The following is a 251,525-nucleotide window of genomic DNA, read 5'->3' as shown; positions in this document are numbered from 1 at the left end:
TTAATATGAATGAGAGTGTGAGGCTCAGAGAGCTCAAGTAAGCCGTCCAAGTTCAAAGCCTGTCTGTGGAAGAGCTGTGATTCCAACGAGGCAGTTCAGCCCGAGCAGGGCGACAGAGGGAGGAGCTGAAAGGAGCAGAAAAACCGCAGAAGTGTGAAGGGGCAGGGCTGGGGTTTGGGTGCAACCACAGTGCAGGGGAGAGGCAGAGGAAATGAGAGCGGGACCCATGTGTGGTTGTGGTCTGAGAGCGGAAGGGTAGACTTTTATAATCCGGTGCAGCTGGCTGAGGTGAGGTAGAGGTGAAAGTCCCTGCAGAACTGGGAGATTTGGGGAGGTGGAGGGTCATCCACGGGACACTGAAGTGTCCCAAAGTGACACGGACATGGAGGGAGAGGACACCTGGAGACAGGACTCTGATAAATACGGAGACTGCTTCCTGCAGCAGAGTGGGTAGGCAGGGAAGAGCCTGGGCAGAGGGCCACTGGGGCCTCAGGTGGCAGAAGCCATCAGGAAATCGGGGTTGTCACTGCCTCGTGTGGAAGGCAACAGGGTAGCACCGGAGGTCTTCTCTAAGGCAGGAGCACTCCAAGGAGTTATTTTAAAATTACAAAATTAAGTTTGCCGCGTATTTTCTTGGCGATTCTTTGTACTCCAAAAAATCACTTCCCGCAGAACGGTTGGAAAATATATTGCCACCAGGTGGTGCAATGGCAGCGGCGCCCCTCTGAGAGCTTCGCAGGCCTGAATTGCCACCCGGTGGTGAGAAGAGGAAATGCAGGGAGGCTTTGCGACCGACACACCAAATCAGCTGCCATCTTCCCACGCCCTCACGAGTTGCGCAAAGTACAGAGAGTATGAGTTTGTGGACTTGGACCTCCCCTCTCATGCCTTCATTTCCTCATCCACCCACACTGCTTTTATACAACAAACGCTTGTTGGGCCCCTAGTGGGTGTGAAGCACTGAGCTAGATACCAGGGACCCAGAGGGGAATGTGACATGTCCCAGCCCTCGGGACTCACAATTCTAGTGGGTGATGCCAAACGGTCACTGGGTGATCACAGGACAACGTGGGCAGTGCTGCAACAGAGCGCACCCAGGTGCTATGGAGGCTCCAGAAGGGGCTCTAACCCAGTCTTTCTAGATGAGGCGGTAACAGGACCAACACCTGCAGGGTGGGATTAACTGAGCCACGGAAGGTGGCGGTGAGAGTTCTAGGCAGAAAAATTTAAATGCCAAAGCCTAGCAGCGAGCGATCAAATGGAACATTCCAGCATAAAGATGAATGTATTATGGCTGGAGCCTACAGAGACTGTTGCCTGCAGGAGAGTGGGGAGGCACGGAAGAGTCTGGGCAGAGGGCCACTGGGGCATAAGATGGCATCTGAAAGTTGAGAGGACATAAGTAAGCAGGAGATTTGAGTATACATTGAGAAGTTTGGACTTTATCTTGAGAGCAAAGATGTACCATTGAAAAGTCCGGGGTTTACCCTCAGAGAGATCTGTCTAGAAATAGTGTGTGGAGTGGACTGGAGAGACCCCAGGCTGGGGGCTGGGGGCTGGGGCCAGTGAGGAGGCTGGGGCAGTAACCCAGGCAAGATTCAGTAGGGCCTGAACCTAGGCAGCACTTGTTGTGTTGGGGAACCGTGGACAGATTGAAAAGGTTTCCATATGCTCCTTACATATGAGGTTCCTGGGGTTCCATTGGGCTTGCTCATTCTTCATGAAATATTGCTTTTGAGATCCCTCCAGGTTGTTGTATATATCTATGGCTATTCCTTTTTATTGCAGAGGAGTATTCCATTGTATGGATATACCACAGTTTATCCATTTGCCTGTTGAAGGACATTTGGATTGTTCCCAGGTTTGGTTTATTACAAATAAAGCTTCTCTGAACATTCACATACAGGTTTTTGTGTGAATGCAAATTTTTATTTTTCTAGGATAAACACCCAGTAGTGCAATTGCTGGGTTGTATGGTTAGTATGTGTTTAATTTTATGAGAAACTGCCAAGCTGTTTTCCAGAAGTTCCAGAAGTAAACGTACCATTTTATTTTCTTTTTTAAATTTTTTTAATGTTTATTTATTTTTGAGACAGAGAGAGACAGAGCATGGGCGGCAGAGGGGTAGAGAGAGAGAGGGAAACACAGAATCTGAAGCAGGCTCCAGGCTCTGAGCGGTCAGCACAGAGCCTGACGCGGGGCTCGAACTCATGAGCTGTGAGATCATGACCTGAGCTGAAGTTGGATGCCCAACCGACTGAGCCACTCCGGGCGTCCCATAAACATACCATTTTAACTTGACCTCTGGCAATGTATGATGGCTCCCGCTGCCCCACATTCTTCTCAGTACTTGGTATTATCACTGTTTATGTTTTTTTTTTTAATTTTTGTCTTTCTGGCATGGGTACAGAGGTGTTTCCTTTTTGCTTTAGTTTGCATTTGCTTAATATGTAGTTATATTTAACATCTTTTCATGTGCTTATTTGCTATTTGTGTATCTTTGGTGAAGTGTCTGTTCAAAGAGCTGGTTCACTTTTATTTTACAATGTGCCAAGTCATTCACATCTCTATCTCTACCTTCTCTCCTGAACTTCAGATTGAGATGCAAATGTCTCCTGCCATCTTCATGGAAGTGCCCCACCGCCACAATCTCACGCGGAAAGTCAAAACTGCCATCCCGCAGGAGTCCTGGGCCTCCCCAGTGGAAGAGCTAACACTTAGAGGGTTTACTATGTGCTAAGCACTGTTCTGAGTGCTTTACATGTTTTAACTAACTTAATACAATTACCCTTATAGGTAGTACTGTTTTTACCTTCATTTTCACACATGGGAAACGAGGCACAGAAAGGCTGAGTAACTCACCCAAGCTTGCACAGCTGGCAAGTGGCTATGTCCATCCAGCTCCCAGAGTCGCTCTTGATTCTTCTTTCTCACCTCCCATGTCTGTTCAATCACTGAGACCTGTATATTTTTACCTTCTGAATATTTTACTTCCATTGCCTTTCTTATAACCCTTATAACTACTGCTCTGTTGCAGCCATCTTTTCTCTTGCCTAGACCATTGAAAGTACCTTTTTTTTTTTTTTTTTTAAGGTAATCTCTACACCCAACGTAGGGCTCAAACTCACAACTCCAAGATCAAGAGTCACATGCTCCCCACACTGAGCCAGCCAGGTGCCCCGTAAGTACTTTTTAAAAAACATAGCTTTTTATGGGGCACCTGGGCAGCTCAGTTGGTTAAGCATTGGACTTCAGCTCTGGTTATGATCTCATGGTTCATGAACACAAACCCCATTTCAGGTGCTCCCCGCTTTTCTCTCTCTCCTTCTCTGCCCCTCACTCGCACCCTCTCTCTCTCAAATAAAATAAAATAAAATAAACTTTTATTATAGAAAATTTCAGCAATATGAAAATCTAGAGAATAGTACAGTGAATATGTTCATTGCCACAACCAATATAAACTCATGACCATTTGCTTTATCTATACATCCACTCTCTGCTACCGCTTAACTGCATTATTTGGAAGCAAATCTCAGGCGGCATGTTAATGCATCTATAAATATTTCAGTATGCATCTCTAAAACAACTTTCAAATAACATTCTTCGCATTACGCATTCATAATATTTCTTTGTATCATTATCTAATCAGTATTTATATTAGTTATCTGTTGCTGTGTAACTTAGAGGTTTAAAACAATAATAAACATTTATTGTTGCTCAGTTTGTTGGAAATCCGGGAGCAGATGAACGAAGTGGTTCTGGATCAGCGTCTCATGAGATGGCAGTCACCTGGAAGTCTGACAGGTACTGGAGAATCTGCTTTCCATGTGGCTCATCTACACAGGCTGGCAGGTCAGTGCTGGCTTTTGGCAGGGGCACAGGTCCTCACCACAAGGGCTCTCTACGGGCAGCTTGAATGGCCTCAGAACCTTGTCCGGTTTCCCCCAGAGCAAGGATCCAAGGAGGAAGCTACAAAACCTTTCCTGACCCAGCTTTGTAAGTCACACACATGTCTCCACTATTCCGTTGGTCACATGGGCCAACCTGCTTCGTTGTGAGAGGGTGTGAATACCGGGAGGCCAGGATCTTAGGGGACCATCCTGGAGAACGGTAACCACAAGTTCAAACTGGCCCACTTGCCTGTCTCATTTACAACTGGCTTATTTAAATCAGGATCCATCCTTGCATTTTGTCGATATGGCTCATAAGTCTCTGGGTTCCTTTTCCTCTTGTTTTTTCATTCTGTTCTTGTTTCTTTGCCTTTTTAAGTTTATTTTGAGAGAGAGCACAAGTGGGGGAGGGGCAGAGAGAAAGGGAGAGAGAATCCCAAGCAGGACCCATGCTGTCAGCGCAGAGTCGGAGGGGCTGGAACTCACAGACCATGAGTGACCTAAGCCAAAATCAAGAGTCTGCCGCTTAACCGACTAAGCCACCCAGGTGCTCCGCCTTTTTTTTTTTTTAAAGAAGCCATGTTGTTTGTCCTTAGAGTTTTACATTTACTGGATTTTTCCTGCTTGCATCCCCATGATGTCATTTAACATGATGTCATTTAACATAGTCCTCTGATTCATGTTTTTCCTGTAAACTTGTACTTAGATCCAGAAAAATTTTATTTGGTTTTTTTTTTTTTTATTTGGATTTTTTTTTTTTTTTTTTTTTTTTTTTTGCTTTTGCAAGAAAGCTTCAGCGGTAGTGCCGTCGACTTCCAGCAGGAGGCATATAATGTCAGGTTGTTTTTTGTTTTTTTTTTTTAATGTTTATTTTTGAGAGAGAGAGCACACATGTGGGAGAGGCAGAGAGAGAGGGAGACACAGAATCCAAAGCAGGCTCCAGACTCCAAGCTGTCAGCACAGAACCTGACATGGGGTTCGAACCCATGAACCGTGAGATCACGAGCTTCCGAAGTTGGACGCTTAACCAACAGAGCCACCCAGGTGCCCCTGGTTGTCTCTCTTCATATGATGTTGAAGCTGTCGATTATTGCCTAGCTTAATTATTTCATTAGAGGTTTACAAAATAGTGATAAATTAACTCTATAATTCCATTATCTATTAGCTGGAATATCTCTATAGAGAGAAATTTTCACTTTTTGATTACCCTGAAGTACAGTTAATACAGAAAAGATAAATGCTTCTTTCCCTTTATTAACAAGTATTCAGAAGTCACTTATTTCTAACATCCTTCAAAGGTGACCAATATTTTATTTTTAAAAATTTTTTCCCACTATTTTAAAAATATCATCATGAACTTAGAGATTTAAAAAATTTGATTTCAATCCATTGCACTTGTAATTCAATACATTGCACTTGCACTGATGCTCAGATGATCCTATCGTTAGCCGGGAGGAACCTCTTCGGGTTAGCCCCTGCATCCTTGTCAATTATACCAGCCATCTTTTATAGCTTCTTTACTTCCTGCCATAGCATTATGTTCCGGGTGCATCTTGCACATCTACACAGACGTCTCAGCACCACTTGCCCCAGAAGCTCTGGTTCTTTTTAGTGGGAAATGAGAAAGACCACAATCTGGGTGTTAGAGTGTCTTTGCCTTTCAGCTGCACCCAACCCCGTCCTCCAATCACCAGAGCTGTAAAAATGCAAATCTGACCACTCCCTTGCTCAAAGTCCTTCCTGTTGCCCTCAGGACCAAGCCAGTTCTAAGCACATCAGGTCCTCAGTCACTGTTTCCCTGTTTGCCCCTCCCTCCCACTTCCTAGCAGTCTCTTTAAACTTCAAAACCCAGCAGAGGGGTGCCTGGGTGGCTCAGTCACTTAAGCGTCAGACTTTGGCCTAGGTCATGATCTCCTGGTTCATAGTTCAAGCCTGCTATTGGGCTCTCAGCTGTCAGCACAGCCAATTTGGGATCATCTGCCCCGCCCCCCGCCCACCCCTTACCCTGCACGTGCTCGAGCTCCCTCTCCTCTCTCAAACAAAAATTAACCAAAACACAGCAGAACCTAACACGTTGCTGGTCCAGCACCTCCCCAGGCTTAGTCACACTCCTGGGCCTGTTCTCATACTAACCCTTCCACTTGGAAACATCTAGTCCTCCTTTGCCTGTCTTAACCTCACCAACTGTCTCATATTAAATCAATCTTGGAGCTTCGGCTTTAGCTCAGGTGTCATCTCCAAAACACTTACCTGAACAGCCAGGCAGGGAGGTCTCCCACTATTGTCTCATGGTCACTGTGCTTACACCCGTGTAAGCACGTAACTAACGTCTCCGTGTAACTCTCCTGCGCTGCTCGGCCATGAAGGACTAAAAAGCAGTTACTGCCCTATCCATCTTTACCTCTGGTCAAGGGGGACCAGTACATGGCCTGCTGCCTAGCGGGTGCCCTCATCCAATCACCTGCAGGCAGGGCAGATGTTCTCTTGCCAGGGCACACATGCTTCCACTTCTGCCCTCCACCAGTGCCTTCTTCACTGTAGGTCAGGCCTGCAGTTCCACTAGGCATGGACTGAGCTATGCATTCATCTCTCCTGTCTGATCTGTATTTGGCGGGCTTGCTGGGGGGGGGGGGGGGAGACTAAAAGGGAGCTCACGCTCCTACTCTGGTGACGATTGGGGATGGGGATCCCCTTCTCCACCCCAAACAGCTGGAGCCCTAGCCAGGACGAAGGTCAGGATGGGAAGGATAACATCAGCCAGGAGGCACTAACACGGTGTAGCGTTGCCTATACAGAGCACCAATGAAGAGCCAGGGGCTCTGGAGACAGCCTGCTGTCATGACCTTGGAAGTTATTGATCATATGTGGTAAATATACCACCTTCTTAGGCTATTGGGAGTAGTGAACAAAACACGCAAAGCATTTTGCAGTGCTTGATTTATCATTAAGCACTACGCTGTGCCTTGTAGATAAAGGCAACACCCCCCAAATAGTAATGCTTTAAAAAGTATTTGACACTGGAGTTTTTCAGAGTCTGCAAGACAGAAACGGTTGAGAACTTAAGGCATACTTTCCAAGTCAGGGAAAGTGGCTAACCTTGGCTGGGATGGGGGTATGGGGAATCCAAGAGGTCAACTGCGCATAACTTGAACCAGTCAGGGTTAACAGATCCTAAGAGGAAGCTTCTGTGTCTACAAAGTACACAGTAACCAGAGAGCAAGCATGCCAAAATGGCATAACCTGATTGTAATGCAAACAGGTTTATAATCTCATAAACTCTGAGGACAAGGATTTTTATATTTTTCACTGATGAAAATTTTCCTAGCACCTACAATAGAGCCTGGCCAGAGCAGGTGACCAAAGACGTGCAGAATGAGTAGATCATGATGCCTTTCCCATTTATGCATCACCAAATTCCAAAGGTTGGCATTCACTAGAGCCATGTAGCTGCTACCACAAAGCACCTAAAGGCTGGGGAGGGGGAGGACTGGAAAAGGGCCCGGGCTATATATTGGACAGGAAATTCCCAACATTTGTAGCAAGCTGGAGCTACAGAATGGGAGGCCTAACGGGGGTCCCTGTTTCTTTCTATTTACCAGTCTGCTAAGTCTAGAGCAGCAACTTGAAATCTGTTCCACTCCCAGGCCCCACTCAGCAAGTCAGACAGTACCCAAGCCCATGTTCAGCTGTGGCCTTGAACGTAACACACGGTTACACCAGGAAAGGTTAAGGAATTTTCTTTATTTTTTTTACAAATTAAGACTATGTTGATTTCATATATTTCTGAATCAAAAACACCTTTGTCTTCACAGTATGAGTTAGAGAATGCAGCCTGAGCTGAAAACCAAGGAACTAGAAAAGAAAGTGATAATTACAGTGATTACTGTATTAAAAACCTGTTAGACATTTTCTTTAAAAGTAGTTTTTTATATCTTGTCATTCTTGGCACTGTTTCTAAAGAAAAACTCCTTTATCCCAAGCAAAAAAGCATAAGAGGTGGAGTTTGGCTTCAAGAGATGTAACTCAGATTCTCAGGCCTAGCAGAGAATCAACAAATTTATGGAGAGTGCTACTGGGGCCGGGGAGGGGGGGGGGCGGGCGGGGGGGTAATGGGAAGGAAGTCCCTTTAGTAAGTTCTCAAGCCAGAGGCTGGAGGCGGCAGCTAAATCAGAGGGCAGCATCCTCTGCAGAAGCAAGCCATTCTGGGCAGCATGGCACTCTAGGAATACCAACACCCCGGGAACAAATCTTTTCACAGGGTGGCCCGGGGATGCGGTGCCCTGCGAACCAGCAGCCACCGGGTCAAACTGTGTGCTGGTTGTGAACAGGGAGAGCCAAAAGTGGTATCATCCTGGCAGTGGACTCCTGATGGCTCAGTCCCCCTTACACTGAGGCCCTGTGAGTAGCCAGAGTCACAACCGCTCTCGAGGCTGCCTGCCCTTCTGTGCCCGCTGACTGTGGCAGCTCCCTGGGAAAGAGCTGGTGATCCCCATTGGTATCACCCTCCCTCACTCACAACCACAAAGCTGAAGGGAATTAGAGGTGTTACAGGTTTGATCACCTAGTCCCCACCCGGAAGGCTACAGATTTCTGGGAACAGGTGAACAGCCCAAAAACTAAAGTGCATCTGTAAAATGAATGTTTATCTACTGCCCCAAATCTCTGGCCTGACATTATTGGCGTCCAGGCGGAAGACAGAAATGCACTGGACTGTCATGAATGCTGCCTAAGTCATCACCACCCAGTTCTGCTGATCTGAACAAAGAACCATTCAGTTAGCAGCGATTTTCTCCCCCACTGCCCCAAACAGGTCCTAATCTAGGTCTGCCTGGCAGAATTAGTTTACAATTACCCCCAGGCTCAACCATGCCCCTTCCCTATCCTTCCTCTCCTGGGATCTTCAATCAAAGTCACTGTGGTGGAAGCCACTCAACAACTAAGGTGATGACCAAAATAAAGATGGGAAGTTAGGGAATTCTATGCTCTATCTTGCCATACATAACCAGCCTTTTCATAAATGTCTGACAAGAATCAGTCTTTCCTTTGTATTGAAATCCTCCCTCCTCACGGATAGAAACAGGCAGATTCCCCAACGGTCAGACAAGGGATGGGGAATAGGAACACATAAATCCACACTCCTTTTAGGATAGCAAGGCAGAGAGATGTGTTTGTCAGACCAGCAACCGCTTGGGCAGCTCAGAGGAAGCAAAGCATCCACCAGGAGAGGCTCTTCATTTTCTTTGTAGGTGTTGACAGAAGCTCAGATACAGTGAGCCTGGGTAAAAAAAACGGGACCACCAAACTCCTTTCCAATGGGAAACACACTGCCTAGTCCCACAGGAACTGTGCACAAACCAAACGATGCTGAGCAAAGGGCTGAGGCGCCTCTACCAGTTCAGGTGCACCTGGCGAAGTTCGGCTGGAAAGTGGACTCCTGGAGTTTGCTCTCCTGTGGGTCCCACTCCTCGTCATGGTGACCGGCTGCCTGAGCAGAGGAAGAGGCTAGGACGGGGCTGGGCAGAAAAGGGAGTGGGGAAGAACCCCAGGAATACGAAGCCAAACTCCAAACTATATTCTGCTAATCAGTTTTTTGATCAAAAAATTCAAAGTAGAGAAAACCACAAAGTACAAAAGCTTTTCTGATGCTTTTCATTATCACAGAACACACCACCTGTAATGTGTGCGAAGAGGAAATGAGGGGTGGAGGGACAGGAGGTCAAACTGGACAAGGCTGGAAGGTCATTTCACTTCTTCTCTTTCTTCTTGTCCTAGAAATGGAGAAAAATCGCCCAATTAATTTTCGGCATCTGGCATTCAAGCTAAAACTCTTGAGGGAGCCAATACCTGGCTACCTTCGGTTAGAGACTGGAAGGGAACAAGACCATAAAAAGAGAGGAGAAATGCTTCCTCCGTGAGGGAGGAACTGGATCTTAACCATCTTCCACTGGTGGTCCCTCAAGTTGCTGACAGACCTGACAGGAGTAAAAGTTAAGCAGCTGTCCCCGCTTCCACTCTAAGAGCACCCAGCTGGGCCACCTGACCACTCCTGGCTTACTCATAACTACCACAGCTCGGATCTCATCCAGTGAAAGCTGCAGACTGGCAGTCCACCCCAAAATAACTCCAACAAGAGGCCAAGACCAACTTTCCATTAAGCCAGAGAAGCATAAATCCTGGGCACAAACCAACGCCCAGAAATGATCTAGTCCAGTGAACATGTCATTCAATCCTCGGTGGAAGCCCAGTGTATTAAACAAATGAAAGTTGAGTTGCTTTGCCTAAAACCTGCTTGGAGCTCAGTCTAGTCGCCACACAAATAAGACAGAGCCACCAATCCCACCTACTCATCTGTTTCCACCAGCATCACACTGTCTCCTGTTTCCTAGTAAGATCTGTAAAAAAAAAAAAAACACCTCATGATTTCATTTGTTCCCCTACTGCCGGAGGAGACTATGTATGGCACTCACTAACCATATACAGAATGCTTCTCTGGAAACAAGACTAACAAGCGGATAAAACTGGTCTACTTCTGACACACATTTATAAAAGCTGATTGCCAAGATTAAACAAATTCCCTAGAATATCTTTCCTGAGTCATAACCATCTTCACAGCCTTTAAATTCTTTATATAGTAGACTGTTTCTTGGTGCCACTGAAGCCCTTTTCTCATTTGATACTAATCTCAGAGATCTGGTTTTTTGTTTAAGTTTTGTTACTTTTAAGTAATCACTACACCCAATGTGAGGCTCAAATTTACAACCCTGAGGTCAAGAGTCCCACACTAGGGATCCTCCACCCCCACCCTCCCCTTTTTTAAGGGAGTTGTTTTACTTGTTCCTTTTTCTCCTTTGGCTAAAGACTTCTGGTGGCCTTACAGTTAACCTGGACCTACACACTTCGTTAAGTTTTCAAATTTGAAGTATACATAGATGTTGAGTTCAGGAGCCATTCTCTCATCTCTAGGTGGTAGGCTGACTAACCTTCTCATTCATAGCCAGGATCATCATAAGTTTTCTGAAGAGAGTAATGAAATCTAAGAAGAGGTCAACGCAGTGCCTGAAACAGAAGAACCAGATTATAAGTTGGCATTTCCTACCTTCCTTTATCCACAGTCCACAGAGGTGCAGGACATAAAAACCCCGTGTCTACCCCACAAGTGAGCTTCACCGAACCACCAACTAAGTAAAACTCTGGTGTCTGAGATCCTTTACAACTCAACAAAGCCATGCAGCACAGGGAAAAGAAAAACTCAGCTTTAGACTCTGCAGGGGCCTATATCTGAACCCTGAACTACCGTTAACTAGTTAAGAAACTCTGAGAGGATTACTACGTTAAAAAAAATGTATATATTAAGAATGTGTTTCTTCTTCTCATGGTTAAAGGTTTAAAAAATACAAAAATAGGGGTGCCTGGGTGGCTCAGTCGGTTAAGCGTCCGACTTTGGCTCAGGTCATATCTCCCAGTTCGTGGGTTCAAGCCCTGCATTGGGACTCTGTGTTGACAGTTCTGAGCCTGGAGCCTGTTTCAGATTTTGTGTCTCCTCTCTCTCTGCCCCTCCCCTGCTTGCTCTCGCTCTCTCAAAAATAAACAAACGTTAAAAAAAATACAAAAATATAGAGCAAAAGGTGAAGAAAGATGCCTTTCCCTGTCCTATGCCTTAAAAGTAAGGATAATTAAATGTGTATTATTAATTCAATTTTTGAAAGATCTGAGGTCTTTCAGGAATTGAGGGAGACTATGCTATTTGGTATACAGTTCCAAAAGCATGGGTATCCTCCCATATACACTCCCGGAGGCTGGCCACTTAAATTCGGATAGGGCCACCTAGTCCACTTTTAACCCTACTCACAGGGACAGAAAGGGAGGCGTTAAAGACCAGTTTTCACTCACCAGATATAATCCTTATCTCCATTTTCAGCTTTTTCAATAATGAGTTGAGTATCAAAAAGGACGAAGCCACACATGACCACCAGCCCCACATACAGGTTTGCCTAACACAAGAAGAATGAGATGGGTGACTATGTGGTAGATGCCACAGAGGAAAAAACCAGCTGTACCTCTTTCTGGCTCTTGGCTCTTGGCAATTTGAAAGTACAACAAATGCTAAGCCTAATGAATGACATTAACATTCATGGGAACAGAAGTCTATGGTGGAAACCACATGGCTTCCCTAGGCACAATTCTTCACTGCCCAATGAAAGTGAGCTTTCTGGAAGATTCTAAGTCCACCTTGCTTTAGGGTGAAGCAAGAAAAAGATGCGCAAGGCAAATGGCTGCTGGAAGTTATATGTAAAGTCTCACCTGGAAAAGCCAAATGGATCCAAAGAAAAGATTCCCCAGGGAAGACAAGAGCATCAGGCTCATGGCTGACATCAAGACACCTACAAGAGAGGACAAAATGCCGTCCTGGGAAAAGCCAAAGCAAAGTAAGGCAACCTCATTAAAGCTATTCCTTACGTTTCCCCCCAAATTAAGACTTTCAATTTCAACCCAACAGTCACAAGAAGTTGGAGGGTAGGCAAAGAGTCCCAGTGAGAATTCCGGCTAAAGCGGAGACCCTCTCTCTGTTTTTCAGTCTGCACTTACCTCCCAGAAAGAGATAGCTGCGGCGCCTGGCATAGAGTGCACTCAGGGTGAAGCAGGTGAAGATCATTGCTGTGCCCATGAAGGCGGTGGGAAGAATGCTGTTAGAGGAAAAGACCATTAGACTGAGGGCTACAGGTCTGCAAACCTATTTAGAAAGCGTATCTGCAATGATAAAAAGACATAAGATGCTACTAAAATAGTTACCTGGGATTGATGGCAATGCACAACTCCAGAGCAGGGCCCAGGCCAACTCCTAGAAAACAAAAAGCCCCAGAACACAGTATTACCATCAACTCCTGAAGAGGACCCTTGTACAAAAGTTGACCATCAAAAGTGCAGATATGCCCTGCTCTTAAAAAACAAACATGTGTACTAAAGTAATTAAATCTCTCTCTTCTCCATCTTCCTTGTTTTCCAGAGAACATATACTTGACTGAGTTATTTATAGACACAGCTACAAAACTGTCCTCTTAGCTGAAAATCTTGGATGACCCAGGATGAATACGGATTAGGAAAAATGAAGCAAGCATATCAAACATTTTTGAGCTAGGGGCACCTGGGTGGCTGAGTCAGCTGAGCAACTGACTCTTGATTTCGGCTCAGGTCATGATCTCAGTTTGTGGGTTCGAGCCCCCCATCAGGCTCTGGGCTGATTCTCAGTCCCCCCCCCCCCCGCCTCAAAATAAATGAATAAATATTAAACAAAAAATAAGTTAAAAAAAAAATTTTTTTTTTTTTTTTTTGAGTTAAACTGTAAGCCTGCAATACTCTGAAGAGGAGTGATGTGAGACTAGAATGTAGGCCAGATCAGGAATCAGAAGAGAAGGATCAAGAGCAAACCAGTGCCTTGTGGCCAGCAACCTGTAGTCTTTCAGGGCTGACTCCTTTTATAGAAAAGGCCAGACCAGTTCTGCGGGTGGACACTGGCCAAGAGGAGGGTGCAGTGGCAACCTGTTCCAGCCCCAACGTTTCCTGTACTCTTGCTACTCTCTCTCCTTCTGATAATTCCCCCCCTTAATGCCTTCACAAACTAGCTTTCCCTATTTAAAAAAATCCTAATCTCTAAATCCCTTCCCTTCTACTTCAACACTATACAGACACGCTCAAAATGAGTTGTACTGAGTCAAATGCTGCTTCGCAAATATTTTTACTATGTAGCTTGAGTCCTGTTTCCTTTAATAATAATTGCAGAAGAGCTGTGCTTTTAACTGTTTTCTTGAGAATTAGCAATGTGCTCTGTAGGATGGCTCTCAATGTACGGCTTTAATGAACTGTCAGCAAAGTTCAGAATTGATGGTCACAGGAGGGACGAGTTGCCAGTGTTGAGTCCACTGTCAGGCTTAGTTATGCTACCTAAGCTCTTGAATCTCATTCATTCACACACATAAATGCTTATTTTGGGATACAAAAGTGTGTGTAAGTCACAGTCAGTAGTCACAAAGAGCTTATCCTCTGGATGGGAAAGCAAGATGTACCTCTTTGAATTAAGAAAGCAATACAAGACAAAATACACTCAAATACAAGACTGAGTAGTACAGAGTGCCAGTTGAGGTCAACGAGAATACACACAAATCTTGGGCCTTAGTCTAAAGAGATACTAGATACAGTACCCACTCCCACCCCAAATTAGCCCAGTCCTTACCATACCTGTAAGGAAAGCAAATCCAGCAAGAAGTCCCAGTCTTTTTTGCTCAGTTTCACGGCTATGAGGTGTTGCCATCAGCCAAATCATCAACCCCAGAGAGCCCAAGGCAGAGAGCAGGCCAGCCTGTCAGATCCAGAGTCAATAATTAAATACTTGAAAATATCAAATGTATTCTGGAGGAGACCTTATTGGGATCAAATATTCATCTGAACTTCCTAATACTGGCTTCTAACCTGGAGGAAGTGGAAAAGGCAGAGAGGGATAAGGAGAAACCAGAAGGCTTACAAGACAGGATTAGGTGTGTTATGGTGGGTGTTAGAGGCTCTTCTGACCTGGGTAGTCTATCAGCCACAACTACCTAAGGCAAACTGTGATTCTTGCCCAAGAAAAAGATCATGTGACAAGTGCTTGAAGCACATTCAAATCTGTAGGACAAGTAGAAATGACCTCTTTTTGATCACTTTAAAACACACACACAGGGGCACCTGGGTGGCTCAGTCAGTTGAGCATCTGACTTCAGTTCAGGTCATGATCTCACAGCTTGTGGGTTCGAGCCCCACATCAGGCTCTGTGCCGTCAGCTTCAGAGCCTGCTTCTGAGTCTGTGTCTCCCTCTCTTCCTACCCCTCCCCCGCTCATACTCTGTCTCAGAAATAAACATTAAAAAATTAAAACAACAACAACACACACACACACACAGGGGTGCCTGGGTGGCTCAGCTGGTTAAGCATCTGACTTTGGCTCATGTCATGATCTCTCAGTTCCTGAGTTCAAGCCCCACATGAAACTGTCTGCTCTCAGCACAGAGCCCACTTTGGATTCTCTGTCTCTCCCTCTCTCTGCTCCTCCCCAGCTTGTTCTTTCTCTTTCTCTCTCTCAATATGAATAAACTTTAAAACACATACACACAAACATATATACCTATACAGAGAAAAAAGACTGAGAGGGTGCTACAAACTGGATTTTTATGTCTCCCCAAAATTCATGTTTAACTTTTAACCCCCAATGTGCTGGTATTTTGAGAGGTGGGGGTCTTTGGAAGGTGATTAGGTCATGAGGGTGGAGACTTCATTAGTGCCCTTGTAACAGAGATCCCAGAGAGCTCCTTGCCTCTTCCGCTGTGTGGAGACACAGCAACAAGACGGTTATTTACACAGGAAGCAGGTCCTCACCACATAACATATCTGCTGGTGCCATAATCTTGGACTTCCAGCCTCCCAAACTGTGAAAAATGTTTGCTGTTTAAGCTACTCAGTCTATGGTATTCTGTTAGAGCAGTCTGAATGGAGTGAGACCGAGGTTAAGAACTAAAATGTCAACAGTTATTTCTGGGTGATAGGATTAAGGAGTTTTTATTTCTTTTTCACCACTAGTCTGTTTTCCAAATTCTCTACAATGAACATGCATTAATTTTGTAAGAAGATAAAAAATTCTTTAAAAAATCCAAGTGGGAAAAGCCAGGCACTAGAAAAAGAGGAAAATAATTAAGGAGGTATGTGCAGACTAAAGTTCCTTTCTTCCTTTAAAGGTATATCTGATCCTCATTTTTCTCATAGTTACGCTCTATAAAGTTACTGTGAACAACGAATTAATGAATACTGAACAAATGCTCCTGAGAAAAATAAAGGGTTAGATTCTCACGTACCTCTGGTTATGTTTTCTTCAACTGAACAATACATGTTTTACATGTGTTTATGTTTAAGGACACTTTATTTGATATATACTGTTGATTCATTAACCTTGAATTCATGGCCAACAGCACTACAACTCGTGCCTCAACAAGCTTATTTAACACACATATTTTCTCCATAGTCTTATGGACACACTTCACTAAGACACATCACAGTCTTAGTGAACTTTTTTTTGCAGTTAGGAACATCTTTTGCACTTAGGAACACTAGACAGCACTCTAGCACTATGCTTGGGGTCCACTTTAAACACTGACATCACCATCAAAATTACAAAAATGCAAAAAACGTGGCACTACACAGACCAACAAAAAGGATCCTTGTTTATAGTACAAGAGCTTGAAACAGGGCAGTGTGTTGCCTCATTCAACCTCAGCTGGAACACGTGAGATACGCAACTCAAATTTTTTGCGGTTCTGCTTATGACTGCAAATGTCTGTAAAAGCACTGTGAGTACTAATTTTAGGCTTACAAACACATTTTACCAAGTAGGTAAATTCATAAATACGGAATACATGAATAATGAGGATAACTGCATTTTACTACATTACTTAAAAAAACAAACCAAAAAACCCAACACACAAACAGAAGCCAAAATGGCTACTCTTGCCTAGAAGGTGGAGTATGTTTTAGTCTAAACTCCAGGGACCAAAGTCTTATCCTTTGAGTATCTAGAGTAATTTTTCACACAACCTCTGCCAGGAGATGCCTGAGCATAGGGACAGTTCTCAGTAGTGGCAAATGCCAACACAGACCACACCCCTGTACTTACACTAAAAAGGACACTTGGAAAGGACAAGTCTTGGTTAGTGAGAACTTCAAACTTTTTGGTTATTCCTCAACTGTCCCTTTTATTCCAACTGGCCAAACCCCAGGTCTCTTTCAACACAGGAAAGTGAGCTGTTGCAGGTTTTTACTCAACCATGCAGACATAAGAGCATCAGAGAATAAAATAGGTCAAATCCTCGAAGGTCTCAACCCTGCCTCTCCTGATAAGCATACAATCAGTGTGTTGCATCTAAGAACTCCAGTTACAGGCAAAAAAGAGGAAGAACGAAGGAAAAGATAAAAAGGCTACCATGCAAACCCCAGCAGTCATGTCATGTCACTACTTATAGTGTCAGGGTCTTACACGTCAGCTGCCCATCATTCAGTGTCCAGGTTATGACATCCTGTTCTCAGTTTCTAGAGAGGGCACAGCTGCCAAAAAATTTAAATGGCTCTGCATGTCCTTATTTACCAGCTAGCTCTGGCTGATTCAGATAACAAACTACAGAAAAGGATTAAGGAGGGATACAGGCTTGCACCATCCTGCTGAGCTGGTTTCAACCTAATGCAATTTGTGCCACAGCAACTGGGAGAGACACTGCTCTTACCTGAAGGAAATGAGTGACCACATGGACATAGGCCCCTGCAGCCGCCACAAACATACAGAGGGCAAAACTGGCATAGACCTTCTTCAGGTGCTGCTGTGTCGAGGGGGTTCTAGGAAAGAATGTTAAACAGCCATCATTCTAGGACCAATCTCATTTCTAAGCTAATAATCATTTCTCTCTCTTCTTCCCAGGGCATATGTATAAGTTATAATAAAGAAAGAATGATTTGAAAATTGGTTAACTGAGAATCTTAAATGCTGGGGAGGAGCCAAAGGCCCCAAATTATGAACAATCAGTATCCAAACTAGAATAACTAAATGGTATTTCAATGACCACACAACAGCCCTTAGAATTGGGGTTCTTTTACTGATGAATGGATAAAGAAATTGTGGTTTATATACACAACGGAATACTACGTGGCAATGAGAAAGAATGAAATATGGCCCTTTGTAGCAACGTGGATGGAACTGGAGAGTGTTATGCTAAGTGAAACAAGCCATACAGAGAAAGACAGATACCATATGTTTTCACTCTTATGCAGATCCCGAGAAACTTAACAGAAACCCATGGGGGAGGGGAAGAAAAAAAAAAAAAAGAGGTTAGAGTGGGAGAAAGAGCCAAAGCATAAGACACTCTTAAAAACTGAGGGTTGATTGGGGGGGGGGGGGGGGGGGGGGGGGTGGGGGGGGTAGGTGATGGGCACTGAAGAGGGCATCTTTTGGGATGAGCACTGGGTGTTGTATGGAAACTAATTTGACAATAAATTTCATATATTAAAAAAAATCAATAAAAAAAGAAAAAAAATTTTAAAAAAACTTTATTTGTGGAAACAAACAAAAAAAAGAATTGGGGTGCTTTTATCAGTGTCTGGATTCTAGCAAAGCTAACATGTTAGTTTATACATACAAAAGTTAATAAAGTAGGAAAAGAAACAAGATATGAAAGGAAATGCAATAATAAACTACAGTCAAGATCAAAACACTTACATGTGGGAAAATTTTAAGAGCGCATCAAAGTTGATCTTCCGATCAAATATGTTCATGATGCCAGAGTCTGTGGGACACAGCCTCCACTCTGTAGAATCAAGGATAAGAAGAAAGGTTACTTTAAAGATACAAGATGTACAAAGTAACATACACAACTTTCTCATGGAAAAATAGTACAAGTTTCAGAAAATGAAAGTATCTAAAACCCCACTGTCTTAACACAGCCATTTTCATTTTTATGTATTTGCTTCCACGATACGTTTGCAATCCTACTCAACCATTTTAAAGGGGACAGAGGAAATAAAGCCATCTCCTCCCCAAACTATTTTGTTACTAGCATTTGCTTTCTATTCTTACAGAAGGTAATTTGTCCCTTTAATAGTTTCTTTCTTTGAGAAATTACCAGTAGCAATCTAGTTAAAGGGACCCAGTCACTGGAACATAAAGCAATCTTATGTCACTGTTTCAAGATGCTAGAGAATTCTCTCAGCAAAGGTGCACAGAACCTCAAAGATGAAGGGAGTAAGGGAGGGAGGGAGGAAGGGAGCTAGGCCAGGCAATAAGTCTTGAACTTTAAATATATACATGTAGAAACTTTCCATCTAGTGCATGTTAGAACTGAACTGAAAGGGATTTACAATTTTATTTTTTTTTTAATTTTTTTTAACGTTTTATTTATTTTTGAGACAGGGAGAGACAGAGCATGAACAGGGGAGGGTCAGAGAGAGGGAGACACAGAATCTGAAACAGGCTCCAGGTTCTGAGCTGTCAGCACAGAGCCCGACGCAGGGCTTGAACTCATGGACCATGAGATCATGACCTGAGCCGAAGTCGGCCACTTAACCGACTGAGCCACCCAGGCACCCCACTGGATTTACAATTTTAAAAAGAGAAAAGTGCAGAAAGGATTTTTTAAAACACAATTTCAGAATGTTTCCTATAGAAGAGTTGGAATAGTACAAAGAATTCCTATATACCCTACACCCAAATTTCCTAAATGTTAATATTTCGCCATATTTGCTGTATGCCCTGCCCTCTATATATAACACAATGTCCATTTACCCCTAAACACTTCAGCGTGTACATCCTGAAAACTGACCAAAACCAGGAAATTAACACTGACACAATTCTATCTGATCTAGAGACCTTAATCAGATTTTGTCAATTGTCCCAATATGTCACAGAAAGGACATTTTTAATTGAACCGTACCCAGGTTACATTCCATCAACACCATAAAGTTAGGCTCTTAAATTTTGCTCCCTCCTCTATCTCACATGCAATTCTAAATAAATATATTCAATCTACAGAGCTAAAAATCTAATCAAGAATTTTCATCTTCCCTAAATATCCATGATCCACAATCATCCAGATTCTTAATAGACCCATAATGTCTATTCATTTCAAATTGACCAAACGGGGTGTGTGGGGGGGGGGGGTACTAAAACACAAAAGGTAAGTAATTCGAAAGATAGGCAAGATAGGCCAACTACTCCCACATATTCTAATCAGCACCTAGCCCAATACTCAGCAAAATTAATCTGAGCAAGAAAAGTTACAATCCCAAACTGACTTCTGAGAAATCCTGCGCCAGTGGAAAGATTCCATTCTTCTAGTTCTCACGGATCACTACCATTTGTTTACTGAGGCTCGCTCTCGCACACATGAAACAATTACAATGGCTAGCTGGCTTTCTCTTGATTTGCTCTTTCCTTTCTCACCAACATGCCTACTCACCTCAATTTTTTTGTTAGTTCTGTTCTTAAGGATGGATACAGTAAGAAGCTGCAGAGCCCACTAAAGCTGCTGCTCGCAAATCGAAGTCACAGGGCTCTGGGCCCTCTTGATCTAGATGGTGCAACTATTGCAGGCTGTTGCACGGCCAACCACAGCCTTCCAGAATCATGATGAACACATCCTCCAGAGAGCATACTTACAGGCTGGCAGAATCCAGCACCTGGAAAGTGTCTTTGTTTAAGGCTTCCATTAACATCCCTAATGACATCCCTAGACAGAACTTGCAACAGTTCTGAAACAACCTTCAGAGCCAAGTTTCTCAGGATTCACAACAACACTCAAGTACCTCTTGCTTCCAATTTCAAGAGTTAAAAAAAGGTGGTGAATGGGCCCTGCAGTGTAAATCCTCAAATACTCAGAGGACTGTTAGAAAGGGGCAACACCCTGTAATCAGACCCCACCGAGTGAAAACAGTGGGAGGGGATAATGACAGAAACTCCTCTTTCCCAGTTTGCTCTTTGATATTTCCCAGGGGGTACTGACTGCCTCTTACAACTGCTGATGGAAAAACCAAACTATCAAAAGGTTATGAGGACAGGGAGTATCAAATAGGAATTCTTCCATGATTTAGTAGTGCCTCGTGGTTTAAAATCATTAAAAAATCAATTAAACAAAACCAGTTTCCCAGCATCACCACTGATTCTAAAATTAAGTGAAATATGTAATTACCAACTTTTCTAGATGCAAAGGCACATAGCAATTGTAATAATAGGGTTACAGGGAAAAACACAGTAAGGTATACATTTAATAAATGACATGATGTATATATGACATAATTTATTTCAGAACTGTTAAAACATGAGAGGGGGGAAGTTAGGTCTTAGAATCAAGGAAATATGACAGTTTGCTCTAGGTCTGTTTCAAATAGACAAGAACTAATGTACAGATAAGTAACAAGTTAAAAACGGTTCTTAGAAGTTTTGCAAGATGGATTACACTAACCAAGTCTCTATCTTAGCCTCAACTACTGTGCTCAAAAGTTGCAGAGAAAGCATATCTACATTGCAATGGTCAATATGCAAACTCAGCTGAACAAGATTCAACTGCACCCATAACTCAAAAATAGCAGCTCCCATACCAAAAGTATTTTCAGTCCCAGGAAACAGCACCTAACAGGGCTTCAGGTATTCAAAACCATTAACCAAGTAACTCAGCTAACATTTCAAAGGGGCCCCACAATTAAATGAAAATCTTTGTTTTTAAAAAAAGGATGTTAAAATGTATCATACGCTTTGCGTGTATATTTTACAATAAAGGAAAAAAGTGTATTACAAGTTGCTCAAAAATTATTCAATACAATAGTTCCCCTAATACATATCAGCCCATTACGAAACCCATACCAGCACTGGTCTTACTCTGGATGCCAACTCATACAAAAATTTAAAAATTGTATGCGCTCTCCCGTTCCCCAGTTCTACACTCAAATTTAAACAAAGAGGTGGGATTATTTATTTATTTATTTATAATGTATACAGTGCCTCATAGACTCATGAGAAATTTGTCTGTATTGCATTTGAGAAGTAAATGTTCAGATGTTAATTATAATCAAACACCTTTAACTTGGTTCAGAGCTTCATTTAATTCTGTCAACCTTAGGAGAGCAGGAATATCTAATTTCTCAGAATTTGCCAACATCTGTCGTGCATATACTGCTAAAGCTTTGTTAGAAGCGTCACCATTCTGTGGTTCCTCTGGCCAGCCTCCTCTGCCAGAGGCACCCAAAAACAACAAAACTTACTGCACAGCTTTAGCAAGAAAGAAAAAATTAATACATTGTTTTGAGTTAGTATTCCTGAGGTCTGGAAGGAGGGAGGGGCAGGCAGAAGACAGACACTCTTCATCAACTAACATCCATGTCTTATGTCCCACTAAATCTCTTGTTTTGTTCTAGGTATCTTCCTTACCCTTGTCCTAAAATGAAAAATTATCATCAAGTGCCAAGCCCTAAAAACAAAACAAAACAAAATTCTCTACAATCTTATTTCAGTATCTATTAAGTACAGACCACATGAAACATGGCCAACTGGCCAAAAGCTATGCAAACAGGAACAATCATGAATTAAAAAAAAAAAAAAAAATCCTTGCCTTTTAAAGAGAAGAGCCTGCTGACTGCCGGGCAGAAGGCTGTCTTGATGTATACAATTTAACAACATTAAACCAGCAAGTCACAGAAACATTGTTCATACATTTAATTAAAAATTTAGTTTGTGGAGGGGCGCCTGAGTGGCTCAGTCGGTTAAGCATCAGACTTCAGCTCAGGTCATGATCTCACGGTTTGTGAGTTCGAGCCCTGAGTTGGGCTCTGGGCTGACAGCTCAGAGCCTGGAGCCTGCTTCAGATTCTGTCTCCCTCCGTCTGCCCCTCCACTGCTTGCACTCTGTCTCTCACATTGTCTCATAAAAAAAAAAAAAAAAAATTAGTTTGTGGAGCGCCTAGATGGCTCAGTCTGCTGAGCTTCTGCCTTCGACTCAAGCCATGATCTAATGGTTTCTGAGTTCCAGCCCCACGTTGGGATCTGAGCTGACAGCTCAGAGCCTAGAGCCTGCCTCATATTCTGTGTGTCTTTCTCTCTGCCCCTCCCTGCTCGTGCTCTCTCTCTCTCTCAAAAATAAACATTTAAAAAACCATTTAGTTTGTGAATTGTATGGTTCTTCATTTGTTCTAATTCCACCATTTTGAGTCCTCTTCCTACACATCTAGAAGGGACCAACTGATACTTAAGAGAGAAGAAAAATCCCATGTGATTAAAAAGGTAGGGGGGGCAGAGCCTGGGTGGCTCAGTGGGTTAAGCATCCAACTTTGGCTCAGGTCATAATCTCGAGAAGTCTATGAGTTTGAGCCCTGCATTGGCTCTGTGCTGACAGCTCAGGGCCTGGAGCCTGCTTCAGATTCTGTCTCCCTCTCTCTCTGCTCCTCCCCTGTTCACACTCTGTCTCTCTCTCTCAAAAATAAACATTAAAACAATTTTTTTTAAATAATAATAATAAAAAAAAGGCAGGGCAGGGAGGGGGCAGAATTGCCTTTTTTCAGTTCTTCCTATTGAATAGCTTTCAGTCTCTGCATAACTACGTACCTAGAATAGTGGTTAAGAGCATGGCTATACGCATTTGAACCCTAGTTGATATTTCCTTAGCTGTGTGACATGAGGCAAGTTTCTGGCACTTGAACCTCACTGTGCTTTAGTTTCCTAATTTGTATATAGTAATATATAATATTCTCCACTTCATAGGGTTGAGGATTATATGAGATAATACAAATAAAGTGCTTAGAATAGTGCTTCATGAATAAGACTGGCTCCATAAGTTAACCATTGTTTTATTAGTGTAAATACTCATTACTCTCATGTCCTCAGTGCATTAATTTCCCCTAGTTTTAGAAAACATTAACTGTAGGGGGGCAAAACACGAGAAACTCTTTAAAAATATAGAGAACAATCTGAGGGTAGATGGAGGGATTGTGTGTATGGGGGAATGGGCTAAATGGGCAAGGGGCATTAAGGAAGACAGCTGTTGGGATGAGCACTGGGTGTTATAAGTAGGGATGAATCACTGGATTCTACTCCTGAAATAATTATTGCACTATATGCTAACTAACTTGGATGTAAATTTAAAAAAATAAATAAATAAATAAATAAATAAAACATTAATTGTAAATCTAATTTACACATGCCTTTTAAAAATATTATTCAACCATTAACTCACAGCTAACTATATCCTGAAGACTTAATGATTTTACTCAAAAGAGTAAAATTAAATGGGGAAGATGGGGAGAAATCTAAGAAAATTATAAACTGGAATTTAAAGGAATTTGATAAATTTTATTATTGGATAACATTACTTTTGTTTAAATGGCATGCCTCTCCTCGGGCATATTTACACGGTACCTCCTGCCCCACAGGGCCACAAGGTGTTTTGAGACAGCCTAATAACCACTAAGTGATAATCCGAAGTGGTTGAGAACTTGAAGTAAATGGTCATTATCTTGATGCTTTCCTTGGCATCCCTAAGAGGTAGGTCTGTTTGGTTTCAGGAAATCTGAAGAACTGTTTCGACATGGCTGGGCTCTGATGGTCCTAGATTTGAACCCTAGATGTCCCAGACCTTCCCTTAACTTGGACCAAGATTCCTGACTAGCTAGATTAGCTAGCTAACACTGAATCCTGTCTCACTAGGGTGCTGCCTCAGAACCAAGCCAGTTAACTAGACATGGAATGCCTCCTGCCTTCAATAAATTATTTTTTGCATCTAACTTTGACATTACTGAATCCCTTTCTCCATAACCACGTCTGACAGACTGAATCATAAGGAGGCACCAATGTCCTAAATACGACGTCATCTCCCAGTGTAAACCAGTAAATAAGCCTTCTCCAATAACAACATATTTAGCCCAAATGAGAGCAAGCATAGATTAGGAAAAACAGCACACCCATTCAATTCGTATCCTTGAAGCTCTTTTTAAGTGTTTTGGACTCTAGTTAATTGTGCCGGAACCTCTCTCACATATTTGGCTGTAAGCACCCTGAGACCAGAGCTTGCATCTAATTCAGCTCTCTTGCATCTGATTCTAACAAAGCTTGTGTGATTAAGCACAACCAGGAGTCCCCAGAGCAAATGTAGACCCCATTATCTAATCAAGAGTGCTGTATCTAATCAAGAGCTGACATTCCCGAACTGGCTCAAAAGGGAACCTACCATGAGGGGTAACGTGATGGCCCTAAAAGCCAATGTCTACAGTCTTTGGAAAACAAAAACGGGTTTGTTAAAAAAGCTACTCTGTGGGGGCGCCTGGGTGGCGCAGTCGGTTAAGCGTCCGACTTCAGCCAGGTCACGATCTCGCGGTCCCTGAGTTCGAGCCCCGCGTCAGGCTCTGGGCTGATGGCTCAGAGCCTGGAGCCTGTTTCCGATTCTGTGTCTCCCTCTCTCTCTGCCCCTCCCCTGTTCATGCTCTGTCTCTCTCTGTCCCAAAAATAAATAAACGTTGAAAAAAAAAAAATTTAAAAAAAAAAAAAAAGCTACTCTGTGAAATTTGGTTAGAAACTCGGGGGGGCGGGGAACTGGAGCGCCTGTGCGGCTCAGTCGGTTAAGCTTCCGACTTCAGCTCAGGTCACGATCTCACAACTCGTGTGTTCGAGCCCCATGTCGGAATCTGCTGACAGCTCGGAGCCTGGAGCCTGCTTTGGAATCTGTGTCTCCCTCTCTCTCTGCCCCTCCCCGGCTTACACTTGGTCTCTCTCTCTCTCTCAAAAGTAAATAAACATCAAAAAAAATTTTTTAAAGAAAACAATTACATCTCCATAAAAAAAAAAAAACAAAAAACACCTCTGGGGGAACAAAACAGGGTGAAGTGGAAGACACTTCTAACAGATTCTATGGCCAAGTCAAAATAGCAAAGGAAAATTTAGCAGCTAGAACATCAAGAGAATATTCAGTATTTTCCCAGAGGAGACTAATACCCACGGGTAGTTTATGAAATAAAGTGAAACTTCAGGCCAGTAGTCGTATCTTTTATAATATCACTAACTATATTTATATAAAATGTCACAACTTTTAAAGTGCTTTTATATACGTTATCTCCTTTGATGTTCACACCAAAAATGATTAGTCTCCCTTTAAAAAGAAAGTTCAAAAAGGCAGTATAATAATGACACGAGCACTGGCTTTGGAGTCAGAAATCCTGCCATTTTCTACCTCATAATTTTGGGGAAATCATTTTACCTAAGATCATCTAGGCTTCCTTATCTGTAAGATAAGGATGATTATCCCTGCTCTACCTGCTCTACCAAGCTTACTGAATGCTGGTAAGAAAATCCGTGTGACGTAAATAAAAAGTACAGCACAGGGGAACAAAGTCGGTGAGACTGTAATAGTGTTTGTATGGTGAGATGGTAGCTACACTTGCAGGGAGCACAGCATAAGGAGCACAGCATTACGTATAGACTTGTTGAATCACTATGCGGTACACCCGAAAAGTGGTGTAAGGCGGTGTCAACTATACCGCCAAAAAAAAAAAAAAAAAAAAAAGAAGAAAAGAAAATCTGCGTGAAATCATTGTAAAGTACGAAAGGGACAAACGGACATTAGTATTGACCAACACCGCAAAGTTAAGTAATAGAACCCAAACCAGATTAGGGGCCTTCTGACCTCTAATGTCTGGTGCTCTCTCTACTATCACACTCTATCTACAGCAGAAAAACAGGTTTTCGTTAAGGCAGTTCCAGCCATTGGCAAAGAGAAATCTTAAAAATATTAACACACGCTGATTCCTGTCACACTGTTCTAGATTTTTCAGCACTTTGCAATAAACATGAGCTATATGAATAACGAGGGGGAAAAAAACAAATGCTGACTAAATATTTGGATTAATTTTACCTTTCCTATTCTTAGGACAGTAAGACTTCAGTCACATCAATAGCAGGGAAGGGAGAGACAAGAAGAAAGGGGGTTCACTAAGCCATGTTTCCACAGTTAAATAATGGAAGAAGGAAACGGAATTCAAATTACAGGGTGTTTCTCAAGGATTCAACCATTCTGTCTCTAGTGGGAGGAAAATGGCAGAGAATCTAAGCACCAGCATATTCTTGAAGTCAGAACAAAAAAAACATTAGACAAAGATAAACTGCCAAAGAGAGTAAACCTAATAATTACAGAAATAGGTGTATTTGTAGAAACCATAAGAATTTAGTTATGCAACTTGAATAATCTTCCTTCAACTGAATTCTTACCCCAAAGATAAACTAAAACTGAGTATCAATAAATAACTAGAAAAGCCTATTCGCAATTAACTTTTAACCTTAAAATCTTTGTTTCAGGCACAGTCAGCTCTTCCACAGGGTTACACATTCACAAGTTAACTATTGCTAAAACAGTCAAGTTCAGAGCGGTTTTTGTTATTGTTTGGTCAAAGAAAGGCGGATGGGGTAGGCAATGCATTTCTGGGCTGGCACTAGGTAACAATTTCACACTTAAATATACAAAATTACCAAAGCCTACTTACTACCACAGATCCAGCAAATAGGTCCAAGAAAAAAAACAACCGCCCAACGACGCCTTTCCTGAACGGGACTTTGAGAAAGACGCCCACAAGGCTCAGGACCAAGCAAAGCCAAGGCCACCTCACCTGTCCAAAGGTAATCAATCAGACCAGAATGGGGCTGTTCTGTGGGGCTGGAAAGCCAGGAAGGGTCTTCCCACCTCCTGCCTCTGCCTTCGGCTTCCAAGTAACTAAGGAGCCTCGCGTGTCACAGAGGAGTGTGACATCACCTGACTGGCGTGACAGGGCAGGCTGCCTGACCAGGCCCTTCCTCGAGTCCTGGCCTTCGCCGCTCACCCAGAGGGGGGTCGGCCAGAGGGCCAGCAGCAGAGCAGCGATCAGTCGGGTGGAGCAAGGGTGACCACAAACCCATGAAGTTTCGCTTTCATTAGCCTCGGAAGAAAGGGGCGGGGGACGTGACCTGAATTCAAGTAGTGGAGGCTGGGCCAAAAGGGCCCCTGCGCCTACTCTTGGCGGGGGGAGAAAAGAGAAAAACCGCAGAGTGGGAGGGAGGAAGGAAGGAAAAGGGACTAACAAGGACCCTTCGCTAGCACTCGCGGGCAGAACCGGAGCCTCGAGGGCCCCCAAAACCTGCCGGACTCGCCCCCGCCCCTCCCCCGCTCCGGTACGGTTGCGCATGCGCAGTACTAGTTCCCGAGCTTCTCCCCTCCCCGCCCAGCTTTCCAGAGTTCCGTCGCGGAGCAGGGCCCCATTCCCCAAAGGTGCAGTCTGTCCGAAAACCGAGACTATTCCCACTCTTGCTCAGTCGATAACTGCTAATCCCCTTTCCATTTCTCACTCCCGGCTTGCGCAGTCCCAGTTTTAGACGTTTGTTCTTACCGGCCTCTTAGAAGCCCACACAGCTCTTCTAACACCGGATGTGCTTCTGACACTCCCAGGGTCCGCTCCAGACTCTTCACTCCTCTTTTGCCAGTCGAAGGAAGCTCCGCCCCTGCGTTCCGCTTAAAGCCAGTCCTCATTGGCCGCTGGCCGCACCTCTACCTTCCCATTGGCTGTACGTGCGTAAACAACGGCTGCTTACTTCAGAGCCATTCGCTAGTGCCCTTGTCAATCAAGACTCTGGCCGCCAACCGATGTCGTAGGAAAAGGTCTCCGCCTCTTCCCCATAGTTGGGAAAGACCGCGGTCTAAAGCCGCCCCTAGTGGAGGAAGTGAAGAGGGGCAGGCCGCACCCAAGGTACCTGACTAGTCACGGAGCCCCCACAACGCTAGGTGGTATAGCGCGGCAAAGTCCCGGGATTCTGGTTTTAAGCTTCTCATGGAATGTTAAAACGGGAAAAAAATTCAGATAACACGTAAAAAAGCGGTCTCACAGGAGCCAGTCTACCTTTAACCTTGCCGAGCTTAGGCTTTAGAGCACTCTTGTAGGCTCAGCGAATTGTCCAGGAATGCGAGGAAAATACAGCAGCCCCCGTCCTGCATCGGAAGCACCGACACCCTCTAGCCCAGGTGGTGGTCCTGGGGCCGCGGGCGGGACTGAAGGGCTTCCAGGATCACCTTGCCTGCTTGGGGGAAGTGGGCGACAACTTCACAATCACTTCGGCCTGTGGAGTAGGGTGGATGGGAGAGGGAACTAGGGCGGCGATCTGGCAAAGCTGCCCAGGCAACTGGGAGAAGCTAAACCAAGAGAGATCAAAGGGCTGGAGCTCCCCAAGGGCGTGTCCCGGGCCAGAAGCACCACTTGTGCAAGAACTTATAGTAAAGGGTTGTGAAGCTGGTTTAAAAAAAAAAAAAAAAAGTTTCAACACTATCACCTTTTTAAACTCGTTTTTTACTAGTTTATCTAATATCTCTATAAAAATAGTACAAAATTGACATATGAAGAGGCAAAAGTATGCAGCCAAAAATGTAGAAAAAGAGCTTATAGTGGTTGCCAGGTAGTTTAAAATGTTCTTTTTTTTTTTTTTTCCTGGATTGTGTGATGTTGTTTTGTCAGCATTTTAAAATAGGCAATGATTTTTTTTCTTATTCTAAATAAATATTGACTTATTATATAACTTTGTATTCTGTTTCTTAAATACAGCCCCAGAATTGCATGTTTTAGGCTGCACAGTATATAGATTCACCCCTGCCTCTCATTTTATTTTTTTTAGTGTATTTTTTAAGGCTTGCTTATTTATTTATTTATTTATTTATTTATTTATTTATTTATTTAGAGGAGGTTGGGGGAGCATGCCTGTGGAGGAGCAGAGAGAGATGGAGAGAGAATCCCAAGCAGGTTCCTTGCTGTCAGTGCAGAGCACCCTCCCCTCTTTGGGGCACAAACTCACCAACCCTGAGGTCATGACCTGCATCAAAATCAAGAGTCAATGATACTGAACCAACTGAGCCACCTAAGCACCCCCTGCCTCTCATTTTGTAGATGAGGAAACAGGTCCCTGGACAGAAAAGGTTCTGGCAAAATAAGGCAAGAAATTTAGATTAAGCATTGGATCAGTAGAGATAAGATCAGAATTCAGGATTTAGGAAATAACTTTCTAGAAGGATAAAACAGTTATCTTTTTTGTAAAGAATACAAATGTGCAGGGTATGATTCTCAGTACCCAACTCAGGTATGCAATAAATACAATTTTACTTTCTATAGTACAACCCAATATTTATCCTGAACCTCATTCCATCAGAGTGGGTGAAAATGTACTATTAGACTTCCTTGGGGTTTCTCTCCCTACCCGACCCTAATTTCTGCTGCATTTCTTGGGTAAAGTGCTTGGGAACGGAGCCTATCTGGTTCCTGGTCATCAACCCACACAGGTTGCTACAGAGGTTTTTACCTTTGTACTAGTGCAGCAGCTCTATATTTCATGCCATAGTTAAGGCACAAGAAAACTTTTGTCAGGCTAATGCTGAACTCTCTGCCTAGAAGAATAAGTTGCTAAGGATTTGGTCTGCATGGTATTGACGAACATAGGTTATTCATTCCCTTTCTGGCTCAGAGTCTCTCATAAGGTTGCAGTCAAATGTCAGCAGGAGTTGCAGTCATCCAAAGACTTGACTGGCGCTGGAGGAATTCCAAGGTGGCTCACTCATAAAGCTGACAATTAGGTGCTAGCTGTTAGCTTGGAGGCCTGAGTTCCTCTGCATGTGGGGTCCTCCTTAAGGCTGCTTGAATGTCCTCACAGTATGAGAGCTGGCTTCTTTTCTTCTTTTTCTCTTTCAGAGTGAGAAATCACAGTGACAAGGAGAGCTAGATGGAAACTGTCTTTACAACTTACCCCCTAAGTCACATAGCAATCACTTCCTTTAATGACAGCCTATTCCAAGGCTCCTGCTTTGGGTTGTGTGCCTCAGAGGGCCTCATACTTTGGAGGGCCTTCCTGAAAATTTTCTAGGTATCCCTTATGTGCCTGGAACCAGCCAGGGCCAGCAGTGCTATCAAAGCTGAGCCCAAACCAGGCCCTGAATGAGCTCTTGTCCCAGTTTCTCTCCTTCATGGAATTCCCCAATCCCAGGTTGCCTGAGGAACTCTGGAACTCATGTCTATAGGGTTATTCCAAGGCCCTGAGACCAGGTCTCAATTTTAAGAGAGCATCTTGATGAGCCAACTACTCTTACTGGCCAGTACAGTATTCCTTTTGGAGAATCAAGTGAGATTGAGTCTCCAGGTTGGCACTGACAAGCCTATTTGTGGTCACATAGAAGATAAGTTCAGGCCTCTGGACTACAAACAGAACTTCACCAGCTCTTGGACTTGAGTCATGTGTGTGGGTCCCTGTGTTGATCCTCGCTTCTCAGTGTCTGACTGTGGAACTACCTATGGCCCACCAGAGGATAGTAGAGTGGCAGCAGGCTACTTTTCTCCTGTACATCACCATATACCACCAGTCCCACTGCCTACCCCCCCCCCCAACACTGGCACCCAGGGAAGGAACTCCATTCCCTCCAAGGACCCTAGGACATAAATCAGGCAGTCATCTGAAAGTAGCCCCACCCTTCTCCTCCAATATCATTTCGAGGTGCTTTTGAGACTGTCACTTCAAAGTACCAACAGGCCCTTCCCAACTGATGTCTTCTTTTGCTTCTGAATGATGTCGTGATAAAATGCCCTCCCCGTGTCAGTCTTAAGTCATGCCATATGAAATATGCACAAATGGCATCATTCCTCTTGGTGCACCCATGGATCCCTAACATATATTCCCTGTTGGTGGTATGTGGAAGACAGCAATGAGGTCAACATTGAAAGAGATCACAGTCTGGGAATGCTGTGATTATAGTTTACAGAATACAAGAGAAGACATGGTTGGAAGAGGTATTGTTCCATGTTTACGGTATTAAATTCTGGACGAAAATTTAACATGACCATACAAAAAACTATTGTTCAAAATTTCCTGCATACTGTGGGTAAGACTTCCATTTCTGGTCATTATCAAGAGAGTACAGTAATAATCTTTGAGAGTCATGGGCAACATGATGAATGATAAGGTGTCATGAGTAATGATATAACCAGGAGTAAAATAAATAGTATAGAAGAACTACATCTTTATTGTTTCAATATAAAAAGTTTCCAAGGAGCCATGGTATTGTGTTAATAGTGTTACTACATTTTCTCCTGGTAGGAGATATGAAATTAGCCAGGAAAGCATACTTGACAATAAAGAACATGAAGAAAACATGGAGGGGGAAGTAGGAAATAGGTGAAAGGGATTAAGAGGTACAAGCCCATAATCCTATTCATTAAGCTGTACTGCCTCTCATTGTAAAATTGACATATATTGTTAATGTAATTTTGTAAAAGTGTGTGTGTGTGTGTGTGTGTGTGTGTGTGTGTGTGTGTCTTAATTTAATAAAATCTTTGAAAGAAAAGGACAGTTGTTCCTGACTTTAAGCGCTAGGGACGTGTAAAATGGTGGGGAAGAAGGTGAGTAGATAGCAATAGATTATGCATTCCAGAAATTGGGAAGTAGGATGTGGCAGAGTTAAAGAGGAGATAGAAAGCAGGCTGAATTCCTCAGCCGAGGGCAAGGGAGAAGAGAACAAAGGAGAGAGCAAGCTGGGAATGACCTGGGGCCCTTGGTCTAAATTCAACCTTAGGAGAGTCACTGTTTTCCTAACAAACAGAGATAAACATGGCTTTCCTGAAGTCATTTTTTCTGTATCTCACACCTTTCCTTGTCTACTTTTACAACCTCAATACCTCATTCTGGTCTCAAATGCACTGACCTTGTTCGGCCCAGTGGTTATGAGAACATGCAGGTCACAGGAATGAAACACATTAAAATCCATACCATCACTTAGAAGTGTGTGTATTTAATACCCCATTTAAGATTCAAGAGGAGCCTTTCAACTTCCCAGATCTTATTTGCATATCCATTGACACCTGAAGGACAGGAATAAAGAAAATTGAGTTTTCTTTTTCCAATCTCAGTATTATGGGCTATTATTACCGTCAACTGGCAAGAGAAAAAAAAAAAACTAAAAAATACAGCTTGCAGTATTTTTTAATATCAATTCAGCCCCTTCTAACTTTGGAAAGCATTGATAACAATAACAAGAGTATTAGAACCCTTATTATTTTCAAATTAAATTTCACTTTGCATAATAACTCAGTAAGATGGTAATGCAGACCTTATCAGTCTCATTTTACAGATAAGAAAACTGAAACCCAGATTAACTTAGTTTCCTCAAAGAACTATCATAGATGCTTCATTCTTGGAAGTAATTAGCTCTTTCCATATCACTGTGGACCTTCAGTCTGAGTTTCAGATCAATTACTTCAGTATTTCCCAGCATTCTAATGTCCACATTCTTCTATTCTCTTACCATTTCCAAGTCCCAAACACTTGGCCGGCCTCTTCATCTACTTTACCTGGTCCTGCTTCTGTCCTGTAGCATAGGTAGAAAATGTATCACACTTGTATAACAGTTGCTTATTTACTACATTGACTCCTGTATGGCTGTTCACAACTGATGATCCAAATCTTTTCTTCATCCTTAAGGCATTGATATAACTTTTTTCCTTGCCTTATGGTGATGGTTTTCAAATAGGTCAACACATTCTTTGAGACTTCTTCCTTCAAGAGGTGGAGTCTAATTCTCCTCCCCTTCAGTGTGGGCTGGACTTAATGACTTGCTCCTAATAAATACAGTAAAGTGGAAATGATGAAGACCAGGGAGACTTTATCATAAAAAGCACTGTGGCATCCTCTCTGCTCTCTCTCAGATCACTCATGACCAGCTGTCATGTCAGGAGGACACTCAAGCAGCTCTGTGGAAAGGCCCAGGTGGTGAGAAACTAAGGCCTTTTGCCAACAACTAGCAAGGAATTGAGGCATCCTGCCAATAGCCATCTAAGTGAGGCTTCTTAAAAGCAGTCAAGATTTCTGGTGACTGGAGCCCCAGGCAGTAGATTTACTGCAACCTCTTGAGAGACCCTAAACCAGAAGAATCCAGCTAAGCCTGTCCCAGATTCCTGACTCTTAGAAACTGTAAGATGATAAAGTTTTTGTTTGTTTGTTTCAAGCCTCAGAGTTTTGGGTAATTTGTTAGGCAGAAATATATAACTAATACTCTTACTCAATCCTTTCCTGATTGCAGCTGACAATGTGACAAAATTTGAGGGTTTCACAGCTTGGGCACATGAGGGCATTAACCCTTAGTGTAAAGAGGGAGCTAAACGGTGAGGAGATCCCATGGAAGGACTAGGCACATGACACTATTAGTGTTTTAAAACACTCATTCTAGCTGATTAGTGGCAAATGGATTGTAAGGGAACAAGAATGACATCCAAGAAGGGAGTCAGGCTATCAGAACAGAACAAAGGGCTTGGATGGGAGTGGCAACTTGTGAAGATGGAGTGAAGCACGTGGATACTTTCACTGAATGAAGAAGTTTGTGTTTTGTGTATGTAGAGGACTGGGGCGGGGAAAACAATCTGGCTTCTGTCTGAAATCACTTTCTTCAGGGCACCAATGCCTTATAACTGCTAAATCTAAAAATCAAATGGCTTTCTTCTAATCTTTCTCCTTGAAACTACTACTTACTTTGGCTACGCTCCAGCACTACTTGGCTGTCCTTCACCTTCTCCTTCACTGCTCCATTTCCGCCTTTCTTCTTGATTCCTCCATAGCTGTCAGCAATAACGCATCCTCTCTTTTACTCAGGTTAAAACTTGGAGTTATTCTCAACCCTTCTCTCTCTCTTCTTTCTTCAACAACTATGTGTCAAGTCCTTAGTAGGCACCAGATTCTATGTTAAACATTAGAGATGTGCTTGTGCAAATCGGTATCGCCCCAGTCTCTATGGAGTTGTCACTCTAGTGGGAAAGACAGACATCAAACAATCAATCACATAAGTGAATATACACAGGGAGTATAGGGGTTTCTTTCCAGTCCAACTGTCTCTACTTTAAATTTTTAATAGCTTTGTTTAGGTATAACTGACGTATAATAAACTACATGTATTTAAAGTTTACAATTTCATGAGTTTGGACATGAAATCATCATCATAATCAGGATAATGGACCTATCTATTATCCTCCCCCTAAACTTCCTCATGCTCCTTCATAATCTTTCCTGCCTTTACCCTCCCTTATCCCTAGGCAACCACTGATCTGCTTTCTATCATTGTAATTAGTTTGAAATTTCTAGACTTTTATATAAGTGTATTCATACTGTATGGCCATATTGTTTGGTCTCTTTTAATCAGCATAATTATTTGAGATTTACCCATCATTATAGTATCATAGTTTTTTCTGTTCGTTTTATTATCCCATTGTATGGATTACCATAATTTATTTATCCACTTACCTGGTGATGGGCATTGAGATCTCTTGCAGTCTTTTGCTATTCCAAAGTGCTAAGAACATTTGTGTGCCAGTCTTTGTGTGCTCACGTGTTTCTTTTTCTTCGGAGTAAAGATCTAGAATTAGAATGACTGCATCACATGGTAGGTGTATGTTTAACTTTTTAAGAAACTGCTAAACTGTTTTCCAAAGTGGTTGTGCCATTTTACACTCCCAACAGCAATATATGAGAGGTCCAGTTTCTTTCTTTTTTTTTTTTTTAATGTTTATTTATTTTTGACAGAGAGAGAGAGACAGAGCATGAGCAGGGGAGGGGCAGAGAGAGGGGGAGACACAGAATCTGAAGCAGGCTTCAGGCTCCCAGCTGTCAGCACAGAGCCTGACACAGGGCTTGAACTCATGGACTGTGAGATCATGACCTCAGCCGAAGTCGGACGCTTAACTGACTGAGCCACCCAGGCGCCCCTATCATCCATGTATCTTGTTTAGTGAGTGATCTGTTCAAATTTTTTGCCCATTTTTTAAAAAAATGGGCTGTTGTTTTCTAATCATTGATTTTTTAGAGTTATTTCTATTTTCTGGATACAAGTCCTTTGTCAGATATGTGATTTGCAATATTTTCTCCTGGTTTGTGGCTTGTTTTTACTTCTCCTAACAATGCCTTTTGGGGCACCTGTCTGGCTCAGTCAGTGGAGTATGCAGCTCTTGGTCTTGGGGTTGTGAGTTTGAGCCTCATGTTCAGTGTAGAGATTACTTAAAAATAACAAAATCTTAAAAACAAGCAAACAAATAAACAAACAATGCCTTTCAAAGAGCATTAGTTCTTAACTTTGATGAAGCTAAATATGTCAATTCATTCTTTTACAGATCGTGTTTTTGGAATCATAGCTAATAAATTTTTCCTCACCCAGGTCACAGAAAAGGGCAAACAATAGCCTGAAGGAGCATACTAACAGCACCAAGACCAAAGACTAAACCAGCCACTGGGGCAGGCATTGGGAACAGTGAGTGGGAAGGAGGAAAAGGCCCAGTTGCAGATGATAAGACTTTGGGTGGATTTCAGGCTAGCAGAGTGGTGGGTATGATTAGTTAGCATTCAGCATATATTCCTATCTCCTTCTGATATGCAGAAGCTGAAAAGCTAAGGATTATGTTTGTCAGACTGCCTCCTAGCCAGTCAGATGTATTTGGATGAGGTTTAGAAGGCAGAAGTGAGACAAAGGCCATTGTACTACTGCTTTGACTATTTCTCCTGGTCATGGAGATGTGATATATTTGTATAGCAGTGATTCAGTGACGTCTCTAGTTTTGTAAATATTGAGAGGTGGTTGCATCAGAGTGTAGCAGCAGCAATGTCCCGATCATAGCTTCCAGATCCCTGGATCACACTTGTAGGTGTTCTTAAACCTAGTCATCAGTGGAGACCTCCAGATACACCACTCTCCTGACTGGGGCAGAGATAGCAACTTTCTTGGCAGAGTTTCAGCCTCCAGTGGGCTCCTCTAGACTTTCCAGTTGATTTTGTAAGCACCTATCTCCTAGTATCCTTACAATACTTGGAGGGATTTTTGTTCTCTTCGTTGAACCCTGAGTGATACAAGCAGACAGATTGTATCTGGGAGGAGTGATAAAGAATAAAGGGACTGCCATTGTGTGGGAAGATTGTGACAATATATGAAGTCATTAATTTGTTCAGTGAGCATGTAACAGACATGAAGTTGGTGGTATTGCTAGGTACTAGGAATATCTACTTGCCCTGAAGGAGCTTACACAGTTTGATGATTTCATGATATGATGATGGAGATATGTTGAGACACTATGTGCTCACAGACATGTTCTCAATTAAACGTGGAAGTCATAAAAGAGGTGACCTGTAAGCTTTAATGGATGAGTAGGAATTAGCAAGCAAAGAGGGAGGGAAAGAGCATTCTGTCTGTAAAAGGGTAAATTATTAAGAAATACTTTTAAATATCTGTGTTCACACCCCACCCCTTCCCAGGAAAGGGAAGAAGGGAAATGTGTATTTCTCAAGACTTTAGAGAAGGAGGCTAGGGGTAATGTGGGAACTTCTTCAGTGGAAAGGGCACAGGTGGAGGCATGAGTTTGAAAACATTTTGACTAAGGAGGTAGAAGCGGTTGACCTAAGAGAGATTCTGGGCTTCCCTAGAGATTAAGGGTAAGGCATCCTCAAGCTGGCCTCAACTTTCCAATCTTCTTTACTCCCTTACCTCTCATAAGAGAACCAGAATGGCATGGGATTTCAAAGCCAAGGCCAGGTTCAGTGCCAGGGTCACCACTTACTAGCACATAGCTTTGAACATATTACTTAACTTCATTTAGTCTGTTTATTCATCTATGTAATGAGGATAATGATAATATCCCCCTCCTACAGTGTTGTAAAGATAAAATCAGATAATGGATGTGAAAAAAGTATTGTAAATTATAAAGCACTGTAAAAATATTAGACACTATTATCTAATAGGTATAACTAAGTCTTCTTGATTCTGTCTCAAGTATATCTCTGTTATAGAATGAATTTTGTCCTCTCCAAATTCATATGTTGAAGCCTAACCCCCAACGTGACTGTATTTGGTGATAGGGCCTTTAAGGAGGCAGTCAAGGTTAAAGGAGGTCATTAGGGTGGAGCCTAATCCAATAGGACTGGTGTCCTACTAAGAAAAGGAAGAAAAACTACAACCCTCTTTCTCCGTGTGTGAAGAGAGGGGAGACCATATGAGCACATAGTGAGAAGGTGGCCATCAGCAAGTCAGGAAGGGAAGTCTCACCAGAAACCAACCCTGATGGTACTTTGATCTTGGACTTCTAGCTTTCAAGACTGTGAGAAAATAAATTTCTGTTGTTTATGGCACCCAATCTGTAGTATTTCGTTATGGCAACACAAGCAGGCTAATGTAATCTTTCCCTGCAACTTTATTTCTCTTCATTACCCCTGCCCTGATTTGGTCCAGGCCCTTCTGTTTTCCACATCAGCTCTGCAGACCTTTCTATATTCTCAAATACTGATAAAGGAATCTTTTCAAAGATCATACTTAAAAACTGTCTAGGATACAGAACCATCTACAGCATAGGACAAACTTCTGAGCTGAGCACAAGGCTCCTCTTGAACTTGATTTCACGTGCATGACTAGTGTTGTCTCCTGTCCTCCTGCTACACACACGTCCTATGCTTCAGCCTCACTGAAATTCTTATCATTGCTTAGACATCCGTGCCCCTTTTGGCCTGTACTTTTCCTCCTTCCTGAACCGCCTCTTTCCCTCCTGATCACCTTTTCATCCCACTGTCTTACCTTTCCATCTGGCACATCTATTCATCTTTCAGCCCTGGCTCAAGTGTCACCTTCTCCCTGAAGCCCCCCCTTTACAGCTCCATCCTCAGTTCTCTTGGGAACATTTTGTACACCCATCTGTTTCAACATGGATCACACTGTTTTGTAAATATTTTGAGACTCTTTCCTACTAGATTGTGAGCATCTGAAAGAAAGAGACCTAGTCATCATTGAATCTTCCTTCACACTTATGAAACAAAGGAGGTACTGGATACATATGTTTTAAGTAAACAAAAAATCCCACGGTCCAGACAAGACACAGACACAAATTAAACAATAGAAAGCAGTAGAGGAACCACGAGTTACGAATCCGAGTATCCTGCATGGCCCCTAGCACAGTGTCTTGCATGTAGCAGACTCTCAGTAAATGTTGTTGAATTAAGTTCTAAGTGAAAAGTAGAGATAATAAGAGTTATGATCATTTAAATCTGGGAGAACTCCAGGATGGGACTTAAAACCTGGTATCCACCAATGTAACACCAACGACTCCATCTGATGCCTTCAAACTCAGTCCATATTCCTTCTCTCTACCTTGCCTCTCCTGCCTGTGAGCTCTTATTCATCTTTGTGTCTTGCATTCTTTCTCTATGTACTGGTATCTAGCCAGATGCTTTGCACATGATAGGCATCCAATAGGTATTTGTTGCATTTGGTTAAAAACAAAAGATTGTGCTGACTCTGGGTGGGATTTGAATAGGCTGCATAGAAGAAAGCAGAAATCTAAATCAGGGACACAGTTAATTCTCTGTTACTACTGTAACAATTTACTGCAAATTTAGTGGCTTGAAACAACACAGATTTATCATCTTACAGTTCTAGAGGTTAGAAGTCTGAAAACAGGTTTTATAGGGCTAAAATTAAAGTGTTAATAGGGCTGTGTTCCTTCCAGAGGCTTTAGGGAGAAATCTATTTCCTTGCCCTTTCCAGTTTCTAAAGGCTGCTGCACTCCTTGGCTTGTGGCCCTGCATCACTCCGACTTCTGCTTCTGTTGTCATGTCTCCTCCTGTTATTCTGACCCTTCTGCCTCCCTCTTAGAAGAACCCTTGTGATTGCCTTGAGCTACTCTGATAACCCACAATAATTTTCCCAAGACCTGTAACTTGATCACATCTGCAAAGTCCCTTTTGCCATGTAAAATAACATATTCACATGTTCTAGAGATCAGGACATGGGCATGTGGGGGAGCCATTATTATGCTTAGCACAAAGAGCAAAGCTGAAGATATACAAATGTACAACTAATGTCTAGAGATGGACCTTTCCAGCTGAAACAAAGGGTTCATAAAATATTAGAGCCAGGTAAGATAGGAAAAGTAGATTGAAGGGACATTGGGTTTTAGAGATGATATAGACCTATAGATCTGAATACCAGATTAAGTTTTGGCTTCATCTTATATAAAGTTAGAAAGCTTTGAAGGGGGTGAGCAGAGAGTTAACGATGAAAGCAGTAATATAGCAGACTCCAGAAGTCCCTAGAGTATGTAAATCTGGTGGTCAAGCAAAACTAAAACTACAAGACTGGGGACCAAAAGACCACACCAGGGTAAATACACTGCTGTTTACCATCTTATCAAGTCTCTTCTTTCTGCTGGATATTGCTTGGATCACTGTTAAAAATGATTGATGAATTATTTCCCCTTTTGAATTCTTAGTTTTTTTATCTACTAGAAGTCTTCAGTCATAACTCTTCTGTTCTAGAAGAGTCTGCTACAGCAGTTGGGGAATTATGTGTTTGGGGTGGAGGGGGAGGAAAAGAGAGGATGAGATATGAGTTGATTGATTTGTCCAACCGTTTGGAAGAGGTTGGGCTTCACAGGAGAGTTTCAGTGGTCTGAAAAGACAGGGATTCCTCCACTTTTTGGTTGTTACTGACAGAAACTTAATGTAGGGGCACCTGGCTGGCTCAGTTGGTAGAACATGAAACTCTTGATCTCAGGGTTGCGAAGTCAAGCCCCAAGTTGAGTGTAGGAATTACTTAAAAATAAAATCTTAAAAAAAATAAACTTAATGCAGACTAATTTGCAAAAGATAATTTACCATCTTTAAATAGCATCTATATGCTGATGACTTCCAAAATGATGCTGCCAACCTGGATCTCCAGACTCATTTATATCCAATTGCCAAGTGGCTACCTCTACTTGGATGTCCAGTCAGCAAATCAAACTCATCGTGGCCAATGCCTTGTTCCTAACCTTCCCTTTCTGGCTCTCCCTCAACAAACCTACTCCTTTCTCCATTTCAGTTAATGAGGACTCCACCATCCCAGTTGCTCAGGTCAAATACTTTGGAATTTTTGGTGAATTTGGGTGAATTCTTTTATTCACTCTCCACAAACTGCCAAACAATTCTATTGGCTCTACTTTCAAATCCATCAAGAATCTGACTATTTCTGGGGTACCTGGCTGGCTCAGTCAGTAAGGCATGCGACTCTTGATTTCAGGGTTGTGAGTTCAAGTCTCATGTTGGGCACGGAGCTTAAGTAATAAATAAATAAATAAATAAATAAATAAATAAATAAATAAAGCTAGAGATAACTATACTTGTATCTATAGACAAAATGTGGCAAGAAAAAAAAGTTTTTTTTTTGAAAGAATCTGATCATTCCTCTCCATCTGCACAGCTACCCTGGTTCAAACCACTAACATCTCTCACCTGTACTATTGTATTAGCCTCTTAACTGGTCTCCCTGTCCATGCCTCTATTCAGTTTATTTTCTTTTTTTTTTTTTTTAATGTTTACTTATTTTTGAGAGAGAGAGAGTGAACAGGAGAGGGGCAGAGAGAGGGAGGACAGAGGACCTGAAGCAGGCTCTATGTTGACAGCAGTGAGCCTGATGTGGGGCTTGAACCCACAAATCACAAGATCATGACCCGAGCCGAAGTCAGACACTCAACTGACTGAGCCACCCAGGCACCCCATTCGGTTTTTTTTCAATGCAACAGCTATTATAATCCTGTTAAAACATAAGCTAGGGGGTGCCTGGGTGGCTCAGTCAGTTAAGTGTCCAACTCTTGATCTTGGCTAAGGTCATGATCTCACAGTTTATGAGATCCAGCCCTGTGTGAGTCTCTGAGCTGACAAGTGTGGATCCTGCTTGGGATTCTCTCTCTCCCTCTCTCTCTGCCCCTCCCCTGCTCATGCACACACACACTCTCTCTCTCTTTCAAAATAAATAAATATTTAAAAAACCCACATAAGTTAGATAATATTATTCCTTTGCTCAAAGTCCTCCAATAGCTATCTATCCTACTTTGAGAAAAAACAAAGTCATTATGGTAGCCTACAATGGCCTGCACAGTATGATTTCTGGTTACTTTCTGACCTCATCTTTTACTCCTCTTTCTTCTGCTCATTGCACTCCAGCCACACTGGACTCCTTGCTGTTCTTCTAACACATGAGGCATAGTAGGCATTTACCATCCTCTCTGTCTGGATCATTCTCCCAGATATCTTCATGGCTTACTCCCTTACTTTCTTCAGATATTTCTCCAAATCCAAATGTCATCTTATTAATGAGGCCTTCTCTGACCATCCTATTTAAAATTTTAACCTTTCTTCCACCTCTATCCCTTTTTTTTTTTAATTTTTTTTCAACTTTTTTTTATTTATTTTTGGGACAGAGAGAGACAGAGCATGAACGGGGGAGGGGCAGAGAGAGAGGGAGACACAGAATCAGAAACAGGCTCCAGGCTCCGAGCCATCAGCCCAGAGCCCGACGCGGGGCTCGAACTCACGGACCGCGAGATCGTGACCCGGCTGAAGTCGGACGCTTAACTGACTGCGCCACCCAGGCGCCCACCCCTATCCCTTTTTAGTTTTATTTTTATTAACACTGATCCCTAACACCTGTACATTTTACTTCTTTAGTTGTAAATTTCAAAAGGGCCAGATATATGTTCTTTTTGTTCACAGATATATCTTCAATGTATAAAACAGTATCTAATATATAATAAGCCTTTCAATCAAAATTTGTTGAATAAATAAATGAAAAGTCAAGGTGATAACTTCAGGCATGGTTGGATTCAGGTTTTCAGCATGTTACTAGAACTATGTCTCTGTCTCTTAGCTTTGCTTTCCCCAGCAGGCGTGCGGTGTGATGGGTGATGGCATGATGGCCACGAGCAGCTCCAGATTTACATTCTAACAATCCAGTAGCCCTAATGGAGAGTATCTTTTTCCTGACTGTTCCAGTGAAAGCCTTGGAAATGAGCCTTATATTCTGGGTTTGGGTCAAGTCTATAACAGTCTCTGACGATAGGGCAAGAAAATACTGTGGTAAGGCCTGGGTCATAGGGCCCCTTGGAAAGGGGGTGAAGTTCAGCTCTATTTGGACTGAGAACAGGGGACTGAGCGTTCCCTAAGAATAAAGGGGGTGCTTATTACTTGAAGAGGAGGGATGGAAGCTAGGCTAGCAGAAACAACAAATGTCCATCACATCATCAGTGATGACCGATCAGCAGACCTGGCCCAGAATAGCATTCTTCTGCACCTCCCTTTTCATGTCCAGTCAGATCAACCTCTGAACTTTTGTAAGACTCTCTCCTCCTAAATGCCTTTTCACCTGTCTCTGTCAGTTAAGGTCTTCCTCATCCCTCAGTGCCCAGTTCAAATAAGAGTCCCTGGAGATAACTCTTAACAGATGTGGTCTCTCCGTGTCCTGAGCATTCTAATTGTTTTAGCATCCTACTTCTCTTGTAGTTAGCTTTACACACTATGCCCTGTATTTTACTTATTTGTATACTTTACGAGCTCCTTGCGGGAAAGGGCCGGGTGCATTTCCCGGATGTCCAAGCAGGCGCCTCACACCTTCAGCAGCCACGGTGATTCGATTCGTACCGGGGCCGCCAGGGCGCGCTAGGCGCCAGGCGCGAGGCCGCCGGGGGGCGGGAGGCGCTGCGATTGGCAGGTACGGCCGTCAATCAGGCGCGGGCGGGGCGGGGCGGGACGCCCGGGAGGCCTGTGGGCGGGAGGCGGGCCCTGCATGAATGGGGCGCGCGGCGCGCGGGCTGCAGTCAGCGCACGGGGGGGAAGCCGGAGTCTCGGCCGGGAGTGGGTGGGAGGAAGCGAGGGGGGGGGTGCAGGGAAGGGAAAGAGCGCGAGGGGGCGGGGAGGGGCAGCGGCAGGAGCGGCGCGCTGAGAGCGGCGAGGCGGCGGGTGTGAGCGAGAGCGGTGGCCGCCGTACGGGTCGCTTCGGTGCCGCTGTCCGCTGCGCTGCCTCCGCCCTCGCCGCGCGCCACCGCCTGCGGGACCCTGTGGAGCTCCCAGCGCCCCTCACGGGGCAGAGGAGTCGAGACTAGGGGAGCCGGCGCAGAGGGAGGAGCCGGGTCGGAGCTGCCGAGCCCAAGGCCCCCGGGCGTGGAGGTGGGGGGCTGAGGCCCCCGAGGGGGCCCCGCCGCGATGGGCAACCTGGAGAGCGCCGAGGGGGGCCCGGGCGAGCCGCCTTCAGTCTCGCTGCTGCCGCCGCCCGGCAAGATGCCGATGCCTGAGCCCTGTGAACTGGAAGAGAGGTTCGCCCTGGTGCTGGTGAGAACTGAGCCCAGTCCCTTCCCCCTCTTACCGTCTCCGAGGTCCCAGCGCCCAGGGTAGGACTTTGCCCGGGTTCCCCCATCCGGCCCACCCCTTAAGGGGGGCGCTTCCGACAGACTCAGTGCCTTCTTGGCAACCTCTGAGCAGCCGCTGGCCGCCCGACAGCCCTGTCGGGGACCTCTCGACCGCGGCCTCAACCGCTGGACACTTCGGAGGAGGGGTCCTCAGCCTGGGACCTCCCCAGGATCCACGCTTCTCCCTCCTCCCAGTCCCCTTCTCTGCAACCCTCTCACTTCTCCCCACTTCCCCGACAGCCTTCCCGGGTCCCTGGAATTCTCACTTCTAAGTCTCTGGCTGGTGCGGGGGAATTCAGAAACTTGGGGCCGGCCCCTTCCTCAGCTTAAGTCAGGGTTCTCGGACTGGGGAGACTGCCTCTCGTTAACATGGAGGCTTCCCAGGGAGTGGGTCCCACTTCTAGCCTAGACCAGATGTTTGGGGAGAGCGGTGGGGGGGACGGAGAGGGGGCTGGGAGCTCTTGAAGGGGGTGGAATAAAGAGTGATGCCATTCTACTTATTTTCAGAATGGCCTGCAGGCATCCTGCAAAGTTATAGTGGATTTGCCTAAAAGGCTGAACATGTGGATAAGCCATTTCACCAGTGTATTTTTCCAATTGAAACAATACACAAACTATCCCGCCTCCCTTTTTTTCTCCTTCTTTTTATGTTAAGCCCTGGTGGCTGGTTTGTGTTCTTTGCCTGTGCTTCTTTTTAGGCTTTATGTAGGTTCCCCAAAGACCTGTGTAGATGAATTTTAAGCTGACTTTGGGAATCTCCTTTGGTGTGGGAATTGGACATTGATGTCAATGGCCCTGTGGATAGAGAGAATCTGAGCTGGTATCACTGAGATGGAGCCAGAAAATATGTTGGAGGTAAAAATGAAGTTTTGGAGAAAGAAAGTGAACTAGGTGACAGAACATTTGCTAGGAGAGGTAAACCTTTGAGAAACTTGGGGAAATAGTTCCCAGTTCCTCAAAGAACTCTCTAAAGGGGTTAATGCTGCTGTTATTGTTGGTATGGCCTGAAGGGCCGACTTTGCCTTTGCCCATGCGGAGGGAATAGTTGTGGACTTAGCAGCCTTATTGGATTACATCTGCCTTGGAATAGAGAGATTAGATCTGTTGGCATCAGTGGGACTGTCTAGAGATCCTGGCCTCTCCGATGGTGGAGAGCCTGACATTAGCCCACTGGCACCACAGCCAGCTTAGAGGCATTCCAAGGGGAAGTGGTGTTACTGGCACCTCTCGGCCCATCAGGTCTGCAGAGGGCCAGAGGGATCTGGGCCACACATCCTGTGGCCCTCTGCATTTCCCCCAGCTTCCTCAAGGGGTTGGGTGAGTCAGTGATTACTAATATGCTGTGGCCAACTCAGAGGCTGAGGAGGAGAGATTGAGATTTGGTGCCCTTGAGAACAAGAGCTCAACTGTTGGGAGAACGAGTGGGAGGGAATCTGTACTCCAGTGGGGGTGTGAAACCCCCCCAGTGAGCTGACAGGAGGTAGTTACAGAAGTTGGAGAGAAAGGGATGGTTTGAGGTGGACTGGGTGGGGAGCTGCCTTAGATAGGGGCTGCCAGGCTACCTGCCAGGTTGTAAGAGCTCAGAACCAGAGTCAGTCATGTCCTCACTGGAGCTTGGTTGACAAGTTTGTTTAGTTAGTTGGCAAATTGATGGCTTAATATCTACAAAATGCACATGGTGTCTTGATTACTAACCAGAGCACCCAAAGAGCACAGGTCAAGCCAGAGACAGGACCACCCACTTGCAAGTTATACTATCTGTATAAAGTTTTGATTTGTTTCGTCTTGGCTTTTGTTTTGGTCTTGTTTCTGTGTGCCTGAGCTGCTGCTGTTGGGGGGTTGGGACAGGGCAGGCCAGGGCTAGTTAGCTGTCTTATGGGAGGAGGGGATTTTACCTCACTTTTCCAACACAGGAAAATCATGCTTTCTTGGGAATTTGAGTTCTTCTCTGGGGGCACTTAGAGAACTCTCTTTCCTCTGCTTCTGAAACATGCCCTTTTTTAGTATCCTTCTTTCTACTATCCTACTGTTTGGGAACAGTACTGGCTGTTGGATACTTGAACCTAGAGCAAGCTCAGGTGTATTTCTTGAATAGTCAGGAGAAGCATATTGTAGTAGAAAAAGCAAGGGCTGTCTTAGTAACTGTCTTCACCTCTCTGAGCCTCATTTGTAAATTTTATAGATTTCCTTATCTAGAAAATGGGGTAATAATCTCTGTCCTGGTAGGTTTATGAGAATTAGATGAACCATGTATATAAGGCCCTTGGTACCCAGTAGGTACTCAATATAGATTAGCTTTTTTTTCTCGATTGTGAGTCAGACAAGTTGCTGCTTTCTTACTTTTTTCTTTCCCAGATTGTTAGCATCACTATGATTGATTTGGTTTATGAAAAAGCTATTTGGGAGTTTGTTGAAGTGTCTTGGTTAAGCGTATGGATGGATTTTCAAATCAAAGTAGGCTGAAATACTGGCCTCTCCACAGTCTCTAGTTAGAAAAGTGTTTGGACTTAAGCAAGTTGCTTAATATCTTTGAGTCCCAGTTTCTTATAAATGGAGATAGTAAGAGTAATTGCCACATGAAGTTGCTTTGTGCATATAATGAAACGGGAAGTCAAGTACTTAGATAGCAGAGTCTGGCATCTACTATATGCTCAGTAAGTGGTAGCTTTTAAATTTGTAGCTCCCAGCAGTGACTCAGATCTGAGATCACTGGTATTCCCAAAAAGGATTTTAAGTTTAGAAATCTGATGAAACCAATTACCCTGTTCTGTGTAGCTAGACTCAGGATATGCCTTCTGCTGTCAGATGGAGGGCTTCCCCCAATTCCACTGTATCTGTGGAAACGTATCTGTGGAAACTCCCCCCTGAAAAGAACACTGGCTGGGAAAGTTGTATCATTGTGAGTCAAGACCACAGGCTCCCAGCTTTCTGGTGTAGACACATGATCTGACCCACAGCCTGTCAGCCGAGGTTGGAGAGCTCAAGGTCTGAGGCCATGAGGTGATTTGTTCAGGACATTGATGGCAAGAGTCCTAACCCAGCCCAGTGCCCTAATGCAAGGCTTCCCTACTGCTACGCTGGGATACTAATTCCCTTATCCCTGGGGGCAGCTGAGGTCCCTGATTGGTCACCTCTGATTGGGATTAGTTCTACCATTTATCCCATGTGCTGTACAAATAGTATTATTTTCTAGGTGTGCCCTAATATGAAAAATTGTTGTGAGTCTGCGTTATGCTGTTTCTTTGGGTTCCTTCCTTACCCACCCTGTCTGAGCAGCAGCTCCTATTGAGTACTGACAAGTTTAGGGATGCTGCAGCTATTGGAGCTTCTCTATTAATACCAGAATGAGAACCTATCTCTGGTCTGATAAAGCCATAGTCTGTGTTTTGGTCCCAACTAGATTACTACCCAAGCTCAGTTTCGCACAAATTAGTATTCTGGCCAGTACTGGCCTTTGCTTAGATAGAGACGGGAGGCAAGGGGCTTTAAGAGCTTTGGAAGGATAGCCGTCTGCCCTTGTGTTTGTACCCTCATTTTTCTCTTTGCTGATTTATTACAAACTTGAAACAGAGTCCGAAGGTTCTGACGCCAGAAAAAACCCTGGATATCTCTTAGGAGGAGGCTCTCAGGGCCTAAGGGTGGGGTTGTATGACAGAGCCTGTCCCTACCATGGGTCCTCCTCTCACATTTCCCTGGTGATGACTGATGGCTTGGGGTTTTGCTGTAAGTGTAGCATTGATGTGGGAGCTAAGCTAAGCTGGGTGCTAGTTGACTAAGAGGCTTTGAGGGCCTCCTTTGACACAGAAAGGGGCTGGGAAAAACTTGGACTAAATATCAAGTTCCAAATGGCCATGGTGGAAATTTTTTTCCCAGCCCTGGGGATTGTGGTGAATTAGTTCGGGCTGGAATAGGACATGGGGGAGGGAAAGGACCCTTGACAGCAGCTGGTCAGAGGAACCCCTTGCTCAGAGACCCCACTGAGAAGACCTTAGGAGCCTCATTCCCTTGACCTTCCCATATGACCCTGCCTTAGACTGGGAGAAGTGTGTGGGGTGGGGGCATAGGACTGATGGAGTGGACTTCTTGTCATTTGGGAATGTTTTCTTTGCTCAGAGGGAGTTTCAGCTTTTTTTCTTTTTTCTCTTAAAGTAGTACTCATTCCCTGAGAAAGGTATGGGTGATTTAGAAAGGAGAAAAGATTAGAGATTTATATTGAAGAAAAACATCCACATTTTCTCTAGTTCCTTTACCAAATGGAGCCAATGCATTTTAAAACTTTTCATATTTTTCTCTACAGTGTTGTAATATTGCTATGTATATATTTTTAATCCAGTCTGGGGTGGTGTTTTGTTTGTTTGTTTTGGGGGGGGGTTGGCTTTGTTATTTCACTAGTTTTCCCAAGCTAGTCATTGTAAACATTTTTAAATGCTTGTACAGTGGTGCCTCAAGTGAATGTACCATTGTGTACTTAACTGTTCTATTGTTGGACATTTAAGTTGTTTGCTTCTGTTTGCCATCATAAACAATGCTGTGATGAACATCTTGGTGTACAAAACCTTTTCAATATTTAGAGTTTTCCTTAGGATAGAAATCCAAAATTGAACTCACTAGGTGGTAGGATATAAAATTTTTCAGGTCCTAAATACATATTGCCAAATGTTTTTTAGAAAGGGAGTAATGCATGTGAGTATCCTCAAAGGGAGGGAGGAAGATTGAGAAAAGCTTCTTTTCTCCTGATTATGACAATAAGACATGTTTGTTAAGCAAATTTAGAAGTTAAAAACATAACAAGTATAAACTGTGTAGAAAAGAATAAAGAAAAGAATTAAGGGGCACCTGAGTGGCTCAGTCGGTTAAGCGTCCAACTTCGGCTCAGGTCATCATCTCACAGTCTGTGAGTTCGGGCCCTGCGACAGGCTCTGTGCTGACAGCTCAGAACCTGGAGCCTGTTTCAGATTCTGTGTCTCCCTCTCTCTCTGCCCCTCCCCCACTCACACTCTGTCTCTGTCTCTCAAAAAATGAATAAATGTTAAAAAAAATTTTTTTTAATAAAAAAAATTAAAATCACCTGTAATCTCACTGTCTACTATTAACATTGTGATGTACTTATATATATTTTAACAATTGGGATTATACTATGAAAATTGTTTTGTAAACTGATTTTTATTTTACTATCTTAGGCATTTTCTCCTTTGTTTAAACATTCTTTAGTATTAATAATTTCATGGCTGGATAGTGTTCCATAGTACAGTACTTTCTTACTGCTTTATCTTATATTTCGCTTTTTTGCTACTATAAATAACACCGTGAAGACTATCCTGTGCATAAATATTTGTGTGCATCTCTGATTATTTAGGATAAATTGCTAGAAGTGTAATTATTGGGTCAAAGGGAATATGCTTTTTAAGGTCCTTTGAGAAATACGCTTCTAAAAAAGTTGTACTAGTTAGCTTTTTCACTGATAACGTGCATCTCTCCCTTTCTTTGTAAGCTAAACATTACTGGATGTTTAATATTTTTAAAACTTTGCCAATTTCATTCATGAGAAATGGTGTCTTGTTTTACTTTGCATTTTTCTTCCAACGTTTCGTCATAAGTGTTTTGGCCATCTTTTTGTGACCTTTGCTCTCTGTTGGGGATTTATTACATATACATATTTCTATGTAATAAATGTATACATTTCCACATTTTTATTATATAACTTTTTCACATACGAAAGAGCATATTATGTAAGATTAAAATAATAAAAAAAATGGACACTGGTGTATCTACTGTGGAGTTCTTGGAATTGCTTCCTGTCCCTTAATTTCTTCTCCCTGCTATTTTATCTGGGACGAAGAAACCCTTAGCTCGGGACTTGTTGGGTCTGGTACAAGTCTGCAGCTGGGACGGTCCAGGTGGCAGGCACACCAGTGTTTCAGAGCTCTGTCTGTGGGGAAACAGCCGCTACAGCTGGTGAGAACAGGAACTGGTCATGGTGGAAATAGCTAATCTTCAGTGAAGTGAAAAAAGAAGCCAAGGTGGAAAGGAAATGAGACCACAGATCCTCCCCTGCCCCTGAGGTCGCCTGGGAAGGCTGGTTGGAGCCAGGGCCCTGGTTCTGTGGTCAAGACCAGAGTTCCGCCCCAGAACTGACTGCGGCGGGCCCCGGGGACAGCAGCACTGGCTGCCTGAAGTCTGTGTGTTAACTGGTCGGCCAGGCTGGTCACCTCTTTTCTGGGGAAGCATTTTTCCCAAGTCTGAGCTGAGCTGAAGCAGTGCCAGGGAAAGGCCGGGGGTTCATTCCAGTTCGGAAATGCACTTCAGAGAAGAGGAAGGACCTTTTCCTTTGAAGATAAGAGAGGGTGCTGTCTCCACACAGCCCTCCCACCCCCAGCTCTTTGCTGGGTACTTTAGGGCTCCCCCTTTGGATAGCACCAGTTGGGAATTTAAGGGGTTTTTGTCATCCATGAAGAAGTGTGTTGCAGAATAGAGATGAGATGAACAGCTAGAATTCCTGGGTTCCCAGTTCCAGTCTCTCTTTTGCCTCCCTCAGCAAAGCCACATCTTTGTATGTTGTTTTCCTTCCACAAGGGAGAATGAATCACCCAAGAAAGATGTGGAGCTGTCAAGCTGCCTCTCTGTCCTTGAGATACTCTGGTTTTCTTTCCCTCCCACCCTGCTCTTTACTCTTTTTATCTTTCAGAATCCTCCTCTTTCCAGATTCTCTCACCTTTTCTGTCTTTCATCCCCTCGCAACAAAGTTGTGGGTTGGGAGTTTCTGTGTGGGGTAGGAGAGGAACTGGATAGGGGTTTTTGGAAGTACCTTTCCCCTCACCCCCAGATTTACTAATTTGCATATTTCTCTCAGTTTATGAAGTACTCTGAGATCCTTAATGTGTTGCAAATAATGTTCAGCACCACAAAGGGCTGGCAGAATTATTTACATGATGAATTTTGCCAGTAGAGGAAGGGTTTAGGCTGTTTACAATGTGATGGCTCAGTTCTTGTCCTTATCTCTTCCTCCTATCCCCTCCTCATCTCTTAACACCTTCCCAACCCCATCCAGAGTTGGGCTGGTAGCCTTGCCTCTGGTTCCCTAGAAGCATTAACAGAGCTGGTATACTCTTTTTTCCCTACTTGCTCATCGACCCAAGTCTAGACTAGAGAATGCCATACCCTCCTCCAGTCGCCCAGTGCTTCTTGAAGTAGGAGCTAGGGATGAGCCTTGTGTTTGGTACTTCAGGAGATGGTTATCTTGTTTTAAGAACTGCTTACCTGAAGCTTAGAGTAGAGTTAGTTTCTGCTCAGTTTTTACAGGCTTCCTAGCAGGGAGCTGGGAAGCCAATCCCTAGATCTTCCCAAGTGTTTCTCATGAAACTTTTTAAAAAGCATCTATTCTGGGTGGAAGTAGCTGGTTTGAGACTTTTGCTGGCTCTTGCTGATTATTGGAAAGGAAGAGCATCAGTTTTGGAATCAGAAAACTTTTTGTTTTTCAAGTTTTTATTTAAATTCCAGTCACTTAACATACGGTGTGGAGTCAGAAGACATAGGTTCTGATCCCACTTTATTTATTTTTTAAATGTTTATTTATTTTGAGAGAGAGGGAGTGCACTTGCATGCATGCAGAGTGGGGGAGAGCAGAGAGAGAGAGACAGAGAGAATCCCAGGCAGTCAGCACTGTCAGCCTGACTCTGGGCTTGATCCCATGAACTGTGAGATCATGACCTGAGCCAAGATCAAGAGTTGGACGCTTAGCCAACTGAGTCACCCAGGCACCCCTCTGATCCTACTTTATAGCTTTTTTCCCTCAGCTGAATGACCTGAAGCTGAAAGCCTATAACATTTCTGAGCAAATTTCATTCTTTATGAAATGGGTAATGATAATACCTACCTTACAGGGTTTGATGGATATTTACAGTAGAAAACATAGTAAAAATACTCTGTAACCTATAACGGTTCTACCAGGAAATGTTTGTGTCATATACATTGCCCACTACACCAACTTCTGTTCCCAATAAATAAAAGTGGTTGTCAAGTGTGGGAGGTGTGATCCCAGAAGGGAGTTTTTGGAAACAAGTGGGGATATTTTGGTTATCACACTAACTGGGTGGTGCTATTGGCACTTAGTGCCTGAGGGTCAGGGATGGTAACTATCCTACAGTGTTTGGGTCAGTCAAGCACAGTAAAGAATGATCCTGTCCACATGCTGATAGCACCCCCACTGAGAATCCTCATCTACTAATCTGTACCTCCATTGCCTTGTGTCTCAGTTGGGGATGAAGCTTCAGGTGCAGCGAAAGTGAAGGCACAACCATAGTTTTTGGTACTTTCTTGATTTTCCCTGTTATGCCCTCAGGCAAGAAGTGGACTTCTTTTGTGACTTCTGTCTTTAGGTTTAAGGCCTGATTCCCTGATGCCCTCTGTGCTTTGGGCCCTACCCTAAAACTTACCAAGGAGCCATGTGGGGTATGCATACTCCACTGCTGACCTTTACCCACCCCAGATAGCTCCTTAAGCCAGGGTAAAAATTCTTTTAGGTTGGGAATATGTATGAGAGATCTTTCAGCAACGCTTCTGAATCTTTTGGGTAACAGGCCCTGTTTCGAATCTGATTAGACGTGTGACCCCTGGTTCTCCCTGCCCTAATGCATATGTGCACACACAATATTTTGGGGGGGTTAAAGCTTATTCTTGGATCTGCTTAGGAATCTCTGGCTTTGAGCCTAGAGTAATGGGAAGGTAGAGCCGAGTGAGTACAAGATACAAGTACTCTTGATGTTTTGTAAGGAGAAGCCCTGGTTATCAGGTCAGATGAAATGACGTCTCTTGGTGGTGGTTCCAAACAAGAGAGCTTGATCAAACTTGGCTGACTCCCATTCAGAGGGAGATATTCTGGCCCCTGGACATTTTGACTTAATTTTGATTAAGGACACTGTGTGGTGGGGTCTGCCCTTTTGAGCTACACCCTCAACCTCCAGGAACATCTAGGTAGGGATGACAGGATGCACTTTGATAAACCAGGGGAACCAGTGGCATCCTTGCAGGGAGACCCAAAGGTTAGCTCATATCCTGTGTTTGGAGGTAGTGCCATCTAGGCCTAAATTCTCTGGGAATATCCAGGCAGTCGGCTTCCCAGGGTGTGCCTGAGAGGGAACTGTGAACAACCAGTCTCTAGCAGTTAAATCCTCTTGCTTTCTACCTTACAACAGCTATTGCTACTGCTACTACTAAAAGACTTTTAAATGACCTGTATGTTTTTTGGCTGCTTGGAATATTTCATAGTAAAATCTCTGAAGAAAAATTCAGATCTTTTAGGGGCCTTATTATGAAAAAAAGTTTTTTTTTTAAGACAGCATTAAAAACATTTTCTTCTGGGTAGAGTCTCCCATCTCATCCTTATAGGAATAGATCAGTTTCTGGTTTCCACCAAATGCCTCAATTTAACTTGCATAGGTTAAGGAAAGAGAATTAACATTTGTTGGGTATATGCCACATGTTTTACATGCGTTATGTCAGTTAACTTGTCAACAACTCTGTGGGGCATTTATTTCACTTCTATTTTACAGGTGATGAAACCAAGGCTCAGAGCGGTTAACTAACCTGGAGAAGGTCTCTACTTAAATGTCATTTACTTAGAGAGGCCTTCAGCAAAAATTTTTAGTTAGTTTTTTTTTTTGTTGTTGTTCATGTTGAAAGGACTGCTAGAAATACAACTTTTAAAAAATGCTTAATCTTTGATTGTATACATAGATTTGTTTAATGCATAGAAACATGTCTGGAAGGATACAAATAGAGCTAAGAAGAGTGGTTATCTCTGGGATGGAAGGGGGAACCATATTGGAAGGAACAGGAAAGTCAAAGGGAATTTAATTTACCTTTATCTACAGTGTTTACATTTTTTACAAGGAGAATGTACTTATGTGTTACTTATGTAATTAAAAGTTCAAGGAAAGAGGGGCGCCTGGGTGGCGCAGTCGGTTAAGCGTCCGACTTCAGCCAGGTCACGATCTCGCGGTCCGTGAGTTCGAGCCCCGCGTCGGGCTCTGGGCTGATGGCTCAGAGCCTGGAGCCTGTTTCCGATTCTGTGTCTCCGTCTCTCTCTGCCCCTCCCCCGTTCATGCTCTGTCTCTCTCTGTCCCAAAAATAAATAAATGTTGAAAGAAAAAAAAATTAAAAAAAAAAAAAAGTTCAAGGAAAGGAAAAAAAAATCTTAATCTCACTAGAAGTCAAGAAAATGAACATTTAAAATATACACTTTTTATAGTAATCATCTAGCGAAATTTTAGAGATTGATAATATCTGTGGTTGTCTTTAATAGTACAATAATACACTATTAATGGTAGGGTAACTTAGTAGAGGCATTTTAGAGGGCATTTTATAGTGTCTATCAATTTCAAATGTGCATACCCTTTAACCAGGCCATCTTCTAGGAAACCATCCTACAGAACTGTTTACACATGTACATGAAGGTACATGTAAAGAATCCTCAGGGCTGCATTGTTTAACAGTAAAAAACTGGGAACAACCCAATGGTCTATTTTGTGGTCAAATCTGTTTCTCTTCCATTCACCTAGTTACTTAAGGCAAATGCTGGGAGTCATCCTTAATTTTTTCCTTCTCCCTTTCCCATACCCTATCAGCAAGCCCTGCTGATTCCATTTCTAAAAATATGGCTCAGATCTACCCATTCTCTCTATCTCTACTGCCACTGCCTCAGTCCAAGCAATATCAGCTCTTACTTGTATCATATCCAACCAACTGGCCTCCCAACTTCCCCTATTGCCCCTTTCTCCATCCCCCTATTCATTCTTCATAAAGCAGCCAAATTTAAAGTCTAAATCACATAGCATCTTTCCCCTGCTTAAAACCTTTAATGGCTTCCTTTTGTACAATAGAAAAAAAGCAAACTTCTGGCATTGGCCCTTAAGATTTGTACATTGTTTGGTCCTGCTGACCTCTTTGACCTCACTCACCCTCCTGTTTACCAAGCTCCATGTTAGCCTTCTTTCATTTCAGTACAAGCGCCTTTCTGTCTCAGGGCCTTTGCACAAGCTGTTTCCTCTTCTGGACTGCCTCTGGATCTCCAAATGACTTGATCCAGCGTATACTTCAGGTCTCAGTTAAAAAACAAAAATACCGCCTATTAAAAAAAAAAGCCACCTCTCAGAGAGGCTTCCTTCACTTATTATTCTCTATCTTAGCACCTTACTAATTTTTTGTATTGTTTTTTTATTTTTAAATTATTTGTTGATTACTTTTTATTATCTATCTCCTGAGCCTGTTGACTCCATGAGGGTGGAGACTTTATGTATGCTTATCACTGTACAGCCAAATAACTGGCCCTGGGTAGGCACTCAGTAAATGGCTGTGGCTGATGGGAATCTCCAAGCTGTGTGTGTTTGTGTGTAAATATAATCATCTAAAAGAGCAATTAAAGAAGACTGTGTATAATGCTTTATAAGTCGCATATGTTTATATGTAAACATATAGAAAAAAGGCCTGGAAGAGTCAACACCAAACTGTCAATTGTGGTGACCCTTGGAGGGGAATGGATAGAGTTGGAGGCTGAACAGTGACTTATTTTTTATTCTGTAAGCTTTTGATTTGATTGAAAAAAAATTTTTTTTTAATAATATGTACTTGTGCATTTATTCCTCCTCTGAGGCAAAAGGGGGAAAAATAGGGGAGGAGTACTCAACTTTTATTGCAAAGTAGAAAGCTCCTCCTTCTTATTCTCTGCACTAAGGCAAAAGAAGAGCGTAAGAGAAAGGACACCCGTGGGGTCAGCAACTGGCCGCACCCCATTCCCTGCCCTGTGCTGAGCTGGCACTAGTTTTTAGAGTAGAAAGAATCCAGGAGATGCTCTTCTGCCCTGAGGCTGTATTTTAAATTCTTTAATGCCATCATGATCTTGGTCCCTAGATGTAGCCAGCTTGTGTATTTTTAGCCTCTTTTATTTCTAGGACAGTGAAAGCTGCAGCTCCAGCCTTAGCAGAGCTGTAGCAGGTGAAATCAGCAAAGAGAATAAATGTGAGCCCTGGACTTCACTGCAGCTAAGTTTCTCAAAGTCAAGTCAGTTTAGCAGCCCTGACCCCCAGGGAAGCCACATTCTCTAGATTCTTGTCTCCCAGGAATACAGATAGCTAATCATTTTCATAGCTAACATTTCCTGAGTGCTGATGGGGTGCCAGGCACGGTGCAAAGCTCTCCACACATCATCTCATTTAGTCATCACAATTGTATGAAATAGTTATTATTATCTCCATTTTATAGATGAGGAAGCTGAGGACCAGGGAGGCTCACTTAGGATCACACAGTTAGTAAGTGATAAAGTCAGGATTTGAATCCAAGCAGTCTGACTCCAAGCCCATGTTCTAAACTATGGTTTTCTTCTCTTTCCAGAGTCAGCCCCTTGTCCTCAGTGCTGCTTTGGAGGGGATTGTGTAGATTAAGGCAGAATATAAGGGAAATTCCAGAACAAGTTTTCCTCTGCTAAAAGGTGTGGTGGGAAGATTTGGACTTGGGAATCAGCTAGACTTATCCCACCAGGACATGGGCTATTCAAGTGTTTGGTTTTGGTTTTCGTTTTTGGGGGGATTTTTGCTTTGTTTTTTACTCACTATGTGCCAGAGATATCATTGGGTATACACTGGTGGTGAAAAAACAAGTATCACCTCTGCCTTCGTGGAATTTAGAGGGAAAGACAGATATTAAGCAAATAAATACTTAATTGCAAATTATGATAATGTGCTTAGAGGCAAAGAACAAGTCGTTAGGAGAGTGCATAACAAAGACTCCCCCTAAATGAAGGCCAAAAATGACGTTGGAAGTTTAGGAGAGATTTTCTGCTTTCATTTCATTTTTCTGCCTTTCTTGACTTATTAAGAAAATGTGTCTTGGGTGCCTGCTATAAACATAGCACTTTCCTGAGTACTTCAGAGAATTCCAAAGAAATAGAAGACAATGATCACTATCCAAGTTGGAGAGACAAAATATATACTTAGAACTGTACTTTGAATAAGTGTGTGTCATCAGATTGTCTACAAGACTCTTTGTGTACCTCAGTTGTCTTATCCATAACATGTGCATCTGGTCACATGCATTTGTGAAGGCCAAATGAGATCGTGAGGTGATGGGGTCACACAGTTACAAGTACAGAAGGATTGGAGAGTTAGGGAAGGATCGGTGTGGCAGAGGATTGCTAACCAGGCAGTACTCTAAGAAGGACAGGGACTTCCAGTCAGGTCAAAAGGTGACAGGTGTGGATCAGGAGTTAGGAGGCTGTTCTAGGCCAGAGCAGATGGGAGGAGATTAAAGAGATTAAAGAGGAAGAACGAGGCAGCCAGGTGAGGGGCAGCCAGGAGCTCTGCTGCTGGGACAGAGGAGCCTAGTTACAGACAGAGGCTGAGCTTGGATCAGGATGGATGATGGGCAGTTCACAGAGTTTTGTCAGAAGAGTCCCTGATTGGTGGAAAAGGCTGTGGAGGCCTTCTTGCCTAGGCTTTCAGTGGGGAGTAGAGATTAGTTGGTAAGTTGTTCATAGCCATTCATGGGTTTGCTCTTTAAACTGAACAATTGAAATATAGGAGAAATGAATGGTGACTCAGTCCTTATAGGTTACAAAATCAGAATAATTTCATGTAACTATCACTGGATAGAGGATGATCCATATGTTACCCCTGAACTGCAGAAGTCCAAAAATTTAGAAGATTCCATTTCTAGTCACCAGGTTTTGGGCATTCTTTCCTTTGCCAAATCTCTCTTACCTTCTTTTAGTATGAAATCTTATCTTGCACTAAATAATTTATATTATTAACAATGTCTTGTTCACAGTAAGTGCTCAATAAATGTAGCTCATTGTATAGTAACAGTATCTAGTGTTTGTGAGCCGCTTTCTACCTCCTAGTGTTTTCTTGCACACTATTGGGGTGGAAAGTAGAAGGATGGTACCATACCCTCTTCCAGCTAGTCATCCAGGCCAGATGCCTGGGAGTCACTCTAGGCTACTGTTCCTCTCACCTTCTCTCCATATGTACTGCCAGGCCATAGTTGGTCCTCATCAGTTACCTGGTCTGTTGTAACAGATTCCTTAGTGGTCTCTCAACCCCAGTCTTGCAGACCTACCTGCCCTGACCCCTCACATAGCCATATGTAAAGACCCCGGGGAAGGGTTTTCTAGGAAGAGAGAACAATCTGTGCAAAACCAGAGAGTGGGAAACAGTTCTGCACAGTTGAGGACCTGCAGGAACATCAGATTGGTTTACAAGAATGCTGGAGAGAGGTGAGCAGGGCCTAGGTCACGGGGGACCTTGTCAGCCTTGGTAAGGAGTCTGGATATCAGTTGTAGAGGGAGTGACCTGATCTGCTTTATAATGTTAAGAGTTCACTATGGCTGTTGTGTGGAGAGTCCCGGAACCTGGCTCCCCTCTGGGCAGCGTGGTGGCCTGAGTGATACCAGGCTCCTCACTCGACTTTGCCCAGCAGAGTGATCATGCCCTCTGTCCTTTCAGGTTTGACTGGTGCCCAGTCCTCACTCCTATACCCGCCCTCAGGCCAGAAAGGGCAGTGCCTGTGCTAAGCTGGCCTCAGTGTTTGGCGTGCCTGCCAGTGGCCTGAGCCTATAATTTGGCGGGTTGGCTGGTTACAAAAATAAAAAGTGCGACCTATAACTAAAGCTGAGTGGATTCAGTAAAGAGGGAGCTTTTAATTTGCAGAGGTCCTGGGCTGTATTTAAGTGGAGGAGAAATGTGTCTCCTCCCTAGGAGCTGCTCCATTTTCTCCCTTTAGTACCTGCTCTGGGGAGGGTTGGGGTTTGGGGGCCTGGGGGGTGAGCTGTGCAAAACTTTAGGGGGATATTTGGAAGGGATGTAAGTGTCCAACAACAGGTTTGATGGGGCTTCCTGCAAAGTCAATATTATTCAGTCTTCTTATGTAGCCCACTGGGATAGAAGTAGAGTTTTTAAATGCTTTATTTGTTTATTCATTCATTCATTCATTCAGTCAGTCAGTCAGTCATTCAACAAAGTTTATTGAGTGCTCTGTATCTTAGACACTAGGGATACCATAGTAAATGAGAGAGACAAACTTGCCTGGCAGAGTTCATGCTGTTGGGGTGAACAATAAACAAATGTATAGGTATGCAGTGTAATGTTAGGTAGCAGTAAGTGCCATGGAGAAAAAGAAGGTAAGAAGAGTTATAGGGGCAATATTTTAGATAAGGTGGCAAGACACTTTTGGGGGATGAGGTATAAGAGAAAGTGAAGGACTACTTTCTGTAGACTCTGGATCCCAGCTCCTGAGGGAGTGTGTCTCAAGAAGGGGGCTCCCTCTGGCAGCACAGCGAGTCTGGACAAGGGTCAGATTAGCATTCATCTGGAGGCACAGCTGGTTCCTAGCCCCAGGTGGGTCCCTGTCAGAGCCTGTGGTCGTCTCTTTCCCCAATCCACTTGTCAGAGCGGTTCGCAGGGCTGGGCAGGGTCTTCACTGATTGTAAATAGTTACTTGTCTTTCAAGGGCTCCTCAGGCCTGATTCTCAAGATTTCCTCAAGTCATTCTGTGTGTTCTTAGCCAATGGAAGAATAAGAAATCTGACCTAGGAAACTGCAGGGAGTTCAGGAGTTCCTTTTGCCTACTCAGCCAGGCCTTTTGCAAGAGCTTTTGGGCTCCATGAATCTGGATTTGAACCCTGGTTCTGCCAGTTATTATCTCTGTGACCTTGGGCCAGGGCCTTAACTTCCTTGAGCCTTAGTTTCTTTATATAATCAGGATAATAATACTTAACTTCTAGGGATTTTGTGAGGATTAAATAACATATGTAAAGGATCCAGGGCAGTGTCTGGGATACTGGGTGCTTAATAAATTTTAAGTAGAAATATGCTAAGACCACTAACCTCATAAAGTAAGGGATTTAGTATTAAGGAACCCAATAAGAATATTCAAGAAGTATGAATTATTGTTGATGGGTAGGGATTGGTTTTATGTACCTCAAGTGGTAAAATCACTGAACTGCCCACCACACGGTAGCCACCTTGCTTTACCACTTGACGATGTTGGCCTTGTCATGACCTATCCAAAGGCCTTAGGATCTCTAGGAACTGGCATGGCCCTTGACCTGCCCTTTAGCACATTTCATTTCTTATACAGCCATGGAAGGATCAGACTTTAAGAGCCTTCTGGACTGGGGCATTTAGCAAGGCCAGAACAGTTAGCATAAGCCTGCCCAGGTCCAGACGTGTGCTCCTGGGACAGTACTGAACCCTGGGGTGGTAGGGGCCACTCTTATGTGGGTTCATTTGTAGATTGGAGATCACATACTCCCCTCCCCTCAGTGGCAGCCTTAGAGTGAGGCCCATACAATGTTCTAGAATGGATGGATGAGAGCTAACTGGGGAAGAGTGTCTTTGTTTAAACCTTCTGTGTCCAGAATATGCTTGAGCCCCTTACTTTGGACAGGCTTCTCATTTGTGGTTGTGGTTATTTTGTTTTTACTCACTGCTCAGCGGAATCAGCATCACACAAGCACTCATTATCCTCAGGCCCTGGCAGTCAGGGCACTTGGTGAATCCCTTGTAAAGTGCTCACGTCTGCAGATTATTTTCCAATGCATCTGGCATGAGTTCCAGAATGATGGTCCAATAGCAGCTATTACTCGCTCCCTTTGGGTTGGCTAATTACTGCTGGCATCATGGGTGACTAAGGAAGTAAGAATCTGTGCTTTTATGGAACAACTGGTCCTGGTGAGCTCCCAAGGCATTTACTTGTCATTTCCCCAGAATATTCTTGTTAAAAGTTTTGAGCATAAGCTCAGGAGGTGTGAGGGGTAGCCAGCTAGACAGTGTCTAGTGGCATTTGGCTTCTCCATTGATTCTTTCCAAGAATTGTAAAGGAATCATCTAGGACCTGTTGCTGCAGATGCCCAGGGAAATATCAAGATGGTGTCATAACATTATAAAAATACTACCAGCTGCTTCTGATTGTCTTGGAGGCAAGAGGGCAGGCAGCTTAGTCCATCCTTATTCTGTGGCAAGGCAGGCAAAGATTCCCATCAGTGCTCTGGAGGGCCTCTGAGGCTGTGAACTGAGAATGGTTAAGGTGTCATCATCCCTGCCCGGAGAGGGGAGAAGGACACAATGCTAGCCCTCAGAGATTTGCTGAGTGCAGCCTAGCCTTCATTCACTCAGTAAGCATTTATTGAGCACTTAAAATTATGTTAAGTGTTAAGAAAAGTAAAGATGACTAAGACCATGTCTGCCCCCAGGAGTTCAGTCTAGAGGGGGAGACAAACACACTAAACATATAATTGCAGTATACGGCTTGGGAAGTGCAATGGTATAGATAATGCAGGAGCATCTGGGGAGCACAGAGGAGAGGTGGGGCTCAGGGAATGCTGCCTGTGGGAGGAAATCTATGCTGGCTAAAGGGATAATTAGGAGTTGGAGAGAAGTGTAGGAGAGAAAGCATTCTAGGTAGAGGAGACAGCATGAACAGAGGCAGCGTAGTGAGGCAGAGCAGATAGGTTGAGAATCCTCATGCAGCCACTTGAAGTCATTGAATTGTAAGGTGTCGGGCAGAGTGGTGGGAAAGAAGACAAGAGTCGTAAGGAGGTTTTGAATGCCGTGCGGAAGGGACTATACTTCCTACTTTTTGTACAGAGTGGCATGGTCAGATTTTGAGTTGTGGGTAGGTCAGTCTGGCAGCCATGGGTGGGAATCAGAATTGGAGGTGGGCCGCCGAGTGGGAGGCCTTGGTAGTGGAGTGATGGCTGTGGGTCTGAACCAGGGCTGGTATGTGTGATGGAGACCGTGGGACAGACTCGATAGATAGTTACCAAAATTAAATTTGGGGGACTTGGGGTGCCTGGGTGGCTCAGTTGGTTGAGTGTCTGACTCTTGATTTTGGCCCAGGTCATGATCTTAGGATTGTGGGATCAAGCCCCAGGTCAGGCTCTGTGTTGGGCATGGTGCCTGCTTGAGATTCTCTCCCTCCCTCTCTCCCTACCCACCCCCCTGCAAATTGAGGGGACTTGACAATTGATTAGATTTGACATTGGGAAGATGGAGATGAGGGACAAGGGAGGAATTCAGGATGACACCGGGTTTCTAGCTTGCTAGGTTAGCTAGGTGGAGGTTCCACTGGTTAAGAACATAGGAGAGAAAATAACATAGAAGGAAAAGTGATAAGGCCAGTGTGAGACACATGAAGTTGAAGAGCCTGTGGAAGTCCAGGTGGAATGTCTAATGGACTGTTGGATATTTAAAGCTGAAACTCAAAGGAGAAGTCTAGGATGGAAATAAGTATTTGACAGTCATCTGTGTCTACTGGTCAAGTAAAATTGGGCCTGAAACATTTTCATGCCTTTCTCTGTATCCCCACAGACAGCACAGCCCTTTAAGTGACTGGGAGGGACAACAACTAGGACGTGTTCACTATCACAAGGAGAGGACAGACTCGCTAGGAAGAGTGGTTAGTTGAAGGGGCCAAAAATAGAGATTTGTGGTAGAAATAAGACCTCAGGTTTGCACACTACAGGTTTAACCTGAGGAAGTCAGGAGACAATGGGGAAGTGATTTGAGATAAGGTGGAACACTAAAGTCAGCTTAGCAAAATCTCCAGAAAGTTAGAGGAATTGTTCCAGATCACTCAGCAGGGTGCCTTAGTCAGTGACGCATTTGTGTCTCCCTGAATTCTGGTCCCAGCTTTCCTGTGAATCCCCTGGGTGACCGATGGTGTCTCGGTCTTATCTTTCAAAGGGGAGTGTGTGCAACTGCTTTAACCTAGAGAATTAAGAAACGTATAAATAGATATATTAACCTATACTGTTCCACTCTATATAGTCTCACTTTTATGTATTTAAAAAAATTGTTTTAAATTTATTTTTTAATGTTTATTAATTTTTGAGAGATAGAGAGATGGACAGAACACAAGCAGGGGAGGGGCAGAGAGAGAGAGAGAGACACAGAATCTGAAGCAGGCTCCAGGCTCCAAGCTGTCAGCACAGAGCCCGATGCGGGTCTCGAACCCACAAGCCATGAGATCATGACCTGAGCCGAAATTGGATACTCAACTGACTGAGCACCCCGGTGCCCCCCACTTTTATGTATTATAAAGCTATGAAATTGTATTTTGAATGAGTGCTTAGAAGTTAACTCCTGGAGCTGCTCATCCCAGTTACTGTTTACAGAGCTCTTCTCCCGTGCCAGGCACCATGCAAAATCCTTTTCATTTATTCATTCATCCCTTCATTTAATTCTTATAAGAAGTAGATACTATAATCTACATTTTATAGGTGAAGAAACTTAGGTTCAAAGAAATTTAATAACTTTTCCACTGTCTCATAAAAAGTACCAGGATTCCATCTAGGTCATCCCCGATTTCAAAGCCCACGCTGTTATCTGTAGCACTCTGAGTGTTTATTTATTTTTTAAATGTTCATGTATATATTTAGAGAGGGGGAAAGGGGCAGAGAGAGAGAGGGAGAGAGATCCCAAGCAGGCTCTGTGCTGTCAGGGTAGATAGAGCCCGATGCGGAGCTTGATCCCACGCACGAACCGTGAGGTCGTGATCTGAGCTGAAATCAAGAGTCGGATGCTTAACTGACCGAGCCACCCAGGTGCTCCAATAGCACTCTGAATGTTTTAAATGCCATTCATATATGAGGGAACTGTCACCACGTGGTATCCAAGAAGGCAGTTCCCTTGTCTCTTTGCGCTGTGTGGTCTCCTTCTTACTCTGAGACAGAAGTCTTGAACTTTAGGCGTCTGGCACACGTACCTTGTTTAGCTGGTTTTACCCCAGTCACGCTGGCCAGGGAAGCAGTGTTTAATAATCAACCAAAGCCAGTCAGACAAATCCAGGTGGACCTTCCCAAGTTAGAATGGAGATTTATATTTATTCATTTTTTTGGTAAAGAGATGGCAAGACATGGTAGAAAAAGCCATCCTGGCAAAAGTTATGTTGGAGGCCACATATCTGGATTGGAATCTGAGTTTTGCCATGTTCTGTGTGATCTTCAGCCAGTTGGTTTCAGCTTCTTAATTCTCTCACCAATTAAACAGGCATAACATTTACCTCCAGTGGTTATTGAAGGCGGTAAGGGAGATTATGTGAGAAAAGTGCCTGGCATGCAAGAGGTGCTCAGTAACATTCTCCTCCCCATCTGTGGCCCTGAGTGAATATGGCAGTTAGGATGCCAGACATCGCAAGAAGCAGAGAAGATTCAGGATCTCTTTGGGTCATGGGGTGGGAACTCTCAGAAGGCTTCTGAGAGATGTTGTGTTTTGTTTTTGTGTGTGTGTGTGTGTGTGTGTGTGTGTGTGTGTGTGTGTGTGTTTTTCCTAGCTGGACAGTCAAATGAGATGTAAAAAATCTGGGGCACTCAAAGGTGCAATTGGGGTGTGGGCACCTATGGCACCTCTGTCAAGCTCTGGCCTTAAAGGCATTAGGGGGACAATGTTGGGAAGACAGCTTCGATCAAGAGCATACCGGAGTCATTATTGTTTCTCCCCCCCGAAGCACTGAGGACAGACTCCCATTTGAGAGCAATTGAGAAAGCAAGGAGAGACAGAAGACTTGTAGTGCCTCTCCCCAGCTCATAGGACTTGTGACAGATGTGTGCCCTTGTTGGGCCTCAGTTTATCCTTCCATAAAGCAGGAGTCATGCCCCTCCCACATACAGTCTGGAAGTAGGAAGGGATTCATTAAGTTTTATGGTTTGGTAATAAGCTCCTGGATTTATAATGAGACTCCTGGAAAGCCGGAGCCGGGTCCGTCGCCAGTGTACTGGGTGAGATGGAGTGCTGCCCCCAGCTGGCCTCCGCTGTCCACGTGGGTGGCCCACCGTACCTATTAAACTTGTTCTGGGTGCCACACATTTTTGTTTAGGAAAAGCGTGTTCAAAGCAAAGTCCATGCCCTCATGGAGCTTACAATGTAGTTTGGGAAATAACACAGAATGTGAAAGGTGAATAACAATATGAGAGAGAAGTGGTTTTTCCATGACATCTTGTAGTTGAAGGATCTAGTACAGTACCTGGCCTAGGGTAGATGTTTATCAATTGCAATTTCCCCTTTCTTTGTAAATATGTAGGAGTTATCACAAAGGAACACATGTCTTCCAGTTGGCACAGTGTGTGATAACATAGAGGACACTAGAGCTGTTGAAGGTGTGACTGAATATGATTGTCAATAGGAGGTGAAGAGCAAAAAACCTCAAGGAAGTTCAGACGAAGGAGTGTGAAATCTGGGTGGTTTGGGGGAGGTTCTATGAGGAAGGTTGATTGTATTGATCCTGAAGGATGCGTACAATTTGAAAAGGCACAGAGAAGGGCTAATGTAATTCATTGTCTCATTGTGTGAGGTTACAAACTCAGGCTTTGGAGTCAGACCTGGGTCCAGATCCCAGCCCCACCACATACTTGCTCTGTGAACTGGGGCAAGTTCCACAGCCCTTCCAAGCCTTTGCTAACTCGCCTATAAAATGGGAATAATGCAGGGTGCCTGGGTGGCTCATTTGGTTGAGGGTTGACTCTTGGTTTTGGCTCAGGTCATGATTTCATGTTTCGTGAGCCTGCATCGGGCTCCGTGCTGACAGTGTGGAGCCTGCTTGGGATTCTCTCTCTCTCTCTCTCTCTCTCTCTCTCTCTCTCTCTCTCACTTGCTCTCTGCCCCTCCCCTGCTCGCTCTCCTCTCAATATATATATATATATATATATATATATATATATATATATATTTTAATGGGAAAAATGCTAGTCCCAACTTCATAGAGTTGTTGTGAGACTTAAGTGAGATAATTCATATATAGTTCTTACCACAGTTCTGTGAATCAATGTTAGCTTATTATTAGCTTATTATTACTGTTTTCATTTTAATAGTAGTATCATTATTATCCTATTCATAGCCACCTACTTACCTTAGCTCCTAAGACCCTTTATGTTCTGGCTGTTCCCTGCCTACTGTAATTTCTTCCTATACACCATCATTTCATTATGGCAAATCACTTAGGGACTTCTGGACTTTTTATGATGTTTTGTGCTTCCAGGTCATGGAGATGCTGTTTCCTTGCCTAGAATATCACCATCTTCCCCTCTTTCATTGCCTTTTCCTGAGTCCTTCCTGCTTGATGTTTAAGACTAAATCCTATAGGATCTCTTCCAGGAAACCTTCCTTGGTCACCCTCTCCAGTTAGGTGTTGCCTCCCTGGGCTCCTACAGCCCATGTGCAGCTTTTCACAGTAGTGCTGCCTACACTCACCCTCGTTTGCTTATCTACCTTGCCCTTTGGATGTAAACTTCCTGAATATAGGGATCCTGCCCTATTTATTTTTATATTCCCAGCTCCTAGCTTAGTGCTTGGCATATAGTTGTTTTCCAGCTAAATGTTGAATAAAAAACCCAAACAGACAAACCAACCAACAAACAAAAAACGTAACTAGCATTATATGTAACATTTACTATCTAGGTTCTGATTTAAATGCTTTACATATGTTAACTTATTTAATCATCATAGCAACCCTATGAAGTAGATACTATTTTTACCTCCATTTTATAGATGAGGAATCTGCATCTCATAGAGATTAAATAATTCTCTCAAGGCCACATAACTGGTAAGTGGTAGAACCAGGATTCATGCCAGGACAGTGTGGCTCATCATTCACTGCTTTAACCACGCTCTGAGGTTGTGATAGGATATTTATTGGATGTCCAAGAAAGGGTGAGGAGACATTAGCCATAAATCACAGCTCTATGAATACATTTTTAAAGGCATTAGTAAATGTGTGGAGACACTGTTGGGGTGGTGGTGGGTAACCTTCCCACTTTCACTTATGAAAGATTTGCTAGAAAAGATGGGATTTCGCCTGTTCTTAATAGAAGAAGAGGCTTGGCTGACAGTTTGGAATGATCTCTCTAGGGTGTCATGGAGCAGAACACTTAAATCTAGGAAGAAGAGGAGTATATGTATGGGGAAATTGAAGTTGCCCAGTCTTTATAGAGCACCTACTACAGTGGTAAACAACCTGGTAGTGATCCCTCTGGTGGTGATCCCTGTGCTCAGGAGCCTGTGGTCTAGCAGGCTGTAAGAAGATGAGTCTAATTATAGAGAAAGGCAGGGAAATGACTCAGATTTATGACATGAACTGAAAGACAGAGTTTAAACTCAGCATGAGGAGTGGGAGCTTGCTGAGAGAGCTGCAGCATCTAAAGAAAGTGATTTGTGTTACAGTAGATAAGGCGGATTATAGGAGAGAGAACCTGGAAGTAGAAAGGGCAGTAGTGAGAAGTTGGATAATCCCCTCCCAAAATTACCAAGGGCCAAAAAAGAAGTTGGTGGTAGAGAGGTAGTAGCAGGATCAGTTACTTATTAAGCACCTGCACATGATTCAAAAAAGGAAAAGGCAGGGTGCCTGGGTGGCTCAGTTGGTTAAGCATCGGACTCTTGATCTCGGCTCAGGTCGTGATCTCATGGTCATGGGATGGGGCGCTGCACTGGGCTTTGCACTGAATGTGGAACCTGCTTGGAATTCTCTCTCTGGCTCTCCCTTGCTCATGCTCTCTCTCTCTCTCAAAATAAATAAATAAACATTTAAAAAAAAAACAGAAAAGGAAAAGGCATAATGCCTACCCTCAAGAAATTCATGTTCTAGTTGTGAGTAGAGGAAACACACACATGAAAGACACTATATGGAACACATTTAATTTGTGCTGAGGTCCATGATATCAGTGACCAGGTATTTTCTTTCTTGTTGCTTCACCCATCTGGACTTCATTTCCAAGGTCACGTCATGGTCCAGAGTAGTTGTTGAAGTTCTAACCATTACCTCTGCATTTCAACCAGCTGGAAGCAGAAAGGAGAAAAGAAGAGTATGCTCCCTCCTTTTAATGACAGCTCTCAGAAATCATACACACTACTTCTGTTTATGTCCCACAGGTCACATAGCTACACCTAAATGCAAAGGAAGATGAGAAATATATCAATGCTGGGCTGCCAACTGCTCAACTGAAATTTGGAGATTCATTACTAAGGAACATGAGGAGAAGAAGTTGGGGCATAGCAAGCAGGTCTCTGCCATATCGTTTTTCACATATGATTATGCTTTGGAGCTCAGAAGAGGGGCTGATTATTTTAGGCTGGGTGGTCACGGAGCTGATGGATTTTGAGTCAGTAAGAGGTAGGGATTCAGGAGATTGGGGAAGCATCAGTTACAAGCAACTCCAACTATAAGCAAGAGTGGCTGTTCCAGAAGAGGACAAGGCTGGTCAGAGATGCCAGAGCCAACCCAGGCAGAATCCCACCTCTGAATCTCTTTCTTATTTTAAGATGTTAAGAGAAGCATGCCAAAGTTCAGGTTTTCTTCTGTGAATGATAAGAAGTGAGAGAAGATATCTTGTTTGAGAAGAGACATGGTTTATCTTATGTTGCTGAGAAGTTGAGAAATTTCATCCATGTGCAGGTTGGAGGAGAAGGAGGGCTGAAAGTAGGGATGCTAGCTGGAAGGTTATCCCAGAGGGTCAGGAGTAAACAATAAGGGCCTATCTGATGGTGATAGTGGGAATGGAAGGGAAGGTATGGATGAGAGGCCCTGGGAGGGATGTGCGTTGAGTCTCGGTAAGTAACAGGCTGTGGTCTGGGGAGAGAGAGGAAAATGCCCTTTGTGGGATGTAAGTATTGTGTCCTCTGAGAGGTAGCGCTGCCTATCAGGGCTCCCCAGGCAGGAGGGCAGAATATCATGAGGAGAAGGGGGCACCTTGGCTGTCCACAGGAAGAATGTGAGGCTCTCTGTCTCAAGCCTCCTTAGCTTTGGAAATCTAGCTGCCCCCAGCAGAATAGTTTCCATTCTGCGTAACTGGGGAGTGTGTGGGTCTGGCTAACCGCGAGGAGGGGCTGAGGAGCCAGCAGACAGATCAGGTTGCTGTGGCGGTAGCTTTTTAGCTAGGGCCTGGGGGCTCTGTTGGGAAGAGCTAACATGAGTTCCCCTATGTGAGCTTGTGTGCTCCTTGACCGAATAGGCCATAAGGGATGTCCTCAGCTGGCGTCTGGAGGCCAGGTTACCTGACATCAGGTGTGAGGCCAACAGTGTGGCAGAGGTGGAATTGGGGATTTGCTGGCATTCGGGATGTGGCCAACTTCCTTTGCCTTCCAGGGTCGAATCTAAAGGTCCTCCAGGGTTAGGAAGAGGCCTTGGGGGTACGGTTATATTTGGAAAAAGCTACCTCTTTGATTGATGCTGGCCTTTTAGGGCCTCTCCTTCCTCTGACTTCCCTGGTGTGAGTTGCAGAGCTCAGCCTGAGACATCTGGTGAACCCATCTCTTTTTCCTCCAGGCTGCCCAGGGACTTGGCCCATAACTGCTCAGCAAGTCATTTCTGGTTATAGAGTCATCAGTGACCACAGAAGCACGTTCTCCAGTCAGGGCTCCAAGCCTGTGAAAGCTGGCCTTCCCCTGGCAGCTCATCTCCAGAGCGATAGCTCCAAGGAAACAAAACCAGAAAGCTACCCAGTACAAACATTTAGTACCTACCCAGTACAAACATTTAGTCGAGGAGCACCTACTTTTCTGATGTCCTCTGTCGTGAGGTGCCCCAGCAAATTTCCCCTAAGTGTGATAGGGCAGCTGGGGCCTAGAGGAAGCCGTGTGTGGCTAGAGATGTGTTGCATGTCTGCAGCCTGAGCTCCCTGCAGGAGCTTGCAGCCCGAGGGCAATGAGGAACAGAGGCGAACTGCACTCCTGAGGCAGCACCAGGGCTGGAGGCCTAGAATGCACCTCTTCTTATCCTCGAATTCTCCCATGTGCAGGGGGCTGAGTGAAGCGTTCACCCCCACCTCTCCCTGCAGCCAAGTGTCCTGAATCCATCTTGTGATTGCTTTTCTGCCACAGGACACGGTTCTTCTCCCAGAACCCTTTACAGTTGACTCCATTTCATTCCAGGCTGTCTCAAGTGTTATCTCCATACCTGAGTTCTGGAAAGAGGATGGGAGGGAGGCAAGGAGAGCAGTCTCCCACTTGACAGCAAAACCAGGCTCAAGTTTGTTTGGTCCGTAAGGGCTGCAGTGAGACCTGGCCTCCTATCCGTTTGTTTCCTCCCCTGCACTACTCCCACCAGTTACGGGACTGGGGAAAAGTGAGGGGATGTAGAGGGGCTGCTCCGGACCTTCTTCCCTTTAGCTCTTGGATCTTTGATCAAACTCTGAGTTTTAGTTTGACTTTTTATTTCTTTTTGACAGGATTGTAGTTTGGGGGTGGGGAGTTTAGGAGGAGCTGTCCTGAAAGAAGATAAACAGTGACGCAGAGGCGGCAGCAGCAGCAGCGTAGGCAGTGGGCTGGGCCACCGGCCTGCCTGCCTGCCTGCCTGCCGTCTGGGCGGGCTGGGTGGAGGGCTCCCGCCCTGCACACTGGCCAGCTGGCTTGTGTTAAAGCGCTGGCTGAAAATAACTCTCATTGTCTGGGAGCTGCTACTGCGGCAGGGCTGGCTGTGGCCGCCAAGGGGGCTGAGGCGGCAGAGCTGGTACCTCCCACCTCCTTGGGCTCTTGCCCTTTGGGATCGATGCCCAGCTGGCCACAGCTGTGGCTGCTGCCCACCAGTAGAGATACGTGGAGGGCAGGCTGGGCCACTCCTAGTGCTCTGTCCTTTTGGCAGCTGGGGTTGGGCCTTTGTGCCTGGTGTTGCTTGCTTTGCTGTTGGCTTGGGCAGAGTTGTTGGTTTGTGAGAGAATGCAGGGCGGGAACACAGGGCGGGAACGCAGTGCTCCAGCTCCTCCTACAGCAGTCTCCTGGGCTCCCAAACCTCATGCCTCCTTACCATATTCTATCTCTGCCCATCTGTACAATGGGCTGATCTGTGGGTGCCTAAGAGGACTTGTTGGCAGCTGTGGCCAGGGGCTCAGCAGCATGTGGTGCCCAGGATAGTGCTTCACTTAATCTCTGGGGAAGTTCTAGATTCAGCTTCTCAGACTCCCCACCCTCCATGGGCTGAGCACGGGGACTGGGGCTACCATACTTGGGAGAAGTGTCAGCCATAAGGCACTTGGTGGGAGGTGGTTCTGAGAGGGAAAACACTGAGAAAACCAGCCCACATTCTATATTTGCTCAGAATAAACAGTCCCTACCTGCCTTCCCTAAAGACTCCAGAATCCCCTTCACAGGAAAATTTCAGACATCCCTCTTCATGCCTCTCAGAGGAGCTGGGCCAGCGTTCGTCTCTGTTCCTAAGATTTATCATGATTGACTGGGACCAACAGAAACAGGAGTTTTTGGTCCTTCCTATTTCTGTTTGTTGGGTTTTCCCCAGACCCGGCCCAAGGAGACTGACAGAGTCAGGGGTGAGTCCCAGAGCAAGACCCACACCTTCAAAGGAAACTCCAACCCCACCGGCATTTCCCTTCCCCAGCTATGGGAAGGAAATGAGGAGGGGCTAACTGGCTAGGGGTACAGAGCAGGAAAGGGAAAGGAACCTCTGTGACCAGAGCCCCCTCATTCCTCCTTGGCTTCACTGGGGCTGACAGGGGGTGGGTGGGGAGTCAGGAAGCCTTGCTGGAGGGACTGAGCCCTTGCTCTCACAGAACCCAGGAGGGGGTTAGGCACTGATCAGGGCTCTGTGCCTGACCTCAAACTGGCAGTCAACCAGACCAGCCCTGCCGGAGAAGCATCAGACCCACCCCTTTCTGCTGCTTCCCGTTATAGGTTTTTATTATTAGATTTCTGGCTGGTTGCTCTGATTTAGGAATTAGTCTCAGAGTTGCTTTCGGTGTGAGTTCATCTTCCCCTTCTCCTTCCATCTCTCTGGGGTCTCCCCCTCCCTCCTCAAGGATGTTGGTATATAATTGTCTCCTAGTCTTAGGGATGGGAGGGCTGAGAGGGTGGGGGTAGGTATAAAGGATTACTCTGTCCCAAGCGTTGAGAAGCAGTGCTGAAGGAGGGACAGAGGCAGAGACAGAGACGACCGAGAAGCCAAGAGGGGTCCTTGGGATGTTAGAACATTACACCGGATTCTCAAGAGGAAGGGGAACAAAACTGTTGAACACCCACAGTGTTCCAGACACATATGGACATAAAATATTTATCATTTAATCCTCAGAAAATCCTGTGAAGTAGTGAGATTATCTCTGTTTTATGGATGAGCTTTGAAGAGCCCAAAGTTGATCTTGGGCTCTCTGACTCCACAATTGGTGCCTCTGTTCCAAGACAGCTGCACCCCCTTTCTGTTCAGCAAGGGTTTCAGTGAGGAGTTAGCAAGAATTCAGCCTAGCTGCTGCCTTAAGAGAGCCCGCAGTCTCTGTGGAACCACTGAACAAAAATGTCAAGGAAACACACCTTTGAGACCGGAACATGTCAGGTTTGTTCCCTGGCTATCCCCGGAACTCAGGAAGTTGTCCTTCCTCAAGACGTCAGAAGCCTGCTGGACTCACACACGTTATCGATTAGAGTCAGAAGCCCTAATGCCTTTGTCTGGCAAGGAGAGAAACCCATGGTGGGTGGCTCCCACCCCACAGCCAGGGACTGATTTCTTGTGGGAGTGCTGGAGGCTGAGGGAATTCCCCCACCCACTTCCTTCCCCATCACACTTGGGCCCCACAGAAGCAGAGAAGCAGAGACAGCATCACTGTCTAGAAAGTGCCACACAAAGCTCTAGACTGGAGGCTGTGGGCCTGTGGTCACAGCTGATTCATGCTTTTGCCACCAGTGTCCATACTCCGGAAGGCCATCTCTCCTGGGCATCTAAAGTTTTACCAGGTCCCTGAGGTGCCTCTTCCAGGCTCTTAGGCTAGGGTTCCCAAAGGGGGTGACTTTGTTCCGTCTCCGAAGCCCTGGGGGCACCAGACATTTCCTCCCCAGTTCACCTGGGGAGGTGGGGATGTGCGAGGCCACAGCAGCTGATAGTGGGTGGCTGAGGAAGTTGGTGTAGACAGGATGTGATGTCTGCCACAGTAGCGGCAACCCCACCCCGCACCGCCTTCTCCGCCAGTCACTTTCTTCCAGGGGAGACAACTATTTTCTATTTCCATGGCATAGACTTAGGAGAAACAGGCAGAAGACAATGAAGTGCTCAAGATGTGCACAGAACCAGAACCAGGCCTGAGGTCTGTTTCTGCTCTGGTCTCACTTAGGCTTAGCTAGCAGCAGCCTGGCTATGGTTAAGAGGGAGACATTGGTCTGAGCTCACCTTCAACCTTTGGGTCTCTGTTCTGTTGTGGCCTCTTGCCCCTGTCCTCTTCTCCACACAGACATGCTGATATTGGCCCTTAGCCTAGGAGTTGCAGAGAGAACATTCGGGATTGTATTTGCCCAGCCAGCCATCCCTACTGCATCAGCAGTAGGGGGATTTGATTAGCCCCTCTTTCCTGCAGGAGTTCAGGCAGACTAGCAGGGCAGCAGAAACCATGAGGAGGGGTATGATGGGTGATCCCTTCCCCTTCTTTCTTCTCTCCCCTGCCCCATTTTGATATTCCTAAACACTGAGCAAAAATCCCAACCATACTCCTTTTTTGAAGTGTAGTGGAGCTGGGCCCATTACTCAGAACCAGGATGTCTTAACCTTAGGTTTACCATCCACTTACTCTCCACTAGGTGCCTATCATGGTATTAGACATTATCAGGGGTTGGAGACCATATGAATAGACACAGTCCTTTAGGGGTTAAGAGAGTGTATAACTAGTTTAATAGTATGTGTGTAGATAAATACATAATAGATAAATCTAACAGAAATAAATGATATTTAAGGTTTTTCTTTCAGTTTCTTAGAATATGGAGGGCTGACTCCCAGGATACTCCCACTCTTCTGGAATAATGCAGGGCCTATGTGACTCCCGAGGATCGTGGGTGCACACATTTTGTGTCCCCGGGGATGAGGATGTCAAGGAGTGGGCAGATGTAACCCAGTGGTCACGCTTGGGTGACCAGGGAGTTAGAGCTGAACTTGGAGCAGTAAGTAAGGGAGAGAAAGATGAGAGGAAGGCCTTTCAGGTGGCCTGCAGCGTGCTGAGGGAAGAAGTCAGATTTGTGGGAAGTCCTGTGGGTTATCAAACAGCCATGGTACTTCAGGTAAGAGATCATATTTGATTCAGGAATATGGGGTGGGGGGCAGGTGCAATGATCTGCCTTTAGAGGCAAGGGCTATGACCTGCAACAAAGGCAGCCACGCTGGTTAGAAGAGAAGCTTGACTGGATGGGGGTAAAGGAGGGGAAGGTAGGACTGTTAGCCTGTGTGGGGATAGATCATGGGTGCCTTGGGCTTCCCTCACTCTTTATTCTTTCTTTATTCATTTAGCAAACAGTAGTGAGCAAAAGAAAATGACTCCTGGTCCCTTCCATAGTCTAGGTTAGAGTGTCTTTCAGTAAGGGGGTGGGACATTTTATTGTGTCTTAATTAATTGGAAGGTATGTCACAAGTAATTTGCTATTAATGATTAAAGTACTGAAATTTTGTAAATTATTTCCTTAGAAAAATGAGCAGTTATCTTCACGCTAAGGTCCTTCTCATGCATTTGTATCCCAGTATGGGGAAAAGGGGTAGACTCGTAGCATCTACACGGGCTGTGGCTGGTCCAGGATTCACCCTCAGTTATGCACCATGCAGGAAGGCCACCCATCCCTCAGGCTGAGGGGGAAAAGCAGATTGAAAGTTGCTGCCTTAGGGGCGCCTGAGTGGCTCAGTCAGTTGAGCATCTGATTCTTGATTTTGGCTCCGGTCATGATTTCACAGTTCGTGAGTTTGAGCCCCATGCTGTGCCCTGTGCTGACAGTGTGGAGCCTACTTGGGATTCTCTCTCTCCCTCTCTTTCTGTGCTTCCACCACTTGTGTTCTCTCTCTCAAAATAAATACATAAACATTAAAAAAAAAAAAAAAGAAATGTGTTGCTTTAGACAGGTGGCTTTCAAACTTTTTTGCCTTGTCCCATGTTAAGAAACACATGTTATGGCCTGACTTCTATGTGTGCATATGTATATGAAATTACTTAAGACATAAAAGAAACAAAAGTTTCATGAAACATTGCAGTTAATTCTGGTATCTTCTAGCCTATTCTATTTTAATCTGTTTTCATTTTAAAATAAAGTTAATCTCGGCTCACTAAATTGGAAAACATTGCTCAACCAAACTGAATTAAATATGAAGGGGAGGCAGATGGACTGCCCTGCCTCTCTGAGCCTTCCTTATCAGCCACAGAGTGTGAGGGTGAAGCTGGGGGGTCCAGGAGGGAAAAGGCATGCATGCTCCAGCCTTTCTCTTCTCTGGGTGCAGGGAGCTTTCAGCCCATTGACTCAGGTTCTCTCCTCAGAGCTCCATGAACCTGCCTCCTGACAAGGCCCGGCTCCTGCGGCAGTATGACAATGAGAAGAAGTGGGATCTGATCTGTGACCAGGTACGAGGTTTGGGGCAGGTCCAGAAGCAGGGGTTGTGTCTTGGGCTGGACAGGGAAGCAGGGCCAAAGGCACTGACCATAGCCCTGGGGTCCCTCGAGAAACTCTGGCCTGGGCTTCACCTCGGTTCATGCTCGCTTTCTGTTCCAAGAGGATGCTCCCAACAGAGACCGGGCTGGTAGGCCAAGTTCCTCTCTAACTCCTACAAAGAGCTGTCTTGATTTCTTCCTGATGGGCAGGAGCCTGAGGAAGTTTGTGTAAGTCTGGCTGTCTGTCTGTCTGCAGAGGAGTGGAGTAGTTTTCCCCACAGACCCTGTTTCTGCCTCTCCTCAGGATGAGGGCTCTGCCTGGCAGGGTAGACCGAAGGACCATTTCTTTCTCACTCTGCCCTAGACCTGCCTTTTCTAATTATTTACAGGCCTCTAGGAATGAGAAGACTCAGCCCCCTAGTCTTCTGTTCCCAAATCTCAGAACGTGAGGATGGAAAGCTCCCCAACACGAATGGTGTTTCAAGCTGGAAGAGAACATAGAGATTATCAGAACCAAGAACCAACACCCATGGCCTGGTTCTTTCCCTTGCACACATTTGGAGACCACAGGCCATGAGGTTCTGAACTCAGATGGGCCTGTCTGCACAGCCAGGAGAGTCCGCTTTTACTTCCTTACCTCCTGGGGTATGAAAGCACCTGGTGCAGGATGTAGGCCACGTGCTTGCCCAGCACTTTGTCTTCAGCTTTGTCACAAATTTATTATTTCTTTTCAAGCACTGAGCAGAGTCATAATAGCTAACATTTATTAAGTACTTCTTGTGGACCGAGGACTTTACATATACTGAAGTATCTCGTTTAGTCCTCACAAAAACCCTCAAGGAAGGCACTGTTATGTTTTACGGATGAAGAACCCCAAGGCTCAGTACCTTGCCTGTCACTTGGAGCCAACTCCATCTGTGCTATTATTATGCTCCACTGTCTCCCAAATCATTGACCTCTGGTAGAATTATGCTTCAGAGAGCCTAGCCCAAGTCCCCTCCTCTCCAGGGAAGGCCCATTTCCATGTGTTCGGCATTAAGCGGAGCTGGTGAGCACGGTCAGCTTGGGGATTGCAGAACAGTAGCCAGTTGGTACTGAGTTTCTTTAATTGATAATGTCTCCAGTCTTTTTTAGGTCACATAATTTCAGCATTTCTCAAACCTTTCTTTTTTCTTTCATTTTGTGTTTAGTTTCTATTTCCTAACATTATGTTGTTCTCCTGGACCCTCTGCAGCTCCTCCCCCCTCCCACCCCCCACTAACTCTTCAGATATCTCAGTTGTGAAGGCCCTAACAGGACCAGAATGCTTAAGAGTTTTCCCTGAGTTTTCTCTTGGGTCAGATGCGGGGGTTGGGCCAAAATGGGGAGGGTATGGTCCTGTGCCCTGTGTGGAAGGGGATCGGGGGATGACCTCACCAAAAGCAGGCTTCAGCATTTGAGGTTGCCTGAATTGTCAGGGCCTGGGACCTGGGCAAGGAGCAGAAAGTGTGTTTGCAGCCCTGAATGTGTCAGTACTGTGACGCCAGTCTGGTCCCAAGTCTGGGTTTCAGGGCTGAGGAAGCTGCATTCTACAAGGCCTAGCTCCTCTCTCCGTGGCCCTCCTAATCCCAGCCCATCAGTTAGCTAGGCAGTGGGCACCGTTTCTCAATTGTATCTTTATTTTGGGTGCTATTCTCAGCTCTGTAATCCCCACATCTTATCAAGCAGCAGGCTCTTAAAATAATTTTCAGCATAGAAAAATATTTTAGGCTCAGAGATCACTAATTGGAGAAGGGGAAGATGGCAATAGATGGGAAGCACCTGAAAATAAGGAAGAGAACCTATGGTTTAGGTGATATTAAGGGCCAGGTGACGACTTTAGGAGGCTGGTCCCCTCACACTGGACACCATGAGTGTTCGACTTCCTCAGCGCTCTCCTCAGAACTCTGGGTGTCTGTGCACACACGTGTGTTTCCCTCACAGGAGCGGTTCCAGGTGAAGAATCCTCCCCACACTTACATCCAGAAACTCCAGAGCTTCTTGGACCCCAGCGTAACTCGGAAGGTGAAGTGTGAGGCAGGGAGGCCCCCCCTTGCTGTCCCTTACAGTCCTATGGGGTTTTGGGTGCAAACATTTTGACTCGGGGTGGGACATTTGCTTCTGAGCAATGGGACTTTGGTTGCTGGGTTTCGAGGCCATGGGTCCAGAGTGGCTGGCTAATAACAGAGGGAAGGCTTATAACCGCTCTCTTGTATCCCTTCCTTTTCCTTTTCTACCCCTTTTGTTTGTACTGCAAAGTTGGATTGGGGGCCTCCAATAGTGACAGGAAATTCCATGTTTACAGAAGTTCAGGAGGAGAGTTCAGGAGTCAACCAAAGTACTGAGGGAGCTGGAGATCTCACTTCGTACCAACCACATTGGGTGAGTCCGAATCGGCCATCAGGATCTGGTGTCTTCTGAGGATGGTTTGCCTGTTTACTTCCCTGCCATCAGGCACAGTTGCCCCTTGAATGGCTTTGGTTCCCCAGAGCTTCAGACTGTTCTTTTTCTGGCTTTTCTCCTTTTCAGCTCTGCCAGCTGCTGACTGATGCTGCTGGCAAGCTTGGGGCCTCTCCTGGGGTCTTCAGCCTGTGACTTTGAGTAGAAGACATTCCCATAGCAGCTGAGACTAGAGTCTGCCTGTGGCCTGGGGCTGGGCCAAGGGAGGCCCAGAGAATGCTAGGAATGGGGGAGCATATTACATCGGGTAGCTGAGACCTGGTTCCTGGACTGTTTGGTGCCCAGAAGATTATTTTCTTGATTACGAGACAATCTTAGTTCATAAGCAGAAGAAGCTTCCTAGTGCACCAAGGAAGAAGATCTAAGGCAGTGGGGGCGAGGAGTTGAACGTTTTCTGTATCTATAGACCCTGGTACTGCCAACCTATTGATGGGGCCCCTGGGAACTGCGTGAGTCTTGTTTTCTAGTTTCTGAGTGGGGAACCAGAACTTGCTAAACAGGCAGAAGGCTAATGCCTGAGGGACAATGAAAGGTGGCAGTGGTCTCAGTTGTATAAAACCATAACCAATCAGAGTATATGTAGTGAAAGTGAGAGAGAGAGAGAGAGAGTGAGAGAAAGGTGTGTGTGTGTGTGTGTGTGTGTGTGTGTGTGTGCGCACAAAGGATAGTGAGGGATACCTGATGTTGGACTGCAGGCAGGGCTACAATCCTGATCGAAGGGCCTGGCACAAATGTTGAGAGTTTGCATGAGTGAGAAGTTGAGCCTGGGGTGGGGGTGGGGTGGCTGGGCAGGTGCCATCTCCAGGGTCCTGGGCTTCCTGAGAGCAGAGGTAGAATGAGCCAGATGACATCATCTGCATTTCCCCCTCTGTCCGCAACAGCCGCCCACTTGTTCACCCCAGGCTGAGTCTGCCTGGGGCTCTTATAGAGGCTACCTGTTTGTAGCCAGCTGCTGCAGCCATCACAGGGGAAATGGCACAGGAGAGAACAGGAAAGGGATAGTTCCTGGCCTCGGAGCTGTGCCTGGTGGCCAGAATTGGCTCCTACACCTCATCCACGAACCAGAATGAAAGCTGACATGCTAGGAAACTAAACCTCCGGCTTTATTTGGTAAATCCTCGCACAGGGAAAGAGTGACAAGGCCTCGTCAGCTACCCTGTGTGTGAAGGCAAGAGTGAAACAGATGGCAGCTCCCAATCCCACCTACCACCCTGCACCCTACCACAGGGCCTTCTCCTCCTCTCCCCTCCCCTCCCTCTCAGGCCCTCCTTTCTTTCATAGTAAGTCTAGCTGCATGAGGATGGGGGCCCGTTCTTCTCGGGACAGGGCCACAGAGCAGTGTGCGACACTCCCTTCTGCTCACCCCTTCTACCTGGTGCCTGCCTCTCTGGCCCCTGGCCAGGGGCCGGGGCCAGAGCAGCACGGTTCCCAGGCCTGGGGCCTCTTGGCAGTTGGCACACAAGTCAGAGGTCTGGACCTGGCCCTTGGTTCCCAGGGAAGAGCATAGTGTCTGGCATTTTAGGAGCTCCTGTTGTCTGTGGGGACGGGCCAGGCTGTGGTAATCATGTGGGGAGGGCCAGGCTCCTTCCTGGATTTCTGGGCAGGAAGAGTTTGTCAGGCTGTCAGGCTGGGGTGTGAGTGCTCCAGGGCAGTGGGAGCCCAGGGCAAGGTGGGGAGAGGAGGATCCTGCTTCTGTCATAGCCTGATCAGCCCGAGGGCCTGCCGAAGCTGGGTGTGCAGGGGCAGCCCAATGGGAACTCAGGCCCTGGAGCGGGGCAGGCTGGGAAGTGGGATTCCAGAGCCTCACCAGCTCCTCCTCTCTCTGGTTTGTATTGGTTTCTCTCCCTTGCCGAAGTGCCCTTTAACCTCTCCTCAAAGTGTCAAGATCCCGAAAATAGCAGTGTAGACTCAGACAGGAAATGAGAAGGGGGTGGGGAGCTGGAGAGCAGACAGACAGGAAACGGGAGGCCTGTCGGCCCCCAGAGAGGAAGCTAACTTCAGGCAGCTCCGGTGTCAGTCAGCCTCAGCTGAGCCTGGTGCTCTGGCCCAGCCTCTCACTGTAACCCAGGGTGTGGCCAGCAAACATGGCGCTGGTGTTCCAGCTGTGGGGGAGACGCGGCCTTGCAGGGCTGTGGGGTACAGCTGGCCAGTAAAGAGCCCCAGACATCGAAGGGAACAGAACGCTCAGGAGAGTCAGGGTTTTGTCCTGAGAGTTTTATATCTCTCTGTGCTGTGGAATGAACCTGTCCTGTAACAGTGTTCCTGGGATCGGCTCTTGAATTTCCTTCCAGGGGTATCTTAGGCCAAGAGGCCTGAAGGCAGAAAGATGGAAATGCCTGGTCCATTGTCTTTAGGATCTTTGTTGTCCTCATTCCGGCCTCTCTGGCTGAAGGGGCCCGAGTCCTCAGTCTGGCTCTGAGTGGTCATAGCCATTCTAGAGTTACTTGAGTCCCTGACTATTCCCCCATCCTTTTCCTATTCTGCCAAACTCACCCTAACTAAACACAGAATCCCCACATATCTCTCTTTGCTCACTATGGTCCCAAATATCTTTCCTTGAACTTGGTGGAAGGCCCCTTTGGCCCACCATGTCTCTGTTCCAGATTTCTCTTTGACCCCTCCTGCCTGTCTTTTGACTGAGACTTCAGTCAAACTGGGGACCTGCGAGATGTTATTAGGCATAGCTCTGCACAGCGGCCTGTGGTAAATGCTCTTGATAAACCTCCCCACCTCCCCATAATTCTGCCAATAAACATCAAACAGGGACAGTGCACCCAGTGTTGTGCTAGACCTCAAGGACACAGAAAATGATTGAGCCAGGTCCCTGGCCATTTAGGAGAGGATTCCTGAAAGCTTGTTTGGCTGACATGGTATTGGAAGGCCTTGTACCTTTCCCCATTCCTGGCTCCCCAACCTAGCAGAGGTCTAGGCCAGTGATGTGACCGTAGATGAGTCTGCCGTGGGTTTTGAACTTCAGCATTTTCCCAGCCTGGTGCTAAGTTCCAGAGGATTCAGGAGCGGGTGTTGGGTCAGAGGCCCCTCCTCACCCTCGACTCACTTTAGCAGACCCCTCCACTATGTTTCCTTTATCTGCAGGTGGGTGCGAGAGTTTCTGAATGATGAGAACAAAGGCCTGGATGTGCTGGTGGATTACCTGTCCTTTGCCCAATGTTCTGTCATGTGAGTACCACCCTGGGGCCAGGGCTCAGGACCAACAAGGGAGGACACAGTCCCATTCTGATTTGCTTAGGAGGGGTGAGGTTGCAGTAGTGAAGATGGGAATGGAGATCCCAGGCCAAGACGAAGAGCCCAGGCAATGGTGTGGGAATGGACAGGCAGCCAAGGGGATGTCTGGGATCTGCAAAGAATGCCAGGTGGGGAACAGAAGGAGAGTGATACGGAAAGGGCACTCGGGATCAGAACTCAAAGGATCCAGACTCCAGGCTGAGAGCAGTCAAAGGAAACGTCCTGGATTCTGGGAGAGATGCCTGGTGGGATTCATTCCTTTGGAAAATTGTCTTTAAGATTCTCCTAGGGTCTCCAAATGTGAGATGCGAGAGGGTTACTCCAGGTCATTGCTGAAGGGCCCTAGGAGCAGTGGACATGACCTTTGACCCAAACTAAAAATGAAGTATTCAGGAGGCTTTTTCAAGCAGGTTGGGGGTTGGAGGTAGCCCTAAGGGAATTGGTACAGATGAGAAGGCAGCATGAGGTGGTGAAGAAAACGAGGGTTTTCAACTATGACAACCACAAAGTTGGTTGTGGGTCTCGGTTGTGTCCTTTACTATCCATGTGACCTCAAGCATATTTACGTCCTCTTCTATAAAAGGAGATCCATGTTCCAGGGTTGTTGTAAGGTTTAGACGATAATGTGTGTAAAGCAGTTAGTGGTGTTTGGAACGTAGTAAGTCCATATTGCCCTGGCCACTTTAGTGTTAATTATGATTATTTAAGGCGGTGTAACCTACCATAATTACCTGAATATATGGAAAGAGGGATTATAGTGATCATTCATGTGATGACCAATAAATACTTGAGACTTCTACCCAAGACTTAAGTCAGCCCTTGGCTGACTAATCATCGCAGTTTGCCCAGGGCTTTTCCCAGTGTTAGCACCAAAAGTCCCGAGTCCTGGGAAACTCCTCAGTTCTGAGACTCGGTCCTAGCCTAGACTTTCACTTTTGTTGTTACTGTCCTTGCCCATGGCCATTCTCCTTTGTCTAGCAGATCTTCAGTCTTCTCTCTTTAGGGGTTTGAACTAATGCCTCTCCTAGGTTTGGCCTGTCACTTTTTCCAGGTCACCCCCTGTTAAAATCAAGAGTGGCCTAGTCCTCATTCCCATTCCTGCAGAACTCATGCCTCATGATCCTCCTATCCCTTTAAAAACCACTCTTTTTATAGAAAGAAATGAAAAACATTTGCTGAAGTGATTTTTTTTTTAATTCAGAGCTTTTATAGTAAAAAGATGTAGATCATTTTTCCAAATAAGCCTATCTCATTTGAAAAGCAATCAAATCCCAGCTGCTCAAAACCAAAATACACTGGATCCTCAGTATAGTAGTGTCCACAGCAGTGCCTTTGACTCTGTTTTTGAAAGAAAGATTCAGGGCAGAGGGAAGAGGGTAGAGGGGAAAGAAAGTGTGTTTTGAGAAGGGTTGAAAGGAAAAGGGTGAAGCCGGATAGAGTTTGGGTGAAGGCATTTATTTGTAAACTGCATGTACCAGTGCTAGGGAATACTATTATTGATTGAGGGAAGCCACTGCCAAGCCACTGGCAAATTTCCCTGTCAGGGAGACTCCTCTGATGTTTACTTGAGAGCCCATCGAACATCTGATCGTCAAGACTCTGCAGCCTGCTCTGGCCCCTTTGGAATATTCAGATATCTGCAGATATCATTTCTCATTACAGAAAGCCTTGGCCTCTGTGCCTTTGACCCTGGGGCTATGCATGTCTGAGCAGAAGGTTCCTTGGGGGAAGAGCCTGTAGGAGATGCTTGTTCAGTCCTTAATGACCTGCTTGGGGGAGGAGGACAGGAAAGAAGAGTGGGGCTTGTTTCTCAGACGTGGCGATTTGTAAAAGACAGTGCCCCATGGGTTTGTGACCTCAAGCTGCCCTCCTTGCCCTGGTCACACTCCCAAACTGCTGATGGTGATCACAGAAGTAGAAAGTGACAGAGAAACTGTCCCAACTCCTGTAGGCACTAAGGACCCCAGTCCACACCCTCGACCTGTGATTTCTGCCCCCAGGGAAGCTGAAGCCCAAGGAGCCTCTATACCAGAAAACCTAGAAGTCTCAAGTAGAACCACAGAAAACCCAGTCACTAAAAACCAGTGCGGGGATGGGACCATGGTACTCTTGAACATAGAGGACTGTCCCACTCTAGGTTGGCTGGGACCCCCATTCCCTTCCATTCAGACCTGCCCTCGTGAACCCAATTCAGAACCAACTGGGCCACTGCAGGGCACCCCTTTGGCCGCTGCCGCTTGCCAGCCAGCAAGACCTGCAGTTGACCTGTTCCCCACCACCCTTCCACAGGGCAGCTTCTCCACGGGGAGCCACAGCTTCTCTGGGATGCCCTGTCTAAGGCCAGGAGTGCAGAAAGACTGCCAGCTCCCTGGGTCCCTTTGGGCCCAGGAAGAGGTCACTCCTGGAGTTGCCCGGCCAGCGGGGAGCAGCAGCTCACCTGCGTCAGCCTTCCCATGTCCTCCGGCCCTCCTCCTGGTTGCTGCCTGTGCCTGCACTGCCCTTGTCCTGTGTTGGTGGCTCTCCTGACCAGAGTTGGGTCTCTGCTGCCCAACTCTGCTTGCTCTTCTTGCCCTGTTTGCTTTTCATTGCCCTAGAGGTCTAAGGGGGGGGAGGTGGGCTTGCCAGGGGGCTTAGCACTGAATTTCTCCTGTACGTGCGCTTGTGTGTCCTTTCCTGCTCCAGGTTTGACTTTGAGGGTCTGGAGAGTGGTGACGATGGCGCATTTGACAAGCTCCGGTCCTGGAGCAGGTCTATCGAGGACCTGCAGCCACCCAGCGCCCTGTCAGCCCCCTTCACCAACAGCCTCGCTCGCTCTGCGCGCCAGTCTGTGCTCCGGTATGTGTGCTCTCGCTCTGCCCGCCTGCCTCCCATCCTAGCCCCCAGTCCAGGTCGTGGGTGACAGCGGTGAGTGCTCATTGCTCCTCCCTCCACTCTTGCTTCCAGGCTCAGCTCTCTTGCCCTCTGCCTGCCAGTCTGTCTCTGGTCTGTCCTCTCTGTCTCCTTGATTCTGCCCAGCAATCTGTCCTGGGTAAGTACATCACCCTCGGCTGTGCCCACCCCATCTGGGGTTCCAGCTCTCCCCTCTCCGCACTCCCCTCCTAGGGGCCCCCTCCATTCCTCTTTTTCACTCTGCCCTTCCTCCCAGCCTCTTGGGCAAGACTGTCCCTCACCCAGCTCCCTGGTCTTCACTGGGTGATCAGTTCCTGCCCTCATGTCTGTTTCCTTCTGGCTCTGCTTTCTGCCCCATCAGCTGCTCCGAGACCAGCTCCCAACCAACCTACCTGCTGCTCACCTTCCCTTCACTTCTTCCTTTAGGACTTTTCTCTCCAAGGCTGCCTTGTGTTCATTTTTTTTGCAGTATTTTAACAGACTTCCTGCCCAGAGGCAGGTGGATAGACCGGATGACTTTTCAGAGCCCCTCCTACACAGGGAGGCTTTCCTTTGGGCCCTGCGGCCCTTTCTGTGGTCTCTGTCCCTCTCGTGGCCATGCTTTTCTCCTGGTCTCCTTTGGGTTTTGTCCTTCTGACTCTGCTCATCATTCTAGTCCTGCGTGAGCAGCCACCATTTGTGCTTCCTCTTTCTTTCATGAAACATCATTGGGGCAAAGCCAGATGTAGCCCCCAGCCCTCCTATTGCCTTTGGGGTCTGCTCTGCCCTTTCCGGGACGTAGAAGTGGGATGGGAGCCAAGATGCTCCTGCCCCAGGGAATTTGTGGAAGATGCAGTGACTGGAAGGAGGAGGAGGGAAGGCAGGGATAAACGTCTCCCTGGATCCATCTGGAGGACTAGGAAAGCCTGCACATCTACTGTTGTACTTTGGAGGGCCCCTGGGCTCAGGATGGTTTGGGCACTGATTATAAAGCTGGGATCCTGGATATTTACTCACAAAGGCCTATTGCAGAGAGATGAAAACAGCTGAACACCCTGTCCCCTTCCTCCGTCCCCCACTCTCTAGGCTGTTGGGTCAAGGTCTCCTGTCCCCCTTTTGTGCTGCTGCTGTCGGGGTGATGGTGAGCGCTCCTAGACCCTTCACTAGCAGCCCCCTCTTCCCCAGGTATAGCACTCTCCCTGGGCGCAGGGCCCTGAAGAACTCCCGCCTGGTGAGCCAGAAGGATGACGTCCACGTCTGTATCCTCTGTCTCAGAGCCATCATGAACTATCAGGTAAAGGGGCAGCACTAGCCTTGGATGCCCCGCCTGTTCTGCCTCATCTGCCAAACTAGAAGAGCTAGGAGGGCACCAGCTTGTAAAAGATGATTTTGAAAAAAAGAAAGAAAAAAAAGACACATTTGCTGGCAGGCCTATAGTCCAGGAGATCCAGCCGGGATATACCTTCCTCAGCATCAAGGTTTTCCTTCCTCTGTCCTTTCCCCTTGTTATAGTACGGATTCAACCTGGTCATGTCCCACCCCCATGCTGTCAATGAGATTGCACTCAGTCTCAACAACAAGAATCCAAGGTGAGTTCCTTCACTCCCCTTTCCTCCCACTGTGCCCAGGGCTCTGGAGATTTGGGCTCCGCTTATCCCTTGTAAGTCCTGCCTGGCTTTGGAGTCCTGTGGCCCTGGTCAGTGCCTTGGTTTGGCTCCCTCACTTCAGCTTAAGGAGGAGTGTCCCTGGCTTCCCTCTGGTCTGCACAGCTTAGTGAGGGGCAAACTTCCTTCCTCTGCTTCCTTTCCAAAACCCACTCCCCTCACTTCTGAGGCTGTCTCCACTCTCTGAAGGGACTCACCTAGTTGTAGAAGTGAACTGTATGGTGGCTAGGGTGGGGAGCTAGGGTGTTAATTGTTTTTCTTCATCCCTTAGGACCAAAGCCCTTGTCTTGGAGCTCTTGGCAGCCGTGTGTTTGGTGCGGGGAGGTCATGAAATCATTCTTGCTGCCTTTGACAATTTCAAAGAGGTCAGTCTCCTGCATCTGTGTGTGTGTGTGTGTGTGTGTGTGTGTGTGTGTGTGTGTGTTTGGTGAGGAGGTGGGGAGCCAGGTAGGTAAGCACCCTTTCCTGTGATCTCACACATCCCAGTGATTCTAACATCTTGTGCTTAGCTAAGTAGCCAGTCCCACTGCTTCTTTCTTTTCTTTTCTTTTCCTTTTCTTTCCTTTTTTCTTTTCTCTTTTTTTTTTTAAATTTTTTTTTTTTTCAACGTTTATTTATTTTTGGGACAGAGAGAGACAGAGCATGAACGGGGGAGGGGCAGAGAGAGAAGGAGACACAGAATCGGAAACAGGCTCCAGGCTCTGAGCCATCAGCCCAGAGCCTGATGCGGGGCTCGAACTCACAGACCGCGAGATCGTGACCTGGCTGAAGTCGGACGCTTAACCGACTGCGCCACCCAGGTGCCCCTCTTTTCTCTTTTTGATTCCTTCTCTTTTCTTTTCCTGTTCTTTTTTCTTTTCTTTTTTTTTCTTTTCTTTTCCTTGTCTTTCCTTCTTTTCTTTTCTTTTTACCAAAAACAGAACTTCAGTCTTAGCAGATCTTAGGGCAGGACAGCTCCTGAATGGCCAGCTAAAGATGCCCTCATTTGAGGGCTGTAGTCCAGCGGCCCTAACCTGGCCATGCATCAGGATACCTGAAGAGCTTGTTAAACTTACAGACCCCTGGGAGGCCTGAGTACCTGTGCTTTAACAGGCTTCTCAGGTGGCTTTGAGGTGGTGAACCCACCGGTAGAACCCAAGGCAGATGTGTTTGTGGTGGGAGGAGAAGACAAGCAAGGATCTTCCTGAGTTATTGGCTGTTATTGGTGAGGGGAGAGGAAGCTCCTACTTGGAATTTCCCCCGCCTCTGGCCCTGGCTGTGAAACTCTCATCTGCTTGAACGTAGGATTCCTCGACATCCAGTTGCAGCTGCTGGCCCCACCCCTTCCTCCTCTCTGGACCTTTTCCCTAGCATCCATTGTTCAAGCCAGGAAATAGCTCTTCCTCCTAGAAGCCAGAGGCTCAGAGGAGTCTCTGGACCCCTCTTAGCACAGGGCTTTCCTGCACCCTGCTTCTCCTGTGTCCCTACTCAGACTTCAGCCTTCTGCCTCAGCCATGGCCTCCAACCTTCCTCCTGCCTCCCTCCTTCCTTCAATAACTGACCAACAGTGTTTCTTCTTGGCCTACCCCAGAGGCACCTAAAGTCCTGATTAATGGCACAGGCTTTACTGGGTTCCCTCAGCAAGTTGATGTGGGGCTCAGGGACCCCGGGCAGATGCCAGGTCCTGGGCTTTCTTCTGCCTGACGAGTTTGTTAAACTTATGGGCTTTCTTCTAAGTGTCCCAATGGCCCCTTGCATAGAAAGAGTTGTAGTTCAGCTTAGTCTGACTGACTAACCAGTCAGTCCCTCTGCCATGATGTTCCTGGGAGCCAGGGCTCAAGGGCTTAAGTTCTGCGTGGGATAGATCTTTTCACTGAGAAAGTTTGTTTGTTCAGGTATGCAAGGAGCTGCACCGCTTTGAGAAGCTGATGGAGTATTTCCGGAATGAGGATAGCAACATCGACTTCATGGTGAGGAACTGGGCCTGGGTCAGGCACATGCCCAGCAGGTCCCATGCTCCTGGAGAACGAGGCCAGGCCAACAGCATCTCTTGATATTCTGTGTTGAACCTAGAAGGATTCTCTCGACTCAGTAAATGCTCCTTGTCCACTCACCTATCCTAGAGAGCTTTTAGAAACGTCAGGGCAATGTCATTTTTGTGTCTTGGGTCTACCTCCTTTGCCCCCTTTTGTGGCCTTACCGTCTCTAATTTGGATCCATTCAGAGCAGCTTTGCTTTACCGGAGCTTTTCCTTTGGCTTTTCTTCCCTTCAGCCTGGGGTCTTTAGTCAAGTAGTGTTGTCTCAAGAAATACCTGCTGATGTACAAAGGAAACAAGTTGCATCTTCATTTCCATCTATTTCTTGTGTAATTTACTTGTCTTCATAAACTGAATATTAAGTTTGATATTTTTTTTTCAACGTTTTTTTTTTTATTTTTTATTTTTGGGACAGAGAGAGACAGAGCGTGAACGGGGGAGGGGCAGAGAGAGAGGGAGACACAGAATCGGAAACAGGCTCCAGGCTCCGAGCCATCAGCCCAGAGCCTGATGCGGGGCTCGAACTCACGGACCGTGAGATCGTGACCTGGCTGAAGTCGGACGTTTAACCGACTGCGCCACCCAGGCGCCCCAAGTTTGATATTTTTAAGTTAAAATACTCATTATTCCCAGAAAGACTCAATTTTTTTATTCATTCCTTTTTTTTTAAGTTCGTTTACTTATTTTACGAGAGAGAGAGTGTGCATGAGTGGGGGAGGGGCAGAAAGAGAGGGAGAGAGAGAATCCCAATGTGGGGCTCAATCTCACGAACTGTGAGATCACGACCTGAGCCAAAACCAAGAGTTGGGAGCTTAACTGACTGAGCCACGCAGGTGCCCCTATTCACTCCTTTTGATTATCCACCAGATGATACTGATTCTAACACCCTGGCTCTTCCGTCTCTCCTTTCCCTTCCTGCCTCTGACCCTCTGGGCTGCTTCTCCAGGTGGCATGCATGCAGTTTATCAACATCGTGGTGCACTCAGTAGAGGATATGAACTTCCGGGTCCACCTGCAGTATGAGTTTACCAAGCTGGGGCTGGAGGAGTTCCTGCAGGTGAGCTGGGCCAGAGTCCTCACAGGTGAGGAGCTGGGGGGGCAGAGGACCAGCTTAGTCACATCACAAAGGGTTTTTTCTTTTACAAGAGCCTAGTCACGGATGCTCCTGGAACCCTGCCTGTCTTCTGAGGCCTGGGTCTCAGGCCCTCCTGCACAGGGCTCTCCAATTAGGCAGCTCCACTGGGTGAGAATGTGACATGGGTGCAGAGGAACTCCTTGGGTCTTATGCTCTAGAAAGTGGTCATAGAGGGTGGTAAGGACTGAGTCTCTCTCAGGAGGCTCCCCCAACTACTACTCTCTCTGCTTTTTCCAGAAGTCAAGACACACAGAGAGTGAGAAGCTGCAGGTGCAGATCCAGGCATACCTGGACAATGTGTTTGATGTGGGAGGTTTGTTGGAGGATGCTGAGACCAAGAACGTGGCCCTGGAGAAGGTGGAGGAGCTGGAAGAACATGTTTCCCATGTAAGTAGTCTTTTTTTGTTGCCAGGACCACTGTTGAGGGAGGGGAGAGGAAGGGGACATCTCAGTTCCAGGAATCTTGACCTGACCCGCTTGCCTCCAGATTGAGTCCCAGGGAAGCCTTGGAACCCAGCATGCTCTGACTCAGGCCCTGGATCATCCACAGATTCGAACACACACTGACCTCCAGGACTGGGCGTGGGGTGGCCTCAGTCTTGAGAGAGTCAGATGTGGTCTATTTCAGGTGGTCTCAGACCCTGGGCCCATGGGAGTGATGTAGGGAAGCCACTGGGCCACGCTGCCTTAGGAGTAGAGGGGTACAGGGGTCGAGCCCAGGTCCTGAGATAAAAAAGTACCCAGGCTTTAGGGTCAGCGCCAAATCTACCCTTCCCATCCTGTAGCTCACGGAGAAGCTTCTGGACCTAGAGAACGAGAACATGATGCGTGTGGCAGAGCTAGAGAAGCAGCTGCTGCAGCGGGAAAAGGAACTAGAGAGCATCAAGGTACCAAGTAATCTGGAGAAGGGAGTCTCTGACGGGTACTGGGTGCCAGGGCCTGGGGATCTGGCTTTTCTTTCTCTCTCCTTCTCCCTTCCTTCCTTCCTTTCTTTTTTCTTTCTTTTTGATATTTTTCCTATCAATTTATTTTTTATCTCTTTGCTCTTTCATATAGCTAGCTGCATCCTATTATATGAAGTGCATCTGACAATTGTAATTTTTTTTAAATTATTTTTTTGATGTTTATTTATTTTTGAGATCGAAAGACAGAGTGCCAGCAGGGTGGGGCAGAGAGAGAGGGAGACACAGAATCTGAAGGAGGCTCCAGGCTCTGAGCTGTCAGCACAGAACCTGATGCGGGGCTTGAACTCACAAACTGTGAGATCATGACCTGAGCCGAAGTCGGACGCTCAACTGACTGAGCCACCCAGGCACCCCTGAGAATTGTGGTTTTTTTATTTGGCTTTTCTTTCTTGAGATTTTCATGTCTTTGAAAATCCAGATCTTGATTCACACTTGAGGCATTCACATGAGGGTGGGCTAATGATTTCACCCTAATTTTTAGTTGGAGAGGGAAACTGAATCCAAAGTGGTCAGGACACACACAGAGGAGGGTGGGAGCAGGTGGGGCCCTGCGTGATGAGAGGGCCGAGTAGCCCATGTGCTATCCACCAGGTATCCTAAGTCAGGAGACCAGAGGCTTTGCATATTTAAGCGCTTCTCTGCCCCTCACTTCACCTGTTGTTATAAAGTCATGCCCCAACCTACCTTTTCTTCCAGAGGGATACAATTATATTGGTTCTACTGAGCTTGGTCAACATCTGCCAAGCCCCTGCTAAGAGTCCAAAGTGCCGTCCTGGGGAATGCAGAGGATACAGAGATGGCTAGGGCAGGCTGTTGTCCACAGGGGGCTGCCACCTGAGTGGTTCTACAAGGCCAAGTACAATGAGAGCAGTATCGAGGAACAGAGCACTGAGGGCAGTGTGGCAGGAGGCTAGTGGTGGGCCTGGGAGGTTTACATAGGAGCAGCTTCTGACCCAGGCCTTGAGGAACCAGCAAGATTAAGGCTGGGTCCGGGAGGAAGCGCACTGGAAGGTGCCAGCTGGGCCAACGGCTCTTCTGCTCATCTCTTGTTCTGTGGAACAGCCTCCCCAGCCCCCACCTGGGTTTCCGCTGCTCTCTGCCTCTGGGCACCCTCCCAGAGACCCTAGCTGAGAGACCTGGGTAGGGGCAATGAATGACTGCTGCGTGTGCCTTCCACTTACGCTTTCCTTAATGGTGCTGTCTCCCGATAGGAGACTTACGAGAACACGAGCCACCAGGTACACACCCTGAGGCGGCTCATTAAAGAGAAGGAGGAGGCCTTCCAGCGCAGATGCCACTTAGAGCCCGGGGCCCGGGGCCTGGAGTCAGTGGGCAGTGAGGCCCTGGCCCGGGTAGGCCCTGCAGAGCTGAGTGAGGGCATGCTGCCCTCCGACCTGGACCTCCTGGCTCCAGCCCCACCACCCGAGGAGTCCCTGCCTCTGCCTCCACCGCCAGCTCCTCCCCTGCCCCCTCCACCACCCCCATTACCAGGTGAGGAGAACCCTAGGAGTCCTGAAGGGCAGCCTCATCTTGGGGCCAGACCAAAACCTGGGCCCACAGTGCCTCCCTTAGGGAGAAGCCGGGGATGTGGGTAGAAGGACGTGAAGTCAAGTGGGGGAGGGTTGAGGGAGGGCAAGAATCTGAGGGAGGCTCAAGTTACTGGGCAGGGGGTGTCCAAGGGTGGACGTGGGTCTGTTTTAAGGATTATGAAGGTGCTGCTCCTGATTCCTCTGTGGAAAGCCGAAGAGAGGGCTTAGACCAGAGCAGAAGACAGGGAGCCAGAGGCTAGTGAGACCTGCCCTACCAGAGTTAGGACCCCTGGGAGCCGAAGGGGCAGGGAGTTCACGCATCCTCTTTCTCCAAGAGGCTTTGAAGACGGGTTGGGGAGCACTGGGGAGGGCGTCTCTAAAGAGGCTTTTGGACCATGGGTCACTGTGGCATTTGTTTTCCCCCAGACAAGTGTCCCCCAGCCCCACCTCTCCCTGGTGCTGCTCCCTCTGTGGTATTGACAGTAGGCCTGTCAGGTGAGTGTCCCCAGGACTCTGGGCAGGGCTAGTGGGATGGAGAGAGAGTGTCCTTGGCCCCAGCCTCACTGAACCTCCTTCCAAATTAGCCATTCGTATCAAGAAACCTATCAAGACCAAGTTCCGGCTGCCTGTCTTCAACTGGACAGCACTGAAACCCAACCAGATCAGCGGCACTGTCTTCAGTGAACTTGATGACGAGAAGATCTTGGAGGTAGCAGGGCCTGGAGCCCTCAGGGGTGGGGTTGAGGGCTGGGGACTAGATCGTGCTGTTAGCCAGATCTCCTGGCCTTGGAAACCCCCTTAGAATCAGGCCTCCGTGAGCCAGAGCTGAATGGACACTGGGCGTGCTGCCAGGGGCCCTTTAGTAGAATGAGGTGACCGCATTGTCCCTTCTTGTCCACTCCTGCCAGGATCTGGACCTGGACAAATTTGAAGAACTGTTCAAGACGAAAGCCCAGGGCCCTGCCCTTGATCTCATCTGCTCTAAGAACAAGACAGCGCAAAAGGCCGCCAGCAAGGTGACCCTGTTGGAAGCCAATCGTGCCAAGAACCTAGCCATCACCCTACGCAAGGCTGGCCGCTCGGCCGAGGAGATCTGCAGGGCCATCCACACGTGAGGCTCCCACTGACCTCGTCCTGGTCCCCAGCCAGTTGGCAATCCAGTTCTCCACCTACTATCCTGGCTTTCCCTGGATTCTAGGGCTTCGACAGATGTGTCTCCCATCCTTCAGTCATTCACTGGCTTGGCCAGAACTTAGTGTATTTGTGCTGTGTGCCAGGCACCATGTGAGGTGCTGGGCATTCAGCGCAAACCTTCACTCAAGTTGCTGCCAGTCTAGGCAGAACAGTTCAGTAGCGTGGGTGATAACCACCTAGGTGGCAGAGGTACAGGCAGCTTTGGGGGAACAGGGCAGGCCAGGTAGCTGAGCTTGGTGATTCAGAAAGGCTTCCCAGAGGAGGTGAGGAAGTATATGAAGTCCATTTCAGTGCCTGGAGGGAGAAGCTTGGTGCCCTAGGTACTGAAAATTGACCATGACTTCAGCATAGGAGGGGAGTTGAAGAGACAGGGTAGAGACAGGTGGGCAGAAGTCTTGCAGGCTGAGCCTCATAAGCCACACTCAGGTATTAAGATTTCTCCCTAAGGGTAGAGGGAGGGCGCTGAGGGGTTTTAAACCAGGCCATGGACTATTCACCTAGGATGTTACTCACGCTCTGATAGATGAGGCAATAGGCCCTCTAGGCCTCTGGCTGCATCCTGCTCACCGACCCCACCGGCAGTCCCTGTAGGAGCTGGAGAAAAAAGGGATGATGGGTAATGGGCAAATGCAAGACCTAAACTAAACTCCTTCCTCCTGCACAGGTTTGACCTACAGACCCTACCAGTGGACTTTGTGGAGTGCCTGATGCGCTTCCTGCCCACAGAGGCTGAGGTGAAGCTTCTGAGGCAATACGAGCGGGAGCGGCAGCCCCTGGAGGAGCTGGCGGCCGAGGACCGCTTCATGCTGCTCTTCAGCAAGGTGGAGCGGCTAACCCAGAGGATGGCTGGCATGGCCTTCCTGGGCAACTTCCAAGACAACCTGCAGATGCTCACGCCGGTATATCCTCTGGCCCAGTCGGGGTCATCTGCGGCTACCCCTCCACCTGCCAGTCCCCTCCCGTGCCCTGTCAGTCCGTCCCTGCCAGCCCCTCTCAGACTTTGCCTACCCCCCCCCCCCGACCCCCCGGCCTAGGCTCACGCAGCTCTTCATCTTCCTTCCAGCAACTCAATGCCATCATTGCAGCCTCTGCCTCTGTCAAGTCCTCACAGAAGCTGAAGCAGATGTTGGAGGTGAGGAGAGGTTATGGATGCAGGCACCGGTGGGCCTGGGGCCTGGGTGGAGGAAGGAGCCCGCAGGCCATGGCCTGACTTCCTCTCATGCATCTTTTGGATAGATCATACTTGCACTAGGGAACTACATGAACAGCAGCAAGCGAGGAGCTGTGTACGGCTTCAAGCTCCAGAGCTTGGATCTGGTAAGATGGTGGGGACAACCCAGGGCCAGGAAGCCTGAGGAGCCATGGTGCTCAGCCCTCTCTCACCACCCCCTGCCCCCCTCTCTCAGCTGCTGGATACCAAGTCCACTGACAGGAAGATGACACTGCTGCATTTCATCGCATTGACGGTGAAGGAGAAGTACCCAGACCTGGCCAACTTCTGGCATGAGCTACACTTTGTGGAGAAGGCTGCAGCAGGTAAGGGGAGCTTGGCCCAGCGAGCCTGCTCTCGTGTCTAGGCCAGGACAATCCCAGGAAGCTTAGGAGAGGGAACGCTTGGGTCCTTCGTTTCTGGCCTTTGTTATCTCCCTTCTGGCCACTTCAAAGCTTTCCGCTGGGGCCATGGGTAGGGGCCACCCCCGAGGGAGCCTTCCTGCAGGCACCCGCCTAGCCCAGCCTTTCCCATTTGGGTGCCATGGGAGTAGGCAGAGGAAGGCAGAGGTGGCTCTTTATTCCCAGCTCCCTCGTGCTGGCCCTGGAGACTGCATTTTCTCCATTTATAGAAAAACTATAAAGCCCCACAGACATAAGGCAGCTGTCATTTCTGCCCCACTCATGAAAACTGAGGTGGGCTTGAGGCAGCTCCATCTTGGAGACCAGCAGTCTCTCTGGCTTGCTTTCCTGTGCTGCCTTGCTCTTTGGGGTCATGAGCTCATAGCCCATTCCTTTTCCTTGCCTGTGAGAGCCCTGGTAGCTGGGTGTGCCCTTCTAACCTGGAAGCAGAGGCAGGAGAACCTGCTTGCTGCAGGGCGTAGGGTGGGGGTCGGGGGGTTGCGTGGACAGAGTTCTGTGTAGCCCTGGGCTGGGAGATGGGCATGTTGGCCCCTGGGTAGGCCTCAGCCCAGGCTCTGGTGACCACAGTGTCCCTGGAGAATGTGCTGCTAGATGTGAAGGAGCTGGGCCGTGGCATGGAGCTGATTCGGCGGGAGTGCAGCATACATGACAACAGTGTCCTTCGGAACTTCCTCAGCACCAACGAAGGCAAACTGGACAAGCTCCAGCGTGATGCCAAGACGGCTGAGGTGGGCAAAAGGTGGAGGCGGGTGGGAGCGGCCAGGGCCGAGGCACTGTGTCCCTCCAGGTGAACTTTGTTCTGGTTCTTGAACCAAAGAACTTTTACCACACAGTTGGGTGTCTGTATGTGGTGGAGAAGAGGCATGGCAGAGGCCGGGGTGCGGGGGCAGACAGCTGCCCCCGGGGACATATTCTAAGGAGCCTTGGGAGCCCTGAGTTCTCTTACATCCCACAGGGCTGGGGGATGCTGGTTTTCCTCCTTTGGCCCTGAGCACTGCTTTCTGTGAGCCTCCTGTCCCCAGCGGGGAGCCGGGCTTCTCCTCTGCCAGGCTGATCCCTGCTGTCCACCCCTTCCCCAGGAGGCCTACAATGCAGTTGTGCGCTACTTCGGTGAGAGTCCCAAGACCACACCCCCTTCTGTATTCTTCCCGGTATTTGTCCGATTCATTCGTTCTTACAAGGTGAGCGGAAGAAAGGCTTTTAAAAAGGAGTTTGGCTGCAAGAAAACTGGTAGGGGGAGGGAAGGCTGGGATCCAAGTCCTCGCAGTCCTGGGAGGGAGCGATGGAAGCTGGCCACAGGCCTCTCAGCTGTGAACGGGTGGGCAGGGTGGGGGCCCAGGCCCTTCCTGTCATTGTTCAGGGCAGGAAGTGCCCCTCCAGAGGGTGGCCACCTGGGGTTGCTGGCCCCACTGCCACCCATTCTCCACCCTCAGTGTCAGCCCCTCCCCTCACAGCCTGTGTGAGCCTCACCACCACCCCCCAACCCCCCATGGTTCTTAGGAAGCAGAACAAGAGAACGAAGCTAGAAAGAAGCAGGAGGAGGTAATGCGGGAGAAGCAGCTGGCTCAGGAAGCCAAGAAACTGGATGCCAAGGTGGGTGGGACCAAGAGCTGGGGCCTGGAGAGCAGAGCAAAGGATTAGGAGGGGGTGGGGAGAGAGCTTGAGAGGTGGAAAACTGGAGCCCAGAGACCACCCAGAGGGTGTGAGGCTGGAGTCCGAAGGAATGGGGAGAGGGGCTTTGGGAGGGATTCCTAGGCAATGATGAGGAGTGGGCTGCTGTACACAAATCAAGGGCATCTTCAGGCTGCATCTAGGGGCAGGAACCAGCCCCATGGTAGGTTAGTGATGACTCCCTTCCCCTTCAAATGCTTGGCCCTAGACCCCCTCCCAGCGGAACAAGTGGCAACAGCAGGAGCTAATTGCAGAGTTGAGGAGGCGCCAGGCCAAGGAGCATCGGCCTGTTTACGAAGGGAAGGACGGTACCATTGAAGACATCATTACAGGTGGGGCCCTTGTCCTTCCCTCGGGTCTGGCCACTACGCCCAGCTCCCAGACTCCAACCCTACCCTTTTGGGCCCTCCTCCCATCCCATCCCCATGAGGCCTGACCACTGTGTCTCTTTCCTGGGCCGCAGTGCTGAAGAGTGTCCCTTTCACGGCCCGTACTGCCAAGCGGGGCTCACGCTTCTTCTGCGATGCAGCCCACCATGATGAGTCAAACTGTTAACCCCCAAGGCTGGGGCCCTTGACAGGTACTGGGCACCGCAGCTGTCCCCTCTGCATGCCCACCTCCCAGGACTCCTGCTGGGCCCACAGGCACCTCCTCCCCTGCATGACTTGGAACCATCCTCTGGCAGCCTCGTGGTGATGGGGGCACATACTTCTCTACTTGCATGCCCCATGCTCTGAGAACCATGGCTTATCCCTTGCATGTGCCCTCAGGGAAGTATTCTCTCCCCGACTAATGCTGTCCTGGCTTCTACTAAGACCCAAGGGGCAGGGAGTTTCCAGAGCAGGCAGGACCAGGCCACCACCTCTCATTGCTGAGGCTCCATTCCTGGGCCCTGGTATCCTTTGTGACCTGTGCCTCTCCATCCCCATCATAAAAGCTCTGGCAGTAGCTTCTGCCCAGGGCATATCAGATGTCCCTTGATCTGTTCCCCGATATTTGGTCTACCTGGGGTCTCTCCCCAGCTTCTGGCTATTGTTGAGTCTACTTTGTTTCTACCACTGCCCAGTGGCCTCTAGTCACCCCCACCTGGTCCTCTGAAAATGCAGAGCCCCAGCAGTGTCTCTGACCATCCTCTCTACCTTCCTTTAAGCTTCTCCCTCATCGGCCTCATGGCTGGCTCTTCTTTGGCCCTGCCTGTGGGGCTGCTCCTGAAGGGACTGTTCCTACAGACGGCGGGCCTGGCCCAGCCTCCCTGCCTGTTCACAGGCCTTCCTTTTCCCCACAGGCCTCCACCGCCAGCCCATTGTCGTTCGCCACCAAGCCAGGAGTGCCGCACCACCCAACGGCCCCCCTCGGGCTCCAGGCCCCCACTAAGGCCCTCTTGGTGGCAGAAGCACTTCAACTCCCAGAGTCCTGCAAGTCCAACCCGTGGACCTGGAGCCCTGGAATTGGCTGAGGGTGCAGCAGAGAGCTATGCTGCTTTCAACCCAGCGTCTACCCCAGCGCTCAGAGCTGCGCGTGCCTGATGTCAGGGGCACTGGGCCTGACACTCCCCTGGTGCCTCTAGTACTGCACTTTGCCCCCAGGGTCTTCTTTTCCTAAAAGGTCACCAATGGTCAGCGCAGGGCTGGGAAAAATCATTTCCAGCCTTAGCCGATACAGGGGCCCCTAGGCCCTCTATCACTAGGCCAGAAGGACAAAAGGAGAAAGCGACTATTCCTTCTGTTTTTCCCCTTCCATTTTGCAGCTCTGTGGTCAGCTGTGGTCTGGAAGTATCCACACTTAGGGAGCTCCAGTACCCTTCCAGTCACAGATCATATTTTACCAGGAGCAAGGCCCACCTAAGCCTGGGCCCCACCCAGCTGTGCCCCGGTGATAAGGGTAGAGGAGAGATGCCATGCCACGCTTACTGCCCTTGGCCCTTTCCACTCTAGGCTGACTCTGTTCTTGTCGAGGTGGGCAGAAGGGTAGAGGTTTTCCCAGCCCCAACCCCAGGATAGCTAGAGAAAGGGTGTGATATCAGCATCCTCACTTCCTTTCCACAGCAAGGGTTTTTTTTTGTTTTTTGGGTTGTTTTTTTTTTTTTTTTTTGTTTTTTTTTTTTTTGGCAGGGGACAGGGGGCATGGTGGTCTTAGCTATTTTCTCAGTCTCCTGCCAGTTTCTTCTCAGCCCCTGGAGGGGAATACAGGGAGCCACTTCTTTTTGTACATGTACCACCTCCCTTCTCCCGTGTACATAAATCCCAGACCTTCTTTCTCAACAAAGGCTTGAAGCACCAGGCCTGACTCTGTCTCCTTTTTCTGAGTGTGGGGGACTAGGGTGGCCATTTGGCCTGACCTGAACCATGGAGACAGAAAGGAGGCTGCATGGAGATGCCCCCTGCTTGGGGGAGGTGAGGGCAAAAGCTTGGGGCAGGGGAACCAGGCTGGGTGGGCTCCAACCACACAAAGGGAGGCTGGCCTGTCATGAGACACTAGTGCTCTCTGCTGGCCACACGTGCACCTGCCCAGTACCCAGCCTACCCAGCAATATATGGAAAAGATAAAAGAACCACTGTCCATGTTATAAATATTATTTAAAAAACAAAAACAAAACAAAACAAAACACACATACACTGGGTCCCGGGGCTGAAGGAAGGAGTGGTAGAGCCCAAGGGCCCGGGCAGGCAGGAGCAGGTACTGGTGCTAGAGGGTAAGGACCCCACCTGTCACCAACCTGTCATTCTTCCCTAGAGGCCCCTTCTCACATTTCTCTACTGGCACCACCCACCCCACACGGCATACCAATCTCTGGTCTGGGGCTGAGGGCAAGGACTGCACTAGTTGCCCGGGAAGTGGAGGACCCTTAAACACCACAAGCAACCTCGGGAGGTGCCAACAATGGTGTGTTGGGGGTGGGGTTACTTGAGGAAGAGTGGGCACAGACCAGACTAAGAAAGGAGTCTAGTGCAGATGGTGAGGGTGACCTAGGATCCACAGCCTCACACAGACCCGAGGCCGAGCAGCTCGTCGGGTCACTGGTGGTCATCCAGCTGCTGCAGGAGTGTCCGCCGCCGTCTTTCCAGCTCACCCTCGCTCAGCTCACTTTCCGACGTGTCCCAGCCCGTCTGGTGGAGCAAAGGCACAGCTCACCCACAGCCTCCCCCGAGGGCCACGGAGGTCTGGAGAGAGTGCTGACTGGGTTGGGGTCAGGTGCCTGCCTCTCACCTTCTCCTTCTTGATTCCAAAACCTGGGGAGCGGTTGGGGAGTTCTGCCCGCCGGAGCTCCCTGTCCTTGTCCTGTTCTGGTTCTTTCTCATCACTCTCCTTGCCAGCTTTCTCCTCAGGGTCTGTCTCGCTCTCAGGACTGTTCTGTAAGAGCCCAGAGCCCGCCTGCTCAGTTCCTGTGAAGGACAGCCCGGGAGGCGGCTGAAGAGCTCTCTCAACATGGCAGGGCCCTGGGTTGAAGTCCCTTCTCTACGCACCGACTTGTGTCTTCTCTTCTTAGTTTTCTTTTTTGGTTTCTTGGCTTTCCGAAGGCCATGATCTGGAGATAGAAAATGCCCAGTAAGTCTCACAGGAGGAGGGAGGGCTCATCCCTTTCTCTGCCATAGACCTCATTCTTTAGACAGGGAGCTATCTGAGGAAGTCTCTCAGTCCAGTTTTCCTTCCTTCTCCCAGTTCCTGCCTGGGCAGGGATGGGACATTCTTCCTACTCGGTCCACTCCACCTCCAACCTCAGAGCACTGGCTGGGCTCCCCAGGGGCCTTCTCTCATCTGAGTCAACTCTCCAGCTCTCAACTGCTTACCTGATCCAAGGAGAAGGCGAGAAGATGGGGAACCCCGTCCTCCAAGGGCAGCACCCCCACTTTCAACCGAATCAAGTGAGGAAGAGGGCTCAGAGCCTGACTCCGAGGGGTTCCGCCTTCTCCGTTTGGGGGGTCGGAGAGACGGCGGGGGCAACTCCTCCTCTTCCGACTCAGAACCCTGGGCAGATCAGCAGATACATGTCAGGGCACAGGTTCTCTGGCCTCCAGAAGCCCTCAAGTCTAGGAACTGGGGACACAGAGGTGGATCCAGGGCCAAAGGAATTTTCAAATCTCACTCGAGGGGGAGGTGATGTAGGGAAAAAACAAGAAACGTGGTTCCTATTTCCCTAAGACAGTCTAGCCTCCCTCCACGTCCCTTCGGCCCACCAACTCACTGATGGCGAATGGGAACGCTTTCGATGGTGCTTCTTGCCCTTTCTGCCATGTTTTCGGCCTTTGGTGTGGAGGTGCTGGCATTCAGTCTGGTAGAGGCAGAAGGAGCGGTGAAGGCGGTACCAGGGTTAGCCCCAGGAAGGACCCTGCACCCTAAAATCTGATTTTGTCTCCTCCTCTCAGGCTAGGGCCTCAGGCTTCTCCAGGACACTGTCAGACCTCCCCTGGTTGTTCAGGGAAAGGAAAGCCCCAGGGGAAGGAGGAGGCCACTGGAGTCTCTGTTGAGCTGGACTGGGTGTTCATAATAAGCCTTGGACAGGGGCAGGGGGCCAGAAGCTCTGCCTCACCTCCAGTACCTGCAGGAACTCCCGGAAGAGCCGGATCCGCTCCGACTCCAGGGTGATCTGCTCAAAGGCTGAGTCGCACACAAAGCGCTCACGGACCTTGAACGGGAGAGCACTGCTGATCAGACCGGCCCCGGCACGGCACGGACACCGCCATGAGCACAGGGCAGGGCTGGGGCAGAGGAAGGAAGGGAGCCGAAGCTGGCCGCGAGCTGTGCTATGACTGGGGTGGGCCCCCAGTGGTGGAGAAGCACCGCTGCCCTCAGGACTGAGGGGGTGGTGTTTGGTGCCAGGCTACGGCCCTGACCTCTTCCCAGGCAGTGCCCAGCTCCAGAGCAGGCACGGCCTGCCTCAGCATGCTTCGGAAGGCAGCTTCCCTGCGCCGCATCCTTCGCGCCTCCTCCTTCTCCCGCTCTCTCTCCCGTGCCTCTGCTTTCTCCAGCAGCTGAGGGCAGAAAGGACGTAGAACTGGGTCACCCAGGAGGGTGGGTGCCCAGGCCCCACTCAAGCACACCATAGGTCGAGGGAAGCTGGGGTCTGAGCTCCTGTAGCCATCCCCTGAACAGGGGGTACGGTCACACGGGGGCAGTGAATGAGAAGGAATGGAACGAGACAAAGGGATGAGTTTGAGAATGGAGCCCTGGCTACAGCCCCGCCCTGCCCGGCCCCTCACACTATTGAAGGTCAGCTTGATGTTGCCTGCGTCCAGCGCAGCAGCCCTCTTGTCAAAGCTTATGACGTGGGCGAAGTCCTCAAAGGCTGTGTTCACCTCCACGCAGAAGCCCCGGTCCTGTGGGCACAGTGGCACATGAAGCAGGGGCCAGCACGGGCCTGAAGCCTGAAGCTGGCCTCCAGGGCTGGCAGAGGGTCAGACTACAGAATGCTCTAGAAGTCCCCCAGCCTCCAGAAGAGACCCGCAGGACTCAGATGCACTTCTGAAACCAAACTGTCCATGTCCTCACCATCTGATGATTAAGCCTCCCATGCCTACCCTTGGTTTGGATGTCCCAGGGAGCTGGACAGGGGCGGGGGGAGGGGGGGGCGTTGGGTCACACGGGAGGAGGAACAGGGTGTTTGTGTGCCATGTCTGCTGACTGATGCCTGGGTTTCTCACAATTAATTCTTTGTTCCTTGGGCCTAAGGCCAGGCCCCAGGGGGGCCCTCCGGCCGCTCAGTAACTTCCTTGCACTCTCAGTCAACACCTGCTGGCCCCATCCTCTGGCTCAGTTCTGGAGTGCTTACTATGTGCCAGGTACCATTCACTTCGCATACGTTATCACTTTTAATCCTCAGTATCGAAATTTAAGCATAGGTCCTGGCCTCCTAATTTTATGTGGAAGGAGAAACCAAGGTTTAGAGAAACTAGAGCGCTTGTCCACGGTCTCACAGCTAGTATGTGGCTGACAGAGAACTCCACCCCAAGTCCTTCTGACACCAAAGCCCACAGATTAAAGCACCACACCCACACAGACCCCTCAGTCCACGGGGGAAAGAGAGGCCATCGGGTGTGCATCTCCAGAACACTACTAAAAATACCTTCCCTTCTTGAAGCACCCTGGGCCAGGCTCAGGGCTTCACATCTCTGCCTCCCAACACCTTAATAAAGCAGAAGCTTAGGAAAGTTATCTCACTTGGCCCATGTCAACCTGGTGAAAAGCGGAGCCACTGGAGTTGGAGTCGGCTGGGGCACCAGCCCAGTTCCCTCCCCTTCCTTCCACACCGCACTCACTTGCTCTGGCTTTCGTGTCCATGCACAGCACGCTTTTCTTTTCTCTAAGTTCTTATTTGAATTCCAGTTAGTTCACATGCAGTGTTGTATTCGTTTTCAGGTGTACAGTATAGAGAGCATGCTCTTGTTTATTCCGAGGGCACTTCCTCAACCCATGCTCCAGCCCTTCTTAAACACACCAGTCTCTCTCTCAGGGAAATGAAAGCTCTGATCTCACCTCTCCACTGGCTCCTTCCATCAAGCTCATACCTCGCTTAACCGGGAACATCCTGTCCACCCTGCTCTGCCCTTCCTCAAGCTAACGACCTCTGCTTCTTTCCCTTTGACTCAAAATCTTTAAACGCAGCACGAAAGGAAATGAATACACATTTACTGGGCCTACTATAAGCAAGACACTTACAAATACTACCACTTCTCACAACTGTGCACAGAAATTATCTCTATTCTGCCGATGAAGAAACTGAGGCTCAGACATTCTATAACTTGCAGAGATCTCAACCAGTAAACAGGCAGGAGTCACCTGACCCTAAGGTCTGTGCCGTACCTACTACTCTACCCTCTTCACAGACACTACTTTCCTAAATGTGCTCATGTCCTCCTCATAGCCAACTCCAAGGGCCCCTTCTCAGTCCTCATTTGACTGATCAGTCCTTGCACCTCTGCTGCTCACTTCAACATTGTCTTCCTGTCTCTGACCTCTTTTAGTGCCTCTCTTGCATGTGGTGTTCCCCTGAGAATAGCATTTAGTCTTTTCAATCTACACCGTCTCTAGCAATCTCAACCCCTACCTCCCTCCTGATTTCAGACCCGTAATTGACCGGATATTTTATAGAAACTTCAAATTAAGCAGATCCCAAGAGGGTTCATTTCCTGTGAGCTATCCCCCCTCCCCACCCCTACTCTCATGGATGTCCCAGGCCCAGATCTTCTGGCTTCCAGCTGTTCCAAGTCCAAGGCTCTTTGCATTATCCTATTGGGTGAGAGGTGCCCTCCCAGTCTGCAGGGCTGGTGGATGGCCATAGAGACTCCTGGGCTCCTCAGCCTTCCATAGGCAGGAGCTCAAAAAGGGGCAACAGAAAGGGGAACTATCTAAAGCAGCTTCTTTCTCAGGAGACGTGGCCAGACAGGACTCAGCGAGGACCGGATTCCTACAGGCCTGTCAGCAAAGACCAGCCACTCCGTGGCTAAAATGTAAGCATCCAATAAAATTTAGCTCTCCCGAGATTAAATATTTATACTTTACATGATTATCCTATTTAAAATACAGTATTTGCTTTATTCCTCCCTGCCCCAGGTTACTTTTGAGACTAATTCCCCAAATGGAATTTCTATTTTCTCCAGCCTCTCTCTGTCCATCCTACTTCTGAGTGACTTTAACCTACTGATTTTAAACTTCCTTTTTTTTCAACAGCAGAAACATTTTTTTCAACAAAAATCTTACATAGAACCTCAATATATAAAAGAGAAGCTGCTGTACTTAGAAACAGTAGAAGGAGCATAAAGTCCCTCCCCTCACTCAGCTCCCCTTCCCTGTCCCAAGGTGCCCCCAAGGAAACTCAGGGGGTCTCAGAAACACAGCTGGAGCACTACAGCTCTCCCTCATCTGTTTTCCCTGTGGAGCTCTAGCTTGTCTCCCACCTAGATTACCTCCGGACTAGTCTCCCTGCCACCTCCTGCACCTCTAACCCCGCCTCCAGAGTCCCATGCTGCTCTAACCTTTCTACCAAAGGGCTCCAACAGCAGGGGAGAGAAGGCTGGGGTGAGTCAGAAGAGGATGGCTCGAGCTCAAGATGTGTTTAAACCACTTGCCACTAGGACTTTCAGTGTCCCAAAGCTTCAAATACTGTCTTATCACCATCAATCCCTAAGGACACAAGCACTGAGTCTGAGAGGTACTACTCTACACTCACCCGGTGGCTCTTCCGGGACATCATCTGACCCTGGCTCCCTGTAACTTATAAGATAAAAATCCAACTTTCTTATTTTAGCGTTCAAGGCATTTTATACATAGGGCTCTACTTCCAAACTGGGGTGTGTGGTTCCAGAGAAACAGAGGAAGCCACAAGACCATATGGTATGTCTTACCTAATGGTAAGTAACTTTAAAACATTAAGTTTATATTAAAGAGAGAAATAATGTGGCATTAAGATGCAACACCTGAATCTGTAAAGCAAAACACCGGATTTCAAAGAAATGTGTGTGCAGTGGGACATTCCTAGCTTTGGTCTCAGACCCTTTTCACCCCAGGTACCAAGTTATTCCCCTCGGTAATTAGGTGTATGTTGGTGGAAAACTCCCCCATTTTTTAGATGAGGAAACTGAGGCTGAGAAAGGTTAAAGAGCCTGCTGCAGGTCACACAACTAACAAGTGTCAGTTAAGCTAGACTTGTGCCCCAAGTAGTCTGCCTCCACGGTGCTGCTCCTAACTGCCGGGCATACTGCCTCCCCAGTGCATTTGCATGTTCTTGACTTCCACAAAGAAATATGCTTTCCTTAGGTTTTCTCCTTCTGAAACAAAAGGCTCTCTTGTAGTGTCTCTATCACTTCTCTACCTTTGATGGACACAGACATTGAGAACCCTCTCTCCAGTGTCAGACAAGCAATGTGCATGCAGAGCAGTAAATGGCAGCTGAACTCGCTGCCACGCCAGGGAGGTGACAAGGAGTGACAACGATAAGGATGACATGCATGGCGTCTCAGCCTGGGTCCACTGAATGCCTTGCAAAACCAGCCAGTGCTGCCAGATAATCCACATTTTGTTTTTTTGAGAGAGAGCGCGTGAGCTGGGGGCTGAGGGGCAGAGGGAGAGAGAATCTTAAGCAGGCTCCACACTCAGTGCACAGCCGATGCAGGGCTCAATCCCACAACCCTAGGATCGTGACCTCGGCCGAAATCAAGAGTCGGGTGCTTAACTGAGACCCCCAGGTGCCCCAATAATCCATATTTTTAGAAGAACTGAAGACTCAGATTTTTATGTGCAACCTCCTGGTTTTAAAATATTAGCAACAAATTTGAAAGTTTTCTAAAATACCGTACAGGCCAGAAGGAACACATCTGTGAGCTACCAGTTTATGATCAGCTGTGCCATGGCCTAACGTGCCGTGGCCTCTCCACTCCCTTGCCTCTGCTCCTGTAATATCCTATGCCCAGGACCTCCATCCTTCTCCACCTACTTGTTCTTAAACGTATAGTTCAAATGTCAATTCTTTGGGTTCCTGTCTCTGTAATAGCGCTTGCCCCTCTGTGTAATAGGTGTCATGTCTATCTTCTATGAGATAGGAAGGCCATGAGCTCCTTCTAGATAGAAATTGTACCTTACTTATTTCTGTGTCCCCAACGCACAGTAAGGGATCATAGTAGATATCTGCTGAACTGAGCTGCAATGCTCCTACAAAACAGGACTTATCAGGAAGTCCTGTCCAGAGAGTGTGCCCTGCACCCAGCTTGCATCCACCCACAACCCCAGGCCTCCCTCACCTTAAGAATGTCCTTAATGATCTTCTTCTCATCATGGAATCGTGCCTTCAACTCCTCCACATAGAACTTGAACAAGTCCAGAGGGGTGGAGCCTGCGGGGGAGGGAGGGAGGGGGGCCTGGCGGGCGGCAGCTTCCCAAGGCCTGGGGGTGGGGTCGAGGACAGGACGAGGGAGTGGGGGTGCAGACAGGCTGGCAGGGCAGGAAGCCAGGCTAGAGAAGGGGGAGCCTGGCTGCCTTACCCGGCTGGCCCAGCATGTTGGCAAAGCGGACATCAGTGCTGACCGCTGGGTACAGCTCCATCCAGGTGGACATGGAGTGCAGCTGCCCTGTCTCATGCAGCTCATCCAGGAAGGTCTGAGCAGAGAGAGGCCAGTTACAGGGAGAGTGAGACAGGGAGAGAGGCAGAACCAAAGACACGAGGAAGAGAGGAGATGGTAGGGAGAGGTAGGAACAATCCAGATTGAGGAAATGCAGGCAAAGGAGGCAGAGATGAGGAGATACAGATGGAGAGGCAGACAGCAATGCAAATGCAGAGAATGTAAATACAGACAGGAATGAACTAAAACTTGAGCAGAAGCTGGGCTAGAAGGCAGAGAAATAGAAACTTGTCTGGAGCATGTTCTTCCTGTAGTTTTTGCTTTCAGCTTCCCAAAGTGATACATCTCAGTAACCCGCCACCACCACCACCACCTCCAAGCTGGGGGACAAGCTAGCTATGCCTATCTGGCTCCCTACCAAAAGGAAATGAACTTGGCTAAGCTGCCAAGCTATGCCTTTAGGGTGCTCTCTGCTGGCAGTTTCTGGGTGGTGCATACATCTAGTCTCCCTAGAGGAGCAAGGCCCAGAGTTGAGGGGACACAGCAGGAGCAGAACTGCAGACACAGAGAGGCCACGTGGAGGTGGGGCAGGACGAGACACAGATGAAACAGTGGGCCTAGCTGAGAGGAGGCAGGGCATGGGCAAAGAGGTTATGGTCCAGAGCAGAGCAGAGTTCCAATCTAGTGGGCAACAAAGATACCTGGAAGGCCTCCCGGTTCTTGCGTTGCTGACGCCGCTCCCGAAGGCGGGCCCGCTCCCGCTCCTCCTCCTCCTCCCTCTCCAAAGCTCGGATGTGCTCCTCAAAGCAGATCAGTGCATCTTCCTTGTCCATGTCTAAGTGCGGTGGGGGGGGAGGCTCAGCCTGTACCGCACTAGTGGGACACCCTCACAGACCCCAGCACCCCCAGTGTTCAAGGATGCTGCCTTGGTAGATGCCAGGGTCACCCAGAGTGGTGGGCAAGAGGGCCAGAGGGCTATGTGGGAGAGCTGCTGGAATGGTGGTTCTGGGGGAGGGTTCATTCATGTAGAAGAAAAAAATTAGCATGTATTCAGCTCTTGTGAATTCAGTTACTGGAAGTAATCATATGAAACCAGTAATCTCAGGATCTGAGGTTTTCTAGAACTGGGAATCAGTCAGACTCTGATGCAAGTTCAGAAGATAAATTTCTGATACTACCAGTGATTACAGGCCAACAACAGCTCACTGTAACACACGTGACCAGTTAAGGCCCACAGTGCCATGACAATTCAAGACCGTATTCACATGAGTTATAAAAATCATCTCCTGGTCTTCTGACACTTATCCTAGAGCTCTTCCTCCAAGGACATACAATGTCTAGGTCAACAGTGGACACCAGAGGGGAGGAGGGAGTGACCCAGCATTCTCCATCTCCAGTCTGGAGAGTGGGGTCCCAGGTCTGTGAGGAAAGGGGAAGGGACAGGCAGGAACGGAGACCCGGGCTTACTCTGCAGCTGGTGGTCCTGAGCAAAGCTGGGGTTATCCATGAGGTACTGCTGGGCCTGGGACCATGTGGTTTGGAAGTTGACACTACTCATCCCATCCAGGATGCTCTTCAGGGCCTGGATGTTGCGGCGCCGGAGCTGCTTGGCCTGTTCCTGGGGAGCCACAGGGTCAGGGTCAGGGTAAGGTAGGATAGGTCGGAGCTACTCAAGTGGGCCTGGACAGAGGAGCATTCAGGGAAGGCAGGTAGCTAGGGAACCTAGGAGGGCCAGACTCCAGACTTTCATGCTCCCAGAAAGGGGAAGGGGCACAGGTTACAGACCAACCCCTCATAGATGCTTTCTTGCCCTCCCGTACCCAGGCTATAGGCCCAGACCAGAAACAGGGAGATGTGCAAGTGCCATACCAGCTTCTGAGTAAGGAGCTGGGACCCTGGGACAGTGGAGAAATGAATGGCCAGGGTCCATAAGGATGCAAAGACATGAACAATCTAAAGTGAGACAGGCTAATGGATCCAGCCAGTGACTGTTACCTTCTCCTTCTTGGCCAGGAAGAAGAGGACATCATCATAAACCTCTTTTCGATCCCTCTCAGGGACCACAGCCCATACCTCCAGCTCCCCAAAGGTCTGTTCTGCCCGCCTGTGGAGTATATGGCCCATGGGTAGGTAAGCAGGGAACAGAGACCCAGGGCCCGCATGTTCTCAGGGTTCCCAGGCCCCACCCCAGCCAGGCCCCCTGACCGGTAGCGGGTGGTAGAGGTCATGCGTTCGTGCTGCTCCAGGAAATGCTGCAAGGTCTGCTTGGCCTCCTTGGCCCTTAGCCGGGCCTCTTCCTTCTCCTCCTTCTCCCGCTGCGCCTTGTAGGCATTGAATGCCTGCTTTTTCTCACTCAGTTTGGGCAAGGCACTGGGGTGGAAGAGGGTGGGAGCGGGATGGGGACAGGGGAGTCAGCCTGAACCACCCTGCACAGCCACCAAGCAGGGTCATGGCAGACAGATCTGAGTGAGGGGTCCATGCATGGGCACAGCAGGCTGCAAGGAGGCAAAATGGGTCTCTGGGATGAGGGGAGGGGTGGGAGGCAGTCAGGGGAAGACTGGGCTCCAAGACACCGCTAACACTGGGCCCTTTTGCTCAAGGTGCAGTCAGGCCTCCACCCTTTCCAGCCCCCTCACCCCAATTAATTCAGTTCCAATCAATTCAATTCAACAAGCATTTATTGAATATCTCATATCAGATACCTTTCCCCTCCTCCTCCAGGAGGCCCTCCAGCTTCTTTTCCCTACACCCTTGCCCTTCTATCGCTCTCCTGACTCAGGCCCCCTCGGGGCCTGAGTATTGAGCTGGGCTTCTCAGGGAGGCCCTAGCCCAGCTGCTCTCACAAACATGGTCTGGAGGGCCTGGCTCCCTCTGCCCAGGCCTACCTGTAACGGGGGTCGGTGACCACCATCTTCATGGCCTGTTCCCACGAGGCGTTGGAGGGGACAGCCTAGAATGGAGCAGGCAGGGGTCACGGGGCCTGCCCACCTCCAGCCCCCTCCAGGCCTACCCTGGGAGCCCCACCCCCGCACCTTGTCCCTCAGCAGCTCCTTGAAGGCCTGCTTTGCTTTCTCCCGGTTGCTCCAACTGAGGCCAGACCTCTCTGGTTCTGGCTTTGATTCCTCTTCCTCCTGCTGCGGTGGCTGATGCTGTCCAGCAGCACTGGGGGGCAAAGGGGACTCAGCCACAGCCATCTCCCAGTCCCCACAGTTTCAGTGCCCTATGCGATCAGCAGCATACCACCCTCTCCTGGCTCCCCAGAGCAGCCCTTTTCTGCCCTTCAGAGGCCAAGCCCAGATCTTCACACCCTTCCCAAGAGGCCTGGCAGAATTCAAGGGTTGAACTAGGTTGGGAGCTCGAGGCCAGTATCTGGAATGTCTCAGGGGGCAGCCCTCACCTGCTGGGGCCCTCCTCCGGCTGCTGCAGAAACCCCTGCTCCACAGGCTGGGCAGCCTCTGACATATCGCAATCTTCACTGCCACCTGGCTCAGGCTCTAGAAGGCCCAGAGGCATAGGGGTGGGGCCGGGCGGCACAGGTGGGGGCTCAGGCTGGGGCTGAGGTGGCTGCGGCTGCTGCTTCCTACAGATGAGCCAGAAGGGCAGTGTCCACAAGTAGAGCAGAGACAGGGAGAGTCGGACCAGCTGGTCTCTATCCTGCGAAGGACTGGGGCCAGAGCAGACCACTCCACAAGGAGACTGACAGCTGGCTCTTCCACGGAGCAGGGACCATGGAGAGAGGGTTCACTCCCACCCCTCGGGTGGCCCCCAAATTTGGACGGATAGGTGGGCAAGTCACTCACCCTGCAGCCTCTTGTTTGACTAGAGCTGCAATGGGAAAAGATAACGTGGTCACAGGGTGGCAAGTGCCACCCCCCAGAACCACAGCCCAGGCCCACCCCCTCCTCACCCTCCAGGTCATCCAGGTCCTTGGGCCGGGTCCAGCGAGACTCCTTACTCTGGTTGTTATAGTAGTAAGGTTTGCCCGTGTCTGACTTGTACTCTTTCCAGGGACACTGAGACAGCAGCAACTGCAAGAGGATGGGCAGAGGACATCAGTGGACTGGGCATGCCCTCTAGCCACAATTGGGGGAGCTAAGGGGATCCAGTGAATAGAGGACGTAGGAGTTTTTAGTTACCACCTGGCCTGGCACAACACGGGGGAAGGTAGATTTCCTGAGATCCTAGGGAGGTTGGGGGGTGGTTAGGGATCTTGGGATCAGAGGAACCATGTGTATGGTTAAAGACTCAGGGGAAGCCAAGAACTTGGAGGGGTCAGGGCAGCTGAAAGGAAGGGCCAGAAAGCCCCGCTCAGGACCTCTGCCTTGGACTTGAGCACGCTGGGCTTCTCCCACACGGACTGCTTGTCGTCAGCATTGTAGTAGTAGATGCGCCCATCAGGGGCCACATGCTCACTCCACAGGGCCCTCTGGGGAGGGGGGGGGGCACAGAATGGTGGTCAAGGCTCCTTTCCCAGAGCTTCCTCCTCACCCCAAAGATTTAACCATCAGCCCCCCAACTTTCAGCCTTTCAACCCAGAGACCCCTGAGCTGGAAGAACTCACCGGAGGGCCTGTCCCAGCCACAGCAGCTAGAAAAGAAGCCAAAGGAAACATTAAGTCCTTGCTCCAATCCCCATCTTATCCCACCTATTCCTCCCTTACTCCAACCCCAATAAATATCCCCTGGTCCCATCAACATCCCAGGCCCCCTGGCATCCCAACAGGCATGATCCAGGGTGGGCTCTAGTCCATGTTCCCCTCTCCCCTGTACCCCCCAACCTCCGAGCCTGGGGTGAGCAGACCCCCAGAAGACTCACAGCTGGCTGTGTCCGCACCCGGAGCCGTCTGCCGAAGAAAGAGGAGGGGGAAGGGTTGGGGCCAAGCCCAGTGGCCCCCAGGACCCAGGCCATGGGGGATGAAGAAGCAGGCCAGGCCAGGATCCATGTGTCCTGCTCCCAGGGACCTCTGCTCCCTAATAGGCATCCCCCACCCTCTGGGGCCGTGGCTCTAGGACCCTAAGGGGAACTGCATAGCAGCTCTGTTGTCTTCCTCAGGTGACAGTATTTTGTTGAGTCCACCTCTGAGACCCCTCTTCCATAGTGGATGCCAAATGCCACATCCTACCCAGACTCTACTATACTGAGCAATGGCACAAGAAGGTACGATGAGATCCCCAGGTGCCGTTTCTTCCTTCAGAGACAAAGAAGATGTGAAGAGGGGACTGTATTTGAGTGTCCACAGTGCTAGCTCTGCGACAGTAGTGTCAGCCATGAATGTGTTCCTTAAGGAAGCTGGGCACGGCGAGAAGTAACAAGAGAGAATGTACATGCCGCTGGGGATGAGCGAGAAACTAGAAGAGCAGAGTACATGGCTGGAGAGGAGGACTTGAGTGTGGGGAGTGCTGCCAGGACCAGGGTGGATCCGATGAGAAGAGGGAAAGAATGGAGGCCATATCCCTGTACTTCAAATCAGACCCACAGGGCTGCAGTGCAGAGCCTGCTTCCTGCTGGTCCCCAGTGCTTACCGCTGCGGTGACAGGCACCGCTGGCATCAGCATTCCTGGCATCATGGGAGGTACCATTCCTGGTATCTAGGGATACAAAGAAGACAAAAACCAGCTACCAAGGTGAGGGCAGGCACAGGTTAGGCAGGCTCCTGAGAGATCCCATTTGGGGCCATGACCTTCACATGGGCACTCCCTCAGACAATCCCCGGCTTCTGGGCTCTCGGCCTAGCGGAAGAATGTTCTCCAGTCATTTAGCAGACAAATCCTCATGGGCCTAGCCAAAGCTCCCTCTCTTTTCCCCTTACTTTCTGAAGGCCAGATGCCCACTCTAACCCCTACCCCCAGCTAGGCTCACAGGTTTTCTGAGGCACTGGTGAGGAGAGAGGATTGATTACCTGTGTGAGTGGTGGTGGCGCCCCCATTGGTGGAAGCATTGGGGGCATGATGCCAGGTGGCATTGGGGGGATGGCTGGCGGTCTCTGACTCATGGGAGGTAGTCCCATCGGAGGAAAGGGTGGGGGGATTCCTGGAGGGGGCATCTGAAAATGAGGAAAGGAATGGATACTGAGCAGAGAAGGCACTGCCTTGACCTATCAGGGAATATCGACTTGTCTCCCACCCTTCTTGACCCTCCACCCCAGCTCTGAGGCAATTTCAAGGCTTTAGTTTGAGAAGCACAAAGCATGAAACTGCCTGCTTCTCACCACTGAGAAAGACTGATAACTGGGGGGAGGGGGAGAGGGTCTTCTGGGTCTAACAAGCAAGCACACAACTTCTTCAGAGGTAGGGAAGGGAGAGGGAAAAGGGAAGTGTAACTGCCGCCAGACCGTGGCTGGAAGGCTCCACCTCCTCGCCAATTCTCCCCAAAGAGGCCTCTCAGAGTAAGGGCCACAAGGCAGGACTCCAGGTACCCAAATCCCCCAGTCCCCTGCCTCCCATCCCTTTTTCTCCAACTCTGTGTCCACCAGCCGCTATTTCAGTCTGCCTTCTATGGCGTATTGAAAGAACAGAGATAAGGAGTAGTGAAAGAGAAAGGCAGCCCTGCCACGCCCTCACACTAACAGGGTCTTTTCCCTTCCACTTCTCCTACCCCAGCCCCACTGCATCCCAAGGACAAAAAGACAAAGGGGGAGCTGTCAGCTTTATGGACTGGATGCTTAACAGCAGCTCATCCCACCCCAATGCCCAGGCAACACCACCCCTTTACCAAGGGCAGCAGAGGGGGCATTACACAAAACCGTGCTGGCGAGGCAGCAGCGCTAGGGACTGGGGAGCTGGGGGTTGCAGGCTGGAAAAGCCAAGCCCAGGGAAAGACATGAAACTTACGAAGGGTGGTGGCATCATGGGGGGCCCCGGTGGGAAGGGGGCAGGCGCTGCTGGGGGCCGGGGACCAGAATCGGGAACCGACTGTTGAGGGAGAGAAAAGTCATAGGACCCAGGATGGGCAAAGAGATGGGCTTTTGCAGAAGGGAAGCAGAGCGGTGAGGATGAAAAAGGAGCACAAAGTTCAGAGAAAGGGTCTCCTGGCCCAGTTTCCTGCCCATGCCCAGCTCTGAGCCCTGGCTAGGTCTACTCTCTTCCACCAGCCAAGAGCCAGCGGGCCATGCCCCTTCAATAGTCATCTTTAGGGGCACCTGGGTGGCTCAGTCAGTTAAGCATCCGACTTCAGCTCAGGTCATGATCTCACAGCTCGTGAGTTCAAGCCCCGCATCAGACTCTGTGCTGACAGCTCAGAGCCTGGAGCCTGCTTCAGATTCTGTGTCTCCCTCTCTCTCTGCCCCTCCCCTGCTCATGCTCTGTCTCTCAAAAATAAATAAACGTTAAAAAAAAAACTTTTTAAAAAAGTCATCTTTATTTTGCCAAAGCCACAGAAAAGATGGAGGCAGCTGTACCGCAGGCACAGACTAGCTCTTCCCAAGGCTTTTCATCCATTCTCCCGTCTGTGGGCAAAGGCTGAGCCTCCCTCAAACCTTCAGCAGAGGCCTCTCATTCCCAAAGTATCCCGGGAGGAAGTGACCTCTTTTCCCATTCCCCTACCTGAATTCACCCAGTTAGATTCAAACCCAAAGCCCTGTGAACAGTCACTATGCCTTCATAAGCACTAGCCTCCTCTCTTCACTGCCAGCCTCCCACAACTGGCCTCATCTTTAGTCACTCGCTCACTCTGAGACCTCCCACTCCCAATCACCCCCTCCTCTTTAGCTCTACTCCCCCTCCCCTATAGATCCCAAACCCATCTCCTGTGGCTGATACTCTGAACAGCCTAGGTCTCCCTGTCCTACACCTACCGGCTGCCACATCCCATCCTTCAGTGGTTGGCTTAAATATCACTTGCTCTAAAAAGACTTCCTGACTATTTAAAGCAGATCCCTTCCAATTTATTCTGATTCCCTTCTAAGTTTCTTGGTGCGTATAACAGTTTTGTAATTATTATTATTATCCCCTTACTAAAGTATAATAACATTCCATGAGAACAGGGATCATGTCTGACTTGTTGAAAGCTGGACTCCTGGTACCTGATAGTGTCTGGCACATAATGGGTACTCAATAAATATTGAATGAATGTAAGAAAGAACAAATGAAGGAACAAACACCCCTAATTCTGAAAATTCATTCTATAAACATAGCCCCACAAGGCCAAAATTACGTATGTGTTTCCATTCCATATTATTCGTAAAAACAGACTGGAATCAGCCCAAATATCCATCACTAGGTAACTATGAAATTATACGCAAACATACAATGGAATACTATATAGTCATAAAAAATGAAGATGCTCATTATCTTGATAGGAGCAATCTCTAAATACGTTAATAAGTGGGAAAAAAAAGCAAAGTACAGCAAAGTTGGATCATTTGTATGAAAACTGGAGAGAAAAGATGACATAACAAGAAATCAGTAGAAGGGGGACAGAAGTGGGAAGGGAAATTTCTCACTGTATGTATACCCTTTGTAACCATGTGATTATACCCCCTATTCAAATATATATATATATATATATTTTTTTTTTTTTTCAAGTGAACTGAGGCTTGGAGATGCAGCCAACAGCCCTGCCCTTCCTCCTTTTTGCTTGAAGGTTAGAAGGTGTCAGGGAGGAAGGAGTTCTATGGAAAGGTGGTAGCTGGCTGAAGACGAGACACCTCACTGCTGCCCAATTTCCCTACTTACCCAATGACCCCTATGCCAAGAAGGCTCAGCATTTAAAGATGTTTTTTAATCTCTACCTCTAGCAATATCTGTCCTTCCCTTTTCCACTCATCTTGTCCTAAGGAGAAAAGGGCATAAGCCAAACTATTCCAACTTGAATCACCTCTTTCAGTGTTCACCTACTCTGGCCCTGTATTCAGACCTGCTCCTGCTCGCGACTGTCCTTAGCGTGAAAAATCAGAAACTAATCAATATGGGAGGAAATCCATTTCTCTGTGCCACACTGGCCCTGGGAGGTCTGACCTCCCAGATGCTGCATAACCATCTTTGGGCCCTCCTAGGCTCGAGTTGCCCATCTGAGATTGGCACCACCAACCATACAGTTGTCTAAGATAGAAACCAGTGAGTCATTCTCCACACCTCCCTCTTCCTTGTCACTATGTCATGGAGTCCTGCTAATTGTGCCTCATACACATTTCTTGAATCCATCCACTTCTCTCCATTTCCTCCTCCACCCTACCACCCCTTTTTTTCATCCAACCTCCTGTAGTAGTCTCCTCACATCCGCTCCAATCAGCAGCCATAACAAGCTCATCAAAATGCACCTCAGACCACGTTACTCCCTGCTTAAAATTCTTTGACGGCTCTCACTGTTCTCAGGGTGGAGACCAAAACCCCTACCCAAGGCCTGGAAGGCTGTGGGAGGTTTGCTGTGCCAGCCTCATCCACGCTGAGCTCCTAGGTTTGTGCTCCATCTGGCCACTCTCACCTCTTCTCAGTTCTCCCATGTCAGGCATGCATCTTTGCCAGGCACAACTTCCTGCCAACCCCATACACCTAGCCTACAGGTCTCACATCTGTCAAGCACCGCCTCCTCAGGAAAGGCTCCCTCCCAACCCAGTGGACCAGGCTAGTCAGAGCCCTCTTTTACATGTTCGTGTACCATGTACCCTCCCCCTTTAGCAATTACCCACTGGAATTTTACAGTTTTTTGCACAATGCTGATTGTAGGATTATTTTAGGTGGCACTAATAAAATCCAAATGCTGACACTTAAATTATGATACTTCATCGATTTTAAGATGTTATCTGTGGGGTGCCTGGGTGCCTCAGTCAGTTAAGGGTCCGACTCTTGATTTTGGCTCAGGTCATGATCTCATGGCAGGAGATCAAGCCCCATGTTGGATTCGGCACTGGGTGTGGAGCCCGCTTAAGGTTAAGACTCTCTCTCTCTCCCTCTCCCTCTCTCTTTGCCCCTCCCATACGCAGGCACACACGTAGTCTCTCAAAAAAAATTAATAAAAAAGATGTATTTTGACAAGAAATGTTAAAATGTGAGTCTCAGAATCAATGAAATTATCTGCTGCCTCCACTAGACCTTAAACTTTAAGGGGCAGGGACTTTGCCTGTTTTTGCTCACTCTGATATCCTATCCCCACTGTATTTTCCTCACTGTCCCTGACTGGCACACAGTAGGTGTTTATGTTTGTTGACTTAATGACTGAATGGTCTTGGCAGGTCCCACAAAACACAGCCACTGGTAAGGCATGGTAGTTACTCAGGAACACAGAATGGCAGATCTGGATGGTATTCTGGCAACCACCCAAGGTAGTCTCCTTTCTCAGATGAGAAAACTAAGGGGCATTATCAGTCCCATACCCCGCCTGTCAGGGACAGAGCCAGGACTGGATCCAACGTGCCCTCCAGTCCTATCTTCCGGGCACAGCCCTTGCCACAGGAAACAGGTCTGTTTTTTTCACTCTAGCATATTCCCCACTCCCCCTGTGGTTAAATCAGCAAGGATCCAACGTTTCCTTGAGGACTAGTGATGACTCCCTATTGCTCACCCCACAGAATCCTACCTAACATTCAAAGCCTTTCAACAACGCTCTTCCACCCTTCTTGGTTCAGCCTGACTCCATGGCTGCCCTCCTCTTTGCACAGCAATTGTTAGGTTACGCCATGTGTTCCTCTTATTCCACGGCTCTGTTCAAGATGATCCAATCTTCACCCCCTTCAGATTACCTTTATGATTATCCTCCACACATATACACACTCCTACCTACTTGCGTCCCCTCAGGATAAATGCTGCACTACTTGGCACCAATGACCTGCTACTCTGTGGACATTTGCTGGGTGTTTCCCACGGGACTGCCCATCTCCCTATTCAGGAGATTTCTCTATATTCAGGGATTATGTTTTCTCCTTTTAAGCCTCCTCTTGAGTGTCTAGTCAGGGCCCTGCATACAAAGTACTGTGATCAAATGCAGGCTCATCCTTCACCTTATTAGATTTTTGCATACTGGAATATCCTAAACAGGCAAATGTGTGCATGTGTGTGCATATGCTCAGGTACATTTGTATAAATTCCCTGGGTAAAGGCAGCCTGTGATGAGAGGGACAGAGGTTGGCAGAGGCTGTCTGTATGGCTGGGGAAAGGGAACTGGAATCAAATACTAGCATGGGAAAATCTAAATAATAGAAAAATGAACTGTATATGACCATCTTTAACTTGGTATATGTGCTGCCGAAGCGAGCACTGACCATCTTTAACTTGGAATGGAGACCCCTGGCCGGGATCCAGATGCTGGACTGTTTTGGACAGTTCCCGCAGAGGACAGAGCAATGGAATGAACATAAATTACCATGGAAATTCCAAAGCCCTCCCTTTCTGAGCTTCCCCTGTGCAATGTGTACACTTTCTTTCCTGAAACACCCCTGCCCCTATCTCACTCAGTGCCTGTACAACTTTGGGTCTTATTACACTTTGGGGTGAGACTCTGAAGTAACTCGTGTGAGAGAGGGATATAGGAAATGGGGCTAAGAGATCGAGATCCTGTGTCTTCCTGGAACAAAAACAGATTTGTGGGCTGGAGAGATATGATGAAGAGACAATTGATCATCTGATCATCATATGTTCACCTGGGCCAGTGGAATCACCCCCCCCCCCCCACCTCAAGGTGCAATCAATTCTCAGACTTCACATCTAAGGGGCATCTCAGAACTAAAGATTCAGAAGAAAGAATAAAAAGAGAAAAGAGCAAGAATGGAGAGACAGAAGGAAGAGCATGGAAAGAGGGATTAATATCATCTAACAACTAATATTTATTGAGTGCTTATTACGAGCCAGATACCATGCCAAATACTCATTTAATCCTTGCAACCATCTAAGAGGTTATTATTATCCCCATTTTATAAATAAAGAAACTGAGGTTCAGAGAGATTAAGTAACTTGACCGAGGTTCTAAGAGATTAAGTGGCAGAGGCAGGTTTGGAATCCAAGCAGTCTGACCCCAAAGCCTGTGCTTTCAACTACTCCACCGAGCTGCCTCCCAGCAAGGATGGTGGTGCCACAGCTATTTCTTACAAACGGATTCTCCTGTTTTCTTTTCACCCCAGTTCACACACAATCCTGAAGGTTGGCCTGGTCTGACTCACTCCCTAACGGGATTTGTGTTGGAAAACGAAAGCTGGAAGGCACACCTCTCAGAAAGAGTAGCTATCATCAAAAAGAAAAATGCCATGGAGGCTGAGACCAGCTGACTACCCCGCAGTCTACCTGCCTCAGCTGCCCCAAACAGCACGGGCCCCTCCCTGTTTTCAAGACCATCCTAGTCCCCACTCTTCTATACCAGCCTTAGCATTTCCTACTCCCCAAAGAGACTGGCTGTCTCACTAGAAAACACCTTCCACTGCTTCTCTCTGATCTGCCATCCCCTCAGGATGAAGACCTCATTCTGGTCTTCATTTTCTTGGGTTAGGTCTCAACCTCCTCTGTGACTTCCAGAGTTCTTCCGTCTCTCCAATAGGATTCCAGAGGCGCTGCCTAGCCTGCTCCAGCCCTGCACGCTTTGTGCATACCATCCCCCCACATCCCAGGGGATTTTCTGCAGCCCCAGCTGAAGGCCTCGCCTCCATCTTCAGCCTTCTTTCCCTTGCTTCCCCACATCCTAGAACCCGTTCTCCTGAACTCTTCCCTCAAGAACCACCCCATTTTGAAGCTGGAAAAGATCTGGGGTATCATTCTCATGCATTTTCCTTGTTGCTTTTTTAAAAACCGATGGGAAATCTGAGGCCCAAAGAAAGGTAGTGACTTGCCCAAGGTCACACAGAGTTGTTACACAGTTTGTTGATGGCAGAGTCAGGGTTGGGACCAAGGGTCCTCTGCTTTCTCGTTTCTTGGACTATCCAGCACTGGATGGGGGCGGAAGCCTCTCTTTCCTCAGGAGACAATGCCCCCTCCTCACCTCAGGAGACAATGAGGGGGAAACGAAAGAGAGGGGGGTCTCCAAGTGGTCTTACGGGGTATCCTGGCCTCCAGAGGAAACAAGCACTGGGTCTGGGGAGGGGCGTGTTGCACGCCAAATATCCCAGGAGGGGAAAGTGTGGCCCCAGCTTTCCCCTTATTCCTCGGTTCCCACATTCCCACCCCCTCTCCGACCTTTCTCCAGAAACCCACCCTTCACTTCTTCCCTTCCCCCTCCTCACCCAGTACCGCAACTCACGTTTCACTCAACCCCCCTCTCCCCTCACCCCGCCATCCTCCATCATGGCCTCCCCGCCCCTTCTCCCCCAAATCCCTACTCCCCTCCCCCTCCCGGGCTCCCTTTCCTAACCCCTCATGCCCCTCGCCCTCCCCCGGGGTCCCGGGTACCCCCGGCGGCCTCCCCGCCCCCCCGGCCCTGGCCCGAGCCGCCGGGGGCGCTGTGGGACCGCCCCGGGCCCCTCCACCCCCGCGCGGGGACGTTACCATGCCAGAGCCTCCGAGCAGCTGGGCCGGCTCGGCCCACCCGCCAGTAAAAGCCGCTCTGATTGGTCGGGCCGCAGCCGGGAAGGCGGGGCCAATGGGGGGTCGCACCCCTTGGTGGCCGGGGCTCCGGTCGCGCCCGCGGACCAGCCGGCCCTGCACCGGCCCGGAGCGCCCGGCCCGGCCCCGCCCCCGGCACGGAGAGCCTGGCCCCGCCCCCGCGCCGCCAGGTCCGGGGGCCGCCCACGGGGGGCGGGGCGCGGGGCGCGCCTGCTCCGGGCTCTGACTGGCGGCTCCAGCCGCCCAAGTTCGGCTGCTCCGGAGGCCAGAGCGCGCGTCCCGGGCCAGCTCCGCGCGCGCCGGCAGCTCTCCTGCCTTCTTGCCCTTCCCGCTCGGCCGCCTCCAGACCTGGGCGCGTCGCTTCCCGGCGTTAGCCGTTCGGCTGGCGCGTCCGTCCCGCACGGGCGCTCGGAGCGGCTGGATCCCGTGCGCTCGCTCCCAGGACCTGGGGGCTGGACCGACGTATTCATTCTGACTGTAGGGGTATCTTTGCACCTCACAAAAAAGTTTTTTTTATTCGTTGAGTACTTGTGTTTAGCACTTTTAAATTCATTCGTTGGGTATTTGTTGAGCATCTGTTATGTGCCAGGAACTGTTCTGGGCACTGGGCAAATGGCAGTTTAAAAAAAAAAGAGCAAACAGATCCGCTGAAATTCCTGCCCTCGTACGTGCTTCTCACGTGAGCCTGAACTTTTAAAGATTTGGTTCCCACCGAGCGATGAAAGGAGAGGGGGGCAATCATTTATAGGCGTTAAAGATGTGAGCTAAATACTGTGTTGCCCACGCGGATAAGGGAGTTACAACCCAAAGCTATTTAGTGAATATGCAGGAGGTCTCAGGGCTACTAACTGACAGGGCTCCTGCCCGAAAGGGAGATGCACCTTCTCTCCAAAGCCTAGATAGAGATGCTTCCATTTTCCTTTATTTGTCAACACTTTGCTGAGCCTGTGCTCTGTACTTGGTGCTGTGCTAGGTGCTGGTGATTCAAAACTCTGAGCCGGGTCCCTGCTTGCAAGGGGCTTAGAGTCTACCGGGGAGAGGTAGAATACACTACCAACAGGAAGCAGAATTCCTAAATTAAAGGAGACAAATAGGAGGAAAGGAAGAAGGATTCATGGCGGGGGGGGGGGGGGGCATTGTAGAGAGGAACTTCATTGGGGGCCTAGTCCTGTGGTTTTCAAACCTTATTACTAAGACCTCTGTGCATAGCAGAAGTGGTCAGAGTTTCCATAAACTTATCAATCACATTTTATTTTAATTTTTTTCTTTTTTTTAAATTAGGTATTTCTTAGAATACGTAGGCATCTATTTTAAAGGATCAAATAATTGTATGAGATTTGTTCATAAAAACCGCAGAGCCCTGCCTCCATCATCTCTCTCTGCCCGGAGGCAGCCATTTTTAGCTCTTTTAAGCTGTTTCTTTTGGCATTACCTTCATTACCCTGGCCCTCCTTCAGCTGCATCCCTCCCAGGGTGAGGAGTCCAAGGGGACATGCCTATCCAAAGCCCACTTACCCCCTTATAGGCCATATTCTGAATATCTGGAACCCTGGATTTCCCTGCCCAGCTTACTTCCTTGCTGATGATGTAGGCATCCCTAGTCCTGAAGGATAGCCAAGGGTCAGTTACTTGAGCAAGAAGCAAGAGAGGCATGAGCACAAGCTGAGGTCTCCACGGGATCCCGTGTGAGGCTCTCTCAATGTAGGACAGAGGCAAGGGCAGAGGAAAAGAGTGAGGCAAGAGCTAGGGGCTGGGGGCTGCTGTTTTTTAGACTAGAACTCTGAGAATTCCAAAAATTCTAATTTAGAACATGTCTTTCCAGGTCCTTATGAAAGTACATTGGTAAAGTTAGGCATTTAAAAAAAATTGTTTTAATGTTTATTTACTTTTTGGGAGAGGGAGAGCGTGAGCACGAGCTGGGGGGGGGGTGGCACAGAGAGAGGGAGACACAGAATCTGAAGCAGGCTCTAGGCTCTGAGCTGTCAGCACAGAGCCTGATGGCAGGGCTCGAACCCAGAAACCGTGAGATCATGACCTGAGCCAAAGTTGAACGTTTAACTGACTGAGCCACCCAGGTGCCCCCTAGAAGGTATTTTATTTAACAGTTTGTTAGCTTAATATGTAACATTAAAATATTTGAGTAATTTTCCCATTTGTACTCTTGTCCCAGCTCCCGCAAATAATAGAGGCAGATTGGAGGATTTAACTTTTTTCCCTTCAGATCTCCTCCCCTGCCCACTGATACCTCATTCTCCTCTCCCATCTGTCAAATTTAATTCAATAATTTTTGTTAGTTCAGTTTTCACCATACTGACTTCGTATGCTACTTAGAGTTGAGTCATATAAAACACTTTGATTACTCTTCCTCTCTTGAACAACTTTTGATTTTTCCTGGGATTAATAATTATCTTGTTTTTTTCATTTGTTTATGTTTTCTTTTCTTTCTTTCTTTTTTTTTTTTTTTTTGAGAGAGAGAGAGAACATGTGAGCAGGGGAGAGGGGGAGAGAGAAAGAGAGAGAGAAAGGGAGAATCCCCAGCAGACTCCACACTCAGGGTGGAGACCAACGTGGGGCTTGATCCCACAACTATGAGATCATGACCTGAGCTGAAATCAAGAGTCAGTTGCTCAACTGCCTGGGCCACCCAGGCACCACTCATTTATTTATGTTTTCTATGTATTTATCACAAACTCTGCCCCCAAATCCTCACCTAGTTGCCTAAATCTCTTCTCAGACTATGTAAACACAGCAGAAATTCTATCAGCTTCATCTTCTTGAAGATATCTCTGCAGAGTCTTCTGACCTGCTCCAATCTGAGTGTTTATCATCAACCCTTGCTACACAGTGGGCAACCTGACATCTCCTCTGTCATCTTCTTGGCCTTGTCTTTAAACTTTAAATATATTTTATCTGTTCTTAAAACAGTTTAAAAATATATACACTCACATGTCCTACGTGTTAAATTTTGGAGTTCATCAAAACAGCCTTGTTGAATTTGAATGATTTTATAACACCGAGATATCATGAAATTGAATCTATAGATGTACTCTAGTAAGATTTGCTTTTATCTATTTTAGACAGTGAGGTTCTACAAAAGGCTTTGCTTGGAAAAGGAGGTTGATTAAAAAAAATTTTTTTTTGAAGTTTATTTATTTTGAGAGAGCAAGCGGGGTAGGGTCAAAGAGAGAGGGGTGAGAGAGAATCTCAAGCAGGCTCCACACTGTCAGCACAGAGCCCGATGCAGGGCTCCAACTCATGAGCTGCCAGATCATGACCTGAGCTGAAATCAAGAGTCAGACGCTTAACAGACTGAGCCACCCAGGTGCCCCAGTTGGCTGTTTTTTAAAATAAAAAAAGTTTGCAAACATCTTTCCTGGACTAGTGATCACCTAAGTGTGGCTCTTAAACTATGGTGAAGGTGTTGCTGCTGGCTACAGAGCTGCACGGGAGAGGAACTTGGAAGAGGGGGCATCCTAGTGGGAATGAAAGTAGGGAAGACTCGTCATCTGAGAGAAGAGGAAGATTTATTTCCTCACACCCTCCAGTTCCCTCCTGACTAACTTCTAGCCCTTTTTATTACTGTCTGCCTACAGTCCCTCCACAGTCTTGGGCATTAGAAAACATGACATTTTAAAAAATCAGCTTTATGAGGTATAATTTACATATAACAAAACTCACCAATTTGAAGTGTACAATACAGTAAATTTTCACACACGTACACAGTCATGTAACCACCACCATAATCCCAACATAAAACATTTCCTTCACTCAGAAACTTTCTTTGTGCCCCTTTGCAGTCAATCTCTTCCCCCTTGTCTGGCTCCTGGCCTCTCCTGATCTGGTATTTGTCACTATAGTTTTGTCTTTCTAGAATTTCGTATAAATGCAATCACAGTTTGTAGTAGTTTGTGTCTGCCTCTTTTCACTTAATACAGTGCTTCTGTGATCATCCATGTGGCTGCCTCTATCAGTAATTCATTCCTTTTCAATGTGAACTAGTATATTTCACTGCATAGGCAGACTACAATTTGTCCTTTCACAAGTTGGTAGCCATTTAGGTTGTTTGCAGGTTTACGCTTTAACAAATAGAGCTGCTTATGAATATTTGTGTATAGGTCTTTGTGGACATATGTTTTTACTTCTCTTGGGTAAATACTTAGGAGTGGGATTGGTGGATTGTATGGTAATGTGTATTTAACTTTTTAAATAACTGCCAAACTGTTTTCCAAAGAAGCTGTACCATTTTTCATTTTTCACCAGCAATATACAAGGGTTTCATTTTCTCAACATCCTCCTCAACACCTAGTATCGTCATACTTTTTATTATCTGGCTCATCCTTCTCAGATTTTACATCTGGTTCTGGTTTTAACTTGCATTTCCCTAACAACTGATGATATTGAGAATCTTCGCATATTTGTAACACCATTGTACATCTTAGCTAGTGACATGTCTACTTAAATCTTCTACCTGTTTTAAAAACTGGCATGTTCTTCTTCTTGTAATTATTGAGTTGTAGTGATTTTTTTATATATCCTGGGTACAAGTCTTTTATCAAATATATGTTTTGCAAATAATTTTTTTTCTAGTCAGTGGCTTCCATTTTATTTTCTCTTACGTCCATGTGTGTGGTGTATTTTTCTTGTAACATTTTTGTCTGGTTTTGGTAGCAATATAATGCTAACCTCAAAAAAATGATTTGAAGGGCTCCTGGGTGGCTCAGTGGGTTAAATATTCAACTCTAGATTTCAGCTCAGGTCATGATCTCACGGTTCGTGGGTTCGAGCCCTGCCTCGGTCTCTGCACTGACAGCAAGGAGCCTGCTTGGGATTTTCTCTCTTTCCCTTTCTCTCTGCCCCTCCCCAATGAGTGTGCATGCTCTCACTCTCCCTCTTGATAAATAAATAAACTAAAAAAAAATGAGAAGTGTTCCCTACTGTTCAGTTTTCTGGAAGCAGTTTTATAAAATTGTATTTTTTTTCCCCTTGGCAAAAATTAAGCCATCCGGGGCTGGATTTTTCTGCAAGGGAAAGGTCTTTAATTACAAATCCAATTTCTTTGGTAGATACAGGGTTTTTCAGGTTTTTTATTCTTTTATGAACTTTGATAGGTTACATCTTACAAGGATTTGTCCATTTCATTCAACTTACCAACTTCCTTTCCATGAAGTTCTTTCATAATACTCATTATTCCCACGTAGAGTCTGTAGTGATGTCCCCTCTCTTATTCCTGTTATTGGTAACTGGTGTCCTTTTCTTTTTCCTGGTACAATCTGGTTAGCGTTTTATCTGTTTTATTAATATTTCAAAGAGCCAAGTTTTGGTTGCATTGATTTTTCTCCGTTTTTGTTTGTTTGTTTTCCATTTTATTGATTTCTACTCTTATCCTTATTATTTCCTTCCACTTATTTTGGGTTTCTCTTTTCTTCCTTTTCTAGTTTCACCCTCTAAGCACTGCTTTAGCAGCATCTCACAAATTTTGATTTTGATTTACCAAATTTTGTCATGTCATTTTCACTCAGTTCACAATATTTCATAATTTTCCTTGTGATTTCTTTTTTACTCATGTTGTTTAATTTACAAACATTTGGGAATTTTCTCAATTACTGATTTATAGTTTAATTCCATTGTGGTCAGAAAATATATTTTGTATGATTCTAATTTTTATAAATTTATTGATACTTGTTTTAAGGCCCAGATTATTGTTCCATATGCATTTGGAAATAACATGTGTCCTGCTGTTGTTGGATGGTGTGTTCTATAAATGTCAATTTAGTCAAGTTGGTTGATAGCATTTTTCAAAACCTCTTTATCTTTATTTATTGTTTTCTACTTCTACCAGATCCTACAAGAGAAATGTTGAAATCTCTAACTATAATTGTAGATTTGTCCATTTCTCCTTTCACTTCTATTTTTTTGCTTCATATATTTTGAAACTCTGTCATTAGATGCAGGTACATCTAGGATTATATCCCTCTTTATTAATTGTCACCTTTATCGTTATGGAATGTCCCTCCCTTTTTATCTTTGCTAATATTTCTTTTTTTATGTTTGTTTTTGAGGGAGAATGAACAGAGTGAAGGAGAGGTAGAGAGAGAGGGAGACAGAGGATCTAAAGCAGGCTTTGTGCTGACAGCAGAGAGCCCAGTGTGGGGCTGGAACTCACGAACCACAAGATCATGACCTGAGCCAAAGTCGGATGCTTAACCGTCTGAGCCACGCAGGTGCCCCACTAATATTTCTTATTCTAGACTCTGATATTAATATAGCCACTCCAACTTTCTTTTTGATTAGTATTAGCATGCTTTACCTCTTTCCATCCTTTTACTTTTAACCTATGTGTGTTTTTTTATTTAAGCGTGTGTTTTTTTTTAAACATTTATTTATTTTTGAGAGAGAGACAGAATGTGAGCAGGGGAGGGGCAGAGAGAGAGAGAGAGAGAGAGAGAGGGAGACACAGAATCCAAAGCAGGCTTCAGGCTCTGAGCCGGCAGCTCAGAGCCCGACATGGGGCTCAAACTCACCAACTGGGAGATCATGACCTGAGCTGAAGTCGAACACTCAACCTACTGAGCCACCCAGGCGCCCCAGTTTCCTTCCTTTTTTTAAGTTTATTTTGAGAGAGAGAGAGGACGTGTGCACGAGCAGGGGAGGGGCAGAGAGAGAGGGAGAGCAAGAGAATCCCAAGCAGGCTCCGCACTGCCAGCAAGGAGCCGGATGCAGGGCTGAACTCATGAATGGTGAGATCATGACCTGAGCCCAAATCAAGGGTCCAACACCTAACCAACTGAGCCACCCCAGTGCCCCTAAAGTGTGTTTCCTATAGTTAGCACATAATTGAGTCTTGGGGTTTTCTTAATTGAACCTTATAATCTCTATCTTTTAATTGGCTTGTTTGGGTCATTTATATGTAATCTAATTATCAGTATGATTGGGTTTAAAAGAAAGAAGGAGAAAGGGGAAAGAAAAGAAAGGACCTCAGATTGGGAATCAGGAAATCAGAGTAAAGTCCTGACTCTGTACTTCTCAGCTCTGTAACTTTAGGTAAATCTGTTAAGTCCTCTGAGCCTTAGCTGACTCATACATGAATAAGTTGTTTGTAAATTACAACATGCTCTGAAATCATAAGGGATTAAAGGGCTATCCAGTTCAAGATGTATAGATAGAAAGGTATCCGTAAACCAGGGTATGAGTGCCTCAAAGACAAAACTAGATCTCCTTCATTTATGTATTTATAGCATCTAGGACCAGGCTTGGCATGTAGAATGTTACCAATAAGTGTTTGTTAAGTGAAAGAGGCAATAAAAGAATTAACTTTAAATATATGAATGAAGGATGGTATATGAAAGATGGGTGTCAGGTGACAAGGTATTAAGTGGCCATGGCACTGCTAAGAACTGAACTTACAATATTTAATTCTTTATCTGTTAAATGGGGATAATTAAAAAAAAATTTTTTTAATGGTTATTTTTTGGGAGAGAAAGAGAGAGAGAAAGAGTGTGAGCAAGGGAGGGACAGAGAGAAAGGGAGACACAGAATCTGAAGCAGGCTCCAGGCTCTGAGCTGTCAGCAGAGAGGGCTTGAACTCATGAACCATGAGATCATGACCTGAGCCAAAGTCGGATGCTCAACCAACTGAGCCACCCAAGCGCCCCTAAATGGGAATACTTTTAAATAGCATGGAAGAAAAATTTGCAGTATACGTACCTGTTCTTACATATGTGTTCATTCAGCAAGTGTTTATTAAGTGCCTACTGTGTGCCAGGCTTGGTTCTAGGTCCTGGGCATATAGCAATGTCCATTTTAAACATTTGTTTTTAAAAGCCATCTTGCAATAATGGTCACCTTCAGTAAGTAAAAGTGCAGATTGACCCTTGACCCCTGGTGCAAATGCAAACGTATTATCGTTAGTTATTGACTGGCTTTAATTTTTAGAAACTTCTCTTTGGGAAAAGAACATTTTCTAATTGCTTTTTCTTATTTTTAGCCATTAATATTTAGTTTGGTAGAAGAACATTTAATTACTTAAAGCAACAGGTCAACTTAATGTATATTAGCGATGGATAAAAAGCTAGATAGCCAAGCAGATAGATGACAAGGAGCCATTCTTCTAATCTAACTGATGATGTCACCGGAGAAAAGGTCAGTTGGAACCTGATGTCTGGCAGTTACAGGGAGCTGTGGCTAGGCAGGGTACTCAGGAACTGCCCTGGAGCCCTTAACCCCAAAGCAGCCAGTATCACGTGTCCAGGTCTGTGTACCAGAGACACAGGACATCTTTGCGACTGACAGGGTGATCCAAAATGGAGAAAAACAGGCCCCTACAGTTGGTGACCCCTGCGTCGGTCAAAGCCATCATCTCAAGGATTGAGGCTGCCCAGCTAACACGGGCTCAGGAGGTAACACCTGAGATAAGGGGGTCACCCTTCTATTGGGATCTGATGTGGAGACTGAGAACTGATCCCAGATTGGGACAAGATTCCAGCTCTGGGCCCTCAGGGTTCCTGGCATCTTCAACAGGCTGGATTTGCAAACAGATTAATTCAAAATTCCAACTCTTTGACTTGGCCTCTGCAGGGCCGGCTGGAATCGAACCAGCCCTCTGAGGCAGGGCTGGGCACAGGAAGGGAACAGCCCATAAGGAAGCCCTAGGATGGTCCTACCACTATGTGGTAGGTCTTAGCAGGGCAAGAGGAAGGGCCCAGAGTTCTTGATTGAGGTCTGTTCAGGGCAACCTGTCAGAATCCTTCAAGCCAAGCCCTAGAAGCTTATAGAGAAATAGCCAAAGGCTGAAATCACCCTGCCCATGAGCCTCTAGTACCTTTGATCCTAAAGGTTTCTTAGGGCCTCATTTTTCCAGTCTGTTGCCTCTGGATCCTTGTGAGATGTCCAGAAGTCCCTAGAAAATTTTGAAATTCTGAAGGAATTGTTTGCCCTGGATATTTAGTATTCTTTCCCTTCCTGACTTGGTCTTAATCATCAAAGTGACATTAATAAGAGCTAACACTTATTTTATGTGCCAGGCACTGTCTTAAGTGCTTTACAAATATTAGTTCATTTAATCTTTAGAAGAAACTCTGTGACATTGATATATAATGATCCCCACTTTAGAAGTAAGAACGCTAGAGCCCCAATAGGTGAACTGACTTGTCTGAGATCACACTACCAGAACCTGGTATCTGGCTTTAGAGTTCACACCCCTAAACACTACAATCTGCTGCCTCCCATATAGGGTATTTCTTCCCAGCTCTCAGACATCTTGGACAACGTCAACTGTGTCATCAACAGCTTCCAGGAAGAATTAGGATATGATTTAAAAGAAAAGGCAAAACCTGACCAGATGGAGCAAAAGGGCAAGAACAGATTCATCTTACTGGAGAAAATTGCCTCCTTCTCTGAAGATGCTAATACTAAAGAGAAGCACTTGTATGAAATTCTCCGCTGGCTGGGTGACTGGGGTGAGTTTGCAGACTGGCTGCCTGAGGGCGGGCCGCTTCCCCACTGACTTGGTCCCACACTGGCTCTTGGCTCCTCCTTTCCCCACCCCAGGTCAACTCTCACTGGGAGGAAGAAGCAGGGCAGTTGGTGGGTTGCCAAGGGAGCAAAAGACACACTCCAGTGAGATATTCCCTTGCTTCTGTCACGGCAATCATCTCCACTCACCAGAGGGGCAAACATGTAATAGTCCAAAACCTAGTAGATTGTGACATTAGCTGCATGTATGATGAAGCCTGTCATAGGTCCATTCTGACATCTCATCTATCAGCAGGGTGGAAACTAAATTCAAATCCATGCTAGCTATATTTTTAAGTTTTCCATACTTATTGAGATGTAATTGACAAATAACATTGTGTAACTTTAGAGTGTACAATGTGATGATTTGATGCATGTATATGTTATGAAATGATTATCACAATAAGGTTAATTAACACATCTGTCACCTTACAAGTTACCCCCCCTCTTTTTTTTTCTGGTGAAGACATTTAAGATCTACTCTCTTAGCAAATTCCAAGTATACAATACAGTATTGTTAGTATAGACACCACATTGTGTATTAGATCCCCAGAACATTTTAATTTTATAACTGAAACTTTGTACCCTTTGGCCAATAGCTCTCCATTTCCCCCACCCCCCCCCAGCCCTTGGCAACCACTGTACTCTCTGTTTCTGTGAATTCAACTTTGTGTGTGTGTGTGTGTGTCTGTGTGTGTGTCTGTGTTCAGCTTTTTAGATTCCACATATAAGTGAGATCATACAGTGTTTGTTTTTCTGCATCTGACTTATTCCACTTGGCATAATACCCTCAAGGTATATCCCCTTGGTCACAAATGGCAGGATTTCCTTCTTTATTATGATTTACTAATATTTCATTGTATAGGGGCGCCTGGGTGGCGCAGTCGGTTAAGCGTCCGACTTCAGCCAGGTCACGATCTCGCAGTCCGTGAGTTCGAGCCCCGCGTCGGGCTCTGGGCTGATGGCTCGGAGCCTGGAGCCTGTTTCCGATTCTGTGTCTCCCTCTCTCTCTGCCCCTCCCCCGTTCATGCTCTGTCTCTCTCTGTCCCAAAAATAAATAAACGTTGAAAAAAAAATTAAAAAAAAATATTTCATTGTATATACCACATTTTCTTTAACCATTCCTCCACTGACTGACACTTAGCGTGTTTCCACATCTTGGCTTTTGTGAATGATGCTCCAATGAACATGGCCATGTAGATATCTCTTGGAGACAGTGATTCCATTCCCTTTGGATATATACCCAGAAGTGGGATTGCTGTATCATATCACAATTTTATTTTTAATTTTTAGAAGAACCTTCATACTGTTTTCCAAAATGGTTGTACCAATTTATATTCCCACCAGAAGTGCACAGGGGTCCCCTTTACTCCGTGTTCTCATCAACACTTTTTATTTCTTGTCTTTTTCATAATAGCCATCCTATCAGGAATAAGGTAATATCTCATTGTGGTTTTAATTTGTGTTTCCCTGACAACTAGTGATGTTGATCTCCATTACCTGTTGGCTATTTGTACGTCTTCTTTAAAAAACAGATCCTTTGTCTTTTTTTTTTTTTTTTGCACATACGTATTTAATCACCGTGTTGAAAAGAATTGTAAATATAATCTGGCTTAACGTCCTTAATATTACAAATGAGAAAATTAAAAATAACAAAATAAGTGCTTCCAAATTGGTGTCATTTTAAATTCATCATCTCTAATGTTAGTGTGTCCTCAAAATATCTCAGGATATTTGTTTTAGTATTTGTCTGGTGCTGTCGGCCCCTGCCTCCTGCTCTCACTCTCTTCAGTGCCACTGACCGTTGTCACATTGACTGAACTTCCTTTCCAACTTCAGGAGACACCACACCCTTGTGGTTAAAATTACTGGCTGTGGAGGAGAGGTGTCTGTCTCCACCATTTAGTAGATGCGTAAACTCAGGCAAATCATTTAATTTTTCTGGGCTGTCCTTTCCTCATCACTGGGGAGTTGGTCCTGCCCCAGCCAGGCCCACACTGACAGGTGTTTGGAAAAGTGCAGCGACCATGGACACATTTATCAGCACAGTGGGGGACACACATTTGCCTGCTTTCCTAAACTCCAGGGCGATGCTGAGATTTGCACCTTTCATAGGTTTCTCCCCAAGTCGATAGGCTGTCTGATAACTGATTCTGTGCCGTGTACATTTAAACCAGTTCAAAATGTGTCATAGCTAGCACAGTAAATTTGATCAAAGGGATGTGGATATGACTCTTGCACAGTTACAACTAGCTACAAAGTAGCTACAATTAGACAGTTAAATTGCTGTCACTTGTCATGGGACCACTTTCTGGAAGCTGTGTACTTGCATCAAGAAGGAAAAGATCTCTGAGACCAGGCCAGCTTCCTTTTGTCTTTATCACATCTTGTGTGGCCTTTGCCCATTTTTTAAATTGGATTGTTTGTTTTGTTTTGTTTCATTTGCTATTGAGTTGTATGAACTTCTTATTTTGGATATTAACCCTTTATCAGGTATACAGTTTGCAGATATTTTCTCCCATTCTGTAGATTGCCTTTTCATTTTATTGATCCTTTCTTTTACTGTGCAGAAACTATTTAGTTTGATATAGTCCCACTGGTTCATGTTTGCTTCTGTTACCTTTGCTTTTAGTGTCATACCCAAAAAATCATTGCCAAGACCAATGTCAAGAAGCTTTTTCCCTATGTCTTCTTCTAGGAGTTTTATGGTTTCAGGTCTTACGTTTAAGCCTTTAATCCATTTTGAGTTAATTTTTGTGAGTGGTGTGAGATAGGGGTCCTATTGAAATAGTCTTTCGCATGTGTATGTCCAGGTTGACCAATATCACTGTGAAGAGCCATCCTTTACCCACTGTGTATTCTTGGCTCCCTTGTCAAATACTAATTGTCCATATATGCATAGGTTTATTTCTGGGTTCTTGATTCTGCTCCATTTGTCTACGTATCTGTTTTTATGCCGATATCATATTGTTTTGATTATTATAGCTATGTAATATAGTTTGAAATTGGGTAGTATGATGCCTCCAGCTTTGTTCTTTGTCTCAAGATTGCTCTGGCTATTTGGGGCCTTTTGTGGTTCTATATGAATTTTAGGATTTTTTTTTCTGTTTTTTTTTTTTTTTCTGTGAAAAATGCCATTGGGATTTTGATAGAGATTTCATTGAATCTGTACATGGCTCTAAATGGTAGTATGGACATTTTAAACAATATTGATTCTTCCAATCCATGAAGGTGGAATATCTTTCCATTTATATGTGTCTTCAGTTTCTTCCATCAATGTCTTATAGCTTCCAGTGTAAAGATCCTTCCCTGGTTAAATTTATTGCTAAGTATATTATTGTTTTTGATGCTGTTGTAAATGGGACTGTTTTCTTTCTTTTTCAGATAGTTTATCATTAGTTTATAGAAATGCAACTGATTTTTGTATGTTGATTTTGTATCCTGCAACTTTACTGAATTTGTTTATTAGCTCTAACAGTTTTTTGATGGACCACACCGGGTGTTTTATAGAAGAATCCATGGGTGATATTCATAGTACTTAATGACCCTTACTGCATGGGCCAAACAACCCTGATGCCAGCTGTAAACAACTGGTATAGACATTTGAGTGTGGACCAACTATACCCAGTCCTGGACCAGGTGCTGCCCCTGTTAACATCACTCTTGCGCCATCGTGAGACCTTAGGCTGCTATGGGGTTGGGTGGACACCGCAGTGTTGGAGTGAGATGATATAGGGATGTGCCCTACCCCCTTCACCCTGCCCTGCCTCCAAGGAGCTCATAGTTCTATGATCCTTCAGCTGCCCCCAAGAACTAAGTAGGCTTTTCACTCCAGTTAATTCATTTAATTGTCCAAATACCAAACTAGGCAATGGGGATAGAGCAATAACAAGGCAGACACATCCCTAGCCTTATAGTTAAACAACAATACTGTTTAATGTCTATTGTACGTTTTTGACACAGCAGGCTTCACGGTAATCATTTCACGTGCATTATCTCATTTAATCCCCACCCAACCCTTTTACAGGCATGGATGCTGAGGCTCAGAGAAGTAAGTGATTTACCCAACATCATACAGTTATTAAGAGGTGAAACTAATCCAACCTCAAAGCTTCCTGCTGGAACCCCTGTGCTATAGGACTACTTGGGGCTCCCTAGAGGACAGATTGCACTCAGTCTGCATCTCCCACTCCCTCTCTAGGTGACAGTCTGACCTATGAGCTCAGGAACAGGAAGTGTAAGGAGGAAGAGGAAGCCCTGGATGAATGGATTGAGGTGATGGAGAAGGTATTACCTCTCTCTCTCATTGCCACCAAAGGAGGCATCGAATCTCTCACTTCTCTTTGTTCCACTCTCATTGAAGGACAAAAGCAAAGGACACAAAGTAGGTTCCAGGAACACCTGGGAGGGGGGGTTGAATGGGGTGGATGCCATCTCAGGAAAAGAGGTCACATGCCAGCACCTGTGGGGTCTTTCTGACTCTCCTCCATAACAAAAGCCTTATCTGAGATGGAGAGGCAATAGCGAAGGGTTGGGGTGTTTAACCCAAGCTGAGCACTGAGCAGTTCTAAGCAATCCCCTGGGGCTAGAGGGAGGGGTAATGGGGAGACAGGTCCCTGTTGGTACTCTCTGGAGCTGTAGCCTCATGCAGGTCCTGAGAATCAAGGCTAGTAGGCCAAAAAGGCTAGAATTTGTAGCTACAGCCCAAAGAACATCTTTTTCTTACTCCTAGCTGTAGAGCCTAGAAGTCTGGCGAGACTCAGCCAGATGCCCTTCCAGGATCTTCTTAATTGTGGCTGCTCCAGGAATGGTCAGTCAACAACATAGTTCAACCTTGAAATTTTACTCCTGTCAACACTAGAAGGAACCTGAGATTATCTAACTCCTCCTACGCTTTGTAGATGAGAACATTAAATCTCAGAGAAGAGAAAGGACTATAAAACAAAACAAAACAAAACAAAGCAAAAATCTGTGGTAAAACCAGACCCCACGCTTAGGTTTTCTGGCTTTTTAATCTTACTCAAGAATATGGGCTTCACAGTCAGATGGACCTGAGGTTGAATCCCATGTGCCAATTTCTGACTGTGTGACTTTGGACAAGTTACTTGATCTTTCTGAACCTCACTTTCCTCATATACAAAATGAGGAGCACCCGCCCACTTGCAGGGTTCCACTGGGTGTAAGTCATCTGGCACCATGCTTAGAACATGCTCAGAGCTTAATAAACAATATGTCACTTTTGTGTTTCACCATTGACTCTCAAGGCCAGACTCCTTATCAATCAAGCAAGATTGATAGTTGGGGGAGGGATGAAGCAGGGAAAGGTGGATAAGGAGATAATCTCTCCTACAATCCTTACCATGTTATATCTTGAAGTATAGTAATTTGTATATATTTCATAGCTAGATTATAAACTCCTGGATGGCAAAGACTGTGTCTTATTAGTTTCTTTTTAGGGATTAGTTATTGAACACTTACTAGATACCTGGGACTGTGCTTGCCGCTAAACATGCATAATCTAGTGAAATCTTACAAGTAGATGCTTTGGTTGGTTATCCCCATTTTTTAGAAACAGAGGCACTAAGAAGTTAGGAAACTTGCCTAAAGCAAGTGGTAAGGATGGGATTCAAGTCTAAGTTATCTGATTCCAGAATTCAAGCTCTGAACCATATGACCTCTCTGACAATATTAGCTAAATGCTAGTTTGACTTCAATGCCATTTAATTTCCATATCCCTTTAGCTCCTCACCCAAAGGTAGCCCATGTTTTTTCTGTTAGTGATGTTCACTGAATGGGCAGATGAATGGATGGTCCAAGATAATCACTCCAGCAGCTCTACATATGGTAGATCAAGGGGCTACAACTGTAATCGTGATCCAGCCCTGAGGAGCTGAGGTCTATGAATGGGTTTGAACATAGTGCACAGTCTGTGTTTATGTGCATTTTTCTGGGGAGAAGGTCCCCTGCTTTCATTGAACTACCAAAGGAGTTCATGACCCCCAAGATGGGAAATGACATTAGTCATTTAAAAACCCAACATATGAACAGTTGCAGAACCATGTGATAAATTCTCTACACAGTCTAATGGTAACAGGAAAGGGAAACAAAACTTCTCAGGTGACCTGGAGTCTAAGTGCCAGGTAGGTTTCCAGAGTTTGGATAGTTGGCAATAGATAGCCAAACATGGATATTGAGTCTGGGAAGTAGCATGATTAGAAAAGTGACTTTACTCCAGGGAAATACATGAGATCAGAAGTACACTGAATTAGGGGCACCTGGGTGGCTCAGTCGGTCAAGTGTCCGACTTCGGCTCAGGTCATGATCTCGCAGTCCGTGAGTTCGAGCCCTACGTCGGGCTCTGTGCTGACAGCTCGGAGCCTGGAGTTTGCTTCAGATTCTGTGTCTCCCTCTCTCTCTGTCTCTCCCTTGCTTGTACTCTGTTTCTCTCTCTCTCTCTCTCAAAAATAAATAAACAATAAATTTTTTTTAATATTTAAAAAAAAGAGGTACACTGAATTGAACTGAACTGAATTGAATAGTTTCAGGCCCATGGGCCCTGCAGGTGCTATGGAGCTGGCTCACCCTGACAGGTAAGCTCTGAGCAAGCTCTGAGCCTGGCAGAGATCTCTCCTGACAACATCTCCCCTGGTCTCACCTGTTGCCTCAGCTCCTTATTCTTGCCAAAGGCGTAAGAGAGTTGGATGGGAATTTGGCCAGGCAGGGTGTGCAGAATCAGTATAATTGTTGGGGCTCACGGGAGCTTGTTGCCTTTGTTCTGTCTCTCCTAGTATCCAAACACACCTTCTGGCAAGGCTGGTGGGAACAGAGACCCCCAAAATCTGCATCCTACCCTCAGCCACTGAGCCCAGAACAGATGCTCCAGGACAGTCATGCTACCTGCACGAAGGTCTCTGAGGTGAAGTCCATGCTGCAGGAGCTCCTGGACTCCACCATGTTCAACCAGGGGGAGGTCAGAGCCATCAGGTACATGTCTGCCATGGTAGAGAACCTCAACAAGGCCTTGACCCTCCAGCACAAAGAGAACAGAAGCCTGGAGACCAAATACAGGAACCTGAAAATAGAGATGACCAAAGAACTTAGCACCCAGAGGCTATACTTCCAGAATTCCCTCCAAGTTCTCCAGAGCAAGAGGGATGCCCTGCTAAAGCAAGTGGAAATTCTAGGGGGGAAATACCATGACCTTCTCCTGATAAAGCATGCCTTAGAGTTCCAGCTAGAGAAGGCTCAGTCTGCTAGAGATCAAGCAGAAGAACCGGCCAAGATCTTGGTTGACTCCCTGGGGCCCCCTGAGAAAGAGACCCTCCCAGAGAAAGAAACAGTCATGAAGGAAACTCAGCAGGAACCCAAGAAGGAGCAGTTGTTTTCACCACTCTCCCCAGGTCCCATGGCCACAGCCTGGGACAGCGGTGCCAGGCCTTCAACATCTCAGCCACTCTCCACCATGACCATGTATTCGAGGATTGCGGATGTGTACAGCACCAAGGACACCGAACATCTTCAGCCCATGATGCTGTCCTCGGTGGATCACAGGTCTCCTAAGATATGGGAAAGACTGGTGGCAGAAAGCCCAAGCCACTTCTTTCACCAAGTGAAAGACCAAAAAGATGTCCAGGAAGCATCCCAGGAGAAGGAAGGACTCCAAATTAAGCCCCACTTGAGGATGCAGCTGTCCCCAGAGAGCTCCAGGAAGGTAGCCTTGGAGAGCAAGGTGGAGCACTGGGAAGAAGAGCTCCGCTGGGAGAGGCAGAGGCAGCAGTGGCTGGAGGAGGAGGAGATGTGGCTGCAGCGTCAGAAGAAGTGGGCCCTGCTGGAGCAGGAACACCAGGAGAAGCTGCAACAGTGGAAGGTGGAGGAGGCGGCGAGGGAGCAGTGGCAGAGGTCAGGCCAGCAAGAAAAGGAGCAAGGGGGCCCATGGAGGGAGCCAGAGCCTCCAGGGGAGGGCACAGACAGGGTGCTCTTCATGACCACCAGGCAGTGGAGGGACTTGGAGAAGGCATCGCTGGCACCTCCCTCAAGCCGGGCCCAGTCTGCTCACCAAGGCAGGAAGCACTTTCCCAGGTCCCCTAATACCCAGCAGCCTGCCCCCAGAAACCAGAGGAACACGAGTTCAGCCAAGTCTACCCAGAAACCATGGACCTGCCAGGTTCCCACGAAGCCCAAGAAATCGGCCTCCTTTCCTGTCACGGGGACATCCATCCAAAAGGTGTCCCGGCCTCCTTTGCGTATCTCCTCAGTAACTCTCAAGGGGAAAGTATACCACATGGATGTGGAGGCACAGAGGAAGAATCTGCAGCTCCTGAGCGAGGAGGCTGACCTGGGGCTGCCCCACTACCTACGCACCAAGGCGCTGGATCTCACCACCACCACCATGGAGCTGAACGTGCTTCGGCTGCAGTGTCTGTGCCATAAGTACATCCGCTACAGACACTTCCAGAGCCTCCGGTAGGTACTCCCTGACACCCACGCCAACTGCAGTGTGTGGGCAGAGACAAAACCCAAAGGGAGAGGAGGAGCACGCAGCAAATGGGAATGGAGACTCACCCCAGACCTGGACAAGGTCCCCTGAGGGAGGGGGCTGGCAAAGGATGTCTGACCTTGGGCCTGGGGTGACCCTGGAGGTGTGGGAGGTCGGGCATTTACACATACACATTGCTCTTTCCCTAGTGGGTTTTTCCTCTGAGGCCACTTCCTTATTTCTTCCTCTCTTCCTATTTCATTGTCCCTAATGCACCTGATATGTTCCCCTGCTGGCCTTATTCTCTCTTTCTGTTTCCAGCCTGGCCCCAAGGCTCCTCACCTGCCACCACCTCCCACCTCTCTGCTCCCTGCTTTTGTGACTCTCAGCAACCTCTGTTTCCCTCCTTGCTGTCAGGAATTACAAACGCAGAGTCAACGTTGGTTACGAGACTTGGGGAACAGGCCCTTTCACCCACTAACTCCCTTACCCCATTTCCCAGACAAGAAGTGACCAACCACATACAAGTTATGCAAGAAACTGAGACTACCTACAAGACCCAGAACCTCTACATCTACCTGGAAAACATTGACCGCCTGCAGAATCTCTGGCTGCAGGCCTGGACAGACAAGCAGAAGGACCTGGAGGAGAAGCGCCGAGAGTGCCTGAGCAGCATGGTGACCATGTTCCCCAAGGTGGGCCTCCCTCATTGGGGGTCAGCACAGCTGGAAGGGATGTGAGCTGGTGGGGTGTAACTGGGGGCAGGGTAGTGGACAGGAAATAAGAGGGCAGGTTAGAGACTCTGAGCCAGGAAGAGGCAAAGGCTGGAGCCTCAAGCATAAGGAAGGGCAGCTTTCTGATTTTTTATATGGGGAGAGTGGGAAAGAGAGGGGCCCTCAAACAGAACTGTAAAAGAAAGACTCTTCTGGAGAGAGAAGGCAGCTGGATCCTGTAGTCCCAACTTTATGCTCAAGTTCTCCCCCCCCCCCCACGGGACCCTCTGCCCTGTTCCTGTGTGTTCTAGTTCCTCTACTGACTTAGTCACAGCTGTCCTTTTTACCCACATGCTGGGATCTCACTTTGCCTCTCTCTGTGGATGGTTCCTTTGCTTTCTAGATGCCAGGTCTCCTCTGATCACTTCCTGACCAAGGTTCCTGCCAGGTAAAATCAGTGAAACCCTGGTTGTCTGAAAACGTCTTTACGTAGTACCTTCACTCTTTTTTTCTTTTATGTTTATTTTTTTATTTTTGAGAGAGAGAGGGAGAGAGAACATGTGCACATGAGTGGGAGAGGGGTCAGAGAGAAAGGGAGACACAGAATCTGAAGCAGGCTCCAGGCTCTGGGCTGTCAGCACAGAGGCTCGAACCCATGAACCACGAGATCATGACCTGAGCTGAAGTCAGATGCTTAACCAACTGAGCCACCTAGGTGCCCCTAGTACCTTCTTAATTGACAGTTGGCCTGGATATGGAAGTCTAGGTTAGAATGCATTTTCCCTCTCATTTTTGACAGCACTTCTCATTGCCTTCTGGGTTTTGGTGTTGCTGTTGGCAGTACAAAGTCACTCTGAGGCCTGATCTGTGGGTCTGCACTGTTTTTACTCTCTGAGGGCTAGATTCAGTTTCCCCTGCTAGCAGGGTCAGAGAAGTAGCAAGTGCTGACATGGTCCGCAGAGGACTAGCTGACCTCCCAGGGAATTAGAAAATCATAGCATTGGCTCAGAACCCATGGGGAATCCCCCCAAGTCTGGGGGAAGCCGTGTGCTGAGGGACTTAGTGTAAGTGCCTGTGTCAGGCAGTTGGAGAAGCCTTGGTCATGGGGCCATCTCCCAACTCAGTTTCCTATCACTTTGTACTAGTCCCAATCATCTCCTGTAGGTATCTTCACTTGTTAAGTTGTAGGTGTCTTGACCTGTTAACAACGGACTATATGACAATTCTTTGGGTGGCTAGAAGGTTTTCCCCAGCTCCTTACCCAGTGCCAGGGCAGAGGCTGGATACAAAAATACCCAGAGCATTCTAGGCACAATTTGGCCTCATGTTGTGAATCCTGAGTGCTCTCTCGAGTTCCAGCTGCTCTGGCTTCCTTTACATTTTTCTTGCTGTTTTGCTCATTGTCCAGATTCTCCACAACAAAGGAGAAAACAGGAACTAACCTAGCAAATAACAATTCAAGGAATTTTTAGGGAATTTGATACTTGGGGGTTCTAGGGCTCTCTGATTGGAGGCATTCCCTGGGCCTTACCTTCTCTTCTTAGCCCTGAGTCAGGCTATGCCTCCTTCTGCTCTAGAGAGGGGATAAATTCCTGTCTCCTTGATGCCTCTCTGCTGGTGTCCCTAGCTCCAGCTGGAGTGGAACGTTCGTCTGCACATCCCTGTGGTCACCTCCACAAAGCCGAGGGAAAACAAGCCACCCACATCCTCTCTCCGGCACACGCACTCATGTGGCCCCTCCTGCAGGCAGCCTCCTGGGCACTTTCCATGCAAGCACTGGAAATGTGAGCCCCTGTGCATGGCTCGGTAGGTGCAGGGAAGCAGGTAGGCAGCCAGCTGGATGGGTGGGGAGATAGAGCAAGCTGGGGTGGCCAGACTGGGGAGACTGGGAGCTTGGTGAAGGCATAGGCAGGCAGAGTTCACCTCATGAGTTGTAAGATGCCTGCCTTCTCAGCTGCCTTGCTCAGTTCTAGCCATTGGCCCAGATGGATGGGCTCAGGAGCCAGCCCGATCCAGATAGGTTTCACATTGCAACTGAAAGACTCTGAGGACCCACATCTGAGAGCCTACAACCATTTCTGCCCTGAACATTGTTGGTCCAGCACCTGCCATTAGCCTGTCCATATAAATAAGCCTGATCCTTCCCACCGTGTGACCCCACCACCCAGGCTCAGAAAGAAATACCATGAGCCTCTGGGCAGTCAAGAAGACCCACATCCTCACCTAGTATGGCCCAGTGCAGAGCAGCCCCGAGGCATGTGCCTAGAAGAACAGAGGCTATCCCAGCACCCCTTCAGCAGCTCCTCAGCCAAAGGAGCCCCAGGGAGGTGAGGCTTAGAGTTAAGGGGAAGAGAGGTGACAGGATGGTGATAACAACTATTTGAGAGGGAAAGAAAACAAGTCCTGACGTTTTGGGCCTTATGGCTTTGGAGAGCTTGTTGTTTCTCAGTCTCCCTCTGTGTGTCTAACCTTTTATCTCTTTCTACACTTTCAACCTCCACACCCCAGACAACAGGATAACCAGATAGAAGCCATCTGGAAGACTGATGTGGCCTCCTCCAGTCACCCAATAGAAAAGAAGACTCCCCCCGGCCTGCCCTGGGACCAGCTAGGGGGGTGCCCAGACATTCCCCGGCTATTGACCTTGGATGTGCATTCCTCCTACCACAAAAGCTTGAGGTCCCTCAAGGCCCGGTAAGGTACAAGGTTGGATAGTTAATCTGGATTTGGAGAAACCTTCCCACCAAGGTCAGGGGCCAGAGTACACACTGACTCTGTCCAACCACCCAAGAGATCTCTTTCCAGACATTCATAACAACCTCATTTATTGTACCACATCAGACAGAGAGATGCTTACCTGCCTCATTGGCCATCAGCTTGGGTCCCCATGCCACCATTCTAGTTTTCTCAGAGGACTTTATGTAGTGTCTCAGAAGATCGCTACACAAGTTTTTTGAGCTGCATGTGAGTTTGTTGTTTTTTGAGCTGCATGTGAGTTGCTCAGGATGTGAATCTTGTCCTAGGCCTGAAGGTTGTTCTCAAGGAGAGCCAGGTAGAGGAATGGAGAGATGAAGGAGACCAAGAATCACGTGATGAACCTGAGACTCAGGCCTGGGCCTGTGTTTGGCATTCTCATTTCTTTACTGCCTTGGAGAATAGTTCGCAGGAACAGCAGCTGAGAGGAAGAGGCAGGACTCAGTAGGCCAACAAGAGGCTATTCCAGTTAGGAAAGTTCTGTTGAAGACTTAAGGCTCTTTCAAGGAGCGTTTTTAGATTTTTGCAGCAATCCCTGCTGCCTCTTATGGCCCTGGCCCTGCCCCAATTAAAGATCTCTGACAGGGAGAGGGTACTGATGGCTGCCAGTCTAGATCTAACCAGAATTAAGGCTGTAAGATGCTGGTGCTGCCCCGTCCTCCAGACAGTGACTTAGGTGAGACAGGGTGGCATGGTAGCATCAAAGAAGGCTGGTCCTTGGCTCTGCTTCTGCTCTGAAGTGGTCTGAGAGTCCCAGCTGGTACATAGATACCTGGTTTTCAGTTCCTGGAGAATTGCTAAGAGGTGTGTGTGCATCTGTGTGTGTGTATGTGTGTGTGGTGTTGAGCTGGATAAAGCAAACAAAATTGATTGAGAGCAACCAAAACAACACTGTGGCAGAACTCAGTAACCAGAGGTCAACTGGGGCCCCGCCCCACTAAGATTTGGCTAAACTTGCCCAAGGTCCCCTACAGTAGATCTCTCGTCCCCGAGCTCCTCCTCTCTCTGCATCCCAGCTAGTGCCTGGGCTTTGCTTGGCATCTGTTTGAATCTGAGGCCCCAACCCTCTTTTCTTCCCCACACATAATATGGGTACATAAATATCGAGAATACGCACTCCACTCAACCCCAAGCCTTTCATGATATTAGTATCTTTTTGAAAATTTAAGAGGATGTTGGGGAAAGGGATTCAGAATGAAAAGCACCAAACAACAGCGTCTTTCTTCCCCCCTCTCTCTCTGGCGTAACATGCAAAACTCAAAAACTCCTTCCTGTCTCATGCAGAGCTGTTCCACCCACACCCAGGCCTCCACTGGGATCTCAGCTTCAGGCTTAAGCACTTATCAAAATATTGTTCCCAACAAAGACAGCTTCCCCTTTCTAGGGGAATTTAGGTGAATACAATTTTCTTCCCCCCCGCCCCGCCCCCTGCTTTTTTTTTTTTAACTCCATACAAGTTCATTCAGTTTATCATACTATCAGGTGTAGAGACAAAACCCTGCTTCATCTGTCTTCTTGATCCGCATCCCAGGTTGGCACTGCCTACCTGCGTGTCAGGCTGGTCCTGGATGGTTCAGTGTGGGAGCTCACCATGTTGTCTTGGGACCCCGTTGTCATAACGTGGGAATCTGCCACTCTCTGATGAAAGTTCTCTGCCGCTGTCCAGGCTCCTGCTGCCTCAGGGATGGTGGCCATCCTGCTCTCTTTGTGAGTGCTCCGTGCATGTGGCCTCTGGAGACATACTCTGTTTCCATTCCCAGAGTGTACCTTCTCTTTGACCGCCTGCCCCTGCCTCATCACAGATGCTCACATCCACCTGCTGTGTGGTCTCAGGTCACTCACTTCTTTGTGATCCTGCCAGCCTCACCAGCTCCCCTGGCCCAGGTCACACCACCATCTGGTTTCCTAACTAGGACCAACTACATGCTGCCTGCCTGGAATGGACAGCCTGTCTCATCTATAGGCCACTGGGTGGCCTCTCAGAATATGGGGAAGGGCTATTCATCTTCTCTCTGTGGTTTGGGACACTAGAAAGGCCATGTCCCTCAAAAGCCAGGAGACCCCCTTCTGCAAGAGCTTTCTCTGCTTTGTCTTACAAGCATCTCCTCTGGGCTCTGACAGGTAAGACAGCTGTGTGCCTGCATATACCAAACACTGTCTGCAGTTGGAGAAGGATCTTAATCCTGACTCTAACTGCCCGGCCCTCTGTTGCTCACGGCCTATTCCTGCACAGCTAACATACACGGTGATTCACATGCATGGCCAAGATGCAGTGAGCACAGACTCGCACAGATCTCCAACATGCTGCAGACAGAGGAGAGAGCTTATTAAAACTTGGTTTCTGGGAAGGAGATTAGACGGGAGTGGAGAGGAAGGAACATGGATAGGAAGGAGCAGGGAAGAATGAAGGGAGGGAAGAGGAAATTTTCTGTGATGTGAGACAAGAGGCAGGTCACAAGAAGAGAAGCAGAGCCCCTGGGATGTGACAGGGAGGTTATGTTAAGCAGTTCCGCATCCAGGTCAAGTCCGGACGCAGCTCTGGACTGTCTCCCAGAGCTGACTAGGGAAGCTCTTGGGTGGGCCAGGTGGGCACACACATCCTGGGGCCTTGTCTCAGCTGCTCTCCAACCCATAATTGAATTAACTCTTTCAGTGTCTTGGCGACCAAAAGAAACGAATCTCGGGAAGCCCCAGATGAGTCAGCTGAGCTTGTTTGTAAAAAGTCAAATGAGTCTTTCCCTGGAACCGTAAAGCCAGAAGGATCAAGACAGTCTCAGTCCCCACTCCATCCATTAGTCAGTGATTCTCAAACTTCAGGGTGACTGAAAATCACATGGGAACTTGTTTCAAATGCAGGTTCCCAGCTGGTGTTTTTAAACAAACATCCTGGGCATTGCTAAATAGTCCTAGAACTTTGAGAAACACCACTTCCCTCCTTCAGTCCCCAAACTGTACATTTTTAATAAAATAGAGGTGTGTTTCTTTTTAAAACTTTTTGTGTTGTTGCTGAAACCCACCCTGAACTCAGTTTTGGAACCGGATCTATGACCATCTGGCCCCTGACCTGGACGCCAATCAGGGAGGATTCCCCAAGTGTCACCTCTGCCCTTTGGGAGCCAGCAAGCCAGGGCGGCCACGATTAGTGCCCGGCACGCAGTAGGCACCAGTAATTTTTCAATTCATCAGAGACATGGACAAATAAGTAACTGATGTGCTGATGATTAGCAGGAAGGCTCAGAAGATAAGACCAAAAGGAAGTATCAAGTACCAGTCAGAGCCAGGTGTCACTGGGTAGGAGGCAAAGGCAGATATGTCTCAGAGGAGTAAGGACAAAGGTGGAAGAAATGAAGACATAGAGGTTCCACCTCTAGATGGTGTGGTCTAAGGAGGCCATCTCTGGCAACTCTTCAATTCAAGCAGTTACAACACTGCTTTCGTGAATTGATTCAGCTCATGAGCACCGCTGTCCACCCTACTCCCCTCTAGCACACAGCCATCTGCCTCATCTACCACTTGGCCTTCAGCCTCCCACTTTCCTCCACTGGCCCAGACACACCTGGCCTGGGGACATTGTCTAGGAAGTGACCCTGTCCTCAGAGAACCCGCAACCCAGTGATTCTGTTTATCAGGATTGGTGCCCATGCGTGGTTCCATCCAAGGTGAAGACTCGGAAAAGAAGAGGAAGATGTGGGATGTGAAAAGCTGGCCTTTAGATGATGTGAGAGTAGAAATGACTGCTGAGCCATGGCTTAACATAGGGCAAGGATGCCTGGTTGGGGAGGAAGGGGAGAGGCATTCCTGCTGCAGGTCTTAACACAGGACAACTGTGACAGCCAAGAGCCGCTCCTGGCCTTTCAGGTCTCGAGCTTATTCTTTCTTTGGAGGCCTCACCCAAATTGTATCCTACATAATAAAATGCCCTAACACTAAATACAACACTTTAAATAATTTGAAAGGATTTATGTGACTCTACCTTGGAAATAACTGGCCATGAGGGGTTTTTTTAATCTTTTATTTTATTATTTTTGAGAGAGAGAGAGACAGAGACAGAGACAGAATGAGAGCAGGGGAGGAACAGAGACAGAGGGAGACGCAGAATCCGAAGCAGGCTTCAGGCTCCAAGCTGTCAGCACAGAGCCCGACAAGGGGCTCGAACCCATGAACCATGAGATCATGACCTGAGCCGAAGTTGGACACAACCAACTGAGCCACCCAGGCGCCCCTTTTTCTTAATTTTTTTTAATCTTCTGAGTTTTTTTTTTTTTTTAAACACGTCTTTGACTATGACTTCTCAACGATCATCATGCATATGAGGTGCCTGGGTGGCTCAGTCAGTTAAGTGTCCGACTCTTGATTTCAGCTCAGGTCATGATCTCATGGTTTGTGAAATCGAGCCCTGTGTTGGGCTGAATGCTGACAGAGCAAGGCCTGCTTGGGATTCTCTCTCTCTCCAAGTAAATAAATAAACATTTATAAAACATCATCATGCATAGAGATGAAATCTAACAAATTTTGTAAATGTAATGAAAATATTTTAATATTAAATTTGACAGTGTAATGAAACTGACAATGTTATGTTTTGTAAACAACTACATATTAATTTTTTTACATTTTTGTATTTTGATGGCAATGATATCTTAAAGGTTTTGTACATTTTCATAGGCTCTTGGCATTGTGCTTAAGGGGCCTAGTGGCTATACCTGCTCTAGTGATGAAGGACTTTGACTTTCCGGACATCCTCTAGCAAGCTCTCTCGCAAGCAAGCAAAGTGTCTGACTGATTCTTCTGCTTTGTCAATGGTGTCATCCCCTTGAGGACAAAGAGGGCCTGGATTGTCCCAATCTGTGAAGCCAAGAGATTTGGACACCAAGGAGATATGTTTCTATCTATGTCTCTTTATTATGATATATGATATCACAAACCATGAAATCATGACCTAACTGACTGAGCCACCCAGGCATGCCCTATGCATGATGATTGTTGAGAAGTCATAGTCAAAGACATGTTAAAAAAAACTCATGGCCAGTTATTTTCAAGGCAGAGTTATATAAATCCTTTCAAATTATTTAAAGCACTATATATGGTGGCTTTCCAGGGATGAGGTTTTTGATATTACATGAGTCTCATTTTTTTTTTTCAGAGCAAAGTTGATGTACTTAGTCAAATAAGATATTGCCTCCACCCCCAAAAAATCTCCAGGAACCCAAGGCATGGGAAGGAATACTTCTTGGCATATTTCTTCGAGTCAGATTTAGGGGTTGGCCATAGCTCTGCTTGCATGGCCATGGCCTTGGGGACCTCAAAGATGATGACCCAACACTAATGTGAAGAAGGGGACATGAGGAAAGGGTTTACTTTAAGCCTTAAGTGTGACCTTCAAGGAGGTGTGGGTAAAGTGGAAAGGACAAAAACCTTTTGAAGACAACCCAGCCAAAGAGCTAGGGAGGGAAAAGCCATGCAGGGTCTTGTCTTCCATGTACAGGGGAGGCCAACTTGGTAAGCCAGAAAAAGGATGAGCATGACTGACTCCATGATTGGAGGAGTCATCTTCAAAAAAAAATTAAAAATAAATACAGTAGAGCATGGCTAACATGTAACTATCAATGAGGACTTTGAAATAGCTATATTTACCATAAAGAAACTAGTCTAGTGGAAAAGGTGGACAATATGTGTAACAGTTGGGGAATTTGAGTAAAGAGTAGGAAATTGTAAAAATGAATGGAAAAATGGAAATGCTAGAAGTGAAAATCTTAATATCAGAGATGAGGAATTCCTTCAACAGGTTTATCAATAAACTGGACAAAAGCAGAGGGAAAAAAAAACAAACCTGTGAACTTGGAGCTAGCTCAGTAAAAATGAACCAAACTGTATCACAAAAGTAAAAGCAAACAATTAAGCAAACCCAAAACTAAGCACCGAGACATATGGCACAATGACAAATGATCTAACACGTATGTAATGGAAGTCTCAGAAGAAGAGGGGAGACAGAATGGGGCAGAAGAAATATTTGAAGAGATAATCACTCAGAATCGCCCAAATTCACAAAAGACAAAAACCACAGATCCAAGAAGCTCAGAGGACCCCAAACAAGATAAATGGGAAGAAAAACACACCTAAGCATAGCATAGTCCCAACTGTTGAAACCAAAGATAAAAGAACATCCTGAAAGTAGCCAGAAAGAAGAAAAAATTACATAAAGAAGCAAGAAGCAGTCTTCTTAAAAACTCAGCAGGGTGCCTGGGTAGCTCAGTCAGGTGTCTGACTCTTGGTTTTAGCTCATGGTCATGGTCTCGCAGTTCCATGTTGGGCTTTGCGCTGACAGTGCGGAGCCTGCTTGGGATTCTCTCTCTTTCTCTCTGCCCCTCCCACACTCTCTTTCTCTCTCAAAATAAATTAATTAACAAAGAAAAGCAAGAAAAAATAAACTCAACCAGATGGTTCCTGAGGCCCAGCTCTATCCCTGCCATATAGGTCCACAAGATAAACCCAGTAACATTCCAGAATATTCTCCCATCTGGGGGGCTGATATGAGCTTGGGCAGATTTCTGTTACCTGCAAAAACAACAGTGGGGTGCAGCCGAGCAGTGGCTCAGCTAAGCAGCAGCCTGCAGGGCACTGGCTCTCCAGTTCACCACCTGCAGCCCCACCACCACCACCCCATGCCACACCCAGCCCCTTTCTCTACACACACCCCACCCTGAACTGGCTGTGGCCACATCACCCCTCAAATACTATTTATTGGCTGTGAGTTGGAAGGAGGCAGAGTAGGGAGAGGCTAGACATACTAGTAGACTGGCCTCGACGCCCATCGAGGTAGGCCCTGGGATCCGAATGTTGCTCCAAAGCCTTTCCCCAGGCGTGACCAGCCTGGAACAACCAAAGCCTGAGTCCAGTTGGGACACCTGTCAGGACTTTGCTGAGTGGATGGTCACTGCCATTGGTGGCAAAGTCTGTGAGAGGCAGCCAGTTGCCGTAATTCAGAGTTGCCATGTGGTCAAGAAGATTCAGGTTTCCTCCCCCACGACCCATGTTCAGAGAGTCCCTGTGTTGGCTTCTGTGTGGCCTCACTTTCCAGAAGAGTTCCTTTGCTGCAGGAGCCACAAGGAGGCAGCAAAGAGCTTGTTTCAGGGCCTCAGCTGGCCTGGAGAATCAGAGGGGTTGAATTTAAAATCTGGGCACTGCTGAAAGATGGACACAGCTGAAACTGGTGGGCTTTCCCTGAGACAGTACTCGGCTGAGTGTGGAAAGCAAGTATGGCAAAGGTAGGGGAAAGAGACAAGAGATTCCTGACTCCTCCCTGGACATCTGGATCCTGCAGACAATTCCTGGTTGCCAGGGTCCTCTCTCCCTCAGTCAGGGCCACTTCATCCTCCCTTGACCACCCCAGCAGGGGCCTCAGCTCTGCAGTTCAGAGTGCTGTCTTTGCAAATGATTCTTCAGGCAACTGGTTTTTAGGAACTCTGCCAGGAGGCCCTACTTGAGACTTCCTCAAACATGCATTATGTCCTCATTCATTCATTCATTCATTCAACAAATATCTATTGGGCACCTAATACTGGGCACGATTCTAGGCATTAGGGATACAGTACTGAAGAAAATAGATTTTTAAAAAAATTTTTTTTTCAATGTTTATTTATTTTTGGGACAGAGAGAGACAGAGCATGAACGGGGGAGGGGCAGAGTGAGAGGGAGACACAGAATCGGAAACAGGCTCCAGGCTCCGAGCCATCAGCCCGGAGCCTGACGCGGGGCTCGAACTCACGGACCGCAAGATCGTGACCTGGCTGAAGTCGGACGCTTAACCGGCTGCGCCACCCAGGCGCCCCAAGAAAATAGATTTTTTAAAGTGCTTTCATGGAGCTTCCATTCTTTTGGAGGAAACCAGATAAGAAATTAGAACTAAAATACACCGAATGTTAGATGGTAAAAGATGCCATGGAGAGACACAAATTTCAGAAGAGGGTAAGGTACCAGAATACAGGGGTTACAATTTAAAATAGGTCACGTCGGGGCGCCTGGGTGGCTCAGTCAGTTGAGTGTCCAACTCTTGATTTCGGCTCAGGTCATGATCTCAGAGTTTCATGAGTTTGAGCCCTATGTTGGGCTCCGCACTGACAGTGCGGAGCCTGCTTGGGATTCTCTGTCTCCATCTCTCTCTCCCTCTCTCTCTCTACCCCTCCCCCACTCATGCTATCTCTGTCTCTCTCAAAAAATAAACTTAAAAAAATAAAATATGTCATATCAGGCCTCCCTGAGGTGACATTTGAGTAGTCTTGAGGAGGTGAGAAGTGAGCCATGGGGTAAGAGCATACCGGGCAAGGGAACAGCTGAGGTAGGAGCATGCCTGGCAAACTCCAGAAGCAGCAAGTCTCCAGTGTGTCTGGCACCAGGTGAGTGAGTGGGAGAAGAGAAGGAATGATGAGGGAGAGGTGACCGGGGGACAGATCAGTGCCTTGCAGGCCACAGTAAGGACTTCCCTTTTACTCCGGTTGAATAGGAGCCATGTTTACTTTGAAAATGGAAACCATTGCAGAATTTTGAGAAGATGAAGGACATAATCTGAGCGACACCTCAAGAGCATTGCTCTGGGACACCTGAAACTAACGTAATATTATGTGTCAACTGTACTTCAATTAAAACAAACTGGAAGGGCACCCGGGTGGCTCTGTTGGTTAAGCGTCTGACTTCAGCTCAGGTCATGATCTTGAGGTTCATGAGTTTGAGCCCTGCATTGGGCTTTTTGCTGTCAGCATGGAGCCGGCTTGGGATCCCCTGTTCCCCTCTCTCTCTGCCCCACCCTGTTTGCACTCTGTCTCTCTCACAAATAAATAAACTTAAAAAAAAACTGGAAAAAAGAAAAGAGCATCGCTCTGGCTGCAGTGATGAGAACAGACTGAAGGCTGGGAGGCGGAGGCAGGGAGACCAGTTGGAAGCTATTAACAATTTCCATCCCATTCAGGAAAGGTTAGTAAGGGAGCTCAAATGCCCTCCTCCAGTGAAGTCCCCCCCAATCTTCCCTAAGATCCCCCCCTTCTCTTGGGACCTCTCTCCACCCTCTGTTCATGCATCGCCCAGCCTTGGCCAACCTTGCCTTTGTTCTAGGATTAGTGCTGGGCCTGTCCTCAGCCCCCCTAGACCTCAGACTCTTTAGGAGCAGATGTCCAGTTGCTTTGACAGCTGTAGCTTCTCCCGGAACAGAGTGCTGTACACACAGAAACCAAGTCAGACTTTCCCTAAGGAATGAGTTATCCCATCCCTCATTAGTTGAGCTGCCTGCTCTTGCCTCAGAAGCTTCTTCTGGGCTGTATTTCTGCCTGGAGAGCCACATCTCTCTGTATGAAACACTTTACCACTATAACAGCCCTAATTCTGTCTGTCGGCCACCTTCACAGTCCCTCAGTCGTGCCATGTTTACACGCCACCCTTGTCACTGCCCTGCAAAGGCAGGCTCTCAAAGCTGGCAGAAAGCACATACGAAATATTGTTTGCCAAAGCCATTGGCTTCTCTGGAGGCTTTTGAGAGCAAATTAAATGAGTACTTATTGAGTCCTTAAACATTTATTGAATACCTACTGTGGGGCTGTGTTCTGCACTAGGCAGTGAGGGTATAAAAGTGAATAAAACAAGCTTCCAAGGATCTTACTGCAAACACAGAGTAAAGGCCATATGCAAAGCACAGTGCTAAAATAAAGACAACTACGTCCTTGTACTGCACCAAGGACTCCCCATCCACTCATCCGTCTATCACTCACTTAGCAGTTACTTACTGAGTGCACTGAGTGCAATGTGCATTACACTGGATATGTGATGATGGCATTGAGACACAATCCCTCCTCACACTCTGGTGTGGAAACAGCAAATAGTGGGGAGCTGGCATATGCAACAAACACAGTTCAGGGTAAGTGATGTTGTATAGGTACAAAGTAAAATGGAGAACAGGGGAAGGAGATGTTCTTTGCAGTGAGGGTCTGGAAAGGCCTTCTGGGCTAAGTGGGTTTTCAATAGAATGTTGAAGGATGGGTAGAACTATCATAGGAGGAAGGAGTGGAATCAGAGGAATCCAAAGGAATAGAACACTATGAGCTTAGACCCTGTTTATGGGCCAGAAAGTGGTCCCTGTGGTTGTGGTTCATTGGGTAGAGCCAGGTATTGTAGGAGCTGAGCTGGACTGGAATTGGGTTTGGATGGGCTTGAAGGCCAAGCTGATGATTTTCAAGAAAAGGAGTGGTAGTTCTAGATCTTGCTTTAGACAGGCAGTTGTGGCAATGCAGAGACATTAGAGAATGAAATCAATTCGAGGAGCAACAATGAAGGCTTGAACCAAAGTAGTATAAAGAACCAGCTTTGGGGCACCTGGGTGGCTCAGTCAGTTAAACATCGCACTCTTTTTTTTTTTTTTAATTTTTTTTTCAACGTTTATTTATTTTTGGGACAGAGAGAGACAGAGCATGAACGGGGGAGAGGCAGAGAGAGAGGGAGACACAGAATCAGAAACAGGCTCCAGGCTCCGAGCCATCAGCCCAGAGCCCGACACGGGGCTCGAACTCACAGACCGTGAGATCGTGACCTGGCTGAAGTCGGACGCTCAACCGACTGCGCCACCCAGGCGCCCCAAACATCGCACTCTTGATTTTGGCTCAGGTCATGATCTCACCGTTGTGAGTTCAAGCCCTGTCAGGCACAGAGCCTGCTTGGGATTCTCTCTCTCCCTCTTGCTCTGCCCCTTCTCCCTTGCTCGAACTCTCTCTCTCTCAAAACAAACATTAAAAAAAAAAAAAAGGAACCAGCTTTGATTGAATTTATATATTCATGCCCTTGTTTGTTCACAAACAATTATGTACAAAACCTTGTATTGATTGAAGATAGGGATGGAGCAGACAGGGAGGAAAGAAAGAAAAATAAAACCCAGTTTTATTTCCTCAAGGATATTATAATCAAGTGAGAGACACAGACCACTAAAGGTCTACTGCAGTGGGGTACCTGGGTGGCTCCGTCCGTTAAGTGTCCAACTCTTGATCTTGGCTCAGGTCATCATCTCACAGTTCATGGGATTGAGCCCCATATTGGGCTCTGCACTAACAGCACAGAGCCCACTTGGGATTTTCTCTCTCCCACTCTCTCTTCCCCCCTTCCCCCACTTGCACACACACTCTCTTAAAATAATAATTTAAAAAACCCAGGAATTAAAAAAAAATGCTATTACATTCTTTCCTTGACTTCTGTCATGTGATATTTGGTTTCCCTCCTATGTTCCCTGTACTCTTTTGGCTCCTCAAGAAGTTCATTATCTTCAGCCAGTGTATTCTGTGGGTTGCACCAGTGCCTGGACTCTCTCCTCTCTTCGTGCCGTATGATGTCCCCAAATGACTTCATCCTCCCCTATGGCTTTGAACATCAGCTATATGATAATGACTCCCAAATTTATCCCTAATCCCCTTCTCTCCTGAGTCATAGAGCTGTATATCCAGACACCCATCTGAATGTGTCAACTGGTTGCCCCCTGGCACCTCTAGCTCAATTCATCCAAATAAAACTCATCTTTCCTTCTCACTCAAACCAACTTCTCCACTTGCACTCCCTGTCTCAAAGTATAATCATCATTCTCCTTCTACTGCCAAAGCTGGAGACCAGGGATCCATGCCTCATCTCTTGCACCTCTACACCCAGTTTATCCCCAAGCTGTATCCAGTCTACATTTTGTGTGTCTTAGATGACCACCCTAATTTAGCCACTGACTGACATCCCTGTCTGTAGTTTTACTGTTTCAATTTATGTTCCATACTAGGCCAGAGAGATCTTTCTCAAATCCAGATCTCATACCATACCCCCTGCATAAAAACTCTTTAATGGCTCTTCATGAGTTTAATCATGGCCTGTAAAGATTTTTGTGACAGCTCTTCAGCCTAGCTGTATGGTAGTCCATTGTATGGATGGACCACAACTTCTTTAACTAGTCTTCTAGTGACAGATGTTTGAGTTGTTTGCAAATTTTTGCTACTATAAACAATGCTATAGTTAATAACTTTGTATATACTTTATCTTGCATGTGTGCAAGTATGTTGGATCTGAAATCATATGCATTTTTAATCTTGACAAATATTAACAATTTACAGTTCCTCCAGTAACATATAAGAGGGCCTATTTTTCCACAACCGTGCCAAGGGTATACAGTCAAATGTTTGGATTGTTTGCCAAAAATAATATCTAAGTGTAGTTTCAACTTTCTTGTGAGTAAGCTTGAGTATTTTTTCATATGTCCAAGAGCCATTTATCTTTCCTTTTATGTTGCTCGTCCCATTTTCTTATTGGATTTTTGTTTTTTTTTATATTGATTTGAGGGGATTTTGTATATATTAAGCACATTAGTCCCTTTGTCTGTGAGATGAGTTGCAAATATTTCCCTCCGTGTACCATTTGTGTTTGTTCATGGTGGTTTTTTTGCTCTGCAGAAATTATAGATTTTCTTGTTGACTGAACTTGTCCTTTTTTTATGCTTTGGGAAATTTTGTGCTCTTCTGACAAATGCTTTCTCCACTGTGACATTATACATTTATGGTTGTATCCTTTTACATTTATTTAAACACAATTGATTCACATGGATTTATTTTTAGGGTAAAGAACAAGCCAGAGATACCATATTATTTTTTTTCAGGCAGTTACACAATTGTCTTAATACCACTTATTGTATAATCCATTTTTCCCTACTGATAGATGATGCTACCTTCATCGCACACTAACATTTTAAATGTTGAGTCTATTTCTGGATTCGCTATTTGGTTCTCTTGATCAAGTTGCCTGTGTATGTGCTAGTGTCCCCTGGGTTTCATTACTTTAATTATTGTAGCATTTAATGGTTTTATATCTGGTAGAACTATTTCTCTCACTAACCTTCTTTCTCAGAATGTTCATGGCTATTCTTGATGCAGAAATTTCCATGTGAACTTTATATTCAGATTATGTCGTCTGTTGGTATTTTTATTAGGTTGTGTGAAATTTATAGATTAATTTATGGAGAGCTGACATCTTTATGATAGTGAGTCTTTCTACCCCAAAATAGAATATGACTTTTCATTTTTTCAAGCCTCCTTTTGTGTTATTTGATAGCATTTTAGTATTGAGCGCCTGGACCTAGTACATTCGTTAAGATTACTCTTGGTTAGTTTACTTTGTTGTTGCTATTGTAAATGATATATTTTATTCCCCTATATTTTCTAACTGGCTGTTGTTCACTGGCTTTTTGTATATTAACTTGTGCCCACTTTGCCAAAATGTCTCATTTGTATTAGTTTTGCAGTTGATGTCCTTGATTTTCCAGGTAGGCTATCATTTCATAAATAAATAATGATAATTTTACCTCTTTTCCAGTTGATCAACCTTATTCCTTTCTCTTCTGCAATTAAGTAGGCTAGTACTTCCAAAGCAATACTAAAAGAAAAATAGTCACAGGGGCCATCCTTATGGAATACCTAACTTTAATGAGAATAATTTAGGTTTCCTGATTAATTGTGACTCTGGCTTTTGGACGGCGATGTGTAAACTTTGTCACGTTTGTGAAGTTGGGTGTTTCATCATTTTTCTGTGGTTCTCTATCCTGAAGACTGCTGTTTTGGGAGGCTCCAGGCTGTGTGTAAGGCTCTTCCTCTGCAGACAGTTTCTCCTCCCTTGGAGAAAAAAAAAAACATGTACAGATATCAAGTATATGTTAACTTAAAATGCATTGCGAACCCAAAGATAACTTTGTAGTGGTCAACAGCTTTATTAAACTTGACTTCCTAAGATGGTATAGTTGAGCCAATAGCAGATCCTGTGTCTTCTGGCTGAGCGCCCAGAGGTAACAGCCTTAGGTGAGAGGGAATCTTCTCTAGTGGACAAGAGTCGGGATGGGCTATGCTATCAGTTTGGGCCCTACACTCTGATAACCTGGCAGGTGACACTAAGACCCAGGCCCTAAGAACAGTACCAACAGCTAACATTTTTGAACACTTGCTACTTGTTTAAGTAGTGAGTGATTTACTCCTCAGAACCATCCTACAAAGTGGGTACTATTATTTCTCAAAAGATGATGAAACTGAGGCAAAGAAATGTAACTTGCTCAAGGTCACAGGTCAGTAGGTGATACAGCTAAGGTTTAAAATCAGGCTGTTCGACTCCAGAGCCTATGTTCTTAACCACCATAGTCTAATTCCCAGGAGGAGCAGCCTGGAGCCCTGAGCAGCTGAACACAGATCTAGGAGAAATCATGAGTATGGTCTCCATTGTAAACCACACCCATCCCAGGGAAAGAGGGCCACACTGTGAAAGACTATTCTGGAGCCAGGATGGTTAACTGAAGCAGGATGATTGGTGCCCTTGCTAGCTTTTCCTTTTATCCACACTCTTCTTTCTTTTTGTCCCCTTTTCTGGCTCCTCCTCTACCTAACCTTAAACATTGGAGTGCCCCAGGCACTGGCTTTGGACCTTCCTCACTCTCTGTCTATACTCTTCCCTAGACACTGGCATCTACATCTTCATGATAATGTTTCCTTTGTGTGTAGCTCCAGGGTAGGACTTCTTGCCTGACTGGACTAGTGTGTCCACCTCTCCTCTCAACACTTCCACCCAAATACCTCCCAGGCATCTCAAACTTAACATGTCTGAACAGAACCCTTCTTATCTACCCCTACACGAACCTCCTCCTCCTCCCACAGAATTCTCCTTTTCAGTGAGTTTATTTAACACACTTGCTCAACGTGGGGCTCCTGGGTGGCTCAGTCGGTGGAGCGTTCGACTTCGGCTCAGGTCATGATCTCACGGTTAGAGTTCGAGCCCCATGTTGGGCTCTGTGCTGACAGCTCAGAGCCTGGAGCCTGCTTCGGATTCTGTGTCTCCTCCTCTCTCTGCCCCTCCCATGCTCATGCTCTGTCTTTCTCTGTCTCTCAATAATAAATAAACATTAATTTAAAAAAAAACACACTTAACATATTTGTTAAGCACCTACTATAGCAGTGAACAAAATAGACAAAGCCCCTGCCCTAATAGAGTTTACATTCTACTGTTGGGAGGACATACAATAAATGGGAGAGGGCTGCCTGGGTGGGTCAGTCAGTTGACTGACGCTTGGTTTCAGCTCAGGTCATGATCTCACAGTTTGGTTCATGGGTTTGAGCCCTGCATTGGGCTCTGCCCTGACAATGCAGAGCCTGCTCGGGATTCTCTATTTCCCTTTTTCTCTTCTCTTCCCCCACTTACACTGTCTCTCTTTCTCAAAATAATAAACTTAAAAAAAGTTTTTAAAAAATAAAATAAAAGGGGGAAAAGCAAAGTATGTCATGCATTAAAAGATAAGGGCTAAGAAGAAAAACAAAGCAGGGAAAGGGCAGAGTGTGCAAGGGATGGAGACGGAGATGTTAGAAAGGGCAAGGGGGAGGAGCAGGAGATGAGGTCATGGTAACAAGGGCTAGACCATTAGGTGTACTCAAAGAAGATGGAGGATTTTGAACCGAGGCTTGACATGAGTGGATTTCCATTTTAATGGGCATGCCCTAGCTTCTGTGAAGAAATCAGGGGAGGGGCAGGAAGATCAAAGTAGGGAGACCAGTGAGGCAGCTCTTGCAATAGTCCAGATGAGAGATGATGGACTTAGGGTGAGACAGGAAAACTAAAGGGAGCCCATGAAAAACTGCTTTTATTGTTCCTTTTCCTGCTTCTATTCTTGCTAGGAACTGCACCTCTCCCTTACACATGCATATAGAACAGATAACGTATGCCCTCTTAGAGGCCGCTTTTAGGCAACGGGCTTGAGCAATGGAATGTAAAAACACTCACAGCAACCCCTTGGCTGAATATCAGGTGACCCACCTCAAAATATCCACAGGCCTTAACTAACCAATGGGCTACTTACAACCAGGCAAGTTACCAAAAAAGGGAAAATTCCATATGTCCCCATTACTACTCACCTGCCCTATTTATTTATTTATTTATTTATTATTTTAGTTTAGTTTTAAAATTTTATTTATTAATCTTATTTATTTTCAAGTTAGCTAACATACAGTCTTGGCTTCAGGAGTAGAATCCAGGGATTCATCACTTACATATAACACCCAGTGCTCATCCCAGCAAGTGCCCTCCTTAATGCCCACCACCCATTTTCCCCACTCCCATCAACCCTCAGTTTGTTCTCTGTAGTTAAGAGTCTCTTACAGTTTGCCCCTCCTTCTGTTTTTATCTTATTTTTCCTTCCTTTCCCCTATGATCATCTGTGAAGTTTCTCAAATTCCACGAGTGAAATCATGTGATATCTGCCTTTCTCTAACTTATTTTGCTTAGCATTATACCCTCCAGTTCCATCCACATTGTTGCAAATGGCAAGACTTCATCCTTTTTCAAAGCAGAGTAGTAGTATACACACACACACACATACATACATACACCACATCCTTCTTAATCCATTCATCAGTTGATGAACATTTGGGCTCTTTCCATAATTTGGCTATTGTTGATAGCGCTGCTATAGACATTGGGGTGCATGTGCCCCTTTGAATCAGCACTCCTGAATCCTTTGGATAAATTCCTAGTAGTGCAATTGCTGAGTCATAGGGTAATTCTATTTTCAATTTTTTTTGAGGAACCTCCACACTGTTTTCCAGACTGGCTGCATCAGTTTGCATTTCCACCAACAGTGCAAGAGGGTTCCCCTTTCTCCACATCCTCACCAACATCTGTTGTTTCCTGAGTTGTTAATTTTAGCCATTCTGACTGGTGTGAGGTGATATCTGTATTTTTGATCTGTATTTCCCTGATGATGAGCAACGTTGAGCATCTTCTCATGTGTTTGCCATCTGGATGTCTTCTTTGGAAAAGTGTCTATTCACGTCTTCTGCCCATTTCTTCACTGGATTATTTGTTTGTTTTTTTTTTTTTTTTTTTTAATTTTTTTTTTCAACGTTTATTTATTTTTGGGACAGAGAGAGACAGAGCATGAACGGGGGAAGGGCAGAGAGAGAGGGAGACACAGAATTGGAAACAGGCTCCAGGCTCCGAGCCATCAGCCCAGAGCCTGACGCGGGGCTCGAACTCCCGGACCGCGAGATCGTGACCTGGCTGAAGTCGGACGCTTAACCGACTGCGCCACCCAGGCGCCCCTTCACTGGATTATTTGTTTTTTGGGTGTTGACTTTGATAAGTTCTTTATAAATTTTTGATACTAACCCTTTATATATCATTTGCAAATATCTTCTCCCATACCATTGGTTGCCTTTTAGTTTTGTTGATCGTTGCCTTCGCTGTGCAGAAGCTTTTTATCTTGATGAGGTCCCAATAGTTCATTTTTGCTTTTATTTCCCTTGGGGTGCCTGGGTGGCTCAGTCAGTTAAGGGTCTGACTTCGTCTCAGGTCAGATCTCGCGGTCTGTGAGTTAGAGCCCCACTCCGGGCTCTGTGCTGACAACTCGGAACGTGGAGTCTGCTTCAGATTCTATGTCTCCCTTTCTCTCTGTTCCTCCCCCACTCGCACTCTGGTTCTCTCTCTCTCAAAAATAGACATTAAAAAAGTTTTATTTCCCTTGCCTTCAGAGACATGTCAAGTAAGAAGCTGCTGTGGCCGAGGTCAAAGAGGTTGCTGCCTGTTTTCTCCCGTAGGATTTTGATGGCTTCCTGTCTCACATTTAGGTCTTTCATCCATTTTGAATTTATTTTTGTGCATGGTATAAGAAAGTGGTCCAGGTTCATTCTTCTGCATGTTGCTGTCCAGTTCTTCCAGCACCATTTGCTAATGAGACTATCTTTTTTTCATTGGATACTCTTCCCTGCTTTGTCGATTAGTTGGCCATACTTTTGTGGGTCCATTTCTGGGTTCTCTATTCTATCCCACTGATCTGTGTATGTGTCTGTCTTTGTGCCAATATCATACTGTTTTGATCATGACAGCTTTGTAATACAGCCTGAAGTCCAGGATTGTGATGCCTCCAGCTTTGGTTTTCTTTTTCAACATTACTTTGGCTACTTGGGGTATTTTGGGGTTGCATACAAATTTTAGGGTTGTTTGTTTCAGCTCTGTGAAGAATGCTGGTGTTGTTTTGATTGAGAGTACGTTTAACGTGTATATTGCTTTGGGTAATATTGACATTTTAACAATATTTGTTCTTCCAATCCATGAGCATGGAATGTTTCTCATTTCTTTGTGTCTTCTTCAATTTCTTTCATAAGCTTTATGTAGTTTTTAGCATACAGACCTTTTACCTCTTTGGTTAGGTTTATTGCTAGGTATTTTATGGCTTTGATGCAATTGTAAATGGAAATGATTCCCTGATATCTCTTTCTGTTGCTTCATTATTGGTATATAGAAATGCAACCAATTTCTGTACGTTGATTTTATATCCTGCAACTTTGCTGAATTCCTGTATCAGCTCTAGCAGTTTTTTGGTGGAGTCTTTTTTTTCAACGTTTATTTTTGGGACAGAGAGAGACAGAGCATGAACGGGGGAGGGGCAGAGAGAGAGGGAGACACAGAATCGGAAATAGGCTCCAGGCTCTGAGCCATCAGCCCAGAGCCCGACGCGGGGCTCGAACTCCCAGATCGCGAGATCGTGACCTGGCTGAAGTCGGACGCTCAACCGACTGCGCCACCCAGGCGCCCCTGGTGGAGTCTTTTGGGTATGTAGAGTATCATGTCATCTGCAAAGAGTGAAAGTTTGACTTCTTTGACAATTTGGATGCCTTTTATTTAGATTGGTTGTCTGCTGAGGCTAGGGCTCCCAACACTATGTTAAACAACAGTGCTCACCTGCCTCCTTTAAATAGTCCCCACCCACTGCTTCCTTGCAGACAGTCTCTGCTTTGCTGTCCTGCCTGCCACTCCTTTACAGTGTATTCCATAAACTTTTATCTCTTTTGTTCTGCGTTGAGTGAATCCTTCCATGTCCCCCTCCCCACCTGCCCGCAGCTTCCAGGTCCATCTGATTGGGTTGTGATTGGGTTCTTCCACATTAGGAGACCCCCATCATCAGAGGTCCCCATCATCAGAGAAAAACCACTCCTAGTAAAGGTCAAGAATTTAGATTTCTTTGCAGTCTTCCAGCACAATAGTGAACATCGAAAGAGTGACTGGGCAGGGTCACCATGAATATTTTCCAAGACCACTGACTCATCAAGACCTCTGGCTCCAGGGCATAAGTAACTTGTGGAAGACACCTAAACACTTGCCTTTGTTCCTGGATGCAGGAACTCCAGGCCCCAAGCAAAGACGAGATTCATTCTTTTTTCCTTTCTGAGTCTCCCAGACTCTATGCCAGTATCTACACTCTTTTTGTGTCTTTAACAAACTGGTCTCACTTCCTCTCAGCTGTGTTTCTTTTTTTTTTAATGTTTATTTATTTATTTTTGAGAGAGAGAGAGAAAGCATGAGCACAGGAGGGGCAGAAAGAGAGGGAGAGAGAATCCCTAGCAGTGCCACGCTCAGCACAGAGCCTGATGAGGGACTCAATCTCACACACTGTGAAATCATGACCTGAGCCAAAATCAAGAGTACAATGCTTAACTGACTGAGCCACCGAGGCGCCCCTCAGCTGTGTTTGATTTCTACCCTGCACAAAGCCAAGGATTTTCTTGGCTGGTCTTGCAGGATCCCTTCTGGGTCCTCAGGCCCAGCCGGCCTGCATCAAGGTGACTTGGATAGGGCCAGATTCTGGATATATTCTAAAGGGTGCTCCAGCATCCACCCAATTTCTCAAGCCAAAAACCTAGGTCTTATCTTTGATTCTTCCCTTTCCCTCATATCCCATATGCAATCCATCAGCAAATCCTTGTAGTTCTAGCTCCAAAATATACATCAAAGTCACTGTTTCTGTCCGTTTTCACTGCCCCACAACCCAACTAAACCACCCGAATTTACCTCTCACCTGGATTGCTGCAAGGTAACCTCTTAATCTGATCTGTTTCCTCTTTTACAATCCTTCCCCACAAACAGCTGGAGGCATCATCTTAAAAATTAAATCATATCACAGCAAGGATGCCTTCACTTGTAATCCTTTAAGAGCTTTCCAAAGCATTAAGAATAAAGGCCCAAATCCAGCAAGAACTGCAAAGGCTAATGTGATCTGCCCCTGATGACCTCTATCCACATCTCCATCCCTCTTTTTCTTGATCATCCTTCTCCTGGGCTCCTTCCTGTTCCTCAAACTCACCAAATTCATTTCTGCTTTGGAGCTGTGCTGTCCCCTCTATCTAGGTCATCATACACCAGCTCTTTTCATGACTGGCTTCTATCAACTGTCAAATCTCAGTTCACCTGTCCTCTCCTTAGAAACCTCCCTGATAACTCTCACCTAGCATAGATACTATACTAGACCTCATAAAATCCACACACCTTGTATCAGAAAACTCACAGTCTTTCAGGGGAGAAAAATAGGTTAATACTTATTAAGTAAGATCACAGGACAGTAAATGAGTTGAGGGCTTTTGAAGCAGTGGGCTGTCATACACTGTCAGGGCCAGAAGGGCTAGCCTCCCACCTGACATCCCCTGACAATGTCCAGGTGACGTGTGGTTGACATCTCCATTGAAAGGATTACCCAATGCTGGACAGCTTTGGAATTGGGACTTCCCTTAATCTGAGCTGTGATATGATTCTCCGCAGTTACTACTCTTTCGTGCCCCTCTCAGGAAACATAAAACAAACAGAAACCCTCTTTTAGTGGTCTGTTTGGATTCTCAGGGCCAAACTTGCCCGCTGCCTTGTTCTCCCATCCCAAGCTTCCCTCCAGGGCACTCTCCTCTGGACTTCTCTCTTACCTACCGAGGTCCACAACTGCTTCCAGCAGTCCTGATGGGATCGGGCTGCCACTGGGCATTGCTCTTTCCTCAGGACTTGTACCTCAGGCCCACGACCCTCCGTCCGTTCCTTAGACATCAACCTCCCCGCCTTCTGTACGCCACACCTCTCCAGCTGGAGCGAACGCCACATCATCTCCCGTGTTGTGCCTAGCACAGGGCCCGACACACAGCAGTTTCTTTAAAACCGCTGGGAGAATCAAACAATACATCGTTGCCCCTGGGAAACCATCAAAGGCTCCTATATCCCGTGGGAATTCGAAAGCCGAAGTGGGGTCCCCCGCCCACCCTACCTCCAGCCCGCCTCTCAGTCTATCCTACGCCAAGTCTCGCCTTTCCATTAATCACTCTCTTCAAGCGAGTAATCTTTCTGAGGCCTATAACCCCTCATGTTTCCCCCTATGTTGTCCCAATTGTGAAAACCTTTTATTTCGACTGTTAGCAAAAAGTCGGCCCATTCCCTGCCGTAACCACGCCCCCTTCATCACACTCCCGGGGCGAACCGGAAGAGATCGCGCCTCCCCTAGTTCGCAGGCCCGGAAGTAGATGTGTCTCACGGAAGCCGGGTTTGGCCCTGCGGCTGCTGCCGTCGCCGCGGAGAAATTGTTGGAGCTGGCAGCCTAGGAATGGTGAGACCTCGCGGTTCGCTTCTGAGGGTTCTGAGCAGAGTTTGGGGCGAAATGGAGTTTTCCAGAGTGCCGCCGGGGAAGACCCCCCCCACAATGTTTGGGGCCCCGCCCCGGTAGCGCCCCGAAAATCTGCGCATGCGTGGGCCGGACCGGGCCAGAATCTGGTCCGAGATGTTACGCATGCGCAAAGGTGGGCAAGGCGTAGGTGGGGTGAGACTTGACCTGGGAGTTAGTCTCCTGTCCCTCGCCACCAGTTCGTGGGGCTTAACCCAAGGCAGCGAGGACATCTTGGTGCACTCGGTGCTTTGCTTTTGAGTTTCAGGGCTGACTTCACCACTCTTATTCCGAGCTCCAGAAACAGACCGGCACTACTCCCCCACCTCGGGTGTGCACTCGGAGAACGAGGGCCAGGGAAGGAAGGGGGCCCAGACTTAGCCTCAGGCTACTCTTCACCTGACCCCCAAGTGTCAAGATTCCCAGCCGTATCCTATGGAGCCGAGCGACTAGAGCACCTGGGGGCAGGGCCAGAAAACTGTGCGGAGAGCCGCCCTGGTCTGAAGGGGCGGGGCCCGCAAGCGGCACGCCCAGAGAGTCCCCAGTACCTGAGTTCTCTGGGGTTAGGAGCAGGCGCCCCAGGGCGGTGGAAATTCGCTCAGTTACCAAACCGCGTTTTTTTAGGTTCCACGCAGTCCCACCCGGTAAATCTTCAGCCAAAGCTGAAAATGAAAATAAAAATTAGATGGACAGATCAGAGTTCGATCTCCATTTCCCTGCTTTGGCTTGGAAGGGCAAGGGTGGTGCTGCTGAACTGAGTGGGCAGCGAAGATAAGAAAAAGTGAGCCACTAATCCCTTGTTTCCTGCTGGTTTATAGTCGAGGCCCTTCCTAGCGACTGTGAGTAGAATCATAGAGGTCTGTGGACCCCCTAAAATGCTATGTGTTTGTACATTTTCCTGGAGTCCATAGCTTTTATATTCTAAAAGATGTCGCTGACCTTTAGAAAGCTGTTGGTTTATCAGGGTCATGGCAGAATAGAGCCTTGTGTTTCTTCTCCTTATGTCTTCCCTAGTTTATGGGATCCTGGGGGAGCTGTTCCAGTAGAAGGTGGGGCTGGCCCATTGGAAACCTGTGCCTCAGGGAGCCTTATTTCTCCTTTGCAGAATCTCCTCTCAGCCTCTAAGCTCACCTGGTCAGAATCCTTGGATGAGCCTGTGGGACCCTTCCTCCTAGCCCTGTGGTTTGGAACCAGTGGCTTTGGGACTGTAAGAGGATGGACAAAGGTAGTATGAGGCCAGGCCAGCTCCCCAAACGCTCAGGCGCCAAGCATCTGCTGATTCCACCCCGTGCCTGGCACGTATGTCTTTTCGTCCTGACTGGGCATTGCCACCTCCCCCTGGGCCAGCACCACCCACGTACCTCTCGGCAGAGGCCACAATTGACTGACTTGCTGTTGAGCTGCCGCTCTTTGGCACGGCTGCATTTTGATGGCAGAGGGAGCAGTTATGCCCAGAGCCCGGTGTGTCGGCATCACCAGTCTGACCTGAGCACCATGTGCTGCACGACATGACACGTGGCACCGGGAGAACTGCCCAGCGTGGAAGGTCTGGGCCAGGTCTGAGCCCAGATGGGATCTGGATGGCCAAGGAACTCCCACCTTAAAACCTCAAATGTCAAGGAAGCAGGGGAAGGGCCAGGAGGGCTGGCAGGGGGAGGAGGAGCAGAGGAGGGGTCCCATGTTCAGAGGCTCAAGGCTCTACTAGGCACTTAGGAGACTTGAGTTCACTGCTTTTCTTTTTCTAGATTCTCAGGGGCTGCTAGATTCATCTCTGATGGCATCAGGCACTGCCAGCCGCTCAGAGGATGAGGAGTCGCTGGCAGGGCAGAAGCGGGCTTCCTCCCAGGCCTTGGGCACCATCCCTAAACGGAGAAGCTCCTCCAGGTAGTAAGGGTTCGAAGGGCCAGGAACTGGGCAAGGGCATTAGGTGCTACATGTCTTCACCACTGTTGCGGTGGCTACCCGAGCTCTGGAGCCTAAGTACTGGCAGAGCCTTGTGCTTTCCCTACCAAATCCCCCTTGTGGGATATGGGCCAAGGGAGGGCGATCTGAGGTCTTTGACATGGAATCTTTGTGGTGCAATACCCTGTCATCTCAGAGGGATGGAGCATAGCAGTTCCGTGCCCCATCCACTGAGCCGGAGCAGTTAGCGCCCAGCCGGGAACCTGCTCTGTTTCAGAGGCTGAGTGTGTGCAGGTGGGTCCTAGGGAAGGGGCAAGGGATGCTCACTGGGTAGGACTCTCCACAGGTTCATCAAGAGGAAGAAGTTTGATGATGAGCTAGTGGAGAGCAGCCTGGCTAAGTCCTCTACCCGGGCAAAGGGAGCCAGTGGGGTGGAACCAGGGCGCTGTTCGGGGAGTGAACCTTCCTCCAGTGAGAAGAAGAAGGTGAGGGATTGGGAGATGTGGGGGCCAGGGCCAGATTTTGTTTTTCCCCACCACCTTTGCCAGCTGACAGGGGCCCTGGCAAAGGAGACTTGTGAGAAAATCAGGTGGCCTCAGCCCCAACCTCAGATGCCTCCCTCCTGAGAGCCCATCGCTCCCTACTCCCCCTTTCTTGCTGCACCCCCCCCCCCCCACACACACACACCCTGTCAATGCGTCCTGTATCACATTCTGTGTGGGAGGCATGGAGCGTGCATCTATTCTGGGAGCAGACAGCCTGTTCCCAGCATTGCTGGGTGTAAAAATAACCCCCAGGTGGCATTGCTCTGGCCCTAGACACCGTACCAATAAGAGTGGTTTCCTGGTATCCTCCCCACCCACCCTCCACTCTGGGGTTGAGGGTGCCACCAGCAAAGAGAAGACCCCATATGTTCAAGGATTATGTAGAAGTACTTTGGTAGAGGTGGGAGGGGGAGGGGTGGGGACTAGAAAGCCGAGCTCCTGCCTGTGTTGCTTATGGTTGGGTGGGACCAGGGCCACCACACAGTGTGTGAAGTTCAGGGTCCAAAGCCCCATCTGCCCTGATGCCGGCTTTGAGCTCTTCCTGTCCTCTGCTCAGGTGTCCAAGGCCCCTAGCACTCCCGTGCCGCCCAGCCCAGCCCCAACCCCTGGACTCACCAAGCGTGTGAAGAAGAGCAAACAGCCACTTCAGGTGACCAAGGATTTGGGCCGCTGGAAGCCAGCGGATGACCTCCTGCTCATCAATGCTGTGCTGCAGGTAGTGCTTCCCACTGCAGGCTTCACGTCCCCCCTCTCCCCCGGCCTGCGGTTCCCAGCCCCTGCACTAGCCCAGCAGCACCCTGGGGGTGGCAGGGGAAGGGTCCTTCCCAGCTCTAGGGCTGGGACCAACCCATCTGGGGCCTTGCAGACCAACGACCTGACATCTGTCCACCTGGGCGTGAAGTTCAGCTGCCGCTTCACCCTTCGGGAAGTCCAGGAGCGCTGGTACGCCCTGCTCTACGATCCGGTCATCTCCAAGTGAGTGGGGCCAGCTCTGGCAGCATGGAGGGACGAGGAACACTAGAATTTGGCTCCTGGAACAGAGAGAACTATACAAGGAACCAAGGGAGGGGCCTGGGAGGCAGGACTCATGGGGCCTTGCATCCTCTGGGATGATATTGAAACCAGGCAGGCTTGGGAGGGAAGCTTCTTCCTGCTGCCAACCCGGCTAGTCCTGGCTTGATGCCAGAAGCAGGGGATCTGGAAGCTGCAGAAGCAGCCTGGAAAAAATATCCGAATGAGCGCCAGGAGCCCTCGTTCCACCAGGGTGGTCTTGGGCAGGTCACTTTCCATCCTTTCCCCACTGACCTCCACAAGGAGTTGGAACAAAAGAACACCAAGGCCCCTAACAGTCCAAGTTTCAAGTAAGCCTGTGTGCATACGCCGTGCACACTTTTCCTCCTCAGCCACTTCGTTTAGCATTGTCATTGCTGGCGGGATGCTTACCACCCATCTTCTGTTCCACGGTCTCTAACACCATTTAAGCTGTAGCCACGGCCCTGACAGGAAGCGGGCAGGGCTCAGCTTTGGAGAGAGGATGTGGTGGGCAGTGGGTGGTCTCGGGATCTCCCTCGGGACTGGTCTCTGGAGGCTGTGCCTTGAGTGTCTTCGAGGAGGTGAACACTGGAAACTCGGTTTGTTGAGTTGCCTGTTACGCTTTCAACAAACGCATGAGGCCACAGGTGCAGTGCTAAGCCTTCGGCTGGTGCTGCTGAGGGCCTGGCCTCTAGTTCTGGATCTCAGAGGCCTATAGGAATCCCTGATTGCTTGACCCCCTCCCTTCAACCCTGCCCTCTTTCTCCCTCTACCCCCTCAGGCTGGCTTGCCAGGCCATGAGACAATTGCACCCAGAAGCCATTGCCGCCATCCAGAGCAAGGCCTTGTTTAGCAAGGCTGAGGAGCAGCTGCTGAGCAAAGTGGGATCGGTAAGGCTGAGGAGCAGAGAAGGGCAGGGTGGGGACCTAACCACTGGGAAAACTACGGATGTGGGGAGGCCCCACTGCCCGGAAACGTGCCCGGCAGGTCTCGTATATTGGTAGGGGCCTTTGTGGATGGGGTCCTTAGGAAGAGCCAAGACTGGCTCCCTCTCACTTCTCCCAGCTCCTGGTGGGGACAGGGGGTGGGGATGACGAGGCGGAGACAGGAATGAGAAGACCCAAATGCCGAGAACACGCTTCTTGCCCTCCAGACCAGCCAGCCCACCTTGGAGACCTTCCAGGACCTGCTGCACAGACACCCTGATGCCTTCTACCTGGCCCGTACTGCCAAGGCTCTGCAGGCCCACTGGCAGCTCATGAAGCAGTATTACCTACTGGAGGACCAGACAGGTAACTGGCTCCAGGAGCTGGCGGAGTGGGTGTGTGCGTGTAAGTGTGAAGCTGTCTGGGCACAGTTGCCCTCAGGTGCCCAGTAACGGATCCCTCAGTGGCCCCCAGTGTCTTGCATCTCTTGGCAGCAAAACTTCCTTCCAGGAGGAAGGAAAGTGGCTGGAATGACACTCAGCAGCATGGTAAGGGTAGCCCAAACCGTCTGCAATCCTGAGCAAAAAGTCTAAATGGCAGTGTTGTCTCCCACTTCCTGTTTTTGTTGTCGTTTTTAACATATTTCGCTGTTATGTAAACAATACGCTAACATAGTCTTCGTGAATAATGTTGAAAGTGAATAAAAGGTGAAAGTCCCCTGCACTGCTTTATCTTTCCCCATTTCCCCCCCAGAGATGGTAGGGTCTCTGTCTTTCTGCCCCTTCCCTCTCTCCACTTTCCTTCTCGCTGCCTTGGAGCCATGCGGAAATTCCCATTGGGCCTTCACACCCAGGCCCCCCTGCCTTCCTCCTTTCCCAGGGGCCAGAACACTCTCTGCCCACCTCTTCCTCACCAGCAAGTTCTCGCTCCTGATGACAAACTCGGGGAAAGTCAGCTGACTAAAGTGCGGGAGGCTCTTCAATTCGACTTGGGATTTGGGATCAGGCTTTCGTGGTGCAGCGTAGTGTAGGCACACTCTGCCCTCCCTTCCTGGATGGTATTGCCCATTAGCGTCTCCATAGTTGTCCGCACTATTCTGGAAATGAGGCTTTGCCTGTGCACTCCGCCTACTCCCTGGGTCCTACTGCTCCTGGTTATCAGAAGACACTCCTGCAAGAGGATTTGAGGAGATCGTGTCAGGGATGCCCTGTCTTTCCTTCCTGAGGGTCTCTGCAGTTAGTGGGCAGCCCTCTTTATTCCTGCAGCTTCCACAGCTCTGCTTGTGCCTCAGACTCCGACGTCCCTGAATTCCCACAGAGAGTGGACACCAGATAAAGTTGATTTATGCTGCTGTAGCTGGCTTCTTTGAAAGTTATCTTGTGTAAACGTCTCTATTAACTCAGAGGTTTAATTTTTCTCTCCAAGAGTCTTTTCTGTGGGTATTTGATTTCTCCTTCGCTGTCTAGTGCTGGGAGGTCCTAGGAACTGGGTAGATATACTGCTTGGCTCTCAAGTTGGTTGAGTATTAAATTGGTGGGATTTCAGGCAGCTGCAGTGGGGGAGCAGTCGGGGACGGGGCGGATGACTGTCCCAGTCCCTTGTTTCCCACACAATCTGACCTAAGGGGGTTGAGGGTGTGGAGCACTTGTGACTCCTGTGCAGCCCCCCTCACTTCCCCGGGCAGACAGTGACCACACCCCGGGTGTTGACAAACTCCCCAGCCGACGGTTTCACAGCCACTAACTACTGAGCGACACTGCAGTCCTGGGAACAGCTGGCCTTAAGGCAGAAGTTCTCAGAGTTTGTGGGCCCCCATCCCCTTTTGCAATTTGGTCAGAAAAAAAAAAACGGAAAAACTTCCACGAAACTATTTATTCTCAACACATCTAATGGACTCTGATATTATTCTATCCTGTTTCTTTTTCTTTTTTTGTGGGGGGGGGGGGCGGAGGAAGAAATGAAACTAATTTCATGACTGTTAATACCTCATGACCCGCAGTTTGAAAAATACTGGCTTACGGGGGGGCAGCTCACTTCGGGCACATCCTGAGGAGCACTTGACCGGCATGTGCCTCTCTCTGCCCCCTGCTGAGTGTGGCAGAGAATATTTGGGAGCGTATGATGTGTCGGAGGAGCATTTTGGATTTGGAGTCAGAAAAATAGAGCTTGGGTCCTGCCTCTGTCCTAACCCTGAGTCACATGGCTTAACCCTGCTTCCTGTGTCTGTCCCCTTGTGTGCACAGGGGAACTGACAGCGATGCCTTCCCTCCTTAGTTCAAGGCTGTGTGAGAACCCTTGCACACTGAAAAGCACACACGAAAAGTCAGCCTTAATTCCCTTTTCTTTCTAGAACCACCTCTGCCCTTAGCTAATGTCAGGAATTCTTTGTGCCAAAAGAGGGTGTCTAATCTGGTCTGTGCTCTGTTGCCTATTGATTGCAGTGCAAAACTGTTGCCACAGGTTGTCTTCACAGTTTGTCCCCTTAGTTCAGTTGCTGCACGGCAGCTTAGGGTGGAGTAGGAGCGGCGGCGCTGACCGTCCCCCCGTCCTTTGTTCAGTGCAGCCGCTGCCCAAGGGGGACCAAGTGCTGAACTTCTCCGACGCAGAAGACCTGATTGATGACAGTAAGCTCAAGTGAGTGGCTGGGGCCACAGACAGGGTACAGAGTGGAGTGTGCCCCCCCCCACCCCCTTGGGTGGGCCAGAGCTCCCTGGGCAGCACTGCCCAACCTGGCCTCCTGCTGCTGAGAATCGGGCCCAGCCCACACCCATCCTTGTGCACCGCTTGCCGCTCTTGGCACCTGGTCTCTTTGCTGAGCCCCATCCCTTCAGCAACCCCCTCCCCCCCCCCCCCCCCCCGGGAAGGAGGCTAGTCCAGGGTCATAGGAGCAGCCTCCTGGGTTGTTCAGCGGAGAGACTGAGGAACACCCTAATGAGCCAAGTAGCACCTGATGGTAATAGCAGGTGATCCTGATTCCTCCTCCTTCCCCCTTCTTCCCACAGGGACATGCGGGATGAGGTCCTAGAACATGGTAAGTGTACCCTGGTGGGGACCGTTAGGGGGTGGAAGCCCCTGCCAGCACAAAGCATTGGTATGAGGTGCTGATGACCTCAGAGCATCCCCGCTTACCACCCTGCCTCACCCCAGAGCTGACGGTGGCCGACCGGCGCCAGAAGCGAGAGATTCGACAGCTGGAACAGGAGCTGCATAAGTGGCAGGTGCTGGTAGACAGCATCACAGGTGAGGCGGCGGGGGACCCGGGTGGCGGGGGGCCTGCTCCAGCTCCCTCTGCCCCACCCAGAGCCCCTGTGCTTGCCTGGCTGGCTGCGCCCTCATTTCCCACGCCCTGGCTCCCTGCCTTCCACCCCGCGGCCCTCAGGCGGGCTCTGCGTGACACCAGCTGCTCCCCCTCGCAGGCATGAGCTCTCCTGACTTCGACAACCAGACTCTGGCGGTGCTGCGGGGCCGCATGGTGCGATACCTGATGCGCTCCCGAGAGGTAAGGCGGGCCCGGCCCCTGCTTCCCCGGGTTTCCCTCCTCCGCCAGTCTTGTCCTCGCTGACCTCTTCTGTGTCTGGCCCCTGATCTCTCGTCTTTCCCTGACCTGTGTAGACCCATTCCTCAGGTCCCAGCCCTCACCTACCCCGTTTCCCCAGATCACCCTGGGCAGAGCAACCAAGGATAACCAGATTGATGTGGACCTGTCTCTGGAGGGTCCGGCCTGGAAGATCTCCCGGAAGCAAGGTACCGGCAGGCGGCAGTGTGGGGGTGTCCCTCCCAGCCTCTCGCTGCCCTCCGGCCCTGCAGCTTGGTCTCCATGGGAACCCGCTAGGGTTGAGCAGCTGGCATTTCAAGAGCTCTAACTTGGGAGTCATGGGTGCCTTCTAGCCTGTTCCCGGGAAGCAGTGTGTGTGGGGACTGCAGGCCCTCTTCTGGCCTCCCCTGTCTCCTCATCCCTTTTGCCTCTCCATCCCCACAGGTGTCATCAAGCTGAAAAATAATGGTGATTTCTTCATTGCCAATGAGGGTCGGCGGCCCATTTACATCGATGGACGGCCTGTGCTGTGTGGCTCCAAATGGCGCCTCAGCAACAACTCCGTGGTGGAGGTGAGCTGGGAGGGAGGTGAAGAGGTCATGATGAGACCCGGGGCATGGGAGGCCGGTGTGTGGGCCTGGCCCCCAGTCCCACCTCTGTCCTCAGCCGCTTTTCTCTCTTGCCCACAGATCGCCAGCCTGAGATTCGTCTTCCTCATCAACCAAGACCTCATTGCCCTTATTCGGGCCGAGGCCGCCAAGATAACGCCACAGTGAGGAGTGGTGGCGGGACCCGTGTGCTCTCTCTGGCCTCCGGTTCCCCTGCCATTCCAGCCCCTAGGAGCTAGGAACTCAGGCTCCTGGAAAAACCATGGGCAGGAGGAGACCCAACTGGCCCACTGATCTGAGCCTCTGTGGGAGGGCAGGGCTGGTCCTTGGGAAGCCCCTCGAGGCTGGAACCCTCCGGCTTCCTTAGAGCCAGAGCCCCTCCCCTTCTCTCTCTGCAGACCACCCTCCTCTGCCCCTCAGATTCCCACCTTTTCCCTTTGTCTCCAGCTGATTGGCTTCAGACTTTTCCTTTATTATTTTTCTTTTGTAAATAAAAAGCACCGAGTTCCAAAGTAGTTCTTTTTATTATATATATTTTTTAATATAAAAAATGGGACTGGTGAGGCAGGGACACATGCAGGGGATGGCAGAATCCCTCGGCCTCAGGCCTGTCCTCCATCCTGCAGAGACAGGTCAGAGAGCAGGCTGAGGTGGGGCACCAAGATTCCCAGCCTGGGGCCTGCCCCTGAAGCTCCAGCCCACTCGTGAGAGTCAGGGGCCAGGCCCTCTTTAAGTCTCGGGCTCCCTGCCCTGAGCCGGGGACCAGCACAGAGTCCTGGGGAGCGGCTGCCACTCTCTCTGCCGCCCCGAGTTCGGGCAGAGCAGCAGACGGCAGCGTGTCTGGCAACACTGGGTTCTGGGGCTGGCAGTCAGACCCCCGTGCCTTCTTCCTGGGTCCACTGGACTGTGCCAGAGCCGTGGCAGCCGATAAGCACCATCTCCAGGCTATGGGGTTCCCAGGGCAAGGCCAGGCCCCCTGACCCTGGCGGGGGCTCTCCAGTACTCGCAGCCTCGGCCTGGTTAGTGGGTTCCGGGGGCCCAGTCCTAGCCCCTTCCTCGGGGGCCGGGGAGCCAGGGGTACTGGGCTCGGGGCAGAGCTCTGCTGAGGCCGGGGGCTCTGAGTCAGAGGTGGGGGTCCAGAAAGCTGTGGCTCGAGGCCAAGGGGAGCTCTGAGAGGCCGGGGGGCCCCAGGGCCAGGGTGCTACGAGGGGAGGGGGCCCTGGACGAGGGTGGGGCCAGGTCCCACTCAAGACAGAGGCAGCTGGGGGCTGCAGGCAGTACGAGGATGTCCCAGTGTCCACACACAGAGGTTGAAGGAGCCCAGAGGTGCCGGCTAGGCACGGCCCCTCTCCCGATGCCCGAAGGCAAGGACCCTCCCCGTGGGGCGCCAGGACTTGCTGCACAGCCTGGCGAAGTGACTGCAGACCCTCCCGCATCTGCAGCACCTGCTCAGACAGCTCTGTCACCTTTAGGGAACGAGGCAGGAAAGAGGGCGAGGTTAGAGAGGAGTCTGGACCTCACACAACGGCAGCGCCCACCCCCCTCCCCTCGGCTCCCCTCCCCACCTCCACTTTGCCTCTCACCCACCGCCTGCCGCAGCTTGTCCAGTGTGTCTGTGTTCCTTGCCTCACTGGGCCCGAGGGGGACAGTGAGCAGGCCGTTCTCTGCAAAGAGTAGACTAGGGTTACCAGCCAGCACCAGGAAGAGGCCAGGCGTGGGGTCCAGGCCTCTGCCCCAGTTAGCACAGACCACACTGGCCTGGCGGGGCCTGATGCCAGCCACGGCCACTTCCAGCCTTGCCCCAGTTGCCGAATTCTACCCAAACCGCAAGGAGCCCTTGGGCACGCTGCCCCACACTTTCCCCCTCAGGACGCTGCCCTCTGTGCCTGTCCTCCAGACACACGACCGCTCCCAGGAGCTCATTACCTGGTCCGCTCTTGGGGCTGCGTGGCCTGGGGACCACTTTCAATTCTGCTTCCCCCTTAGCCCTCTATCCTCCCCAGGGTCTTAGCAACATTATCTTCTTTAACATGCACGACAACCGTACTGCAGACCAGAAGCTGGAGCGAGAACCGAGATCTTGCTGCTGGAGAGCTGACCGCAGGGGTCCAAACCCCTTCCCGACCACCAAAGTGCTGGTCTTAACCACCAAAATGCCCAAACCATGCAGGCTGGGAAGGACAAGAGGCAAGAAGTCTTTACCCCGCCGGTTTCTCAGGGGTGCGCAGGGCAGAGAGGCAGCCCTGCCCACCTGCCGCCGCCTCCCATCCCCCAACCTCGGAGCGGGCCTCAGTACCTGGTCCAGGGGAGGGGCTGCTGCTGCATTCCGGGCCAGGCTGCCCCATACGGAAAGAGAACTTGGGCTGGTCGGAGCCACAGCCATCCTCAATGCCATCTACTACCCTATGGACACGGGTGCCAGGACAACAAATCAATCCACGGGCAACCACTGTGGTGCCCTAGTGTCCACACACAGGAGCTCCCTGGAGTTCGGGGCCCAGGAAAGGTAACACGTGGTCCCTTTCCCTAGGAGCTTGGAGTTTTGCCGGGGGCTCCAAGCTTGAGCAACAGGACACAGCAGGAATTCTGAGCAGTAAATGGCCATGGACCAAACGGTTAGGGAGGGGCCGCAGGAAGGTGGAGTCCAGGAAGGCTTCGTGGAGGAGGCTGGGACCGGTTAGGATGGAAGGATGGACACCCAGGGGAGGAATGTGCCTGGCTGGACCCCAGGGCTATCGCCACCATCTTTGCCAGATCACAGGGGCCCAGGGCCTGCTTACCTGGGGCTCAGATCCGGGGGTACATTCCACAGTACAGAGGGCAACTGCAAACCCTCTAGGCTTCGAGGGTGAAGAGAGGGGCCGGCCTCAGCCTGTGAAGCCCCTGCCCTGCCCGGCCGTCCTCTGCTCCTTAGCCTGGGCCGGGGCGCGGTTCGCCGTGGGGATAGCAACTTAGCAGCGGAAGAGGAGGATGTGCAGCCGGGGGACAGCAGGGGGCTGGAAGGCTCGTCCGCTGGGGCCGGTGAGGCCGCGGGGCCCTGCTCCCCATCCGTCTCCTTCTCCTCCAGTGTGGACATAAGGGTGTTGTCACCACTCAAGGAGCTGGTGTCTGCCTGGGGACAGTGGGGCACAGGGAACCAGCCTGGATAACCCCTACCGTGTCCCAGTCACCTGCCCCCCGTGACCTCATCTCCCTAGAAGGAGCCATCTTTGTTAAACTGGATGCCCAAGATCTCCCACCCTCGGAGGCAGAGGCTGTTACTCGTGGCAGTGAAAGGAGGTGGGTGGGGGACTGCTCTTCTGCTGCCACCACAAAGCCACCAAGCCCTGGAGGAATTTGCTGACCTTCAAAATTCTAGCCAAATGTGGATGTATCACCCCTCTACCTGGTCCCTCAGGCTAACCGAACTATCCGCGGGAACACAGTGCTAAAAACTGGTTTAGAACTAGTGGTAGAAGCCAGGAAAATTTGAAGCCCCTCAGAGCAGTTGTCTCTCATGGTGAGGAAGCAGGAAGCAGGGAGAGCCGCAGGGCTCTCTTCGGAGGCAGCCTGGAGGACTAGTGCCCGGCCCTGCCCAGGGGCCCCATCCCTCACGTGTGGCCTCAGCCTCCATCCCTTAAGACTCCGCTGTGGACCAGGCCAGGCCGTCTCGGGCGGGCCGGGGAGAGCCGGCAGGGCTGGCGGAGCACGGCTGGGCTGGGCTCTAAAGGACAGCGTGGGTATATAGGGGCAGGAGACGGGAGAGTGTAGACCCCCCACAACGTGTGGGGGTGTTAACACCAGGCCAGGCGCTCACACGGCTCCTCCCCAAACCCCAGCCTCTGCCCACTTCACCAGCCACCACCCCAGCCCCCTCCGCACACATTCCCGGTGCCCTCACCTCTGCGGGGCCTCCGCCGGCACCCAGGTTGTAGCTGAGCTCCCCTCGGAGGCCCCGGCTGAAGCGTGGGGCAAACTCGGGGTACAGTGCGAGGCTCTCGTGCAGCCCAGTCAGCTGGAGACACTGCAGGACGCAGTAGGTCAGCCCCTTTACATCAGCATTGGCCTTGACCACCTGTTCCCGCCGGGGCAGCTCACAGCCAATCAGATCACCCTTCCCTGGGAAGCGGAAGTAGAGGTCAGCAAGCCCTGCCCCTCAGCCCACGTACAGAGGGTCAAGCAGAGGCAGCTGAGCTTCTCTTGTGAGGTGAGTGGGGCTTTCGGAGCCAAGACCCAGACGGGCAGAGGGGCCCAGGCTCCGGCCGACCCCCGCTCCTTATCTCTCCGGCTCCTCAGACAGACTTGGAGTGAAAAGCACTGAGGCCCAGGAGCTCAAGCACTTCCGGGATGGAAGCCACTGTCCTGAAACACACCTGAAGTCTAGCTCTGAGATTAACTGAGCGGTCAACAATTCTGGTGGTTCCGAGGCTGTCTGTAGATGGGAACCCGGGCCCCATCTCTACCTATAACATCTGCAGGAGACCCCACAATCCGGTATCTTTCAAGCCTCACACGTGATTCAGGTGGGGCTCATCCAGGAGCCAGCAGGTTAGGGCCCAGCTCGGCACAGTGAAGAGGTCAGGCAGCCACGCTTCTTCATCTCCCTGAACCCTGGTTCTTGCGGGACGGATTTTGTACTGAACTGGGTCCTGGTGCTTTCTTGATCTTACCAGGTGTCAATGTAGGATTTTCCCACCACCCAGCTGGGACTGCCACCTGGCTGACAGCAATTGTAAAATGGCATCAATTAGAGTCCGTATCCCAATCTCAGAGATGTTAAATTATAGGGGGAAAATGTGCATCTTACAATCAATGAACTAGGGTGCCTCCAATCACGGACATGTGAGGAGTAAGCAAGTTAGTGTAGGTAAAGTGACTGACACAGAGACGATCAAAGTTCGTTTCCTTTCTCTCCCTCTGGACAAGAGTCCCCTGTAGATCGTTCCCAACAGAGACGGCCTGCCGTAGGCAGAGCACTCACCGCCTTCACAAGGCAGCTCAGCCCACTGCCGGAGTTCGCAAGATTGGAAAGCGTTTCCTTACCCTCAAGGAAGAAGATGGATCACTGCCACCCTCCACCGTGGGCTGGCTCGTGCTGCCAGCAGGACTGAGCTTAGCAGCTCCTGTAAATGTTCACGGACTTTTGCTCAAACTTAAGTGTAGAAAGCATTGCTGTTAAATTGTATTTTCTTGGTTTCGGGCCATCCTTCTGGTTCCTTCTGAGAGCTGTTTGGATCTCAATGTGCTCATCTGATGAATGAGCTCTCTCTCCTGTGTGTCATCTGGAAGTAAGAGAAGTGTGTATTTTTTGTCTTCATCCAAGAGGTGAGATAGAATCGAGAAATAGGACAAGACCAATGACAGAGCCTCCATGCCATCAGTCTCAGACCAGAGACTGCCCTCCAGGCCGGCATTGCAGCCGGAACCTCCAGCTCAGCGTTCCAGCCCCCTCAGGTCTTCCTGGTACTGTCACCCAGCCCACTTCTCTTCTCTTGCCTCCTTCCCCCACAACCGACTGTGTGTGCTTAGCTGTTAGCTCGTACGCAGAGGTAGGGGCCAGAATTGACGCCACGAGCTGCACGGTGAGCCTCAGCGGCCAGCAGCAGGCAGGAGGCCCCTGGATGTCCAGCGAAGGAGGCAGGTGGGGGCAGGAGTGAAGGCAAAGCAGAAGACCAGGTTGTGGGGAACCGGGCATACATCGGGGCACCCGGAGCCATCAAGTCAACAGAGGAAACAATTCCTCTGGAACGTGTATGCAGGCACAGGATGGATCAAAGGTGGCAAAAGCTCCAGTGCTGGGGACGCAGGCAGTGAGGTGAAGGTGGCGGACATTCTTGAGGCTCGTCTTAATAGTGAACAGGATTATTTTGCAACCTGGTGCGTGGCAGCAGTGAGGAGATGTTCTTACAGGACCAATGCCAGCTCCCAGCCACACTGCTTCCTCGGCTCCGAGATGAAAACCATCTGTTTAATAATCCGCTCGTCAGTCTTGACCAGTCTGCAATTGTCAAAATCTGTCTGTTTGCCCTTCCGAATCTCTCCAGTTCTCCAGCATTTCTCAAGGACTGCCAGCTATATGTGGGGGACCATAATTCCGTTTCCTGGGAGTCCTGGCATAAAAGGCATCTAGGTCGGGAAGCCAAACTCCCAGAAGACTCAAGGTGAAAGGTGTGGCAGCCTCTCACCTCTCTTACCTCCAAGACCCCCTTGATGGTATTTCTTTTTCCTGTTGGTAGATCATCCTCCTCGGGGGAGCGGGGAGGGACGCACAGTAGCTTCTGGGCATCTAGTCTTCTTAATTCTCCAGGTTGGTGACAAACCTCAGCCCCTCCAGGCGTCAGCCACCCCCACGGTGAGTCTACAAGCACTTGGCCGAGGTTTCAGCTCCCTTCCATCCCCTGTTGTGAGGCCCTCCATTACCCAAACAGGTCACAGAGTTCCTGCCTGCTGGGGGCGCTGCTGGGAGCCTCCCACAGCCACGGACACCCTCAGCTCTGTGTTTCCAGGAGTGCTTTTGCGTGTGCCTTCCTAAAGCCCGGTGTGTACAGCCTGCCATCCTGAAATTGTGCCCTTCCTTGGGGACACGGCGCTCCCTTGATCAGAGCTCCTGAAAGCACAGTGTTTGAAGCCTTAGGGTTGGCAGACTAGGTTCTAACCCCACCAGCCAATTCATGAACCTCTCCAAGCCTCCTGCTCCTTCCGTGCAGAACAGGCACGACACCAGTGCCTCTGCCAGGGGTTTTGTGAGGTTTGTGTGAGCTGAAACACCTAAGCCCCACAGTGAGACCCTTGGGATCAGCATTATTCTGACGTCCATCCCACAACTGCAATCTCTTCTTCCTTGTCCAGGGACTCGACCCATTTCCACCTCTTTCTTTTGCCAAGAAGGGAAGTATATAGGCAGAGTCCGAGCCCTGCTGTTGCCCGCTGGGACCCTGGGCCTGCTCTGTGACCAGCCCTAGGAAAGCACAACCCCCCCTCTCCCCTGACCTGGTGGAGGGGCCCCACAAGAACAGCTCTCATTCCCTTCTTGCAGCCCTGCCTAAGCACTCTCTCCAACATTGCCATCCCTAGTATTTGATTTTTCTCCTTGGCAGGAACTGCTGATCCCCCCCATCCCCTCATAGGCTGCAGGCTGGTGGTCCTCCACTCACTCAGGGGGCCTTGAACACCTCCTTGTGTTGCCACCCGGTGGTCACTAGGTCCGCTTTGAGCTTTGTCTGCTTGGAGCTTTGCGCCATGGCTTCTCCTGACTCCGTCCTGGCTGTTTCTCCACGGGTGGCCTTGCCTGTGCCCCCTGTCCACGTTTCTGCTGATGGGGCCCTGGTTCCACCCACCTCCCCCAAAACCCCCGCTTCCTCTCCTGCCCTCACAAACCTAGGATGGCAAGTACGGTGCCGCCCTTGAGCACCTCCATGGAGCCGGAGCAGACAAAGTAGAGGGCCTGGAGAGCGTCCCCTTGGTGGATGAGGTACTCGCCAGGGGTGCAGAAGGCGGGACGCAGGGCCAGGGACAGTGCCCGCAGGCAGCCACGGCTCGCGGCCTCAAACAGAGGCAGCTGCAGAACCTCCTTGTGCAAGTGCATGGCGATGTCTGCTCGAAGCTCGTCTGGGAGGCTCTGCAGCAGCTGCAGGGGGGAAGCAGGTGGGGAGGTTAGTGGGGGCAGAATGCAAGGCAGCCTCCAGCCAGCCCTCTTTACATCCATCCCACAGGCCTTAGGAGCAAGGGGAAGTGTGGGAGGGACCTGAGGCTCCGTGCCTGTAGCCTGTACCGGCAGTGCGGGAGGCTGCCTCTGCCCCCCTCCCATCACTTTAGCCCACCGTGAGCTGCTTGGCTTTCCTCCCCCAGGCCCAGAGCCGGATGTCGGTGAGCAGAGCCTCCAGGCCTAACAAGGGTGGAGAAAGGCCTTCAAGGCTTTTTGCCCTCTGCCCCATGCTACTGCCCACTCCCGGGGAGCAGAAGCCAGAATTTTGTGTTCCTTGCCCCCCAGCCCACTCCTGGGAATTTTAGGCCAAGCGCATACTCCTGGAAGGAGCAAAGGCTGGAAGGGACAGCTCTGGAGGCCTGCGCACCTCAGTGGTGTCGATACCGTTGTTCACAGCCCACGTCGCCTGGAAGTACTCGAGCATGCGCTGCTTGAGGGGCTTGGGGATGCGGTGGATGCGGATGTAGTCTCGGAGGTCACGGGTGCGGCTGTGGTACAGAAAGCGGCGGGCGTACATGCGCTGGATGATGGCCGTCACGTTCCCAAACACCACCGCGTGCATCAGGGCTGGGGAGGGTGGCGAGAGGGGGTCACCTCCAGGCCCGGCCTGACACCACTCTGGACACATCTGTCCTCCCTCCCACCATCCAAGTCTCCTAGGCAAGACACGGGCCGCTGTGTGGCAGGGAGTCCTGCAGAGCCACATGGGACTCCCCTGGCCCTGGCTCTGTGTTCCTTCAGTCCCCAAAAGCAGAAGAACCTCTGAGAAGGACCTTGGGGCCCTGGGGGGAGGTGGGGTGTTGGGGCCACCTGGAGCCACAAGTCTGAGAGTGGGCCCAAGACAGGGAGAGCAGCAGGCCTCACCGCCAATGAGCATGGTGCAGATGGAGAAGATCTTCTCGGTGTCCGTGTTGGCGGACACGTTGCCGAAGCCCACGCTGGTGAGGCTGCTGAGCGCGAAGTAGAGGGAGGTGATGTAGGCGCTGCGTAGCGAGGGGCCGCCCAGGAGCTCCAGCCCCGTCCTGTTGGCCTCCCCGCTGACGCTGCTACAGTTGTCGTTCTGGCCGGAGCTGTTCCCTGCCACAGGGCTGCGGCCCACCAGGTAGTAGGGGGTCTCGAGTCGGCGGGCCAGCTCCTGCAGCCAGCCTGGGGAGGGGACAGGGCACACCTAAGCAAGCGGGATGGCACTGCCACACCACAGGCGCACGTGTGCCCACTGCTTCCCCCGGGGCGGGGGCCATGTGGATGCAGACCCCCCCCCCATGTCTTCCCACCACTTTCCTCCTCTGCCGGTCCAGCACACCCTGTCCACCCCCTCAACCCTGACCAAGACAAGCACGTGAGGACGAGGCTGTCGTCTCTCCAGCCGGCATCTGCTGGTGCCGAGAAGGGAGCAAGGCGCATTGCACCCTCTCTCCCGTGGCTGCCACTGATCCCAGCCAACGGGCCCGGCTGGAGGGGCACAGGGCCCGCACCGGCCAGTCTTGTTCCCAGGGACGGAGAGGTGAGGCCACCTCCTCTGCCCTGTCCACCCAGATTCCTCTTGCTCTTTCTCTGGGCTCACCTGCTCCCAAAGGCTGCTTCCCCCTCACCCCTCCCACGACCACACAAACCACCCAACCCCATGTTCGCATTCTCAAGCACACCGTGGACGCGTGCATACGCACCATCAAGGCCACAGACGTGCTCTGCAGTTGAGAGGATGAGGACACACACGTATGAGCACATTCACAGGTGCACAGCCACAGCCACTCACACAGGAAAAGCCTGAGCGCACTTGGGAGAGAGACAAGGGCACACAGGTGCTTGCACTCAGACACCCAGGTAGGCGAGGCGAACACGAGCACACAGGTAAGCACACTCAAAGGCCACAAACAGGCAGGCACCTGTGCACACACAGAGGCTCCTGAGCACACATGCAGACATGGGTCAGCCTGGGACACTGGGCAGAAGCTGAGAGTGCCCCAGTTCCCCCCATCAATCCCACACTCTCTGGCTTGGACTTGGCAGGAGGTGGAGCTGAGTACTGGGCTCTCTCAGGAGCTCTGGCTACCCACAGTCACTCTGAGCCCAGCTGGAAGGTTGTGGGAACTCTAGGGTGTTGGATGGGGGTTCCTGGGGTCCACAGAGGTCCCAGGGATCCTGGCAGAACCGGGGGTCATGGGGAGCAAGGGAGAGAGGGCTGATCTAGGGTGGAGACACAGAGGGCAGGTGCAGAGAGGGGGCTCAGGGTCTGTGGCTGCAATGGAACTCACCTCTCCACACGCGCTCTGCCACTCCCACCTTGACACACCCAGCGTCTCTGCTCCACACTCTCCCGAACACCTTACACACACTCTCCCTGCCATCTCTACGCCCCTCCTCACCCCCAGACCTGTTTATTCAGCGATCTCACAAACATGTGCCTCATGCACAACACCCGAGGGCCATGTGATGGGGCTCAAACGGACATGCTATGGGTTAGGGCTAGAGGGCTCCCTAGAAGAGAGGACATTGGTGTTTGGTCTCCAAGGATGGCTAGAGTTTTGACTCAGAGAAACTGAGAGAAGGTTGTTCCCGATTTAGGGAAGGACCATATTGGGCCATCCCTAGGGATGGTGACACGTGCAAGCAGTAGCTCAGCTTAGCTGGAGTGTGCGGTTCATACTGGGGGCATCAAATTCCCTGCTAAGGAATTTGAGGGGATGTGTCAAGGCCTGAGCCAAGGTGAGGACTTGCTCTCCTGTGACTCGACGTGTGCTGCAAGGATTCACGGGAGTGTGCCAAGCTCGTCAGTCGCTCTTCAGCTGGGCCCGAGTTGAAGCCAGTTCCAGGTAAGGAGAGTGGGCAGCAAGGGGTGAGAAGCAGGAGGATGAGGGGAAGGTTCCAGAGGGGCCTGTCCTCTCTGTCTTGGCCATGGGGCATTGGCAGCTCCTGGAGCTGGTGGTGCGGGGAAGCTGTTCCGGAGGCCAGTGGCTTTCGTTGAGAAATGCCCCGAGTGATCTCCCTCAGCATTTAGTACAATCTTTTGAAAATGCAGCCCATCTCTATGGGGCTAACGGGAATAGGGGGAAGGAACTCTGTGTCGACACCACCCACAGCAAGGCAGAACCCAGGCAGGGAAGCTGAGGGCAGGGACCTCCCAGAGCCAGACCAGGAGGGGGCGCCACTTCCCCTCCAGAAATCCCTTCTGGGTCTGGACTCTGGGAGGTCTGGGTGTGGCTCTGACCCAGCTGGGGAGTCGCTTCTCTGGAGAAACAAGAAGGGGAAGATGATGTGAAGAAGGACTTGGAAACTCCCCTAATGTGAGCTAGTACCAGCCCAAAATAGAATGAAATTACTCCAGAACTTAGGGTGCAAGAATTAATATGAATATCTGCAAAACAGCCAGGCCCCCACTTGCCCATGTTCTCCATGGCGGGACTCAGAGCCCCTCCAAGAGCCAAAGACATTCTTCCCATCAGCTGAGCAGCCTCTGTGAGGTGGTCAGAACAAAGGAGCCACAGGGACCGGAGACTCAAGAGTGGCCCTATTTGGGCGCAAACTGACCTGGGGATATGGTGTCTCAGCCCACTTTGGGATCAGGGCTTTGCATCACTATTATCTATCTCCCGGCCCACTGACCGTGTCGCCATGTCCGCCTCCATCACAGCCTCCCTCTGGGAAGGGCAGGTGCCAAGGAGCTGACACTGCCTGCAGCAGCCCGATTCCGTGTGCTCGGCAACTAGAGCTTTGGGGAATATCCAAGTGGGCCTCTGGGCCACACACCAGTCTCCGCGGGCTTGGCAAGGGACAGAGGATTTGCAAGAGCCTCCTTGGCCCTGAGAACTGATCGGAGCATGTTTCTAAGGCCCAGCTGGACTCCTGGTGACCCCACCAAGGAGCAGATGGTCATGCAAGGCCATCTGAGTAGCTGGCCTGCTGCCCATGGACTGGAACAAGCATACAGGCCAGTTCCTGGGAAGCCACCAGAGGGCTGGAGGGCAAGGGAGGGAGAAGGTGTGTTCGGTTTTGGAGCCTCAGGGTATGAAGAGTTAGAACTGGCTGGAACAGAATGGTTCAGAGTTAGAGGAAGGATGGAGGTTGAGCTGGTGTAGTGGCACCATGGAATGACAGGGGACAAGGTGAGGGGAGGAGACAGGGCCAGGGCGGAGGAGGCTGACGGAGGGCCTCATTGCTCAGGGCAGAGGGGTAGAGCAGTTCAAAGGGGTGTGGTTAGCAGAGTCAGGTGCCACAGGGACTTCAAGGGGATGCGGGTTTGGCCCTAGGAGGTCACTGCAACCTGCCAGGTACCATTTTGGGTGGAGAGGTGGGGGTGGGAGCCTTCCTGGCAGGAGTTAAGATGTGAGTGGGAGGCGAGCAGAGGGAGGAGTGGAAGTAGAGGTGAAGTGAAGGAGAGTGAGTACACCAGCGGAGCAGAGAGAAAGGCTGCATTTTAGGCCTGGGGGAGGGCAGAGAAGCAGCTGAGAGGGATGGGCCTGCATATAACAAGAGTGGGGAAAGGCCTTAGAGGGCAAGGTGTGGGGGGCGGGATTCCGAGAGGGTGGCGCAAAAGCACCAGGCACCAGAAGTACCCAGGGCAGTGGCTCCCTGCATGGCCTTCTCCTGAGAAGGGTTGATTCTCAGCTGGGCAGAGGCCTGAAGAATGTGACAAAGGCTAAGGCCACAAGGAGGGTATGATGGGTGAGTAGGACTCCCCCGGGCCCACCAGGCTTTCTCCACTATGCCTGGCTGCTGAAGAACAGGCCTACCTCAAGGTAGTGGCTCTGTCACAGTCACACCTGTGTGCACGTGTGCACACACGCACACACCAGCCCCCACATTCTTCTCACAAACACACACCTACTTGCATGTATGCCCCGGATACACATGCAGACTTGCACACATCCCTGACCCCCCATATCAGCTCACAGACACACCCGTGGACTCACATTTCCCTGACACACACACACTCGAGCAGACATATTCCTCTGTTACATATGTACACACACACTCTCCCCTCCCACCCCCCCCCACCCCTCGCCGGAAGCCTCTGGTACCGATCTCCGGCAGCTCCGAGGCACTGCTCTCGATCTCCAGCTGGCCGATGTAGAACCAGACGCAGGCCACCCAGTGGGCGAGCAGGGCGAACACAGCCATGAGCAGGGTGAGCACCACAGCACTGTACTGCGAGTAGCGGTCCAGCCGCGGGAGCAGCCGCAGCAGCCGCAGCAGCCGCACCGTCTTCAGCAGGTGGGCCCCAAAGTACTGAGGTGGGGGGAGACAGGGAGGTCACCCCAGGGCCGGCCCCGCCAGCCCTGCCCCAAAGCCCACCCAATCCAGCCACACTGACCACGTTGACCTTGAAGGCATGTAGCAGGTCAAAGGGCAGCGCCGCGATGACATCCAGCAGGAACCAAGTGGTGACGTAGTGGAGGCAAATGGACTTTGGGGCAAATACCACCTGGCCTGACTTGGACACAAATGTGGTGCGGAAATTCAGCACGATGTCTGCAAGAAGTTGGGGTGGGACTCAGCATGGGGTAGCGGAGGGGCCACACCTTACTGGGCATTGACACTTTACTGGGTATCTGACATGGCCTGGGGCCCCCTACCATCGTAGTTCATACAGAACTCTAAAGGGTGGATACTGTTATGCCCATTTGATGGAGGGAGAAACTGAGACTTGGAGAGGCTATCATCAGCTCAGGGTCATATAACCCGTTAGCAGTAGAGGTATGTTTGGAACCTAGGTTTGATTTCAAAGCCCACAGGTCACAAACAGGGGGAGGGCGTGGGGGACACTTGTCAGCAGGCACAGGAAACCATGCAGACTATCCCCATCAAAGCCCGAGGGGTGCCCGGCATGGGGTGGGGTGGGAGGCACAGGGCACACGTACCAAGAATGAAGAGGACCTCCACAGCCAGATCACAGACGCTGGGGGCACTGCGGGCGGCACTGGGCTCCCGGGCTGTGCTCACACACACGCTGTAGGGCACGGTGACAGCCACGTAGAGGGTGGCAAGCAGGATGAAGCCGTCCCAAGTGGCCCTCAGTGCCCCACAGTGCAGCAGGATGAAGGGTGACTTTCGGATGGCTGCTACTTTGTACTCAGGCAAGTTTGGCTTCTCCCCAAACACCCCCTGAGAGGGGCAGGGCAGGTCCAGCCAGGGAGGACAGGAAATTTATAGAAGCTGAGTTGGATAGGGTCTGGGACAGGCAGCCACCTCCTTTCTCTCCCTGCATACTCAAAGCAACCTCTGACACGGGCATTAGAGCCCTCATGTTACAGATCAAAAGACTGAGGATCAGATGGCCCACTGACTTAGCTGAGGGCACACAGCCGTTTAGGGGAAGAGCCGACATTGATCCAAGTCCCATCTGACTCCAGGGCCAAGACTCTATCTTTGATGGATCAGGCATCTGACATTCCCTCCCTCAGTCACAACCCCAAAGTGCTGGTGGGGCCTGGGTGGTCCCCTGGACATCCTCTCTGTGCTGGGCTTAGTTCCCCTCCTCTATCTCCTCAGCCTGCCCCTACGGTGCCCTGCCCCCCAAACACACACCCTTATGTGCAATCCACCTTATTGAGCTTGTGCTTGCCCTTGGGCTGCTTCTGCAGGTGCCCAGACAGGTGGTAGAGCACAGCCCGGCTCCGCCGCCGGTTGGCATTGAAACCTTTGGCTCCTGCCCGGCCATATCGGCGCCGGCCACCACCTGCAAAAGAGCGGCCCGTGAGGATGGTGGGGGGAGTGCCCACACCCCCTAGCTAGGGTCTTGTGTGGAGGACACCAGTTGCTGGCCCATGACCTGGGCCAGTCTGACTCATTGACTGGTTAGTCTGTTTAGAGCTGGGGACTCCAGCATCCTCACTTCCAGGGGCACTTATAGACACTCTTCCCCATGCCAACTTGCAGGAGAAGGAGGTCTGGATTAAGGCAAAGTCAGGAGAGGATCTCCATAGGGAAAGGCCTGAGACAGGAGTGGGGAGGTGGTTCCCAGGGCTGGGGGGTGGGTAGGGGGGATGGAGAGTACCCCTAGCATCCCCAGCTGCCCCCAGTGACAGCCTTGTGAGCTGGCCGTAAGGCCTCCCCGGTCCTTGGAGGATACAAGAGGGGAAAGGTCCCAGGGACTAAAAGAGGGCTTTGGATGGGGCTCCCAGTCAGCTCTGTGTGAGGGAAAGGTACCAAGTGGGTCTGCACTGGGCCCCACTAATTGGTCCGAAAATGGTACTTCGCAGGCACTAGCGGAGTTTGTTTGCTTTCCGTTTCTTAGTAAAGTTGACTTCAAAACTCCAACTTTGTCTCAACTGGTCTCTTTGGAAACAAGCTTTCCATATCTGGGCATGTGGAGATGAGAGCCTCTCTCTCACCCAGCAAAGTGGGACTCAATGAGTGCAAGAGGGTGGGGGGACCCGTGAGCCCAAGCTGGGTGCCAAGGCCCCACCCACAGCAGCTAAAATCAACAGCCCCACGGGCACCCACCTGTCTCCTTCCAATTGTCAGGGCCCCCTCGGTTCTTGGTGTCACTGATATCCTTGTGAGAGACCAGGAAGAGGGCCACCTCCCCTTTCTCATTCTTTATGGGTATCACATCGAGGAGACACCAGAATGGGAGCCCTGGGCACAAAGACAGACTTAGCCTAGCTCCTGTTCTCCACCTTGCCCGAGGTGACAGAGGTTCCACTGCCACCCCCCCGCCAAGACACAAGCAGGATGGGGGCTTTTCTGGGAGTGGAGCGGCGGCCTGGCTCCATTTAGGACAGGGCTTGATGGAACAGAGAGGGTGGGGGAAGGCAAAGGAGAGCAGAAATGACCATCAGACATGTGTGTTCATAGACCTGTCCTACTGAGACCGGGACATTTTTCCGCTGAGGTGGGAAACTCAAGATTGGAAATTGAGTGGAGACTGAGGCTGAGGTGGGGATGGAAGAGAGAAGCCAAGGGACAGTGGATGGGGCGGGGAAAGTAAGGGGATGTGGGAAGACAGGACGGGATGGGGAGATGGAGAAGATGGGGATGGAACACAGGGGCAGTGGATGGAGTGGGTGCCAGGCTGGGTGAGGCCTCAAAAGTGAGGTGGGCTGGCCAGGTGGCCCCTCACCGCTCTTCCGGTACAGGATCAGCTCAGCCTTGAACTCCTTGTGCTCATCCAGCGCCTTGCGGATCTGTTGGCGGACAAGCTCACTGGTGTCTGGCCCATAGAGGAAGGAGCAGGCGCAGCCCCGCTGCATGACCTCGGCCCGGGAGAAACCCGTGAGGTCGCAGAAGCCATCAGAGCAGTAGACCACGGGGAAGAGCCCCGCCACCTGGGCATTGCCCAGCACGAAGTTACTGTCTGCAAGAGAGCACCTCTCAGAGGAGGCATGGGGTGGGGGGGCACAGGGTCTACCACCCCTCTTTCTTAAATGCCTGCAACCAAAGGGTGGGTGTCACGAAACCCAAGAATTCTGTGTGTGTGTGTGTGTGTGTGTGGCTGGGGTTAGGGCAGGCAGGTGCGGTTTATAAACAGGAATCAGTGTGTCACCTGTGTACCAGTGCCCTGCAAGGGTCCACTCCTAGCCATGTGTGTATGTGTATATTCAGGAATCAACACCGAGGTTGGTGAATGGGGCCCTGTGTGGGAACTGTGCCCTCTGGACCGAGTCCTGAGCAGCTTGGGGTATAGGGTAGGGCTGGGATGCCCAAAGAGGGCTGTACAACCAGCTCTAGGCAGCCACAGCCCCACTCATACCTCTGCCAGGTCCATTCATGGCTGTCTGGCTCCTCTCACTGGAACCCACCTGGATGGGAGGCGGTCCAGGCCACCATTCAGCCTGCACTTTTTTGAACCCCAGCTGCCTGATGGGGCTCAGGAATTAGTGAATGTGATAAAAAATGGGGGTGTAAGCATGGTAGCTGCACAGCACTGCCTGAAGCCAGCAATGTATTGGGGAGTGGGGGGCACTGAATCAGCAGGCTGCAGGATGGAGAAGCCAGTGTGTGTGTGTGTGTGTGTGTGTGTGTGTGTGTGTGTGTGTGTATTGGGGCAGGGGGCTGCTCAGTGATGGGCTCCCACCACCTATCAGGAACTGCAAGACCATGAAGTGTGCCAAGCAGAGAGCTGGGAAGCCCCACTGGGGGTGAGTGTGAGGGAGCGGGAGAAGGAGGGAGGGGGTTTTCACGACTTTCCCTGTGCTCAGAGCCCTGGAAACCCAGGATCCAGAAGCTCTGGTCGCCTACTCCAAACTTCCCCAATCTTGGTAGGAATACCCGAACCTATCTTTGGGGGTCTAGAGGGGTCCTGTGGGTTTAGGCTGGTGAGTTTAGGCGGTGAGGTGAGCTTGGACAAACAGTGTGCTCCTAAATCCTGCCTACTCTATCTCCTTTGCAAACCTTTTTCCTAAATCTGATTTTTGAACCCTCGGGCTGTCCCTGAGCACCGCTCCTCTCCCTCGTCCCCCACCCCGCCCCTCCACTTCTATGTTAGTCGGGGGAATAGCGCCAGACTCAGGAACAGGGTGGGTTAGATTCACTAGGTAGGGGTTCGATCTCTAGCAAACAAATAGCATCCGGGGCCCCAAACCCTGAGACTTCTGGCCGTCTTGCCCAGCCTCGTGTAAAGTTGACCCTGGACCTTTTGGGAAACGGCGTCTGGAAGGAGATGGTGGTCCCGGCTACAATCAGGGCGTTGGGGACAGAGGGTGAGAACAGGAAGGAGCCAGGCTGAGATGTCGGGGAGCGGGACCTGCGGGAACCCTGGCAGGGAACGGCTTCTCTGGGAGCCAGTGGAGTGAAGGTCAGACTCACGCGTGCCGTCGAAGCGCGTGGCGATGGTGTCCAGGAAGGTGTTCTGCGGCGCCAGGAGTCCCCGCATGGCCGGCATCTTAGGCGGCCGTGGCCGCCTGCCCCATCCCTCCGGGGCGCGGGGGCTCAGCGCCGGGGGAGGGCGCCCAGCTCGGCCGCCCCCCACCGGGCCCCGCGCCCCCTAGCGCAGCCGTCGGAGGCTGAAACCCACCCCGGGTTCGCAGGCCCGGCCAGCAGCCGGTGCGCGAGGGGGCGTCCCCGCCGTCGGGGCCCGGAGCATGGCGCGCGGCCTCTCGCGTCCTGGCCGCCCACGAATGCCGGGCTCCAGACTCCGCGCTCGCCGCGCTCTCCGCACCTTCCGCTCGCGGCGGCGGCAGCAGCGGCCGCGGCTCCCGTTTCGGCTGCGGGTCGGCTCCCGCTCGGGCTCCGCTCGGCGCCGGGTCCCCGCAGCTCCCTCGGTCTGTCGGGGAGAGGAGGCAGCCTCCCTCCCTTCCTCCGGCGCCCGCCGCCTGCACCGGGGTAACCATGGAGACGGGCACACCCAGGCAGGGCCGCCTCCTTAAAGGGACAGGCCTCCCGCCTAGGGATCCCCTCCCCTTGGGACCTCGGTGGGGGCAGGGGAGGCGGCGGCCCCCCTACCCCCGCCGAGCCTGCTGCCCGAGCCGCCCCAAGCCGCCCCGCCCGCCCCTCGGAGAAGACCGGCGAGCGCCTGGTCCCGCTCGGGCTGACTCAGCGCAGGGGCGAGGCGTCTTTCTCTGCAGCATGGGGGTTCGCACAGAGCCTCGCAGACTCTCCTCCCCCGGAGCGACCAGAGGAGAACTCCGGCGGGGGGGGGGTGCGCGGGGAGGAGGGGGCTCTGTGTTTTAGAAGACGCTTTCCCCGAGGAAAAAATGTAAAGGGAAAGGGGGCTGGGCGGTGGTGGGAGGTGGGGAAGGCAGGCAGAGGGACCCCAACTGTACGGGAAAGTCTAAAAGGAGATGGGCTGGAGGGTGTCTAAACGCAGCTTCTGGGCATCCAAGCCTTTGTCAGCCTCAACTTGACCCTCGTCACTGGGAGGTGCAGCTGCAGACAGGAGCTATCAGGAAACGGGAGGGTGGGTAGCCCTGGAAGTAAGGTTGAGACGCTCTCGGTGAGTGCCGGTGGTGGTGGTGGGTGTGTGTACGGGAAGGGTGTGGGATATTTCTACTCTTTGTCACCTTTTGCCTCTCAGGCAGCTCCCGAGGGTCAGGTTGCAAATACAGCGGACGGGTAGGACGTCAGACACTGGGAGAACTTCTTAGCCTCGTGCGTGCGGATCCCTGGCGAGCGAGCGAGCGGGGAGTGAGAAGGACCCGGCCAACGCTGCCCCAACTCCTCGAGTCCCAGAGTAGCGGGCTCTGCGCTGTGGGGGGAGCGGTGGCTGCAGGGACCCCCTCCCGTGAGAGGGTGGGAGGAGGGGCCAGGCGGGGCCGAGCGGAGCGGGGCCGGGGCGGCAGTCTGTAGCTTGTCTCCGCGCTGCGTCGGTCCCCCCGGCTCGCTCTGCCAGCGCCGCTCCTCCTCCCTCCCACGATTTGCCAGCGAGCGCGGCTACCGCCCGCGCCCAGAGGAGCCGCCGGGGCCAAAGCAGCAATTTGTTCCCCAACGGGTGAAGCGGGAGGCCCAGCACCCCCGCCCCTCAAAGAAACACATCCACAGCCACCAGCCTCGGAAAGAAAGGAGTGTCGCCCGCTCCACCCACCCCTCGTCAGCGACACGGGCCAAAGCCCCAGGCACCTGTATTTAAATGAGCTGGTGCTTTAGGAGGAAAGGGAGGAAGCGTCCTCCTCCCCAGGTCCTCTGAATCCTGGAATCCCGCTCCCAGGAAGAAAGACCCCAAGGAACCAACCTGTTCCCCACGCCCACCTCCACAAGCAAAGTCAGCCCTCCTCCAGCCCATCATCACACCCTCCACGCCAAGTTCAAGCATTCTGCTAGGAGAGGGTGCTGTTTGGTAGGAGTCTGTCTGCTCGCTTGGAGACCAGACCAGGAGGTGGTTGAAAGCACACAACTTGGGTTTGACTATAGTCCTGCCACTTGCTGCGTGATTTTCATTCGGGACCCAATTTTCTCCTTTGTGAAATGGAGATAATAAATAATAACGACCTCAGAGGGTTGTTAGGAAGATTAAATGAGTAAAGGACTTAGAACAGTATGTGACATTTGCATCATGTAAATGTTTATTATCTGATTTTGAATCTCATAGAACCCCTATGAAATAAGGTAGATGCTACTTACACTCCACTCACAAATGAAACAGAGGAAGAGAGACAGAGAAAGAATGGGAGAGGGAGAGAGGTTTGCTCACAGTAACCGAGCTGGTACCTGGCAGAACTAAGGTTCCAACCATGACAATCTTCCAAACCCAGGTCCAGAGTCTGCCTCACTGCAGCACAGCCGTCCCCACCGAGGACCCAGAAAGAGCTTAAGGTTAGCTGGGGACCGGTTATCTGGGTTGTAAATCAGATCCAGGTGGCCTTCCAGTCGCCCGGTGTAAGTGCCAGGTGTTTAGGCTTTCGGGCTTCCAGCTTTTCAGCCTGGGCTGGTCTTGGTTATTAAAGACAGTGGTTTGGACATTAAGACAAACCCAAACCAGACACCTTGGGTCGGTGTGAGCAGGCAGTAGATGGCATGTGGGGGTGCCCCCAAAGAATTAGTAGTTTACATTTATTGAGCATTGGGTGCCAAGCACCGTGCTGAGGCAGAGGGGCTACATTTCTAAGATGCACCGCCTCCTCCTGCAACTCCAGCCTATTTTGGCGCCCTAGTCCTCCCAATACTAGAAAATATACTAACCTTCATTGAATGTTATGATCACTCTTCTTATCCCAGAATGAAACAATAATGTTTTGGTTTTTAAATCCCTTTCCCCACTGCCCTTCAAAGAATTTGTGGGAATGTGAATATGGGGTGGGGGTTGCAGCCACTGCCCAAGTCCTTCCTCTGAACTGACTGGGTTTAAGATGCTCCTTCAGCCCAGAGGCAAATTTTCAGGCATAGAGCCTCCCGCTCTCTTCCCTCTTTCACTTCACCTTGTCCCTCAGGTCTTCCTCTCAGCTAACACTAACAAATTCCATGCCTCCTCCTTCCACACCTCCCTCACTCCCCCAGCCCCAATACAGAACAGTGTGTGACATTTACATCATGTAAATGTTTATTATCTGAGGGGCAGGGACTCACATTTAGGAGACCAGAGAATGGGGGTTGGGGAGGAGCTGAGAAGTGAACAGGGTACTGGGAGGTCAGGGAGCACCGTAAGCCCCTTTCCTCTCTCATTCCCCCAACTCTTGACCCATTATTGGGCCACGGTGGGAAGTCACAGGGAGGGGAAGGTTGAGGGGGAGCCCTGTTCAGAGACAGCTCAAAGCCATTGTCAAAAAGAAGAAACTCGGGAGCCTGCATTTTGGAGCTGCCGTGGGAGGCCTGTGGGAGTATTATCTACAAAAGGAACTAAGAGAGAGAGAAGAGTGAAGCAAGGGAAAAACCGCTCAAGACACAAAAGATGGAAAAAGCACCCTGCCCCCCAGAGCGCAGGCAGAGTCACTGTGTGCAGGGGGTGAGAGCAGGTGGCTGTCGAGGAACAGAGCCCAGGGGCCCCTCCCTTCTCCTCCCCTCTTCCCACTCTCTTCCTCCTTTCTGGAGGTCCCCAGGTCTGTTTCCAGCCTTGCTCTCTCAGCCAATGGGGCAGGTTCTGCTTCTAAGGCTGTGGTGAGCAATGGGAATCTTAGCCTTTCAAGTCAGACCAGTCTGGACTTGAATTCTAGCTCTTCCACTGATGACCTTGGGTGGCAATAGGAGTGGGGTGGGGGTGGGTGTTAATCTCCAAGAGCATCAGTTCCTTCATTTGTGAAATGATCTTTCCTTAAAGGATTGTTGAGTGAGACGAACTAAGTGGTTGGGATTGTTATCAAAGTCCTCCTAAGTGCTTGCCCTGGGAATGCAGAAATGAGCTCAGGATGAAGCCTCACTGAAGGTTCGCCATCTCAGAACAAACAAACATTCTGGAAAACTTTGAGGCCTCCACTACTTGGCCACTCCTTGGCTGTGTCATTCTAGGTCATTCCTTTTCTGTCAGTGGAGGATCCTAGCTGTTGTTGAGTAAACCACAATACATTTTCCAACAAGGGAATCATGGAAGATACATGGTTTTACTTACAGATCTGCAAACTGTTGTGGATCATATGGCTAGGAAGTGGAGGAACCAGATGCGAATCATGATTTGACGAGGTCGACAGGAGTTTGTCACTGTGCCATCTTGCTGGGGTGCTTTGTCCTGTCCTTTGGTAAACAGCCTTTTCAAAGGGGACGGTATGGTCATTTTGACGGGAGGTCAGATAGTGACCTGTAGCGAGTGCCCACAGTGCCTGGCAACCCGGACCTCGAACCACGAACCACGAACCGCGGGGAGCCCCATCAGCCCTGCGGGGAGGGGAACCCACTGCAGTCCTGCCTGTGGCAGGCAGGGGAGTGAGTATGAGAAATCTCAATCTCAATCTCAACCTGCGTGTTCTAGCAACACCAGAAAACGGATTTGTTTGAAATCCAGTTACAGGGAAAGCCTAACTGGGTTAAGTTGAAGAGAGACATAAAAAGGAGACCTGACTTTTCCCTGAGGAATCAGAGTGGGTGGTATTTGTTCCTGCTGTTTTGACGGCAGTGAAGGGGCGGGTGGGCTGGAGAACAGTTGCGCTGGTGGTAGTGACGGTGGGTGAGTTTCCTCACCCAGAAAGATCTTCAGATCATGTTTCCCCCTTGGTTAAGGAGCAAAGTAGGTGACAAAGCTGCCTCAGCACCTGGGTGGAAATAACGCTCCCTGACTCTCCCCTGGGAAACCCCAGCTTCAGCCTCACTCCTGCACGCTGCTGCAAGGGTGACTGTTTACCCGTGTGAACGCCATCAGCCTCTGGCCTACCCCGCCCAGGAGCTCAGAAACTGGGGATGAGGGTGTGCTTTTCCGACACGTATGGCAGACAGACAAGAGGGCACAGAGCTCACCACGCTGGAGGGATATGCGCTCAGGAGAAAACCTACAGAAGGAATAGGATAACTGAGCCATTATTATTTTTTTGGTTAATAAGTCTGTCTGGCTGGAAATAGGGGAAGTCTTTTATACACTTTTTAATGGGGCAGGAGAGACAGAAGAGCAGAAGAATTATGGTAAGTTCAACTTGTCACAGGTTAGCTTAGACACCAGGGTACTGCTGTGCGGCACCTGGCTAGATACCTCCTCTCACCCATCCATGGAGTAGTTGCCACTGTGTCCACTTTACAGTTCAGGAAGCGGTTCAAAAATGTTATTTGCCCAAGGTCAGTCAGACACAGAGCTACCTAACTGAAGCCAGAATTAAAATCCAAGTGTATGTCTCAAAAGTCCAGGGTCTTTCCACCTTACCATACTGCGTAGCCACCACGCATGGCTTCCAAGAGTTTAAGGAAGAGCTGAGAGCTCTGTTTCCTTCACCTGCCAAGTGGCTGAAGAAAGAGCTGGAATCATGTGTCTATGCCTCAGAACTCAGCATAGTTCCCAGCACACAGTAGGTGCCTCAATGTTCGAAGGAAACAACGTGCTCGGGTGGCTCATGCAACCGAAGTCAAACTTGATTGATTTAAAAGTTCCCTTCTTCTGGCTACCAGGATTATGGTCTGGTACTCTGAATTGGCTAAAACAGTGATGAAACAGCTCCTTGGTTGGTGACCTCACAATATGTGCTGATTTGAACGACTTTTTCTTCCATGAAGTATGCTACCTCATGGATACAACCCCTACTAGGTGGGACAAGAAGGTGGGATGAATCCTGTAAAGTAGGCAAGACAAATCTTCATTTTGTTAGGTCAAATGGCAGAATTTCCAGTGGGTAACAAGTCATGACTTCACGGATAACCAAGAAGCATAGGTCAGTTCACAGACTGATTAACCATGCATGCTGGGTTTTCCAGGCCACCTCCAACCTAAAACAGTTTATCTTGCTCTTCCCAACACATACATCATCATATGACTGTACCCTGGGTTGGGATTCTGAAATACGAGGTCACCCTACCTATAAACCACTGAACAAAAGGCCTGACCACCCCTTGGTATAGTCCTACTATAAGCCGAGGACCCAGGCCTTAGCATAGTGCTTCTTCCATTTTACTCACACCAGACAGGATGGCTCTTTCATGCGACACTACCTAGTATTGTTTTATTCAATGCGTCAGTTGCCCCAACTAGTTTATCAGCCCATGAAGGGCTGTATTTTACTTATCTTTACCTCTCCTTAGCTTCCAGCTCAGCAACTGTACAAAGCACAGTTGGTGAGAGTATAAATCCAAGCATCTTTAAGAGAACTTACCAATAACCATATGGCCCAGCAATTCCATCCTAGGAATCTGCCCAATAGATATACTCTCACAAGTAAGAAATGATATATGTATAAGATGCTCATTTCAGCAATACTTAAAACCTGAAAACTATCATTAAAGACTGGTTAAACTAATTATGATGAGTTTATACAATGGGATACTGTGCAACCACAGAAAGAACAAGGTATATTTATGAGTACTGACATGGAAAGAGATCTCAGTGGTGTATATTCTTATGAGGTAGGTATGCTAATATAGAAGATCTCCAGAAGGGTCCACAAGAAGCTTAACAGTGGCTGCCTCTGGGGAAGGGACAAATAGTCCAGAGTGGGGTGGAGGCTTATTTTTTACCATATAACCTTTTGAACTGCTTACAGATTTTTTCCTTTTTACCATTTACATATATTGATTTTCTTAAAACAAATACTAGCTATAAAAAGAGGACAAGTGAAAAAAGCAAGCTATAGAGGAGTATGCACAATATGATTCCCATTTATGTAAATGAAAGAAAAATACATATTTGCATGTTTGGATTTGGAAAATTTGTGGAAAGATATATAAGAAACTTATCAGTGATTTCTTCTCAGGAGTGAGACCAGGTAGGGGAGGATTTTTTAATTTCCATCATGTATCCTTTTTAAAGGTTAAAAAGAAAAAAACATACAACTTTTTCAAAAAATGAATTTTAAAAATTGCCATAAATAAGGGGCCTAGGAAGTATTTGGTGTTCCTAATGAAGCCACGCTAATTTAAATTTTCTCTCTCAAGTGGTATACAACTGACAGTGCTAAACCACCTGAAGTTTCAGTCCTATGGTTAGGCTGCGAAAAGGGCAAGACACTGATCTTTAAGAGGAAGGGGAAAGGAAGGGAAATGACAATTAGGCCGGGCACCTCTGAACACAGTGGGCACAGAGCCTCCCTTCTCTTGGGAAACCCAGAGCTACTACAGGGAGCAAGAGATGGGCTGTACAATTCAAACTTAAGATAAGCCTAACCTCAGGGTGCCTGGGTGGCTCAGTCAGTTAAGCGTCTGACTCTTGATTTCGGCTCAGGTCACAGTTTAGTGAGTTCACAGTTGAGTGATCTCACGGTTTAGTGAGTTTGAGCCCCACGTCGGGCTCCACACTGACAGTGCAGAGGCTGCTTGAGATTCTCCCTCACTCTCTCCCTGCCCCATCCCGTTCCATTCTGTCTCGCTCAAAGTAAATAAATAAGCTTAAAAATTGCCTTTAAAAAAAAAAAAAAAAGATAAGCCTAACCTCTCTTCACTGGAAGAAGGTCCAACTGACAAATTTAGGAGAATATCTGAAACATGAAATCCTAAATGAATTATGGCTTAGACATATTATTTTCAAAAAGAACTATTGAATGCATATAGTATCTTTGTTTTATAAAGACAAAACAAAAAGTTAAAAGCCTATATATGCATGTGTATACGTATATATATGTTCTGAAAAAGGTCTATAAGGATATATCCCAAATTATTGAGTAATTACCCCTGAGGAATAGAAAGGGAGGGTGGAAAACTTTAATTTTTGTCTTTTATAATTGCTATTATTTGACTTAAAAAAAAAACTTTAACATTTATTTATTTTTGAAAGAAAGAGAGTGTGAACGGGAGAGGGGCAGACAGAGAGGGAGACACAGAATCCAAAGCAGGCTCCAGGCTCTAAGCTGTCAGCGCATTTTAAACATTTAAATATTTTAAACACTACTTCTGTCATTAAAAACAAAATGTAAAAAAAAAGTGTAATTTTTAAACTTTTTATGATCATACCAAAACATCTTCAAATATTCTTCTATAATGAGGTTTTAATTTTAACATGAAAATGTTTCATTTTTTTTTAGTAATCTCTACACTTAGGATGGGGCTTGAACTCATGACCTGGAGATCAAGAATCATATGCTCTATGGACCGAGCCAGCAAGGTGCTCCTCAACTTCAAGGTGGTTTTGACAAACATGCAGCCTCCCATCTTAGAAGGTTGGTTTGCCTGGATACAGGGATAGACCACATGACCCTTCAAGATCACTTCAATCTCTGGACTTTCTATAAAGTATAGGGAAGCAATTAATCAGAAAAGCAGGGCTTTTCCTGGATACCCAGCAGGTTGATGGTGTTGGACAAATTCCCCAAAATGAGGGGATCAGCCCTTTAAAATGGCTTCCTAGTATTCCTGGACTACTGTTTTCTTTACTGAAAGACACACACACACACACACACTCACTCTCTCTCTCTCTCTCCCTCTTTCAATCTGTTCAACCAACCTGAACCCTGGCAGCTCAGCTTCAGCCAAAGAGCCAAGGGAAGCCCTGAGGCAGCTAAGTTCTGCACCACTGCCACTTACAGTCTGGGCTTCAGACTCGGGAGAACAAATGCTGGAGAAAGAAAAAGCTCTGCTGTTGCTAAATCATAGATGCTGGGGGTGGGGGCGGGGTGAGGGGTCTGGCCCCACTGCCACCTGCTACATGCAGGAGCTCAATTATACCGTTACACTCACTACTCCTGTCAAGGGACAGGCAGTGGAGGAGAGGGGTTGCTCGGGAGAGCTGCTGGCAGCTGTGGTTTTTCTCAACCGGCAAGCTTCCTTTGGAAAGTCACCGTTCCCTACACTAGGAATCTTTTCCCACAAGGTACAGCTGCATTTGCTCATGCTGGCTTCCGCATTTTCCTCTGGTTCCGAAGCTAAGCAGTGGACAAATGACTTAGGTCTCTGACATCCTCATTTAAGCCCCGAACAAGCTGTCCGGGTGACTTCTACCCCATGAGGCCCAAAGGAAACCAGAGAATGAAATGAAGTCATTTGCTGCCGTGAAACAAATGTGGGAACATTATGCAGTTGTTTTTATTTTTCCAACTATAAAGACTGGCAATTTGTCGATGGGTAACACCTTAGATTAACACTAATTATATTGCTATAAATTTGGTTGAGGATAAGAATAGGATTCAGGAACAAGGGAGAACAATAACAACAAAAATCTTCAAACATTCTTGAAACAAAGAAACACTTTTTTTTTCCTTTAATTAAATGCTTCTTTCCCACAGACTTCCCTAGACTGGTTTGCAGTCTAAGGCCATAGGAAACGAGGCTTTGGGCATTCTGAAGAGACTGCAGATTAAGCTATGGCGCCAAGCAGGAGACTAAAACCCTGACCTGACTGTGTCAATCTTAGGCATGTTCTGGGAGCAGAGGCAGATTCTCAAATGTTTCCCAGCGTTCCTTCCTTTTTACCAATTAAATTTCCGCTTCTCTGGCTAATTCAGTGTAGTACACAATCCCCTCGCTGCCTTTCCTGGTTATACTGTTGTGTAGAGGGAACCTGCCAGGAACGTGTCGCTTCTGCTTAGGCTGCAAAGGCAACTGGACTAGTTCTGATCCATCTCCTCCTGAGAGCCTCAAGAGTAGGGAGTTGCTGAGGAAGGCCTCTTCGGGGAACTGAAAGGTCGGGTGCACTGGGAAGAACATCGCTCACCCTTGGGAAACCTGGCATCGGTTGCCTGTGATTCCTGGTGGAAGTGACCAATCAGACTCAATCCGTACCATTGGGAAAGGTCAAGGGAAAAAACAGCTTCCCCTCCAAAAATGGTAAAGAGGAAATGAGGAGAGAAGAAACCCAAAATATTCAGAATGGCATAAAAAGTGGTATGTGTAAACTTCTTTTTGTTATTACATCTAACTAGAAGTTTCCTAAAGTCCAGTTACCAAGTTGAATTGTGTGGGATAGAGGAGAGAGGCCAGTTGGAGCTGCCTTCAAGAGTTCACAGCTTCAAGCTGAGAGGTCCTAGGTTTGCGCTGGGGGAGCCCCTTTTTGAATGAGGGCTTGGGGGGGATGGGCTCCATGCTGGCTCCAGTTCCATTGGTCCCTGCAGAGTGGGCCTGGCCCCGTTCACTAATGTTTCCTGATGCCTGGGATGGAGCATTCTGATACCTGGAACTAGATGAATACCATGAGCTATTTCTGTAACGACCCACACTGTCATGTCGCCCTTGGTTCATGGGGTCATTCGACTTTTGGCCTTGTGGCCTGTAGCTCTGTCCTCCTCGTCTGTTCCCCGGCAATACCTGAGGATAAAAGAATACAATGTTCAAAGAACTCTGGCATTATGGCACTCTGTCTGTTCCAGTTCAGCTTACAGGAGTATTCTTAAAGCCTAAATTGTGGTATCCCATAGTTGGGACTCAGCTCTCTCTCGAGACTCCCAGAATTCTGTCAGCCAATCTAACTTAGCCACTACTCCAGAATTAATGTATCTTCCACTATTTTACCCCGCCTTTCATCCCTAGGCTCTCCACTGAAGAGGACTTCACTTTTCTTTAGCTGGACACAAAAAGAAAGCTAAGGAGGAAGAAAGAACACTCTTGGGCTGTTACAAGCCCTTGACTGGGCAAGTATCTTATCACATGCCTGAACTCTGAGGACTGTAAGCCATTTGTAAAGATAGTGAACACCTGGAATAATAAAATAAACGTCTTTATAATCTGCTTGGCTATACATTATGAAGCACAGATTAAATCATGCTGCTGTGACATTTAGGACATCTCTCACATTACAACCCAGAAAGCTTATGGCATGTGGTTTTATTTTTGTCCTCCACTTCCAATGTAATACCAGTTCTGCAGGATTGCTAACAGCGCTGCCTTGGATTGCTCTTGTGCATCTTCTTCAAACCAAGAAAAGAACCTCTGGATTATGCTTCAACTCTCTGGTGTTTGCCCTCCACCCCACCAGGTTCACTCTCTCTCCCGGATATATTCGACGCGGTGCTCCTAGGGAGCTGCTGCTTCAGATGCACTCTGGTGAACCTGCCACTGTGTACTCATCTACCTCGAGATGGGTGCATGACTCCCACAGTGACTAATTACCAGGCGATACTACCTACAATAGCTAGGACTCCCGCCAACATCAGAAAGTCAGCAGTCTTGGCAACAGGAAGTCTAAGCTAGCTGGTGGTTTGGAACAGAAGTACCAAATGCTTTCTCTGGAACTAACTGGGGCTGGAGGGATTCAAAATAGGTGTGGAATGGCCATAAAGAGAGGAAGGTAATGTACTGAGCTGTCAGCAACTAACTGTGACAGTCTGGTAACTTTTCTCTATAAGTGGCTTGGTGTGGAAGCTAGGTTACCTCTCGATGAGGCTGGTAGGGCCGGCCACTGGAGTTTGCTATGGGTGCAGGAGTCTCTCCTGGTGCCGAGTTTTTCTTGTTAGCACTTGTAAGGCTGGGAGCAGAGGCACAGGTGGAAGAGGAAGCGGCAGAGGCATCACACGGACTACTCAAGGACATAGACGGAACTGTGCTGCATCGGGATCTGGTTGAGTAGCTGTTCTTTGGATGGGACACTGGACGGAAATAGGAGAAATAGGTTGTCATAGGACAGAAGAGCACGATGGTAAGGTTTTCCCTATTTCTCCACTTCACGATAAGCAATTTGGGACAAAGAACTGTCTACTGGAGTAGTTGTAAAGATAAGCTTATAAAAAAGCAACAGGAAGCAAAATCTCCCTTCTGCCCTCTTCCTCCACTCCTTCCAAATCCCTATTGCTTTTTTTTTTTCCTTTCAAGTTTTTATTTAAATTCCAGTTAGTGAATCCCCCACTGCTTTGTAAAGGAACTCTTAGAGACAGGAGGACAGTGTAAGATCGGAGTAGTCATTCCCCCACCAACTCATGACTTCTCGGCATTTCCTACTAAACTCCTGGCTGCGGCTCCAGCAGCTGACTAAGCCTAGGAACAATAGTATGGGCCATATGTTCAGTTTCCTATGAAGGAACATTCTGAAGTACAGACTTCACAAAGAAAGAAAAAGGTAAATAGAAAGCTAAATCCCTTTTTAAAAATTTGAATGATGCAAGGTATAAATAATCAGGATTAAATATGAACAGAACTAGTCTTTATAATAACATGTATCTTCCCAGGTTCTTTCTGCAAAAATAATCCTCAACTCAAAACATCTGAAAAAATAGTAATATATTCACTTCAAATTTTGTCAGAATTCAATGGCTTAAAACTACCCCCCCCCCCTTTTTTTTTTTTTTGGTTTTAAGTCTGGTCTAATGTTGAGTTCACAATCACTGCTCTAGGTCCGACCTTTCACTTTTATACTGACAGAGAAAGAACAAAGGAGCTGAGCTCAGGGTTTGACCGGTGTGCCCCTATAAGCTCTCACCTTAAGGACCGCCCCCCCACCCCAGCCTTAAAGCTATTATTTAAGCACCTATTATGTGCCAGGAAAGGTAGGTGTTATTATCTCCATTTGGGAGAGGAATAAAATAAAGTTCTGAGAGGTTAATGTAAAGGCAAGGATTCCAGCTCGGTCTGACTCAGAGCTCCCGCTCTTTACACTATGTATCACACACAACTCAACCCAGCAGAAAAGGATGAAAAAATAACATTGCAAATTTAGGGAGCCAGAAAATGCCCATCTTCTAAGCTCAAAGAATCTGCATCCTGTGACTTCTTAAGGTATCTCAGAACTGCTTTTCACAAAAGCAAACAAAACACAAGAGGCATTAAAGCAGAATCAGGGGAGAAGCCAAGCCAAAACTTAGTCTCGGATCAGGAGACGGAGTCCCCTCCTCACCATCTCCAGCGCCCAGAATCTCTCGCCATCCTACCTTGTCCAAATGACTCAATGTCCTTCTTCAGCGTCTCTACATCACAGGTGAACCGAGCTACTCGTCCCAGGTCCTCATCGTATTTACGCTCACTACAAGTGCTGGAGAAAGGACAAAGAAAAGCCTCCAGGTGAGACAGGTGGTATCATGGAATCCATGGCCTCTTATAAACAGATGAAAAAAACTATTTTCCATTGTCTTTTTGTTGCTTCAATTTTACTAAATGGCCATCATATTGCCTATGCCAGGTGACTGATGGAATTCAGCCATTTTCCTAAGGTTCAAAGGTAAGTCTGTTGGGGAGCTTTATGAAATGCTACCTGATGGCCAAAGCCCATCAGAGATGATGAAGAGAAATTGTAAAGAAAGAAGAAAAAGTTTCCAGTAGAGGGCCATCTTTCACTGGTTGGCTACTCTCCACATTGTTCCATTTTATACAGAAGCAAGGCAGCAAAAATGCTCGTACGTTACAACAATGATTCCAGTAAATAGAGGGCTTGGTGTTCTTTAATAGGAACCTCCTTAGGCAACCCACTTCATCCCTTTATAAAGTAGGATTTGTTAGTCCTTGAAGTGGGGACAACTTCTTGAGATGGAAAATCATTCATGTGAAAATCCAACCTTGCAAATGAGAAGGGTTTATGCTGCAAGTAATTTAATCCTTTTAAGCAGACTGAGCTGAGACATAACCAACCCCTTGGGTCAAAACTAACTATCAGTCAGGAATAAAGTGCTCTGGGGGTGTCTTTCAAATAACAATTTCCAAAGTAGCCGGAATCTTTTTTTTTTTTTTTTACCCCCAGATGAAAAGGAGGCAAAAGGAAAAGTTAAAAGCCTACATATCATTTACAAGAATCAAACTCCTCAGAACAGTCCTCTAGCAGGTGGTCTAATTCCACTTTGGATTTTCAAGGGGTATAATCAAAAACATCAGAATCCTTGGGATGGATCTAGAAGCAGTAGATGGTAAAGGAGAAATCAAAATTCCCTGTGAACCCTGAAGTCCTGAGAGTACACTGTGGCTCAGGAAAGCACATGAACCTCTGTAACATAGAGCCTTCAGACATGTAATATCAGTCTGAGAGTAATTCTGAAACAAATTCTAGGGTTTGTTAAGCCAGAGACATAACAAGAATGACGGAAATAACATGATCTGGAAATAAGACATTTAAATTGCACAGCACCCACTTCAGTACACTGAATATGTGGAGAGAAACAGATCCTTAGTCAGCCTGCAGAAATATTTCTAGCAGCTTTTCAACCACGTGGGAAGGAGAACAGATGAAGCCTGTGAGAGCCAGGATTCTCATCTAATTCCAAAGGGGTTTCCGGCTTCTCCCAGATAGTTGAACAAGACTGACTGGCATCTTCATGTCAGTGAAGAAGACTTTCTATAATTTTTAGTATTATAGTTCTAGTTAATCAGAAATGGTAATTTCCTACTGGCATCGTTTTGCTATTTCACCCCAATAGCGTCTAAGGGGAGAAGTGAAAGACTGAGTGTGAAAGACTGGGTCAGAACAATAAGGATACCTGGAAGGTCTTAGATGATTTCCCATCTAGGTTTTTATTTTACAAAGGCTGTTATATAGCCTGTGCAGCAAGTGTTCCTCTTAAGTATGGCAAGAAGTCTCATGTGTTCAGAAAGAGCAGAGGTTAGGGCTCAGGAGTAGGAACAGCAACTCCTCTTCTTCACACAGCTAACGGTTTATACACAATTATTTAGAATTCCAGTGTCCTACAACTACCCACAAATATCCCAACGTCTCTCAGGTCTCCATGCTTAGTCTCAGAAACATTGTTCTTTATAGTAAGAATTTTAAATGTATGAGGGGCGCCTAGGTGGTTCAGTTGTTAATAGCGTCTGGGACTTGGCTCAGATCATGATCTCACGGTATGATTTTAGAGTTTGAGCTCTGCTGTTGGGCTCTGTGCTGGCAGCTCGGAGCCTGGAGACTGCTTCAGATTCTGTGTCTCCCTCTCTCTCTCTGCCCCTCCCCCGCTTATGCTCTGTCTCTCTCTCTCTCTCTCCCCCTCCCACTCAAAAAAGAAATAAACATTAAAAAAAATTTTTTTTAAGAATTTAAAATACATGAGTGTCGAACCTAAGTAATCTTCACAAACAGATACAATACAATATCTCAAGTTGCTCATTTTTCTCTTCTAAAATCAGAATCAACCAACCAACCATTTCAATATTTACTGAATCCCTACTACATGCCAAGGCACTATGCTAGACACTGGAGGCACACTGGTTCCTGCCACTGTAAAGTTCACAATCTAGTTGGGAAGACAGATCAGTCAAATGCATATAAAATGATAACTATGCTATGAACATACAAGATAGGGGGCATGACATGAAAGTTAGGAAGGACGAGCAGGCCAGTTATCTGTGTGCTGGGAGTGGTTGGGTGGGGCGTTTTGTACAGATCGAAAAGCATACATATAGCCCTCCAGCAGGAGGGAAGAGACTATGTTTGTGGGAAGGAGAAGCAAAGATGGCCAGAGAACAAGGGGAGTATGGTGTGAAATAAGATGGTGGCAGAGCCGGACCCTGCAGAGCCCTTAGAGGCCGTGTTAAGGATTACAGTCTTTATCCTAAAAGCAGTGGGAGGTTTGAAGCAGTTTAATGTGGTGTGAGAACAGATATGGAGAGCTGGGAGGGCGGGGCAGTGGCAGAATAGACGGGTGGAATCAGTTAAGAGGCCATTACAGAAGTCCAAGCAAGAGACAACAGTAGCTGGATCACGGTGGTGGTGAAGATTGAAGAGAAAAGGTCAGATCTGAGATTTGGGAGGAGGTCAAACAGACAGGGTCTGCTGACAGATTTAATATGGGAAAGGAGAAATTCCTAAGGCTTCCAGGTTGGACACCTGGATAGATGACAGTACCATTTACAGAGAAAGGGAACATGGAAGACGGTTAGCTTTGAGAAGGGAAGATCATGAGTTCAATATATTAGATATGGCGATGAATTATGGAGATTTGCTGCTTCAGTCCCTGAGGGTAAGAAGAAAGGCAGAAAGGAGAAAGAAGTTTTACCTTGATATCAGCTCTGAGCTCAACCAATTGCTCCTCTGACATTCGAACAGCCACATCAGTCATCTTCTTTAGAAGTTCGGCTTTCTTTTGTCGGCTGAGCAAAATTTCCACTGTGGAGGAAAAGAGAGTAGGACTCTTATCTTCTGCTAAATAGGATAAAGGAGAATTGGAAATATGGGCCTTGCAGTACATATTTGAACAGCCAAAGGCTTTAGCTGCCCACCCATCCAGAAAATGAAAATACCAAAGGTCCAGTTTCCAGCTTCTTGAGGACTCTGAAGGCAGTTAAATGGTAAACACTTTTTATGAATCATAAGACTCATAAATCATTTGTCATTTCTCTTTCTTCTCTTTCCAGTCAAAAAAAATTTTTTTTAATCAAGAAACATATAAATTAAAACAGAAATAGGTACCCAGGGTAAAAAAAATTCACCTAGAATAAATGGGTATAAATGAAAAGTAAAAGCATCCCCCCTACTTCTGACAGCAATATCTCTCTCCCTTCTTTCCCCTCCTTACAGATAGGAGTATGTCATATATGTGGTCCTTTCCTTTACCTAAGCTATTTTTACTTGACATACCTTGAAGTTCATTGCCTATTAATACACTGGCTCTCCTTCACTGTTTAACAGCCACATGGTTTTCTACTACTTAGGTATACTACAATTATTTACTAAGTCCCCTAACGGTGGATACTTAGGTTGTTGACAGCCTTTTAAGAAGTATAATCTTTGGCATGCTCCCAGATGTACAACTCAGATATGGCCACAGAGGATAACAGACAATATGAAAAAAAAAATCTCTCAGAGCAGAGAACCAGGGGTTACAGAGGATGTGAGCCAAAGAAATCCTCCAAGGAAGCAGAACTAGGTGCTGCCATATGAACGAAAGGCGTTTTCTCTGCCACAAGGCCAGGGATTCTGCTACTCCTGCCCAGTACAATTTGATCATTGCTTTTCCAGGTGGCAATTTTTTACTCTAATTATGCTCTTCTTTATATAATATTGGAGGTAGGGGCATTTAACTTTTCCTTTAGTTCATGGGGGTCTCACAACATGCCATATCCAGATCTGTTGAAAGATCTGAAATGACCCCGAAGCCCTGGACTTTCAGCTAAATATACTAACTAGATGAGACTTTGGAGGTGTTGTCATTGAGGAGGAGGGGAGTGTGTTCTCATTTTTTAAAAAAGAGGATATTGGGTAGCTGAGGGGTGGACAGTAGCAAAAAGACTGTTAGCAACTGCATATCCATTCTCCTCTTTTTCCTATCGGAAGTCCAGTGTTTTGGGTACCAATCTGCTTAGGTAAAAATCTACATTTCCTGGCTTTGCTAGATAAGACAGTCGTGTGATATGGTTTAGTCACTGAGATCTAAGCAGAACTCACAGGGCGAGGTTTATAGGAGTCCTAGCCAGCATGTAACATATTGCCTCTCCTCAACTGGAGCCTTAGCAGGGATCTTTTGACCATAGGTACACTCTAAGGATGGCTGAGTACAACGACAGAGAAGCCCGGGTCCCTCATGTCATTTTGGAGACGCCCTGCCAGCCCTGATCACTTACCTCTGGATTTTTCATTTCATGAGAGAAAGAAATAAACTCACATTTATTTAGGCCACTCTGTTGCATGCAGTCAAACTCAATTCCTAACTGTTATACATAGAATCCTGTAACCCACTTAGAAATCAGCCAAATTTATGTTAGAAAATAACTAGAATTTTCCAAGAGCTACATCAGGTATTCCAGAGAGTTGAATGCCTTTAGCAAGTTTACTTATTAGCCTGATTGTCACGGATATGCCACCCATGGGCTGCCCTCCCCACATGAGCTTAATTAATAAGAACACACTTTCCTCAGTAAGTGAGGGATATGCCTACAAAAGTTTCTTGACACTAAGGCCCAATAGTTACAAATGATCTACTGGTCTGGCTCCCAAGATAAAACCTGTCTGCCATTTTGTGTCAAATCCATTTGCTCTCAGGAATCTGCATTCTAGGATTCTAAGACAAAACTACAGATCCCATCATGGAGGAAATGTGTCACGTCAAGAACTCCACACAAATCAGTGGACCCAATTACACAACTTTGGACAAGCCACATTTTCTCCAAAGGACTCATTTCTTCATTTATTAAAAAAAAAAAAAAAAAGGAAAACCTAATTACCTCATAAGGGTAATATGAAGATCATAGAGAAATGAATGAAAAAACTCTGAACTGTGAAGTACTATGAACATACAAATTAATAAAACTATTAAACGTGTAAGAAAAAAAAGAAGCACCTTCTTGATAGTATTGGTAAATGATAATTACATTTACTAACACTGAGATCCAGGATTTTAGCATGAGAGAAAGGAGATACAGATATACAACTGACAAAATTAAGTAAAACTGTAGCTCTTAATTTGATAAAATAAGATTTGCCATGAATTGATAATTGGTTGAAGCTGGACGGTAGCAGTTAATTATATCAGCCATTTTGAAATGTTTGGCATTTTCTATAAAAGATATATTTTTAAAAAGCACCTTCTTCTCAAAAGTAAGGACTATGTCTTCTTACTAGCTTTATTTGAAACTTTATGCTCAAAATAGAACACACAGTACACGAATAGACCGAAATGGTCACATTTAGAAATTTCAGGATATACCACTCAATTTAAATGAATCTCACCTCTGAAAAAACAATGGACAGCACCTGTTCAACATTTCAGGTCAAAACAGATCAAAAGAGAACTCAGCTCAGTGCCTCCTCTGGCCCATGAGCATCAACACAAATGGTTTAATTGTGAGTCATCACCTCAACCTATTGCCATTCGTAACAGTCTGAGAGCAGGTTAAAAGAAACAACCCTCCAAATTACAAATCTAGCATTCAAAGCATGAAGGTCAAACCTGCTGCTGAAAAGCCCACATCAATCCCATTGTAGAAGCTGTAACAGATACTCCCTTCTTTCCATACAGCTGTGTATCTTGTACCTACCCTCAACAGGAATGACAAAAAACAGGTATCTGGTTCTTTGGTACAAAACCCCACAAATTACCCAAGTTAGACTCTATTCCTCCAGAATCTATTTTAGTAAGCTTTCAAGGAATCCTAGTCATGGTATCCTAAACCCTCATTTCATTGACTTCCTCTAACTAATGATAACAGACACTGAGTGAAGACTGTTCTACAAACTGAGAAAACCAAGAAAGTTCTCAGACAGGTAATGACAGTGATGCATACACTAAATTGTGGGCAAGCTGGTGAAGTTAACTCGATTATGCCCAAACAATTTTTTTTTCCAAGTAGAAAAAAAAAACCCAATGGAATTATTCAATCACTGGAAGTAAAACCCCAAATAAGACAAAACCCAGGCACCTGGCAAGGATACTTTATTTTCCTAAGATGATGTGTGGTGGCAAATACCATGATGCCAGTCCCTCAGACACTGACATTCAAAATATTAACATTCAAAAATATTAAAAACCAGATTCTTGTAAAGTTGTTTCACCTGACAGGATTCATATGCCAGGGCAGTACAGCTTCTCAAGATTCTTCAAATAAATATATAAACTCCTACAGTGACATTTATATTGAGCTTTTGTTATGAGGGTTGAAAGGCCAGTACCTACTAACTGTAATAGCTTTAACTACAGATCAGTCTTACTTGCTTCAGCTTTCACTTTTGTCCATTTCAGCAAGCAATGCCACTTCTCGATCCATTAAACTAGGAAAACATGACAAAGGAAAAAAGGGTTGATCAGAACCTCAAACAGAACTAGCACATTGTTAACAGAGGAGACAGACTTATGAGTTGTTTCACTGAAGTATACTACAAAGTAAACCCTGTGTGGACCACATAAAAATTGTCTTACCCTCAGCAAAGGATATTTTAAGGATTCCAATAATAGACCTGATTCCCTTTTATTTCTTTTTTTTCTTTAATTCCCTTTATTTCTGGGTATACAGTAACCAGTAGCTAGAAGTCCAAGAATTGAGAACCAGTAGGTGGCAGTAGCGAGCTACAGAACACTTCTAGCTAAACTGTGCTAAAGCAAAAGTTCTGGAAGTTACGTATTTCCACATACAAAGTCACATATTTTTTATTTTATATTTTGGTCTATAAAATCAGACAGCTTTGCTTCTAATACATTTTACCAGGCAATATCCGTACTAGGGCATGGTAAATTTATCCACAATTAGGATTTTGTATATTCTCAACACTTTACCACAGTTGCACCAAGTCCACTGGCACTTTAGTCTATTTTGTCAAAGTTTTTATTTAAACTCCAGTTAGTTAACATACAGCGTAACAGTAGTTTTGGGAGTACAATACAGTGATTTAACAATTCTTTTTTTTTCTTTTTTGATTCAACAATTCTTATTTTTTTAATGTTTGTTTATTTATTATTTGTTTATTTATTTATTTTTATTTTTCCGAGAGAGCACAAGCAGGGGAGGGCAGAGAGAGAGAGAGGGAGACACAGACTGCAAAGCAGGCTCCAGGCTCTGAGCTGACAGCACAGAGCCCAACACAGGGCTCGAAGTACCCAACCTGGAGATCATCACCTGAGCCAAAGTTGGACACTTAACTGACTGAGCCACCCAGGTGCCCCTTGATTCAACAATTCTGTACATCACCCAGTACTCATCACAAGAGGTGTCCCCCTTAATCCCCATCACCTGGTCAGCCCATCCCTCCCCTCTGGTAACCATCAGTTTGTTCTCTGTAGTTGAGTCCGTTTCTTGGTTTGTCACTCTCTCTCTCTCTTTTTTCCCTTTGCTCATTTGTTTTTGTTTGTGGCACTTTAGTCTTAAAGAGGCAGAGTAGTTAAAAGACATATATACATTGTGCTGGTTTCAGGTAAACATTTAATAATCCAGAAAAAATGAAATCAAAGGTTTCTGATAGGCTTTCTACAGAAAATGAACATCAAATGGGTACTGGAATTTTCTCCAACTGCAAATGTAAATGGCACGTAAAGCTTTCTATGTTCTTGTAAAAGAGCCCACTACCTTCAACATATAGAAAGACAGTAGTTTGCCCTAGTCTGCAACCTCTGGATACAAGTAATTTTCCTTACCGTATCAGTTTTACTCAATGGTGAAATAAAAATCTAAAATTTTGATACTTGCCCAGACATGAAATGTTCCAACTCTCTTTGAATTTTCTATTCATTCTGATTTCCCCTTTTGCAAAGGAATAGATCTACAGGGTTAATAAAAGTTCTACTCTTGTTTCTGATTGTAAACTAATCACATAGACACACATACATAAACATATACGTATACATATATATGAATGCTGATTCAATTAGCTCAATATTTTGTGATGTTAGCAGAAAGTAGTTAATACAGGGACTATAGTGTGAGGTATACAAAAAAGATAAGGCAGGGTCATTTCTCAAGGAGCAAATTCCTTTATATGAAGTGCCAGAGAACACAGGTTTGATAAGAATTATGTATGATGTGGGGCACCTGGGTGGCTCAGTTGGTTAAGTATCTGACTCTTGGTTTCAGTTCAGGTCATGATTTCACAGTTCGCTGAGTTTGAGCCCCACCCTGGGCTCCATACTAACAGAGCAGAACCTGCTTGGTGTTTTCTCTCTCTCTCTCCCCCCCCCCCCTGCCCCTCCCCTGCGTGCACGTGCACACTCATGCTCTCTAAAAAAAAAAAAACAAAAAAAAAAAAACATCATTATGCATGATGTTAATAAACAGACTTGTAATGAAACAAATTTGGATGGCATATTAATCCAGAAGCACCAGACAAGAGAGAAGATCCAACTATTGTAGGGTAGCAATACTCTGCTAAGAAAGCATTCTCCAAACCTTGGCAATACTTTGCTCCGAGAACTCTAGCAGCATTTGGAATACCTAAAAGCAAAACAAAAGCACAACTGAGACAGGAGCTGCCAGGCCTCAATTTTGACCCTACCTCCTCTCTGTTGCTGAATCACCTTAAGATGCAGACGCTGTGTCCACCAGATGACAAATTTGTCTCTGGCAAAGCTTGTAAAATATTTATTAAGACTTCCGCAAACAAGTAAGCTTTTTGCAGCTTACGATCTTTATTATGAAAAAGTAGAATGTCACATGACATGTTTAGCAAGAAAAAAAATTCTGCGTCATCACAATCAGACTTTTCTGTGGCAGTAGGAGCTACGAAGTACACTGTGTTGGATTTTTTTCCCCCTGTAGGGATGACTGGAATCCATTTAAATAAAGTTTGTTTTTTTGATTGACTCACTGGTGATCGTAAGAAATTCAGAGGCAGTGTATGGACAACTATCTGCCCATGCCATTAAAAAAAGTGCATATTTTCGTGCCCAAAAACCCCACTATAAAAAGCAGTAAGTGCTTCTATTTCTTGTTTGTTGTCTTGCCATCTATTGATAACATCTACAAAAGGTCTTATGTCGTCGGCCAAGTATTAAATAGAGCAATCTACTGGTTAACCGAGACTGTTGGGATATTTTCTCAGAGAAAAGCCTGATGAACATTTGCAATTTTCCTGAAGATTTTCACAAGTCTTTAAAACACAAAAATGAATATGGGGCGCCTGGGTGGCTCAGTCGGTTAAGCGTCCGACTTCAGCTCTGGTCTTGATCTCACAGCTAGTGAGTTCGAGCCCGCGTCAGGCTCTGTGCTGACAGCTCAGAGCCTGGAGCCTGCTTCCAGTTCTGGGTCTCCCTGTCTCTCTGCACCTCTCTTTCAAAAATGAATAAACGTTAAAAAAGAAAAAAGTAAAAAGTTTAAAGAAAAGCACAAAAACGAATAAATGCTAAAATATAAATGCCTGATAGTTAGCTTTTGTCATTGTAATGTTCAGTGCCTGACACTAAGCTTTGATTGTCCAGACCTCCATTTCAAAGACATCTCAGATAAACAGACTGCCAGCTGCACAATAAAAAGTCAGGCTACCCCACACAGGAAGTTCCTCTTTTAGAAAGCCCTGAGTGACCCATATAACTTGAGTAACCCTACTTTCCCTTCCCACGCTTTAATTCCTGCTCTTATGTTTTAAATTCACCAATAAAGAATGAACCCACAAAACCTTAGGTAACCCACCATCACCTGCAATAAAGGCATAACCCCGGTCTGGGCTCTATTTAAGCACCCTGTGCTGTATGGCACTGGACGTGCCATGTCCCCTCTAGGACATGTAAGTAATAAAAGCTTGTTTTTTTTCCAAGATCCCTGATGGCAGTTGTTGAGGTGTCTTACAATCCTAAGAACCGCCAGGGCTGATCCAGCCACAACGCTAGCTCAAATATGGCCTCATTACAAGTAATATGCGGCCCAGGTGAATGCCCCCCGGGCGTTTGTAGCTGAGAGCATTGCCATAGATAGGCCGAGACTGACCAAAGCAATATAATAATAACTTGCCTCCTAAAAGTACATCACATAATGTACTGCAACTGTGTAGAATGACCATATCTTTAGGTCATCAATGCTAAAGCATTTTAGAGGTGGCATGTCATAATGCCTGCAGCTTTCAAATGGTTCCACCAAAACACATCATACACACACACACTCTGTACCATCCTTCCATGTCTTTTGTCTCTTTGAAAGTTTTCATAATAAAAAGTTGAAATAAGTGCATCACAAATAGAAAAGGTGGGAAGAGTTCAAAAGTGGACAGTAGGGTAAGCATAAAGATAAATAGCAGAGGCTTTTTTTTTTTTTTACGATTAAAAACAAGAGTTTATCGTAATATTGCTTTCTAACAATGCGGAAACTTAAGCTCAAGTTTTTCATCTGTTCCTCAGCTAAACGATGGTCTTCATATAGATCTGTGGCCAAGAGATTCAAAAGTACCTGTGGTTTGAGGTAACAGTTTTTTAGAGGCCATAACCTGCAAGCAATGAGTCCTCTCAGAGAGTGATGAAAAGCTCATTCAGACAGTCAGACTTTGTTACCTTGCTCGTGCCAATACACAAGGACACTGAGCTTGCAGTTGTTGTCTCAAGGTTTTCCTGAATGGAAATACACCATAATCAGCATCTGATACACTGGATTCTGAAACTGCTAATGAAATTTGGCTAAATATTGCGGGGACTTAGACACTAGGTCTTATTAAGCCTATGCCTTATAACAGTGTAGAGAATTTCCACATCATTTCTTCAGTCATGAAAGATGGTTTTAGATGACTTGTCACTGCCACTAAGGGAAAAGACTGGTAAATGTCTGAACGTTCTGTATTGCCTTCCTTCCTTACTAGGACTTTTTACTATCTTCACATTTGTTTAATTTATTCTAAAGCTTCTATGTAATTTATTTAGTTGCTCAGAATAGTTTTGCCTGTAGTACTATTCATATCTCTAAGATATCTTACATGTCCATCATTTGAAGCAAGCCCTTTAATTAACGCATTTAACATGTAGATTATTGATTCTAGCTATTGCCTTCAGTATTCCTTGGTACCAAAAAAATGTTAACTATCATTTGTTTATGGTTGCTGCATTAGAAGACAATGTTATGGGGTGCGTAGGTGGCTCAAGTCGGTTAAGCATCCGATTCTTGATTTCATCAGCTCTGGTCATGGTCTCACGGTTTTTGAGTTCAAGCCCCACATCGGGCTCTGCGCTGGGAGCCTGCTTGGAATTCTCTCTCTCCCTTTCTCTCTGCCCCTTCCCTGCTCGTGAGCTCTCTCTCTCAAAATAAACAAATAAACATTAAAAAAAAATTTTTTTTTTTAAAGAAAATAATGTTATAATGGAAACACATCTCTGGCAATTCCACAGCCAACTATTTCAAGGGATAATACTCTAAACCACTCACTAATGTTAGAAAATATTTGTACCTGATTATATTTGCTGAAAACCTAAAACTTATTCATTCTAACACCTCTGGCCAATCAAAGGAGAAATCCAAGCAAAGCCAAAGCAAACACCTTTACTTCTCTGAAGACATTTCCCTCTTCTCATAAAAACAATCAAAAGAGGGGCACCTGGGTGGCTCAGTTGGTTGGGCGGCCGACTTCGGCTCAGGTCATGATTTCGCGGTCCGTGAGTTCGAGCCCCACAACGGGCTCTGTGCTGACAGCTCAGAGCCTGGAGCCTGCTTCAGATTCTGTGTCTCCCTCTCTCTCTGCCCCTCCCCTGCTCATATTCTATCTCTCTCTCTCTCAAAAATAAATAAGCGTTAAAAAAAAATTAAAAAAGAAAACAATCAAAAAAGGGAACAGTCAGTAGTTTTTATTAGCAGAAAATTAATGATGCTTCATATGTTTTGTAGAACTCCATACTCCCGGCACTTGGCCTTAATGGAGTATGGTACACGTGCATAGGCTCAAAACAAAAACAAAAAACACCAGTAAGTCAGGTCATCACACAGAGTTGAACAACAGTGGTAAAATTAACTGAAAGAACTAGCTTATTAAATCATATTTGGATCTTATCAAATCAGGAGTCCTCACAAAGCATGTAGACATGCGATTTCATATTTTAAGAGTCTGAAGTAGCTTTTAAGAAATTAGGATGTGAATATAAGCTGTTCCTTTGGGACTGTTCTTTTCCAGTGGTCAAAAGCATCTCAGTTCTGAAGTAATATTACAGACCATATGACTCGATGATATTTTATAATATGTTTAGGAAAAAAAGAACCAGTAGCAATCTAGATTACCAAGGAGTTTATTGTTCAAGTTTCCAGTTGGTAAGGAAAAATTGTTAGTGTTAAGCCATCTAGAGAGCAGCTGGCTACATCCCCACTTAAAACTGTGGGTTTTTTTTTATCCTCTCTCTCAAATTATGACAGTAATGTCTAAAGGACGACATATATAGACTAGAAAGGCAAAGACTAAAAAACAAAGGCAAACAGAGATACCTGATAAGACAATGAAAAAGAAAGCAGAAAGTAGAAAAGTGTCACTTAATACCAAGTATGTTTGGGCAAATTAGTTTTTACTGTGCCCATCTTTTCTTATCTATAAATTGGGTATAATAGTTATACAGATTAGAAACATGTGCATAAAAGCTTCTGACATGCAATAATGGCTCAATAAATAGCAGCAGAAATTACTATTCAAATATCTGTGTTCATCTTGACTTCTCAGTTCAGCAGAATATCCATTTAGTAAAATATGTTCATATTAACTTTGGTAAATCATTATATATACCAGATCCATTGTCTAGAAATTCTTAAATGAACACATACACATATTAGGACAGTGTAAGCAGTTACAGAGAGGTGAATCAAAGAAAACTTTAAACGAAAAGAATATACCACAAAAGTACACTCACTATGATTACAACTATTAAGATTATATGTGCATACAGATGGGGGACACAAGAGGACACAGAAAGTTAAGTTGGTAGAGTTACATGACTTTTACTTCTACTTTAAAGAACTGCTGTTATGCTCTCATTTTACCTTGGTCTCTGACTTCCTCCCATATTACTTTCAACTACTGCCCCCTTAGCTATAGCTATACCAGGTGGAGCCCCTACATGTCCCTTCTATGCCTTTGCTTAGATCAGATCTCCTAATGGCAGTATTCTAGCCCCATCCTTTCTGCCAGTGTAAATTCCTGTCCTTCAAACCTTAATAATGATTCATTTATTTTAAGAAATCTTTTCTAATTGACCCCACTCCCTAGTTACCTTTCCCTTAATCTTTATATTTTCTCCACAACTAGGATCTGACTTGAAGGATAGGTGAATCACAAATCATTCTAAGGTGTGATTTAAGGCTTCTGAATTACAAAGCAATGTTTGGATGGAATATTCCTTCTTAAAGTTTTATTTTAAAAGAATCCTTATAAAGGCTTTCATAGGCTCACTCAAAATTTTGGTCCTGCTCAATCTAACTCTGTTCCATAATGACAAAATTTCTTAGTCCCTAAATTTCCTCTGTTATATAGCCTTTAAGCTGAGAAGGAAATAATATATGTGACAAGTACCAAGTCTCTAGCATTCTTCCTAAGCTTTAGTGAGAAGTGAGCCATCAGTGAGAGATGGGATGAAAATCATAGGTTACAGGGAGTCAGAATACAGAGATTCAAATATTGAGTCTGCAATTTATGATGTTATGTTAGGCAAATCGCTTAAGACTCAAATCCCTTTTAAACGGTAAAGTTGAATTTAAAATTCCTACTTAGCAGGATAGAAATCCAGATAAATAAGTCAGATAATATGACTGAATGTTTGGTACACTGTTTGATAATTATCATGTTACTAGATATTTTCACAGATGGTTAAAGAGTTAAAATTTTAGGAGCGCCTGGTTGGCTCAGTCAGTCAAGTGTCTGATTCTTGGTTTTGGCTCAAGTCATGATCTCAGTCCTGAGGTCAAGCCCTGTATCAGGCTCCTTGTTGGGCATGGAGCCTGCTAAAGATTCTCTCTCTCCCTCTCCCCCGCTTGTATGCATACACACTCTCTCTCTCAAAAAAAAAAAAAAAAGAGTGAAAAATTTAAATTAAAGGATATCAAAAACCAAGAAGGCCAACTACTAGTAGAAATAAGGTATCAATGTACTAAATATGCAACAACTGAAGAATAATTTAAAGGTATAGAGTGCTATGGAGATTTTTGATAACACATTATTACATTAGCCCATTCCTTTATTTCTAAAATAGACATTTTTGAAAGTGCTTTGGTTCTTAAAATGATATGTAAGTTTTCACCATATAAATTTAAAGTTTATATGGACTTTAAGGATCTAAAAGCCTTAGGTTAGACTACCTGTAGCTTAACATCTTCTCTAAAAGAGAAGCTCAACTAAAAGGAAGTAACTTTTTTTGCTGTTTAATTTATTTTTTTAATTTATCCAAGTTAGTTGGTATATAATGCAACAATGATTTCAGGAGCAGATTCCTTAATGCCCCTTACCCATCTAGCCCATCCCCTCCTCCCACAACCCCTCCAGCAACCCTCTGTTCTCCATATTTAAGAGTCTCTTATGTTTTGTCCCCCTTCCTGTTTTTATATTATTTTTGCTTCCCTTCCCTTATGTTCATCTGTTTCCTATCTTAAACTCCTCATATGAGTGAAGTCATATGACATTTGTCTTTCTCTGACCAATTTCACTTAGCATAATACCCTCCAGTTCCATTCATGTAGTTGCAAACAGCAAGATTTCATTCTTTTTGATTGCTGAGTAATCAAAAAGAAGGTATATATGTATATACTACATCTTCTTTATCCATTCATCCATCAACGGACATTTGGGCTCTTTTAATACTTTGGCTAATGTTGATAGTGCTGCTATAAACACTGGGGTGCACGTGTCCTCTGAAATAGTATACCTGTATCCTTTGGATAAATACCTAGTAGTGCAATTGCTGAGTCATAGGGTAGTTCTATTTTTAATTTTTCGAGGAACCTCCATACTGTTTTCCAGAGTGGCTGCACCAGTTTGCATTCCCACCGGCTGTGCAAAAGAGATCCTCTTTCTCTGCATCCTCACCAACATCTGTTGTTGCCTGAGTTGTTAATGTTAGCCATTCTGACAGGTGTGAGGTGGTATCTCATTGTGGTTTTGATTTGTATTTCCCTGATGATGAGTAATGTTGAGCATTTGTTAGTGTGTTGGTTGGACATCTGGATGTCTTCTTTGGAGAAGTGTCTATTCATGTCTTTTGCCCATTTCTTCACTGGATTGTTTTTTGGGTGTTGAGTTTGATAAGTTCTTTATAGATCTTGGATACTAACCCTTTATCTGTTATATCGTTTGCAAATATCTACTCCCATTCCATCGGTTGCCTTTTTATTTTTTTTTTTTCAACGTTTTTATTTATTTTTGGGACAGACAGAGACAGAGCATGAACGGGGGAGGGGCAGAGAGAGAGGGAGACACAGAATCGGAAACAGGCTCCAGGCTCCGAGCCATCAGCCCAGAGCCTGACGCGGGGCTCGAACTCACAGACCGTGAGATCGTGACCTGGCTGAAGTCGGACGCTTAACCGACTGCGCCACCCAGGCGCCCCCATCGGTTGCCTTTTTAATTTTGTTGATTGTTTCCTTCACTGTGCAGAAGCTTTTTATTTTGAAGAGGTCCCAATAGTTCATTTTTGCTTTTGTTTCCCTTGCCTCCAGAGACGTATTGAGTAAAAAGTTGCCTGCGCCAAGTTCAAAGAGGTTTTTGCCCGCTTTCTCCTTGAGGATTTTGATGGCTTCCTGTCTTACATTTAGGTCTTTCATCCATTTTGAGTTTATTTTTGTGTACGTGTAAGAAAGTGGTCCAGGTTCATTTTTCTGCATGTCGCTATCCAGTCTTCTCAGCACCACTTGAAGAGACTGTCTTCCATGGATATTCTTTCCTGCTTTGTCAAAGATAAGTTGGCCATACGTTTGTGGGTCCATTTCTGGGTTCTCTATTCTGTTCCATTGATCTCAGTGTCTGCTTTTGTGCCAAGAAGTAACTTTTCTAAGGTGAATGAGGAATCAGCTATGAAAAATTTCAGTCATAAGCAAAGACTTACATTAACTTTATATGTTTAGAATTTCAAATTTCTTATCCATTTTATCCTTAAAAAATTATTTAAAAAAAAACGTTTATTTTTGAGAGAGAGAGAGAGAGAGAGAGAGAGAGAGAGAGAGAGAGAGAGACAGCATGAGCAGGGGAGGAGGAGAGAGAGAGAGAGAGAGGGAGACAGAATCCGAAGCAGGTTCCAGGCTCTGAGCTGTCAGTACAGAACCTGATGCGGGGCTCAAACCCACAAGCCATGAGATCATGACCTGAGCCAAAGTCAAATGCTTAACCAACTGAGCCACCCAGACACCCCTCCATTTTCTCCTTTAACAAAGAGTTGGGTGTGTTTAAGAGATGCCTCTCCATTTTCTCCTTTAACAAGGAGTTGAGTTGCTTTACAAAGGCAAGTTGAGTGTATTTCCTGTTGGCATTTTCACCAACATATTATACGATAACTGTCCAAAATGATTTATCTACTTTAGCTTCATGTTCCATTCCATATCCTGCTCCTTAACAACTTTAAACTTAAGTCAACTAATAGCTCCAACAATGTAAGTCAGACAAATTTTATGAATGGAAAAGAAAAGTAAACTTGGGTCTAGAGATGATTATTACTGGATCACCAACAAACGGATTTTGAGTTTTACATACTGGAAAAGCCTCTGATTTTACCTTCCCACAGGTATGTGTCTGCTTTCATTTGGCCCCAAAATGAAAGCAGTTATCTGTATAATTCCCCTAGTGCCCCATCAATGTAATCTTACTGTTGCAAATTTGTTAAACCCTTTTCTTTTCTTTTATACTATAACCAACACAAAAAATGGCTTCCTGAGTGACATTAACTCTAAGCTCTGGTTCAGTGCCAAATGGAGTTAGCTTACCTGCCAATTATGTCTTGAAGTAGCAACTACAAGGGGCATTGAAATAAGGTAGTATAAAAACCCAATCAGCCAGAGAGAAGGGCACCAGCAGGAAAGGGCAGGTAAATCTCTTTCCTCAAGTTAAATTGACCCAGTTGTCACATCTGCTAATCAATCCTAAATACACAGTTCCCAGGCAGGAAACCATTTCATTTGTCATTTATCGAAGGAGGCTCTCCTTGGCTGGGTTCCAAGTCAACAGGAACTCACAAATCTCTCTCCCGGAACTGCATTTCCTGGTTTAGGCTGGTTCTGAATACAATCAGATCCTGTGGCTAAGTAATCAGTAAGCTAAACAGTCATGGAAACCAGAGGCTTATCAAAGCAAAGTTGGGATGATCTACTCTTAGCTCTTTATTCTTTTCCAAATGAGTCAATAATATCTGATATGATAGTAATCCAGGGCGAAGGGCATGGTACTTTCTCCCAAAAGGTTCATAAAGAGTAGAAACCAGTTACTTAGAAATATTCGTAGAAGTTAGAGCTTAATTTAAGGTGAGTTTGGGAAGACTGCTTGGAGTTAGAGAAGTATAAAGATATAGAAGAACATATTAGGATAGAAAAGTGGCATCAACAAGTATATAGAAGAGGAAATGTGAATGTTAAGTCTTCTGGCTGAAGCAAACATGTATGTAAGAAAGACAGAAGATATGACATTAAATTTCTAGCTATAAAACCTGAAAGGGAAAACTCAGGATTCAGGACAAAGAGCCTGCTTAGGATTCTCTCTCTTCCTCACTCTCTCTGTCTCTCTCTCTCTTTCTGTCTGCCCCCAACCCCATGCATGTGCCTGCCCTCTCTTTCTCAAAGTAAATAAATAAACTTAAAACTATATACACAAACATATATGTACTTTTGGTTATGATGATTTAATGGACCATTCTACACTTTGCAAATGATAAAAGTATGTGTCAGCAACTTTTTGGAGGCTTTATTCTACATCTTCATTAATTCATGCCCTCTTCAATTCCACAGGACGGAGGCTGCCTACACTCCCTTGTCTCTTGTTTCTTGTGGCATGAAGTAACCATACTAAGCTGATGAACAGAGACGTGGTTGAATACAACCACAAACAGGCAAGAAAATGGATGGTTGGGAGGAAGAGTGGGGTAGGTTTCCTCTATTCACGAACACTTCCTCTCATATTTCAGATCTAGGCAAGTCTTACAGAGAAGGAAAGTAGACAGTCTTACACCTCCAAACATCAACCTAGCTGCTGGTCTTTCCATCACTTTACTGAATTTGGTCCTCAGGGCTTTTCCATTGCAAACAAGTCCCTTATAAAATGCAAATACCTCCCCAGAAAGGAGTTATGGCTTCAGTATTAGTTACCACCTCAATATATAATGATTAAAACTATCTTCAGTAATTTTAAAAAACATTAGAATATATTTCTCCCCGCAAAAGATTCTATAGTCAAATACGCTTGAGAAACAGCATAGTATAGCTCCCTCTTGTAGATTCACAGTGCACATTAGCATTGAAAAAGCACTTAAGTCCAGTGGTAAAATTTTTAAAAAAGTATTTTCAAACCTCTTTAACTACCAAACCCTATTTCCCCTACAGAACACATATTAATATATTTTAAGATATGAGTATTTTTTATTGTTTTATTTTTATTTTTAAAGTTTATTTTGAGAGAGAGAGAGAGAGAGAGAGAGACAGTGAGCATGCAAGTGGGGAAGGGACACAGAGAGAGAGAGAGAGAGAGAGAGAGAGACAGTGAGCATGCAAGTGGGGAAGGGACACAGAGAGAGAGAGAGAGAGAGAGAGAGAGAGAGAGAGAGAGAGAATCCCAAGCAGACTGTGCACTGTCACTCCAGAGCCTGATGCAGGGCTCAATCCCACAAAACTGTGAGATCATAACCTGAGCTGAAATCAAGATTTGGACACTTAACAGACTGAGCCATCCAGGTGCCCCTAGTTAAGAGTATTTTTTTTTTAGAACACAGTTTGAAAAACACAAAAGTAAAACAAATCGATTAATAATAAGGCACCAAAGATACGTTTAGGGCAGAGTGCATTAGGAAGGATCACAGGAGGTGGGAAAGCAAAGACAGGTCTTTTCTACTTCATAATTTTGTTCAAAAACATCATGCCATTTGTTGCAGGTTCCTGGTTTAAAGGACAGACCCTAAAGTAAGGATGTATGGTCCATTCTATAATTATTTGTCCTTTTCTGAACAATATCAACCTCAAGCCCATTCCTAGAACACAAAGAGTTCTCTGTACCACCCATTTGCAAAATGGCCATGTGACCAAAAGGAGTTGAACGAAGCAGAAAGCTAAATATACCTCAGGATTTTTAAGTTTCTTCCCACTACATTGAGCAGTTAAGAGTCAGAAATTAAAGGACCTGGTGAATGGCAGACCATGTTTATAAATGATCATCTTTGTGCCATGTGATCAAATGCAACTTAACTTACCAGCTCTGCAATTCAGCAAAAGCTTGTTTCATTTTCTTAATGGAAGCATCCATCTCTTCTTTAACTACAACTCGATACCGTGCGAGAGACACTGTACAGCGCTGGAGGTCTTTCACAGATTTTTCAATATTGGAACCTTGGGAAGAAAACCCAAGGATTAATATAAAAAAAGGAGCACAAGTAACCTGAAAGTTAGATATGAACACCTAAGCATGTAAAGTAACAAATGTCATGTGGACTAAAAATGTTTCCTTAATGGCCACCCTCCTCACCAAAAAATTGATGTTTTCATAGATTTTTGTTTTTAACTAAGTATCCTGGCTAAGATGGAGTACTAGGAGTTGGATTTACCCTCCTGTCTTACACAACTAAACACACACAGACAAAACATATGAAACCTGGTTTTCAGACAATAGACGATAGACAGTACTTTTTCCCTGAGAAAAGACACAAACGAAGTGAGGCCTACGATTGCCTCAACTTACTGCCATGAAAGAGTTTCCAGGCTGCAGTGCAAGGAGGAGAAATCCTAATCCTGAATTGAGAGGACAGAGCTAAGAACTTGGGGAGGCCAAGGTGGTTAGAATTCTAAGGGCAGAATACTAGAGAGGAAAGAGCTACACAAAGATGAGAAAATTGTACAGAGATCTGCAGGGGATTCTGAATGCAGCGGTGTGAGGAAACTACCTGAGACAGGAAAAAGAACCACTGGAAAGGAATACACAGAACAAGCCTCAGACCTCACCCAGCCCACAAATAGTTCATGTTCACACCAGCCAGAATAGGGCACCAGGTAGAACACTTGGAAGGGTACTCCCTCAGTAATGAGGCAAAATTAGCTCTCAGGGCTATTCTAGTTCCACCTAACAAAGCTTAAAAACAAGCCTCAAACTGTTACCAAATAGTCCCAGAACAAATCATAAGAGTACTTAAATAAAACACAAAAACTATCTAGCAATCGACAAAGCAAAATTCACAATGTCTGGCACCCAATGAAAAATTACTAGGCATACAAAGAGGCAGACAAACACGATCCATAATGAAAAATCAACTAACAGAAACAGATGCAGAAATGTCATAGATGTAGAGTCAAGTAAATAAAGACCTCAAAACAGCTGATACAATCAGATACCGTAAGTTCAAGAAGGCAGAGAAAAGCATAAACATGTTAAGGAGAGACATGGTCGATACTTTAAAAAACCCAGCTGAACCTCTAGAGGTGAAAAAAGACAATGTCTGAGATGACAATTTCACTGGATAGGATTAACAGCAGATTAGAAACTGTTAAAAAAAAGATTAATGAATTTGACAACAGCAACTTCAGAAACTATCCAAAATGAAGTAAAGTATTTGAATAGGTACCAGTGTTTCAAAACTCTCTAAATGACAGGGTTTGGACTATAATTCACCATGCAGGCATTACAAAATTAATAAAATTCTCTGTGTAGTAGTTCGAAACATTGTATGTGGATAAGCCAACTTTATAGGTAAAGATGAAATATATTTACCACCCAACATATTCTAATCAGTTTCCAAAAGTTCTACCAACCTTTCTATATTCACCAATGTCAAAGTTATATATACAATTTATAGGTGAAATCATAGATCTAAGAAGTTTAATGTGCCAAGATATAGATTTCCAATTTTTTATTTAAATTCTTCCTCATCGTAACTTGATTTCTTTCCAAATCTAAAAAGCTTTCAAGCCTTGTGCTTTTCTTTTTGCTTGACTGAGTATTTTTGATGTGCTTTCTGCACCAAGCTGAGGGTCATGTTAGATTTAAAAGGAAAGCTTCACTAATTAAATTTAGCTCATGTGGAATAAATAATTCAATAAAGAGCTACAGGTTACAAGTGTCTTTTACATTTCTGTTTCGTACATTTAGTGGAGTGGACCACGATGCTTTAGATGTATGACACTCAGAGGGGCTATCATCTCTACCTGTTTAATTACTGGCTGATTATTTAAATGATGAGTATAGTGAAAAAAAAAAGCAAATAACTACCACCAGTCGATACTGCACACTTACTTAAGAGGAAACGATCTTGTTTAAAGCTACAGTCTGACAGATATTAGTAAGCGCATGAAGTTGTGAAGAGAAATGAAAAGATTTCTTTAAAACGTCATGTCAGAGTTGGCAGAGCTTTTTACTATTAAATCAACCAGGAGATAAAAATGAAGGAAACAGTACAAAAATGTTGTAGTAAAGCAAATAAAAGAAACAAGTTACTGTTAGTAGAAAAGTCGTTCTGGCCAGTAGAGTTTGACTTTCATTCACTAAAAGGATCCCTGTCATTGTAACAAGACTGTACAGCATCTAAAATACTCTCAGACTCCAACTGTGTACAGGGAGTTAGGGAAGGGTAGTTGCTGCCTCAAAAACAGAAAAAGTATTACCTGCTAACCTCTGAGATCTTATCTGAGGAACAAGGAGAAAATTTGCCCTCTCTAGCCAAAAGCACAATTTTTTTTTTTTGTTTTCTCTCAAAGGTAGCCTTCTGATTTACCTAGCTTTTTGTTGGTGGAAGAGAGTGGAAAATCTTCCATCCCCAGATTTGAAAACTGAGGTGCTGTGGTAGGTCTTGAGAGAGATTTCGCAGCATTCCTATTTTGTTGAGAATTCTGAGTAGACTGCATAGTCAAAGACTTGGGCTCAAAATCAGAGATGCCATTCTCCAGCATGGACCCTGTCAAAGAAAGGCCAGTATTTTAGAGTAAAAGTTAGGAGGAAATCAATCAAGCAGTCTTAAGTATAAACAAATAAAAAAGGTAAAAATGTTTCAGGTAAAACTATGCCTCTGAAAGGTTATGAACAAAAACAACTGACAAAATAGAACAAAGAGCAGAATCAGTTGGACGAGACTATCAGGAGCATCTGGCTCAGCCCTAAACTTCATCCTGAATGAAAAGGATGAGTCTGGGTTAACCCATCTCAAGATAAGCTAGCTTGTTCCCTGTACCATGGTAGCTCTGGGCACAAAGAAGCACTAATTTCTTATAACTTCTGTAAGTTATATTGAGGAAAAAAGAGTTTTACACTGTTCCAGGGAAGGAAGAGTTTTATTATTAATCTATTTATTTATTAAGTTTTTTAAAAAAGTTATCTCTACACCCAACGTGGGGATCGAACTCACAATATTCAAATCAGGAGTTGCATGCTCCACCAACGGAGCCAGCCAGGTACCCCAAGAGTTTTAAAAGCTTTAGGGAAAGCACAAAGAGTTAGGATATCAAAGAAGAGCTAGCTCAGGAAAAAAAAAAAAAAAAAAAAAAAGGAAGCCACTGACTATCTTTGGTTTATTTGAGGTTATAGCGTAGGTGCTATATTTTTCTCTAAGTCTTTTTGTGTGTGCAAGCTAATCAATAAAAGAACATCTGAGAAGTACAGAACAACTTTTAAATTGTCATTACATAATAACTATAGCAGCAACAGAGCAAGTGGAAATGGATTAACAACCAAGTAATTAAAAAGCCAATTTTAAAAGACATATTCCCAGTATCTTCCCAACATTCATCAAAATGGTTAATAAAACAAAAAATGTGCAAGATATTTGAATTGACAACATTAATCTTAATTCTTTACTAGAAAACAAATGTGGGACAATAAAAACCAACAGTCTACTTCTCATGAAAGCCATGGGATTACAGTTACTATTATATATTCCTCACTGTGTTGGGCCCTAAAATAGTAACATCAACATCAATTCATCATCATCATTGTCCTTAATAATAAGCAATTTAAAAAGTCTTAAGGTCACCTTCTATAATCTCTAACTACTGAGGGATTATTATGTTAAAAGATTTCCACAAGACTGACTTAAACTAAAATTAAAATATAAGACAATGGAATAACAACTATATTTGTTAGGCCTTTGGTAACTACAGTTGACCCTTGAACAATGTGGGGGTTAAGGGCACTGACCCCCTTCCTTGCAGTTGAAAATCTGTATATAACTTTGACTCTTCCAAAACTTAAGCCTACTGTTGATCAGAAGCTTTACCAATAACATACAGTCAATAAACATGTTTTGTATTTTATATGTATTATATCCAATATTCTTACAATAAAGTAAGCTAGAGAAAAGAAAATGCTATTAAGAAAACCATTGGGGGGGCGCCTGGGTGGCACAGTCGGTTAAGCGTCCGACTTCGGCCAGGTCACGATCTCGCGGTCCGTGAGTTCGAGCCCCGCGTCAGGCTCTGGGCTGATGGCCCAGAGCCTGGAGCCTGTTTCCGATTCTGTGTCTCCCTCTCTCTCTGCCCCTCGCCCGTTCATGCTCTGTCTCTCTCTGTCCCAAAAATAAATAAACGTTGAAAAAAAAAAAATTAAAAAAAAAAAAAAAAAAGAAAACCATTGGGAAAAAAAAATCATTAGGAAGAGAAAATATATTTGCAGTACTGTATTATATTTTTTCGGGGAAAAAAATCCACAAATAAGTGGACCTGCATAGTCCACACTGCGTTGTTCAAGAATCAACTGTACAAAATTTGACTCTTTCATATAAAAGGCAACAAAAACTAAAAAATAAAAGACTAACTAAATTCAATTTATTGACTGCTTTTTCAACCAGGAAGCCCCTATATTTTTCAACAGAAAACAACTTTTCAAAGACCTGTTAATAAACTCACCTGTTCTATCCAGCACATCTGGTGTAGTAGACTCAGGATCTTCCAATTCTCTGGCATCTATTGAAAGTGTCTCCATACCTTCACTGAGTGAGTCCACAGACTCAGTATCATTGATGGCACCGTTGACATGGTAACCATTAATACCACCTTTCTCTGAAGAAGGCACAGTCTGTTCCTCTTGAATGGAAACCGATTTACTGGAATCTGGGATACTGTTACTTGCTTCTGCTGTAGGCTTTGGTTTGCTTTTCTTCTTTTTGTTCTAATGGTTATTCAAGATTTGAAAAAAAAGAAAAGAAAAAGAAGACCCCACAACCCAGAGAAGTAACTCTAGCTACCCAAAGGCAATCAATGTTATTAATTTCTCGTATGCCCTCCCCAAAATTGAACACATTCTTGTATATTTTGAACTACTGACTAAAATAAGTATGTAAAATACTTTGGATAAACTCAAACACATAAATATAAAAAATGTATGCATGGAAAAACCCACCAAATCAAAAGATAAATTACAAAATGTGAAATACGTCCAACTTATATACAAAAAGTTAAATTTATACAGAGCTCTAACAAAAAACAAACAAAACAACAGCCCAATAGAAAAAAATGGTGTAGGATACAAACACATGGAATGAAGTGCAACCTCAGTCTAATAAGAGACATAAATTAAAACTGCACTGCAGAGGATTCTGGGACAATGACAGAGGAGGAAGCACTAGTAATCTGTCTCACTAGACAATAATTACACTGGCAGAATCTGTGTAATGTAACTATTTTGGAACTCTGGAGTCTACTGAAGACTTAAAATTTGCAGGTGAAGACCTGGACAGTAAATCGTGGTTAATCTCAGTCAGTATCAGCTCCTCTCATAGAAGCAGTTACCTTAGGGTGCGGGCAGCTGTGCACCTGTTCTTGGAGCAGCTCGCACACATTGTGGGAGCCAGGGCAGACAAAAAGGACCCTGTCCTCCAAATTTTGGGGATCTGCACTCTGATCCCTGCTGCTTTTTTTGATCACAGGAGTGTAGACAAAGAGTCAGGCATCCATTGTTATTGCACCTTCTCCCATTGTTGTAAGCCCTGCCAGCTTTGGCTGAGTGACTTCCAGGGAAATAAAAAGAGCAGTGCCCCCAGAAAGCAAACAATAATAAAAAAAATAGCAAATCCTGAGGAAGGGGCAGAATCTGATTTCCAAAGTTATCACATTATTAGATTCAAATGTCCAGTTTTTCAACATAAAATCACAACTACAAAAAACAAGTATGATCTACTTAAAGGGAAAAAATCAACAGTAACTGCCTTTGGTAACCAGAAGGGAGGTGGATAGGGGGATGGGTTAAGTAGGTGATGAAGATTAAAGAGTGCACTGGATGATATACGGAAGTGTTGAATCACTATATTGTACATCTGAAACTAATATTATGCTGTATGTTAACTGGAATTAAAAAAAAACAAAACAACTGTCTTAAAGATACTCAAAAAATTAAAAGAAGATCTGGACAAAGCCAAGAAAACAAAGTATGAACAAAATGTAAATGTCAATAAAGAGATAGAAAACCTAAAAGAAATTAGTTAAGAGGGGTGCCTAGGTGGCTCAGTTGGTTAAGTGTCCGATTTCGGCTCAGGTTATAACCTCAGGGTTTGTGAGTTAGAGCTGAGAGCCTGCAGCCTGCTTTAGATTCTGTGTCACCCTCTCTCTCTGAATGCCCCCCCGCCCCCCACCGCCCTGTTTGCACTCTCTCTCAAAAAATACATTAAAAAATCCATAAGGGGCGCCTGGGTGGCTCCGTAGGTTGAGCATCCGACTTCAGCTCAGGTCATGATCTCGTGGTTCATGAGTTCAAGCTCCACATCGGGCTCTGTGCTGACAGCTTGGAGCCTGGAGCCTGCTTCAGATTCTGTGTCTCCCTCTCTTTCTGTCCCTCCCCTGCTCACACTGTCTCTGTTTCTCTCAAAAATAAATAAGCGTTCAAAACAAAAACAAACAAGTGATTTCACTTATAAAAAAACATTAAAAAATAAGAAATTAATTAGGAAATACTGGAGCTAAAAAATAGAATAACTGAAATTTTAAAATTCACTAGAAAGATTCAAAGGCAGATTTCAGCAGCAGAAGAAAAAAAATCTGTGAACTTGAAGATTGGAGAATGCAAACTGTAAAGTCTGAGGAAGAGGAAAGAAAAAAAAAAACTGAAGAAAAGTGAATAGAATCTAAGGGACCTGTGGGACACCAAAAAGTAGACCAATATACACATCATGAAAGTCTGAAAAGAAGATAAAGGGACAGAAATAATATCTGACGATATCTAAAAAAGAAATAATGGCTGAAAACTTCCCAAATTTAATGAAAAACATGAATATAAACACCCAAGAAGCCTAATTAACTCTAAGTAAGATGAACTCAAGGAGATTCACACTGAGACACATTATAATCAAACTTTCAAAAGACAGAATCTCGAAAGCAGCAAGAGAGAAGTCACTCATCACATACAAGGAATCTTCAATAAAATCATCAGATTTCTCATCAGAAACATGAAGGCCAGAAGGCAGTATGTGGATATACTCAAAGCGCTGAAATAGAAAAGTATGGTCAACCAAGAATCCTATAACTGGCAAGACTATCCTTCAAAAGTGAAGGAGAGGGGTGCCTGGGTGCCTCAGTTGGTTAAGTGTCTCACTCTTGATTTTGGCTCTGGTCATGATCTCACAGTCTGTGAGACTGAGCCCCGCATGTCAGACTTCGTGCTGGTCATGGAGCCTGCTTGAGATTCTCTGTCCCTCTCCCTTTAACCCTCCCTGCTCATGTACTCTTTCACTTTCTCTCAAAAAATTAAAAAAAAATTTTTTTTAAGTAAAGGAGAAATTAAGATATTCCTAGATATATAAAAGCTGAGGAAGTTCATGACCACCAGATCTGCCCTATAAGAAATGTTCAAAGGAGTCCTGCAACATAAAATGAAAGGACACTAGTCAGTAATTTTAAGCCATATGAAAAAATAAAAACCTCAGTAAAGGTAAGTACATGAGCAATTATAAAGGCCAGCATTATTATAATGGCTTGTAACTATATATTTGGTTTTGTGCATAATTTAAGAGACTAATATGTTAAAAAAAAAAAAACTATTAATCTAAAATCTACTTTGGTTTGTAACTCCAGATCTTATTTGTACATAATTTAAGAGACTAATGCATTTAAAATTTTTTTAATGTTTTATTTTTGAGAGAGAGAGAGACGGAGCTCGAGAGGGGAAGGGCCAGAGAGAGAGGGAGATACAGAATCTGAAGCAGGCTCTAGGCTCCGAGCTGTCAGTACAGAGCCCAAGGCGGGGCTTGAACCCAGGAACTGCGAGATCATGACCTGAGCCAAAGTCGGACGCTCAACTGACTGAGCCACCCAGGTGCCCCATGAGACTAATGCATTTAAAAGAATTATTAGTTTGGGGCACCTGGGTGACTCAGTTGGTTAAGCATCAGACTTCAACTCAGGTCATGATCTTGAGGTTCATGAGTTCAAACCCTGCCTCCGGCTCACAGCAATCAGTGAAGAGCCCACTTTGGATCCTCTGTCTCCTTCTCTTTCTGCCCCTCCCCCACTATTACTCTCTCTGTCTCTCAAAAATAAACATTAAGAAAATAAAAATAATAAAAAAATATAAGTAAATAAAAATAAAAGAATTATTAGTTTATGCTTTGGGGAACACAATGTATTAAGATATAATTCTGTGACATCAACAACCAAAAGAAGTGGGGATGGAGCTGTAAAGGAACAGAGTTTTTGTATGTTATTGAATATAAACTGGTATAATTTCAAATTAGTGTTAAAACTTTAGGATATTAAATGTAATCTCCATAGTAACCACAATGAAAATAGCTATAAAATATACACAAAAGGAAATGAGAAAAGAACTCAAACATTTCAGTATAAATAACAGATTAAACTCAAAAGAAGACAGTAATGCAAAAAATGAGGGATAGAAAAAAAGTTAAAAACAAATGGAAAACAAATAGCACAATGACAGAAGTCCTTCCTTATCAGTAATTACTTTAAAGGTAAATTGATAAAACTCTACAATCAAAAGACAGAGATTGACAAAATGGATAAATACACATAATCCAACTATATGCTGTTTACAAGAGACTCACTTTAGATTCAAAGACACAAATAGACTGAAAGTGGAAGGATGGAAAAATGTATTCCATGCAAATAGTAACCAAAAGAGAGCTGGGGCTATTAATATAGCCTTTAGACTTTAAATAAAGCCTATAGACTTTAAATTAAAAAAGGTTATAAGAGACAAAGAAACACATTATATATTAATAAAAGGCTTAATACAAGAAGATATAACAATTATAAACATGTGTACACCTAATGACAGACTATCAAAATACGTGAAGCAAAACCCAGCAGAATTAAAGGGAAAAACGGTTGTACAATAATACTTGGAGACTTCAATATCCTACTCACAACAATGGACAGAACAACCAGACAGAAGATAAGTAAAGAAACAGAGAATTTAAACAACATGACAGGGGTGCCTGGGTGGCTCAGTCGGTTAAGCGTCCAACTTCGGCTCAGGTCACGATCTCGCGGTCTGTGGGTTCGAGCCCCACGTCGGGCTCTGTGCTGACAGCTCAGAGCCTGGAGCCTGTTTCAGATTCTATGTCTCCCTCTTCCTCTGACCCTCCCCTCTTCATGCTCTCTCTCTCTGTCTCAAAAATAAATAAATGTTAAAAAAAAATTAAAAAAAAAACCCAACAACATGAGAGACCAACTAGATCTAACAGACATAAACAGAACACTCTACCCAACAAGAGCAGCACAGCACGTATGCTCTTCTTGAATGTACATGGTACATTTTTCAGGATAGACCATACATAAGGATACAAATGAAGTTTCAACAGATATTTTAAAAAGATATGTATCATACAAAGTGTCTTCTCCGACCAAAATGGGATAAAGTGAGACATCAACAAAAGGACAATTGGAAAATTCATATTATGGAAATTAGCACATTTTTAAAATTTATGTCTCTTTAAAAAATGTTTATTTTTAGAGAAAGAGAGAGAGAGAGAGAGAGAAATGAGAGAGGGAGAGACAGAATGTGAATGGAGGAAGGACAGAGAAAAGGGAAAGAGAGAATTCCAAGCAGACTCCACAGTGTCAGCACAGAGCCTGATGAGGGGCTTGAACTCACAAACCATGAGATCATGACCTGAGCTGAAACCAAGAGTCGGATGCTTCACTGACTGAGACACCCAGGCGCTCCTGGAAATTAGCACATTTTTAAAGAACAAATGGATCAAAGAAGAAATAACAAGGGGAATTAGAAAATACTTAGAGATGAATGAAAATGAAAATATCACATACCAAAACTCAAAGAGTACAGCAAAAGTGATGCTAAAGGGGAAACTGCTAACTGTAAATGCTGACATTAGAAAGTATTTATATATATTATATATATATATCTTACATATAATCTCAAATTAGCAACTTAACTTTGCAGTTAAGGAACTAGAAAAGAACAAACTAAAACCCAAAGCTAGTAGAAGGAAGGAAATAATAAAGATCAGAGCAGAGATAAATGAAATAAAGAACAGAAAAGCAATAGAGAAAAATCAATGAAACCAAAAGCTGAATCTCTGAAAAGATCAACACAACTGACAAACCTTTAGTTAGAAAGGCTAAGAAAAAAAAAAGAGAGAAGACCCAAATTACTAAAATCAAAAATGACGGGGCGCCTGGGTGGCGCAGTCCGTTAAGCGTCCGACTTCAGCCAGGTCACGATCTCGCGGTCCGTGAGTTCGAGCCCCGCGTCGGGCTCTGGGCTGATGGCTCAGAGCCTGGAGCCTGTTTCCGATTCTGTGTCTCCCTCTCTCTCTGCCCCTCCCCCGTTCATGCTCTGTCTCTCTCTGTCCCAAAAATAAATAAACGTTGAAAAAAAAAAATTTAAAAAAAAATAAAATCAAAAATGAAAGTGGCGATATTACTATAGATTCTACAAAAATAAAAAGGATTACAAGAGAACACTTTGAATAACTGCATGCCAACAAAGAAACACAAAACCTACCAAAACTAAATCATGAAGAAATGTAGAAAATATGAACAGACCTATAACTAGTAAAGAGACTGAATCAGTCATCGAAAATCTCCCAACAGGGGCACCTGGTGGCTTAGTCAGTTAAGCATCCAACTTCGGCTTAGGTCATGATCTCATGGTTCACAAGTTCGAGCCCTGCACTGGGCTCAGCACTGACAGAGTGAGGCCTGCTTGGGATTCTCTCTCTCTGCTCCTCCCCCACTCATGCTTTCTCTCTCTCAAAATAAATAAACTTAAAAAAAATCTCCCAACAAAGAAAAGCCCTGGATGCAATGGCTTCACTGGTGAGTTCCACCAAACACAGAAGAACTAATAACAATTTTCAAAAATTTCCAAAAATTGATGTACTATAGTATCATTTTTCATTTTGGACTAGCAAAGGTCAAAAAGAGTTGACAGGGTTGAGAATATGGAGAAACAAACATTCTCCTATACTACTTTGTGGGAATGCAAAGTGGTACTCTCTATGGTCATCTGGTATGGTAGTATTTATCAAAATTACAAATGCACATATCCTTTGATCCAGCAATTCCACTTCTAGGAATTTATCCTAGGCGATACTGACACATGTACAAAATTATATATAAGGTTATTCACTGAAATACTGTTAATAGTAACAAAACATTGGCAATGACCCAAATGTTGATCAATAAAGGACTGGTTAAATAAATTATGGTGCATCCAAGCAGCAGAATGACTATACATCCTTAAAAAGAACAAGACAATTCTTTGTATGTTGACATGGAATACACTCTAAAATATATTACACGAAAAAAAGAGCAGGCAAAGAGAAGAATATATATTCATGTTTGCTTATATATACATAAAGTATCCCAGATAATACATAAGAAATTGGCAATACTGTTTACCTCTGGGGTGGGAAGCCAAATGGCTGGGGAATAGGGAAGGGATAAAGATGTTTCAGTGTATTATCTTTTATAGCTTTGAATTTTGAGCCACATGAATATATTACCTATGAAAATAGAAAAATTAAACAAAAACTCCTTTGCCTTTTACCTTGACAAACAACAGCTCTAGTAGCAATCTTAATTCTATTTGTAAGACTAGGGGCTCCTGGGTGGCTGAGTCAGTTGAGCGTCCGACTTCAGCTTGGGTCATGGTCTCACAGTCTGTGAGTTCGAGCCCCATGTTGGGCTCTGGGCTAACAGCTTAGAGCCTGGAGCCTGCTTCGGATCCTGTGCCTCCCTCTCTCTCTGCCCCTCCCCTGCTCATGCTCTGTCTCTCTCTGTCTCAGAAGTGAATAAAAACATTAAAAAAAAAAAAAAAAAACTAGACTGACATTACTGAATCAATTTTTCCCCAATCCCTTCTATCCCCCCAAACGTTTTCGATGGCCCTAACAGGAGCACTGCGGGTATTCTAGATATAATTGTCTCCTCCCCACAGCTTTCATTTCTTTCTCTTAACTACTTTCCTCCATGTGAACTAAGTTTTCACATCACTGCTCCGCATATATGATAACTATCTTAGTAACTGCTCATGGTCACATCCTATTGAATTAATCCCAACAGTTAACCAGACTGGATTTGGGCGTTTGGGATGGTCAAACTGAAGCCATTTTTCTTTCTTTAAATTTTAAGAAATTTATTTGTCTCCAACATATGCTTTTCCAGCTTCAAGTATATCTTATATTACTAATAACTTATTATCCTGGGGCAATAAATTAATACACTGCTGTTCTTCGTAGCACACATAGCTATTTATATTGGGTGAAAAAAATGGGAAGAAGTTAAGCAAATACTCAAAATTACAGGTATGGAGAGCGCTTCAGGGGAATCAGTAGAAGTACTAGGTTCCACTTGGAAAACATTTCAAGAGTCATTAGGGCCAAACCTGGTTTGGTCAAGACCTAACAGAACTCCTAATGAAGTGATTTAGAGTCATCAAGAAAGGATTCCAGAACTGCAGCACTAACTGAATACAGGAAAAGAGCATCCCAAAGAGACTATTATTCCCAGAGATACCTGATTAAAATCTGTACTTTAAGCATTTTCTAAAGGAGCTAGATGTATTTATTTATCTTTAAATACTTATTTATGTATTTTGAGAGAGAGAAAGAGAGAAGGAGGGAGAGGGAGAGAGAGAATCCCAAGCAGGTATCGTGCTGTCAGTGCAGAGCCCGATGCGGGGCTCAATCTCATAAACCGTGATATCTTGACCTGAGTCAAAACCGAAAGCCAGACGCTTAATGGAATGAGCCACCCAGGTGCCCCTAAAGGAGCTACATTTACAGTAAAGAGCTGTGGGGAGCATTTTGAGATGAGCCAGCATTCTTTAGGGAAAGCATTCTAGTTTTGTTTTTTTTTTTAATTTTGTTTTCAATGTTTATTTATTTTGAGAGAGAGAGAGACAGACAGACAGACAGAGACAGAGCATGAGTGAGGTAGGGACAGAGAGAGAGGGAGACACAGAATCCGAAACAGGCTCCAGGCTCCGAGCTGTCTGCACAGAGCCTGATGCGGGCTCGAATCCATGAGCCATGAGATCATGATATGAGCCAAAGTCAGACTTTAATCGACTGAGCCACCCAGGCACCCCAAAAGCATTCTAGTTTTAAGTGGATAAGGAGCAGGGAATGAGCATGTTAGCTATTGTATCAGGTACTTATATTTGCTGAGTATTATTTTCCTATTTTAGAGATGAACAAACCACGGCATACAAAAGTTAACAATACTCCAATGTTACAAAGCCAGTTAAGTAGTAGAACAGGATATAAATCCAGTTTTGATTAACTCCACAGCCCAAGTGACTTCTACCTCCCTAAACTGAAACATAAGCTCCCTCTGCATAGCTAATAGTACAAAGCCCCTTCTAAGGCTTTAAGTCAAAGCTCATTAATATCAGAGACTATATAACACAGTTGTCTGACCTAAAAATCTTAAGCTATTTTAATTGATGTACAATATGAATGATACTGAAAACCCCTGGACTAGATCACTTTCTTTAGAGGAGCTCTGCTATCCTCGACATGCTCTCATTTCATCCGTAATATTACCTCAGCAACTACACCCTGGCAAAGTCATTCTGTTTCCTGCCTTAAATCACACGGAAGAGACTGTGTGGTACTCTATGTACACAGCTGTGTTTTAATGTCACAGAAGACTTTTTTTAACCACATGAAGTGAAGTGGCATATGTAAATCTTTTCTATGTAAATCTTTTCTTTCAATTATGTTTGCAGGGCCTAAAATTTACAAAAACTTTTTTTAATATTTATTTTTGAGAGAGAGAGAGAGAGAGAGAACGCACATGCATGGGCAGGGGAGGGTCAGAGAGAGAGGGAGACATAGAATCTGAGTTGTCAGCACAGAGCCTGACGTGGGGCTCAAACTCACGAGCCATGAGATCGTGACCTGAGCTGAAGTCGGAAGCTTAACTGACTGAGCCACCCAGGCACCCCAGGGCCTAAATTTTTTAATGATAAAAATGCCAATACCATGCTTGTAAATTTAATTCATTTTTACCTTTTTCTTGCCTGTTACTGTCCATTCTTTGAGTACTTCACTGGCGCTACCTGTAAAAGAAACCAACTACAGATTTTCTCTCCTACCACATCCATGGTCAACAAGGTAATTAGTGTCCCTGCATTTTGTAATTGCTGGAGAATTTCCAAAGTTCCTAATAGGAAAGGTTAAGGTTCAAGTCTAAGTGCTAATATGATGAGATAATCCTATCATATTTACCTTTTGGAATATCTGTCCATTTAGGCCCCCCCCCCTTCTCCATGTAATTTCCTTTGTAAGTTCTTCTAAGAAGAGAGAAACGCAGCCTGACCATTTGGAAGATTCTTTTATTTATAAAGCTTAGACAGTATACAAAGATAACTGGTTTTAGCCCAAATATGCTATCCTCTCCCCTCTGGAAGATCAAATACCATTTGGCTATGTTGCTTGAGAGAGAGCTATACACTATTCTAGACCCAAATACTAACATTATAAAGAAAACAGATGATGATAAAGAAAAACCTTACAGTATTTGGGTCTGTTTATTCTACACTGACAAATTCAGGACAATAGAAACAGGGAGACCTAATCTGACGTTGATATTTAACGAAGCAACAGCTTCAAGCAAAGTTTTTCTCAAAACAAATTATGTGGAAAGAAGTTTATAAAACACTCCTCAACTCTATAAACTGAAGCCTTGGCTAACCCCACCAATCTTCCATATGTCAGACAAGGAAACTCAAACCCTTACATTTGAATCACTTGCAGGAACCACACTAAATGGCATAGCAGCCTGGAAGAGAATGTGGAGTCCTTGAATTTGACATCCGTTGCTGGGCTGCTGGATCACTGCTTTGTCACTAAGAGGTTCTTAAATTCTTATTCAACCCAATTCCAATCAAGTACCTTATACCACTAGCCATACTATTTGTTCTTAAAACCAACAGAGAACATTTTGAGTAAAATGATGGCATTTTCTCAGCTTGTCTTTTATTCTAAGATATCACATAGCTTATGAATGATACTTCTAGGGCTGAAAGAGGTATCTTTAAGAGATATCTTTAAAAAAAATGGCATGGTACATTATGTTATCCTGGGGTTTGCTATATCATCTATAAAACATCAGATTGCTGAACGAATGTTAATAGAAGTTTGAAGCAACGTTTATTTGAACAAATACAAACTTATTAAAAAACGGAGTTAGGATTACCTTCCATGAACGCTTGTACTGTTTTGTCCACACAATTATCAAAGTGCTGCAAAACCAGGATGATTTCATTGTTGCTCTTATTGGGAACTATTGCACGCACTGCATTTATCTGGAAAAGATGACAGGGTTATTTAATTCTAACATCAGTTCGTCAATTGGCAACTGATGCCTATTATAGAAAATAACAGAAAAAGTGATGTTTCATGTTTAACAGTATGTATCACTCTTTAGTGACAGTGAGAGTACATACAACCATCTCACTGAAAATGATTAACAGATGAACGATAAGAGCACACAGAAAATTAATTTCAAAACTTAGAAAAGCAGAACATTTCTAGAAATAGAAGGTATGTGCCAGATTTTATTTCAAGAAAGGGTGGTTTATTCAGGTATCAGGTATTAATTTAGCATCAACATTTCCTCATCTCAGCATACTGTGGAGAAAGGTAAATAGCCACCAACAGTAACAACTTAGATTTTTCAGTAGCATTTTTCAAAAACTTTTTTTAATAATTTAATAATTCAGAATTTATTTTTTTAATGTCTTTATTTATTTTTGAGACAGAGAAGAAGCGCAAGCGGGGGAGGGGCAGAGAGAGAGACAGACAGACAGACAGATACAGAATCCAAAGTAGGCTCCAGGCTCTGCGCTGTCAGCACAGAGTCCGACACGGGGCTCGAACTCACAAACTGCGAGATCATGACCTGAGCCAAAGTCGACATTTAACCAACTAAGCCACCCAGGCACCCCTCAAAAACATTTTTACTTCATATCATTTAATTATATAATAACACTATAAGGATAATTTATTATAAACTGTTTCAGGCATACAAAACATAATGGACATTCACTACATGATAATCAGCTTAATAAAATAGATGGCAACTGAGGCCCCCATGAAGTCCCTCATAAATCCCATCTCCCTCCTCTTCACAGAGATTTTCTGCCTTGAATTTGGTTTTATTCTGATACATGTTTTCGCACTTTTATGATGTATGTATATATCATAGGTAATATATACTATTGTTTGCCTTACATAAATATTATCATACAATACATGTGTATATGCAATTCGCTTTTTTCATATAACATTGTTTTTTTAGATTTTTGTGTGTGTTGATAAATGCATATTTTATTTATTTGAACCGTTACACAGCATTTCCATTGTATGAATATAGCCAATTTATTCATTCTGTTGATGGGCACTTACATTGTTTCCAATATTTGGCTGTTATGAAAAATGCTGGAATGAATATTCCTATGCTAATTTGCTGCTGATTCTTCAGTGCCTAAAACAATGTTTATCATATTGTAAGCAATTAAAAAAAAGAAAAAAAAATCATATCTTCTTGGAACAATGAGAGAAGGTCTCTATTGTGTAAAACCACTAGAATTCCTGAATATCAGAGCATCTACAAATTCATGACATAATGCCAAAATGTTCTTTAAAACAGATATGCCGGGGTGTCTGGGTGACTCAATCACTTAACCGTCCAACTCTTGGTTTCAGCTCAGGTCACGATCTCATGGTTTGTGAGTCTGAGACCCACACTGGGCTCTGCGTGGACACACGGAGCCTGCTTGGGATTCCCTCCCTCCCTCTTCTCTGTCTCTCTCTCTCCCTCCCTCTTCCTCTCTCTCTCTCAAAATAAACAAATAAACTAAAAAAGAAATAGATATGCCAATTTTGTCAGACTTATTCCTAAGGATTTTTTTTTAAATTCAAGTATAATTAACATACAGTGTTATATTAGTTTCAGGTATAGAACATAATGATTCGATGATTCTATACATTTCTAATGCTTATCAAGATAAGCGTACTCTTGGATTCTGGGAAGATGGCGGCGTAGGAGGACGCTGGGCTCACCTCGCGTCCTGCTGATCACTTAGATTCCACCTACACCTGCCTAAATAACCCAGAAAACCGCCAGAGGATTAGCAGAACGGAGTCACCGGACCCAAGTGCAGACGAGAGGCCCACGGAAGAGGGTAGGAAGGGCGGCGAGGCGGTGCGCGCTCCACGGACTGGCGGGAGGGAGCCGGGGCGGAGGGGCAGCTTGCCGGCCAAGCAGAGCCCCCGAGTCCGGCTTGCAAAAGCGGAGGGGCCTGACGGACTGTGTTCAGACAGCAAGCGCGACTTAGCGTCTGGGAGGTCATAAGTTAACAGCTCTGCTCGGAAAGCGGGAAGGCTGGAGGACAAAGGGAGGGTGAGCTGCGGAGCCCCCGGACGACAGAGCTCAGTTTGGCGGGGAACAAAGGCGCTCGCCAGCGCCATCTCCCCCGCCCATCCCCCCGGCCAAAATCCCAAAGGGAACCGGTTCCGGCCAGGGAAATTGCTCGCTCCGCGCAAACACCCAACTCTGTGCTTCTGCGGAGCCAAACCTCCGGCAGCGGATCTGACTCCCTCCGGCTGCCACAGGGCCCCTCCTGAAGTGGATCACCTAAGGAGAAGCGAGCTAAGCCTGCCCCCCCTGCCGCCGTGCACCTTGCCTACCCACCCCAGCTAATACGCCAGATCCCCAGCACCACAAGCCTGGCAGTGTGCAAGTAGCCCAGACGGGCCACGCCACCCCACAGTGAATCCCGCCCCTAGGAGAGGGGAAGAGAAGGCACACACCAGTCTGACTGTGGCCCCAGCGGTGGGCTGGGGGCAGACATCAGGACTGACTGCGGCCCCGCCCACCAACTCCAGTTATACACCACAGCACAGGGGAAGTGCCCTGCAGGTCCTCACCACACCAGGGACTATCCAAAATGACCAAGCGGAAGAATTCCCCTCAGAAGAATCTCCAGGAAATAACAACAGCTAATGAGCTGATCAAAAAGGATTTAAATAATATAACAGAAAGTGAATTTAGAATAATAGTCATAAAATTAATCGCTGGGCTGGAAAACAGTATACAGGACAGCAGAGAATCTCTTGCTACAGAGATCAAGGGACTAAGGAACAGTCACGAGGAGCTGAAAAACGCTTTAAAGGAAATGCAAAACAAAATGCAAACCACCACAGCTCGGATGGAAGAGGAAGAGGAGAGAATAGGTGAACTAGAAGATAAAGTTATGGAAAAAGAGGAAGCTGAGAAAAAGAGAGATAAAAAAATCCAGGAGTATGAGGGGAAAATTAGAGAACTAAGTGATACACTAAAAAGAAATAATATACGCATAATTGGTATCCCAGAGGAGGAAGAGAGAGGGAAAGGTGCTGAAGGGGTACTTGAAGAAATCATAGCTGAGAACTTCCCTGAACTGGGGAAGGAAAAAGGCATTGAAATCCAAGAGGCACAGAGAACTCCCTTCAGACGTAACTTGAATCGATCTTCTGCACGACATATCATAGTGAAACTGGCAAAATACAAGGATAAAGAGAAAATTCTGAAAGCAGCAAGGGGTAAACGTGCCCTCACATATAAAGGGAGACCTATAAGACTCGTGACTGATCTCTCTTTTGAAACTTGGCAGGCCAGAAAGAATTGGCACGAGATTTTCAGTGTGCTAGACAGAAAAAATATGCAGCCGAGAATCCTTTATCCAGCAAATCTGTCATTTAGAATAGAAGGAGAGATAAAGGTCTTCCCAAACAAACAAAAACTGAAGGAATTTGTCACCACTAAACCAGCCCTACAAGAGATCCTAAGGGGGACCCTGTGAGACAAAGTACCAGAGACATCACTACAAGCATAAAACATACAGACATCACAATGACTCTAAACCCGTATCTTTCTATAATAACACTGAATGTAAATGGATTAAATGCGCCAACCAAAAGACATAGGGTATCAGAATGGATAAAAAAACAAGACCCATCTATTTGCTGTCTACAAGAGACTCATTTTAGACCTGAGGACACCTTTAGATTCAGAGTGAGGGGATGGAGAACTATTTATCATGCTACTGGAAGCCAAAAGAAAGCTGGAGTAGCCATACTTATATCAGACAAACTAGACTTTAAATTAAAGGCTGTAACAAGAGATGAAGAAGGACATTATATAATAGTTACAGGGTCTATCCATCAGGAAGAGCTAACAATTATAAATGTCTATGCGCCGAATACCGGAGCCCCCAAATATATAAAACAATTACTCATAAACAGAAGCAACCTTATTGATAAGAATGTGGTAATTGCAGGGGACTTTAACACCCCACTTACAGAAAAGGATAGATCATCTAGACACACGGTCAGTAAAGAAACAAGGGCCCTGAATGAGACATTGGATCAGATGGACTTGACAGATATATTTAGAACTCTGCATCCCAAAGCAACAGAATATACTTTCTTCTCGAGTGCACATGGAACATTCTCCAAGATAGATCATATACTGGGTCACAAAACAGCCCTTCATAAGTTTACAAGAATTGAAATTATACCATGCATACTTTCAGACCACAATGCTGTGAAGCTTGAAATCAACCACAGGAAAAAGTCTGGAAAGCCTCCAAAAGCATGGAGGTTAAAGAACACCCTACTAATGAATGAGTGGGTCAACCAGGCAATTAGAGAAGAAATCAAAAAATATATGGAAACAAACGAAAATGAAAATACAACAATCCAAACGCTTTGGGATGCAGCGAAGGCAGTCCTGAGAGGGAAATACATTGCAATCCAGGCCTATCTCAAGAAACAAGAAAACTCCCAAATACAAAATCTAACAGCACACCTAAAGGAACTAGAAGCAGAACAGCAAAGGCAGCCTAAACCCAGCAGAAGAAGAGAAATAATAAAGATCAGAGCAGAAATAAACAATATAGAATCTAAAAAAACTGTAGAGCAGATCAACGAAACCAAGAGTTGGTTTTTTGAAAAAATTAACAAAATTGACAAACCTCTAGCCAGGCTTCTCAAAAAGAAAAGGGAGATGACCCAAATAGATAAAATCATGAATGAAAATGGAATGATTACAACCAATCCCTCAGAGATACAAACAATTATCAGGGAATACTATGAAAAATTATATGCCAACAAATTGGACAACCTGGAAGAAATGGACACATTCCTGAACACCCACACTCTTCCAAAACTCAATCAGGAGGAAATAGAAAGCTTGAACAGACCCATAACCAGCGAAGAAATTGAATCGGTTATCAAAAATCTCCCAACAAATAAGAGTCCAGGACCAGATGGCTTCCCAGGGGAGTTCTACCAGACGTTTAAAGCAGAGATAATACCTATCCTTCTCAAGCTATTCCAAGAAATAGAAAGGGAAGGAAAACTTCCAGACTCATTCTATGAAGCCAGTATTACTTTGATTCCTAAACCAGACAGAGACCCAGTAAAAAAAGAGAACTACAGGCCAATATCCCTGATGAATATGGATGCAAAAATTCTCAATAAGATACTAGCAAATCGAATTCAACAGCATATAAAAAGAATTATTCACCATGATCAAGTGGGATTCATTCCTGGGATGCAGGGCTGGTTCAACATTCGCAAATCAATCAACGTGATACATCACATTAACAAAAAAAAAGAGAAGAACCATATGATCCTGTCAATCGATGCAGGAAAGGCCTTTGACAAAATCCAGCACCCTTTCTTAATAAAAACCCTTGAGAAAGTCGGGATAGAAGGAACATACTTAAAGATCATAAAAGCCATTTATGAAAAGCCCACAGCTAACATCATCCTCAACGGGGAAAAACTGAGAGCTTTCTCCCTGAGATCAGGAACACGACAGGGATGCCCACTCTCACCGCTGTTGTTTAACATAGTGCTGGAAGTTCTAGCATCAGCAATCAGACAACAAAAGGAAATCAAAGGCATCAAAATTGGCAAAGATGAAGTCAAGCTTTCGCTTTTTGCAGACGACATGATATTATACATGGAAAATCCGATAGACTCCACCAAAAGTCTGCTAGAACTGATACATGAATTCAGCAAAGTTGCAGGATACAAAATCAATGTCCAGAAATCAGTTGCATTCTTATACACTAACAATGAAGCAACAGAAAGACAAATAAAGAAACTGATCCCATTCACAATTGCACCAAGAAGCATAAAATACCTAGGAATAAATCTAACCAAAGATGTAAAGGATCTGTATGCTGAAAACTATAGAAAGCTTATGAAGGAAATTGAAGAAGATTTAAAGAAATGGAAAGACATTCCCTGCTCATGGATTGGAAAAATAAATATTGTCAAAATGTCAATACTACCCAAAGCTATCTACACATTCAATGCAATCCCAATCAAAATTGCACCAGCATTCTTCTCGAAATTAGAACAAGCAATCCTAAAATTCATATGGAACCACAAAAGGCCCCGAATAGCCAAAGGAATTTTGAAGAAGAAGACCAAAGCAGGAGGCATCACAATCCCAGACTTTAGCCTCTACTACAAAGCTGTCATCATCAAGATAGCATGGTATTGGCACAAAAACAGACACACAGACCAATGGAATAGAATAGAAACCCCAGAACTAGACCCACAAACGTATGGCCAACTCATCTTTGACAAAGCAGGAAAGAACATCCAATGGAAAAAAGACAGCCTCTTTAACAAATGGTGCTGGGAGAACTGGACAGCAACATGCAGAAGGTTGAAACTAGACCACTTTCTCACACCATTTACAAAAATAAACTCAAAATGGATAAAGGACCTAAATGTGAGACAGGAAACCATCAGAACCTTAGAGGAGAAAGCAGGAAAAGACCTCTCTGACCTCAGCCGTAGCAATCTCTTACTCGACACATCCCCAAAGGCAAGGGAATTAAAAGCAAAAGTGAATTACTGGGACCTTATGAAGATAAAAAGCTTCTGCACAGCAAAGGAAACAACCAACAAAACTAAAAGGCAACCAACGGAATGGGAAAAGATATTTGCAAATGACATATCGGACAAAGGGCTAGTATCTAAAATCTATAAAGAGCTCACCAAACTCCACACCCGAAAAACAAATAACCCAGTGAAGAAACGGGCAGAAAACATGAATAGACACTTCTCTAAAGAAGACATCCAGATGGCCAACAGGCACATGAAAAGATGTTCAGCGTCGCTCCTTATCAGGGAAATACAAATCAAAACCACACTCAGGTATCACCTCACGCCAGTCAGAGTGGCCAAAATGAACAAATCAGGAGACTATAGATGCTGGAGAGGATGTGGAGAAACGGGAACCCTCTTGCACTGTTGGTGGGAATGCAAATTGGTGCAGCCGCTCTGGAAAGCAGTGTGGAGGTTCCTCAGAAAATTAAAAATAGACCTACCCTATGACCCAGCAATAGCACTGCTAGGAATTTATCCAAGGGATACAGGAGTACTGATGCATAGGGGCACTTGTACCCCAATGTTCATAGCAGCACTCTCAACAATAGCCAAAGTATGGAAAGAGCCTAAATGTCCATCAACTGATGAATGGATAAAGAAATTGTGGTATATATACACAATGGAGTACTATGTGGCAATGAGAAAAAATGAAATATGGCCCTTTGTAGCAACGTGGATGGATCTGGAGAGTGTAATGCTAAGTGAAATAAGCCATACAGAGAAAGACAGATACCATATGGTTTCACTCTTATGTGGATCCTGAGAAACTTAACAGGAACCCATGGGGGAGGGGAAGGAAAAAAAAAAAAAAAAAAGAGGTTAGAGTGGGAGAGAGCCAAAGCATAAGAGACTGTTAAAAACTGAGAACAAACTGAGGGTTGATGGGGGGTGGGAGGGAGGGGAGGGTGGGTGATGGGTATTGAGGAGGGCACCTTTTGGGATGAGCACTGGGTGTTGTATGGAAACCAATTTGTCAATAAATTTCATAAAAAAAAAAAAAAAAAAAAAAGATAAGCGTACTCTTAATCCCCTTTATCTATTTCATCCATTCTCCTCCCACCCACCTCCACTCTGGGAGATTGGAGATAAAAAATACACCATTTACAACTGCTATTCTGTTTTCCTTTTGGTATATCAATTTAATACCCAGCAATTAAATGAATTAAAAGAATTTGATGAATTATTATAATTTCTAACTTTCTTAGCTTGTGTATGTAGATAGAAAATAATAGTATGGTCTACAAATAACAACCATTTTTTTCTTTCTTTCCAATCCTTCTAATTTTCATTTCTTGTCTCACTGCAAAATGTGAAATTGGCTATTTCTCCAAGAAGACCTGGCTCTTTTTGGTAGGCAGCAGTAGTTAGAAACCAGTATCTAAGAGCTAGGTATGTTTATTGTTACTGGGGAGTCATTATTTCTAGATTTTTTTCAGTGGATAGAGTTAGGAGATTTCATTTTTTACAACTTGAATTCAAAATAATACTTTCAATTCAAACATAACATTAAAAGGCTTTTTCTTATATAATTTTAAACATATCTCTCTTCTCTGTATGCTATTTCAGGTCCTAAAAACATTAAATTATTTACTAATTTGCTTTATTCTATAATATTGAAAAATAATATTAATAAACTACAATATAATGTTAATAATGATAAAACACACAATTTAAGATTTATTTTCAATCCTTTTGTATATTTTTAAAAGTCTGTTTATTTTTGAGAGAGAGCACAAGCAGGGGAGGGGCAGAGAAAGGAGACAGAATTCCAAGCAGGCTCTGTGCACGTGTTGTCAGTGCACAGCCCAACCCCAAGCTCAAACTAGTGAACTGTGATATCGTGACCTAAGCCAAAATCGAGTCAGATGCTTAACTCACTGAGCCACGCAGACGTCCCTCTTTGTTTTTTGAAATATCCCTCTTAAACATGCATAGTAAGAATATTGTGTTCAGAAGTCAGTGGGAAGATTTGTTCTAGTTCACCCTTTCCCTAAAGGTGAAATATTTTTAGGATCTCAATTTCATGTAAGATCTTAGCTCCAATTCCTAACCTAGGACAAGCCTTGGGGACCTGAGTGGTAAAACCCATTTGTTACTGACACTGGCAAAATGTTTCACAGTTACCTAGCTCAGGCTTAACACGCTGGTTTTTAATGCCCTCTATATTTTTGGCCCCCAGGGATTTCCTTAACTTTTTTGTGTTGGGCTATGCATTTTTTAAATTTGTATTTGTTTATGTATGTATGTATGTATGTATTTATTTATGTTTTAATTTATTTTTGAAAGACAGAGCATGAGCAGAGTAGGGGCAGAGAGAGAGGGAGACATAGAATCTGAAGCAGGCTCCAGGCTCTGAGCTGTCAGCACAGAACCCAATGTGGGGCTCAAAACCATGAACCGCAAGATCATGACCTGAGCTGAAGTTGGATGCTTAACCAACTAAGCCACCCAGGTGCCCCCATGCTATGCATTTTTAAATCATGTATGTTACTTTTCATTCTGTATTTGTAGGTATTTTATAACAGGAATGTTTTCAGGTTCTTCAGTCAACCATATTGCTTGAAAAGGAAGTACTTTTATATATGAAGAGAAGTAAAGTATCTTGTCTAAGTAATAAGCAGAGTCTGTATTACAACCTAAGTCTTTTTAGTACACTTGCTTTCATATCATTCTACCCTTTTTTTTTTTGTTTGTTTCAGGCTTACTGAACAATGATAAGGTTTAAAACCATAGAAATGGGAAGGTATATAAAGTGTAATCCAAAGAGGGCTAATTTGTAATACACATTTTTTTTAATTTTTTTTTCAACGTTTATTTATTTTTGGGACAGAGAGAGACAGAGCATGAACGGGGGAGGGGCAGAGAGAGAGGGAGACACAGAATCGGAAACAGGCTCCAGGCTCTGAGCCATCAGCCCAGAGCCTGACACGGGGCTCGAACTCACGGACCGCGAGATCATGACCTGGCTGAAGTCGGACGCTTAACCGACTGCACCACCCAGGCGCCCCTGTAATGTACATTTTTGAGATGAGCAAAATACTTAGTACTGATCACTATAAAATGAACTGTAGGCAAAACTTAGATACAATGATAAGGTAAGATTCTGATAACCTAAAATATGAAAGTGTTTATATTATTCAACCAATACAGTATATCTATGACTCTATAATCAACAATATACTTTTCTTAATAAGACAGAGAAAGCAATAAAGCTTTTATCTTATGTTTTTCTCAATAAAACTCATTAAGGGCTATATTACTAAAAACACTTGGTTTTCTTCCATAGGAATATTACTTGGAAGAGCTATTTATCTTCTTGCACTAAACTCTCCTGGAGTTAAGAATCCTCTCCAAATCAGGGGCACCTGGGTGGCTCAGTTGGTTAAGTTTCTGACTTTGGCCCAGGTCATGATCTCAACAGTTCGTGAGCTTGAGCCCTGTGTACTGACAGCATGGAGATCTGAAGCCTGCTTCGGATTCTGTGTCTTCCTCCCTCTCTGCCCTTCTCCTGCTCATTCTCTCTCTCTCTCTCTCTCTCTCTCTCTCTCTCTCTCTCTCTCACACACACACACACACACACACACACACACAAACATTAAAAAAAAATTAAAAAAAAAATCCTCTCCAAATGAAAGATTCTATTCAAGTTGTTCCTTGAAGAATGTTGCCAAATAAGATACACACTTAGCCATAAGTATTATTTGTTATAATATTAACTAATATTTGTGATATTAGTTATGCAAAGAAAATCATATTTCACTTTCTAAATGAGTTTGTGTAGCCACTGATTGTATTAGTACCTAAATTTTACTGTGACATTCAAGCTTACTATCCACAGTAAGTAGTCATACCTTCTCCTTCATGTTCTCAAAAGCTCCTCCTTGGGCCAGTACAGTATTGGACTGCAAATCAAAAATGAATCCTGATGTATCTGAAAGAATAAGAAGGAAAAAATATATTCAACATGATCCAAAACTAATATGTGATCCATCCCCAAACCATACCAGCTGATTTCCTCCCATAAACAATTAACAACGACTTAGTTTTGTTATTTTGCAAATTCTATTATATATATATATATTATATATATAAATATATAATATATATATTATATATAAATATATAATATATATATAACTTCATTTGGGTTAAAATTATAAAATCTGATTTAACTGAAACTGCCAAGAGCTTGAGAAAAACACTAAATACATCAACTATATTAGACTGTCCAGTAATCCTTGATATCTTTAACTATCCTATCTTAATTTAAAAGGCCCTTTTAAAATGTGGCAAGTAAATAGTTCCCCACGGTAAAATTTGACACTAATGAATCTGAAACTGTGAGTGAGCCTGAGAGCTTCTGTACCACTATTAATAACAATACATGAAACTAATTTCCATCTTCTAGACTGCACTACACATATCATGTTCTTAGACTACAAATCCCTGAATACATTCATGTTTGTATCCCCAACACAGTGCTTGATGAAGCAACGTACCTGAGTTTACACTACCAGCACAATACGGGAAAATTCAGCGCAAATTGATTACAGAAAAGAGTTTGGCTTCCCTGTGCTTATAAAGAAAAGGTGATCTGCAAATTTAGTCAGTTTCTTTACCAGTGACTACGTAATCAATGAATTACCTCAGCCTTAACACTTGACAACCTGGTTTTAATCTAATGAGATGCAATGGCAGGAAATGGTTAGAATGCTTCCCAAATTCTGATGTGGATACTTATCTGGGGAAACTTAGGTTCAAATGCAGGTTCTAGGGCGCCTGGGTGGCTCAGCTGGTTAAGCATCCGACTCTTGATTTCGACTCAAGTCACAATCTCATGGTTTGCAAGCCCCACACTGGCTCTGCGATGACAGCACGGAGTCTGCTTGACATTCTCTTTCTCCCTGTTTCTCTGCCCCTCCCCCACTCGAGTGTGTGTGCTCTCTCTCAAAGTAAATAAATTTTTAAAAATGCAGGTTCTGATTCACTAGTTTGGCTTGTCACCTGAGATTTATACTCTAAGGTAGTATCAACATTGCTGATCCATGCACCATACTTGGGAGTAGCTTGGGAGTTAGAATTTCAACAAAGCAAGTAAAAGGAGAAATTTTGAGAAAAGAGGCTGCTATGGTCTAAATGTTTGTATGCATCTCTCCTGCTGCTACTCACCGCACCCCCCGCCCCACCAACACATAGCACTAAATTCATACGTTGAATTCCTAAAGTGTTAGTGTTATATAATGGTGTTATGGTGTTAGCAGGTGGGGCCTTTGAGAGGTGAATAGGTCACGAGAGTGGACTCTCATGATGGGATTAGTGCTCTTGTAGAAGAGACCCCACAGAGCTTTCCAGCCCCTGCCACCATAGGAGGACACAATGAGAAGTAGTCTATGACCCAGAAGAGGGCCCTCACTCAACCATGTTGGCACTCTAATCTCACACTTCCAGCTTCCCAAACCGTAAGAAGTAAATTTCTGTTGTTTATAAGCTACCCAGTCTATCACAGCAGCCCAAACAGAATTAAGATGGAGTATAAAAAATACAGTAATATTTTAGTACACTTTCCAAATTCTTTTGCTATGATTATAGATGTGTTTTAATTAAAGCCTCTTTTCAGGGATAAAAGGTAAAGCATATAGTCAATGGTACTGTAATAGCATTGCATGGTGACAGATGGCAGCCACACTTGTGGTGAGCACAGCATCATATATAGACTTGTCAAATCGCTATGCTGTACACCTGAAACTAATGTAACAAACACTGTGTGTCAGATATACTTCAAATAAAAAATGAATAAACTCTTTTACAGCTTAATCCTGGTTTTCAAATACTTCCTAATTCCTATGGAAGACTGGTAATTCATAAGGTAGAACGATAACAGCATTTTGGTACCAGAAGTGGAAAAGAGGATATGAATAGAGTCAATGTCATTCCAAGAAAAACTATGCTTGCCAATTACCAATAAAACCATGAATTAATTTAGATTTAACTTCTGTGATACTGGCAGTTTTGAGACTGTTACTTAAGTTAAAAATTAGGTTGCACTTACCACAAACTCAGTGTTTAAGCCTGAGTTTTCTAGATGACTACATAATATGGTTAATTCTCAATTATCTTTATTAACTGAAAAGAAACACAGTATATAAAGATGAAAATCCTATGCGGTCAAAATACTATCCCAGCAACTTACTCAACTGCTATAGGTTAGTCAAATGATTTAACTTGGAGGTTATAAATACTCTCCTCCAAAGACATATTAATAAGCAATGAGATGATACAAAGGACATCGATAATCTTATTAAAGAATCACACCATCAACTTCTTTTAAGAAAATGAGGGTAGAGTGAATGAAAAACAGCATTTTGGGGCCTATATTTAAATGAACTATTAGTATTACTAGCTTCTTATATACATCATCTAACACTTTATTTTTTCCTTTTTTTTTTAACGATTACTTATTTATTCTGAGAAAGAGAATGTGCTCTCGGGTGTGAGGGAGGGGCAGAGAGAGAGAGAGAGAGAGAGGGAGAGAAAATCCCAAGAAGTCTCCATGCTCAGAATGAAGCCCAATGCAGGCTTGATCAAGATCAGGATCTGAGTTGATATCAAGAGTCAGACACTTAACCAAACTGACTGGGCCAACCAGGAAAAAATAGGGATTTTTTTCCTTTAACAACACATTAGATGAGACAAAGTACAAGGCAAATAAAGATTATTTCTGTAAACACCTTCAGCTATTGCCCCTCCCCACCAATTAGCATAAGTATTATTAGGGTTTGTCTGGCATACATACCAGTTAGGATAATGATTAAAAATACATAAAGCAGCCAGGATCCCAAGAAGAAACAAATGGCACACTCAAATTGGGGAATCTGAGGAGAGTTTAATAAAGGGACTGCTTTCAAAGGTGCCAGTAAGGAGTGGGGAAACCAAAAGATACAGTGCAGTACCCTTGGCTAATAACAATAATCTACACTGTTACTCTGAGGTTTTAAAGAGGTGTAAGGAGGGGCGTCCGGGTGGCTCAGTTGGTTGAGCGACCGACTTCGGCTCAGGTCATGATCTCGAGGTCTGTGAGTTCAAGCCCCGCATCAGGCTCTGTGCTGACAGCTCAGAGCCTGGAGCCTGCTTCTGATTCTGTGTCTCCCTCTCTCTATGCCCCTCTCCCACTCATGCTCTCTCTCTGTCTCAGAAATAAACATTAAAAAATAAATAAATAAAGAGGTGTAAGGAGAAAGCAATTACTGGAAGCCAGAGACACAAGGCTCTTTCATCTTTGTTTCATCTGATATGGAGAGGGCCAGAGGACTATAGCCAAGATCTTTGGTCAAAAGACAAGGTAAGCCCATAGTAACCCCCTCAGGAAAAGATTGGGAAATAAATACCACTACCTCACTGATCTCCCTGCCTCTGATTGCCCGCGTGTGTTGCCTACTGATCTAACCCAACTAGAAGCCGGAGGGCAAGAGAGCTGTTGTGGTAGTGCACCATACAGGGCAGTCTCCCAAGTTATAAATGCCAAGTTCATACTTACATTCTAAATCATAAGTTCACCAAAGCTAAAAAGCAATAATTTAACATCTTGCCTACTCATCAGCTAATATTGCCTCTTTTAACAACCAACAACTCAAGTACACTCAAAACCCTGCCTCCATGAACTGGAGCTTAAGTGTCCCTCAGCATTATAGATAAAGTCATTTTTAGTTCCCATCAACAATATTTAACAATTCTCTCATTTTTTCATGCAAAGAAAGCTTAAGATTTACTTAATTCCACCGGTAGGAAATCAGGCAGGATCTCATCCTTTGCTATCTATTCTTTGATAGCAAAGTGTGTATGTATACTCTGCAAGAAATAAATTTTTAAAGAAAATGCACAAGACTCGTAAGTCTCACATAAGACTCATAAAGGATACAAGGAATTCTTAAGAGTAAGCTTTCTTACCATTTATTTCACTCTATCAGGGACCACCTTTGAAGTTTCTTGGAATTATTTCAAATAGCATATATTTAGGAATATTTTGGATAAAGTATGTTATTTACAGGGTCACTGACATATTTGTAAATAATGCAGGCTTTGCTATTATTGTTTTTGCTGGCTTCAAAAATCAGGCAAAAGTCATTTTAAGCACTGAGGATTACACAGAAATATCTGAGTCTGATTATACCATGCATCATACCAAACTTGAACAAGTTTTCTTAAATTGAGGTATAATTGACATATATATAAAACACTATATTAGTTTCAGGTGTACAATGTAATGGGTCGCTATTTATATATATTTTGAAATGATCACCACAATAAATCCAGTTAACATTTGTCACCATACATACCTACAAAATATTTGTGACAAGAACTCTTATGATTAACTCTCTTAGCAACCTACAAATATGCAAGACTATTAACTAGAGTTACCATGCTGTACATTATATCCCTAGGATTTTTTTATAATTGGATGTCTGTACTTTTTGACCCCCTTTACCCATTTCACTCCCCATCCCAAATCCCCTCCCCATAACCATCAATCTGTTCTCTTTATCTACAAGCTTGGTTTCTTTTTTTTTCTTTCTTTTTTTTTTTTTTTTAAAGATATCACATATAAGTGAGATCATATGATATTTTCTTTCTCTGACTTATTCACTTGGCATAATACCCTCAATCCACATTGTCACAAATGGCAAGATTTACTTCTTTTTATGGCTAAATGATATTCCCCTGTCAGAATTTCCT

At 46.4% G+C, this 251,525-nt stretch overlaps 7 protein-coding genes across 16 annotated transcripts; 3 read left to right on the top strand and 4 right to left on the bottom strand.

Annotated features, from left to right (window-relative positions):
* Positions 1 to 7,611: 7,611 nt before the first annotated feature.
* On the bottom strand, positions 7,612 to 27,934 carry TMBIM6 (transmembrane BAX inhibitor motif containing 6). 2 transcript variants are annotated; one of them, XM_030322543.1, is made up of 10 exons: positions 27,835 to 27,934; positions 18,171 to 18,258; positions 17,185 to 17,293; positions 14,124 to 14,244; positions 12,681 to 12,729; positions 12,477 to 12,574; positions 12,192 to 12,271; positions 11,781 to 11,881; positions 10,871 to 10,946; positions 7,612 to 9,658 (listed from the first exon to the last, which is right to left on the bottom strand). In XM_030322543.1, the coding sequence occupies exons 2-10, from the start codon at positions 18,224 to 18,226 to the stop codon at positions 9,635 to 9,637; spliced, it is 714 nt and encodes a 237-aa protein (XP_030178403.1). In that variant the 5' UTR covers positions 18,227 to 18,258; positions 27,835 to 27,934; the 3' UTR covers positions 7,612 to 9,634. The 2 variants fall into 2 exon arrangements, with proteins under 2 accessions (XP_030178403.1, XP_030178404.1); XM_030322544.1 differs by lacking the exon at positions 27,835 to 27,934 and adding an exon at positions 27,082 to 27,105.
* Positions 27,935 to 43,232: 15,298 nt separating this feature from the next.
* Positions 43,233 to 97,735, top strand: FMNL3 (formin like 3). 4 transcript variants are annotated; one of them, XM_030322535.1, is made up of 27 exons: positions 43,233 to 43,621; positions 74,948 to 75,031; positions 77,021 to 77,101; positions 77,382 to 77,458; positions 80,633 to 80,716; positions 83,465 to 83,617; positions 84,836 to 84,944; positions 85,163 to 85,239; positions 85,586 to 85,679; positions 87,189 to 87,263; positions 88,277 to 88,387; positions 88,703 to 88,852; positions 89,251 to 89,352; positions 90,642 to 90,921; positions 91,386 to 91,454; positions 91,544 to 91,668; positions 91,868 to 92,070; positions 92,818 to 93,052; positions 93,217 to 93,285; positions 93,390 to 93,470; positions 93,560 to 93,689; positions 94,353 to 94,513; positions 94,865 to 94,966; positions 95,286 to 95,378; positions 95,665 to 95,788; positions 95,920 to 96,036; positions 96,742 to 96,824. In XM_030322535.1, exons 1-26 carry the CDS (start codon positions 43,496 to 43,498, stop codon positions 96,009 to 96,011), a joined length of 3,087 nt encoding a protein of 1,028 aa, XP_030178395.1. In that variant the 5' UTR covers positions 43,233 to 43,495; the 3' UTR covers positions 96,012 to 96,036; positions 96,742 to 96,824. The 4 variants fall into 4 exon arrangements, with proteins under 4 accessions (XP_030178395.1, XP_030178396.1, XP_030178397.1 ...); XM_030322536.1 differs by lacking the exon at positions 95,920 to 96,036 and having other exon boundaries at positions 96,742 to 97,735; XM_030322537.1 differs by lacking the exon at positions 83,465 to 83,617 and having other exon boundaries at positions 43,234 to 43,621.
* Positions 97,736 to 98,013: 278 nt separating this feature from the next.
* Positions 98,014 to 118,997, bottom strand: PRPF40B (pre-mRNA processing factor 40 homolog B). 3 transcript variants are annotated; one of them, XM_030322540.2, is made up of 26 exons: positions 118,906 to 118,952; positions 112,336 to 112,416; positions 111,405 to 111,548; positions 111,028 to 111,093; positions 110,321 to 110,348; positions 110,067 to 110,092; positions 109,821 to 109,931; positions 109,413 to 109,533; positions 109,306 to 109,330; positions 108,903 to 109,085; positions 108,538 to 108,667; positions 108,391 to 108,455; positions 107,711 to 107,875; positions 107,501 to 107,609; positions 106,973 to 107,123; positions 106,207 to 106,340; positions 105,428 to 105,542; positions 105,188 to 105,279; positions 100,655 to 100,771; positions 100,289 to 100,426; positions 99,985 to 100,080; positions 99,640 to 99,726; positions 99,245 to 99,422; positions 98,921 to 98,982; positions 98,664 to 98,807; positions 98,014 to 98,563 (listed from the first exon to the last, which is right to left on the bottom strand). In XM_030322540.2, exons 1-26 carry the CDS (start codon positions 118,906 to 118,908, stop codon positions 98,471 to 98,473), a joined length of 2,664 nt encoding a protein of 887 aa, XP_030178400.1. In that variant the 5' UTR covers positions 118,909 to 118,952; the 3' UTR covers positions 98,014 to 98,470. The 3 variants fall into 3 exon arrangements, with proteins under 3 accessions (XP_030178400.1, XP_030178401.1, XP_030178402.1); XM_030322541.2 differs by having other exon boundaries at positions 109,461 to 109,533; XM_030322542.2 differs by lacking the exon at positions 112,336 to 112,416 and having other exon boundaries at positions 118,906 to 118,997.
* An 8,265-nt stretch (positions 118,998 to 127,262) lies between these two features.
* FAM186B (family with sequence similarity 186 member B) lies at positions 127,263 to 143,355 on the top strand. 2 transcript variants are annotated; one of them, XM_030321933.1, is made up of 8 exons: positions 127,263 to 127,358; positions 128,192 to 128,417; positions 132,674 to 132,856; positions 135,261 to 136,935; positions 137,451 to 137,643; positions 139,289 to 139,467; positions 140,170 to 140,355; positions 143,069 to 143,355. In XM_030321933.1, exons 1-8 carry the CDS (start codon positions 127,263 to 127,265, stop codon positions 143,235 to 143,237), a joined length of 2,907 nt encoding a protein of 968 aa, XP_030177793.1. In that variant the 3' UTR covers positions 143,238 to 143,355. The 2 variants fall into 2 exon arrangements, with proteins under 2 accessions (XP_030177793.1, XP_030177794.1); XM_030321934.1 differs by lacking the exon at positions 143,069 to 143,355 and having other exon boundaries at positions 140,170 to 140,367.
* Positions 143,356 to 161,735: 18,380 nt separating this feature from the next.
* Positions 161,736 to 170,965, top strand: MCRS1 (microspherule protein 1). Of its 3 annotated transcripts, none has more exons than XM_030322533.2 (15): positions 161,736 to 161,848; positions 163,008 to 163,127; positions 163,648 to 163,786; positions 164,151 to 164,289; positions 164,906 to 165,064; positions 165,215 to 165,324; positions 166,163 to 166,271; positions 166,535 to 166,673; positions 168,866 to 168,941; positions 169,310 to 169,338; positions 169,455 to 169,547; positions 169,724 to 169,806; positions 169,964 to 170,051; positions 170,287 to 170,414; positions 170,532 to 170,965. In XM_030322533.2, the coding sequence occupies exons 2-15, from the start codon at positions 163,118 to 163,120 to the stop codon at positions 170,616 to 170,618; spliced, it is 1,389 nt and encodes a 462-aa protein (XP_030178393.1). In that variant the 5' UTR covers positions 161,736 to 161,848; positions 163,008 to 163,117; the 3' UTR covers positions 170,619 to 170,965. The 3 variants fall into 3 exon arrangements, with proteins under 3 accessions (XP_030178393.1, XP_030178392.1, XP_030178394.1); XM_030322532.2 differs by having other exon boundaries at positions 161,745 to 161,848; positions 163,008 to 163,459; XM_030322534.1 differs by lacking the exon at positions 163,008 to 163,127 and having other exon boundaries at positions 161,761 to 161,848.
* KCNH3 (potassium voltage-gated channel subfamily H member 3) lies at positions 170,962 to 187,988 on the bottom strand. The gene is made up of 15 exons (XM_030322530.1): positions 187,882 to 187,988; positions 186,197 to 186,430; positions 185,578 to 185,712; positions 184,677 to 184,810; positions 183,993 to 184,236; positions 183,446 to 183,603; positions 183,153 to 183,360; positions 178,999 to 179,280; positions 178,502 to 178,701; positions 177,807 to 178,056; positions 174,331 to 174,548; positions 173,231 to 173,562; positions 172,747 to 172,853; positions 172,038 to 172,114; positions 170,962 to 171,916 (listed from the first exon to the last, which is right to left on the bottom strand). Exons 1-15 carry the CDS (start codon positions 187,955 to 187,957, stop codon positions 171,320 to 171,322), a joined length of 3,252 nt encoding a protein of 1,083 aa, XP_030178390.1. The 5' UTR covers positions 187,958 to 187,988; the 3' UTR covers positions 170,962 to 171,319.
* A 9,070-nt stretch (positions 187,989 to 197,058) lies between these two features.
* Positions 197,059 to 246,745, bottom strand: SPATS2 (spermatogenesis associated serine rich 2; the record flags this gene model as incomplete). Its single annotated transcript, XM_030322256.1, is given in 13 exon segments — positions 197,059 to 198,300; positions 199,363 to 199,577; positions 200,853 to 200,944; positions 201,158 to 201,168; positions 203,895 to 204,004; positions 207,542 to 207,560; positions 207,562 to 207,601; positions 220,635 to 220,770; positions 223,143 to 223,322; positions 225,265 to 225,526; positions 234,846 to 234,895; positions 236,035 to 236,143; positions 246,647 to 246,745. Coding segments are annotated over 13 exon segments (1,635 nt in total), but the record flags the coding sequence as incomplete, so codon positions are not given.
* Positions 246,746 to 251,525: the final 4,780 nt, after the last annotated feature.

The sequence above is a fragment of the Lynx canadensis genome, chromosome B4 (assembly GCF_007474595.2).
Source record: "Lynx canadensis isolate LIC74 chromosome B4, mLynCan4.pri.v2, whole genome shotgun sequence".
NCBI lineage: Eukaryota > Metazoa > Chordata > Mammalia > Carnivora > Felidae > Lynx > Lynx canadensis.
Note: the sequence above shows the minus strand (reverse complement) of the source record. Positions and strands in the feature narration are given on the sequence as shown.

Bases quoted from the DNA above. Each gene is read 5' to 3' on its own strand.
- KCNH3 (XM_030322530.1), bottom strand. From the start codon at position 187,957: ATGCCGGCCATGCGGGGACTCCTGGCGCCGCAGAACACCTTCCTGGAC. The intron at 184,811-185,577 runs GTGGGTGCCCGT...GCTCTTTTGCAG, and splicing joins TGACAATTGGAAGGAGACAG to GTGGTGGCCGGCGCCGATAT. The intron at 183,604-183,992 runs GTACGTGTGCCC...AACTTCTTGCAG, and splicing joins GGAGGTCCTCTTCATTCTTG to ACATCGTGCTGAATTTCCGC.
- MCRS1 (XM_030322532.2), top strand. From the start codon at position 163,411: ATGACACGTGGCACCGGGAGAACTGCCCAGCGTGGAAGGTCTGGGCCA. The intron at 166,272-166,534 runs GTAAGGCTGAGG...CTTGCCCTCCAG, and splicing joins TGCTGAGCAAAGTGGGATCG to ACCAGCCAGCCCACCTTGGA. The intron at 168,942-169,309 runs GTGAGTGGCTGG...TTCTTCCCACAG, and splicing joins ATTGATGACAGTAAGCTCAA to GGACATGCGGGATGAGGTCC.
- FMNL3 (XM_030322535.1), top strand. From the start codon at position 43,496: ATGGGCAACCTGGAGAGCGCCGAGGGGGGCCCGGGCGAGCCGCCTTCA. The intron at 80,717-83,464 runs GTGAGTACCACC...TTCCTGCTCCAG, and splicing joins TTTGCCCAATGTTCTGTCAT to GTTTGACTTTGAGGGTCTGG. The intron at 93,286-93,389 runs GTGAGGAGAGGT...TCTTTTGGATAG, and splicing joins AGCTGAAGCAGATGTTGGAG to ATCATACTTGCACTAGGGAA.
- TMBIM6 (XM_030322543.1), bottom strand. From the start codon at position 18,226: ATGAACATATTTGATCGGAAGATCAACTTTGATGCGCTCTTAAAATTT. The intron at 17,294-18,170 runs GTAAGTGTTTTG...ATTCTTTCCTAG, and splicing joins CTCTTAAAATTTTCCCACAT to AACCCCCTCGACACAGCAGC. The intron at 12,272-12,476 runs GTAAGTGCAGAC...CCTCTCTTGTAG, and splicing joins CAGCTATCTCTTTCTGGGAG to GTGTCTTGATGTCAGCCATG.
- FAM186B (XM_030321933.1), top strand. From the start codon at position 127,263: ATGGAGAAAAACAGGCCCCTACAGTTGGTGACCCCTGCGTCGGTCAAA. The intron at 128,418-132,673 runs GTGAGTTTGCAG...CTCCCTCTCTAG, and splicing joins CCGCTGGCTGGGTGACTGGG to GTGACAGTCTGACCTATGAG. The intron at 137,644-139,288 runs GTGGGCCTCCCT...TGGTGTCCCTAG, and splicing joins TGGTGACCATGTTCCCCAAG to CTCCAGCTGGAGTGGAACGT.
- PRPF40B (XM_030322540.2), bottom strand. The intron at 110,093-110,320 runs GTGAGTCTTCTG...CTTCTTTTCTAG, and splicing joins GGGTGCGGACACAGCCAGCT to CTGCTGTGGCTGGGACAGGC. The intron at 98,983-99,244 runs GTAAGCAGTTGA...TTCTATCTCCAG, and splicing joins TCGCCTTCTCCTTGGATCAG to ATCATGGCCTTCGGAAAGCC.